The sequence below is a fragment of the Ochotona curzoniae genome, unplaced genomic scaffold (genome assembly GCF_017591425.1).
Source record: "Ochotona curzoniae isolate NIBS_2020 unplaced genomic scaffold, NIBS_Ocur_1.0 contig_3190, whole genome shotgun sequence".
In the NCBI taxonomy this organism is placed as follows: domain Eukaryota; kingdom Metazoa; phylum Chordata; class Mammalia; order Lagomorpha; family Ochotonidae; genus Ochotona; species Ochotona curzoniae.
The window spans coordinates 19,826,330-20,114,687 of record NW_024465751.1 but is presented as its reverse complement, the minus strand read 5'-3'; the positions used below and the strand labels follow the sequence as shown (position 1 = coordinate 20,114,687).

Below are 288,358 nucleotides of genomic sequence, written 5' to 3'. Positions count from 1 at the left end.
GTACATCTTCATTGGTGAAGGTTTGGGACTGTCTTTATTGGATTGTTTTTCCTCTAGATTTGGGTTTTCTGAGTTTATCGATGTTTTTGGAAAGTTGTCTGTGATCAAATGTATCTTTCAGTCTGTGGTTTCTTTTCCCTTTAGATAGTGTTCATTCACTAATTTGTTCATTTCTGTACATCTCCAATAAACCAGAAAAATGCTTCATACACAATAAATATTCAAAAGATATTGTTGGATGAAGGACAGAATGAGTTTCTAACACAGAAGTCCCATTGGTGATGAATTACTTTTTATTAGAACTACTTCTCTTCATTTGTATCAAGATTGACACCTAGATTTTAATTTAAATAATTTTTCAAATTGATAAATGATCCCTATGAAACAAGTTAAAGTGAAACCCTCAGAGCCAATAAATTAAGCAAAATTAAGATCCACCTGAAAATTCTTTACTTTTTATGGACTAGTGCTGTGTTTCACAAGATTTCAAATATCACATACAAATTTTTTAAATTACCAACAATTTTTTGAAGGTGAAATTTGTATCTCCTATGTCTCAACAATAAATCCATTTTCTTGCTTAAGCATTATGGTGACTGAAGTTGTGGGGAATTTAATGTTGCAATGAGAGAAAATATAAAATTAATATTTTCAGATATATCAATGCCTTCTGGTCAAAAACCACAAGAACAAACCTGTAATAAAATAATTTTTTGATTTGTTTGAAAGAAAATTATGGGATGTCAAATAATGAATGTTTTCTTGCCACTAAGCCCTACAGACTATCTGTTCATGTACCCATTCTTTATTTTAAAAAATTCTTTATTTTTAATGTATTTATTTACTGAAAGAATTACAAAGAGAGGGAAAGACCAATCTTCCATCCGTTGATTCATTCCCCAAATGGCTGTCACAGCCAGCACTGGGCCCAGCCAAAGGCAGGAAAGAGCTTCATCCAGGTCTCTCACATGGATAACTGGAAAATCATGCTTTTTGCAGGCAATTAGTAGGGAGCTAGAGATTGGAGCAACTGGGACACAAACCAGCACCCATATGGGATGCCAGCAATGAAGGCAGCAACTTTACCCACTACACCACAATGCCAGCCCCTGTGCCCATTCTTCTCTGCCTTGACTGTTGTTCAGTGAAAGTGAGACCTTTATGTTCTACATCTTAAGTCTGCCTTGCTCTTTCGAAATACTTGCCAAAAAGCTTGAGATTCAAGTTCCATCCATGTTATCACAAGGTATTTCAACATTATACTTATCGAAGAATATGAACAGATAAGATTCAAAACCAGCATTTTGAGTATAATCTCTGGTGATGATTATTGAGTGCCCACATTTGCTAAATATTATCTTAAGGGCTCTTCATGTATCAATCAATTTAATATTCACAATGACATGAAATAGGCTTGATTTTTTTTTCAGCCTAATTAGCTGAAGTACAGGGAAACCAAGCAACCCTCCCACCGTTTCGTAGCCTGAAAACAGCTGCACATTGCTCTTCTGTTCAGCTGCTACATGTAAATACAAAGGGATGAGGTGGAGGGAGGTGTTAGTGCAAACTTCCCTAGAGATGCAAAGAAAATTGCTGGGACAGAATGAAAGCAAGGGTGAAGGCAGGCAGGGAAACATTGGTGCTTCTGTCTCCAGTGTCTTCTCGGATGTCTCTTCGTGTTTCCCTTCCACTATCATCACTCCGATTGCACCACCAGTTTCTCAGCAGGACACTTGAAAGGCTCCCTATTTCCTGTGACTCTTCCCTCAGGCAGCCACATCCATCTGTCTGAATTTCCCTTGCCTTTATCATCATCTAGGCTTTTTATCATGTACCACCACACCCACTAGATCCTGGAAGCTGCCAGATTTCCCAACCACATTTCATCCAAATATTCAGACAGCCACACTGACGAATGTGACCTTCTTTGATTCAGTTCCTGGGAAACGTTGCGTTCTTCACATGCTTACAAGGTCTTTTGTGCTAACTCGCCCCTGCTGGTGGTCCCTTGTACCCTTCAGAACTCAGCCCCAAATGTCATGCCCAGGAAGAGGCATTCCTCAGCATCCTATACACAAAACTCCCTCCCCCAGGTTTGTTTTTTTTAACTTGGTTCTTTATAACATTTTGTATTATCTGAGAATACTTTGTTATGTTCAAATTCCTATTTTCTGTGACCATTTTTTACATTTCACAAAAAAGTTTACCCAATTATTACATGTGCTGTATTATAGTAAGTTTCCTCTAGTTTACCCTATTTTTTTCTCTCAAGTTTATTCTCTAAAATACATGCCTTGTGATTTACAGGAAATATGGCCAATTTTAAGGTCCTACATCTGTGAACTTAAAGATAACTTAAAATCTACACCAGGAATCTTGAATTAAAGGAAACCCACTAATAATCTTTTTCATCGCTATGAATTTTTTTCTCCTCAAAATCACCTTCTCCCATTTTATTTTCATGTGAAAAATAACCTATAACTTCTCATGCGTTCTGATTCATTTTTGATTCATTATCCTGGTTCTCTTTTAAGTTAGTGATAGTAACAGAACTAGACAAAGCTGTGATCATTGATGGGACTCTGGTGATGTTATCAGATGAAATCAGCAATTCAGTCTGTTCCTCTTTCTATTTTTAAGAAAGAATTGTTTATCTCGGGGACAAGATATAACTGCATAGAAACTCTGATGTTAAATTTGTACTTAGCTGTTATATATATGATGGATTCCACTGTTCCTGTGCCACTCTGATTTGGGTTAAACTCAAAACCATGTTAGCTTGGGAGAAAAAAAAAAAGGTTTATAGCAGCTGGTTGTGTATATACTAAAATTGAGATGTCAAGGAAGTAGTTACAGCATGTAGTTAAGAATTTGCATTTTCTAACATGTTTGTCACTCAATACCATGTTGATTGGCTTCATGTTGTGGTTAATTTCAATGTTTCTTCCTGTTGTTGAAAATGTGTAGTGACATCTCATTGGAGGAGATGATATTCTACCAGTTCTACTTTCAGACTAAGGATGGTCTCCCAATGAAACTGTTGAATTTATCTGGACAATGGGATGCTGGACACTCCGCATGGTCCATGCCCGCAATGAAGGAATCATGACAGGGTATGATCTGTACTACTGCAACCATATGGAGGAATTCAGTTTGGCGGGAGGACAAGGAAGGGGCTGGGGGAATCCAAGAGCCTATGAAACTGTGTCGTAAAATGATATAAAATTTAAAAGAACTGTTGATATCAGGGGACATTATCAGACATCTGAACAAATAAACTATTTTGTTAAAATAACAAATACAATAAATAAAAAATGAAAGATTTCATTTTAACTTCCAAAGATTGAATTATCACCATGCAAAGCTTAAAAAAAAAAAAGATGGCAACAGCCTACAGCCTAATAGCATATCTTCTCTGAAGCTAGAAGAATTTTGATACAAAAGATGTTTCTGATGGAAAACAGCTTCTTGCAGATCTGGAGTTGTGCCACAGTTCTATTTTTGACAATCAATGGATCCTTAGCAAATCTGCTCACCTCAACAAGGGTCAAGCAAACAAACTGAGCCAACAGCATAAACAGTGCTGCGAACAGCATTTGAAAGGAGCTGACAAAACAGCACAATGTGTGCTTGCTCTTTTTAACAGTTGGTGAGATCAAGAATGCCTCTGCTTCTAGGTCTGCTTGATGTTCTAAGCATGTGATGGCTGCGAGGGACATGGCAGGAGGTGAGGTCTCAAGTATACTTCTGATGGGTGAACTCGTACAGGGGAACAGTCCATATCCACACCAGGGAGTGTGCAGAAGAGTTTCAACAGGCAGTTTCTGAATTTCCAAAGCCTTAGTTACATCAGCAGATCAACATAAATGTAGGAATTTTGTTTTCAGATAGCACTTCTGGTGATCTGAGCTGCTTAAATATCTCTTTCAGGATTTAGTTGGCAAATTATTTTGTATCCATTCTCATTGTTCAAGGCAAACTTTGGTCAGTGAGAAAAAAGAAACAAATATGAATGGTTATTTGCTATTTAGCGAATTATTTTGACAAATCCTGGCCATCAGGTACTTTTCTTCTCAGTGTTTCAGCATATGCTTCATTCATTCAATCAGTCACTCAAGATTGGAGAAACATGATTGCAACCTTTTGACTTCTTATTTCATTTCCAGTTACTAACCCATTCATCTTTTTCTACCAATGCTAACACCAAGATATTGAAACTTTTTGCAAATGTCACCAGTGACCGCTGCCCAAATTAATCATCTTAACAAAAGTCTTAAGATTTGTTGATTCCTCACCTTTTGAAATTATTAAGCACAACGTAAGTGAGGTCACCATTGTTTGCACAGAGTTTCTACATTACGCCCCAACAGACCAGACAACAATACTCCCTGGTTTCCCATCCCATGTTCTAGATTTTGTTCTACCTTTTTAACTATTCCTTCTTAGTCTTTCATCTCTTCCTACTCTCTAAAATACTTCTAATTACACTCTACATTCTTTTTTCTTTTAAATCTATGTTTTTAACTTTTATTATTATCATTTTATGATACATTTCTTCCATAGGCCCTGGGATTTTCCTTACCTTCTCCCCAACTGCCTTCTCCCCACCCCAGAGTTCCTGTATATTATTACCATAGTATAGTTCTTCATCAACAGTCATACATCCATTGTTATGGGCATGGAAAATGGCAGGGAGTCCAGCATCCTATTGTCAAGATACAGTTAACAGTTTCATTGGGAGTTCATCTTTGATCTGGAAGTAGAGATGCATACAGCATTGTATCCTCACATCTGGATACGATAGTCTCCATTATGCAGTTAATATACATCCCCTTAAATGAAAAGCCACAATACAAAATCAACAACAGGAAGAAAAACAGAAATTTGCACCATGAAGATAAATAGCATGCTACTGAATGATTAATGTATCACTGAAGAAATGAAAAAGAAAATCAAGAACATTCTCGAAGAAAATGATGCTACTATGTGATCTGTGAGTCATTATAGAATTTACTGAGAAAGTTTTGAAGAAATGAAACTAAATTATGAACAAAATAAAAATCCATAAGCTATAGTTTCCGCTGATCTTGTTGATGGGATATGTCTTCTATAAGCAACAAATAGATGCATCTTGTTTTTTATTCCAGTCTACTAATCTATGATTTATTGATGAGTTTAAGCCATTTACATTCAGGGTTAACATGAATGGATGGTAATTTGGTCCTGTCATTTTAGCAATGGGTTGTTCCTTGATTTAGTCTTCTGTTATCATTTTATTGGGATGTTCTTCACATTTGCCTTTGGTTTTGGTGAATACTATTTCTCTTCTCTGTCAAAAGAACATCTGTAAGTATCCTTGGAAGGGGAGGTTTGAAAGAGGCATATTCCTTCAACTTTTCTTTGCTGCGGAAGAATTTTGCTTCGTTTTCAAAGATAAAGGAAAGCTTTGCTGGATGTATTATCTTGGGCCGACAATATTTTGCTTTTAGAATGTGGAATATGTTGCTCCCTTCTCTTCTGGCCTGTAGTTTCCTGTGAGAGGTCTCCTGTGAGTTTAATTGGCATTTCTTTTTTCACATGAACATTTAAGGATCTTTTCCTTATGTTCGATTGAAGAGAGCTAGATTATAATGTGTCTTGGTGAAGATCGCTTTTGGTCAACCCTGTCGGGAATTCTGTGCCCCTCCTGGATGTGCCTTTCTCCAGATTAGGGAAATTTTCCCTTATTATTTCATTGAATACACCTTTAATCCCAGCTTCTCTTTCTGCATCTTCTGGAACACCCATAACTCTTACATTTGGCTTTTTAATAGTGTCTCTCAATTTTTGCATACATTTTTTTAGCTTGACCCAGCTCTGCTTCAAGATTTTTTTTCTCCTGGTGACAGAAAATATCTTCCAATTTTGAGATTCTTTCTTCTGCTGCTTCCTCCATTCTATTTTGGACACTCCACTGTATTCTTCATTTCTGATACATCAGTGTTCATTTGATTCATTCCAGTGTGACATGTTTCTTAAATTCCTTGAATGCCTGCTTTACTTGCTTCTTGTTGTTGATAAGAAGCTTTATGACAAGTGTTTTGAATTCTGTATCCCCCATTTTCTTGATGTCTTCCTCAGTTAATTCTGAGTTTGAGAAAGGTTTTGGCTCCTTTTCATGGAAGTCTTCAGTAGTACTCATTGTGCATTTGTCTCTTTTTTTTGCTCTTGGCCATTGTGCTTCTAGTTAACAGAATCTTCTTGGGGAAGGTTTCTAAGCTCTGTCACCCACAGGTCTACAGCTCAATTTTACTTATTACCGTTGGTACGTGGCTCTTTGTTTACAGTCACTTGTAAAACTACTCCCTCCAGTGAGTTCCAGGTCTGGGTTTTTATGTTATATTTCCACCATGGTCTCCGTAGCCCCAGCTCCAGGATCACCACTCTCCACCTCCTGTGGTAGTGTGCTGAGGCTGCACTGTTGTCTGTACAAACTTTCTCCCACTTCCTGTTAGAGCAGTTTCCAGCATTAGGAAGATACCAGGAGTCCTATATAATTAGATTCTTGGTGGTACTGATCTTGCCAGAACCTATTGGCTGTTAGGTCTAAGGGCCACCTGGACCTATTTTGAACCATACAATGCCGTAGTCGGTATTATCTTCCCTGTGGGATGAGTGCAATGCGCTGAGCTTAGTGAGTTCACTCCCAGCTCAGCCCATGTGCAGCTCACTGTTGTCTCTGCAGTCTCAAAGTCTTTCCACACTGTAAGAAATGGTGCCTGATGTGCCACTACTAGAGTTCTTGATCTGCTGGCTGTCAGGTCTGTGGACTACCTGGACCTGTCTTGGGTGGAACCTGTTGGATGCCATGTTGTTGCAGTTCACTGAGCAGAAATGAGTTCACTCCCAGCTAAGTGTAAGGGCACTCCTGTCCCATCCCTTGCCTCCTTAAACAAAATGGTGCCCAATTAGGTTCTAAGGGGCAGACTGGGCTGTGAAATTTACCTTGTTCCTGCACTGCCAGTCTTGTATCTGCTGCTCTGTCTCTGCTCCTGGTCACATCAGACTGGCAGGATGAGCAGTTCCTTGTCCAGGTTCACCTCCTGAGAGTCCAGTGACTGTCCCTTTCCACCTGACTGCTGGTGGAGTTCAGATCACAGCTCACTGAATGCCGTTGGGCTATGGGTCACTGCAACACCACACCATTGTGTCCACTGCTTTCCTGTGTCTGTCAGTCACCAGGTGCCCCTCTGCTGTTGTTCTGTCCTCTCCTGTTCCCTGGAATGTGCCCTCTCTGCTTCACACGGGCTAATATTTCTCTGTCTATTTAAACGTATCCTTACCCTATTCTGCCATCTTGATTCTCTCACTCCACATTCTTGAATCACTACTTCCAAACCACATTTTATTGCTTGTAACACCAGCTCTGTGAGACTAATTCAGAAACAATATTTCTAAGTCTGCCCTTTGTGGTGAGCTCAGATGTAAACACTGAACTGCCTATTGGATATAGTTCTGTGGCTGTCTTGTAAGCAAATCAACCTCTATAAATTAAAGAATAAAATCCCCACCATTCCCCCCCCCCTTCTATTTTACATCCAGTCATAATAAATACTGCCAAACTTACCCAGGAATCCATATTAGGGGCCATGGAAATGTATGATGTATATAACAATTCCCACCTTCATTTCACTACTCCTAATAAAATAGAAACAAGCATCAACTCTTGCTACTATTTACTATTTACTCCCTCACTTGAGAAAAGTAGCAATTAACAGATGCTAATACCAGCACAATACATATGTTAGAATTATTACAAAGAATTTTAGGCAGCTATTATAAAAAATTTTCAACATAACATCTTCTATCATGAAAGATGTATATTAAAATACTCTGCCATGTTATGGATTTGTCAAAACTTTGAAAAATTCCAGGAAGAATATTTTAACATAAAGAACCATACGAATAAAATAACTGATTATTCATTATTACCTCAACATATCTGCTGAAACTATTCCTTTTCATTGTTTGATAACTTTTAAAATTGAATTTCTGATCCTTTCCTCTTTAGATTGATTTTGTGCATTTTTGCAGTAATATCCTAGACTGAGGTTTATTTTTATCTTTTCCTTTGTATTTAATACCTCAAGAATAATGGTGCTTTAAGACTGCACAAATAACTTACTTCTCCAAAAAAAATTTTAGCATTTATTGATGGGTCTTGGCTCCAAAAATTTTATGATATTCTTATAACTGTAACATTTTCTGCATTCTGCTTTCATTTGTTCTCATTTCTTTATTCAGTAATGCCTTTAATCACTGTGGAGTAATTTTTAATTTGTTCTTTGGATTGTACTTTACATAGCAGAAGGTTAGTTTCACAAGATGCAGAACTACCAGTTGCCATACCCTACCCCTCACTGATCTCCTGTTTACCAAACACCCCCTTTTGCCTGCTTCCGTCCATGGTTTTATGCATGGCCTTTCTCAGAATTCTGATGCACCCAAGGTTGGTTCTGCTTGTTTGTTCTGCTTGAGTGTCGCTGAGTTTTTCAGATCCCAAATGTGTTCTTCCCGGTGAGGAATGGATTGATCATGACTTTCACAAATACAGATGTTATTATTCATGTCTTTCTTCTTCTGGGATGTTAATTAAACAGTATTGAATTGCTGAATATTTTTTCAATTGTCTTTGAGGTTCTATTAATTTTTTTATAAAATTAAGAGTACTAAGACAAGCTACATGTAGCATGTAGTATCAATACATGCTCCACAATAGATGAACCTTGAAAACATCCTTTAAGTAAAAGAAGCCAGACATAAAAGCTCACATACTGTTTGAATTCACTTATATGAGATATTCTATAAAGGAAATCTTATATACAATTGACTTGCGGGCCTGGCATGGTGGCCTAATGGCTGACGAACATGCTGGGATCCCTTATGGTCGCAGGTTCTAGTCCTGGCAGCTCCACTTCCCATCCAGCTCCCTGCTTGTGGCCTGGGAAAGCAGTCGAGGATGGCCCAAGGCCTTGGGACCCTGCACCCAGGTGGGAGACCTGGAGGAGGTTCCTGGCTTTGGATCAGCACAGCACCAGCCATTGCGCTCACTTGGGGAGTGAATCATTGGACGGAAGACCTTCCTCTCTATATCTGACTTTGTAATCAAAATAAATATATATTTTTTTTAAAAAAAAAAAAAAGGAATTGACTTGCAAAAAGCAATGGAGGGAGCAAGAAATTGGGCATTGTATAGGGTTTTTTTCAGGGTGGTTCAAATGTTCTGTAATAGTAGTAATAATCGTAAATTTTGTAAGTATACTAAAATCCACTGAATCATATACTTTAAAATGGTCAATTTTGTGGTTTCTGATATCTGTTTCAGAAAAGGAGGGAGAGGTAAAAGGGAAAGATTCAAATGAGAGAGACCAAAAGAGATAGCCTGACAGGCTATAAAAATGAGAAGAAATTATTGTTACAGACAGTGAGAAGGCTCCTGTGAAGGGAGTTCTTACCATCATCAAATGTCCTGGACTAAGAAGCAACTAGTGAACTGGGAGCCAGACGGCAGCCTACCGTTTTAGGGAGAGATTCTTTTATAATTTGAAAGAAGAACCATATGTAAGACAAGAAAGTAGATACAGGAGTAAATCATTGTTTTTTCCAGAAGCTTCATTTGGTTGGAAAAGAGAAAAGCAGAGGAATAAGATTTCATTGAAAACTAATTTTCTTGGTCTTATTTCCCATATAATTCCTACTACTGAAACCATGAAATGAATGATGACTATACTTGAGATAATTTACATCTTTAAGAAGGAATATGTGTTTTTCCTAGTATCATTTAACCCCTTATCTATCATTACTTGATGTAAATTCAAAATGCTTGGTGGCCGCCTGTAATTAAGAGGTTTGAAGCATAGTTCCTATCTTATATTTGATTTCCTACTGACATTGTCCTATTGCTTCATACGTAAGGATTCTGAAACTATGGCAAGGCAAATGGAATCCTTTATAAAATATAAAGAAACAAGGAAGGCACCATGGAAAGGTAGTATGTTCTCTTTATCTGCTCTTTTTAAATGCCTATATAATGTTGTGGTTTATAATAAAAAGAAAACAAGTAATTTTGAAGGGAAGAGTCAATGAAGTGTAAGTCACTATTTAAATGCCAATATTTTATTTATTTTTTAAAGATTTATTTATTTTTATTGGAAAGGCAGATACACAGGAGGAGAGACAGAGAGGAAGATCATCCATCCAATGGTTCACTCCCCAAGCGGCCACAACGGCTGGAGCTGAGCCAATCCAAAGTCAGGAGCCAGGAGCTCTTCCAGGTCTCCCACGCAGGTGCAGGGTCCCAAGGCCTTGGGCCGTCCTGGGCTGCTTTCCCAGGCCACAGGCAGGGAGCTGGATGGGAAGTGGAGCTGCTGGGATTAGAACCGGCACCCGTATGGGATCCCGGTGCGTTCAAGGAGAGGGTCTGCACCATTACGCTGTCGCGCTGGGCCCAGACCTCAGTTTTCTGATCTGTAAAATAGGAATTGTATATGAGATAGTGTGTAAAAGACTCCCAGGCTTTTGCAAGAAATTAAAATGCGTGACTATAACCTGAACAGTTTCTTCATCTCAATCGATTCTCATTTGTTTTTCCTACCCTTTTGGTGGTGGGCAGGAAGGCATTCCTTAAGAACTTCTTTGTTTAAGTTGCATACACAATAGGTACTCATTAATCATATAACCTCTTCCCAACTCAATATATTATAACCGCAAGTCTTACATTTTTAAGATGCTTAAGTATCATGCACCTGCCATATTAAAATCTTCAGCCTCCAAAGTTATACCACTAGAATTACAAAGACAGATGAATAGTTTGAACCCAGAACCCGCACTTCAGGACAATTCTTATTACACCAGCCTTTTCCTTTTGCTGTGAGCAAAGGCTCATCTCGGGTTGTCCAAAGTGAATATTTGACTATGATTTTTTTCAAGGTGACAGCAGTTTGTGGCACTTCATACACTCTGACAATGAGGCCTTAACACTTCTCCATCCAAAGACAAAATTGCTGGCATCAGCAACAAAGCCTGTCTGTGATGCTATGATTTATAGAACATAGAGGAAATGGCGCTGTATTAGTTCCGAAGCCACACTGTGAAACGTGGTGCAGCTGCTGCCAGGTTCACTGGAGCCTGGACCACTACATGGAGAGGCCACTGCTGAGGGCTCAACTCCGCACCTTAGCCTTTGACCGATCCAACCCAGAAACCAGATGAGTCGGTGTCCTCTTGATGTCCAGCTGTTGATTCAGCCAGGCTCTCTTTCCAACCCTTGTCCCAGACATTGTAGAAGAACAACAGTATCATTCCCAATGTGTCCTGACCAAAGTTCTGGTCCTCACCAAAGTTCTGACCCTTACCACCTGTGAGACTGGCAAAGTGATCATGGTTTTAAGTCACTAGTTTGAGGGAGTTTGTGAGATGACGATGTTAATCAGGAGAGGGGTGGATATCAGGTATAGAAGTTAGTCATTAAATTGGAGGCTGCACTCCATAAACAAGTGCTTCGCTCAAGTCCTAATGATCCAACTTTGTGCTAATACTTACCCAGGGCGGTAGCAGATGGTGGCTCAAAAAACTTGGGTCCCTGTTTCCCATGATGAATATTGCATGGAGTTACTGCTATCCAGCTTCCTTCTTCCCTGTCCCTGGCTATTGTGGGCAGTGAGTGAACCAAGGAATTGAAGATGTCTGTCTTTCTCTTCTTTTTTTTTTTAATTTATTTTTATTGGAAAGTCAGATATACAGAAAGGAGGAAAGACATAGAGGAAGATCTTCCATCTGCTGATTCACTCCCCCAAGCAGCTGCAATGGCCAGAGCTGAGCCAATCTGAAGCCAGGAGCCACCTCTGGGACTCCCATGTGGGTGCAGGGTCCCATGGCTTTGGGCTGTCCTCAGCTGCTTTCCCAGGCCACAAGCAGGGAGCTGGATGGGAAGAGGGGCCACTGGGATACAAACAGGTTTCAATATGGGATGTCTGCATGTGCAAGGTGAGGACTTTAGCGAGTAGGCTACTGTGCTGGGCCCTGTCTCTTGTATATTTATTTTTTGTGCCAAATGTAAACTTTAAAAATTTTTTTATTTGAAAACAAACAGGAATGAACTGAGCTATAGAAAGCTCACTGGGGCCTCGTGTTTATGTCTCACTGACCGAGGAATTGGGTCCTATCACCCTGGTCATCTCTTCTGTTGAGCAATGGCAACAGGTTCTTGCCATCCTCTGGAGGAAATGAGAGCTTTGCATTTTGAGGTACCCCTTAAAAGATTAAATGGAATTCAGAATACTCCACTTATGCTATGTTTTTTAAAGCCAGTTCATGCCAAATATATACTTCACATTTTACCCACCATGCTAGGAAACACTGGAAAAATTTCAAACTGCCTAAATTTGCTGTTGAAAATCATATTTGTTGAGCCACATCCTATTTGATTTTTGTCATGGGCAATTATATTCCCTCTGTGTCTGGGAACAAGCTCTTCCCAGACAGAGGCATGTGCCAGTGGTTTGCACAGCCTCTGAGCTCCAAATCTATTCTTTGTCTCCCACTTGAATAGTGTGACAGCTTGAACTCTGAAAACTGCATTTCCCACACTGCCATTTCATCTGTTAGGCTTCATTTAGGTTGGGCTTCTGCATAACAAGAATCCAGCCCTACTGATGTTTCAGAGTATGTTTTTTTTCCCTCCTGGGGAGCTGGGGGTTGCCTCATGTATTCTAGCACCCTCCTAGTTGTGCACTAGATGGTAGTAATACCTCTTGCCCGCACAGTGGTCTCCAGGAGCTGCCAGTGCCCCATGGAGTGCAACATCAGCCCTGAAGGGAGACTGGGCAGATTGCATACATGGCTCCTGTTCCTGTTAGCAGTGCCTGGGTGGTGTCAGGTGCATTCATTTTCAGCTCCTGTTGGCACTACCGGCCCTGATCTCATTGTACCCCATCAGTGGTTGTCAGGACTAGGTAGTTCCATTCACTCAAGTTCCACTCATCAGCTCCTCGGGACCTTTGCTTGGAGCTGCAAGATAATCTTGACTGCCTTGTGTCTCCCTGCTCCAGAGGGCCATGGTATGGTGGCTTCTTCTAGAAATACTGTTGGCTTTCCTTGGAACACCCTCGCTGTAATTTCACCTTCACTCACTGCTCTAAGTTCTCCTCTGCTAAATTCCCTCTGGTTTGAAATAGCTGAAGTATTTGACTATGCCTTGATAACGCCTCTAACTTTGACATGGGCCAAGGAGTAGAGTTGGCAGGAAACAGAGATGCTTTTTCTCACACAGTAAAACATCTACAGATGCACAGGCACTGCATTCATTTTGGAAGATGAAAGACAAGCATCATGCAGTCCCTGTTATGTAGGCAATAAAGAACTATTAGGTGGCCTCTGTAGGTGGGTTAAGTACCTGCATGGTTGTTGCTCAGTGCCATGCTTTATTTGGCAGCCCACAGAGCAGTGTCAAGGGGTGCATTGTATTTATCTGTAATAGTTTTAATTGTTTAGGGCAAATGTCCCTATTTCAAGTTTTGCTTTCAAATGGAAAACACACATCTGACTCACTTTTATCCCTACCAAACATGTAAGGCATTCTATTATAATTGCTAAATTATTAATAAAGTTAGTTGTGAGCAAAATATCAGTTATTTATTCAGATATCTTTGTGACCATCTGGAATAAGCCAAATTTATTTGGAAAAGCTAGGAACCGGTGATGATAAATGTTGAAAGTTTCTCAAAATCCCTCAAGATTCATTTGAAAACACGAAAATTTTGTGTCAAGTGATGACATTTTGAAAACTGTTTTTTAAAAACTCTTGATTTTGTAAGAATGTGTCTTTGAAGTAAAATTCCAAGTTTTCTCTTCTTCCCGAATATGCCTGGTGAGACAAGAAAATGAACTCTGTGTCGCATTCTGATCTTGTTTGTTTGGAGACCAACACTAAATGGCCTCCTCTTCTGCTTCTTGCATGATGAAGTGGCCCCGCTGGTGCCATAGGTAGGAGACTTAGCAGCGAGGGCCACCAGAAGATCTAACCTAGCAAAGGAGAAATCAGTTTTACAAGGATGTTGGATGATTTTGTGAATAATACTGTTTTGAATTTCAGGAACTTTGGAGCCGGAGTCTTGAATTTCATTAGGGCGCTTAGATGATGTATCTCCTACTTTGCATGCTCCCTCTCCTTATGATGCGGCATCCTAACCCAAGCCCCAAGTGTTAGGGTGTTCCTGCTTCAGCCCCAGGGAGAAATGGCACAGTGTAGACTGCTCCCAGATCCTAAACCATGAGATAATAATCTCCAGTGGCATCCCATTTTGTGAGCCATCACGTGTGATCTAGATCGGTTCATTTCAGAATAATTTTGGGGTTAAGTGAATAAAGACCTGATTTCCTTTGAGATTATGGAAATGTCAACAGAAATATGTTTTATCTGAACAAGTAGGAATAAGCAGGAATTCAAAGCTGGCTGATGGAATCACTTACCTAGGCAGAAGCACCAGCCACTTTGGAAGTCTGGAGTATTGGCAGACTCCAGCGCTCAGTGTGGTGAGATGGGCTGGCATGCGCGTGGGGCAGAAGATAGAGCTGCAGAGCTCAGAGTGTGTGTGTGAAAGGCTCTGCTGTCAGCAGCCTCATGTGCAGTGTTGCTTGGATTAAATTCAATCATACCAAGAACAGCAGATTAAAGGTCTCATAAAATCATATTAGTGTGATCTCCAGAATCAAGTTTAAGATAGTGATTTGTTGACTGAGAAATTTTGTCCCCTGAGGTGGCATTTGGCAATATCTGGGAAAATTTTTGAAGCTTAAAAATTGTAATATTTAGACATAAGAAAATTTTACCTATGTATGAAATAATATATCTGTTTTGGAACATATTTACATTGCATAATGTCTAATCATGATAAATATATCTTTTCAAATATTTCCTTTTCATGTAAAAACATCAATTCTAATTTTTCAAGGCCATGTACAAGGCATTGACATTAACAACCCCACTGAGCGACAGAACTCTAGACTTCTTGCTCCTATAGAGTAACAACCTTGAACTCATTCATTAGTCTTTTTCTACTAATCTGTTCTTATCCCCTTTCCTCTCTGGTTTTTGGTATCCATCCTTACACTTCTAACTTCTATGCTATCACTTCTGTTTTTGTCTTCAGCCTCCACCTATGAGGGGAGATCGTCTGATCCTTACCTTTCTGTGCTTGGCATATTTCACCTCTAGTTCCATTCATGTTATTGCAAATGATGAGATCTCATTGGATGAATAGTACTCCGTGGTGTGTATGTGTCTACACATCACAAATGTGTCTTCCCACAGCTGAGTTCCTTCTCCTTGGACACACACCCGGAATAGGAATTGCTGGAGCACGTGGTGATTCTATCTTGGAGATTTTTTTTTTAACCTCCATACTGTTTTCTACAGCTCAGGCTGTGCCAGTAGACATCCCTTCAGTGTGCAAGGTTCCCTTTCCACACCTTCCTGTGGAGTAAACTATTAGCTCATTGTAGTCCTGATTTGCATTTCCCTAATGATTGATGCTGAGCATTTTTTCATCTTGATCTGCTTTTCATATGTGTATACCTTCCCTTGAGAGATGTGTTTAGATATGCTGTTCTTTTTTATTAGTCTATATTTTTACAATTGAGTACAGTTTCTCTAACACTCTGGATATTAATCTCTTATAAGGTGTATAACTTGGCTTCCCAGCTTGTACATCCCGAAGAACAATTCCAAAGGGTCTGACACTCCTTTGGGAAACCAAAGAGGAGATAGTGCAAATCATAAAGAGATGCTAACACAGTGCGAAGTTGTGGGATCTGGGGAACTGGGCTGCGGAATGAAATTGTTTTTAATTAAACAAAAATTCATGCCTAATTTCTTATATAAATCGGTATTTTTGTTGTTGTTGTTTAATGGGGCTGTCATAAACCTAATAGCCTGAGGAATTTGCAAGTATTTTAATGAAAAAAAAAGCACTGGTGTTTACAGAAAAGTAATTTGGACCAAGGAAACAGTTTCGATATAAGAGAGAATTATCCTTGGTAGTCAACGATGAGCTTTGTTACCTGGGCAACGTAGCACATCAGCCAAGATGAGTTTGCATGATAAATGGCTGCCAGCAAAAAATCAGAACCTGCAGACAAGTAGAGAGACACGAGGGAAATTTTCTTTAGTTTTTAAATGGAGGATAAAAGGTTAGTAGTTGATAAGGGGCAAGGAGAGAGAACGATTTGTTTTGCCAAGATAAGGGCTACCCTGAGAACACTGGGCTTAGAGAAGTTTATTGGATTTGTTGTTAAAAAGCTGTTAACCTCTGACTAACTGGTTTAGGATTATAAGGCGGAATAACCCGGGAAATCTCTTATATGCTTGTCTATAAATTTTATCTCTATGATGTAATATTTTACTAATGCTCCAGATAGGCCATTGTTTCAGTTATTTTCCCTGAAGCCAACTATAAGTTTCTAAAATCCCTGATTTATGATTGCTGGGTCATATTCTTTTGGGGTGATTTTTTTTTTCTATCGGTTGCTTGTTTCTATTGTGGAGACAAAGGAGATTCGGAATTCTCCCATGCTGGGGCTGGGTTGGGCCTTCTGTAGGCTGGTAACAGGTGTGATCCCTGTATAGCGCCAAGTCCCTGGAGAGCCGTTCTCTTTCAGCCACAGCTGCAAAGAGATCCACCTAAGAACCAGTCCAAATACCTGAGGACCATTGCTGAGATGTTTCCAACTGAAGTGTAGCTGTTAGCATGTAACCAGCCCTTCTGATTTTGGTTTCATTCACCTTTTATCCTGACAGAATCTGAGTCCAGAACCACCAAGGGCTTCCATCCCTGTGATCTGCCTCCTAGGCCTTCCATAGACCCTTTATGGTGTTACAGACACTGTTTTTATTACTTATTTCATTTATAACATACTTCTTTTATTTGTCAGAAATTGTTTTGGAAGATGTTTAGTCTGCTCTCTTTCTAATTATTTGAGGGTGATTTTTAAAAATTTTTTTTTTATCCATTTGCACAATCATTCTATATATGACATTTTGGTAAAACTTAAATATTTCTGCCATATATTTTGTCTTAATTTACAAAGAATTAGAGATAGAGATTACTTGTAGGATACATATACTGAGAAGAAAACTAAATGGTGCAATTAAGACCATTTTTAACATGTGTCAATACAAATAAAGAATAACATTAGGCCAATTTAAAATCTTCAGCCTGTAAAACTTACTTAACACAGCCCTGCAAGCACCTTGATTTTCACCCAGCAAGACCAGTGTTGGACTTCTGACTTCCACCAGCTTGTAGTTGTTTTAGTATTTTTAAAAAAGATTTATTTTTTTCTTGGAAATGCGTATTTATAGGGAGAAGGAGAGTCAGAAAGTAACAAAACAAATAAACAAAAAAAACCCAACTTTGTTACCTGCCTTCCCCAAAGGGCCAAAGTTAAGCCCATCTGAAGCCAAGAGCTTCTTCGCAGTCTCCCATGCGGGTGCAGGGTCCCAAGGCTTTGGATCATCCTCCGCTGTCTTCCCAGGCATAAGCAGGGAGTTAGATCAGAAGTGGAGCAGCTGGGACATAAGCCAGCACCTATGAGGAATGTTGGCACTGGTACATGGAGGATTCGTTTGTGAGCCATCAAGTCAGCCCCTATTTCAGTGTTTTGTTGCATTATGAAACCAACACAACAATAACTATACCAAATTAAAGAATAGTTCTAGACTTCTCATTGTAGTTAAGATTCTCAAGTCTATAATGGAAAAAATCAGCCAGGCAGTACTAGGATGTACCCTTTTAACATCCTCTCTCCGGGCAGAACAGACAAGTGGTGTTAACAAAAAACAATTTTGTTTTATATAGGCTTAAAAATTCAGAAATATAACTGTCAGAGCTTTTCTTTAATTCTAAATGTGTATGACGATATTGAATTCTCTTCTTTATAAAGAGCAACATTTCTGATGAACAGAGTTTCTAATACCACATCAATTGCAAACCTTTGTTACTTGTCTTCCAACTGCCAGAGCTTACACTAACCCCTAAGTGAGCAGAGAATAAGGGACAGGTCGCTTGTGTCACTCTAACTCTCCAAGAAGAGTGAATCCTGATCCATGACCCTTCTGAAGTCCTAGTGGGAATGTGAAGGCAGACACTGGTTCAATCCCTACCACAAAAGTCCACTCATCTAAGAAATCTGTTAGCGTAACTGTCCGTGGAGTCAGCTGACTTGGCAAATAGGTCAACAGGCTTCCCTGCTTTGCCAATGACTCACCAACAGCAGGTGGACAGGGAGCTTAGCTGGTGGCTATCTTTACAAAACAAGGTCTTTGGATAAGTAAACAAGTGCTTCTAGCCCAGGATTAACCTCGGTTGAAATGACACCTTAAGAAAAACAAACTGAGGAAGTTCAAAAAAAATGTTTTTAAAGGCACCAAAACCTAAAGAAAGTAGAGTGAAAGAGCCATGAAAGAAGTGTGGCCTGGAGGATGGTTGTAATGGACAGCAGAATGGCTGTTTTTCTCATTGTGCCAAGCTATGATAACCCTCTTATGCCTAATTAGGAATTATCACACAGCTAAGGCCAGGCACTCCTCAAATCACCAGGGAAACCATCAAAAAATCGTTATTTGGAAGTTTCAAAGCAGTGCTGTCGTAATCACAGGGAGTTTTATCCTGACTCGCCCTGCCGAGCATGGGGCAAAGTCATCCGCTTCCAAAGTATAAACCAACTTTTTCTGCTGATTTGAATATCTTTACTAACTCAAGTCGTGAAACAAAAACAGTGATGGAGGAATGCGTCCATGCTCCAAATGCCTTTTTTTTTTCCGGGCTTTTGAGATTTCTCAAGTGTTTTTTTTTTTTTTTTTTTTTTTTTTTGTACTTTGACACATTTATTTTGAAACTATAAGCAGCTCATCTTTATGATGGTATCTGCAGCTCAAATCACATTTAAAACATTAAGCAATGCTTAAATTCTGAGTAACATTAACAGTAATCTAAATCTCTTTCTTTAGTTTAAATATTTCTATTTGTATTCTAATTAGACTTTAACAGAGTTGCAGGTGCATAATGATATTCCCTTCCTCCCGTCTCTTCTTTATACTCACCTTCCCCTCCCACTTCTCAAGTCTAACAAGTAGAAAGCAAAAAGACCTAAGTTTAGTGAGATTATAGACAATGGCTATAAGCAGTAACTGGGTGGAAAAATGACCATTTCACCCATTTACAGTACATTTTTAAATAATCACAGATCATTGATTATAATAGTAGAACATTTTTTAAAGTATTATTTATCTTTATTAGGAATGCAGATTTACAGATTTACCCAGATGGCTACAATGGCTTGAACTGAGCTGGTCCAAAGCCAGGAGCCAGAAGCCTCTTCCAGGTGTCCCACGTGGGTTTGTATGGTCCCGAGGATTTGGACCATCCTCCACAGCTTTCCCAGGCCACAAACAGGGAGCAGGATGAGAAATGGAGCAACAGGGACTCCAGCGGGTGCCCATATGGGATGCTGGTGCCTAAAGGTAGAGGATTACTGTGTTGAGCCATAGCACCAGGCACAATAACCATTGATTTTCACAAAAGTATAAAATAAAGTTTTACAGAACCTGGCATAATGGCACAATTGATTAATCTTCCTCTTGGAAGTGCTGATATCCCATATGGGCATGGTTTTGTGTCCCAGATGCTCTACTTCCCACCTAGCACCCTGCTTATGGCCTGGGAAAGCAGCACAGGATGGCCCATGTCCTTGGAACCCTGCACCCGCAATGGAGATAGGAAGAAGCTCCTGGCTTTGGATCGGCTTGTTGCAGCCATTTGGAGAGTGAACCAGTGGATAGAAAATCCATTTGCTTTGCTCTGTAAATCTGCCTAAGAAAAAAATCTTTATTTAGAGTTTTAAAAAGATATAAAACAAAGTTTTTCCTGTATTTGCAGTAATGCTGATACAGATGGTGCTTTTTTGCCCCCGTTTTCCAGCTGTTGCCTCTCATATATAAGGGAGCACATGGGGTATTTGTCTTTCTGGGTCTGATTTATTTCATCCAATATGATGTCCTCTAGTTGAATCCATTTTGCTGCAAATGGCAGAATTTCATTCTTTCTTAAGATGGAATGATATACCATTGTGTGCGTATCACATTTTTAAAACATTAATTTGTGTAACTGAAAGAAAGTAAGAACAAGCGTCCGTCCACTGGTTTACTCCCCACATGGCCAGAATGGCTAGTGCTGGGTCTGTCAGGAGCCAGAAGGTTCTTCCATGTCTGCCATGTATGGGTGTCAGGGCCTAAACACTTCTGCTGCTTTCCCAGGCCGGTATCAGGATGCTGGATCAGAAACAGAGCAGTGGGGACTCAATCTGGCACCCGTATAGTGCACTGGCACTACAGATGGCCGCTTTACTTGGTAAACCATTGGCAGAACCCTAATGTCACATTTTCTTTATACATTTATCTGAGGGGCACCTTGGTTGATTCATATTTTGGATGTTATGAAAAGTGCTTTTACAAACATGGTGATGAAGGCACCCCTTTGAAATCACAGTATTCAAGTCTTTGAGGTGTTTACCCAGTGGTAGGGTTGATGGATCTTGTGGGGAGTCTATTTCTAGTTTTGCTGAGTTATCTACATGCTGTTTTGCATAATGGCTGAACTAATTTTACATCCCCACCAACAAATTTAAGTGTTGCCCTTTCTCTATGTTTTCTCCAAGATTTGTCACTATGTTTTGAAATTATTCTGAAAATGGTTAGGTACCTCATTGTGGTTTGATTTGCATTTCACTGATGGCCTGTGAGGTTGAGCATTTTTCATATATTTGTTGGCGATTGTGTTCTTTTGAGAACTGTGAAAGTTTGTTACCCATTTTGCAACTGAATTGGTTGATTTGTTCTTGAATGTTTTAAATTGGTGATATACTGGCAATATTAATTCTTTGCCATGTGGTTTGCAATAGTCTTTTTCTCATTCCAAATGCTGATTTCTCCCTTACCTATTGGAATAATGATAAATAAAACCAACCAGGTAACTGTGAGACCTGACCCATTCTATTTCCAACCTTTTCTTTCATTTTTTTAAAAATTATTTTTCAGGATACAGTTCCTTAGGCTCAGCGGTTTTTCCTTACACTCCCTCACTGCCCCCGCCAACACACTGTTTCCCCTACACCGTAACAGTAGTTCAGTCCGCCAACAGTCACAACTGCATCGTTCTGCTGTGTAAGTGTCTCCTGACTCTGTAGGTGTAGAGAATGGTGTAAGGTTCAGCCTCTTTCACTTCCTTTCTCCACAGTCTCTTCATGTGAAGCATTTGTCATTATTGAAAGGCACTTCATCCACTTGCAGGAATTTTAGGATTTTACAATTATTTTGCTACATGTCAGTGATAATAAATACTTCCCTCTGTTAACAGAGATAGAAATAGGACAATTGTATCTTTTATTAAGGGGATGATCCTAGCACACGAGCAGCCATTGCATTGGCATACATTTCTTGTATACCCTGACTGTTTAGCTTCCTCTTGGTAGGTACAAGGCAGGTGGGTGTTAACAGGACACTCACCAACCAATGCAGTGGTTGCCAGAGAGAAAACAAAATGGAAGTAAGGAGAAAGGGAACATGACGTGTTCTAGATCATGAAAAATGCTTGTAAATGGACATTTGCAGTAGCACTTCCTCTGTCCCAACGTCCTGACAGACCTCACATCTTTATGCAGAATCTGTGGTGCTTCTCCTAGTTCCTCTGTAGTAATTGTCAGCTGGACTGAGAAAGGCTGTTGTCGTTATTGGTTTGAACAGTCATTACTGAAAATGTATATGCGTTCATCTCAAACAAGTGAATAAATATTAACTTTTTAATATATTCCGGGAAGCCCTGTCAGAGTTTACTTTAACCACTTGAGGGGAGGGGACATCTTGAAATTTGTTTCTGGAGCGACAGTTAAAGTGTCATTTGGAGACTTTTCCCCCTCAACTAGACATGTTACGCTCTTTGTGGTTTTCATGGACTACAGGCTAGCAAGAACAAAAATGCTGATTTCTTTAATTCATTTCCTACAGACTAACATAGTTTTAGGTAAAATAACAGTGTAAATACCGGCAGAAAATAACATTTAAGGAGACAATACTTTTACCCCAATAATGCCACACAATTTTCCAGAGAAGTATTCGATTTAAGACCTTTTGGTGTGAGAGGGTATCAGAATGACTAATAAGTAAGTTAAGCTGCCATTTGCAACATAGGCATTCCACAGTCGAGTACTAGTTTCAATCCCTGATACTTCATTTCCAGTCCAGCTCCCTGCCAATGTGTCTGAAAAGGCAGAAGAAAGTGGCCCAATTGTTTCCATCATTAGAGGAACTGCTAGGCTTTTCAAAGCTCTGTTAGAATCTTTTTCCCTAGATTTGACTGCAACTCCACAGACACCCAAAAGAGTAGGTTTGAAGAACTTGTGTATAGCCACACCTAAGGGAGTTACGGAGTTACCAGGAAAGTGAGGAAAAACAAATCTGTGTGTGCATGTGTGTGTTGGGGGTGGGGGGCGTGGGGCTTAGCACATCCTAGACATGGGTACCTATGTGATCCCCTAAGGCACTCAAGCAAATTAAACCTTAAAAAGGAGAGAGTCATGGGGCACTCAATTTACAGCCAGCTGTATCAAAAGCACAGGCAAAGCAATCTGAGACTTGTGAAGGAATCCGAAATGGGGCAGGGGAGAGTCTGCCGGGCCTGAGCTTCAATCTGTGATCTGATGCCTGACATCACCAGAACTGAAATGGAAGACAGGTCACCTGCTTTGTTTTATAAAGATTTACGTATTTTTATTTAGAAGACAGATTTACAGAGAAAGAAACACAGATCTTCCAATCTGTTGTTTAATCCCCACCCCCTCCCCCAAGGCCACAATAGCTGGAGCTGAGCCTATCTGAGGCCAGGAAGCCAGTAGCTTATTCCAGGTCTCCCACCAAGTTCAGGGTCCCAAGGCTTTGGGCTGTCCTGGACTGCTTTCCCAGGCAAGCAGGAAGCTGGGTCAGAAGTGGAGCACCTGGGACATGGACCAGTGCCCAGACGGGATGCCAGTGCCATAGATGGTGTCTTAGCCCTCTGTGCTGTGGTGTTGGGCTCCAGCACCTGTTTTTTACTACAAAATTAACTGGTTGCCTGGTGTGAAGGGAAACACACCCACACACATTCGGTTACAATATGAGCTCTAGCAAGTAAAAGGGTTATATCTTCATATGTATGCTTTTTAAAATAAAGCTTCATTTATATAGATACCCCGGAATTATCACAACTAATACAATCAACACATCCGTTCACCTGCTCCTTCCTGTTCTCTGAAGCCCTTGTCACTGTAGCAACTACTGCTTTGTTTTCCATACACTTGTTCTGTACCTTTTGGAATTTTATATGATTTGACTCATATGGTATGATTATTCATGCAGCATTATTTTGCTATCCCATCTATGTTGAGAATGTATTACTTCTTATTGCTAAAAACAGTCCATCAACTACAATATGGATACATGGTTTGTTCTATTTGGGCACTGCAAATGCTACTGCTACTGATCAATGCTTGCATGTAAGAAAACGTCAAGTGGACAGTTTGGGTCATAAGGTATATGCATGTACAATATTGTAGGTAACTGCCAAGCTATTTTCCAAGGTAGTTCTATCTTATTCGCATTACAAACCATATTCAGTATATGCAGCTTCACTTGGTAAACATCTTTGCCAAGACTTGTCAATGGTAATCTTAATGTAAGGCAATTCAGTGACTTCAGTGACATTATTTTCAATTTTCAGTTTTCCAGCAAGTAATGTTGAGCATCTTTTCATGTGTGCACTGGCCATCCATACATCTTTTATGTATTACAGTATTTTGGACCAAACATCAATTAGATTCAATTATTATAGAGTTCTGAGGGTTCTTTTTATTACTTGAATACTACCCTGTTTATCAGAGATGATTTTTCAGTTTTATTTTTCCGTATTTATCGCCTACCTTTCCAAGAATATAATCTCCCTAATTTTCATGGAGTTTACCCAACTTTCTCTTTAAACTTACACTGTCCTTTTGGTGTCATATGCAAAAGAACAAAAAACAAGCAAACCCTCCCCCCTCCATTAACCTGGATACAGCTACTTTTATATCTTCTGTGAAATTTCATGGTTTCAGATCTATACTGATTCTAAGTGAATTACACTATAGGATTGTGCTGGTCTCATATGGCTGCTGTTAATAAATGATCACAAATTGGCATTCTGGCGTCTGAGGCCAAAAGACTAAATTAAGACATCATAATGTTACAGCTGAGGGAAATCCCCCGGAAACTGAGAAAAAGGTTTCAGAAGAAGAAAGCCACTGAAGCAACTGAAGCAGTGATCTGGGCAGTGTTATGCTCGTTGGAAGGTTTGTGGCAGGTCCTTGAAGAGAAGTTTTTCTTGTGTGGCTAGCTCTTCCAGTCTTAGCTGTCATTTCCCCCAGTCTGCTTCTGACTATTACAGGATAGAGAAGTTCTGTCTGGGGCCGTGGCAGGACCAGGGAGGGACAGTTTGTCTTAACCCCTGAGGCAGATCAGAAAATCCCAACCACCTGGCCTTCTGTGTGGCCTTGTCATCACAGCCTGCTTCTCTCCCGGTCAGTCAGGAAAATCTCTTCATTACCGCACTCGTGCCCAGCTAGGGTGATGTTTCATATTACAGGAAGGGCTCATGTGTTCTCTTCCTTCTGGAGTATTTTCCTAGTCTCCCTAGCATCTGATGGCTACCAGAAAACTTTCACAAATCTCGGTTTGTGGCCTCATCACTCCAGTGTCTGCTTCCATCCTCATTCATGGCTTTCCCTCTGTATGTTTATAATCTTCCTCTGCTACTGTTACTATAATGGCAGTTAAGTGGATTTAGGAACCTCTTGTATCTCCATGTAAGAATCCTTAACCACTTCTACAAAGATTCTTTTCTAAGATTCATTGATTGGAAATAAAGCAGGTGAGCCAGAAAGAGCACAATAGCTCTCACCGACTTTTCCAAAGGGAATGATGGCTATCCAATTGTGCCAGCACTCTGTTGAAAAGATGTCACTGGATCCTTTGAATTGCCTTTGCATTTTTATTTCTAAACCAATGAAACACATTTTTGTTTAAATCAGTAAACATACCTCAGTTTTTATCTAGATTTTCTGTTTTTTATGGATCTTTTTAAACATCTTCATGCTAGCATCAAATTGTTTTTACCAACATAACTTTACTAGGCATCTTATTTTTTCTAATTATTCATATCATTATAGCTTTTATAGTCTAGATTTAGAGATGCAGATCTTTGGTTATCATTTATCATGGTAAACTGTCAAATATTTTTTACTGGTCAAGTTCATTCATCTTTTCCATTAATTCGATTTCCAAAACTTATGAAAGCTGCTTGACCTTAAGGATACAAATACTTTAATGTTTTACAGATGTAATATATAAATTTATTATCTATTGTTTGATACAGTTCCATAGGACTTCCTGTCCCCCTTCACAAGCCTCTTCCTCCTCCCTATGATTCCCCCCCTGTTGTATTACAATGGGTGGTCCTTCATGAACCATCATAAGTCCATCATTGCTCTATTGCAGTGTTTCCCTACATTGTAGGAATGGACATTATGAAAAGTCCTGGATAACTTTAACAAAAATTCAGCTAATAGTTGTTGACTGATGCTGATACTGTCATTTTTAATTATTACTTAATAACCTTTGATACTTGACTGGGTACTTTTTACTCTAATTTGGCCCATTCTTACTAATTTTAGAAAGCATTGCTTTCAGTTGATTACTCTTACAACTGCATTAGGGATACACTTTATTAGCCCAGCTCCTCAGACAGTCTTGTACACTAACTCTTGCAGTAATGAGGAGGGCGTTTAAGATGCTGGTGTCTCCAAGCGGAGTCATCTTATGATGATGCCTGGCTCTAGCTGCTTCTCATGCAGAACTTAGGCAGTAGTGCTGATAGCTCAAGTAACCGGGTTCCTGTGCAGACCCAGATGTATGTGTATTTGGGAAGTTAACTAGTATGTGAGAGTGTGCACTCTGTCTGAATCTCAAGTAACTGTTTTATGTAAAATTTAAAATACTAATAGTATACTATGAGTATACTCTCAGGTTTTCATTATGTTACTTTTTCTTATCTCCGTAGATAGGAAAAAATGCTGGAAATACCTATGCACTCATGGCTTAACCTGTATATTTCCCCTTCCATGCATAGATGTGATAATTGCATAATATTCACCATTCTTTTCTGAAATTGATATTGTTGTCCCTTCCCATTGGCAATTCTGCTTGCCTCATGTATGTAGTGTTCATGGCTCTATCCTCATACTTTTTTTCTAGCAGTAAAACAACTACTCCCCATAAATTTACCCAACTTCTTTTTTTCCCTTCAAAGGAAACTTTACCTGAACTGTCACTAGAATGTATACTGTCTCTTTATCCTAAATAGTACCTTAACATTGAAAAAATCATGCTACAGCGTGTAGTTGAATGAATATTGTTAAGTGGCTCAATCTGTAAAACATATAAACCATTTGAAAAGTTCCAACGTCATATAAGCAGAGTCAAATGCTTAAGGAATGCCTAAAGCATTTCAAGAACATAAAGCCTGCAATCACCACCCTAGATCTACTACTTTCACCATGGGTCAACATGCTGTAACTCAGGATGAATTACCCTGACAGTTTTCAGTCCAATATTAAATCTTATTAAAAGAAATCACAGACACAAGAAAAAAAGATTGCTTCCAGAAATCTGGCACATAGCCAATTAATGTATTTATTAATTTGGGGAAAAAAATGTAGAGAAAATTTTGCTCAACTTTCGCATAAATTTAATTATCTCCTTCCTATTCCTAACAGACTACCACTGGGATTCCTGGCGGCAGGACCACTGCCACTGTTTCAGCTGGCATACCAACACTTGTAAGCAGGAGACTGTACTCTGTGACAAGGTTTGGAACTTGTATGTTATTCCCATCTTTATCCCCCACTTCCATCTCACAAACCTGTTTGGTTTTCGTTAGAAATATTTGTTCCTGACATCTTTTGTTTTTCTTAACATTATTTCAATCTTGTATTGCATATCTTCATTTTCTGCACATTAAATTATGCTCAACTTCTTTATAAAATGTAAAATTGAGGTTAATGAGCCACAAATCTAAAAATAGTATACATTTTTAAAAAAACTTCAAACTAGAATTTATAATGAAGAGATTTAATGTATAAACAAGTTTGTTTTTGTTTAGCCTGTCAGAAAAAAAGTACTGGAACCAAGTGTATGTTTTCCTTGTGTAGTACACTATTACAGACTATGGGGGGGGGAGTGTCTCCTATCTGTGTGCTTGTGGCGTTCCCTCTTTGCCAAAGGACACTGGTAAATATGACAATATACTTGAAAAGCTTGTAAGGTCTTCTGTGGACCATGCCCTCTTGCCGTTTTCTTCATCACACAGAGAAGAGACTGAGAGGCCTATGGAACATAAGTAGTCAACTCGCCGAATGGTACAACACAATGAATCTTCTTGTTTTGGGGTGGTTTGCTATGCAACAATGAATCACGTAGAACCTTATTTCTTTGTTTATGCATTTACTCTACCACAGATATGTCAACTAAAGGTATTCTGAATTTGAAAAATAAGATCTCTCAAGCAAACTTTAATATATTTCAAAGATATGTTGCATAGGAACTAATCAATGAACAAAGAGTACATGAAGTATTTTTATTTTTAAACACTGAATTGTACCTTTCATACAAAAGATGAGATTTTAGCTTTTTTTAAACTAAAATCACTAATACTAATGTATTTACAGAGTATTTTCTAAATCTGCAGCTTCATTCCAAAGCTTTCACTGAATTGTACTATCTTGAATACATTACCTTGTATGAATTTAAGTTTTTTTTTAAAAGATATTGGTATTACTCACCATATTAAAACTTAACAGTTACACAATAATTATGCAGCCTCTAGCTACCACTGACTACTATTCCAGCCAGTGTAGCAAAGCCGACCTGCTGGGCTAATTAATTCTCTGTGTTTACTTTTATTAAAAAGAGGTTTTTGGTTGTGAGAACAAACAATCTCTCATTTGTTGCCTGAAAGCCTAAAATAGGATCATTGGTTTCTAGGCTTGCTACCTGCTGCTTAGCAACCTGCCCTACTTTCCTGCCTTCCTTTCTGTTGTAGAGCACGGTGGCCATGGGAGTGGGCTGGCGGTAGATGAACACTCGGCGAAGGCACTCACAGAGGGCCACATAGGAGTAATCTGGAGCACAGGCAAAAAACTTCTTGTCTCTCTTTGATGCTTGGACATAGCCTGCCGAGAATATGAAACAAAAGAAACTTGATATTAATTAAAAGATGGAGAATTTGTGACTCAGATATGGCTTAATATGTGGTCAGTAGAATAGTTAAGTTATATACAATAATGGCTCAAAAAAGATTGAATAGTCATTAATGATGAGCCATAAGCAATTTCTCTCAGCTGGTACGAAGACAAATAGGGCTTCATCTTTTCAAGGAAAGCACCATATGATTCAATTTGTTTTAGGATGTAGCAGTGTTTTAATTATTTCTGGAAAATACATTTAATATTCAGGTTCATGAATCACATATTACAGAATCAAATTTTTGCTCTTGTCAGGAAAATATTTCTATAATACCATTGTAAAGTTACCTCAGAAGTTTCTTCATAATGCCTCCCTGATGGTACTACAATTCATTACATCTCAAAAGATAGTTAATTTCAAAAAGTTAATTAGACTATTCCTTAATTCTTAAATATATTGATTTTCTGATAAGTCATGTGCATGGTAACTAGGCCTGTTGAAAAGGATATTCATATTTTGAAATCTAAATTAGATTTCAGAATGGGATGTTTTACTTAAAAATGAGAAATTGATCTTATCAAAAAATAAATAAGAGGAGGAACTAAAAGATAAGGGAAATCTATTTTTTTGGTAACTAAAAAAGTAAATGGAAGAGGGTAAATGGAAAAGTATACAGGCATCTACTTAATAGTTGAGAATTAGTTCTCTAACTTTGACAGAATAATGTGTATTTCAAATGTAATATTAATAAAAAGCTAAAGCATAGAATTCTGTAATAAGGGGCTCAGGGACACAACTGGAGAAATTGGACATTATAAAAGACAGTAGAGAATAAAAATTATAGAAGGCACTTTGTTAATTAGGGTTGGACTTCATGTAGTAGATCAAAGAAATCCATTTAGATTCTGAACTATATTATTAGCTGTAACTGACACAAGCCTACAATTAGGCTTGTGCATATAAAATCATTAAAATAACTGTACTTCCTGCTTTAAGCTTTCAAGAAGTTGGGAATTTTTTATATGAATTAGTCACAAACACATGCTTTGAATCATTATCTTTGTCTACATTTACAATTATATAGTTAACTTTTTAAGCATTACCTTTTAAGACAGGTGTTTTCCACTTTATCCTACTAAATCTAAATTGTTTACTGCCACTGTGCAAAAGCATTTTCAGTTTAATGGCTTTCTTTTGCACTTATATTCCATGGAAAATGTCTCATAATATCTCATACCTAATCTTCAAAAATACCATAGAATTTCTCTTAAGAGGAAGAAACCTAAGTACAGGTTCCATGCAGGTACTGTCAAGCTGCTTGTTCAGATTCTAATATTGCATAGCTTGCTTAAAATAACTGATTAGAATGATTCAACTGGCTAGACAACCAGTTTCTACCTTGTGCTGATTTTTGGAACAAGTACAAAAAAACCAATCAGTCCTAAAAACAAATAGTAGTAACATCAAGTACAGTGCAGGCAACAAAACTATCTAAATGCAATTAAGGCAGCTTTAAATTTTTTTTAATTAAAAATTTTAAAAGGTGACTAATTTGTTTGTGCATTAGAAAATGTAGTCAAAGAGCTTCCTCTACATACCTAAAGCATTGAAAGTTGCAATGTGCTCCCACATTTCATCTTGTTGACTCGAGTGCGGCTGCCATAGCAGGGCATCAACATCATGGCGCAAACAAAAACAAGGCATTTCCTTAGGGTCCACGATGACGGAGAAGAGGTACTGGTTGCTTCCGAGGTTCACCTGAAAAGTGACCCAAGAATTGTATTCAACAACTTAGTAAGTCCGATTGCCTCCTTAGAACAAAGCAATAGCACATTTCTGTTGGGAATATTACATTCAAAAATGCAGACAAGTGGTGTAGTGGGCCTTTAATTTGTCTAAGACCTGTTTAGTAGTAAGGTATCAAACTGCAATTTGGACCTATGTGTGTTATTTCCCAAATATTAACAATTAGTTTTAAATATCTAAAACATCAATTTTATAAGCAGAATACAATATATTGTAAGTTAGCATTTATAAACTTCATATTACCAAAAATGATAGCTAGAATCACTATTACTGGTTCTAATTAATGTACTACTTAATTATGAAAATTGCAATTATAAAACTGCCTACAGGAGTTAATGCATTTAATACAAAAATCAAACGGACTCAGTTTGATTATATCTAGACAAATATTTCATTGAATAGGTTTTAATGACATATCTGCTGCAACTGTTATTGGACTTTAACATTCCAAAACAACTAGAGGTGGGACTTTGGACTTCAGAATAAGCAGTAGGATGTGACACCTGCATCCCAGATTGGAATGTGTGTGTTTGGGTCCTGGCATGATGTTAATTAATGCACAATACCCTAAAAGTAATGACTGGCCTAGGCTGGGGTATTGTGCACATTTGAGGAATGAACTGGTTGGATGGTAGCTCACACTATGTCTGTCACCTTCTCAAGTAAAAATCTGGTACTATAAGCCAATACAGAGTCAGGAGTGTAGACACCTTTGTCAACATATTTTAGGACCTTCCAAGGCAGAACCCAGAAAGAATCAATAAATTCTTTCTAGTTAAACTTGTTACAACAGACATAGCAAATGAATGATGCTATGACAAAACTAAGTTCCTTGATAACCAGGTATTACCAATATTCTACACCCATAGTTCATGAATTTTATATACAAATGGTTATTTTCACCGAAGGTAATCTACCCCTTATTTGGGAATTTTTTAGCTTAGCTTTTAGCCACAATAACTGAAGGTGCTCGCAAAAAAAAAAAGTTACTTTTAGGGGCTTCCTCTGATTAATGAGTGATAAGAGTAAGAACACAAACCTCTGACAAATTTAATTAATTGCTATATATACATACACAAACACATGTGGGTATATGTATTTATAGCCTACTTTATTACTTTGGCATGCCTAACAATTCCTTTCTGAATTTAAACTTCAGTGATCCCTTTTCGTAATCCCAGTATCACTACTAAACAAGGTCTGTATTTTAATGTTCCCAATTAATGGTCAGACTCTTGAGTTCCTAATGGTATCTGTGGAATCCAATTTTTTCTTAATGCATTCAGCCAGGACACTACTGGCATTTAATAACTTCAAACACTGCTATTTAAATTTTTCCTAAATAGACCCACACAAACATAGGACTGGCGACCTCTCTAATCCCATGCTTTTCATCCCTCATGCTCTCCTCTAATGTTTTGAAGTTTTCCTTAAAAGCTGTTAGGTAGGTGAACCATTATCTGACAGCGAGGCCATTCATTTACTTGTTCATTTCCCAAATGACTGCAACAAGCCAACTGCGTTAAAGTCAGCAGCCAGGAACTCTACCCTACTTTTCTACATGGTGGCAGGAGCCCAAGTTGTGTGGCTATCTTCTGCTGTCTTTCCAGGCACATTTGCAAGAACCTGGATCAGAAGTGGATAACATTCAAACTGACGAAGGATCCCAGTGTCACTAGCAACAGATCAATCTTTGGTGCCACAAGTTCCACCCCCTATTATTAGGTTCTTCAATATCTATGAAATGAGGAAGTCTCCAACATGGTTGAATAAAAGTGCCCAGCATTCATTCCCTCCTCCACAGAGAACCAAAACAATATTAATAGTATTTTCACTTGGTGTCCAAGGGAGAACACTGGAACTGCATAAAACACAGGGATTTGGGGAGAGTACAGAGCGGAACAAAATGCTCCGGTAAGTCTGACCAGCTCCCGTGTAGGGATGCTGGGTGACTGTGATCTCAGCCTCAGGAGGATTCATAGTCACCAGAGGCTTGGAGCGCACCAAAGGAACCATGCAGTGTCTATCCAAACTCTAGAGCACAGGATGAAATGACGTGACATCTTCAGAAAGGGCGTCCTGTCAGAATTCCCATCCCTGTGACAACACATAATTCCACACAGCAGCCCCATGTACTAAACACAGTAGCAAGCACAACCCCTTCACAGAGGGAATGCTCTGCACTAAATGGGACAGTGGGTCATGGCAGACTCTCTGGGAACTTAAAAGCAGACATGCACACCTCTCAAACTTGGAGCTATCTTCCCACACTTTCAATATTGAGTGCTAAATACTGATTGCCCTAAAGTAGCTTTCTCCTTGAACTTACCAGGCCATTTTAAATACCTACTTCCCCTAGGTCTCCGTTTTCTTAAAAGGACGCACACCTTAAGTTCAAATTTTGTTTTCTGCCAATCCCTTATGTCCCCTCCCCCTAGTACCACTTACCACCGTATTCACCAATGCCCACTCACTGGCCCTAAAAGCATGTTCCTGCAGAGATGCCCTCCCTGCTCTGATTTCTCACAGAGCTCCCTCCTGGCACTATGATAAATCTCTCGCATTTCTCCCTTCCCTGCGACTGCCTCTTCACTAGAATAAAGACCTCCTGTGTGACTCACTGAGTCTAGCATTTTGGGTTAACGGTAAAAATTCCTAACTAGAACTAAAGCCAAATAGCTTACCAGATGAATCCCTTAAGAGACATCTTCATGAAGAAACCATCTGTCTGAAATGAACGACAATGACAGCAACAATTCACCTACCAGATGTGCAAGTATTAATGCCAGGACACAAACATATGAGAAACCAAAGGTAATATGCACCCCCAAACATGAAAATGCTTTAAGCAAAAGTAGGGTTTACAAAAGGGAACTCAGGATGGATGAGGGATCTAAATCTAAGCCCTGAAAGCATCAGGTTAGTAGAATACAGTAACACAGGCAAGGACTTCTTGGGTAAGACCCCCAAAAGCAGAGGCAATAAAGGCAGTAATAAACAATTGGGATTGTAACAGGCCAGGAAGCCTGCACAGCCAACAAAACACTCCACAGAATAAACAGGGAACCAACAGAATGGACGAAAGGAAATATTTATAGTAATTACAATACATAGGAGGTTGAAGAAACAAACAGTCCAGTTAACAAATGGGCAACAGACATATGAGAAGATATTCAGAATCACCAGCCATTAGGCACATGGAAATAATCATAATGGGGTTTTTTACCCAGTCTTAGTCAGAATGGCTATCATACAAAAAAAAAAAGGTGGTAAGAATGCAGAGGTAGGGAGTACACGGATCCACCCCTGGTGGGTATGTAACTATCATGGAAGATAGCTTGAGGATTCCTCAAAGATGTGAAAAAAGATCTACCATCAACACAGGCATTCTATTTCTGGGAATATACCCAAAGGAAATGAGCTTAGTATATCAAAGAGTTAGCTGTTTTGAGTAGCTAAGAACAAAGCAGATAGATAAGAATCAACACACACCTCCATCAATAGATGACTGGATAAAGGAAACATGGGATATGTACATAATATTACTTAACCATAAAAAATTCTTTCAAAACAAAACAGAAGTAAAATTTGCAAATCACTATGCTTTTAAGACAGTCCCCAAAAGACAAATACCATGTTTTCCCTTCTTTGTGGTAACAATATACAAGTACAAAAAAAGCGTGAAATTCACATTTTAAGAGTTGATTGTTTACTGGCTTTATCTACACCCCGAGGAACAGTGGTAATTCTACTTACTACCTATTGAATTGGTTATTTATTCCAGGGTTAAGCTTGTGTTTATAAAGTAAAATGAAACCAGGTCATTGCAAAAATTAAAAGGAAAATACAAGAAGGAGAGGGATGATTTGAGTGGGAAGTGTCGTATTTTTAAAACTATAAATTAAAGCATTAATTTTGCTCTCTTTAAAGTAAAAATTTTCTTAAAATTATGACCCCTAGACCCCCAAAACCCTCAAAAAGATACAAAGGAATACACACTAGGTTAAATTAAATTAGGAAATCACTATAGGACATGAATAATAAACTTAGCAAAGATGTATGTAAAAAAAAAAAGGACCAAAAGAAATCTTAGAAATGAAAAATTCAAGAAATACACCTAAAAATCTGAAGAACAGACTAGATAAAATAGAAGGATACTAAAAATCTGTTAAAATATCCCTCACAAAAGACAGACAAAACTCCAAAACAACCCATTAGATGCCAGCAAATGGACAGGTATTTTAATTTTCAAAATTCTAAAGTCAGTAGAGGCATTAAAAAAATTATTCAATGATTCAATAGCGGAAAACTACCCCAATCTGGAGAGCAAAATGGACACCCATGAGGAGGAGGTGCACAGGATCTCACATATGGAAAGTCAGAAAATCTCACCACCATGGTATGTTATACTTTTCAGAGTTTGGCTACAACATAAAAGATCTTTTAAAAATCTGTCAGATAAGTTCCAGGGAATTCTCTAAATCTGTGACCTGATACTATCAAATTACTAAAGGAAAACATTAGGGAAACTGCAAAACACAGGCATAGGGCAGACTTCTTGGAAAGGATCCCAGAAGCATAGGTAATAAAAGCAAAATAAAACAAATGAGATTATATCAAATTAAGAAGCTTCTGTACACAAACCAATCACCAAAGTGAAGAGGCAACCAACAGAACAGGAGAAAACACTTGCCAGTTATACAACTGATTGATACTTCAAACACAAAACAAATATTCCAGTTATGAAATGACCAGAGGACATGAATGAGTGATTTTCATGGTATGTGTTGAAAAGATTCCTGATTGACAGTGAAAGTGGCATTGAGGAGCCTATTCTTCCAACTATATATTTTGATTGTAAACACTTTACAATCAGGTAAGCAACAACCAAATGCTACAACGGGTAAGGGAGAAACAAATGCATACTTTGGCAAAACCACAAAGAAAAGTAGCAGTATTCAATAGCTTATTAAGAGTGAAAACAAACAAACAAAAAAACATACCGAATCCAGCAAAGAAAATGTTTAGCTGGATTAGTCTAAGGGTAAGATCTGTGGCAGGAAAAAAGAGTTCCACATATGTCAAATGTCTGTAAGGTTACAGAAATATACAATATGGTATTTAGTTTACACTTAAGGTATTCAAACTTCAATAAAATGGTCCTTTAAATCAGAATTCTCTCTATAAAATGCTAGGCTATAATAATGTATTTTAGTAAGATTACAAGTGGTTGGATGAGATTTTAAACATCTGTTCTAAACTGAGAAAAATTAAACTATTTATGCATTTGATAAACTCAGTCCTTAAGATAAATTTCTTATTTTATTGCAGCATGCATCTCTACCCAGAAAAAAAGAAGGACTCTAATGAAACTGTTAAATATTTCTTGACAAAAGCATGCTGGACTTTCTACCATTATCCATGCTACAGTACACTTAAATATAGAATGATGGACTGGTGAGTGTTGCTGAAGGACTGTTAATTTAATAATGTGAGGGAAGGGAAGGAAAAGGAAGAAGGGAAAATCCTTGAGTTTGTCAGGAAATCTTTTTTTAAAAAAGGCATAAAAAATAATTTCTATTGCTTAAAGAACACTGTTGAGCTCATAAAATTTGTCAATATTTCATATTTCTTCTATTTTCACATTTGTAATAGAAAATGTCATATTCAGATTTCAACTATCAATGAGGGTTACAATTAGAGAATATTCTATAGAGAAAATGATATGTGCATTTCAAGTAGCCAATTATTTTTATTCTTTCTAGAACACTTAGTCTTCAGTTATCCTTAACTATCAAATGTCCAAGTAAAGACAAACAACTTAAATGACAGCTACTGCAAAATTAAAAATTTGTATTACAGAAAAGAAATTTGTTCATAAATGAAGTACTAATTGAAATACCAGATACTTGGTCTCAATAAAAAGTAAGGATACTAAAGGTTTATCTCCAAGGTCTCTGTAGGTGTGGTTTTAATGAGGTTCCATTACATTCAAGAGAGGAGCCTGCACTGCCGACCAGGAAGTTAAGCAGCCACCTGTGTCATTGGGATCCCACATGAGCACTGGTTCAAGAGCAGACTCTCAAGCTTCCAAACCAATTCCCTGTCAACGCACCTGGGAAAACATCAAAAGCCCTGTTGGCGTCCCAGTCACCTACAAGGAAGCCCCAAATGGAGTTCACAGCTCCTTTTGCCTAATCCAGCCCTGGCTGATGTTGCCATTTGGGGAGTGAGCCAGCAGATCTCTATCTCCCTGTTAACTCTTTAAAACAAAACAAAACAAAAAAGCTTTTTGGGCCAGGCATGGTAGCCTAGCAGGTAAAGTCCTTGCCTTGGTCAGGATCCCATATCGGTGCCAGTTCTAATCTCGGTGGCCCTGCTTCCCATCAGCTCTCTGCTTGTGGCCTGAGAAAGCAGTCAAGGATGGCCCAAAGCTTGGGGACCCTTCAGCCCTGCGGGAGACTCAGAAGACACATGGGCTCCTGGCTTCGGATCAGCTCAGCTCTGACCGTTGCGGCTGCTTGGAGAATGAATCATCACATGGAAACTCTTCCTCTCTGTCTCTCCTGCTCTCTCTCTATATATGACTTTGCAATAAAAATAAATAAATCTTTAAAAAAAATCTTTTCAAAAAATTAACAAAATATCCAGAATGTTTTTGAGAACAGTAACAAAATAAGCAACAGCTTGAACTGAAATAGACAATATAAATAAAAAAAGGTCTTCAAACTGCCCCAAATTTCTGTAAATTTTAGAAGCTGGCAGTATTGTTGTTACTGCTGTTTTTGGCACTACCACAAGCTAAGGGAACTTGTATTCACTAGCACTTCTGCACAAACATTCACTCTATTAGTATTATTGCAATAAAAAGTGGTAATAAGTAAACTGCTACAATTTGTAAAGCAGTTCCAAACTAAGCCAAAAATCCAAAATGATGATGAAAATTACACATACATAGGTAATTTTAATTGTCATATTTACAATTTCAAGAAATACGGGGAAAATAAAAATTTATTAGTAACAGGTAACTTGTATTATAGTCGATGCAATGCAAAATAATATTTAAAATATGAATTCATCAATATGCTTATGGTTTTAAAAACAGCAGGCTACAAAATGAACCTATTATGATTACATACATAAAAATATACAAGAACTACAACATAAAAAATTTTTAAAAGGGGGCAGGTGTTGTGGTATAGCACATCAAACCTCTGCCTGGGATGCTAGCATCCCCTATGGGCTCCCATTCAAGACCAATCCAGCTCCTACTAAATATGTTTGGGAAAGCACCAGATGACAGCCCAAGTGTTGGGACTGCTACCCTCAATGGGTTGGAGAGGAAGCTCTGAGTTTCAGGTTCCAGCTGGCCCCGCCCTTGCCATTGTGGTCATTTGGGGAGTGAATCAGGATGAAAGACCTTTTCCTCTCGCCATCTCTCCTTTCACTGAATTATGCCTTTCAAATAAATTGTCTTAAAAATGCTATTTAACACTGATACTCCCACAGCAGAATAATAGAATATCTACTAGAATGAATAAGGTATGTATATATATATATATATATATACATACACACACACACACACACATATATATATACTTGTGTATACTTATGGAAAATACTTAACATTAAAATGAATGAAACTCAGCGAAGAAGCCACTGTGGCTGACTCTCCTGAACAAGCACAGGGGGAAAGGTCAGGAGGGCCTATCCAGTGGCTCAGCACGCCTGTGCGGCCAGCATCCTGTATGGCTGTCACTTCATGTTCTAATCGCTCCACTTGCAATTCAGCTCCCTGCTTATGGCCTATGGAAAGCAGCAGAGGATGGCCCAAGTCCTTGGGACCCTGCACTCATGTGGCAGATCCAAAACAATCTCCTGGATTCCAGCTTTGGATCAACTCAGTTCTGGCTTTTGCAGCCATTTGGAGAGCTAGGTAATTCTCTCTTCTTTGTATAATCTGCCTTGAAAATAAAAATAAATCTTTTCATTTAAATAAATAATCTTTTAAAAATTAGGGGAGGGGTCAGAAAAGAATATCCAAAAATATAACTCAATTTATCAAGTTTGAGGATATAAAATTAATCAAAATATATGTGAAAAGGATTACAAAATATACCCATAATATTAAAGAACAATCAATATTAGAGAACATTAAATTTGGGAAAGTTAGAAAGGCCAGGGGAAACTGAGGAAAAAGTCAACCTGATTTAATGAATGTAGGGCTCAGGGACAAAGAGGTCACTAAGTCAACAAGATGGAGACTAACAGTCAAGGTCACTGGGTTACAAGTGGTGAGAAAGATGGCGGCCACGGACAGAGCCCTGGGTGAGGACCAGGGCGGGGATCAAGTTGTTTCAAAGAAAGACTGGCCAGGGCCATTCTGCTCACCCACCCCTGGCCTATGGGAGGTGGCTTCCGCAGTCCTGCAGGTGATAATTGGCTCCTAGTTCCTCCCTTCCTGGGATTCCTGGCCTAAGGCTCTTCACTACCCTATATAAGAAACTGAATTCCCAAATAAACCGGAACTGCTTAGATGGAACCCCTGTCCGTCTGTGTCTCTTGCACGCCAGGAGGTTGGATGGCGGGCAGCAGGCTCACCCCCTCTGGCAACGGGGTACTAGAGGAATCTGGGGGGGGAGACTCTGCAGGCAAAAATTTTTACTTTGTTTTCTGATAATGCTGTTTTTGAAACATAGACTTCATTTTACAAGTTATTTTGGAATTTTTACAAAGAAATTATGCTCCTATGGTAAACTTACTTGCATAATGTATAATTATTTTAGGACCTACATTTTCACGTAAATTTTCTTCACATGGGTTCCCATATATGCACATGCCCCTTAACTTCACTGTAAATGATTTGCTAAAGCAGGTACTAACAACCAATTTCCTAAGCAGTAACTCTTTTGGGCTTTGTGTACTAACTGCCAGAGTATAAGCTTTTATAAACAGCTGGCATATAGTCTCTTGCAAAACATCCCAGCCGATAGCACACAATCAGTCACAGATAATAGGTCAGCAACAAAGACTGTGCCCCAGGAAGACATTATGTACAAACTCAGGCCAGATTACACCTGTGGCCCATTATCCGCCATCCCTGTTAAATAAAGTATTATCTAAATGACTTTTAGTTAAATGTGTAAGAGTTACAGCTAGTATATAGCATAAATAAATACTGTACACACACACACATGTATACTGCACTCTAGTATGGGCACTGTAAATAGCAATTACATTTATATCCTGAACTGTGCTGTACACAGACATCAGCTATTCTCTATGGCTCAAAGGAAGCCACTAATAAAAATGTAATTACCTTTCTATACAATTTCTCTTCATATGGTTGGGAGTTAATGATGATCAGTGTCGCTACAGTCTGCATTTTTATAAGCTCTTTTTTTTTAATAAAGCAGAGGTACTGTCGTTATTCCTGGACACCTTTCTAAGGATGCCTTAGAACACCACAGTGAACACCACTGGGAAAAAATGTCTCCTTGCAGAGCAAAGGGCAAGACTGCTAACTGATGATTGGAAATGATTGACAAGCTTAACCTATTGATGGAGGTGGGGACACATCTAGACCCATCTGTTTCACCAAGGGGGAATAAGCAACTTGGAAAACTGACATAAATATGCTGATGATCATGCCGCTTTCTGTGAAGGCAATAAAGTTTCCAACCTGACAGTTTCATTAAATCAAAGCAGGCTAACTGTTAGCAAATAACGTGAAATTTCAGAACCTTCAATGTTCTTGACATCTCTTCCCTTCTGCAACTTTGTAATAGAACTGTTATTGTAAGTGTGATAATTAGAACTGTTATTGTAAATGTGAGTAGGAAATAAACAAAATCACACATTTTCTAAGTTTTTTTGTTTCTTTGTTTGCTTTGTAAGAGTTACAGCAGGATGCAGGGAGGGAGGAAGGAGGGGGGGAGGCAGGAGGGGGGAGAGAGGGAGGACGCAGGGAGAGAGGGAAGGAGGGAGGGAGGGGGGAAGAGAAGGGGGAAGAGAGAGAGAGGGAAAGGGAGAGAGAGAGCATCTTCCATCCTCTAGTTAACTCCCCACATGGTCACATTGCCAGGGTAAGCCAGAAATCTGGTTTGAGTTTACACCTTCGAGACCATAAGGTACTAATTATTTCGTTTTTATATGTAATGCTTACCTTTTGTTCTTCTGTTTCACATAAGTATGAACACTGAATTTTTATTTTCCAAATGGCAAATCATAACCCTGTATCCATTTCTTTCAGAGAAATTTATATTTTTGGAAATCTTATTTAAAATAGAATTCTGACCTTTATATAACTGTATTTTTTTTTAAACTATAAAGACATATAATGACCTTTCCATGTAAGGTAGCTTCAAATTGTCCAAATATAAGGCAAATGAAATCGAGAAAGAATTTGAAGTAAACATAGAAAGAGCTAAGATTTAGAATACAAATTGCCCATGTACAAGTCTGCTTTGGCTTGGTTCTAAAATAAACATACCACCCAAACATCCAAATTATAGCCTCCTTCAATATGTTCCTCTAATGACGAGCCACTGGTTAGTATTCTCTTAAGGACACCAAGAAACTTTTGAACAAGCAGTATTTGAGTACACCAACTCGGACTTTCACATGATACACTAAAATTTACCAACTTTGCCTTTGGAAAGATGTGCTTTCTTCTCAGATCTATTCCACTTGCATCTCTTCTGTTTATGCACAAAAATGTTCTATATTTTAGTCAATTCACTTTCAGATATAGTTAAAAGAATCACTAATAACAGAAGACAAATTACATTGAAACTGGTTTCAATTTTAATCCAAGGGAAAAGAATGCACAGCTTTAATGATACACTAACTGAACTTAAAGCAGTAAACACTGAAGTACAATTAAAGTCTTGAAAAGTACATATTAAATGCTGGAAATGTTTCATTGAATGCTAGCTCTTAAAGCCATGATGCCAAAGAAACTGAGTATTTATCCATATTATTTCAGAACGCATTTTATTTGAAGGAGGACTGACTATGGTTTCAGATCTCCAAATTGCAGTTTATGATCCTGATGTTGAGAGAGCATTATGGGAGATGATACTGGAAGCATTCAGTTCTAGTTTCTAATACTGACTCCTTCGTCTTATATAAAGCATCATCTCTTTCAACTTGTCTAAAACATAATGAAAATTACGGTGAAATATGGTTAGTTCTGTAGCTTTAGTTTCTTCCAAAGTGGAATGATTGTCCCTACTTTTCATTTTATCCTTACCTGCATTTAATGCTAGGAAAATTTACTACTATAACATTCTAGCTTCCATACATTCCCCAGCAGTGAACTGACATCAGCTTAGTAAATACAAGAAAAAAATGTGGGTGTATTCTGCTCAGTTCTATTTGCTTTCTCCTCTCATGAGCCAGAGATCCAAGGAGGTAAGAGGTTTACAATGCTGTTTCCAAAAAAGGCCAGAAGCAGTTTAGCATTTGCTGTGAAAATGATTAAATCCACTAAATTCTATAGTTTAATGAAACCATGCATGTCTAGTATCTAAAGAAAACCAAGAAGGGTCAGCCACTGAAGCCAACACTTAGTGACAATCTTTTAGCCACATGATGATGTGCTGAAATTTAGAACTGATAAAGTTCCCTAAAATCCCTATGATTTTGCTTCCATCTTTTACAATACATCCCTACAAATCTTAAATATATGTCAAATTTGACAGAAAGTGATACATACTAATGCTGAAGGATTTCCCCTAAGCAAGATGTCTAATAAAGTGCTAAGTTTTAATCATCTCTATTGACAAAGCTGAGAAACAGATCCTGGAATACCCTGATAGCATGAAGTCACTGCAGGCAACATTCTTCAGTATCCTGAAGTACACCAGAGAGAGAATTGAAAAAGAAAAAATTCCCAGATGAATTAAGAGTTGAAAAAAAAAATCCAAGGGATAGAACCAAAGAGGAAAAAATTAGATCACTTAACAAAAAGTACTTTCCAAATTTCAAGCAAGTCACACAAACCCATAAGAAACACAAGATAAAGGAAAAAAAATCATCATAAAAGGTCAATATATGAAACAGCCCAAAGTAAAAAAATGAAGAAGCTACACATTAAAACAGAGCTTACTATCTCACACAATGAATATAACATCAAACAACAACAAAACTAACAGTACATGTGAAAATGCAGTGAAATAGGCACTAACTACAAACGTTGCTAATGAGACCATAAAGTCAAAATCAATTTCTCAGAAGAGTTAACTATTAAATATTCCTGAATATGAAAGAGGCTTCATATAACAAAGTAATTTGAAAAACAGTAATATAATGTTGCAGCTAAAGAGTTATTAATATTATAATGTGTACAACTCTGTTAGCTTTGCCTTCAGACCAGGGAAGGCCTCCCCAAGAAGCCGTTAAATGTTATCAGGACAATAAGATGCTGGACTCAATGCTGGGTATGTGCTTGCAATAAAGGAATCTCAACTGAACTTGAACTGTGGTTATGAACCATGGGGGGAGGGTTGTGGGAGGAGTGGGGGAAATCCAAGCACCTATAAAACTGTATCACATAATACAATGTTATTAACAATAAAAAAAATTTAAAAAAATAAGTATGGAAACCTCATGAAGAAATGGTTCATATCATTACGTACAAGGGAAAAATGGAGAAAAAGTTCCTTTAAATTACAGCATCAACACTGTACTTTAAACAACCTGCACAGAATTAAGATCAATGAAGATTATTGATACATAGTAACACCAAACTAATCCAACACTGCTTTAACTGGGTGTGGCAGCTTGGAAAGACGTTTAATTAACAGACTGATGAGGCTGCCAATAAAATACATCTATAAAACATGTACTTGGTCATGTAATTTTTAGCTGAGTAACTATAACTTGTTCATAAAACTACAAAAACACTTCTATAAAGAACTTACCACATGAGTAGTTTTTAATGTACTGCCATCAAATCTGCATAAACTGGAACTCTCTTCAAAGAAAATATCACATTCTTCCAACTCTTGAGCATTACAAGGTGGTTTTTCTCTATCAGGATTTGGATTCTGAGACCAGAAAATATAAAAATAAATATGAGGATTGATTTTTATCATTGTTAAGAATGTTAGGATTACAGCAAATTAAATTATGATCAATAAAAACATAACCAACAGATACAGAATGAAGTCAGAAGACATCAAAACAATTATAAGCATGCTCTATATGCTCAAAGACGTAAAGCAAAACTGAACATGCTTCAAGAAACAGATGAGAAATGCAAAAAAGAGCCAAATTGAACTTCTAGATATGAAAACACAATACCTGAAATAGAAAACAGATGGGATTGAGAGTAATCATGATAGAAGACTAATTAAACTTGAAACATACGAGGGGAAATTAAATGTTCATAGAAAAATTGAAAAATAAACAACAAACTTTCCCAATATAAATTTCAGCAAATTCAAGATATTTCTGAAAGCAATGATACTGGGCATTTATTCCTTCCGTCAAGAAATAAGGGATCTGAGAATTAAACAGTGACAGGACAGTTTTTATTACACTATTAACTAAAGAAAAGCCAGTGCCCTCTAAACTTTTTTTTAGATTTATTTTTGCTGCAAAGTCAGATTTACAGAGGAGGAGACAGAGAGGAAGATCTTCTGTCCAATTATTCACTCCCCAAGTGACCACAATGGCCAATGCTGTGCCGATCCAAAGCCATGAGCCAGGAACTTCTTTCCAGGTCTCCCATGCAGGTGCAGAGTCCCAAGGCTTTGGGCCGTCCTTGACTGCTTTCCCAGGCCACAAGCAGGGAGCTGGATGGGAAGCAGGGCCACTGGGATTAGAACCAGTGCCCATGTGGGATCCCAGTGCATGCAAGGCGAGAACTAAAGTTGCTAGGCTATTGCACTGGGCCCTGAACTTTTCTTTTAAAGATTTATTTATCTTATTGGAAAGGCAGATGTACAGAGAGGTGAGACAGAAACATCTTCCACTCTCTGATTCTCTTCCCAAGTGGTTCCAACAGCCAGAGCCGATCTGAAACCAAGAGCCAGGAACTTCTTCCTGGTCTCCCACACAGGTGCAAGGTCCCAAAGCTTTGGACCATCTTCACTACTTTTTCAGGCCTCATGCAGGGAGCTGGATGGGAAGCAGAGCAGCCAGGACATGAACTGGCATTCATAATGAGATCTTGGCATGTGCAAGGCAAGGATTTAGCAACTGAGTCATTGTGCCAGGCTCCAAAAGATTTTTTTAAAAGAGTTATTTATTTATTGGAAAGTCAGATATACAGAGAAGAGGAGAGACAGGAAGATCTTCCATCTGATGATTCACTCCCTAAGTGAACGCAATGGATGGTGCTATGCCGACCTGAAGCCAGGAGCCAGGAACTTCTTCCGGGTATCCCACAAGGGTGCAGGGTCCCAAGGCTTTGGGCCGTCTTCGACTGCTTTCCCAGGCCACAAGCAGGGAGCTGGATGGGAAGTGAAGCTGCCGGGACTAGATCCGGTGCCCATATGGGATCCCGGTGCGTTCAAGGCGAGGACTTTAGCTGTTAGGCCAAGCTGCCGGGCCTTCCAAAAGATTTTTTTAAATTAAGAATCTGAGCCAGTGCTGTGGCGCAGTAGGTTAAATTGCTGTCTGTGGCACAGGAAGCTCATATGAGTGCCAGTTTAAAACATGACAGTTTCATTGATAATCCAGCTCCCTGCTAATGTCCTTGCATGCACAGGAAAAACCTGATAAAACTGGCTTCAGCCTGGCCCGGTCCCAGCTCAGGTAGACGTTTGGGGAGAGTGAACCAAAGGATGAAAGATTCTCTGCTCTCTAACTCTACCTTTTAAGTAAGCCCATCTTAAAAAAAAAAAAAAAGCCATAAAAAGATTCCCAGTGATATCAAATCAAACTCCTATGAAACTGTCCGTGTTTGACGAGAGGGATACGTGGAGGCCCTGCTCTGGCAGAGCTGGTCTTGGCATTTTTCTGCCAAAGCCTTGGCTAACTTCTTCAGAATAAGCCATATTACCATCTTATTGACCCTTCAGAAGGTTGACAACGTGACCTGAACAAGCGGACTGTCACCCTAAGCCTCGGGCTGCCTTTCCTGCTTCTGCTCTCACGGCACTGCTTCCCCCACGTGGAACACCTGCTTTCACCGTGCTTTGTCCTCAGGATCTGATTCGAGATTTCAAAGAAATCTATCAGGACATTAATTCCATTTTGTTAATATCTCCAATTGAAAACTCTACTCTTGCCTGTAGCTGATCTGGGTACCAAGCTTTTGCTATCAAGTAGAAAGTCTGATTAACTTTTAGTTTTTGAGCCATAACTGCACAAGCTGAATCAATTAAGATGTCTGCGGTGCTGAACCAACTGTCTGTGTTATCACTGGCCTTCAACCAGGGCACAGACTTACGTGGACGCCTGCTGCACGAGTTCAGCCCCGTCTCAGCCCTTCTCACACTTGTAAGACACTGACTTCTTTAGAGCAGACTCAGAAAAAAACTTCATAAAACATCCATAATTTCGTAATTCTGTTTCCCAAGTTTTGTCATAAATTTGATATCTGCTCCTGTGTCAAATTTACCAGGATTTATGTTTCTCTGCTAGGGGCCCTTTACAAACTGATATCCTAGCCTTGTTACTGTTTCAAACTAAACTCCATTCAGACATGTTATAAAAAAAAGGTAGTGTGAGTTTATTTTAATGTAAATAAATTTTAAAATTCATGTGTCATTTTTCCTATTTACATATTTTTCATGAGGACTGTGAAAACCTAATATAATAGAAACTGTCAATAATGAACTAAAAAATAAGAACCCAGAACCTACATAACAATATCAAGTAGTCTACCATGTGGGCAGCTGTAGGACAGGGAGAAAAGAACCATGAACAAATAATGGCCACAACTTTGTCAAATTTGATGAAAACAATAATGATATAGATCCAAGAGAAAAATTCCCAGGATAACATTTAAAAAAAACTCATAGCAACTCAATTACAATGGAACGGCTGAAGAGAGTAATAAGGAGAAAATCCTAAAGGCTTTTAGAGAAGGAAAACCACTGCAGAGAGTTAAATACAAAGACTTGAAAAACACAAAACTGCCTTCAGTCACAGCAGACTACATTCTGTGTTTATCCTTTTAAATTTATAATAGGTGTTCAATCATAAACAACCTTTGGTAAATTACAATATTACTTTGAAACTACCTACTTTAAAATGTAGTTAGCAGGGGCCAGTACCTTGTCATAGTAAGTTAAGCCTCTGCTTGCAGTGCTAGTACCCCAAATGGGTACAAGTTCAGGTCCTACCAGCTTTACTCCCAATGCAGCTTCCTGCTAACACGCAGGAAAAGCAGTGAAGATTGTTCGGGTTCTTGAACCTGTGCACCCACATAAGCGACCCAGACCAAACCAGCTCAGGCCATTGTGGCTACTTGGGGAGAAAATCAACAGATGGAAGACACCCTATTCCTCCTTCTCTCTGTAAATTGCTTTTCAAGTAAAAATAAAATTTAAAAAAATGTAGTTAGCAAAAACTAACTACAATTATTTTGATCACTGACATTATATCCCAAGAGGCTATCACAATATTCACTAAACCCACCACTGAGTGCTGGGGTCGGGGACAGGCCACACTACACTGAACCATAGCACCTGCAGAAATGTGTAAGAATTGGAGCTGGCGGACACCCCTGGCTACAGCACCCTCTGGTGCATGTAAGAGCTGAGGCTAGGGGTAGATTAGGTTGGGCTAGGCAATAACACCTATTGATATATGCAAGAATTGGGCCTTTAGGCAGGCATAGCAGGGGTGGTAGGGGTCACCCTGACTAGGTTAGAGCACCCAATGGTGCACATGAGAACTGAGGCTGGTAGCAACCAGGTCAGCCTAGGCCCTAGCACTCACTGGTGCATGCAAGAAGCAGGGCTGGGAGAGGGTGGGCGTGGCTGGGTCAGCTAAGATGCAGTACCTGCTGGCACCGTGAAAACTGGGACTTGGGTCAGGCTTATTAGGGTTCTTTGGGATTCTGCCACCAGGCCGTAGCACCCGCCAGTTCACATAAGAACCAAGGCTCGGCATGGCAATGACCAAGCAACTGTACCCACTAATACATGCGTTGGCTGGTATAAAGGGAGAAAGGAGCCTGATTTCGCACCAGCTAAATCAAGGTCTGAACCTCTGAGGTGAGGTTTCTTAGGGGGCTACCCAAGTAGATTGCTGAGCTTAATCTGTGACCGTAGAGAAAATCACAGACATGTGGTCCAATCCTGTAGCGCACTTTGTAGGACGGGGCCAATGAGCTGCTGACATCTGTGCCAAGAACGGAGAGCACACCCAGATGAACACAAAAGACAAAAAAGCCAGCTCATCTAAGCCAACAGAAGACTTCAAGTACCTCATCAAAGGATGGAAACAAGGACACTTTGAACAACACTCTAAGCACACTGGGGTGGAAAACGACAGCCACTAGGCCTCAGAAAGACAACTGCACCTCTAGTTTAGCAAAATCAACCACATCTCAGAACACTCAAGATCATGCAAGTAACACCGCTGGAACTGTGTGTATCCTAGACACCGAAGTAGGGTGAGAGCACGGAGTGACACACTTTCTCCCCTCTCTCCACCCAGCCATTGTGGACAACGGAAAGAGGGAACATTCATCTCACCTACTTTCCCCTTCACCATCTCCATCCTATCCAGAATCAGAGGACCACATGGGTCCATTAACGCCTCCTTCATCTTTGTAATAAATATCAAAACAAAAAAATCTAAGAAGTAAAATATTTGCTGAAAGAATCAACTTAGTGTAACATAGCCTGCAGTTTGCTGAACAACAAGGCTACAAAATTAACATTTTATAGCCTTAAATATGAACTCTAGTGACTTCTGGAACGAATTATTCCAGGAAAACATGAAATGCAGTTACTCTATTTTGGTCATATTTCCTTGACAAATACTCACTTCCAATACTCTGTCCTTTTCTACAAGGGACGTAACTTATTCTACAGGATGAAGGATTCTGCACAGCGTTTCTCATCACTATAATTAAAGATGGCAATAAGTCACATATTTTACACATATTGATGTTGGTAAGTGGACCTATCACTGAAATTCTGGTGCAATACTGTTATTTGTTCAAATTCTTATATAATCTTACAAGTAATTAGAGTGGGACATATTCAGCCTCATAGCTGAATGAATACTGTGTTATCATCATAATCATTATAATGAATTACTCTCAATAATAAATATGCCACAAATTATATACGACTATACACACACACTTTTGAAGCATTCAAGAGCTTCAAGAAAATTTCAGTAATTACAAGTTAAAATTAGCAAATAAACCATAAAATTAGAACTTTCATCTCTACCAGCACTGCTCATCTGATTCTCCTAAAGGATAACATACATGCAGATACACACACATGCATACCTTCTACATGACATGCTCACATACGTGTATTCATGGAAGAATTTAGTATTAGAACTAAGTCATGTCACACATCCATAAAATCAATAGTACCTCATTTGATGTCTGTTAAATTAGGAAAAGCAAAACAATGAGAAGCACGGCATAACCCTTTCCTAACATTCTTTTGGGTCACTGGAAAGTCACAGAAATCCTGCAACTGCTTACCAGTTCTTCCGACGTCAGATGCATCAAGCGTTCAGCTATTGCAGCACATTGGGCCGCGTCTCTGATCAGTTCCCCTCGTTTATCACCGACCACTAGCTCAGGCCATGTCAGTCCTTCATTCTTTTTAATCAAAGAAATCTCCAAGCTATAGGTTTAAAGAGTAATGATCTATTAGGCAACTACACAAATTATAAAAGCAGTAGAAAACAGAAGAATCTTCTATAAGAAACTACTATCCTGTTCCTTCTTGTTTAGTGACAGGAAACAAAGGGCATAATCTACGGCCAACTCATCTGGATTTTATGAAGTGGCGGAGGCAGCACTGTGGCACAACTGATTCAGATGCAGCCTACAAACAGCAGCATCCCACACTGGCACCAGTTCACGGCCCGGCTGCTCCTTTTCCAATCCAGCTCCCTGCTAATGCACAAAAAGGCAGCAAAAGATGGCCCAATGCGACAAGCATGGAAGAAGCTCCTGGCTTAGGCTTGGCCCAGCCCCAGTGTTGCAGCCATTATGGGAGTGAACCAGCAGATGGAGACTCTTTCTGTCCCTTCTTCCATAATGTAGCTTTGAAAGAAATGTTAAGAAATACCACTGGATATACCACTTCAAATTTGGAAAGAATGGGACCAACAAGGAAAACGACTGTTTCTAGTGCAGGTGTAAACTGTGTTTTGTGACATTTAAGTAACAAAAGTGCAAAGAGCAAGCACAATGAGATGAGTATGCAGACGGGAGTGGAACAGGAACAGAGTAGGTATTTAACAAACTGAAAAACACCTGTAACCAAAGAGTATCCCTCTGTGTGTGGAATTAGCAGTTCACTTTATTTTCACAAATTAATAGCACAATACATAGCTACTAATAGGAAGGTCAAGCAGATTGTTGGGTAACCTGGATTGCTGATGCATCAGGGAAGGGAAGGGAAAGGAAGGGAAGAGAAGAGAAGGGAAAAAGGGCTGAGTCAGGGAAGGTTATAGATGTGCGAGAATGAGGAAGCTCGCCTCCTCTCCTCTGGTACAGGCTTGGGCCATCCTCCACTGCTTTCCCAGGCATGAGGCAGGAGACTTCTCAGTGCATATAATTCCATGTATTCCAGAATGAAAACAGATTATGAAAGCAAGTAAATTAAAATTTAAAAATTTATATTTAAAAATTCCAGGAGTACCAATTAAAAAATAATTTTTACCTACTGCAAATACTTGCTATTGCTACTATTTCCAGAGCTAGCTAATCGATACGCTGCATGCATAGCTGTACGAGGTATTGTTCATCTTAACTACAATCATGTTCTTTTACATCTCCATTTTCTAATCTACTTTTACAAAAATAAGCAACACAGACCAAACTATCGTGATCACCTCTGAGGAAACCGCCATGGAAAGGGTAGAAATAAAAACAGTAAAAATCATAAATGTAATTCAAACATGAACAAAAACTATTAGAATACCTATTATTTTCCTTAATTATCCATGTACTGCTTTCATGATCAATTGATGAATACAGCTTTCCTTCCAGAAACGGCTGATCTCTCAACACAATGCTGATGTTTTCAGGCAAAAACTGTATCTGAATGTCATCCTTCGTACTGCCTTCTGAAAGCTGTATTGTCACTGTCAAATCATCTTCAGTTTGTTGCCAGTGATAGAGAGGTTCTACTTGGGGAAAAAAAAAAATTATTGTGTAATTCAGACTTAGAAACCACAACATACTTGCCTGAAAGAAAACAACGTTAGCACATCTTCCAGTGATTGGCTCATAAAAAAGCAATTATAGACATACATACATACATACAACTTTTGGGGGCATTCTGACTCTAAAAGTTGTACAGCTGTTTTTGGCATTTTTTTTTCTTTATGCTTACCTAATGTTCCAGGAGATAAGTGCACATAAAATATACTAATGATTATAATCCTTTATTTGCATTATCTCTCTGCCTCTCTCTTCCTCTCTCCTTCACACATAGGCACAAGCTCGCACGCGCACACACACACACACACGCAGTGGGTAACTGTTTCAGAATACAAAATATGTCTCCCACAAAAGCCAGTAAAGCACTTCATGAAGACAGAACCTTTGAATCCCCTCACCGCAGAAAGTATACAAAGCACCTAACTAATTTTCATAACTGACAATTGCTTTAGATGCCCTTCTAAGCATTCAGAGACTGTTCTCTTGATACTTAGAAGCAAATGGCAAGATAGCCTAGCAACTGAGAAACCAGTTAGGACAACTGTGTTCCATACTGGAGGGCTCAGGTTTGATTTTTGCCTGCCAATGAAGCCAGTGAGAGGCAACAGGCGATGGCTCCAGTGGGAGGGCACCTGCCATCCATAAGAAATGAGGGCTGTGTGGGGGAAGAAAGAATAATACTTTAAAAACCAAGGAATTTGCAGGTTTATATTAAAGGGAACCACAGACACCGTAATGTAAAGGGGGATTCGACGTATGAGATGTCCAGGGCAAAGCTGGACGACAGTAACAGGCATGCTTCACTCACTCACAAGACCATCTGCATCAGAATCACTCGGTCTTAGCTAGCTCAGCAGGATGACTCCAAAGATTAGAGCATTCCTGCATTTATTCCCAGGCAATTGGTCTTAGCATTAGTAGAGATTAACACTAAATTATGACAGAATTTGGGGCTTGCTTGAAAATAGATCTTAGTGGCAATTTAACAATAATAACAAAATTAAAAAATCACATGACAAATCAGGAAACCAAGGTTATCTAGCAGCTGGATAAAAGACCATGAAGCACATTTATGGGGGGACACACACAGAGAAAGCAGTATTTAATTCCTCAAAGTTACAAAGAGTTCATTTTAAATAATTAAATTATTTAACACAAAGGATAAATTTAAGAATATTCTGTACAGTTATTAAATACTATAAAAATCTGTTAAGTACATTATGCAGTTCCTGGCTAATAGCACTGTATCATTCACAGAGGGGGATTTTCTTAAGTATTTTGAAAATGTGTATTCTTTGATACAAACACAAATTTCTTCTGAAAGACCTTGCTAATTTTCACTCAAAAACATTCCCTTCACCCACTGAACACTGAGAAAACTAAGTGATTTTTGCCCTCAGAGAGCACTTTTCCAGTTTAGCATGAAAGGTAAGAAGCTGTATATTACTTGACTGTACTTTAAAAGATTAATACCTTCAACACAACCACAGCGTTCTCTCAAACACAGGAACCCAACAGAGCTCATTCCTGATTTCTGACTTTTTTGGGGAAAAAAAACCCCTAAAATAATAAAAAAAAAAAAGTGTGTGGGGGGGGCGGGGAAAAGGGATGCAGGATAATGGCTTAACTGGCTAATCCTCCCCTTCTAAGTACCCACATCCCATATGGATACAGGTTCATGTTCAATTCCCTGCTGATGGCCTGGAAAAGCAGTGGAGGATGGTTCCAAGCCTGGGGACCCTGCACCTGCATGGGAGAGCCAGAGGAAACTCTGACTCCGGGCTCCGGACCAGCTCAGCTCCAAATCAACGCAGTTTCAGCTGTTGCAACCATTTGGGAAATGAGCCAGCTAGTGGAATATCTTTCTCTGTCTCTCCTCATTCTGACTTTACAATAACAATAAATCTTTTTAAAAAGTTTAAAAATTTTTCAAGCAGCCAGAAGTGTGCATATTTACATAATATAGTGCAGCGCTTTAGCACATGCTGACAAAGTGTACTGCTCAAAGCCAAGCAATAAATGCTTCTCCCTCTCGGAGGCACAGGGTTCACTCTGGCTCACAAAGGAAACTTCCCCTCCTTCCTAGATCGGCTTACGTACTTACTTTCCAACAAGCCTCTATCCCCTTGGACCCTGCCAGCCTCCATCCCTCAACACATTATGGTTTCATGTTCAGACCAAGTTGTTTTAGCTTACTTGAGGCAGAACATGTGTGGTATTCATCTTTCTGTGCCTCATTTATGACCCTTGAACATACAGCCCTCTAGTTCCATCTACTATGCTGCAAATAAAAGCATTTTATTCGTGAAAATATTAAACATCTGATCAAGCACACTGACATACAGACTTTCTAAAAAAATATTTTGGGGACCCAGTACAATGGCTAAGTGGCTAAATCCTCACCTTGTATGCACTGGGATCCCATATGGGCATCACTTCATATTGTTCCTGGCTGTTCCACTTCCCATCTAGCTCCCTGCTTGTGGCCTGGGAAAGCTGTGGAGGACAGCCCAAATCCTTGAGACACAGCATCTTTGTAGGAGATCCAGAAAAAGCTCCTGGTTCCAGATCGGCTCAGCTCTGGCCATTGTAGCCACTTAAGGAGTGAACCAGTAGATGGAACATCTTTCTGTCTCTCCTCCTCTCTGTAAATCTACCTTTCCAATAAAAATAAATCTTTAAAATATATATACCTTGGTAAATACACAATTGTTAAATCAGCTCGCACACCTAGGTAGTGTATTTCACTGATAATTGGGAAATATTAAAGAAAAACTTTAGAATATATATATATATATCTACATAGTCCTATCAGAAACTACAACTTGATTGGGAAAACAAAATTGTAAAAAAAAAAAAATGTACATAAACAGAAAAGAGCTTTACAAAGGTCAAAAAGTAGAAATACCTTTGATTTCCTGTGGCATGTCCTCATGCATATTTTCATCAAGATTTTGCCCACTCTGAACAAACTGGAAGGATTTGTAGGAGACAATCATGAGGCCATTTCCATCGGGCTCAATAGCTGCATAATGTGGCACTGACTTTCCATGGAGAACATCACGCTTAATAATTTCATATTTTTGAGAATCTATAAAAAAGTAGTTTAAAGCATTACCAAAAGCATGATAAAATTTTTGAAAATATCTGAATATTAATTTTTATACATTTTAAGTGTACAATAAAAATAAAAATACACAACTTACTTCTCTGTATGTAAAACCCTATTTTAAAATACTAGGGGTGGGTCTGACGAACTCTGTTCTAGACCGATCTTCAACATGGTAGCCATATAGCACAGGAAGCTCTTTAACTAAAATTAGGTAAATTTTCAAATTCAATTTCTTAGTTACGCTAGCCTCATTTCAACAGCTCAATAACCCCAGCCAGCTAGCAGCTAACACTGCAAATGGTACACACAGAAAATATGCCCATCTTCCAGAAACTTCTCCCAGACAGCAGACTCCAGAGCTGCAGAGCGACCGAGCTGCAGCTGAGTTTCCGAAGGATGTAGCTGCTCCCTGATCGAAGCCTGCCTGCCTTCTCAGGCCTTGCAGGCATAGCACAGACATCTTCGGAAAAGCACCACGGAGTGCAAGCAAGGGAAAAGTGCGAAGTGTACTACTTTTCTGCCTGTTCTAACTACTAAGGAATTTACTGGAAAGGAAATACAGAGTACAAACGATTTTTTTTAGACACACTTGAAGATGAATGCTACAATCAAATAATAGCACTTACTGTGAAGACACAATCTAAAAAAGCTTTTGGTATAGTAACTAAATTTATTCTATGAATACAGCTTTTTTTCTTTTTTTTTTCTTTTCTTTTCTTTTTTTTTTTGCTTCCTTGCTTGCTTTAAAAAGTACTGAAAACATTGCAGTTGAGTTCGTACAGTAGCACTGCCACTCTATTAAGGCAGATTGTATCTATAAGCTTCAAACAGGGATATTAAAAACCATAATGTTATATCATGTTTTAAACAAGACTGTTTTCTAAAACATCTGTCATTGTTTTTACCCTAAGTCCTCACCTACATACATGCAGTTCATACATATTTAAGGATAAGCTTTGGGAAAGCAGCAGCGAATGGCCCACGTTTTTGGAAACTTGATCCACATGGTAGACCAGAAACAAGCTCCAGACTCTTTTGTGGATCAACTCATCTCCGGCTGTTGCAGCCATTTGGAGAATAAGCCAGAGGATGGAAGATCTTTCTCTCTTCTAAAATCAGCTTGTAACTCCCTGAATGTACTAAAAACTACACTTTCATGTGTTTATCTGCAGGGCAAGTCATCCGAGCTGCCTTTGAAGACCCAACTGTAGTCACTGTATTTTTACGCAATGCCTTTTCTCAAAGTGGGAGACAGGAAACAACAGGAAAGCCTCAAAAGGTAGAATTTGTGATCAAGTAAATGTTGACTACTACACTGAAACTTTTTGACTGAAAAATTTTTTAAATTTTAATCAGATTAAATACCTTGGATATCCACAATTTCAACCCTACTTGACCACAAAATGTAACTTCTAAAATATTCCACTCAACACAGTTTAGAAAAACTTTTGTTAACAAAAAAAAACCATTGGGGGAGGTATTGGTGCAGTGGTACGCATGCTAATCTTTAGCCTGTGGTATCAGCATACCACATAGGTGCCAGTTGGTGTCCCAGCTGGTCCACTTCCCATCCAGCTCCCTACTGAGAGCCTGGCAAAGCAGCAGCGCATGGGGCCAAGTCCTTGGGCATTGCACCCACATGAGAGACCAGGATGAAGCTCTTGGCTTCGTTACACCATTGCTGCCAACTGGGGAGTGAATCAGCAGATGGAAGACCTGTTTCTGCTTCTCTCTCCATAAAATTTGCCTTTCAAACAAATATATCTTTAGAAAAAAAAATTAAACCTAAAAGAGAATACAATTATACTAGTAATAGCTGAGGAGGGAAAGGAATAAAACATTTAACAGGAAACAATCAAGGGAACCATAAAGAAAATTAGTGCTTTTACAACTATGAGAATAAAAAAGGAATCCTGCCAATGCACCTGAGTAGCAGGCCCACATCCTTGAGATTCCCGCCGTGCGCGAGGACCGTGCAGTTCTGGGCACCCGGCTTTCTTCCTACCCACCCCAGCTGCTGCAGCCATTTGGGATGGAACTGGTCCTGGAACTCTACCTTTCAAATGAACACGCATTTAAAAGAAAAAGGGAATGTGAGCCTAAATGTGTCTGTCCAGGGAGGCAGGCAATGAGTTTTCTAAGGATAGCTAATGAGCTACTGTGGGGTGAGCTCATGTGACAGGACCAAGTATCCTGGAGAAGGGCAGCAGAAACACGCGTGACAATTTCTCCTAAAAGATATTGAACTGCGTGCTTTCACTTTAAAAAGCCAAAGTGTCTATCACTGAGAGTAGGATTCTGCAAACTATATCATGGAGTCTGAATCTACAACTATTTTTATATGACCTAAAAGCTAAGTATCAGCTTTCTTTTTAAATAATTATATGTATCTGGAAAGTAAAAATTCAAATTTCAATGTTCAAAAATAAAGTATTAATAAAACACAGCTGTACTCCTTCCTTTATATATTACCTATGGCTCTTTTTGCACCACAGTGGCATAGTTGAGTAGCTGTGACATAGATCTGAACGTATGATATCATCTGGTTCTTTACAGAACAATTTCCAATAGTTAATCTAAAGTCTTAAGTTACTGTGTTCTTCCAGAGATGAAACTACACCCTGGGAATAAGAACAAATAAGTTGCATTAAGTATTCTGAGAATAAATCTAGGTTTATTCAGCTTACTTATAAATTATCGTATCATAATATTGGAACGTGGATATTTGGTTTTGACTTTATAATAAAAGGAAAAGTTCCCTTAAAATACAAGTACTAAACTAATTGGCTTTATCAGACTATAACCTCACCAAGGTAGAGACATATAGTCGAATGGAAATGAATGATAATTTGTTAAACTAACCCACTCCTTAATGAGGAAGCTGCTGCTAACTGGAGAGAGCACAGGCACCGGGGGCCAGCTCCCCCACCAGCCACAGCAAACAGCGCACTTGGGACGGCAGTGAGAACCAAGCAAACGCAAAGAGAAACTTAACAGTATTAAGGAAATTCAAGCCTATACATGAGAAAACGATTTTTAATGTCAGCTTAGAGGCCTGACAGCCCTGGAGACCAAGGGGCAGGGCCTTTACACACACCAAGCCCAGCAGGCTTGAGGAACGTGCATTCTCCTGAGGGCAGCAGGCAGCACTCAAAGCCACTCCCATCACAGAGGCGTTTATACTCATCACATTGAAATTACACTATCATTTATCATAATTTTTATCTACTTAGAAAGTTTTCCATCATAAGATAATGCATACATTATTTACATTTAAAAGGTACCTTAAAACGGTCAGAACTTATTTGTTCAATGTCTCCTTTCACACAGAAGGCATAACTGATTATGAAAATGCATAGCTATTATTTTTTAATAGCCCATAGCAGAAATTATCTGCATGCCCATTGCACCAGGGGTAGTAGGCTCCAGAAACCGAACACAATGACCACAAAGAAGCTGACAGCATTTAAGGGGGATCGGTGTGCATCTCAGAACCTACTGGAGAGAGACAATGACAGGGCAGGAAGCCGGGGGACAGAGGGGAGCTAGAATTCTGTTTTCTTCTTACCTTTATTTTTCTTACTGATAGTCACCCACTCCAAACAAACATAAAAACCACTTCCTTTCATATCCAAGTCCTCTTTCTCTATTCGAAGAAGCAGGGTAGCTATTGAATGTTCTTCCATTTTTTGCAAGGAGATACTGTGAATTATGATAAAAGGGTTCCCAAGCTCCTCATTAAACACAATCTAGAAAAAAAAATTACAATCATGTGCATATCACATAAAAACAGAGCAAATACACAAAATTCTGCCACCATGCCAAAGTTTTGAATGCTACCTATTACACGGAACTGGAGAAAAAAAGCTTCAAATGCTTTTAAACACAGGCTGGAATTCGAAATAATGTTGAAGAAATAACCCTTTAAAAAGTTCATTTGTGGGCCCAGCGCAATAGCATAGTGGTTAAAGTCCTTGCCTTGAACTCGCGTGCCAAGATTCCATATGGACACCGGTTCTAACCCTGGTGGCCCCCCTTCCCATCCAGCTCCCTGCCTGTGGCCTGGGAATGCAGTTGAGGACGGCCCAAAGCTTCGGGATCCTGCACTGACGTGAGTGACCCAGAAGAAGCTCCGGGATCCTGGCTTCGGATTGGCTCAGCCTCAGCCATAGCAGCCGCTTGCGGAGTGAATCGACGGGACAGAAGATCTTCTCTGGCTCTCCTCCTCTCTGTATCTCTGCCTTTCCAATAAAAATAAGTAAATCTTTAAAAAAAAATAAAATAAAAAGTTAATTTGTGTGTATTCCTCCTTGACCTCTTGGCTCATTTGTGTAACAGAGAGGACGAATCAGCACTCTTAGCTTAAAGACAGAGGCACGGGGCGTCCGAGCAGCCATGCAAAGGAACCCCAAGAGGTCTCCCACCATGAGTCTCAAGGCAAAGAAAGTGTGCTACACAGGAAGGCGCACGTGCTGCTCAGTGCCCCCTCCTCACATCGCCCCCCGCGCCACGGGAGGGGTCTCCCCCTACTGTCTAGCTATTGTGTATATGTGGGTATGTTCTCCTGCTACCATTTCGCTTTGCTTATTTTCTGGAAGTTTTCAAAGGTAAGAAGATTAAATGGCTTTGGGAGACAAAGCATGATGTTTATTTCTCCAAAATAAGAACAAAGGTATATTTAAAAAAAAAAAGGTAATACAGTAAGTTGCCTGTAAAATGTAAACCTGGAGCTCATTTTGGGGCATAGCAGTTTAAGTCAATATGTGGGTCACCACCCCACACTGGCAATGCCAGTTAAAATCAAACTTCCTGGCAATGCTGACATTTCTTTTTTATTTATTTATTTATTTATTGGAAAGTCAGATATACAGAGAGGAGGAGACAGAGAGGAAGATCTTCTGTCTGATGATTCACTCCCCAAGTGAGCACAACGGCTGATGCTATGCCGATCCGAAGCCAGGAGCCAGGAACTTCTTCCCAGGTCTCCCATCTGGGTGTAAGGTCCCAAGGTTTTGGGCCGTCTTCGACTGCTTTCCCAGGCTACAAGCAGGGAGCTGGATGGGAAGTGGAGCTGCCGGGACTAGAACCAGCACCCATATGGGATCCCGGCACGTTCAAGGCGAGGACTTTAGCCGCTAGGCCATGCCGCCGGCCCCTGACATTTCTTAAAAAGCAAATCTATATATCATCTAAAGACACAAAATCCTTTTTGGTTCTTGTTGACATCACAGACTCGTGAGCTAAATGGCTATTAGATTTGTATTGAGGGAAACATCGTAAGATACATAGACTTTTTCTATTATCTGAAGTCTCCACACATATGCATGCCCTTATTTGAAAAATGTGCTTTAATATCATTACTTTCCCTGTGTCTGAATAACTCTGCCAAAACTGGTCAAGCAGCAGACATCTTGGATCCATTCTAAAGATTTCCGTAGCACAATAAAAAACAAAAAAGCCTTCAAATACTCAGAGGTGACAGGGAAACAAATTTTAAGTTGGTTGACTGGGTTTTGCTTTTATTTGGCAGCCATGGAGACACCACCAAGAAAGGAATATGGTAAGTTTTTAGTAGACATCAAAATTCTACTTCTTCTTCTTTTTTTTTTCTTTTCCATGTGACTGAGAGTCCTTTCCCAAGGACTGAGAGGATGTGGCTATAAGAATAGATGTCTGAACTTCAAAGTTTCCAGTTCTGAAAAGAGACCTAGCATCCCCTGCGAAACTGCCGCACACAGCGCCCTCTAAGGGACAGGCAGCACACCCACAACCTCCCTGTGCTCCACCACACTGCTGCATCACTTCCAGCTTCAGCTCCGGATGCAAAAAAGAAACTCCCTAGTCCCCAAACCCTCTCAAATTGTTTCTTACAGTGGAATTTCAGAATGTCCTTCCTACCTGAATGCCCGCTGTCCTTCCACTTCACACAGAACCCAATCAAGACTATTAATTGAAACATGTCAGTAGAGTATCTATATCGTTACGCAATACACAGCAAAAAGGCATGAGTCAGATTCAAATTTTTAACTGCTTAACATATTATTGAAAGCCTAACATATGCCAAAGAGACATAAACCATGGAAAGAAAAAACAAAAAACAAAACAAAACAAAAAAACAGAAAAAATTCCTGCTGATCTCCTTATAGCAAAATGTATAGTGTTATTTTTAAGCTCAGTCTTTGAAGGCATCTGGTGGTCCAGTGGATACACTTTGTAATATGTAAATACACTGAGTTTATATATCTTTATCCAAGCTACATGCTACCTGCTGAAGTTTAGACAGCATTAATATTATGACATACTCATTATTCAGGGATAATTAAACAACTCTTGATGACAGACGCAAGCATCATTTTTTTCCACTTCAAAAATTGTGGTTTTAGAGAAATCAACTCCTTATTACTATTAATATTGTAATCTATCCCTAAAGTTCAAATGTTCCATTAAAAAATGAAACAAAAAATGTCATCTTAGATACTGGTTCAAAACACGCTTTAACTATAATATGCTTTTGTAAGAGAAAACCTTGTAAATCAAGCATTTGACCAAATAGAAGCATAAAAACAATTCTAACAAGCAGGTAGAGAAAAAAATCCCCAAAGTTTGGTTTTTGGTCAACTGCATTTACTCGCATAAAGCAGTAAACAAATAGTTTTTGAAAAATGAATTCAGTTCTAAGCAATTGCATTGGCCACAAATGAAAACAGGAACAGGTTACACATCAGCACACAGATGGCACGCCTGACGATCAAGGACAGACAAAACACCGTTTGAATATATGGAAAAAAAAAATCCAAGAGCTCTCATGTAAACTGCCCTTGACAAAACACTATTTTAAGAGAAAGCCTAGTTTGTGTCTGGTTTCTTGGCATGTCTGAAAAAACTCACCTCCCATTTTTCAGAAGCATCACTGCCACGTTCCCCTGTTGCGATGACATACAATCTCCCAGTCCCGTCTGACAACGTTACCCAAGTTGGAGACGTGAAGGACAGTGACGCGCAGACACGAGTATCGTACGTTGTCAAGTCTGTAGGAAGCCGAAACACTTCCCGGGGTTTTCCTAAGGCTGTGTCCTAAGAAATCAAACATTGCAAATGAACCCCAGCCCTTCTCTGAGGAATAGAAACACAATGCACGGATCGGCACTGTAACAGTTTTTCTCTTCTTCAGGAGTTACAGCACAATTCCTGCTGAGAATGAGCTGGCCCACCTCTTTGGGGCCCGGCACGGTGGCGCAAGTGGTTAAAGGTCCTCGCCTTGCACGCCCGGGATCCCATATGGGCGCCGGTTCTAATCCCGGCAGCCCCGCTTCCCTTCCAGCTCCCTGCTTGTGGCCTGGGAAAGCAGTCGAGGACGGCCCAAAGCTTTGGGAACCTGCACCCGCGTGGGAGACCCGGAAGAGGCTCCTGGCTTCGGATGGCATAGTATCGGCCCGTTGCGCTCACTTGGGGAGTGAATCATCGGACGGAAGATCTTCCTCTCTGTCTCTCCTCTCTGTATATCCGCCTTTCCAATGAGAAAATAATAAAAAAATAAATCTTTAGAAATAGAACACAGCAGACAGGATGTGGGGACAGGGCCCGGCCTCCACCTTGCAGCTTCGACCTTGGCACAGACACTGGGAGGGAGACTGGTTGCCGGGGGACTGAACCACAAAAGGAAATTCAGATCTCTCACCAACAACCAGCACCCTGAGAAAACCATTTCGGAAATGCTTCTTTCACTCCTGATGGAGTCCTCAAACAACTGGTGGCCATCACCTTACCTAAAACTTGTTAAAAAAAAAAAAACCTTGGCCAAAACACACACCTGAACCACTTCCTGATTTTGACAGACTTTTGTGTAAGATAAGTGGTTCATACTTCTTTAGTCATTAAGTGTTGAAGTTGTTTCACAGCAACAAATTACACTGCACAAATTCTGTTTTCCCTCTCAATTTTAGAGCTAAATAATCTGCACTTAAAAAAATAAGATAAATGGGTCTGGTACAGTAACCTAGTGGCTAAAGTCCTCGCCTTGCACACACCGGCATCCCATATGGTCACCAGTTTGTGTCCCAGAGGTCCTGCTTCCCACCCAGCGCCCTGCTTGTGGCCTGGGAAAGCAGTTTAGGGCAGCCCAGAGCCTTGGGACACTGCACCTGCATGGGAGACCCAGGAGAGGCTCCGGGTTCCTGGCTTCAGATTGACCCAGTTCTGGCCATTGCAGGCATTTGGGAAGTGAATCATTGGACAGAAGATCTTCCTTTATTTAAAATAATAATAATATTTATTTATTTTTGTTGGAAAGGCAGATTTGCAGAAAGGAGAAACAGAGAAAGCTCTTCCATACACTGGTTCACTAACCAAATGGCTGCAGCAGCTGGAGTTGAGCCAATCTGAAGCCAGGAGCTCCTAAGCCCATGGCAGGTCTCCCACACGAATGCAGGACTGAAGGTCTGAAGGCTTTGGGAAGTAGAACAGCCAGAACACAAACCAGCACCAGTCTGGGATACAGGCACTTGCAGACTAAGGACCACCAGTTGAGCCCTTGCATTAGCCCAATAATCAACACTTTTAACTAACTGGAAACATGGCATCATATTCTAAATACACACAGACATATCAGCCTTGGTATGAAAATATTAGTTTATCAACAAACAATTTGGCTTTTAAAAATGTTAACCCATATTGAACACTGTGACTATGCCCTTTTATATCTAAGGAGGCTTGCATCAATAGAATGTTTTTAATACACTACTGCTATAATCTCAGGCTGGTGAAAGCCTTGCTAAGCATAAGCAAAGACATGGAGTAGACATGGAGAAAAAGGTTTGTCACAAACTTCTATAAAATATAAAGAGCCTTTAACATTCAGTAAAAGCAGAAACATTGTGGCTTCGTCGGCAGGTTAGCAACTGCTTGGGACATTGCATCCCATGCTGTAGTGTCGGCTGAATGCCAGCGCTTCTGTTTCCAACCCAGCTGCCTGTTCATGCATCCTTGCGGGCAGCAGATGGCGCCAGTGCTTCAACCCTGCGACCCAACCCTGCGAGGTCAGCCTGTGAGACCAAGACAGATCACAGGGGAGAATAAACCAGCGCATGCAAGATCTTACTTGCTTCCTCTCTCTTTCTGTCTCCCCCTCCACCCATCCCTCCCCCATCCCATTCCATCTTCCTTCCCCCCCTTCTTATCTGCTGCCTTACAAGCAGAGGAAAAAAAATAAATAAATACATTGAAAAAAAACAACACCTCATCCAGAGGACCAAATGTATTTGGTTTACTACGTGAGATAGCCACATTCACTGGAGCTCCCGGCTTCAGGTCCCAGCTCTGTTCCCAATGCTGATTCTTAACTACTGTTCTCCCTGGGAGCAGCAGGTAACAGCTCAAGCACTTCTATCCCTGCCACACACATGGGAGACTGAATCCTGTGCCCTGGCTTTGAACTGGCCCTGTCGCAGCTATAAAATGCACTTGGGAAGTAAACCACTGGATGGGAGATCTTTTCTAATGTTCAACAGAAAAAAAAATAATACATGAAAATTCTTAGGGTCCAACATGGCAGCCTAGTGACTAAATCCTTGCCTTGCATACAACAGGATCCCACATGAGTGCCAGTTCATGTCCCAGCTGCTCTACTTCCCATCCAGCTCCCTTCTTCTAGTCTGGGAAAGCAGTCGAGAACAGCCCAAAGCCTTGGGACCCCGTACCACAAGTGAGACCCAGAAGAGATTCCTGGCTCCTGGCTTCAGATCGGCTTGGGTCTGGCCATTGTGGTCAATCGGGGAGTGACCCAGCAGGCAGATCTTTCTCTCTGCATCTGTCTGTAAATCTGCCTTCCCAAAGAAAATTCTTAGACTGGTAACTATTTCTGGCTAAGGAGTTACAGAAATACATATAGGCCTCTTGGAGATGATTATAAGTCTAGTTTTATGTAATCTTTAATATAATCTCGCTTGTAGGAATTTGCACATGTAACAAGGGTCTGTGTGATAATGTTCATTTGATTGCTTTTCATTTACAGAGATGCACAGTAACTGCAGTGCAGACTATCACACCCAGATGTGAAGATACAATGCAGTTTGCATCTCTACTTCCAAATCAGACAGACTCCCAAAGAAACCGTTGAACATATCTTGACAATGTTCCTGCCTACACTGTCAGGATACACTTAAAAAGCAGAATGATGGATTTATGATCGATTGTGAATGACTATACTACCGTAATGACACGGGGGGGAGGGATTAGTGGGACATTAGGGGCTTGGGGAGGGTACAGAGGAAATTCCAGAGTCAGTAGAATTGTATCAAGGAATAACTAATTCATTAAAATAATAAATATTTTTAAAAGAATGTTCATTTTAACAGGGAAAAATTATTTTTTCTTTCTTTCTTTCTTTCTTTCTTTTTTTTTTTTTTTTTGCCAAAACAGAGAACTCTTAAGAAACAGAAGCAGGTTTTAGTGTAGCGACTAAGACGCTTGCATCTCCTATCCCGGCACTTGGGTTCTGTCCCCAGCTCCAGCTTCCTGCCTATGCTCACCACGGGGACAGCACCGATGGCTCAAATCACTAACCTGCTGCTCACAAATGACACCTGGCTTTCAAATCCAGCCCCAGCAAGAGCTGGCTCAGCCCTGGCCATTTAAGGTACGTGGAGAATGAGCCAGGTGGATGAAAGCTAACTTGCCGTCTCTTAGATGCTCACTCTCTCTCTCTTGCAATAACAAGCAAATACAACAGAATAAAGCAAAAAGAACATCCCTGCTGTTTATCAGCACAGCAGAAAGCAGCAGACCTTAACACCACAGAACTGGCCAGGTCCCATTAAGTGAGGTCTTGATTTTCATGTAACAAGAAGGAATGCCCACTGTCATTCTACAATGACCCCTACAAAACATGAACCCTGTCGACCTAAAAACATGCCACTGGAGGGTTGGTGTTGTGGCATAGCACATAAAGCCGTTCACTACCTCCAATGCCAACATCACATTAGCACAGGTTTGTACCCAAGATGTTTTGCTTCAGATCCAGTTCCCTGCTAATGGCCTGAGAAAAGCAACAGAGGATGGCTGAGGGCTTGGGATTTTGTCACCCAAGCAAGAGAATCAGAAAAAGCTTTGGGTCCTGGCTTTTCCTGGCTCAACCCTGGTTTTTAAAGGCAATCTGGGCAGTGAAGCACTGGATAGAAAATCTCTACCGTCTTTCTCTCAGTCTCTGTGGCCTTGTCCAGTAAGTAAGTAAAACCTAAGGGGGAAACACACACACAGTGTAACCTACATCTCCAATATGATCACAGCTTCTTATTAACGACAGATAAAGCTTCAGTCTAGTCTCTCCAACCTTGCAAAGATGAAGATACCCATGACAGAATTATCCAATTTCCTAACAGTGTCCAATCTAGAGTAAAACCTCACTGTCTTAAAACCCTCTACCCAGATCACCTAACACAGGCCTAACCCTTTAATACCAGTCCATCTGTCAACCTTCCTGGGGTTTCCCTACGTCATGTACCCTCACATGCGGCAAGAAAAGGAATAAATCAAACTTGTTCAACACCGCAGTGGACCTCATGTCTTGCTCTAGGCAGTTTTGGCAGGGAAATGGTTAATTATAGAACGTCCACCTCAGGGAATAGCAAATTAATTAAATATGCAGGAGTGGATTTCTAAATACAGACAGAAAAAAAGAACCCTGAGGCAAACTAAAAAAAATGCAAAACATGCACAGTATGAACTCATGCGTGATAAACAGACACTGGGATATGAAAGTTTAGAGTATAATATAGACAAACACACGGCTCCTAACGCTTACCATTACAAAGCAAAATAAGACTGGAGTATAAACAGTGGCAGGGAAGTTTGGGAGTAAAAGCAACTTTTCCTCTCAATGCTTAAAAAAACATGTTTTTTTTTTTAAATGACCAACTTATATGATATACATAATTTAAGATAGCAAGATAAAATATTATTTTTCCTTCCGAGAATGTTGTCTCTAACTGTGCTGTGAGTGGTTTTCTGTGTGCCTGTTCCTCACTGAATCTCACCTAGTCAACAGTAATTGGGAAGAATGCAGTGGCAGACCTGTTAAACCGTTATCTATTTCACCTGCAAACAGTGTAAGCCAGGCGTGGGGAACATCAGATCAGGGGGCCGGCCGTACACGGCCCAAAAACCCCCTGGTCTGGCCCTACCAAGGCAACCACAGGTGGAACCCAAAAATTCAGTAAGCCTGCAGCATACTAATTTTTAAGTTGATAATTCTGTATGGAGCAAAGGCGCTCCACTCGTGGAAACTACTTTATTTGAAACATGTGTTTAACGTGGCTGGATTGCCAGAAGTCGATCAGATACACTGATGAAGTATAATTACTAAGATACTCAAAAATTCAAATGTGAAATTAAGACACGGGAGAAAACACAGAAATCTCTTATTTTAAATGATGTAAAATCAATCCAAACGTTCCTGGCTTTAGCTTTTTCTTTAATATTCACTTATTTCTTTGAAAGGTAGAGCTGCACAGAGTGAGGAACAGACAGATCTTCCATTCACCGGTTTATTCCCCGAATGGTCACAACTACTGGGTCTGGGCCAGGCTGAAGCTATTCGCCTAGAACTCGAATTGAACTTCTGTGTGGGTGGCAGGGACCCAAGCAGTTGGAACAACTTCCCCAGGTCACCGGCAGAAAGCTGGATTGAAATGGAACAGCTGGGACACAAAGTGGAATGCCAGCACTGAAGCAGTGGCTTAATCCACTGCACTACAAAATCAGCCCCTGAAATTTACTTCTCAAATGGTACCATCTGAACTAGATTATAAGTAATGAATATTTTCTTCTGCAAAACAGCACTGAATTACTTCTGGATAACTATAGAAAGTTAAATAGCTATATTTAATGTTCTCATAACAATGCCTTACGTAATTGGTATTGATAAGGTCTTGTGCTTAAATGTTTCCTTTTCCTCTAAGGGGGAAGGAAAAAAGGAAGCAAGCACGCAGTCAGGCAGGCTAATACAACTATAAAAAGACACTGAAAACCCCTAGGATAGCATTTCATAATTGATTTGCGGGAGACAGCTTAAAATTCCACTGATCAGGACAGGTAAGGCTAGTGGTCAAACACTGTTCAAGTCGCCCATCCCCCACCCTGCGGGGCCTGGGACCCCCACCTGGCCGACCCCAACCCCAGCCGGCAGGGAGTGCAGCCCCTCAGCGCTGGTGGTGGAGCACAAGTGACTGGGTTCCTGCTTCTCACATGGGAAATTCAGACTGAGGTTCATGACTGGAGGCCACAGCGAGCGTTTGGGGACTGAACTAGCAAACAGAAGGAACTGGGCGCCCTCATTTACCTTTCATTCTATTTCTGCTTCTAAAATAGCTTAATACAAATTTTAAAAAGATTTATTTACTTTTATAGGAAAGGCAGACATACAGACAGAAGGAGAGAGAGGAAATCTTCCATCTGCTGATTCACTCCTCCCCAAGCGGCCACAACAGCTGGAGCGGCACCAGGAGCCAGGATTCCTCCAGGTCCTCCACACGGGTGCAGGGTCCCAAGGCTTTAGGCAGTCCTCGAATGCTTTCCCAGGCCACAAGCAGGGAGCTGGATGGGAAAGTGGGGCTGCCAGGATTAGAACTGGAGCCCATATGAAATTCCAGGCATCAAGGTGAGGACTTTACCCACTAGGCTACTGTGCCAGGCCCATCTTAATAGGATAAAACTATTACTGAATGGTTACACTGCACAAGTATTACACCATCTCATTTTTATTTTAAATTTTATTTTTCATGTTGTTTACAGAGCTGACAAGGTTGCATACCCATGAGGGCCACTAATTCGAGAGGAGAAGGTCGAGGCATGGGGGGAGAGTGAGTGGGATAAACACATCCGATTTTTCTTCGTTTGTATTCCTTCCATAAGTCCACAATCCCTGAAGATACCACTTCCCAATATTTTCTAAACAAGTGACACTTCAGATTTCAATTTCTAGGATACTGCTTAACAGACACACACACACACACACACACACACACACACACACACACACACACACTTCGACTGCAACTACCACATTCAGTTTTCCTTCAGGCTATTATATAGTGTTTTAGATGAACAATCCTGGGTCAATCAAATGTAAAACAGATTATGAAACCCGTAATACTGTATGTAAATGACACTATAAGTAAATAGCAAATAAGTATTAATACTAAACTGCATATAGTATGAAAAAAAAATTCTGAACTGTTTAGGAACCTCTGAGCTACAAACAGAGAAGCTTTCAACTAACACATTTTCTAACACACACACACTTAGAGAAAGCGCGACTCTGGGCTGGCACTATGGTGGAACAGTTCCCACTCACAGCGCCAGCATGGCAGGTGCACACTGCTTCCAGTGCTGCCTGCTACATACTTCTCTTCCGACTCCCTGCTCATGCTCCTGAGGAGGCAGCAGAAGACGGCACAAGTGCTTGGGCCCTGCCTCTGCATGGGGGACGCTAATGAGCCCTCTGGCCCCTGGCAACAGCCTGACCCAGCTCTGGCCATTATAAACATTTGGGGAGTGAATCAGCAAACAGAAGATTTCTCTCTCTCCCCAACTCTGTATAACCCTTCAAAATAAACATATTATAAAGCTTCTTTGGTTGAAAAGAAAATGGTCAAAGAAAATTAAAGATGCCATTTGCCAGTGCTATTAGACAATGACATTTGACATCTGACCTTTTAAGAGAAGTGATCTTTTTCTGGAGAAGATTTATCACTAATGATGGACTTTATTTGGAAGAAAGTATTTTTCCCTTTTATATGCTTAATTTTTTTAAATGAAGCTTTAAGTCTTTCTTTTAATCAGCTGCAATTTGACTAATGTCTGTATGTAAAATGATCCTTTTAGTAATACATTAAACACACAAAATTCTAAGAGTTCGCGCCTCGGGGTCAGCACGACGGCACAGCACGGATCCCTCTGCCCTCTGGCGCCAGCGCCCCGGGATGCCAGTTCACGTCCCATCTGTTCCAGCTCTGTTTTTGGCCTAGCAGCAGAGGATGGCTCAAGTCCTTGGGATCTTACAGCCATGCTGGACACCCAGAAGATGCTCCTGGCTCCCAGCTTGGGATCCACTTGGCTCTGGCTGTATTACTGTCTGTAGCCATTTGGGCAGGAGTGAATCCGTGGATGAAAGATCACTCTCTCTCAATCTCTCCCTCTCCCTTTGTAAAAATCTGCCTCTTAAATAAAAATAACTCTTAAAAAAAACAACTCACCTCTCACTTTTCTTTAGGTAAATTAGTAGCTTCCTGTTAACTAACTGTTGAAAACAAGCTGGGACTGAGGTCTAACGGATGAACATACTGGCATTCAAGGAGCAGGTCTATCCCTCCTAGACAGATCCACAAAAATGTTTATAAAAGGAAACCAGCAATTGTACTCTGAACCCTTAAGTGCAACTTCAAGAGACATGAAAAGACTGTAGAAGAGGGACCAGCGCAGCAGCCTAGTGGCTAAAGTCCTCATGTTATACACCCAGGATTTCATATGGGTGCTGGTTCATGTCCCGCCTGCTCCAGTTCACATCCTGGGAAAGCAGTGGAGGACGGCCCAAAACCTTGGGACCCTGTACCCATGTGGGAGACCTAGAAGAAGCTCCCGGCTCCTGGCTGCAGATCCACTCAGCTCTGGCTATTGTGGCTGCTTAGAGAGTGAATCAGAAGATGGAAGATCTTTCTGTCTCTTCCTTTCCGTATATGACTTTCCAGTAAAAATATTTTTTTTTAAAGTGTAAGAAGAGGGCCCGGCACGGTGGCGCAGTGGTTAAGGTCCTCGCCTTGCATGCCCGGGGCCCCATATGGGCGCCGGTTCTATCCCGGCAGCCCCGCTTCCCTTCCAGCTCCCTGCTTGTGGCCTGGGAAAGCAGTTGAGGACAGCCCAAGGCTTTGGGACCCTGCACCCGCATGGGAGACCCGGAAGAGGCTCCTGGCTTCGGATTGGCATAGCATCGGCCATTGCGCTCACTTGGGGAGTGAATCATCGGACGGAAGATCTTCCTCTCTGTCTCTCCTCTCTGTATATCTGCCTTTCCAATAAAAAAATAATAAAAATAAATCTTAAAAAAAAAGTGTAAGAAGAAATGGACTAACTGGAAAGGCTGATATACAGAGAGGAGAGACAGAGAGGAAGATCTTCCGTCCCATGATTCACTCCCCAAGTGAGCGCAAAGGCCGATACTATGCCGATCCGAAGCCAGGAGCCAGGAACTTCTTTCCGGGTCTCCCACGTGGTTGCAGGTTCCCAAAGCTTTGGGTCGTCCTCTACTGCCTTCCCAGGCCACAGGCAGGGAGCTGGAAGGGAAGTGGGGCTGCCGGGATTAGAACCGGCGCCCATATGGGATCCCAGGCGTGCAAGGCGAGGAGGACCTTTAACCACTTGCGCCACTGCGCCGGGCCCTAAACCTAATTTTAAATGTCTCTGTGAACCTTTCTGTTGAACTGCTGACACCTGCTGGTTGCTAAGAAAGTCAGAGGACCAAGCCATGTGAGGACTGGAAGTCTAGACCACACAGGCTTCCACTTGGAAAACAAGTGTTTCTGCCAACCTGATCACACATGATGCATTGTACACCAGTTGCAAAATACTGGTATTTCTCTGTGTGTCTCTGGCAAAAAAAAAAAATCGGGATATTAAAACAGCTGCTTTATGCTATATAAAAATCCAATGTTTAATTAGTAATTAATACTCCAGCTGCTATCCAATATATTAGTTCTAACAGGTTTTTTCCAATGCTATTCAGAAAGATGCAGGAAAAAAATATATTTTAATATCAAGGTCAAATTGCAAGAGGAAAAGAGAAGCTTATATTTTAATGTAAATTAATAAACTAAAGGAGATTTTATCATCTATGCTTCATCATTTCCAGACCTACAATATCTAACACACGGCAGGCCATCAGTAATATATTTGGAATGTTGAGTGAACAGTATAAATTAGACTGGCTGAGGTGGGATTTATGCAGGATGGTTCAACATATGCAAATCAATGATGTGCTATACCACATCAATAAGCTGAAAAATAAAACAGATTATTTCAACAGATGCAGAGAAAGCATTCATTAAAATTAAACATCCCTTTATACTAAAAGCTTAAAGCAAACTGGACATAGAAGGATCTTTACTCAACACAATCAAAACAATGTATGAAATATTCAATGATAGCATTATACTGAAGGGGAAAAGTTCAAGGCATTTCCACTAAGATTAGACAAGGATCACCACTCTCAACTCTTCTGTTCAAAGCTGCTGGACAAGAGAAAGAAAGCAAACTGATACAAATTGGGAAGGAAGAGGTAACATGATTCTTTATATAGGAGAAACAAAAAGACTTAATAACAAAAGACACTACTGGAACTCACAAGAGAGCTTTGCAAGGTTGCAAGATAAAAAACCAGCACACATAAATCAATGGTCTTTGTATACACAAACAACTCTGTAGCTAAGAAAGAACTTGTAAGATAGGTCTCATTCACAATAGTCACACACACAAAAAAAAAAACCCTTACGTACCTTGGGACAAACTTAACCAAGGACCTGAGGGGATCTCTGTCACAAAACTACAAAACATGGAAAAATGTCACAAAACATGAAAAAGTGTCAAACTCTCAGATTGGCTGAATTAGCATAATCAAAATGCCCATATTACCGAAAGTAATCTAAAGATTTAATGTGATTCCAATAAAAGCATCTTCTAAGATCTAGAAAAACTGATGTTAAATTTCATATGGAAATAAACACAAGAGACCCCAAATGTCTAAAGCAATCTCAACAAAAGCTGGAGGCCTCAAGATGTACTAGAGCCCTGCTGTCGTCAGAACAGCCTGGCCTGCACAGAAACAGACCCGGAGATCAATGGAGCAGAAATCCCAAAAATGAACCCACACATCTACAGCCACCTTATTTTTTAGAGCAAAGCAAAATCAACCCAGGAGGAGCACAATCTTACCAACAAATGGTGCTGGGAAAATGGATCTAATCCACTTGCAGAAGTAGACAAGATGTCACGAAAACCAATGTTAAATGGATCAAGAATTTAAATGTACAACCTGATACCATCAAATTACTAGAGGAAAACACTCCATGAGACATAGGTTTAGACAAAGACCTCTTGGAAGGAGACCCCCAAGGCACAAGAAATTAAAGCGAAGATAAACAAATGGGATTACATAAAGCAAAGAAGCTTCCGTACTGCAAGGAAAATAATAAAGTGAAGAGGCAGCCAACAGAAAGGAAACAAATATTCACGAACTACACAACAAGTAGGGAACAAATATCCAGGATTTACAAACAACTCCCGAAGCAAAACAATCCAGTTAAGAAATGGGCAGAGGACAATTGGATATGAATAGTTCTTTTTCAGAAGAGGAAATTCAACGGCTAACAGACACATGGAAGTAAATGTGCATTCTCTGACATGTGAAAACAGATCTACCACACACCCAGCTATCACTCCGCTTCTGCGAATATATCAAATGAAATTAAATCTATGGGAGAATTACCTGCAGCCCCAAGTGTATAGCACTATTACTTCACAACAGCTAAGACAAGGAACCAGTCCAGATGCCTACCAACAGATGAGCAAAAGCAGCGGCACATTTACACTACGGAACACTACCCAGCCATTAAAAGGAATCCAATCTTACCATCTGCAACAAATGGAGAAAGCTGGAAACTACTGTGCTTAGTGAAATAAGCCAGTCTCTAAGAAAAACATCATACATTCCCTCTGATCTGAGACAACTAATACAGAGACCAAAAACGTAATCTCTGTAAGTGCAATTACCATCCTGGGAATTACCTGCTGTATACAGCATGCAGCTTTAAACAGCGAGAGAAACACATTGGGCCAGCTCACACACCTGTTTACTGCTGTGGGTACTCTGGCCTGGCATTATTAAAGTTTGAATGGGAAGACATAGGAGATGTACAGGTTACGACCAGGGATGAGGTTGGCAAGGTGACAGATTGCCAGGTTTTGAAGGGAATGAATAGTGCTTCTGTTATTCTACATTAAGCAAAAAATGTAGACAAGGTGGCTTTTTTTCCTTTTTAAAATACTATTTCGTACTGCATTGAGCCGGAAAGGAGTAGAGCTTAGGTCACAGGGCCCAAAAGCTGATTTTTATGAATTATAATCTGAATCTGGCCTTTCAATGTCAATTTAAATTACAAAAGATGGAAAAGAAATTTGGAATGAGAAATTAATGACTGGATCTGAAATATTACAGATAAGCAGTATGCTGTTCAGTATAACAGCTCTCCAACACGAAACCTTTGCCCTGCCTTGCTTGTTTTTCTATGAACTTAGTGAAACTGATTTTGCTTCCTTAGACTCTGCCATACCTATCTTCCTACTCACTATAAACATAATGTATGCACACCCTCTGGACATGTGCTATGCACCTCACCTGTGGGAATACATGAGCAATGTCTACCATGCTCATTGACTTGACTGACCCAAACAAAATCAGCCTAATCTGTTTGTCTGTTCTAAAGTTTAAAAGTAGTAAATATTTGGCATCACCACAAAATTAGGAACAAGAAATCACAATTGGTGAATAAGGGCCTGAAGCGATAGCCTAGGGGTTAAATCCTCACCCACATAAGCCAAGGTGCCATATGGGCACCAGTTCATATCCTGGCGGCCCCACTTCCCTTCCAGCTCCCTGCCTGTGGCCTGGGAAAGCAGTAGAGGACGGCCCAAAGCCTTGGGACCCTGCATCTATGTGAGAGACCTGAAAGAAGTTTCTGGCTCCTGGCTTTGAATCAGCTCAGTTCCAGCTGTTATGGCTGCTTGGGGAGTGGAAATCTTTGTCTCTCCTAAGTCTGCCTTTCTAATAAAAAGAAATCTTTTAAAAAAAAATTGGTAAAAATTGGAACAATCTGCTTATGAAATGCCTGGCATATTGATTTGTCTATCCATTATTCTAAACTCCAGACATATAAAATATATTTTTTAAATTATTTCTGGAACTATGTAAAATGAGTAGATTTCCCATTTTTCACAGTAGAGATTTAAAAGCAGAGGATGCCCCCCGACTTCCTACCCCTTCCCTAGCCTCCCTCTCAAGACGCACACAGTTAACGCACACTACTTCATGAACTTTCACTACAAATGTTTCTCTGAGTAAAGTATTTCCATTTTTCCATTTTACCAAAGAGAATAAAGGGGAAAAGAAATGAGACTGCACAGATGAATAGTAGAAATTTTTAAAGATTAAGCACACTACAAATAAGCCAAGTTAGTCATAACTGATGACATAAAAAGCCTTGAAACACTATCCAGGGGGCAAAGACCAACTGCGGCACTGTGCTTTATGTAGCATGAACTGTTTTTTCACAAAAGGAACAGCGTTGTTTTATTATTGACAGCCTAAATTTTATTAACAGTCTAAATTTTCTTTTCTTTCTTATAAGCAGATAAGCATGTAAGTCTAAAGAACACGCCATAAAAACTTTAAGCAGCTGTTTGACAAGTAGTTACCTAAGTTACACATTCAGTCAAAACAACAGAAATAGAACCCAATCTGCAAACCATCCAGAGCCTTAGGTTCTGGCTTAGAAGCAAATTTAAAGACTAAAATTAGTGAAACAATGCAACCTGCAGGAGGATATGGTAATAGGATCATTGCAACTGGAAATTTAAAGTAAGAACATCCTCTAGAGAATGCTTGCATATTTAGGTCACTACACAACGGACCATTAGAGTTTATCTGCTAGGACTATCAGATCTGTGTCTGCCAGATCTCGTATAAAATCCCTACGGAAAGGGCCAGCAGGCAGAGCCGAGGAGCAGCAGGGAGGCAGGCGCAGAGGACAGGCCGCCTGCCTGTGCAAGAGCATCATGTCCGCTCCAAGGCTCCGCCACCGCTCAGCTGAACATAATCGTTCAAGCCATTTTATCCTCTCCTGATCACTCAAAACAAGTGATTTACTCAAGATCACAGTGTTAGAGTATTTGTGGCACAGTCTAGTCTAAAACAATATATACCTGTCATTAATTTGTTTGGACTGCTTTAATAAAATACTATAATTTGGGCAGCTGAACAAAATTGAACAAAATTTTCTCACATTGTAACAAGTCCCATGTGCCAAAGTCCAAAGAGCCTGCGTTCTAGGCGAGGACTCTCCCGGCTTGCAGAGCTGCCCGCTGCCGGTCTCCTCCCTCACAGTGAAGCATCCTGCTGGACTCAGCAGGTCCTCAGGGAGACAAAGCGCTTTCTCTTCTTCCATCCTTTTTCTTATTTATTTATTTATTTATTTATTTTAGAAAGTCAGATATGCAGAGAAGAGGAGAGACAGAGAAATATCTTCCGTCCTCTGATTCACTCCCCAAGTGGCCGCAATGGCTGGAACTGAGCCAATCCTAAGCCAGGAGCCTGGAGCCTCTTCTGGGTCTCCCACATGGGTGCAGGGTCCCAAGATCCTGGGCGTCCTTGACCGCCTTCCCAGGACACAGGCAGAGAGCTGGATGGGAAGTGGAACTGCCAGGATTAGAACTGGTGCCCACATGGGATCCCGGTACATGCAAAGCAAGGACTTTAGCTACTAGGCTACTGTGCCAGGTCCTCTTCCATTTCCTTTTAAGATCACCAATCATCATGACCTACTTATATTTAGCTTTGTTTTTGATGACTTTTACATAGTTCATTAGGGTGATAAGGGTCAAGGGCGACAGGAAGGTGGGTGAGACCATTACTTCCACATTCTCTTTTTCTTCCTGTATCTGGGGGGAGGGGGAGATATGGGAAGAAGCCACACTCAGCCTCCCAAACACCTCCATACCATGAGATGGAGGACAGCCACCTGATGCCATCCCAGGGTCCCCATGTGGGGCATGCTCCAAGTGTCCTGCTCAAGAAATTTTGAGAGTTCAACAGTTCTGAATCACTGCCTATCTCGCCACTCCAAGCACGACGAGATCTCTCCAGAATCCACCTTAGAACTCCATTTGCCCAGATATTCACTGCCAACGCTTGGCTAGGGAGGTTGATCAATTTGTTCTGTCCTCCGTCCTCTGTCATGGTACAGGTGTCCTCTGCAGACTCCAATGTACTGCCATATCCTCCATGTACACCTACCTGGATATGCTGGCCACTGCTCGTCTGAGTCACTGAGGCGGCTCAGCTCTGACACATGCACTCCATGGTCAGACCACAGAACCTGCAATTCTCTCCATGGTTGGGGTTCTGAGTCCAGCAATTTAGTTGAAAGGATCCCCAAAGAAACATCATCTGAGGTGATCCCAGACCTGATTCTTATGTGTGCTTGCCAGTACAGGCTCCAGCATAGTCCATCGCCCAAATCAGCTTATACACATGCTAGTGGTTGTAATTGCTTGGTCAGTTCTGCCTCCAGCCCTGTCTTTTACACAAACTGAGGGGTGTTACAGCCCAGCCCGATCCTGCCCACCACTTACTCGGCCCTTAAGCAAACCAGTGTGTGTTGCAGCCTAGTCAAAGCAACCTGCAATAACCCCCTCCAGGTCTACACCTTGCCCTGGTTCCCGTGCTCACCAGAATGTGCAGCAGACTGGTTCCATCTGTCCCACATCCCATTCAGCTTATACATGTCAATGGGCACTGAAGCTTATTCCATCTAACCAGCTCTACTATCCAGCCCATACCCATGCTGTTGGGTGCCACTCTCTAGCCATGCCTGCCCCAGTCCTGGTTCTCATGCTCACCAGTCAAAGTTGCAACCCAAGAGGTAGATGCCCACCGTTTCTCTAATGGGCCCACTCCCACTCCTAGATCTTGCACTCTTTGGGTGGTTTTGCAATTTAACACAACAGAATTTGCTCCCAGTATCAGCATCTGCCAGCTGATGCTGCAGCAAAGCCCAACCAACCCACACTCACTCAGGCTTATGCATGCACCAGTAGGAACAGTCAACCCAGCCAGGCGTTCCTCTGATCCAGCTCACACAAGGCCAATAGGTGTCATAGCCCTGCCTGGCCTGGTCTGCCCCACCCCAGCTCTCAAAGCTCACCAGTGAGAGTGGTGGTCCAGCAGGGGGATCCCCATGCAGCCTCCTACCGGGTTCTTCCCCCTCACTCCCCAGTCTCACATGTGCTGGTGGGTGCTGCGGCCCAGTCTGGCACAGCCCCGCTTCACCTCAGCGTTTGCCAGTGGGTGCTGTAACCTGGCTGGGCTTGGCCCAATCCCAGCTCACGCTGGTGGGGGCTACAGCCCAGTCCAGCTAGCCCCCATTCCTGGCCCTCATGTGAACTCGTGTGAACAACCCTTTGTGTTGTGGTTCAACCCAGCCTGACTCACTTCATTCCCATGCTGAGTCACCAGCGGGTAATATGAATTGGCCAGCCTGGTTCGCCCCCAGCCTGCCCCAAATGTATGCTGATGGGTACCATTACCTGACCTGGTCTAGGCTGTTCCCTGTCTTGGTTCTTGTGCTCATCTGCAGGGACTGTGTCCTAACAGAGGAGTTTCCCAAGCTCCTCCATCAGAACCTCTCCCAATGCCAGATCTCGCACCCATCAGTTGGTCCATGAGCCAGCCCTACTTAGTCCACCTCCTGTCCTAGCAAGAACAGTGGCCTTTCCTGATGGGCCTTCTTCACCCATTCTGGTTTCTACTGTTGGTGTTACAGCCCAGCCAAGCCCGGTTCACACCCAGGCACAACTCACACATGGCTCAGCAGGGGCAGAGATCTAGCCCAGACTGACCCACACCTACCCTGGTTCTCCCAAGCACCAGTGTATGCTGGAGTCTAGCCCAGTCTGGTGCACTCCAGACCCAGTCTGCACTTTTGCTGACGGACACTGCAGCCATTTCCAGACCTGACATGCAGCCCTCACTCTGGCCTCCGCACTCACCAGTGGGAACCACAACCCAGCCAGGGTGTCCCCTTTGCTCCCCAGCCACAGATCTTGCATGTGCTAGTGGTAGCTCTGACCCAGCCTGGCATAGTCCCTCACCTGTCATGAGCTCATTTAATTGGCCTTAATTCCTTCCTAAAAGCCCATCTCTAACCACAGTCACACTGGAAGTTAGAGTCTCAATATATGAATTAACGGAAACACAATACAGCTCACAGCCAATACCACGTATCTGCCAATCACGAAATTATACCGTGGAAGTCCGTATGTATGCTCCAATTAGCAGTAGTCCCTTGTCTCTTGTAAAAAAGCCAAACACAGGAGACATATTTTCGTTTTAAATAGTTTTATGTTTGCTTTTTTAGCATGAAAGATTGCAAATGTCTACCAAAATAGGAAAAGGAGAGGGGAAAAAGGGAGAAGGAAAGGAAAGGGTATCATTAGTCCCTTTAAAAATAACAATTCCTTAAAATTCTCAAACATCCTGATATTAACACACTTACCATTAGCAGTCCAATACTAGTCTCACCTTTAAGACCAAAGGTTTCTATTTTTTTCCCCTGAAAGGGATTCAGGGAATCTTTTTCCTGGTGAGAAAGACTTTTTGTTTTCCTTTCAAATTTACTTTTTCTAATTTGAAAAATAAAATTTAAAAGTTGCTATTGTAGAAAGTGAGGAAAGATTGAAAAATAAAAGCAAATGAGCAGCCCTCACCAAACTTAAATGATGCCAAAGCTCCCTTTTTAGCCTTTAAGCTATTTAGTTCTAGCAAATGTAACACGCCAAAGCAAACTGCCCGCCTCAGGGAAGCAGGTATCACAGTTCCAGGAATTATGCAATCAGAAACTTGAAATTAGTCACAGTGGAAATACTGTTACATCACAGGAAGAGGTAAACTACAAATTAGCCTCTCACTACCTTCTTGGAGTCTGTTGTTCCACATTTACCAACATACCATGAACAAATTCATCTTCAATTGTAAATTATATTTAGTTCATTTAATAGCCTACTGCATACTGATAAGGTTTAATTTTAATATTACAGGGAAGACAAAGAATCTAAAACATAATTCAGACGGATTTGTTTCAACAGTTCATCAGGATCAAAGGGTATTTTGTCCAGCCTGGAGAACACCACAAAGTCTGGTTTACTTTGCTGAACTATCTTTTTCATTAACCAATAATGAGGATCTGTAAACAAGGATATGTAGTGTCTACTGCATCTTTCATGAAGGCTTACATGTAACATTTACTGTACATTCATCTAATTTTAGGACCTAAGAAGAGTAACATCCAAGTACAAGAGTATATATCACAGTGTCCTATAACAGGCTGTTCTCAATAAACACATCAGAATCAGGGCCACCCCCAGGGGACAGCAAGCTTGGCCTCTGTTTCAGGCACCGATACCCCATCCAGATGCCATTCCTATCCCAGCTGCTCCACTTCCAATCCCACTCCCTGCTTACGGTCTGGGAAGAAGTGTAGGATGGCCCAAGCCCTTGGGACCCTGTACCTGTGTGGGAGACACAGAAGAAGCTCCCGGCTTCAGATCGGCCCAGCTCCAGCCTTTGCAGCCATTTCAGGAGTAAGCCAATGATATCTCTAAGACACCCATAGTAAACTGAAATAAACTTTTGAATACAGTGCCACAAAAAGTAACATCTTTAGTTATGACGTCATTTATCTTCCTGAGTTAGCAAACAGATCACATTTTGTGAGCACACTTGAAAAATATGCATGCTTCCTGTTACTGAAAAAGATTAAATGAAAACTCAAATACACAAACATGCTCAACTGTACCTCACAAAAAGGCGCTGCCATTAATAAACATACATATCCTAGTACTTTGGCTGGCTTATACACATTGAGCCAGTACCAGTAATTCTGAGGATACCTAATAAGAAAAAACAAGGAATCTTTCGTGGAACGTGGGGTCAGACTATACTGCCTCCGTTCTGGGAAGAAACAATCTGTTCCTCGATTCTCTTTAGTGTCTGGATCTATCAGGAGGAAATTTTTAATTCCGCAAAATTTTCAGATGAATACTGAATCACCAATGAGAACATATCTGTACCTGGATCAGAAATAACAGATCTCACGAAGAATGCAAAGCCACCTCTCAAGAATAAGAAAAAGGTGCAAGCAGCTATTTTTCCATTCAGTGAATACTCTGACTTTTGCTGAGTACTAAGATTACCGAAAGACAAGACAAAGCCACAGCCTACTCCTCCACTCAGTACGTTACAATCCACAAGCCAATTCTGGCCCAATAACTGTTTTTGTAAATAAAGCTTTATTAGAATATAAACACAATCATGGATCCAATCTTGTGGTTTTCACAGTACAATGGTAACATTGAGTAACAGGCAACAGAATTGTCTGACCCGCAGAGGCTAAACTTTGGCAATCTCTGAGCCAAAGGGAGTTCACAGGCCATATCTAGGTTAATGAGTCAGTGGTGTAGACAGTCTTAAAGGAGCCGAGGGAAGACATCAGGCAAGCTTCCTGGATGAAAAATGGTTAACTGAGACAGGAGTGAAGATGGAGAAACAGCCAGACCCAGCACTAAGGAGTGCATTCCATAAAGAATTAACCACATGGAAAAAGGCATGGAGGCAGCAGAATACAGATCACACCCAAGAACTCCAGAGGTTAGCACTACAGTGCAGCATGCAGAGTGGTAGAACACAACACCAAAGGCAAAGGCGGTGTCAACTGTGCACGTCAGGATGAAAGCTTTATGTGCTTCACTTTGTTCTCACACTTGCAAAAACAGAAAACCCTCACGCACACCTAAAGGACTTGTAAAGAATCCGCAGAGAAAAGGATACCAGAGGCAGAAGAGATAAAAGATGGAGGTAGGAGACTTAAATACTTTAAGTTCTTTCTAGTTTTCTGCCCCCTCCCTTTTCTAATATCACATGAACACTTTGCCTGCTCCAACAATGCATACTAAAAAGTATGATTTTGGTCAGAAAGGATATGTTAAACAGTTGAAGCAAAAAAGCAGGAAGAACAGACCCAGCTAGATGCAGTGTACAGCTGAAGGAGTAGGAGAGGAAGCTACGAGCTGACAACTGACTGTTCCAGGCAGATACATGAGCACTGCAGCATGGAGTTCCCACACACGGCAAGTCAAACACCTCACACTAATAGCCCCAAGTGCCAGGGGAAGCAAAAGGAATTATGCTACTGCAAGGTTTTTATAGCTTGATAAATGAAATCACATTAAAGACTATATTCATTAACCATAAAGAAAAATAGGCTTAGATAAAAAAAAAAACAAGAAAACATTAAGTGGAATTATTTAAAAACAAAAACAAAAAACGTTGAATGATCCTAAATGGAAACAAACACCAAACAGACCAGATTGTTTAGACTGAAAAGAAACACCAAGATAATAACAATAAACCCCCAATATTAACAATTACATTAAATAGCAACATATTAATCCTTGCAATTTGAAGAAAGGTTACAAAGTAACCTATGTCTTCTATAAGCGGATATTTCAAAAGTAAAAAACACTGATAAACTGAAAGAATAGAAAAGATATTCATCAACAGACAAATAATCCCAGAGCCTAAAAAGTGACATTCCAGAATGCTCACAGCATCACTTCCTAACAGGAGAAACAATTCTAGCTGTTTGTTTCCAATTACTATAGATAAAACATGCACAAGCAAAAATAAATAAATAAATAAATAAATAAAACCCACGAGAAAAAAAAAAAACAGGAGAAATCCACTGTTGCATTTGGAATTAAAACCTTGAACAGGAAAAGTACATGTAACTTTATCAACATTAACAGATAAAAATCTATCAATGGCTGGAGTGGAGAATTACCAAAAAAAAATTAAAACTAAGATGAGCAGAACTGGAGCCTTTCTGCAAGGAATGACAGTGTTCCATACTCTAAAGCAGCAATGTGTAACTGAATTCTCTGGACATCAGATTCAAAGAGAAATATACAAAATAGATATACTAGAAAAATTTTTTGAAAAGCCCTACATTTGTCTTACCAACATCACTGTTAAAGTCATGATTCTTCCAAGGGTGTCAACGTAGTAGACACTGTCTTGATTCCATGAGTCACGGTGCAGGTAATTAAACATCCCGAATGCATGCATGTGCTCCAGGGTATACTGATCATCACCAAGTTTTACTTCTGCAACAGCTGGAATTAATAAAAGAAAAAAATCAAGATCATATCATTACTTTTTATAGAACACTCATGATGCAAAGAAAACACCAAAAGCCAATCAAAAAGCCCTCAAGAAAATTCACTATCACCCACGTAAGAATGTTGCTGGGCACCAAGTACGGTGTGCAGAGGCTGTACCCCTAAGAACTTAGAACACAGTGCCCGTACCATAGGACTGTCCATTCCATAGCCCTCTTCTTTTAGAAACATCTGGTAATTATGAGCCAAACTACTAACACGAAATAGGAATAATATTGAATAGTAAAAATGAAGGCTTTTCTATCTTCTGATCAAATCAGCCCAAGTTATACAGCATTTTGATACTTTTCAAATGTTTTATCTCTACTAACAGATTTTTATCACACATTAAGAAATGAGCAGAATGATTTATTATCTCATTATATAGTGACAAAATAAATGCAAGTTAAGTGGTGACTTCCCTAATATGCTACCACTTTTATCGCTGGAATGCAAGCATGGTCTTCTACCCACACAGAAGGACTTCTGTCGCGTCAACATTAGTTGATTCCCTGATTTGAAGTTTGATAAGAGCGACTTTTCTCTGCCCACGCCTCCTGCTCTTCCAGGCAGGTAAGAACCCTGTCAGCTCGTAGCTGGCTAAGACCTAAAAGTGCTTTCTGCTCAAAAAGGAAATATCTATATGGACGATGCTGGGCTAAAATGATAGCATAACTTAAAATCCACTCTACAGTATGCTGATCGCAGCTATTTCTCTCTTTTCCCCAAATGCTAACCTGTTCCTACCTACTTCTTGAAGTCCCAGCTCTTTTTTTTATGTCTGTACTTTAGAGATGGCAAGGCAAAGGGAAAAACAAAGAAAAAGACAGCTCTTATCTACCAGTTTCCTCTTCAAACACTAGCAAAGGTTCGGGTCATGTCAGGGCCAAAGCTGGGGAGTCAACCTAGGTCTCCCCGTCACTTGTACCCTCAATGCTGCTTCCCAGGACTGACATCAGCAGGAAGGTGGAGTGTGCAGCTGGAGCTGGAAAATGAACCCAGGTACTCCACTGCAGGATACGGTACCTAACTGACATCTAATCGTTAGGCTAAATGCTCAACCCTGACACACTTCGTCAGTCATTTATTCATCAAATATCTTAAAAGAAATTTGTATTACAAGGATGACCAAAGACTACAGAAGAAACATACGTTAAACAAGTAATCATACAGGTTTATGTACTAAGTTTTATATAATCAGGGGCTGGTGCATTAGCTTAACTAGCTAATCCTCCACCTTTATGTACCACATCCCATAAGGGCGCAAGTTCGTGTCCCATATGCTCCACTTCCCATCCCACTCCCTATTAATAACCTGGGAAAGCAGTAGAGGATGGCCCAGGGTCTTGGGACCCTGCACCTGGGTGGGAGATCCAGAGGACGTTCCTGGCTGTGGATTGGCTCAGCTCCAGCCATTGTGGTGAACTCAGGTGTGAACCAGAGAATGGAAGATATTTCTTTTTTTCTATGTAAATCTGCCTTTCATATAAAAACAAATATCTTAAGTGTTTTATATGATTATACTGTGATGTTACAAGGAAAAATTACTCGGTATTACAAGAACATATAATAGCTGATTCAAGTGAGGGGTGATTCAAGCCTGGAGAAAATTTAGAAGCAAAATCACCATTTTATGATAGAGTTCACAGAGGTTAAAGAAACAGAAGTTTAGATTCTATTGATTAGGAGGCAAGCCATGATCCATTTTTGGTCTACCAGCACCACTGTGTGGATGAAATGAAAAACTGCAAGCAACGTCCATGGTAGAACAGTGCAAAGCAGACAGTAACAACAAATACACTTCCTTCATATTTGGGCACCGACCACTGGATGATCCTGAACAAGTCAGAGGTTTTCCTACCCTTTATTCTAACAGTTCATCTGCAAACATGTGGACACAGAAAATCAGTGCTGAGACCACACTAACTTTGCAGGGTTTTGGTTACTGCACTCCTAAGATTGAGTTCATCAGTTCTAGCAAATAGAACTAAAATGAGAATAGGGCATACTACGCATTCTGCACAAGCTCTATCAGTGCACAGCAGACAGCTGCCTCAGGCTCCGTGCCAACAGGGGAAAACGCTGTCAACTATCTTGACGAAACAGGAGGGAGACAGAGCGATGCAGAGCAGCACTGCCAGAATGTACCAACTTCACTGCCGGCAGAGTGCCTTCACAGAACGCCCTCCCAAAAGGGCAGGGCAGGGGCACTAACCTCTGCTCGACCTTTACCATCGCTGAAGAGGAACCTTTTACAGAGAAGCCCAGGCAGTAAATACTTAATTACTTAATGCTGTCTTGTATTGGAAATAAAAGGGAAGGGATGTGCCATTCATTTTTACCACATCCTTAGAAAATCTCAAAACCTATAGCTTCTCACAGGCAACCTATGAAAGTTTCAGGGATCTTTAAAAATCTGTAGTTTTCATCTAAATTACTTGCTCAGTGTCTCAAAGCCCACGTTTTGGGAGTTTAGTCTGGAAAGTGTCCTGCTAATGGTTAATGGGTTAAGGTGAAAGGATTTTGGGTGGGGAGTTAGGAGGACTTTGGGAGTGCAGGAGGTAGCCAGCAGGACTCTTCAGGCCCCTGGGCATGGCCTGGGAAGGCATATCTCAGGATCATTGATTTCAAAAGTCCAGTTAAGCCCAACTGGACTCCTTGCTTCCTGGCTTGCCACAACTACTCCTCTTCACAAGTGATGCCACCGCAAGTCTCCATAAGACCCCTGACGAGCAGAGCTACCTGAACCTCCAACACTGTGCAAAGAAACCTCCTTCCTTCTTGAAAAGCTCCTCCCAGGCACTTGTCATACTAATGAAAACTTACACTCTGTTAGGTTTGGGCATGCACTGGTGAATGAAGATCTATTTCACATCAAAAGTGTTAATGTTATTCACAGGGCCCGGTGCAGTAGCCTCGTGGCTGAAGTCCTCACCTTGAATGCTCCAGGATCCCATATGGGTGCCGGTTCTAATCCCGGCAGCTCCGCTTCCCATCCAGCTCCCTGCTTATGGCCTGGGAAAGCAGTCGAGCATAGCCCAAAGCCTTGGGACCCTGCACCACTGTGAGATACCCGGAAGGGGTTCCTGGCTCTTGGCTTTGTACTGGCTCAGCTCCAGCCATTGTGGCCACTTGGGAAGTGAATCACAGGACAGAGATCTTTCTCTCTGTCTCTCCTTCTCTCTGTATATATGCCTTTCCAGTAAAAATAATCTTTTTTAAAAAAGGGTATTTACTTCTGCTTCTCTCCTCCTTTCCAACCATATGTTAATTACATGAAACTGTCAATGCTGACATGTTTCAACACCAAATACATTTGATTAAACCTAGTGTTTGTATAAGTATACTAATTTTTTAAAGGGAAGAGAGAAACAGAACAGCAGCTCAGAACTGAAGGGCAATTCTCGGGCCACTTGCCTTCCAGAGTCAACCTAATGCGTTACCCTCCCTTGCGCTTACTGAACTTGATGTCTGTGTATGCAGACATAAAAAAGGAAGGTAAGACTTTACATATTCAGTTCTAAAGCAAAACTTGTGGAACAGAGCAAGCCCACAGGAGAGACGCTCCCAGGAAACTGCTTTATGCAGTGTCTGATTGCACTGCACTCTGGTTATCTTCCCTGCATTTTCCTTATAAGAGCAGACAGGAATGGAAACTGTACATAACTACAATGCTTGGACCACCTTCTCTCCCATTACTGTCACTAGAACCAGACCTTCCCCAGCTTTTCTTCCCTATGCTCTGGAGGAGGAGACGGGCCACAAGAACCATTTGAAAATGCACAGCTGTTACGGTCAGTTTTACCACCAATTACCCAATGGCTTAACTCAGTTAACCTTTCTCAGTACCTTCCTTGTCACTTGTTTCCTCACTTATAATAAACGTTGATGCTGAGCCTACAAGTTTATTAATAAGCTTAAATTAAAAGCACACAAAATATTTTCTGTATGGCACAACAGAAGAATCCCAACGGTTGACTTCCTTGGCCCTCGGCTCCGAGGCTAATCCCAGTTAGGTTTTTCTGTTTCCACTCTGTTCTGCCAGAAGTTATTGCCTCTCCAAAGGCCCCTTCCTCTCCACTTACCTTTGCTGAAAACTTCCACTTAAGAAATAAACAAATGGGGTCCGGCGGCGTGACCTAGAGGCTAAAGTCCTCACCTTGAACGTGCCAAGATCCCATATGGGTGCTGGTTCTAGTCCCGGCAGCTCCACTTCCCATCCAGCTCCCTGCCTGTGGCCTGAGAAGGCAGTCGAGGACGGCCCAAAACCTTAGGGACCCTGCACCCGCGTGGGAGACCTGGAGGAAGTTCCTGGCTCCCGGCTTCGGGCCGACACAGCACCAGCCGTTGCGCTCACTTCGGCAGTGAATCATCGGATGGAAGGTCTTTCTCATTGTCTCTCCTTCTCTCTGTATATCTGACTTTGTAATGAAAATAAATCTTTCAGAAAAAAAAAATATATATAAGAAATAAATAAATGGAAAAGTTTGCTCCTGGCTTCCCTATCCTTAAAGCAGAGCTCTCTCTGGTCCTGTACTTCACAGACATTTTCAAACATACTATATTACCATTTTTTCTCTATCCTCAATAAAGCTTTAAGTTTTTCTAGCTCCATTATTTTACAGAAATTATTTTTCATGCCAACACGGACTATTAAAGGTCAGATTTATCTTTCCCTTGGAAGAAACCAGGAAGATGAAATCAGTATTTTTAAAAAATTGCAGAAAACTTTTAGAAAAACACTTTGAGTACACATCAAGCAACAAAAGATAGTGATCTTTAAGCAATGAGAAACCTGAGAGATGAATGGTATGACCACCCTGGATTTTACTGTCTTATTTTACAGACCATGCATCAGGAAAGCAATGTGCAACCTCCCGAGTTCAGGGAACTGAACCAAAGTCTGTGGCTCAAAGCACAGCTAAGAGTTCAGCAGAGAGAGCTGTGCAGGCTCCCCCCCAGGCACCCGGAAGCCCAATGTGTTTCAGCAAACTATTGCAGGTCAAGAGGAGAAACACAGGTTGCAAATTCCAATTCCGACAGGTTAAACAGAGAAAACCAATTTTGGGGAGACTGAGAATCCTGGAGAATCTTACCTCAGCATGAACAGCTTTATCCCTTAACTGTGCACTGCTCCAACCTACCTTAACATGTCGTACGAGCAAGAACCAACCGAACTGATCTATCTGCAAGTGACTGAACTATATCCCAAGGCAAACTCATACACAGTCCGAAGCATTTGGTGCCCAGTGAAAATGCACAACTCTGGCAAGACAGTGAGCAAAGAGAGCAAGACCCACCCCGAGAAGAGTGACAGGCAACAAAGCCAACACCTGACTGTCCCAGAAGCCAGAACAGGACACTAAAACAGCACAAGTGCACTACATCTGTTTAAAATAAGTTGAAGTATAAAATGTACTAAAATATTTAATTCAAACTTATGGAGACAAAAATTAAAGTTGAAGATAAAAAATATATCAGATGTGTTTAATGAGATTAGCATCACTCAAGAAAAGTTAATGAGGTTACAGGCATGAAAATAGAAACTATCCAAAATAAGACACACACACACAGGGAGAGAGAGGAGTTAGAGAAAGGGAAGGGGGAAGAGCGAGCAAGCATGAGCAGGTAAGTGGGGTCAACTTCAAGCTATGTAAAAATGGGTAACTAGAATCCACAAGTGGAAGGGAGAATGAAAACTACAAAAAAACAAAGGCCATGGGGCCCTGCAGCATGGCCTAGCGGCTAAAGTCCTTGCCTTGAACACGCCGGGATCCCATATAGGCGCCGGTTCTAATCCCAGCAGCTCCACTTCCCATCCAGCTCCCTGCTTGTGACCTGGGAAAGCAGTCGAGGACGGCCCAAAGCTTTGGGACCCTGTACCCGTGTGGGAGACCCGGAAGAAGATCCTGGATCCTGGCTTTGGATCGGAATAGCATCAGCCATTGCACTCACTTGGGGAGTGAATCATCGGATGGAAGATCTTCCTCTCTGTCTCTCCTCCACTCTGTATATCTGACTTTGTAATAAAATAAACAAATCTAAAAAAAAAACAAAGGCCGAAAACTTTCAAACTTGATAAAAACTTTGAACTTACATGGTTCAACAAAAAGGCTACACACAGTCCCAACATCAACCTGCCTAACGCCCTCCTGGCGTGCAAGCCTCAAAAGCAGCCAACGGGGAGAAGGCACAGGAGGCGCGTGGCGACAAGGACAACAGCGTGCAGCCTTCTCAGAACACAGGCAAGACTCCAGGGCAGTAACTGGAATACTGCAACAACAAAGTGTCGGCCTACAGTGGTAAATGAAAAATATCACTTAAAAATCAAAAGGATGATGTCTTCAAACTACAAAACCCAAGAAATGATAACCAGAAAATTCATACTCCAAGAAATATTCAAAATTCTTCGGGCAGAAGAACTATACCAGATAAAAACATGGGTTTACATAAAAGAATGAAGAACCAGAGATGCCAACCACATGAGTAACCATATGGTACTTTCTTATAACTTAAATCTGCAACAGAATATAACTTAAAAGTTTAACAACATATTGGAGAATTTCAAATAATATGTAAAAGTAAAATGCATGAAAACAACAACAAAGGTTAGGAAGAGAAAATGGAGGTATACTTCCAGCAGTATAAAGAAGGTTCTTACACATTAAATAGTATAATACCACTTGAATGTTTCCTATAAGTTAAAGATACATGCTATCAATTCTAATGCAATCACTAAAACAAAGAACTACAGTTAGTAACACAGGAAATAAAAATGAATTCATTCAAGATACTCAACCCAAACATTGCAGAAAAAATGGGAAAATTCCATTCTCCCCAAGACTGGATAGGATAAACAGAATTAATAAGAATACTAACCTAACCAAATTAAACAATAATAGTAAATGTGATGTCTAAAACAGAATGCCCAACCTAACCATAAGGCAAGCCCTGGGGTACCGCTGGGCGCAGGTGCCCCACTTCCAAGCCTGCCCCCTACTAACGCGCCCAGGAAAGCAGCAGCAGATGGTCTAACGTCAAAGACCCTGGAATCAGGCTGCCACCTCAGAGACCAGAAATTAGTTCCTGGCTTTGGTGTGGCCAAACCCAGCCCTCAGCAGCTGTGGCCTCTGGGGAGTAAACCAGGGGTAGAAAAATCTGTCTCCCTCTCCTCCTCCGTAGCTTTCAAATAAACAGGTAAATCTTAAACAGAAAAACCCTACCTGTTCTGCCAACTAAGAAATGCATATTAAATACAAACACCAATAGGATAAAAGTAGAATACATATATATAAATAAATATATATATGTATATATAAAATGGTGAATTAATCAAAAAAGACTAAAACAATTTCAACTACAGGCAAACTTTAAAGTGAAGAGTATCAGGGCCCAACGCAATAGCCTAGTGGCAAAGTCCTCACCTTGAACACAGCGGCATTCCATATGGATACCGGTTCTAATCCAAGCTGCTCCACTTCCCATCCAGCTCCCTGCTTGTGGCCTGGGAAAGCAGTCAAGGATAACCCAAAGCCTTGGGACCCTGCACCCATGCGGGAGACTCAGAAGAGGATCCAGGCTCCTGGCTTCGTATCAGCTGAACTCTGGCTGTTGTGGCCAGTTGGGGAGTCAATCAACGGCCAGAAGATCTTTCTGTCTCTCCTTCTCTCTGTATCTCTGACTTGGCAATGAAAATAAATCAATCTTTTTTTTAAAAAGTGAAGAGCATCACAGTATAAAGGTTACTTCATTATTATAACAGGGTCTATTTGTAAAAAGGACATAATAATGTTTATGTAGAACTCTAGAATGAAGAAAAACTGATAAAACTTCAAATTCAAATCCAAGATTTCAACATGCCTCTCCTACTGCAATGACCTCAATCCAACTGCGCTGAGCGAAACAGTTCAAATCAAAAAAGGCACACAGTGTATGATTCCACGCAGGTAAAATTCTAGAAAATGCACACTAATCAGTGATGGAAGTGCATCAGCTGCTTAGAAATGCAGAGCGTGCGTGAGCAGCAGGGCGTGTGTGAGCAGCAGGGCGTGCGTGAGCAGCAGGGAGGCGGTTACGGGGGAGCACCAGCAAAGTCCGTGCCATGGGCATCTGATGACGGGATGATTTTGCGGGTGCGCTCCGTGGTCAAGACGGTCAAGCTGTACACTTTAAATAGGGCCATTTTGTTTTCGATTACACCTCAATACAGCTGCATAACCTGTGTGTGATACAAAATCATACGTTGCTGTCCAGGCAAGCTGCAGTTCTGACAGCGCTGCAAAGGGTGGGAAAGAAACTCAGTGAATAAACACTACGTAGTGTGCTATGATGTACCAGGAGTAAGGTGCAGTACAGATTCCAACTTGGACACATTCTAAATACATAATCAAATAATGTCTCAATCCTGATGCAAGGGTGAAGTATGAACTAGGTAAGTGAGATACAGAGGGAAAATATTCATAGACACACAGAATACCTGAAAATTCTAGACACAGGATGTGTAAAAGGCAAACGTTCAGAAACAGAAATGCTGGAACAAAGGGCAATTACAATTTCTCCTGGACTAGGAAAAAACAAAGTGCCATGCACCATTCAGGCAGCAGAGGGGTTTGGGAACAATGCGGCATCATTCAGGATAAACCGCTGTGTTGAGCTCAACACCAAACACTGGCCTCACATCCTACATACAACTCCACACACCCGGCGTGCCCACCAAAGGTTTGCTCAATTAAAATGAACTCCTTGGGCTGAGATCAAAGAAAACGAATCACCAGGAGTTCCTCAGTTACTCCCCACCACAACCTTCACAAAGGAAAGTTTCCTAAAAACCCTTTTTTCATCATCCTCAGGTCCTCAATGAAAATCCTCATGAACTCAGAATTTGAACTGTTCTCTCCATTTCTCTTTCCTTCCAATCTCAATCTCCACAGCACCCAAGAGTGAGCAACTGAAGCCCCAACTCTGTCCGCTTCCTTTCCATACCGGAAGCCATCAGATGGGAGCTCAGCACCACCACATTTGCCTTACAAAGGTTGTAACCAACGCTAACCCTGCTGAGTGGCATGGTAGGGTGGCACACACAGCTTAGTGAGTTCTCAAGAAAGCTAATACTTTCAATTCAAAGGACCACCCATTATGAGAATTCACTTTTTTTTTGGTATTAAATAGTTTACAAAAAGGTAAGCATATGTTAGCCTTTAAGAAACACTTCCCCACTAAGGACAGAGTAGTAAGAAAAGAAACTTAAGAACTTCACACTTTGGTCGAAGAAATAGATAAATGGAATATTTTCAATGGCAGGCTGGTGTTGTGGCACAGCATGAACCACACCACCCATGATGTCAGTATCCCACAGAAAAATGTGGGTTTGAGTCTTGGCCATTTTGCTTCCAATGCAGGTCACCTGGGAAAGGCAGGCGAGCGGCCCGTGCCCCACCCCTTCTACCCAGGGGAGGCCTACATGCATTTCCTGGCTCCCGGTTTTAGTATGTGCCTTGTTCAGACAACCTGGGGAGTGAAAACTGAAGGATGGAAAATTAATCTCTATCACTATGCCTTTCAATATCATTAAATAATAACATTTTCAAAAAAAAAAAACCCCAGGAAATAAAGATTGAGTAAGTATTGTCTAAAGGAGAGCAGGAGAGCGAGATGAAGGGTTCCAACAGGGAGAGCAGGAGAGCCGGTCCGAAGGGTACTGCAGCTCAGCTCAGCGACTCGCACCAGGGGAGAGGCAAGCAGAAGCCCAAACCGTGGCTGCATTCATTGACAAAAAGAAATTCAGCAACGATGATGCCACCATTAAAAAAAAAGTTAAAAAAATTACAGATCTGGACTAACAGTTTGGGATTTTTTTCTCCTTCCTGGATCTGTGCCGTCTGGTAGCCCTTCGCATACCCACACTAGGCTGGATTACCTTCACTTGTCCCGGCCAGTGGGCCAAGACTACGCCTGTTGCAAGTAGCAGCAGCTTGAAAAACACCCTTAGGAATCACTACTTTTCTCTTGAGCCCTGCCAGGCCTCCCCAGCTGAAAGGATGAGACCAAATGGAGACCAAAGAGCACCACCTGAGCAAAAGCCTCACCTATGGCGTCGGAGGACCCCCGCAACACCCCGCGCACACACACACGACCCCCGCCCCAACACACACGACCCCCGCCCCAACACACACGACCTCCGCCCCAACACACACGACCTCCAACACACACACACCGCCCCAACACACACACACGACCCCCACCCCAACACAAACACACACACACAACCCCCGCCCCAACACAAACACACACACACAACCCCCGCCCCAACACAAACACACATACGCACGACCCCCAATAAAGAGAATTGCCCACAGACCCATAATGGAACCAAAAAGTGCAGAGTAAACCCAGCCAGCATGGAGACAACCGAGATGACCTGTCGCCCAACCAACCACTTTTGTTTGAAGCCACAGAAAGTCTGGGCCGCCTTCTTCACTTACTAAATGCATTAGCTAGCCACACTTGCTGCGTGAGTTCACTAACAAAGACTGGAAGAGACACAGGTGGGAATCAGGGAAAACTCATGTTCTCTCATCCTGGTCAACCATCTCCTAAAGTTCTATTAAAGATACACACTCCTCCAGCAAGCTTTCCCAGATCCTTGGGTGGGTTTGGAGAAGACACAGATACTCTCACTGCACTTTAATAATTATGTGGACCCTGCTCCTCCCAGCTGGACGTTAGCTAGGACTCATCAATCCCTGGAAGAATGTTCCTCACTTTAATAAATGAAATGAATACACACCTGTTTGATAATCTATTAACTCTAGACCACTATGTCTAAAAAAATGTGTGATCTAAGCATCAGAAGCAAGTGTTTTTTACTAAAAGAAAAGCACTCTGAACGCTCAGCACTGGACCCTACAAAAACAAGGCGACGTCAGCCAGCGACAGCTCAACAGAACCAGGAGCGGCGACCTGGGTACCAAAGCCACAAGGTCCTAACGCTGCCCCGCCCCGAGCCGGGTGAAGGGTGCGAAGGAGCTGCAGCTGCCCCTCCAGGACTCGGCCCTCCCGCCCAGACCCCGGGGCTGCCGCAGGTGCAGGCCCTCAAGGCGCACTTCCAGGGCGATACTCCAGCAGCAGGCACCGGGCCGGGGAAAGCCTGGGGGCCGGGGACAGCACCTCGGACCCGGGCTCGTCCCGAGGAGGGCGGCCCGAGGGTCCCGCTATGGAACAGCCGGCCTCCGCCTCCGGAGTGGACATCACTACTCCAGGGCCGTCCGCCTGGAGACCACCCCCACCGGGCCCAGCGGTGAGGAAAGACACGGCGGCTTCGCCCGCCTGAGTCAGAAAAATTGCGGAAAACGTGTGGTGGAAGGCGGCCGACAAGGGCAGAGGGCCGGAGGGCTCAGGGGCGCCGCTCCCCACCTGCGTCTAGCTCCAGCTGGTAACAGGGCAGAGGCTCGAGAGACAGCTTGTAACCCTCGAAGCGGGGATCCAGCAGCGGTCGCTTCACCCGCAGCGAGCAGTTGGCCGCCACCTCCATCGCCTCCCCGGGTCTTAGCCGGAGAACTAATAAAGCTCTTGTTGAAAGGTCCGCGCTTCCCTCCACACGCCGGGACTGGGACGCGGTGTGGTTCCCCTCCCAGCACGCCCTACGCTGCAAAATGCCTTCTGGGAAATGTAGTATTCCCTGTGCGCCCTCCGGCCGTGCTGCATGCTGGGATGTGTAGTCGCCGGGGGACCCGGCCGCCGGCGCCACAAAGCGCTGTCAGGACTCGTTTACCCAGAGGGCTGAGCAACCGGGAGGCGGCCCGCGCTAGTTCAATTCTCACTTTATAGGCAGGGTGGCGAGAGCCCGCCCCGGAAATGCGTGTTCTAGCTTTCTGTGTGCTTAGGTGCCCGAGCTACTGAGGGTCTAAGTCCGGGCAGCCCAAGAGTGTGGTAGGTAACGGTCGCCAGCGCAAGGGTCATTTCGTCGCTGGGAAGGGACGGCCCTCGCCCGCGGTGATGGTGGTGAGCTATGCCCGTGGTCCTCGGGGCCGGGACCCGGGCCCGGCCCAGGCTCCTTTCGCTGTGCTGTCCCCGGTTAGCGTCCCCGACCCGCGCCCCGGGCCTGCGGGGCTCCCCGACAGGGCGTGCTGCCGGGCTTGGCCGCCAGCCAGTGCTCGCTTTGTTGTCTGGCTCCGCCTCTCCCGCTGTCTCCGCCCTGTTGGGGTTGGCCCCGGCCAGGTCTGAGCTGGGAGGGATTCCCTAGCGCCCTGGTTTGGAGCGGTGAGAAAACTGAGGCCTGAAAAAAAAAAAAAAAAAGAATGAAGTGACTTGTCCAAGGTCACTCTCTTCCGCCTCCAGAGGGGGCCGAGGCGAGATCAAGTTCACAATTCTGGGGAATGGTGCCGACCACTCCATCCTACGAAGGGATTTGGGAAACGTTAGCCTCCGACTGCCAAAAAAAAGAAAAAAAGCAACTGCAGTTCCCAATTTCTTTCTTAAATTCTCTTTTTTTTCCCCCTGTTCTCTTACAAAAAGAAGAAAAAAAGAACTGTGGAAAAACTCATTATCCGTTTGAGTTTCATGTAGGCGGGAAGAGAGACAACAAAAGCATTCCTGAGCTGGTGACACATTCCGTGGGAGAGCATAAGCCTATCCAAGTTTTTTTTTTTTTAATTAAATTGTTAAATGGCTTGCACGCTTTCAACACTCAACCATCCCCGCCTGCAAGTGTGTGTATACGCTTTTCTTTTCGATGGTCTCTTTGAAAATTGGCAGTTTGCTGAGTTAGGAGTTATTTTTGAGACATCCATTTTTCCGTTTCCTCACCAGCCATCCATGTGTTGGGAAAGCCCCCGCAGCTCACATCCTTTGCAATAGTTGAGCAATTAGAATTCTGACTGCTGCTGGTGAAGCGCGAAGCAGAGTACCTGGAGCTTATCTGCTGAACTCGCTTATCAGCAAACATGCTCACCCTGGTGCTACTGGGTTATAAGGCTTGCTCAACTTTATGATTGAGGTGTAGGTGTGAGAGCGATCATGCCTTAAGCTCTGCAGTTACAGCCCGACACGATGGCTCAAGTCCTCAGCTTGAAACCACCAGGATCCCATGTGGTCACCATTTCTCGTCCTGGTGGTTCCTTTCCCTTCTTGCTAATGGCTTGGGAAAGCAGTGGAGGATAGCCCAAGGCCTTGGGACCCTGCACCAGCATGGGAGATGCAGAAGAGGCTCCTGGCTCCTGGCTTTGAATTAGCTCAGCTCTAACCATTGTGGCCTTTTGGGGAGTGAGCCAGAAGTTGGAGGATTTGTCTGTCTCTCCTTCTCTCCATAAGTCTGTTCTTCCTTTCTAATAAAAATAAATGAAGCTTTAGGGGAAAAAAAAGCTCTCCTGTTAGTTTTTGGAGAGTTCCGGGGTAAAAATACCCAAGTTCAAAATCTGCCTTTTTCTGTCAAATTCACCATTTTCTTGTGCCTCAGTTTCCTCATCTAGCAGGTTATATTAGTAACAATGTGTTCTGGGAATTGTAAAGTGCTAGGCTAGTACCAGATTCATGAATGTTGTTCTAACCACTATTGTTACTCTCTGAGGACTTACCCAAGGGGTCCACGGGGGTGGGAGATGGGACCGTGGCTCCTGCAGCATGACTTACTTCTTGGGATGCAGTGTATAAAATGGAGAGTAATGCTACTGTTAATGGGTGGTTAGAATTGATCACCCCTCTGTTGATAGGCTCTTGAACATGTTAGGATGCTTGCCTAGAGGTTTAGAAGAAAATGCTGTGTAAGAGTTCTGGTTCTGAAAATACATGTTGATGTCCAGGTTAGCAAGATGAACAAAGATGCGCAGATGAGAGCAGCGATTAACCAAAAGTTGATAGAAACTGGAGAACGAGAACGGTAAGTAATGCATTGTGATAAACTGCGTTTCTTCATCTCCAATAGTTAAATTTCTGAAATCTAACTATCAAGAATTGAAATGTAAGTGCAAAGAGTTACAGAAAACTGAGATTATCAAAACTTTCTGTTCCTATCAGCTATGAAACATGGTGTCTGCTTGGGAGTGCAACACTTGAAAGTGTATCCTGTAGCCGAACAGTGGCCCTCGAAGCAGTGGCCCTCGGGACTGTAGCCTAGTGAAGGTGGCAGAACTCACTTGTTACCAACCTCTCTCATCCTCTGGACCACATGTGCTCTGAAATAATGTTCTCTTCCCCTCATGTGTAGCAAATTCTAGCTCATCTCTTTGGTTTTAATTTAAGTGTTGCATTTTGAAGGAATCGATAAGTTCCCAGCCAGGTTGTTCACTCCTAGCACTTAATCACATTACATTCAAATCACTTTGCTAGATTGTATCCTGCCATATAATTTTAATTTCTTGATGGCAGAAACAGTAGTATCCGCAACCTAATGTTAGTACTGTGCCTGGCGTACACTTGGCCAAGTAAATGTTTGGAAAATGAATGCGGTTGGAAGTATAAATCAAAGTCTGGAAAATTAAAACCTCCCAGAAGCAGGATGATTAAGTTTATAAGAGAAATATAGGTACATATCTTATATGTATTTCAAATACATATAGCGAGAAAAAACTTTCAGATCTAGTGGCTTAAGGTGAGCGTATAAGCTCACAGAATAGCATGAGAGAGCTTCAAATTGTTCGTGGAAAGTTCATACTGACTTCATTTTTTTAAAATGAACGTTTTTGAAAAACCTTCTTGTAAAAGAGTTTATTCTCTAGGATAGAAAAATTAAGAATTTTCCAGGCCAACAACGGAGGGAGCCTTTTAGGTGGATTGAACAGAGTATGCAAAATCCCAGAGCTCTGGTACTTGATCATGTTCTGGGAGCGGCGAACGGCGAGAAAGCTAGAAGGTAGAGTTTGATAGCCGTGCCTGGAATGCTGAAGGAGAGTGTGGAGTTTGTAGGTCAGAATTCTTTCGATTGAAAATGAACACGAAAGATGGCGTAACCACTGGAAATACATAATCATAATCACTTCTTAGAAAAACATCTAGGGCGCAAAGCTGCTTCATACGTCATTGAATCTGGGCACACAAAAATTTTTGCCAAGAATATGTGTTTCTTTTCCTCTCTCAGCTGTCCATTCTTTGTGTTGGCATTGCTCTCAAACAGGCCCTACTCCCAGGGGGCAGAGATTAGCAGCTCAAAATTTACATCCCATCACAGACTACCCTCCTCTTCCTCAGCAAAGGACCTAGCTTGATTTCCATCTTACTTAGGTAATAAGCCAGTTATAATCAGCCCTGTGTAGGTTGTATTTTCATTACAACAACCCAACACAGATTCATACACTGAAAGTGGCTGTGGTTTTTCTGTCCAAAAAAGGGTAGGAGAATGGGTGGCAGGGAGTACAGAAACATCTGCTGTTGACTTTATTTTTGGGTGACGGGAGTCATCACAAGATTTGAAGAAAGGGAATGACTAAATCACATGTACACGGTAGGTTCTTATTCTGGAAGCGTGGAGGATGGACTTGAAGGAGATAAGATAACAAAAAAAGGAGAAAATCTTACTAGGTTAACAATTAAGAGAAGCAAAAAGGGAAAGGAGAAGTTAAAACAGTTTTCAGAAACTTAAAAAAGGAAGCACAGCCCTCACTATGAGGAAGGACATATCTAGAATACTGCCTTGGGTTACTTTTCAGTAATTAGCCGAGGGAATTTTATACTTTTTTCATGGCTTTTTTTTTTTTTGGAAAGTCTGACATACTGAGAGGAAGATCTTCCACCTGCTGATTCACTCCCCAGTGGCCACAGCAGCCAGAGCTGAGCCGATCCAAACCTGGGAGCCCAGAACCTCTTCCAGATCGCCCACATGGGTGCAGGGTCCCAGCGCTTGGGGCCATCCTCGTCTGCTTTCCCAGGCCACAAGCAGCGAGCTGGATGGGAAGCAGGGTTGCCAGAATTAGAAACGGTGCCCATATGGAATGCTGGTGTGTGCAAGGCGAGGAATTTAGGCACTAGGCTGCCGCATTGAGCGCCCCTCCTTTTTTTTCTTATTTTTTATCCATGCAAGTTAAAGTTCCTGCGTTCCTATACCCTGTTGAGACTAGAGACGACAATCAACAAAATGAAGTCACTGTTTCTGTTGTGCTTACACTCCAGTGGAACAAATAGAAAATACGTATATAAAGGTGGAAGATGGTGGTGAGTGTTTAGAGCAGAGTGTGATGAGCTGGAATATTTTGGCTAGGAAAGGCAAGAAAGGCTTCACTGAGAAGAAATAAGGATGATATGAGGGAGCTTGCTCGTCGTTTTTGAGTAATACATAGAAGCGGAAGTGACTGCACCAGAGGAAAGTGGACAGTCAGGAACAGGCAGATTGTGGGGGACTGTTTAGGAAGTTAGTGACGGCTGGGAGTGTTACTGTGAGTAAGCTGGGAAGGCGCTGAAGGGTTTGGAGCAGTGAGGAGAAAGCCGTGTGCACAGAGACTACGGAGGCTTAGTACAATCCAGACCAGACGAGCCTGAACCAGAGCAGTGATGGCAGCAGTGAAGGGAAAGTTTTAATTCTAGTGATATAGCATAAAGTTGAAACCAGCAGGATTGGATATGTCATGTTAAGGTGGAATGAAGGATGTTGTTAGGCTCTCCAGTTTGAGAAAGTTGTAAAATGAAGCTGCCATGTGGGAGACAGAAAGCAAGATGAAGTGAGAGAAAATCAAAAGTTGAGTGTTAGTTTATTAAAATAGAAGGACCTAATTAATACCAAAATGGAAGATTCAGGTGAATCGAGCAATAACTGTTGAGAAGTGATTTTCTTTACAGATCTGCAGTGGTGCTGTGTCCTTGATGCTGTTAGTTGCAGTGCATACCTTTATTTTTGTACCATTACAAAAGAAGACATTGCCAACTCAATTATGGCAGGCATGTGAACTATTGTGTTGTTAAAGTGGTGGGGCACTGGCTAGAATAGCCTGATGTTCTGGGAAGGAAGAAAGTGCAGGCTGAGTGTAACAGGGACGAGAGCGCTGAAGGATGAGAAGCCATAGTCGGTAGGTTTTGGAGTATAAACATTGCAGAAATGTAGCTGCTGCAAGCTCAACTACTAGCCCCTGCCATATACAAGATTTGTAATACTGCTGTTGGTGAAAGTAGAAATATGTAAGGTGGCAACAGACTAGAGCTCCTGGAGAAGTGGGCTCGCCCCTTTGCTGAATTAACTGTACTCATTAAATGATGCCCAGATGCAGAAGTGGCCCACAGTTCAAATGGCTTACCCAAGATCGAATAACAGCAAAACGACAGAGCCAAAGTTAGGCAATAGTTAAAGTTTTGTGACTCAAAAGCAAGAACATTTAAACAGTTTAAACTTTGCTTTAGACATTCCTGTCCATAAAATTCAGATTGTAACTGGAAAACATTTGTTTCTCAACAGCCTCAAAGAGTTGCTGCGAGCTAAATTAATTGAATGTGGCTGGAAGGATCAGCTGAAGGCTCACTGTAAAGGTAATCCGTCTCACTGACGACACAGTTAATCCCGCTGCGCTGAGCTCTTCCGGCTTGGGGTTCACAGCTAATCCCGCTGCGCTGAGCTCTTCCGGCTTGGGGTTCACAGCTAATCCCGCTGCGCTGAGCTCTTCCGGCTTGGGGTTCACAGCTAATCCCGCTGCGCTGAGCTCTTCCGGCTTGGGGTTCACAGCTAATCCCGCTGCGCTGAGCTCTTCCGGCTTGGGGTTCACAGCTAATCCCGCTGCGCTGAGCTCTTCCGGCTTGGGGTTCTATGAGAAAGCATAGTGACTGTTCTGATGTGCATTGAATGAATTGTTAACAAATAGAAGAAAATTAAGTCTTTATTAATGTAGTCCTTCTGTCAGTGATAGAAGTCCATCTAACTCCTAAGTTTTTAGAGAATTTGTGTTTTTCTTGAAATAAAAAGCCATTATTAAGATTTTTCTCTGGCATGAAGTACTTGGGGATTTCAGTAACAGTGTTCGTAAATACGTATTAGCAAATTGAGCACTTTAGGGTGACAGACGTTCAGGAATTGTATCTTTTCTGTAACCGTTATTTTGGAAATCTCATGAAAGTTCCAAGAAATTGTGTAGCTGTCTTTGTAACTGTAGGCTGGAAGTTTGTAAGGTCACTGCTGTTGATGCCAGTGGGTAAATGAGTTTTCTGACTCGGCTTTTGTATGATGGAATTCTGTACACTTCTAGTGACTCCCCATTGTATTGCAATGATTTTTACTACAAAAATTGATAGAGATTATTGAAACATTAATTGTAAAAAGGGCATAAAATTTGGGGTCATGGAAACTTCAGTTAGCAAGCCTGGAATTGCATCGTTGCCTGTGTTTTGACAGGTGTCTGATCAGTAAACCTCAGTTTTCCGACCTGTAAAGTGGGAAGAATGCCTAAACCTTTACAGGGTGGTGAATATTGTATGAAGTACCTAATACTGATCTGAAAATATGAGTTATATTCCCTCTTACTTTTTTTTTTTGACCTGCCTAAAGAAGAGAAAGAAACACTAGAGCAGTGTTCTGCATTCTAATGATTTGTTATGAAATTACAAGTTAAACTAAAAAAAATGTGTGCTCTCTACACATTTAAGAGCTAATGTGATTATAGTGAAGCAAGAACTGTCCGGGTGTGAGGTTGAATGTATTAGATTTAAGCAGTACAGCCAAGTTCACTTTCAGTGCTCCAGTTCTTGTTATGCTGAAGGCTATATAGCTGAGATGGACAGACTTTCGTCTTTAGAGTGTGGAGAGCACAGAACATGTACATGAACATGGAAAAGAGAAAAGTACCCTCATTTTTTTTAAGACCAGTCTACACTCTTAAAAACATGATCTTAATCCTTCCTCTATGAAAATCTTTCTTACAGATAATGATTTTAAATGATATGATTTGTTTTTTGCTTTTGCATAAGAGGTAATTAAAGAAAAAGGACTAGAACACGTTACTGTTGATGACTTGGTGGCTGAAATTACTCCAAAAGGCAGAGGTAAGGAACGCGGACTGTCCCGGGCAGCTGTGCTAAGTCATGCTCTTTGTCCTTCCCGCCGATTCCGGTTTCCTCTCCCTTTACGAGGAGACGCACCCTTTCCCTGGTTGCTTGGGTACTGCCATGCTTGATGGGGACACAATTATAGTTGCCCTCCTGCTCTGCTGTAGTCCTGAACACCAGAGCAGACTAGAGTTGTCAAGGTTTTTTTTTTGCAGGGCCAGCATTGTGGTACCGTGAATTAAACTATCACTGGCAGTGCTGGCATCGCATGTGGACACTGGTTCAAGTCCCAGCTACTCTGCTCCCAATCCAGCTCCTTGCTAATTGCCTGGGGAGGCAGTGGAAGATGGCCAAAGTCTCGGGTCCCCTGCCACCTACATGGGACACCCGAAAGGAGCTCTTGGCTCCTGGCTTTGGCTTGGTCCATCCCCAGCCATTATGGCCGTTGGGGGATGAACCACAAGATGGATTATCTAGCTCTCTGTCTCTCCTCTCTCTCTGTATGTGCAGCTCTGCCTTTTAGGTGAATAAATAAATCTAAATAAATCTTAAAAAACGGTTTTGTACTCCTGAACAAAATGCCAGTTCGAGGTGTTAATGCAGATAATTTTTAAAATTTTTAAAGAGGTAAATAAATAACAACTGAAACTAGGATTTATAAACCTAGTCACATAAGGCCTGACTCCCCTTAAATACTTAAATAATTCAAAGTTTTACTCTAGTCCTTGAGTTTTTGGTCTACTATCTTTCCTTATTAATAATTTACAAAGGTCTGTCTGCTTGAGTGTCTAATTAAGAATTTAGTAATTCCATAACTTCATCTTCAACGTCATCTGTAGTTAAGACTCAACATTTCAGTACCTTCTAAAGTTCTCCCTTCCATGCCTTAGTTATAGAAGGGTTAATTCTGTGAGTGCTGATAATGTGTAATATCAGGTGAGAAACTGCGTCATTGCTTTCTCAGATGTAGCTACATTGCTTTCATTTATTTTCATAAAGTTGGGAAATTTTTACAATCATAAATGGAAATGTATAAATTAAATGATCTATAAATTTTCTTGCTCAGAAATAGTAAAAGGAACTTTAGCATAACAGGGAAATAAAATTGGAAAATTATTACTAAAAAAACACTAATTCCTTGAATTACTATCAGCTGCCAGGAAATGACAGCATGCCATGGCCCTTCTCATGCGTCTCTGTAGGTCTACCTACAGCTGAAAAGTTTTTATTTTTTTTTCTTCATATTTGTTTCGAGGAAAGGAAAAATATTTATTATCATCCTAACTTCTTTTTGATTCATTATATTTCACATGATTTAGGAACTGGCTCAAGAGGTGAGAAAAGTGCCCTTCACTTCTCCCTCAACACTTGTGTCTTGGATTTTTGCATCTGTTCTAGCTTCCCCACTAGAGAACAAGCAAACAAAGAATAGTGAAAGTGACTCTGTGTTGTTGTTAGTCTCTTCTTACAGGCAGGATTAGAATTGCTTGTATTATTATTATTGTTTTTACTACATTTCATTTTATGACACAGTTTCACAGGCTCTGGGGTCCCCCTAGCCCCTCCCCATACCCTCCCCCATGGTGTCTTGCTCCATCTTATTGCAGTATTACAGTTCAAATGCAGTCATGATTCTTTCATTGCCAGCATGTACCATGCATAGAGTCCAGATAAATTCAACAGTTTCTTGGGGAGACCATCTCCGGTCTAAAAGCAAAGCTGGCAGAATATCATCCCAACCAATTAAAAGCCACAACATAAAATCAACGACAGTTTACAACATTATGAACTTAATTGACATGGTATTGAGTGACCGATATGTTAGAAAATGCAAGTTCTCAACCACATCCTGTGACTACCTCATTGACATTTCTATTTTGGTTTATACACAACCGGCTGCTATACACCTTAAAATGGCTATAGCTGTCTTGTGTCTAGTTTCATTTTTTAATTTAGCAGTTTATAGTGTTGAAGCATGATTTTTACTGAACTTTGCGGATTTTAGGAGAGTCCAAACTGGCTTATAATTCTAACAGGGCATATTAGACTTGCTTTTAATTACCTTTTTTAGTGTGCAGTTGATTACATTTCCATTTCAGATTGATTCAGTTTAACAATTTAGAGAAAGGAATATCTGCTTTACTTGATTTGCATGGCACTTTATATAAATCTTTCTAGAAATACTGAACTGTATCTGCAGTTTGTTATTTCCCCTGAACACAACAAATATGTTATAATTTCTGTTTGATACCCCCCACACATTTTCACATTTATTGGCTTAATCTTTTGAAAAGATTCACATAGACCATATTCAGGAAGTCAACTATAAGTTCTGGAGCCATGTTTTACATCTTTTTGGGATCAGACAGTATATGCACTCATTAAGAAACATATTGAATATCCCTAACCTAAAATGCTTAGGACCAGAAGTGTATCCGATTTTTGGACTATTTGTATACAAGATAAGATACCTTGGAGGATTCCAGTCTAAACATGGAATTCATTTCTGTTTCATACATATTTGTAGTGGCCCTGGCAACCCAGCCTCGTCATGTCAAATTTGGAATTTTGTATTTGTGTTATGTTGACATAGAGAAAGTTTCAGACAATTAGATTGTCAGATATGGGATACTTAACCTGTTAGTCCCATTACCCTCCAAACATTTAGCATTTTATGATCCTAGAAACCAGTGTGAATGTTCCCTCATCCAAATTTAATTTTATATTTTATTTATTTAAGAGAGAAATAGAGATCGCCGATCCATTACCTATGCAACCAGACCGGAACAGACCAAAACTGGGAGCCAGAAACTCCATGTGGGTGACAGAGACCCAACTGATTAATCGTCGGCTGCTGCCTGGCAGTGTGCAAAGCAGGTGGCTGGAATTCAAAGTGGAATCGGAACTCCAGCCCAGTGATGCACAAGGAGGTGTGGGCATCTCAAGTCAAGCCAAGTACAAGTTGTCTTGGGATGATTTGGACCATACAAAAGTCATTTAACGGCCTCTGTGTTTAAAAATGGCCTCAATTCATACTTCAGAGTTTTCCATCCTGGCTGCCCTGTTTCCAATCCCACTTCCTGGCAGCGTGTCCTGGGAGGCAGCAGATGATGGTTTTTGTGCTTGGGTAACTGTCACCCACATGGGAGATCCAGATGGAGTTCCTGGCTCATGGATTTCGCCTTGCCCAGCCCGTTTTTGTGCGTATTCTGAGATAAGGAATGGTTAGCAGATATCTCTCTCCACCTTCCCAGAAGATGAAAAGTAAACATTAAGAAATAATAGTTTGAATCTTCTCAGGTTTCTCATCAATATATAGTATTTTCACGTATTGGTAGTTCATTAAATAGTGAATTACAGATTCACATGTTTTTCCAGATCTGTTACATGTATTTATTGAATCTGAGGGGTGTTACATTTTTTAATTGGTAATATTAAGTATGAAATCTCAAAATGACTTGTGTATTAGAACGCTCTCTTAACGAGCACTGCTGTTTTTGTGTTTCAGCCCTGGTACCTGACAGTGTAAAGAAGGAGCTCCTACAGAGAATAAGAACATTCCTTGCTCAGCATGCCAGCCTTTAAGATTGAATTAGATTGTGTTCTGTGATTTTATTTCTGAAAGTAAAACTTGCCATAAATTAGAGGTCATTTTCCCAAAATAAAATCCTTTTTTGTATAATGGTATACAGTTTTCAGTACTGATGTATACATTGTATTGATTTTTTTCCCTAAATGTGTTATTTTAATAAATATCTCATGAATAACTTTGAAGTTTGCTTGGATTTCAGAATAAATGGGACTTTGTCTTTATTACTAATCTACCAGATTTATTGAGAGAAATGTCAGCTATGAGTCAGTTAAAGGATTTCACATGTGCAGTTCTCTGTGCTAACGACCAAGAATCGAGCAGCCTTGATGTTGGTTATGGTATATTCCTTTTTTGAATCCCCATCTTGTAGCACGGTTCATATTTGTTATCCTTTTCGTCTCAGTGTGCCTGCCTTCTGCTTCAAAAGTTGTTACCACCTAGTGGAAGAGAGAACATTAACAAGCTGGCTCCTTATTACCAAGCTCTCTCTGCACAGTCTACCCATCTGAACTTTGAAAGCAGAATAAAGCGCATTCTCACATGCTAAGGTCAAGAAAGAACTTGATGTGAAGTCACTCTGTGACGTCAGGATCGCCAAATCCAGTGGACTCTTGCATATTCTCATGTGACCTCTGCTGGCAAATGATTGTGCTGGCCTTCCTGCTAATTGGAACTTTCTTCCCAGTCCTCATGCTGTTTCTTCCTACCGCTGGAATCCCTTCTTTATTGTGGAGTACCTTGTGCTATATGTGACTTAAATACTGACACTTCTTCAGGCTCCTCCTGAGCCCTGTTTGACTACTGACACTTCTTTGGCCTCCTCCTGACCCAGTAAGTGGATACACTTAATCTGGGAAAATCCCAAAAAAAGTCAGGTCATGCCATGCCTCAAGTACCAGCAGTGTGAAAAGTGCTGAACTGCAACTCCAGACCAGACTTATTCTCCGGGCCCATAGGCCCAACTGTCGTATGTCCCAACACCTTGAACTCGTCATGCGTGTTAACTCCTCCCATGACTGCCCCTGCAGCTTTCCTCTCCCTGTGCTAACTCCCAGACATACAGGTTATACCCAAAGAGTTTGCTGAAATGCCCATCCTGAGGGCAATGGCCGTGGCACGAGGTAATTTCTGACAGTTGGGAGTGGTACTGCTGATGGGGAATCATTTTGGATACAAGACTACAAATTGTTTACTGCTTGTCCTCGACTGCCTTAGTTCAAGCCTGGAGGGTTGGCAGTAGACTTTCTCACTGTGGTTTCTGCATGCCTCCTAAACCTCTTCCATACTGTTGTCTCCGTGACCTGATCCTTGGATTCCCCTCCTTGAAATTTCCCAATTCAGGAGGAAATGAAAACGGCTGAACACCTGCATGCCCTTTGAAATTCACGATTTGCTAGGATTCTGATCATCTAAAAATCAGATAATCGGTTGTGCGTAAAATCTCTTCCACGGGGGTTCTTGAACTTGCATGCATTTTGTAGAGGAAGGAAATGACCTCTTTGACTTCATATGATGCTTAGTGTGGATCAATGTGTGAGGGAAAGAATGAATGAGCTACTGAATGACTTGTGCCTGGAGAATGGAGAAGGCAACAAAGACTAGGTGTAATTGAGGCTTCGTGTTAATTTCCGATTCACTATTCCACAAAACAATTTCATCGTTCTGATGAATTTTGACATGAAATGTCCCTTAACCAGCTGGGTTAAGTTTTGAGCCCAAAATGTGTATACCCACAGTCATGATACTTGTATATGTTTTTCATTTCCTTTCATCTTTTATAAAAATGTTTTGAAGTGATAGGAACGATCATCAGTATACCACCATTTTTTAAAAGGAGACAATCTTACTTGGTACACAGGAAATGTTAGGAATAATGACAGTTCTTACACTACTGCATATGGAAGTAAGCCAAAATATGCTTTAAAACATTTATTTAAATGTGTGGAAGAAAATATGGGAATGAATACATTTTGCAATGAGTCAGGTTCTGAGCTGAAAACTCTTCATAGAGCAATTTGAGATGCTAAAAGGCACAGCTTTAAAGTGGTGGTGCTAAGAACTCACCCATGTCTCTCCCCACCCCTTCTGGGTTTCTTTTACATTAATGTCTTGAGATTTGCACCTAGAAACATTGCTATTTTAAAAAATAAACCAACTTTGTGAATATCTTGACTCACATTGATTTATGTAAACTAGGAACCTTTTCTTTAGAAATCTTGTATATCATGTTCAGTGTTGGAAATTGAATATGACTGCGCTGGATGAGTAAGATACTCGTTAGGCTTACCATAAGCCCGTATAGAGTTAAAGAAGACCGAACTAAATTATTTATGCAATCACTTTGCTTTGGCATTACAAGTGTATCATTTGGTTGAGTGGTGCCAAGCTAGGGACTAGGTGATAATGGGGACTGGTAATGGATACGGGACTTTTCATAACTTGATAAAAAGCTTCGTATGACTTAAGACAACTGTGACAGCTGCTCAGCAGCTGATGTGGGAAATGAGCCAATGTGCACAGATACATATATGCATGTGTCTAGTAAGCCCACTTTCTAAATGGCTGTTAGCTTACCCAGTGACTTCATAGAATACAAAAATACAAAACCCACAAAGCCGTCAGACGAATGTGTGGAGAAAGCTAACAGGTACAATCAGACAGATGAGGTTATAGTTTCATCAATGATACTGAAGTACCAGATAACGCTGACCCTTCTGCTTCAGTTTCCTTATCAGTATATCTCTTCCTGCGCACCTGACAAGAAACTTTAACACCTTAAATATTATTTATGGAATAGCCAGAAGAAGTAACATGGATTCCTGCTATATCCTAGAAAGAAGAAACGCAGAGTACTCCAAAAAGTCTGTGGGGCAATGGAATTGAAATATGTTTACCTTGGTATAAACTTTTTCCCATGATGTTTTTGTTTGAGAGACAGAACTCTCATCTCTTGGTTCACTCCCGTATAAGTGGAATGGCAAAGACTGGAGAAGAATCAAGCCAGGATCCCAAAACACCATCCTAACATCCCACACAGTGTGGGAGGGATGAGAAAGGCCAAGACCCAAGCACCTGCGTCATCAATTAGTGCATTGGCAGGAAACTAGAACTGAGCACTGAACTAGGACCCAAACCCAGATGCGCCCACATGGTACGCAATGTCCCAACTGGTAGTTAACCACTGGATCAAATGATGCACATGCAAAAGAAGCTTAGAAACCCAGGTATAGTTTTTGCAGGATATGTGTTTTACAATAAGCATTTCCTGAGAACATTTCATATGTGTGGATTTTTAAATTTGCATCTTTTAATTTCATTTTCCATGTATCCTTTGAAGTACTTTGGTATGGAATGATTTAGCCTGCGTTGTCTAGGTTTATTTAGGTATGCCTTGAACTACATTGTATGGAAAACAAATGCTTTTGATTTTTCAGAAATTTCTAGATATTATTAATTATGATAAGGATTCTTATAGAAATAAATATGACTGACATAACTTGATTGAAACAATTCCACTATCATAGCATGTAATGAGGGGGATTTCGTTTTTTCTCTGCATTCTACCACAAACTCCCTTATAAAACTTACTATGTAACGTTTATATTTTCATCACTAATGTCTGAAATGGTAAATGCTTATTCATGACAAATTCTTTTAAATAACTCGCTTAAGAAAAGTAATATGACATTGGCCAGTTCATTACAAACCTCAAATTATGTTAGGTAATTATAACCTTCAGCCACAAGGGGGTACTTGAAGCCTGTCTTCTGGGAGGCTCTTTGAAAAAGAATCCTCATTTCAAAAGGCCCGACTCCAAACCAGTTTTAACACCCCCCCAAATGAAAGTGTCACTGAATTAAAACTTAATGTGAGACCCCAAAATGTGCTTCTGGTATAAATTTAGATGAAGCTACACTGAGATGAAGATTTTGTTTTGCCGGGATCATTTTCTGAAGTCAAATCAGGATTCAGGCAGGTCGCTTCTTCAAAAAATATATAGCCTAATAATTAAACCTACCCTCTTTTATGAAAGAAAGAAAGAAAGAAAGAGACGCACAGCAGCAATAGCAACATCAGAAAAAGGCAGAGGAGGGAACAGTAAATTCTTAATTAAAAGTGAAAGAAAAACAATTTTCAGTATCTTGCCTTCTCTGTCTTTACGTTAGTTTCTCCTAGAGTGCTTTGAGAAAGTACTAGCGCTCATATTTTCCTTTCTAAACCTGTCATTTTGTAATGACACGTGTAAGTATGTATGCCATTGTACAGTGCCAAAGTTCATTGAACATTCAATGATAACACCCATTTAAAAAGTCAATGAGAAGATGCTTCTGGAATCTGTACTCCCATGGGATGTTGGTCAGTCAGTAATTTGAACACGGGAATTGATGCCAGTATTACCACATCCATACGTGCTCTGGCTTTATGCTTGGGATCACTAGAATTAAGTTTTGGGGCATAGAACTATGCCTTTTTCTGACAGCCACTTATATCGAAGTTGGACTTTTATGAAATGGGGCCACTAAGTAGGCTAGATGAAGGATAAGTGTTGTTAACAACGCAGTCCTGATGTGCCAGTGGCTTAGCGCGTGATCAGCGTGATGTGACCGGAGGAACTTGTAGGCGCTAAGCATCGACTGAAGTGCATGCTCTGGTTCTGCTCTGTTCCACCACTAATGTGCTCAATGACTTCATTAGTCACTCAAGGGTTTCACGTGGCAGTGCCTATTAATAATGTATCTCGCATTTGCTAAGGATACTGGCATTGTAATAATGTATGAGTTGCGGTACAAAGTCCAAAGCATGGTAAGTGCACGCGCGTGTGTGTGCGCGCACACACACACACACACACACGCATCTTGTGGGGGGAAAAAATCAAGTGTCGACTAATTGCATTTCCTGAACCAATTATTTCAATTTATGGAACCCTTCAAAGGACAATTCCTTGCAAAACCATTGCACGCTTGGTATTCTCACCTCCCTCCCTCTCCCATGCTGTTACTCACAGTCCGGCTAAGCCGAACTGTCCACAGAGTCTACTCAATGTTTACACCTGATCATCTAAGCTTGGCTGAATACACCTCTTTCTGAAAATGCTCTGATTTGAATGACAGCCACAACATTTTGCAAAAACATTGGCAAGCTTTTTAAAATGGCACAGACATAATAACAACTGACAATAAAGGTACTGAAGGAACAAAACAGCAAAGAGAGGTGTTTGCCATGGCGCTTTGGAGAGCATGTGTGAGACACACAGCCGGATGGAGTACCAGGATGAGTTCTGCCTTGCTCCCTGTTGCAACCTCCCAGTCTTGCATTCCCGGCAGACAGCTGAGATAGCCCAGGTGTTGTGTCACGTGAGAAACCTACAGCGAGGTCCCAGCCCTAAGCTTCAGCCTGGCCCTGCCTTGGGGGCTGCGGGCCTTCAGGAAGAGAATTAGTGGTTGGGGGCTCTCTGTCTTTCTCTTCACCTTGCAAATAAAATAAATAAAATTCTAAAAGAAGATGACAACAAATAAAGAGAAGAATAAGAAAGCAATGACAGGAATGTTCTAGCTTAAAAGAAAAATAATAAAAGAATTTTTTAAATGTGTTATCCTTAATAAATTACAACTATCTATTACATTAGGAAAATTTTATACTTGGATCACAGACCTGTTTTTAAATTTTGTGAGTGTTACAATTCTGCTCATGAAGAATGACAATATCCATGTTAAAATATTTAGTACACTCTAATAAGAACATTCCCTTTATATCATTGCATACATGTTTCATATAATTTACATAAATCTATAATTTACATTTTATATTTGAAGAGCCTTGATGAAGTATAATTGACATGTACTAGCTGTGCTTATTGAATGTATACAAGGGAAAGAATTTGAAAGAAAAAAATTCCCACGAAGCCATCACCTTTATCAAGGAGATAAATATGTCCATCTCTTCCAAAGTTTCCTGATTCCTTTGTGTGTGTGTGTGTGTGTGTGTGTGTGTGTGTGTGTCTGTGTGTGTGTATGTGCGCGCATCTGCACATATTTGTGTGCATGCATGCAGGCACATGTGAACAACTGATCTACCATCTTAAGTAGCCTTAAGTACACAAACAGCTCTGCTATTTATACATACTAGACTGTAGCAAATTTCTTGAACTTACATAAATCATCTAACTGAAACTTTGTGCTCTTAGATACCCTCCCATATCCCTGGCTATTCTACACAAACACACAATAAAATCCATAGAGTTAGACATGGAACATGTGCCATAGTGCTATGAAATATTTCAAAATAAATTCATGATACTCACCTTGACTAACAAATTAAACCAATGCATTTCAAACAGATAAGTTTACAATTGTGTCTTATTCTTTAAAACATCACCATCATGGCCCCAGTGTGATGGCTCAAATGGCTAAATCCTTACCTTGAATGCACTGGCATCCCATAGAGCACTGATTCAAGTCCCAGCTGCTCCACTTCCTTCCAGCTCCCTGCTTGTGTGGCCCGAGAAAGCAGTACAGGATGATTCAAAGCCTTGGGACCCTGCACATGCATGGACCATCTAGAAGAGGCTCCCGGCTCCTGGCTTCAAATTGGTTCAGCTCCAGCTGTTGGGGCTGCTTGGGGCGTGAACCAGTGGACAAAAAAATCTTTCTCTCTGCTTCTCTTTCTCTATGTAAATCTGCCTTTCTGATAAAAATAAGTAAGTCTTAAAAAATAGGTCACCATGATGACCTACTCAAATTATTTCTTAACTTGGATGAGAACATTAACTATGAGGCAGTGTTCAACAGAAGAATACACATGAGAATTGGACATTGTATCTCTGTCTCAATAGTTACAAAAGTGTTTTATATACTAAAGCTTTTTATTAGTTAAGATACTCATATACTTCAGAAATTATTTCCATCTCGGTAGTGTTAAAGACTAAAATCCTTTTCTTATATTAATTGCATTGAAAAGTTATGTTATAGCCTGCATGTTTGTAATGCACACATTAAAATATGTATATGTTAATACACATACATAAAATGGAACATCTTGATCATTTAGGATGCATTAACAAAATTCCATTAACTTAGTGACATTTAAACAGCAAACACTCATTTCTCTCTTCTAAAAGTTTGGAATTCAGATTCAAGGTGCTGGAAGATTTGGCCTCTGGTGAGGGCCTCTGACTCAGAAAATGTCTTCTAGTATCGTGTATGTTCAAGGGGCAAATAAGGTTCCATGTTTTACAAGAGCACTAATTCCACTCCGGAAGGCCAGGCCCCTATGCCCCTAAAAATCGCATCCCAAGTTCTTACCTAATTCCTTCACCACTGAAATTAATATTTCTACAAACTAATTTGAGGAGAAAACAGTTATTTCAGACCATAGCATGAATGAAAGACTCCTAAGATCAACTAATGAGGTCAGAATAAAGCCTTCTCAATGGTACAAAAATTGCCAAGGGGTTTTTTTGTTTTGTTTTGTTTTGTTTTTTAGTTAAAACACAACTGCAACCTTTTCCTCATAACATAAAAAAAATGGAATAGGACAGTCTCATCAATTCAATTAACATAAAAAAGAAAAGCTGTGCTGCTGCAATGGTACAGCAAGCTAATCCTCTCTCTGTGGGACCAACATCCCATATGGGTGCTGCTTCTAATCCTGGTAGCTCCACTTCCCAATCTAGCTTCCTACTAATTTCCTGGGAAAGCACTTCAGCAGGACCCAAGACCTTGGTCCCTGCACTTAAATGGGAGATTAATTCCTAGGTATTTAAGAGTCCTCTCCACTATTTTAAAGGAAACTGTACTCACAAGTTCCATCTCAGTCATAGAGTTATTTGTATGCATTCATTAATTTTGTATTCTGCTACCCTGCTAAATTCTCTTATGAGTTCCAATAGACTCTATTGAGTCTTGTGGTTCTCCTATGTAGAAAATCATGTCATGTGCAAACAGAAGGATAATTTTAATTCCTCATTTCCAATTCATATCCCTTTAATTTCTTTTTCTTGCCTTAAAGCTCTAGCAAGGACTTCCAATACTATATTGAATAGCAGATCTTAGTGAAGAAGTTTCCAGCCTTTACCCATTCAGTATGAGGGTGGTGTTGGGTTTTTCATAAATTGCTTTGTTTGTAGAATGTTTCCTTTATGCCAATCTTATTTAAGGTTTTTAGCAAGAAGTGGTGTTGGATTTTGCCATAAGCCTTTTCTGCATCTATTGTCTTGATCTTATAGCTTTTGTTTTTCAACTTGTTGATGTGATGTATCACAATTATTGATCTGTGTTTGCTTAACTATTCCTGCATGCCAGGGATGAAGCCCTCCCAGTCCGGTGAATGATCTGTCTGCTGTAATGTTGGATTCTGTTTGGCTAGTATTTTACTGAGGTTATTTTGCATTTATGTTCATCAGGGATATCTGCCTGTAGTTCTCTTTTTTCTATTATGTCTCCATCCGGCTTTGGTATTAAGGTGATATTGGCTTCATAAAGAGTTTGGAAGGATCGCCTCTCTTTTATTGTTTGAAATAGTTTGAAGAGGATTGTGTAAGTTCTTCTTGAAACATTTTGTAGAATCCTGCAGTGAAACCATCTGGTCCAGGGATTATTCAGAGTTATGGCAAAAGGTGTTTTCCAATTCTGAGATTCTTTCTTCTGTTTCACTCATTCAATTAATGAGGCTTCCACTGAGTTTTTAATTTGCTGCATGGTGTGCTTGGTTTTTAATAATTCAGCTTGGTTTTGTTTCAACATTGCTATTTCCTTCGTAACATAGTCCTTGAACTCCTGTATGTACTTCTCATTGTTTTTAAGAAACTTTACAACAATTATTTGAAAATCTTTATCCTTCAGTTCCTTAAAGCCTTCCTCAGTAACTCTGAGGATGAATTAGGATTTTGCTCCTTTGCAGAGTAGGTGTCAGTAAATTTATCCATTGTGCTTGTGTTTCTTCTTTGGCCTTGGCCATTATAACTTTGACTAGTAGATTCTTCTCTTTGTGGCTGATTTTTAAGCTGTGTTGCCCACAGGTCAACCAGTCAACTTTACTGATCCCGGTCAGAGCCCAATTCTTTGTTTGCCATCTCTGTGCCACTCGCTCCATCGAGATTCAGTCCCAAGCTCCCGTGCTTCACTCCCAGCTCATCACTCTCTGGCTCCTGGAATTCCATGCTGTGGATGCAGTGCTGCCTGCGCAGCCTCTCTCCTAATCCCAATTCCAGCAGTGCCCAGGATCAGGGAGACATCAGCCATCGTAGGTTACAGGGCTGTCAGTGGTAGCTGTTATATGAAAAAAAATTTTTTTTCTTTCTTTCTCTTGCCAGAACCTGCTGTTAGTTAGGTCTGAGTGTAACCCAAACCTATTTTGAATGCAGCCTGTGGGATGCTGAAGCAGTATTGTTTTCCAGGTGAGACCAAGGCAATATATTGAGCAAGGAGTGTGTTCTTCCCCCGGCTTAGCGCACGTGCAGTCAACTATTGTCCTTTCTTCAGTGCCTTTGTCCCAGTTCACAAAATGGCACCCAATGTGGGGTGTCTGGGTCATGAAATCCACCCTGTTGCCACACCCAACTTCCTGGGCTCTGCCACTCTGCCTGATGCCATGGTACCAACAGACAAATCAGCAGGAGCAACGCATTAAGTCAGAAGTGAGTTAGCTCCTGACGTAGCGCATGCACAGCTCATTGTCCCACCTCCAGCGCCTTTGCTTTAGCTCACACAATGGCACCCGATATGGCATTGCTTGGGGCCTGGGCTATTAAAACATGACTGCTTGGGCTGTGCTTCCGCTCATGCTTGGCCTAAGCAAGTCAGCAGGACCTACAGTTCTAGGAGTGGTTTCACCTCCCGTGTTCCTAATGAAGTCCCCTTCCCACCTGGCCACTGGTGGACCTCCAATTGCTGATCGCCGCCAGGGTATCTGTTCACTGCAGCACTGCTGTGCTGTCTCAGCTGCTTCCCCCACCCATGAATTTCCAAGTGTCCCTCTGCTGTCAGCCTGTCCTCTTTGACAGCCTGTCCTCTTTGGAATTGCACCTCTTTGCCTCACCTCAGCTAATCTTCAACTAAACACATTTTCCTTGAATGAACACATCAAGGTGCTCATTGTCACTAAACCTCAGGTAAATTAACACTAGAAGTTTCATAAAATTATTGCCTCACTACTTCTAGAGTGGTTATCAAAAAGTTAAAAAAATAAACCTCCCCATCCCCATAAGTCAATTTAAAAAATTCAATTGTAAGTGAACATGTGCTGGTAAGGATGTGGAGAAAAGCAAACCCTGCTGCACTGTTGGTGGGAATGTAAATTGTTATTCCCAGTATGACAAACACTAAGGAGGCTCCTCCTAATGCTAAAAATAGAATTTACAGCCCGGAGCCGTGATCTAGCGGCTAAAGTCCTCGCCTTGAACATGCCAGGATCCCATATGGGCACTGGTTCTAATCCCGTTGGCCCCACTTCCCATCCATCTCCTTGCTTGTGGCCTGGGAAAGCAGTCGAGGACAGCCCAAAGACTTGGGATCCAGCACCTGCATGGGAGACCTGGAAGAAGTTCCTGGATCCTGGCTCCGGATTGCCTGAGCTCTGGCCGTTGCAGTCACTTGGGTAGTGAAGCATCGGATAGAAGATCTTCCTTTCTGTCTCTTCTTCTCTCTGTATACCTGACTTTGCAATAAAAATAAAATAAATCTTTTAAAAAATTATATTAAAAATAGAATTTGCATATGATCCAGCCTTCCCACTCCTGGGTATATGTCTGAAGTATCTGAAATTGGAATGTTGAAAAAAATACCAGTACTCTCATGTTCCCTGTAGCATTATTGCAGCAGCAATATTTTCACATACCAAAGAAGTAATTCAGAAACAAAAATAAATGTGGCATAGACACAAAGTACAATTCCATTGTCATCAAAAAGAAGCAAATCCTGTTTTTTATGACATGGATAAACCTGTAGCACATCACCTTCAGTGAAATCAATCGAGTGCAGACAGACAACTACTGACTGGTCTCACAAAATGGTGAGTACCAGTGGCTGCGGGATGCTGGTGAGGAGAGATCTGCAATATTAGCCAAGGCACAAAACTGTGGTTGTACAGAGGCTGTAATTTGAAAGATCAATTGCGTATGATGGTGACTAGAGTTAATAACAGCATATTGTATACTTGAAAATTGCCAAGAAAATGGATTTGAGGGTTCTAGAATAGCTTAGTGGCTTAACACTCACCTTGTAAGTGCCTGGATCCCATATGAGTATCAGTCATGTCCTTGCTGTTCTAGTTCCCACCAGGTTCCCTGCTTATGGCCTCAGAAAGCAGTAGACAATGGCCCAAAGCCTTGGGACTCTGCACTGGCATGGGACACATGGAAGAAGTTCTTTGCTCCTAACTTCAGATTGGCTTAGTTCCGGCTACTATGGCCACTTTGGGAGTGAGCCAGTGGATGGGAGATCTTTCTCTCTGTCTCTCCTTCTCCTATAAATCTGCCTTTCAAAACCAATGAATCTTAAAATAAAAAACAAAAACCAGATTTCAAGTGTCCACATATTTGAAAAGTAGAGAATGAACTCCTTTGTTACAATGCAGTCCCTGCAAGTGAGTGTAAGAACCGAGGCTTGGAACAACCCAGAGCTGACTATGTTATGGTACCCACCAGCATACAGGTCTGGGGGCAAACCAGCCTACACCAGTTCATAACACCCACTGGCAAATTTGAGAACCAGGATGGGGTGCAGGACAGGCTGGGTCAGGCCACAACACCAGTCAGTACACATTAGGGTTGGGACTGGGGGCTGGTTTGGTTGGGAAAGGCTGAAGCACCCACCAGCATGAGCTTGAATTGGGGGCACACCAGGCCAGGCCAGGCTACAACACCTGCCAACAAATGCTGAGGTTAGGCAAACCATGTCAGACTGGGCTGCAGCACCCACCATCACATGTGAGAACCCGGGGAGTGTGGAGGGGGTGAGCCCTTTAGAGGTTTTGTGAGGTAAGGGGAGTTCCCCTGGCAGGCCACTGCTCTCCCTGGTGAGTGTGAGAACTGGGACTGAGGGCAGACGAGGCAGGGCAGGACTACAATACCTGTTAGCCAGCATGTGAACTGGGATGGGGGAGAGCCAGGCTGGGCTAACTGACTGTATCACTGGTTGCAAACGTGAGCCAGAGTAAGTGCAGCCTGGTTGGGTTTTGCTGCAACATCATCTGGCAAATGCTGGGACTAGCGGCAAGTCCTGTCAAGCTAGACTGTAGAACTACCTGGAAAGCAGAAGATCCAGGACATGCGAGTGAGCCCAGAAGGGAAATTGTGGGTACCTATCTGACAGGCTTCAACAATTCCCACTGTTAAGCATCAGAATCAGGGCTGGGGTCAGGCCTGGCTAGACTGTCAGTGGGATCCACCAGCATGAGTGTGGGCTGGAGAGTGGAGTCAGTTGGGTTGAGCTAGGCATCAGAGTCCATTGACATGTACCAGAGCTGAATGGAATGTGGGACAGACTGGACCTGTCTGCTGCATACGCTGGCAAGCACAGAAGCCAGCTTGACTATTTTTTAAAGGCAATAATGATTCAGAGTCTGCTTTAAAAATATTGATGACTTTTTATTATTTTTGCAAAGCTGTTTTTGGCAAAGGATCAGAACAGTCTTTATTCCCACGGCACAGGTGTGTGAGAAACAGGAAGTGGTGATAGCTTGAGGTAATTCCTTTATCAGGAAGACAATAAATCTCTGAAATCTTATACAGCATTGTTAGAGCTAACATTGTCAGTTTAGTACTTTCTTTTTTTTTTTCAGTACGACCTGTCTCGTTTTTCCTGGGCTTTCAACATGTCATGTGGTAGTAAGGTGCATTTTTTTCATCAATTCACATGGAATAAAATTAGTGATGCCCAACCATTTAGACCACTTCTAGCATTAGTCTACATACGTAGTTACCAATAAAACTCATTCTCTGCTGTTGGTATTGCTAACAAAATGTCACTATTGCTACAGAAGACAACAATGACGCCATTTGCTGCATCAGACATGTGGGACTTCTACATAGTTGAATAGGCCTCTTTACCATAAAACATCATAAATACGCTATCATAATGCCAGATCATTTCCTTCCTGCCAAAGGACCGTATTTGAAAATTAGGGAAATAAAGACAAAACTTCTCTCGTATTCTTGTCCTTAAAAACATGTTTTTCTCAATACAAAGATTTGTTAATTAACTTTTCTTTTTGGTTACAAATAATAGAACCTGACTTGGGGAATATTCAAGCCAAATGGTAGTTACTCAAACAATATTAGAAAACTCACATTATCATGAAATCAAAACATGGAGGGGACAGGTGGGAATGAAGTTATAGTTTAAGACTGGTCAGAAACTTAGGAGCAACCGTCTGAGGAACGTATCTTCTAGTCAATAAAGAAATTCCAACATATTCCACCACCTGCAAGCCTCACTCCCATTCCTCTTCTTCAGGAAGAATGGATTTGTTTTTCTAAGTTACATTGCTTGGCCCTCCCCTTGGCTCACCAGGGAACAGATGGTCCCACAAAGCTGAAGTTGGGATGATATTAGCCGGGGAGAAATGAGAGTACATCCCAAATAGCAATGGCATAGACAAAACAGTGAAAATGCTGATTCAAAAGGCTTTTACAAATAAGCAACCTACACACCTTGAGAACAAAGGTTATTTTATCAGCAAATTTTACAAATTTCCTGATTTTTACTGGTGAATGCCCATTTTGGTGTAAACAAGAGATTTCAAACCTAATGAATGAAACCATGAGCATTACCCAAGCTGCTGACTCTCAGACTTGCACCTGTGCACACAAGGTAACTGGAGTAACAATTTCAACCTCACTTTAGTGGGAGACCCCCCTGGCCTCACATCTCCCAGTGCTTTTCCTCTGGTCTATTGATTGTAACTTTTTTCTTACCCTGGCAGGTAAACACTTAGCCTTAGTTACTCCTTCAGGGGCCCATTCCAATCAGGATTTCACTTGCAGCACTTTGCTAAGTATGCTCTTCTCAGGAAACCTTCTCAGGGTTTCCATTAACTTGCACTCTGTGAAATCCAAAGGGAATTCTGAGCAGTCATCTTTCTTGACATAGAAGCAACAGGTGAGTGAATTGATATTCCTTCCTCGTTAAGCACTTGCTTTCCCAGACAAGCTTCACATCTAATTTTTTTGGTTACCTTCTGTCTTGCCTTTCCCTCCTGGCTTTATTTGCTTTCCTTGACCTTCTCAATGTTAGACATTAGTGCTTCTCAAAGTTTACTTCCTAGATGTTTTGGTGTTTCTACTTCCTAGAAGACAGCATTCGCTTTCACTATTTCTGCAATGTAGGCATGTGAATCCTGGACTGATATCTGCAACCTCAATTTATTTCAACTCCTGATTCAAAATTCAAACTAGTTTGCACCTCTATGAGGATGTCCATTAACTTTTAAGATTGATTGGTACAAAAATGAGCGCTTACTACATGCTCTCAGATCTGTTCCTTCTCCATTCTTCACCACAATATTTCAGAGCTTCCATCCTTCTTTGTCTTAAAGTCCCAAACTCTTGCAATCATACTTTGTCTTTTTCTCTTACCACACATCCTCATTGTCAACAAATCCTTTCAATTAATTTCATTTCCTTCTTTTTCATGACTGAGTAGTAATGCATGGAGTTGATGACGATGTTTCTAATTGATTTCCCTTCATCTACCTTTGCCCAGTGCAACAATTCAGCAGTGATGTTTCTTTGAAAATGTAAGTTGGATGGGGCCAGGGGCAGTATCCTAGTGCCTGAAGTTCTCACCTTGCATGCGCCAGGATCCCACATGGGCGTTGGTTTATATTCTGGCTGCTCCACTTCCGTTCGAGCTTCCTGTTTGTGGCCTGGGAAAGCAGTAGAGGATGGCCAAAAGCCTTGGTACCCTGCAATTGTGCAGGACACCTAGGAGAAGCTCCTGGCTCCTTGCTTCAGATCAGCTCAGCTTTGGCTATTGTGACCACTAAAGGAGTGAACCAGTGGATGGAAGATCTTTCTATCCTTCTCTCTGTGAATCTGACTTTGAAATAAAAATAAATAAATCTTTAAAAGAGAGAACGAGAGAGAGAATATAAGTTAGATGATGTCACATCTCCGCTCATCCTTCTATGGCAGATTTGTATGTCCCAGTCAAGTCCATGATCCTATCTGAACGGTCCCTCCTTCCATTAACTCTGATCCTGTCTCTTCTTCCAGCCAGTTGGCAGGTTCTCTCGTCCTCAGGCACCAGGCATTCCTGCCCTTTCCTTAGCTTTGGTACCTGTTCTTCCTGGTGCCTGGAGTGTTACTTTCCCAGATGTCTGCATGGCTAGGAGGCTCATTTCAGACTTTCAAGATTTCCTCAAAACTCATCTTCCCTGTGAAGATTTTCATTTATCTTGCCTGAAATTTCATCACACCCAACATCTCCACACACATCCCAAGACACCATTCTTTGCCTTAGCTTTTTCCCCAGCATGTGTGACTTTTGAACATACTATGCATGTCACCCAGCTTTGTTGTTTATAGTCTATCTCCACTAAGAAAGTTAGCTCTGGGAACAGAGGATTTTTTTTTTTCCTTAAATACTGCCATAACCTCAACACCTAGGATAGTAAATATTTGTTGAAGGAAAAATTGTTTGTAAGTGCCTCATTCTGTTCACTCTAGATCCAGTCAGAACTGGCTAAAAATCAGACCCCAGCATGGAGTGCATTTTCTACATTAAATGAAACATTTACAATCGAATCCCCTATTCCCTCTCTCTTCTTCTACAGGAGTTCCTATTTACCCTTTATTACTTTTCTGTTGGCCTTAGAGCAAAGAATCAAGTTTAAAATCTGTCTCTGTTTTCACCCAGAGGTAGGCAAATTAACATAAATTGGAAAGCTCCATGCAAAATGAAAATAGGAATCCTTTTGTTCAAATAGTGTTAAGGACTTCAAGGCAAGGACCACAGAACATAAACCCAGCATGGTACAGGAAGCTGCATGGGGTAGATGCCGATAATCCTGGCACCATGGTGTTTTATGAGAGCTAGATTTTAAACCATATCTATTAAACACAGTTCAATGATCTAGATGTTGTATCTCCTCATGTTCATGTCACATTAGCAATTTATATATGAAGGTTTGAAGATTCTAAAATTGAATACAATTTGACAATTAAAATACATAAATGACATAACCACCTCTTCTGGTTCCAAATCTGTGAGTCCCCATCTAGTTATAATTATTTATTGTCGCATTATCATACCTGATTATTTCAATAATTCGTAATTAAAAATTTCACTGGTGTGATTTATTTTTCAGGGCATTTTTTTATTATATAAATAAGAACCATTTAAGGAAAAATTAGCTAAAGATGCCTATTTTTCCAGCAAGAGTTTATTAAAAATTTATGTATGCAAATCAGGGTAGTATGTTCTTTAGGAAATTTAGGAATTATGAGATGGGAAAGCTAATTTTCTGGAGATCAATTTCCCTGAAGCCAATTAGCCAAATCATCAGTTTGTTAAAAATGACAAATGCAATGAAGGCTTCTAAATGGAAATACTTACTAGCTTTAATAGAATTTTTAAAAGAAATCTTGGTTATTGATTATTATATATGGAAAAATTAGAAAAATGAAATATAATACAGTGGGAATAAATAATTGTATATTGGACATTGTGTAAGGAAACTACAAAAATATCATGGCAAAACTGGATTTAAAGATAAGTTTATTTTGAGGCAAAAAGTTTCAAAGCCATGCATGATTTTTTCATGCTAAGCATTTCCCATCAATTTTTTCTTCTTTTTATTTGAGAAAATTTATTTTAGTTTCAGGATTTAACAGTTTTTTCACATTTTGATAGATTTGCTTCACCTGTAGATGCCATATACAGGCACACATGTATAATTTTTCCTTGGAAACTAGAAGTATTAATATATCACAATGTGATGGATTCAATTATAACTTGGGTAAATAAGGGTATAATCCATGAAATGTTTACAGTCTGTTTTTAAACATATTTATGGATTTCAAAAAATTGCACCAAAATAAGTGTATCTTTTAATTCCATTTTCACCATGTTCTTGAAATATCTGTCATTTGTTGCTTGCTGTATTATCTGAAAATTTTGTAAACCAGGATATAAACCAATGCTGATATGGGTCCTGGTGCTGGCAAGGTGAGGATTTTAGCTGTTGAGCCATTATGTAGGGTCCTCAAATAATATGTTCTACATTTTAAAATATAAAAGACATTTTTAAAAAATCTCTTAATGTTATCTAGGTTTTTCCTCATCTCCCTCTTAATTTACAAATTCAAAAGCATTTTAAGTCAAAATTTTTATTTAAATTGGCTTTAACTGACATTTTATGGAATCCCCCATACCTAATTTAAATGTACTTAATTTGAAAGCATCAGAAAGAAATTCGCCCAATTCCATGTACAAATTCTCACAATTTTTTAAGTGCTGAAATATATACCTAGACATGTGTATACTAACAATCTAAGCTAATAACCTAATAATAACCTAAGCTGAATATTTTTTGTTAGTGCTATTAAATTATTTTTGATAAAGCTGCTAAGAAATGCCATTCAGCACTATCATCAAATAATTGACAAACTGAGCTTCAATGCTCTTATTTTCTATCAATTTCCCTGATTGCAGACAAAAGAGGGGAGAAGATAAGTATGACCCACTGGAGTACAAGTTTTAAGAAAGGAGACATGAAGCTAGCAAAATAGAAAGAATTGCAGTGATAGGAGGAAACCTAGAACTATTCAGAGAAATAGGATTTCAAGAAAAATGTTGGGGTTGCTACAATGGCTCTACTGGCTAATCCTCCACATCCAGGCGCTGGCACCCCATAGAGCACAGGTTTGTGTTCCAGCTGTTTATGGCCTGGGAAAGCGGCAGAGGATATCTTAAAGCCTTGGGACCCTGAACCCACGCGGGAGATCCGGAAGAATCTCCTGGCTCATGACCTCCGATTGGCTCAGCTCCAGCTGTTGTAGCCATTTGGGGAGTGAACCTGTGTGTTGAAGATCTTTTCTCTCTGTCTCCCTTTCTCTCTAAATCTGCCTTTCCATTAAAAATAAATGAATCTTAAAAAAAAAAGTCAACAATGTCATATGGTACAGAGACTTCCAAGATAGGGTGATTAGTACTTATACAGACACCATTTTCAGTAGCTAGGTAAGTTGGGTAATCAGTAGTCTGCAAAATTTTTTTGAGACGAATATAATTAACCAGTTCATAAAAAATTGTTTTCTTAACCACAGATGGATAGATATAACCTTCTCAACATGAAGGAATTAATTTTACTTTTTAAAACTTGTTTTTGGATTTTTTTTCTGGTATATCTTCTCTTTTTCTTCCGCATGACAGCTGTCATGTTTAGTAAGGAAAACCACCAGGAAGATGAGTTACACTCGTCAGCATGTCTTAAACATTGCATAAGTATAACAAAAACCTTGCTATTTATCTTCAAATTCAATTTGGTATGCTATATTTGATCTGTCCACTCCACTCCCGGGTCTCTGGTTACCTCAGACCCCTACGGGGACATAGGAGAAAATCAAAATCATAACACTGATCGCCTTGTGGAGTGGATGAATGATCAAGTGACTAGTGACCCAGACAAGAAGTTTACAAAGTAACTCCTTCAAGGCGCCTGGATGACAGCATCAAAGTACGGTGAGCTTGCCTGAAAGAGAGGATACCCAGTGTTCAAATGACATAACTATAACCCAGGAAAGGAAGATCAGGAGAGAGAGGCGTGAAATCAGAGGACAAGGACAATTCTAACAGTCGTCAGTGAGATAGGAGGGGAAGAATTTTCACAAAGTGTAAAGTAGTGAGTTAACCTTTTGAATGAGAGGAACAGGGGGAAAATCGAAGGACAAAGAGAATTTCAAATTTTCTAGAATACAGAAGTTCAAAATTTGCCCCCATTTTATTTCAAAGAAGTGTTTTCGTTCGCTCAAACCGTTTTTAAGTAAGTCCCAGACTCAGGATTACTTCAAACCCAAATGTCTCAGCATGCAACACCATAATATAGGAAGTATGTAGCTATGCATCCATTACATCTAGCAAAATCAACATGCTGTAATGTCTCATATTGCTTGGTCCGTATTCAGCTTTCTTAATTGTTGCCATAAGATCTTGCTTTCATCCCACTAACTTCTTTTTTTTTTTTAAAGATTTATTTTTATTATTTTTTTTATTGGAAAGGCGGATATACAGAGAGAAGGAGACAGAGAGGAAGATCTTCCGTCCGATGATTCACTCCCCAAGTGAGCGCAACGGGCCGATACTATGCCGATCCAAAGCCAGGAGCCTCTTCCGGGTCTCCCACAGGGTGCAGGTTCCCAAAGCTTTGGGCCGTCCTCGACTGCTTTCCCAGGCCACAGGCAGGGAGCTGGAAGGGAAGCGGGGCTGCCGGGATTAGAACCGGCGCCCCCACTAACTTCTAAACCAAGATCCAACCAAAGCTGTGACACCTTTAAATATTTTCTAAGATCATAGAAAATATTTAAAGAAAGAAAGGGAATTTTGCAAAGGATGGAGTTTCTTCATCTTTCAATGGAATAAAAAGGAGATGACCAGTTCACAGGCGGGAAGGGCCCCCGCGGATCTCTCAGAAGGAAGACTGTTAGCTTTTTTCACCACAAACTCAAGATACCAAATACAATAAGAGAGCCACACGAGAGGTCTTTACTTTGGTGGGGGAGATAGCCAAGGGGCAGGAGGAAGCAGGAGCAGAAGAGAGAAAGAAAGGGAGAGAGAAAAGAGCAAAGTAGAGAGCGCAGAGAGAAGTGACAGCAAGAGGAGCAGCGAGATAACAAAGGACAGCAGGACAGCGGCATCTTTACAAATTGGAGGGAGGTATGCGGAGTGAGGAGTCAGGGGCTAGCAGAGGAGTCTGTGATGGACACCAGGGATAAATGCCGCAGGGCATTGGTGTAGCAGGGTTTGAACCCGAAGGCAAGTGGTGATGGGGGGAGGGTCAACCTTGGGGTCCCTGTTTGGTCAGTGCTTAACCGGGATGGATGCCATCTGGGTGCCCCCTGGTCAGAAAGCCCCGGATCTCATTCCTCTGTAACTGAACACCCCAGGGTGCTGCAGTAAAGCCCTCCGGCCAGGCCAACACAAAGCCTTCAGCAGAACTCTGCTGACTTGGACAAGGCAGAAGGGATCTGGTAGGGCTCCGGAGACACCTTGCTCGAGGCCTCACCCTGGAAAATGAAAGGATACTGGTCTCCGATTTTTTAAAAAATTTATTTATTTTTATTTGAAAGTTAGATTTTACAGAGAGAGGAGAGACAGAGAGTAGGTCTTCCATCGGCTGGTTCACTCCCCAAAGGACAGCAACAACCGGAGCTGAGCCGATCTGAATTCAGGAGTCAGAAGCTTCTCTTCAGGTCGCCCCAGGGGTGCAGGGTCCCTAGGACTACCATAAGCAGGGAAAATGTTCCTCTCTGTATATCTTCCTTATATCCGCCTTTCCAAAAAAAAAAAAAAAAAGTGGAGGAGCCAGAACTGGAAACGGCTCCCATAGGATATACAGAGGATTAGCCTGTTAAGCCATGGCGCTGGCCCCCAGATGCTAAGTTTTTTAAAAGAGAGAGAGAGAGTGTGTGTGTGTGTGTGTGTGTGTAGGGGCGCGTGCGGAAAATGGGGGCGGTGGATAGTTAGAGGGAAAGGAATGGGGGTGAGGCTGAGGGACAGCTTGACTAGATCCCTCCAGGCCAAAGAAAGAGGGAGTGTCTTTAAACACGGACGCGGATAGCTACGGAATGAGTGTGGAGCTTCGGTGGTCGGCCTGCAGGTCGGGAAGTGTTCCGGGTCAGCGTGTCGGGGTAGGGAGCGGGGTGGGTTCGGGATGGGGAGGACGGCCCAGCCGGGGCGGGGCGCGCGCGGTGGCCGAGTCCGCCTGCGCGCGTGGGGCGAGCGGTGCGCGCCGGCGGCGGGCGCTGCAGAGCCTGACTCCTGCGCGGGCGGCGCTGCTCGCGGACTGCGGCCAGCTGACTCGGCGATGGGACACCTGTGGCTCTTGGAGACCTGGGGCTTTTGGGGGCTGCTCCTGTGTGCGGCCGGTCCCCGCACAGGTAAGTAGGCGGGGATGCTGGGGAGGGACCCGGACAGGTGCGTCGGGACAAGATGGTTCGTTCCAACCCTCGGGCACGGGACAGGTGGGACCACCTGACCCTGAGCTAGTCCTCTCCCTCCCAGGAGTGAGGCTGTGGAAGAGACTCCGGGAAACTGTGGCAACTTACAACAGTGACCTGAGAGGCACAGCACAGAGGGAGCCAGATAGGGACAGAGGTGGGACGAAGAAAAAGAGACGCAAAGTGATTGTTTTAATTTTGTGGGTTTTGCTGCTTCAATTTTGGAACCTGCTCCGTGACGCCAGCCCTTAGCAGGACTGACAAGTGACAGACGTTTGGCTCCGGAGTAGGTGAAGGGCAGGTAGTCTGGTCCTGAGTCATTCCTTCCTCACTCCTTGAGACCCTTTTTCCAAAGAGAGGAGGGTTATGTGCCCCAAGGGCAAGAATGGGTCGTCTCCGTGGAGGGTGTCAGTCACTTGAGGGGCAAGCTGCCCTGTTTCTTCAAAGCAATACACAGGAGAGGCTGGGAGGAGGGTGATAAGACAAGAAATTGGAGTTGTCTGCGGAGATAAGGGTAGGATGAACCTGAGATAGGTAATGAGCAGCTCTGTCAGAGATAGGATCCGCTCCCTGGCTGCAGTGTCCTGCTCAGGGCTGCCTTCAGCAGGAACATCTTGGATGTCTTGGCAAAGACAAGCTCTGGGTATCGGAACGCCTTGGTGTTCCAGTACTTTCACAGCCTTGGGTGAAGCAGGTGGGCAGAAGTTATCCCGTTATGGCTACTTCACCATCTTCTCAAGCATCAATCCATCATTCCTATGGGCTTATTTTTATTGATTTTTTCTTTCTGTCATGATCCCACCTCGATTTTTCTGTCTACACTGAGGTAGGGCTCTAGGGTTTTTAAGGCTTTAGTGATGACCACAGCTGCATACTCCAGGCAGAAAACTACCATGTCTATCCACTGTGAGTAGTTTCAAAGAATTGCTTGCACCTGCCCAGGAACTCGTGCCCCTTCCTGCTTCCGGTGGTAGGTCCTGCCTCAAAGAAATTTAGTTGCTGTGCGTGAGGAAGGCGTGTGGCCCTTTCCCTGGCAGCCGTGTGCCTCTTCTGTCCCTGGAGACCCTGAAGTCCTTTCTGTGGTTCTATACACCCTAGGCTAGCTCTTGAGAAAGGTCGGAGTGTTCAATATTTCTGTATTCCCAGGAAACCAACGCAATTCTCAAGTGAATTAGCAGCCTTTACATTAAGAACTCACTATTGTGCTTGCCATGGTGGTCTAGTGGATACATTCCTGCCTGTACCCATGGGGGTCCCATATGGGTACTAGTTCGTGTCCCAGCTACTCCGCTTCCCTTCCAGCTCCTTGCTTGTGGCCAGAGAGGGCAGGCAGGATGGCCCAGAGCCCTGGGACCCTGCACCCACGTGGGACACCTGGAAGAAGCTCCTGGTTTCTGACTTCGGATTGGCTCACTTTCGACCATAGTGGCCACTGGGGAAGTGAACCAGCCGGTGGAATATCTTTCTCTGTCTCTCCTTCTCTCTGTAAATCTTCTGAATTAAAACAAAGCAATAAGTAAAAACCACTCACTGTTATCCAGACACTAGAAAGAGCCCAAAAATCTCCTTTCCCGAACTCTCTGGCCAAAAAAACCCAAAATAACTAGTAATAATAATAAAAAGAAAGAAGGAAGGAAGGAAGCAAAAGAAATTCTTTTTAAAACACAATGCTGCCATTTGTACCTGTACAGATCTTTTGAACCTAACACTGTACTTTTTTCATGATTTTATAGTGATCTATTTTCTCCATGTCAGCACTGCCTGCTGCTGAGCGTAGATACAGGTCAGCGTAGTGTAATGCGGCATGAAATGAAGAATCCAGTGACTGTTTGGTAACACACTAGATAAGACTGATGAAAATGATTTTGGATTATAATTACTCTTTGTTAGCAATCTGCACAAAGCCCATAGTATTAACTCACTTAGGACTTAATTTCCTGTCAGTCATGGGCTAGGAAAATAGCCCAAAATAAAACCTTGGTGTACAAGAGTTGATGCTGGAAGTGAAGAATTTGGTGACTTTACCCGTATTGTTGCTGAATGTCTTTCAGTTGGCTCCAAGACAATCCCCAAAGTCACAGAAGTGATGCCCAAATACGGCAGCATCAATGGAGCAACGAGGCTGACTATCAAAGGAGAAGGTAGGCCTGCTTTTATCTGTGCAAAGTTGAAGACTCCGTTGAGGGTTTCACAGGCGTGAAAATCACCACCACCCTGGAGTCACTTCTCCACTTGGCCAGAGTAACTCTGACTAGTAAGAGTCAAGGAAATATGCAAAATTCTCCATCAATCTCATCATCGGAATTTTTATAATATACAGCTCCATCCTGATTTTAATTCTTTGCTTAACACCAAGAATTTGGTGCTGAAACCAAAACAAACATTTTAACCCAGATTATTTACAATTATTTGCTTTGTTCCTCTTGGGTTTGTTTTTATATCAAAATATGGAAAGTGTCAAGGTGGAATGTTCAGAGGGCATGATAGAGAAATAGGTAGTTAAAGAGAGGAGAAACAAGCTTTAGATCCCCTCTCTTACCACCCACACCTACCATACCCACTACCAAATTGCAGGCTTTTGCAAGTGATATTATTCAGGTACTTGAGAATTTTTAAAAGGAAAGAAATGTTAAAAAATAAACTAACAAAAGGTATTATTTGATATTTAAAATAAGAAAAAAAGCTTTTGGATGCTTATTCTGTCAAATATACTAAGTTATCTTCAATGCTTTCAATATTTCTGCAAAAATTCAGTCTTTGTTAAATGTGATTAAAATATCTTATATTTCCACATTGTGAACAACATATTTTGGAATAAAATGCTCACTTTTAAAATTTAGAACTAGAGACGATGTATATGTAAGATGTTATTTTCTTTGTAAGATGTTATTTTCAAAATGTCTTTAGTTATGTATCCATTACAGTTGTAAACTGATTTTAAGATGGTATGTTTAAAGCCATTGGATTTTAAACAAAAGTATCAAGAGTTACAAAACAAAGCAAATAAGTAAAAAAAAATTATTTTAAGTAAATAAATTAAAAAAAAATCTTGCCATCTCCTGTCTTCACACCTTAACCTTTTCTGGTCCAGTAGGCATGAGTTCAGTTATATGAAGTTATATGTATACATGTAGTAGCCATGACATCTGCATATGTAGTTCTAGCATTATCTCAAGGAAGACACAAACAAGTAAAAAATGTTCTGAAACGGTTAGACTTTTAATTATGCAAAACCAAGTGTTGTGGTGAGTGTCTCTTTTCTGCAGTAGTCCAGTTTTGGGCAACTCCTGGGATAGAATTAGGAAAACATTGAATCTTACTTGAACTGCAGTTACCCTGCCCCCGTCCTGGTTTGTTCATTCTCTGGCTGGTTTAATGATACGACATAGGTGGCAAAAGAAGCATCTTTGTATATCTTCCTTGGAGGCTGAGTTGACCACTGTTTTGCTGCTGTTAAGAATTAGTAGCATCTTGGTTGTCGGGCACTGGTGGAAGGGGAATTTAGGAGGCATTGGTGAAAACATATGAAATTTCAGATATGCAAGATGAGTCAGCCTTGGAAATTAATTGAACAGCATGGTATCTATAGATAACAATACAGAATACACATTAATTTTTCAAAGAGTGTAGATCTTATGTTCTTTTCACAAAGTTTAAAACAGATCAGGGCAGGAGGAAATTTTTGAAAGTTGTAAATATGTTTATGGAATTTCTTTTGAGAGTTTCATTGGTGTATACTCACTTCCACATTCACCAGGTTGGATACTATATATTACATATGAGTAGCATGTTTGTGTGTAAAACACATGAATAATGTGAGTTAAATGAAATGTGAGTATCGATTTTTAGGTGCTCATGAAATATATAGAATATATATAAAGCAATGATAATAAACTTTCAAAATATATCAGAACACCCATAGCTGTATGAAACTTGAGCAAAGTTTATTTGGAGGCACTGTGGTCACATAATTTACAAATGCTGACTGTGGTCCATAGACACTTCATTTGTAGAGTTATAAGTAGTGTTAATTTATCAGTCAAGAACAAAAAGAAACTGTAAATCCTCAGCGATGACCTCAATCTTAACCTTCTATTACTTTGAAGTGTTTTGGTAAGAATTATCAGAGAAAGCTAAAATATTATGGAAAGGATTGACTTACACAGTGAATTCTCTGAAGTTACTTCTAGTCACTAGAAAATCTACTATTAAACATTTTTTTGGAGTATCCAAATGGCTTTAGAGGATTTTTAAATTGATATTGAGCTTTAGGGGCAGAGAATGACTCATTATTTTGTTGAAGGACTGTGCTTAAAGAGCCAAAGGTGGAAGATTTTACATTTATGATGCTCAAGCAAAAGTTATGAGTAATGACATGGTCACAGAAATCATTGTTGTCTCCTTTGGTGATGACTCATTGATGAAGAACATTGTCATTTCTTTGTCTTTCTGTCTGTCTGTCTGTCTCTCTGTCTGTCTCTCTCTCTCTCTCACCCCCACTCCTCGATAAGAACTTTGTGGGCATTTATGCAATGAACAAGCACATAGAAATTTGCTTCGTCCTCTCCCTCTGTTTCTCTCTCTGAGTTCTTAACATCACCAACATAAAGCAGAGTAACATTTTACTTTTTCATTCTTTTTCTTAGTTATTTCACTATTACAATTTTTGGTATTCATTTTAAATTGCATTGAAGTATGGAGTTATATAATATTTTTAGTTTTATGAAAGACACATGAGCTTTGGTCCATCTGAACGACTTTCAAGTCCTTCTTTGCCACTTTATACCATGTGTCTGGAACAAGTTACTTCCCTTGATCTTAGCTTGCTCAACAGTGAAATAGGCCATTAATTCGTGCCTCTTGGGGCTATTGGGAATATTGAAAACATCCTGTGACAAACGCACCTATGATATGGTTTCTGATCTATAAATTGCATCTATTTTGTTTTTTATTATATTTTATATTTATATTATGGGATCCACTTAATTTATTAGGATTTATCTTCCATCTATCACACTCTTTCTAGTTTCTTTTGAGTATTACAACTTTTTAGTAGACTAATAACACTTCCAAGCCTGTTTTTTATGGGTGGAGAAACTGAAGCAGCCTCAATTGTTCATGACAACTGCTGGCTGTAACAGCACTGACCTTTTCCATGAGAATTGCCAGGGCGTTGCTTTTGAACTGCTGCTATCAGTAGACCCAGGTTGCGTGCCTGGCAATCCCTGTCTCCAGTTTTTCTGCAGAAGAAAAAATCAGCATGTCAGGCATTTCCATTTGAGCTTCAACTTTGTTTCAGGGTACACCCATCCTTTCCTGGAAGCTGGGTACTTGGAGCACTTCCAGAGGTATTTTTCTTATACCCAGTTATTTGCTGAGAATGATGCATTTAAATGAAGATTTGTTTTTCTGTGTGATTACTTTGTGTTTCTTTTTACCTCTTTGGAATTAGCTTAAAAAGATAGAAATATTTCTATGTTTTTATATTTATGTAGAAGTTATAATGAAAAATGCACAATTCATATTGTCCAAAATATGTACAATTCTCATTGATTTTATTCCCCTTGGTTTTATCCCTAAGATAGTCTCTCTTTATAGATGGGGAATTCATTCTCTCTCTCTCTCTCACATTCACACACACATAAACACAACATGTATGTATTTGGTATTTCAACACGTGTGAAGCTCCTGGTGTTTTGGGGGATTGTAGTGGTCTTAGCAATGCTGAAGAATAGATCCATCTTACCATGTCGTTGATGCGAGATTTATATCACACATCAAGAACTGTATATCACATCTAGAACTATACCACAAGTAAAATATTCCCTTCTTTAGTTAGTTACCAGGAACCTCACGCATGTTCCGAACTCAATGTGAACTCCAAAGATAAGCAGAAGTTGGCAAAAGAATAGAACATTGTAAGTAGGAGTAATTTGCTTTGCTGTTTTCACAATTTCATTTTAGCAGTAGCTGCATTTAAGATTCAAAATTACAACTGCAATGCACATATCTTTTAAGTGTAAAAATGATTTTGTTTGTTACTTTATGCTGGATGAGTTATGTGGTTTCAGCATATTTGTAAAATATTTGAACATGTATGCTTAATGCCATCAGCAAAATCATTATCTGCCTGTCTCCAATTTAGAAAAATAATACTTATTTTCTTTAAAAACATATTTAGAAATTATTAACTGGAACATAATTATGCATGTTTTAGGGGTATGATATGATATTTCAATACTTTTATGCAATGTATAAGGGTCAGAATATTCTCAAGTATGTGTTTTTAGTTGACTGGAAAGGTTTAACTTTACCTTAAACTATAGTCAGATAACATATTCTGTGTATATTACTGTTAGCAATATATACATTTTCTTATGGCTTTAGTATTAGCTCCTGTATATGTTCGTACTTGAAAAGAAAGCATATTCTGAAGCTTTTATATATCTCCTATGTTATTAAACTCAACTTCTTTATTTTGCTTATATCATATTTTTTTGTATTTTTAGCAACATTTTAATGCTTTTTCTACTAGTTACTTGAAAGCCAATTAAAATCTCCTACTTTAAAAAATTGTCCAGACCCTGTATTAAAAGCAGGGTTTATTTTTCCTGCATATAGAGGAAAAAAGATAGTAAAGCAGCTAGGAACTAGGGTAGTTGATTTAGGAAGCAGGTTGACATCTACAATCTGGATTTGGAGTCCGGACCATCTACCTTCTAATTCTATTTTCAAAGGGCAGTATATTAATATTGAACCCAACTCTCAGAATCTTTGTGGCTAAGAAAGGTGGACATCTGTGGATCTCTTAGGAAATGTCTTACTGAGCCAGGTACCTTGCTGTGCACTACATCTAAATTATGATTTGATATTGGTGATCATTCACTACTGTAGTTTATGGTCTTTTTTCTGACGAGGTGACTGGGCTGAGGGAGGTTATGTGTTGCCCAAGGTCATCCTGCAAGCAGGTGCTGCAGCTGGAATTCCAACCTAAGATGTTAGGGTTTTAGGCCTGGGCCTTAGCTGTTGAACAGCACTGCTACCTAAGAGGCAGCTCTACCAGTGTTGGAGTTTAGGGGCACTGCTATCTGATGAACGTAGAATTCATGCTGTCTAATGGACCTTTATAGAACACTGAAAATAGTGATGTGAATGCAGTCACACCAGAAGTAACTGGTCACTTCAGTCGTGCCACTGAGCTATCAAAGGTTGTTGGAGGGTAGGCCTGTAGTCCAGCAGTTAATATACGTCTGCTCCACATGGAGTGCCTGGATTCAGTTCCTGACTCTGGTGACTGACTTCGGCTTCCCACCAGTTCAGCCCTGGGAAGGAACAGTGATGGCTCCACTGATTGTGTTCAGCAGCATGGGAAGCCTGGCTTGAGCTCAGCCCTGGTCACTGAGGGCATTAGGGACTGAACCAGTGGATAAGATCTCTCCCCCCACTGCTTCTCAATAACCAAATAATTCTGTTTTTTAAGATTTATGTATTATTTTTATTGGAAACGCAGATTTCACACACTAAATTGAAATAAGTACAATTTAGCCTTTTGTTGAGAGAATTTTTAATCCTCTGATAAAACTAATGAAAAGTTATAGTAGATATTATTTCTAGCTTTCATTTCTAGTGTTGTTTTCATTATGTAATGTTGCTACGTTAATATTATTTTATGTGGCATAAAACACTTTATCTATGTTTAAATACTTCCAAATGGAATTTTGAATTCTTATGTACCTATAGGTAATACTAAAACCGTTTTCTGCTCTGATTCACACCCTCCATTTATTCCTTTCTGTTGGATTATACCCTTCAGCATGTGTTTCATCTACCTAAAAAAGTAGAAGCAAGGGCCCATCATGGTAGCCTAGCAGCTAAAGATTTCCCCTTGAATGCAGTGGGATCCCATATGGGTGCTGGTTCTAATCCCAGCAACCCCACTTCCCATCCAGCTCCCTGCCTGTGGCCTGGGAAAGCAGTCGAGGATGGCCCAAAGCCTTGGGACCCTGCACTTGCATGGGAGACTGGGAGGAATGAAGTTCCTGGTTCCTGGCCTCAGATCAGCTCAGCTCTGACCGTTGCAGCTGCTTGGGGAGTGAATCAGCAAATGGAGGATCTTCCTCTCAGTCTCTCCTCTTGTCTGTAGATCTGTCTTTACAATAAAAATAAATTTTTAAAAATGCAGAAACAGATTATCAACCTTGTCTTGACTCTGCATGCCTCTAGCTGGCCCCCTATTTCTTCAAGAGTTTTACTTATAGAAAAAAAACTGGAACATGCTATCAATATAATCCTCATTTTTCTTTTCTTTCTTTCTTTTCTCTTCATTTTTCGTCCCCATTCTTTTGACCCTATGCCAGGCATCTATCCCATTGATCATTAAGAAGCATCTTCGCTCTCACCCCAGAGTAGTCTCGGAAGAGCAGTTACTGAGTCTTGGGTAGTGGAAAGCAGACCACACCCATCCTCCATTTCAAGCCTCCAGTGTTTTACCACTCAGAGAAAAATAATCTCAACCTCCCCCATGCTTACCCTGATAAGAATCCACAAACAACAAAGGGTCTCACTGTATCTAGTTCCCTCTACCTAAAATGCACGCCCCATAGCTATGTTGTTGAATTGCCCCTGAGAGCTTTTATGGTCATCTCTGTCACATGTCTTCATTGTGTCACTCCAGCTCTTTAATGGCATCACTTCTGAATTAAGTCAGAAATGGTGCAAAATGGTTCCTGAGCAATTAACATATTTTGCACCATTTACCTTCCTGGCAGGCAGAATGGTGCACAATATCGTGGTCAATAGATACTTGATATGGTGGGAAAGTGGTCCAAGGTATGGATTTAAATAGGCTCCTGGAAATTGACAGTTGATCTTACTGATTTGCCAGGGACTGGTAGGAATTGACCTGGAATATCAGAAACAAGAAAGTCTTGGGGAGAGAGATACCAGAATGGACTCATGGTAGTGAGAACTTAGTATACATAGCCACATGAGCCAAGTGAACTCACAAGATGGTACCTTCACAGAGGAGATGAAACAGATCAAAAGACTCTTCAGGAGATTCTTCCCTTGGCTACCTTAGGGCTCCTGCAATAAATTCATGAGCAATGTTCACCACGTAGAAGCTGCAGGTGTCTCAACATCATGAACTGCTGTCCAACAAAGTTAAACTAGCTAGTGCTTTTGCTGAGTACCTGGGCTTCTAAACCGTCAAGACCAGCACTGAGTGTTCATTCGGTTCCCACTTCTTAAGGAGAGCACACTGCTACACAGTGACCAATACATCACACTGGTCCTAGTCTCTCATGGAAAGAACACACATTCATCGTTACTGGAATGGACTCTGATTCTAAGATGTTTGCCTTCTTGTTCCTCAGTGTCTCTGCCTGCACCACTTTCCAAGAGCAAACCAGGTGTGGTTTACCTCTCAAGGATTCCATAAAATATAGCCTCACACTAAAGAAATATTTTATGATGCAAAAGTTTGATAAAGATCACAAGACCAAGAAGCTGTATCACTGAAAATATCTGGCAGCCAAGATACCTGCTTGGGAATAATGTTCTGATGTGAGGAATGCTGCCCTCCATTGTGTGGTGGGTGCAATAAACCCAGGACACCCACATGCTGTTATTTCCTGGTACAAGAACATTGAACTAGAAACAAAAGATTGTCCCTTTACACAATCACTGCCAGTACCCAGAGAGTGAATCAGTGCTTCTTTCCTAACAATTTTAGATTCCTCAGCATTTGTGGTCTGAGTTTCCAGGTAGAAAATGTTTCTGCCAGGACAAACAGATATGGGATCTACCACATTGAAATTACCATAAATATTCACTCAGCCTAAATATATCAAGCCTACCAAGTATACTACTGGAGAAAGTTTTGATTATCTTGAAAATGGAGAATTGCTTTGACTTAAGGCAGACAGGAAGGGGCAGCGTCCAGAATTAAGAATACTCCCAGGCATATCCTTGGCTTCAGTGTGCAGTGATAATTGTGAGCAGATATTTGTATCACCAGCCTCAGCCAAGAGCACAGCAGTAAAGGTCCAGATCTCTTAGGGATGAGCTCTAGAGTCGCTCCCATTATCTGCATTTCTGGCTAAGGATTTGGGATAGAGAGGGGGCTTTGTGAGTATTATCTAGAGCCTCAAGTCCAGTGTCGCCGGTCACATGTCTCTTCAACTGTATTCTAGAAAGCTTTTTGCGTGGCTGTCTACTGCCGACAGTTCTGATGGAGTGTGCTTCAAATGGAGGATGTGAGGAGACGTGAATGGTGTAAGGGCTGCACAGTGTCCGTCTTACGCTCAGCCTCATGTCTTCTGACCACAGCTTTGAGCTGCAGTGGGTTTGAGTAATTCTCTTTGTGTGTTGGCTTTCTGGGCTTCAGTGTCTTGACTGAAGTTTCTACCAAATACCTTTCTCTGATGCAGTGACTTAGAACGTTAGAACTCAGGCAAGCTGAAGTTGTAGGAAAAGTGTGGTATTTGATGAATACATGCTTCTTGCGAGTGGTTTTGGTTCTGAGAAGATGACATTCTCCCTAAAAATTTCCAGATTGAACTAGAGCTGTCCCTGAGTGGTGCCCACACTTTCTGTGTTCGAGTTCTGTTCTCCCTCACCCCTCATAGATCACTTCCTAAACAGACTGTCTCCTGGCACATCTGGGCCTCCGACTCTGCTTTTTTGGAATTCAAGGTAAAAACCTCATTTGATAAAACAGTGGTCCCCTTCTCTACTCAAGCTTCTTTTTTAATAGTCATTATCCCCATCAGATATAGCAACAGTTTTACAAATAAATTGATTAATGACAAATTGTTCTAAGATTAAAAATCATAGTGATAAACATGAAATAAGTTACCCAGTTATTCGATACCATCCATTTTATTTATTGAATAGCATGTTAGTGATATTAGATATCTAAAACTAGAATTCTATAGATAATTTTTTTGTCTTTCTTTTCCAGGTTTTTCCCATGAAAATCATTTTAACTATGGAGTGGATAATGCTGAGTTGGGAAACAGTGTGCAATTAGTGTCTTCTTTCCAGTCAATTTCCTGTGATGTAGAAAAAGATGCCAGTCATTCAACTCATATCACATGCTATACTAGGTCTGCTGTAATGTATCTCTAACAATACCATGTATGTCTTGTCAAGAATCATAGTTGTGCATATTAAAATTATAATAGTTTATCTCCTATTGTAAGTAATATTTCTTAGTTGTGGTATTAAGTTTTATAATGTTTAGACTACTTTATGCATTTATCATGCTTAATTATTAGTGCTGTTTCCACATTTTGCCGTGATGGGAATCTATCTTTTATCCTTTTCCATGTTTTAGAGCTATCATTTTATCATTATTGAGCTCTTGTAGAAGATAAATGAGTACTATTAAATTCTAATCATGTGCTTCAAAATACCAAAATAATGCTTTCCTGTCCAGTTTGATTAATTTTGCTCAAAATCTTCACACCGTCATTAAGATTAAATTTGATCATTTTGTATAATGGCATTTTAAGTTCTTAAGTACTGCTTCAAATTGATTGGTGTTATTAGCGATGCCAGAAAAATTTAAAAAGTGATTTTAAAACGCTGATTTCAAATATTGATCTGAAAACAAGTAATTCATATTCTAGAAGATCTCATCCAGATTAGGTTTACTTGACTTTTTTTTTTTTTGATGAGCAAAAGACTGCTTAGAAGGAAACCCTATTAGTTAATACATGTTTTTTAATGAACACTTTTTTTTAAAAATAGAAGCAAAGCATAGAAAGTTAAAATGCCAAGGCGATGTTACTCACTTAAATGATTATTACTATTATCTTTGTTTTCATAGTATTTATTGCCTTTGTTATAAATACCCATGTGAGTAGCCAGACTAATTCCCCTGAGCTTTGTTAATATTAGAAAGTGCAGTATTCGAGGGATGGAGTTCATCATTTCAAAACACAAAATAGAGTTTGTACATAAGTTAATATTTTGGAAGCTTTTGTACCGAAATGACATGTGGTGTGGGCAGTTCTGTTCCTTACTGCTGTATTCTGCCGTGTCCTTCCTACCTTGCAGAGCAATGCCAGAAGGTTCCTATGCCGTGCGAGTCAGTGTGGATGGGATTCCGATTGCGGAAAATAACACCTGTGGAGGTCATGTCAACAGCCGGGCTTGCTCTTTCAGCGTACGTAGGAAGCCCCTCTTGAGTTTATGTCTAATTGACCTCGTGTTCTTTCTTGCAGAATTGGATACTTATTTTTTAAATTTACAGATGTGAGTTGTAAATTTTCTGTTTTCATAATTGAAATGTAATATTGAAAATATGTGTGTGTCTAAAGATAATGTTCTCCAGTTTTAGTCGTCTTCCATAATAAATGAATCTTCTATTTTTTTTGTTTCCCCCTCCTTTATAAATTAATTGTGCCAGTGAATTAAAGCTTTTATATTTGCAATTACTCTCTTGTTCACACTCTTGCCCATTTCTTCATTTATGCTCTTACTTTTTCTCCTTTTTCCTACTTTCATTGACCTCGCCATTTCACTTTTAGATGCAAATAGACCTATGTTTCTTTTTTATATCACTTCTAAAGTAATAAAATACAATGTACCTGTATGCAGCATATGAGCCACTCAAAATTTAGTTGCCTTAACTAGGACAACATACATTTGCTTCTAAGTACTGTCTCTTATGCTTTTAGAAGTTGTATATGTGTTTTAAGTTATCACTTGCCAAGTACTGCCGGGTTCCGGCATACAATGAAATGTTGGGAAAAGCAGGGTCGTCTCTGATTCTGAGTCTCTGAGTTGGGCTAGCTCTTTCACGCTCAAAGGATCACCGCTGGAACAACCCGGCTGATTCCACTGTAGCTTACATGCTGTCTTGATCCTCTAGCAGATTGTCTAGACTTGTTCCCATTGTTGCAGACTGCTAACCCCAGAGACAAGAATGCCTCTGGTCTCCCAATGTTTTCTCTGTGTTCTAATTGCTGAAACAAACTATGAGACCAGAACAAAATCAAGAAATGGAGATAAACCAGGATCTAGGTCTCCAAAGGAGGGGCGTGAAGAAACACTGCAGAGTGAAGATTTAAGAAAGGAGAGAAGTTAAAGCCATGTTTGAAGGAAACTCACGCCTCCCTACCTTCAACACACAACTCACATTCTTTCAATGAGATACAACCTAACTTCTGGTAGATATTCATAACGCAATTACATCTGTGTAATTATATTCAGAATTGAACTGCATGGACCACTATTAATATATTTTCTCAAACAATATGTTGTTTTCTCCATGTGTATTTGCTTAGTGTTCCATGTACTGAGCTTGGACTAAACATGTACCAAATCATCTTTGCCTTGAAGGCAGCCGTCCTCAATCCCTGTGTCCTGCTTGCTCCAGTGGGTAGTGTTCTGTAGAGGTGCTCCTCGACAGCCTATTGCCAGGGTGTGTCCTTTCACATGCCTACTGTGGGCTTCCTCCTTCCTCCAATGTTACCACCTCCATCCTGGATGCCCTGTCTTTTCATTCATTCATTAAATGATACAGTTTCATAGGCCCAATCATATGTCTTCTATGTTGATTTACTCCCTCATCTAAATAAAATCAAGTCTCATTAAATTCAATGAAAGCTTTTTTACTATTAAATCAACCACACCGCATTTAGATTTGGTGGAGAGTTTCGATGAGGGTAGCATGTTAACCTGAAAATAAATTTCACTTAGAATTTTGCAATCTTGCCTCCCTTAGGTCCTGGCCCAGGCTCTCTTCCTCTATCTAAGATGAGACATCTGCATGGAAAAAAGAACTCCAATCTGTTGAGGATCAATGCCTAACAAAATACAATAGACATGATAAAGCAATGTTATGTTGGCTTACAGTTCCCAATTGCTTAGTTTTATGTTTTTTCTTAGCAAGGACTAATAAATATTTTTGCAAATTTTATCCAAGTTCTAAATCTCATACTATTTCACTTGTGTTACATACCTTTTATCATTGTCCTGGATCATTATTCAAAATATTTAATTACTCTTACATTTTAGGAGCTATCTTCTCTTTTGCCAAAGTAATTTGCTCTGCAAAATTCATTTATTTTTAATCTCTGCAGATCACCTATTAAATTGAAAATATTTTCTTGAACTAGACCCTCACATTATAATAGAAACTAAAGGATAACCTTATTTTGATGCAAACTTTGGTAAATTCATACCATTTTTTCCTAATATGTGTTGCCATGACCTTTTTAAAGATCCTTATATACATAGCTTTCAATTTTTTTTTCCACCAAATTAACTCATCTTTTAATTCCATTCTCCAACAGCTTTTTGACATATCCTCATATGGTGTTTAATATGTTTTCTTCCAATATTTTGCAAATGATAATTAAAGTGAAGACACAGTGGATTAGTGAGATTGATTTGGTATTATTCATTTGAATAATAATGATAATAATTTATTTTATTTTATGGTCAAGGCTCTGGGATTTCCCCTCCTCCCGTCCCCTTACTGATTTCCCTTATATTGCTACAGTAGTATAGTCCTTAAAAACCAATCAGAAAACCCATCATTCTTTAAAAACCCATCGGTCCTTAAAAACCCATCATTCTGCTATTTAGGTGTATCTTGACATTGTAGAAATGAGCAGTGGCAGGGAGTCTAGCATTCTATGTCAAGATATATTTAATAGTTTCATTGGGAGTGCATCTTTGATTTGGAAGTAGGGATGTATACTGCATTGTATCTTCACATCCATATGATAGTCTATTAAACCGTTTCTCTAGGTAACTATATGTACATGCATTTTTACCTAGATCTATTGGTCATGTATTTTGCATGAAGATTGCTCTATATCAGAGAGAATATATATTTGTCCTTTTGGGATTGATTTATTTCACTGAGCATAATGTCTGTAGTTGAGACCATTTTGTTGCACATGGTATAATTTCTGTCTTTTTTATGGCTGAGTAGTATTCCGTAGAGTAGATGTACCAGTTTCTTTATCTACTCCTCCAGATAGTATTTAGTATGTGCCAGGTGAGGTTATAAATATTGTACGGTCATCAATTCTTCACTTTGTAATCCTATGAATGAAGTATAATTTATCTATTTCTATTTTATGAGTAGTGAAACTGAGGTGCAAAAACATGCAGCTGATAGAAGGTGAGCTCCAATGTGAATTCCGATGGTTTCACCCCAGACCCTCAGCTCACAGCTGTGCTAGCTGCCTTGCTCAGAGCTGTCTGAGCATCTCAAATAAGTAGGCATTAGTTTTTGATTTGAGGGAAAAAATTACCACTAACTTAAAGGGTAGCACAACACAGCTATGTTAGTTTACAGTGTTGTAGATTAGCAGCCTGACAGGAGTTCCACCAGGCTAGCATCAAAGTGGCGCTCAGCAGAGCTGCCTTTTCCATAGACATTCTGGGAGAGGATGTGGCTCTGCTCGCTCAGCAGGAACTGGCCATTGTGTTGTATCCTGTGTCCTGTGTCACCATGGCTTCACGCCCATCATCACATTTCCTCGGCCTTGTCTGTCACTCACAGGGACTTCACATTGGACCCACCAGGGTAATTTCTCTGCTTTAAGACTGGAGCAGGGACACCTTTGGGAAGCCATTATTCTATCTGCCACAAAGGATTAGCTTCCAGCATATGGAACTTCTGCTTCCCTTCTGTTTCCTGTCTGGTATTACTCTCTGAAAAATGGTTTCTGCATTGCTCTAAGTCATCACCATTTGTGGGCTACAAAACTCACTTTGCTAGGTTTTTTCCACGTTTGGCTCCTATGTTTTTGGAACATGCTTTGTTGTTTTGTCTTTATGGGCCTAACTAAAAGCAGGTTTTCTGTGGTTTTATTCACCTAATTCCTGATCGTCTTTACCAGAGAACCTTATTGCTGTACATTGGCTTACCCCATTGAAGGAAAAATGATTCAAATTTTAAAGTTCCAGCATAAAAACATTGTGAAATGAAAGGGGATTTTAGAAGTTACAGAAAATGTCTTCAATAACCAAGAAATGTTCTGAATGCTGATTCTTATATATAAAAGGGATTTTGTTTCAGTAATACCATGGTTAATGTTGAAATATTAATAATAAAATGATCTTGGCAATAATACTAGGAACAAAAATAATGCTGATTGCTATTCTTACTTTATAGGCCAGAAGTTTTAGAACACCCACCATAAGAAGCATCACACCTCTCTCTGGGCCTCCAGGTCTGTTATGCAACAGCTGAAATTTCCTTTTCTTGCGTGATAATCTTTTGACTTTGTAGTATATAAAGTTTACAGAATCTGAATATTTACAAATAGCATCTTTTTATTGTGAGAATAATGATGGATATTTTCAAAGGATTTTCATTTAAAAGGCTGCATTTTAATTTACCCTAATGTTCTCAACTTTTTCCCCACTGAATATTTGCTGGGTTCCAGGGTTCATTGTATCACAGTGTGATTGCAGCTGCTTATAATCCCCATCACCAATATGTGAGAATGTACTTTTTCTTTTAAGATTTATTTATTTTCATTGGAAAGTCAGATATACAGAGAGGAGGAGGGACAGAGGGGAAGATCTTCTGTCCTCTGACTCACTCCCCAAGTGGCTGCAGTGGTCAGAGCTGAGCTGAGCTGAAGCCAGGAACCAGGAACTTTTTCCAGGTCTTCCACACAGGTGCAGGGTCCCAAGGCTTTGGGCCATCCTCGATTGCTTTCCCCCGTCACAAGCAGGAAGCTGGCTTGGAAGCAGAACTGCCAGGATTAGAGCCAGCACCCATATGGGATCCTAGAGCATGCAATGGGGAGGACTTTAGCTGCTAGGCTACTGTGCTGGGCCCAAAAATGTACTTTTCTATAACCTGGATTATTCCACATACTGCCTGTTTTTAAGTATTTATATGAAAGATACAGTAAGTTTTAAAGAATTTTTGTTCTTTGAATTATATAATTTTATATAATTTTTATTATATAATTTTATGTTTATTGATCACTCTATTCTTCCTCCTATAAATAACTTATCTTTGGCTTTACTAAAAGTTGCTCATATTGTCCTATGTTAAGTGAAATGGACTTTTATTTTAGGAGTAATAACCATTGTGTGCTATCTAAATCGGTAATAATTTTCACTTGCTTTTAAAACTCATTTCGCTGTCTTTAGATATTTTTTCATTTTTATTATCTATCTGTAGATGTTAGGCTTCATTCTTAAAAAAAGAGATTCTGCATTTGAAAGGGCTAGAGAGAAAGAGAGGGGGTGAGAATAGGAGGGACTAAGGAAGAGATCTCTCACCCACCTGTTCACTTCCCAAATTGTCTCAGTAACTGGGGTTGGACCAGACCAAAGGCAAGAACTTGGAGTTTCTTCTTAAGCTCCCATGTGGATTCAGGGCCCAAGCATTTGGCCCAGCTTCCGCTGCTTTCCCAGGCGCATTACCAGGGAGCTGGATTGGAAATGGAGCAGACAGGAATATGCTGTATACAATGCCAGCAGTGCAAACTGTGGCTTAACTGGCTGTGCCACAGCACTGCCCCCCAGATTTGGTAATTCTTTGTTTTGATGTTTTACAAGGCTCCATATGCTGATTCTATAGCTACTACATACATTTTCATCCATTTTTAAAAAGATTCATTTATTTTATTGGAAAGGCAGATGTACAGAGAGGAGGAGAGACAGAGAGGAGGAGAGACAGAGAGGAAGATCATCTGTCCAATGATTCACTGCCCAAGTGACCACAACGGCTGATACTGCGCTGATCTGAAGCAAGGAGCCAGGAACTTCTTTCCTGGTCTCCCATGCAGATGCAGGATCCCAAGGCTTTGGGCCATTCTCGACTGCTTTCCCAGGCCACAAGCTGGGAGCTGGATGGGAAGTGGAGCTGCCAGGATCAGAACCGGCGCCCATATGAGATCCCGGCGCGTTCAAGGAGAGGACCTTAACCATTATGCTGTCATGCCAGGCTCCATTTTCACCCATTTTTTTCTTGAGTTTGTATGTTTTCATTTTTGTGGTTTTTTTTTTTCCCCAAATAAATTACCCTTTCACTTGAGCCTTATTTTGCTCAACATTGCAGACTCCTATGATATGCTTCTTGAATATATGAATACTTGTACATGTTCCTACTTGGTAGATTTATTAGAACTTTAAGATCAGTACAACCAAGAATTGTGAACATGAGATGTAAGTGTCTATATGCTGGTTGCATCATGAAGAGTGTTTTGTATTGTTCTCTAGACCGATCCTCTGACGTGGCACCTTTTGGGATTGTTTTCAGGCACGCTGCTAACAATCCAAGGCAGAATCTTCACCGACGTGTATGGAAGTAACACTGCACTGAGCTCCAACGGGAAAAATGTTAGGATTTTGAGGTAATTTTTGATATGTAAATATTTCTAGGGACTCATAAATAGGATGTGATATAAAACAATGGTTCCGAGGGTATGAAACTTATGACAGTGTGATCAGGCTCCCCAGATGAGCTTAGGAAGAAAACTAAACTACTGAGCAAGTCTCTGACATGGAAACAGTGGGCAAAGTGCTTTTCATTTTTTATTTCACATGCTTTCTTCTTTATCTGCTATGGTTTTATTATTAGGAGGCATACAGAGGCAAGTGCAATCATAACCATATCATAATTATAGGCCTTTATAGTGGAGGATTTTCTTACTTACTTCTAATGACTTCATTTTGCATACAAAAATTATCTGAAAACTGGACCTCCTATAGCTGAATCAAAATCAAGAATAGAGCTCAGGTATGCCAACACTTGCCCTATGGCACTGTAGAACATGGCAAAGAGATGGAACCAGAAATAGCCAACAACTCACTTCCAGGCAAAGTTCGAATTCTGGATTTTCCGTTTACCAGCTGTGCACCAGATGGTAACAAGAGTTCATTAATTAACATCTAAAAATAAGTGTGCCACACTGTGTACTGGAACCTAGCATTATTGCTCGAGTTATCTTTTCTGTAACTTCGAAGGGTTTATCTCAGTCCATCCTTAGATGACTGATAATCCTGTTCATTTCCTAGAGAAGGAAGGACAGACGCAACAGCACTGCTTTCAAGATGTCTCAAGTTTATTGCATAATGGTAAACTAGATCAAGAAACAATTGAGGCAGCACTTAGGAAAATGTCAAATATTAAAAGGATTTTATATGTATAAATACATATGCATTCATAATTTTATGAAACAAGCAGCTTGAAAGTGTTAATAAAAAGATAAGGACAGGAGAATCAAGATGGCTGAATAAGGTAAGGACACATTTAACCAGATGGAGAAATATTAGCCAGTGTGAAGCAGAGAGGGCATGTTGCAGGAAATAGAAGAGGAAAGAACAACAGCAGAGGGGTACCTGGAGACTGACAGACACAGAAAAGCAGTGAAAAAGTGACTGATAACCCAATGGCATTCAGCAAACGCAATCCGAACTCCACCAGCCACAAGGTGGGAAGGGACGTTTACCGGGAGCTCCGGAGGTGAACTTAGACAAAGAACTGCCCATCCTGATGGTATGCTTGATTTGACCAGGAGCAGAGACAGAATGGCAGGTACCAGACAGGTGGTGCAGGAACAGGGTGGATTTCACAGCCCCGTCTGCTTCCTAGAGCCGTAACAGGCGTCATTTTGTTTAAGGAGGCAAGGACCATGGGGCAGGACTGCGCATGCACTGAGCTAGGAGTGAACTTATTTCTGACTCAGTGAACTGCAGCAACGTCGCATCCTACAGGTTCCACCCAAGACAGGTCTGGGTAGCTCTCAGACCTGATGGCCAGCAGATCAAGAACTCTAGTAGTGGCACATTAGGCACCATTTCTTACAGCGTGGCAAAGAATTTAAGACTGCAGGGACAGCAAAGAGCTGTGCATGTACTGAACTCGGCAGGAACATACTGAGCTCAGTGCGTTTCACTGGTACAAAGGGAAAATAATACCGACTACAGCATTGTACGTCCACGTGATCCTCAGAACTAATGACCAACAGGTCCTGGCAAGATCAGCACCACCAACAACATAGCTATACAGGACACATGGTGTCTTCCTTATCCTTGGACCTGCTCTAACAGGAAGTCGGAGAAAGGTTGTACAGATAACGGAGTAGCCTCAGCACGGTATCACAGGAGGTTGTGACTTGTAAGCCAGGAGCTGGGGCAATGGAGACCATGGTGGAAATCTAACATAAGAACCCAGACCTGTAACTTGCTGCAGGGAGTGGCACAAGTGACTGCAAACAAAGAGCCCTGCACCGACTGCAATAAGTAAAATCGAACTGTAGACCTGTGGGTAACACAGCTTAGAAACCTGCCCCAAGGAGAAGACTCTGCAAGCTAGAAGTACAACGACCAAGAGCAAAAGAAGACAGAGGCACAATGAATATTATTCAAGACTCCCCTGCCAAAGAAGCAAGAACCTTTCCCAACCTCAGGGTTAACATGAGAAAATGGGGGATACAGAATTCAAAACACTTGTTATAAAACCTCTTATCAACAACAAGAAGCACGTAAAGCAGGCGTTCAAGGAATTTAAGGAATATATCACAGTGGAAATGAATCAAATGAAAGCTGATGGGTTAGAAATGAAGAATACAGTTGAGCAAATGAAAAGTATAGTAGAGAGTCTTCAAAATAGAATGAAGGAGGCAGAAGAAAGAATCTCAAAATTAGAAGATATTTCCTATCACCAGGGGGAAACAAACAAAAATCTGGAAGCAGAAATGGATCAGGCCAAAAAAAGTATTCAAAGGCCCAGTGTGGTGGCCTAGTGGCCAAAGTCCTCACCTTGAATGCACCAGGATCCCATACGGGTGCTGGTTCTGATCCTGGCACCGCTGCTTCCCATCCATCTCCTTGCTTGTGGCCTGGGAAGGCAGTTGAGGATGGCCCAAAGCCTTGGGACCCTGTACCTGTGTGGGAGACCTGGAAGATTTGCCTGGCTCTTGGCTTCAGATCGGCATAGCACTGGCCATTGCAGTCACTTGGGGAGTGAATCATAGGATGGAAGATCTACTCTGTCTTTCCTCCGCTCTATACATCAGACTTTGCAATAAAAATAAAATAAATCTTTTTTAAAAAATTAAGAATTGAAAGACACTATTAAAAGCTCAAATATAAGAGTTATCTGAGTTCCAGAAGGTGCAGAAAGAAAAGCTGGGTTTAAAAATGTATTTAGTGGGGCCCGGCGCGGTGGCGCAAGTGGTTAAAGGTCCTCGCCTTGCACGCCCGGGATCCCATATGGGCGCTGCTACTAATCCCGGCAGCCCCGCTTCCCTTCCAGCTCCCTGCCTGTGGCCTGGGAAAGCAGTCGAGGACGGCCCAAAGCTTTGGGACCCTGCACCCGCGTGGGAGACCTGGAAGAGGCTCCTGGCTTCGGATCGGCATAGTATCGGCCCGTTGCGCTCACTTGGGGAGTGAATCATCGGACGGAAGATCTTCCTCTCTGTCTCCTTCTCTCTGTATATCCGCCTTTCCAATGAAAAATAATAAAAATAAATCTTTAAAAAAATGTATTTAGTGAAATAATGAGGAAAAATTTCCCTAATCTGGAGAGAGAATTGGGAAACAACATACAGGAGGGGCACAGAAGTCCCAGCAGGCTGACCAAAAGTGATCTTCACCAAAATATATGATAATCAAGCTCCCTTCAATCAAACATAAGGAAAAGATCCTTAAATGTGCACATGAAAAAAATCAGTTGACATATAAAGGAATGTCAAACTCACACAAGTTCTCTCACAGGAAACTTTATAGGCAAGAAGAGAATGGAACAACATATTCCAGATTCTAAAAGAGAAAATTGTCAGCCCAGGATAACGTACCCAGCAAAACTTTCCATTATCTTTGAAAATGAAATGAAATAAAATTTTTCCACAGTAAAGAAAAGTTAAAAGAATATGCCTCTTCCAAACTTGCCCTACAAATGATACTTCAAAATATTCTCTTAACAGAGAAGAGGAATAGCACCCACCAAAACCAAAGACAAATGTCCCACTGAGCTGGAAACTATTTTGTTTAATAACAGTAAACTAAAGGGTCATATTTTGTAATAATATGAAGTTACAGAGGAAACCTCAGACCTCAACCTGACAAACCCTTGCATTCAGGAAACCCTGAAATATTTCACACAGAATTCTTTTCACTAATCTCTTTTAAAAAGGTAAAATTTTTACAGATCCATTTTTTTCTCATTTGTACCATGATAGTAATGGCATTAGGGTTCCCAAGGCATTTTATTGTACTCGAGTTCTACTAACAGGGAGGGAGTAGGCACAGTGAGCTGTGCCCCAGGTGAGAAGCTAGGATGCATTCTTACAAATCCTAGGTTAGCCCATACCTTAAAGTTCAAATCCATTTCAAAATATTGAAGGCGAGAAAATAAATAGAAGGCTCCGTGCTTACTAAGAAGCTTTTTGTCTAAAAGATCTAATAACAAAACAATCTAAAATAAAAATGCAAAGAATACATATTTCAGGCCAGTAGGGTCATGGTGTCATAAACACATACAGCCACACCACTGTGTAAACTCCCAGATACAGTTGAGAGAATAGACTGGAGCTGAGCTGTCTGAACCTGAACTTCTGCGATACGTTTTCGCTAGCTGCAGGCTTGGACAAAGCCGGACCTGTTTGCTCCGTTCTCACAGTTCTCACAGGAGAACTGCAATGATTCTGAGTAAGTAGTAAGGTCCTGCAACTGCTAGATGCTAAACTTATGATTAAGTCAAAATAATACAAAGTGCTCGAGGGAGAATTTGAATCCATGAATATACGTAATGTGTGCAGTAAGTAGATTTTCTTTAGAAACCTGAGGTAATCATGAAATGTAACACTTATAAACATACATTAAAATGTTTAAGGCTCTATATATGTAGAAACATTCATTTTCTCATATTTCTAGTGAGTGTGAATCTGTTCATACCTTGGGGCTGGGATTGGCTACGGAAGAAGTTAGGTGCTTTGTTCTGGGGTGGGGAGGCTCTATAGTGTGAGTCGATTGCCTGTGAGAGTCTGCGAGCACCAGGTCCTGTCAGCCTTTGAGTGAGCAGGTCAGGCCTGATGAGCTCGGAGACATGAAGGAAGGCCTGGCAACCCAAGCCTACTTCTTTCTCAGCTCCCAGTTCCAATTTAAGCATCACTGAAGCCAGCAGGGATTTCCTTAATCATGATGATTGTGGAGTGCTTGTGTCATTTAATTCCTATAGCATGAAACTTTTTACACAGTGCTTTTCTGAATTGATTGAACTTGAGGTAGATTCGTTCGTAGTCAGTTTCTAGTATTTTCTTATTCTGTAGTAGCCATTGCCTTCTAATATGTCAAATATGCTCTGATGTCCATGCTTGTTAATCTCTTCCAGTTAAAATTCCATCTCAGAAAAGCAGGAGCCTTGCTTCATTCACTGTTGTCTCCCAGAGCACAGAGCAGGGATGTCCGCCTAATAGATGTTCGATAATTGTTTGATAAGTGAATAAATGATGGATAAGAAGAGAATGAGAAGGAAAAAAGGTAGAGGAGAACATTTTGAAACAATTTATTAATTGGAAGTTCCCCTTTTCTTTCTAGAGTTTATGTTGGAGGAATGCCCTGTGAGCTTCTTATACCACAATCTGATACTTTGTAAGTAATTCAGATAATGTTTTTAAAAATCAATAGTAGAGTTTAAATAGCAGCTTAGCAATACTGTACAGGCAAATGCTTTACAACACAGTATTCATGAATTACTTTACATGGTGGTTCGCAATCACACAGTTAGAAGCTGTATTACCTCCTCCTCTGTCTCAAATACAGCATGACATGAAGGACTGTTAGGTTAACATGAGAAAATATATTTTGAAAAATATATTTGCCACAGAATTATCCAATTCAGTCCTATTTCATTTTTTTAAATTTACTTACTTCAAAGGTAAAATTACACAAAGATAGAGAGACAGAGAAAACAGAGAAGCAGAACCAGCCAGAGAGAGAGCTGGTTCATTCTGCAGGTGGTTCAAACAGTGCGATGGGCCAGGTCAAAGCGGGACCCTGGAACTCCATTCAGGTCTCCCGCACGGGTGCAGGAGCTCAAACACTTGGACCGTCTGCTGTTGCTTTCCAGGCACAGAAGCAGGAAGTTGGAAGTAGAGCAGCTAGGACTCGAACTGGCGCTCATGTGAGATGCTGGTACCATGTGCTGAACCACAATGCTAGCACTGGTATTTTATCATTTATAAAAGTAATATTAGTAAGGGATACCCAAATTATTATAAAATCTTTTGCTAGCTGGAAATCTACTCAGATATCTTCAGCTGAAATCTAGGAAATATATTGCAGAATTTTTGATTGAAATAACAGTTTTTACCCTGATACACATTCTAAAATTATTGAGATTTTGAAAGTGCTGCACAATATTTTTTAAAAACACCAGTGTGCATATATGCTTTGATATTAACATCTATGTTTTCTTAGATATGGTCTAACACTAGATCACCCAAATGGAGACATGGGGTCTATGATTTGCAAGACCACTGGAACTTACATTGGTGAGTACTGGCAATGCTTTTTCTAATTGTAGATATCTTTTGACTTATTTTCCTGTTGTGTGTTCTCTTGGGCCTCCCCCACCCTTTTCTGTATCCTTTTTCGAATGGGTATTTTCCCTTTTCTTTGGCTTCCTTTTACACTCATGTGAACATACTTTCTTTCTTAAGGATTGTACACAAAGTCAGTTTCGAATTTCTTATTTTTGCTTCAAAAGATTCTATGACTTTGCTCTGCTCTCCCAGTTGTCTTCATTTCGTTTTTCTCTGCATGCTTCCTTGCGTTGTGTATCCCAGACATGGGGTTTTTTTACTTTTTAATTTTTTTTTGGTCTTTGTTTTTAATGCTTGCAGGAGCTTCTTGGCAAGTTTCCCATGGTGAATTATTTCAGATATAATGCATATCCTCAAACAGTTGCCTTTGGCTTACTGACTTTTGGTTCTCCGCACTCACTCTGCTTTTCCTAGATAGCCTTATCAGCGGCTGGAGCGTGCTGCTAAGTGTGCGCAATCTTGACTGCAGCTGCTGCGGGAAGGTGCTTTCTGTCAGGAAGTGGCCAGGCTCGCCCAGCACCTAGCAAAGTTTCAGCAAGAGTGAATAGCTGCTGAATCAGTGAAAGAAATTTCAGAGCAACTTGGCTCCATTTCTCTTCTTTAATTTTTCTTTATTTACAATTCTGTCACAAATCTCAGGGCGTCCTAACAGATGTCTTAACTGAAATCCAAATGTCTTAAAATTTGACAAAAATGCAACACTGTTGACATTTGATTATGAATGCTTTAAAGTTGTATATGCTACTTCAGACTTCATTTCAATGAGGATTAATAGGTATAATAAAATATTATAAATAATTTATACATAATACAATTTTGATTCTATGCTTTTTTTTTATCAGTTCCTAAGTCAGCTTTATAACTAAAAGTACTGTCCTGTGATTGGGAATGTAATTGATTGCTTTTTTAAATTAATTTCAGGTCATCACAATGTCAGCTTCATATTAGACAGTGATTATGGAAGGTAGGTCATTTTGTAAATACTAATTTTCATAATTGATTCAGCTGAGTAAATAAAGTATGTATTTACTTTGTGTTTAGATGCAGACATTTCAACAATTAATCAGCCTATTTTCCCAAATTAACATTTAAGGAGCTGTATCCACCTTTCACTCATAATTTGTGCCTCACACATGACCTGTCAGTAGTTGGGAAATATAGCAGTAAGTAAAACAATAAATAAAAGACCTTTGGCTGCTGTATGGGAAATTGGTATTTCTCATGGCTCTTCTGACTTAATTATAGCTCTTTTATAGCTGAAGTAATTAAATTTTGATTTGAACTAGTGAAAGACTAAATAAAACCCCAAGAATAATATTATCTAATACATGTTTTCTTTCCAGACATCAAGACACTATTGTAAAAGATGGTAGTTACAATTTTCAATTGTGATTTTAATATCAACATTAATAGTTTGTATTTGTAATTTTTCATAAACTAGAAATTGTTTTCAAACATTTTTGCAATAATCTAAGTGAGAAGGCTTTTATAATTTTATAAAAATATCAGCCCATGCAGATGTCAGGTTGCAAACCCCACTCAACAGATAAGAACAATAATGCACTGGCAAGTAGAATGTTAAGCACTTTCTGAACATTATCTAATTTATTTCTCCAAAAAGAATCTACCAATTAGGTCCTATTATGTACCCCAAGTTACCCATTGGGAAAATGAAACTTAAGAATGCTAAATAATCTTCCCAAGGATGTTCCATTATAAGAAAGTAGCAGTTGGGTGTAAGTCCAAAATACAAGCCGTCCACCTGTAGACCTGAGGATTTTGTTCCCATCCTCTGCCATGACTGGTGCAGAGTTTCAGCCACCAGTACAACACGTCATCAGTAGTTGATACCCCATCCTGGATTCTCAACCACGGCAGGATTGTTGCACTTCAGAGCATTTTCAAATCTGTAGAAACATTTTCTGGATGTCACAGTAACTGGATATGTTAATGAACTGTAATGGGCGGAACTGTGATTTGCCAAACCTAAATGAACTGCTCTGCTCAAAATGTCATATTGTCTGTCATTGAGAAAATGAGACAGATGACAGAAACCAAGTAAATTACATATTAAGTATCTAATATTAATATTGCTGTAGTTGATCAATGATAAAACATGGGTCTCTTTTCTGTTTTTGGTCTGAAAAGATGTCAAGAGATTACACATTTGAAAAGAAAGCCAAAAGCTCAGTAAAAGTAAATGCTATTCCTGTGTTAGTGTTCACGGACTGCAAAGGAATATGAGACCAGTCCAATTTCATGTGCAGAACTACAATCCCAGAGGGTCCAAATGCACCATCACTGTATTTGGAGGCTGACTATCTTTAGCCACCTACAGGTAGCACTTATTACAAATGGATGCCTGGGATGGACACTTTGTTTTTAGAACAATATAAACTAGGTGGGAATCATAAGGAACAATGTAATCCAAGAGCAGATCAAAGCAGAGGAAATGTCCATGGTACTAAGGATGAACCTCTTGACTTGGAGTCCCCTGACTTAACAGTTATGCTCTACAGGAGCATGACCTCCTTCCATACAAATTGCTAAGACAGGGCAATAGGATTTTACGGAAAACACCGGAAGACCCTCTTAGGAGTATCATTACTGAATCTTAAAGTATTTCTTGAGTTTTATGTGGTTTCTTTAAACTCTTGGTATCACTCTTTCTAGGGTGAAAAGCATAATAAAATCTTGGTTCTGAGGCTATATGAAAGTTACTAATTCCCAAAATCCATCTTGTGACTTCAAAGATGCAATCATCTAAAAATAGAATGAGTGTTTAGAGTTTGATGCAATTGATCAGCACAGCTAAGTCACTGCACCGCAGTAACATGCTCAGAAACTTTCCGATTAAATGATGCCAAATTCACATCTAAGCCCAAAGGCTGCATTACACAATTGATTCTATAATCCTGACTTGTAATATCATTATTTTAGTTTTTGAAGCTAATGGCTCTCCTTTCATACTGATGTCAATTTTGAGGAAATAGCTTTTCTGTATAAAATGTTTCAGGAGTTTAAAATAAATATTAGAAATATAATATAAACTTAAAAGCCTAATTTTAAGAGTATGGGTCATTTTAAAAGTGCCAAATAATTTTGTAAACTATAAAACTGATGCCTTACAAATTTCAGGAGCAGTCCTGAATAGCAAGCCCCTCAAAGGCCATTGTAAGATCTGTTCTACCTTTCTTTCAGTGTTCAGCCTTCTCTTCTGCATTAACCCAAGTTCAAGCAACAGCTGTTCCAAACTGATAAGGCTCAGATGAGGCTGTCTTAATTGTGACATGCCTAGTCATTAGCAATAAATTATTGAAAATCACCTCGGTGTCATCGAAAACAAATTATGCTCAAATTTTATTTCAAGAGGCAATTTGCCCACTAACTTAAGAAGCAGCGTTCATTTTTGAGTTTCAGGATCTGACCAGATGTCATATTGTTGAGCTGAGCATGGTTTTAAATGATTGAAAATCAATTGAAAAAAAAAACTTGTAAAATAAAAAAATATACAAAATCTGGCATGAGTTTTTTAAGTAACTAACTTAGCATGAATATTCACAAAGATTCTTGAGTCTTGCAAATGCATATCTTAGCTGGTTAAAGGGGAGTTAGTTGTGGGTTCCGGGCACAAGATTCTCATTTTCCTTTGTCTTTGTTTCAGTGTTTTATAATTTTGTTGCATAGATTTTGAGATTTCATTTGTGAGATTCCTAACTTGTCTAATTAAGCATCCTATTAAGAAAACTAAGAGAACGTCATTTCATTTGTGTGAGTTTTTGCATATTTGAAAGGTTTAGTGTGTATTTATAAAAAATATGAAGAAGCTGTTAATTAAGTGGGTTGCTGTTAATTTGCTCTCATACTTTATACTATAGAACATATTAATGGCCAAAGGAGTCATGTGTCGTGTACGAGTTAGATCAGAGCAAGGATTCTGGACTCAAACTTCCAGGGCTGCAGTTTTATTTCTGCTGCTTACTGGTCTTGTAATTTTGAGTAAGAAAACAAACTAACTTACTCCTGTGGCTGATGTAAAGATCAGATGACATAAAGTGTTGAAAGCTCTTCACACTACCTTGCTAGAAGACCTGAATAGTTAGAAAAGAGTTGGATGGTGAGCAGAACAGCCCAGGCTTTATTCAAGGACAAGCCCCCTTTATCTCTCTTACTAATGTCAATATTATTACTTAAAATCAAGTCTTTTGAAGTGCATTTGCTAATAATAAAATGCATGTGTTTGAACTGTTGGATTTAGTAAGTTCTGTTATGTGTATATGCATGTGTGAACAACTGGAGTAAGCTATTGAACATTTTTATCTCTCTCTAAAAGCTTCGTTCTGCTCTTTCTTCTCATTAAAATAAAAATATAAATTCCTGAATTAAGGTAATTTTTAAGCTGAATATCTTCCTGTTTGTCTTAACAGGAGTTCCCCACATCAGATGGCATATTTTGTTTCTTCTCTCAATAAGATTTCCATGTTTCAAACATACGCAGGTATTTAACATTTTTCTCTGTTTCTGTATAAAAGCGAGAGGGTGATGGTGGCATAAAAATAATTTCACCAAATCGAAGACAATCATGATCAGAAGGTGTGCTATATTTAATGAGCTGCTGGAAACCAGAGAATGCTCAAGATTGGGATGCTATTAGGAAGCCTCAAATTGAGTTAGGGCATCTTCCCCATCCTGAGTTACTTTCTTCTAGTGAGAGATTGATTTAAAAAGAAATATATCACACCAGCAGCAGAGTTATATGTCTGTCTCGAGTTTTAAGCTGAGGAAGAAGAAAAAAAAAACTCTTTGTTAAGTAAATCTGAACAACAGCTGGTACACCTGCAGATTTGTGCATTCAGTGTGCTTGGATTGTCAATCATTGTGATTGAATCTGGTTTAGATAGCTCTTAGTTGTTAGTACCTTGGGAGAGTGTGTAGAAGCAAACACAAATCCTCTTGGAAGAAGAGTGAGGGACAGACATAGTCAAGGTCAGGAGCGACAGACACATTCACTGTTTTTAAAAGATTTAGTTATTTTTATTGGAAAGGCAGATCAGATATATGAGGAGAAGGAGAGCAAGATCTTCCATCTGCTGGTTCACTACCTAAATGGCCAGAGCTGAGCCATCCAAAGGCAGGAGCCAGGTGCTTCTTCCAGGTCTCCCACGTGGATGCAGGATCCCAAGGCTTTAGGCCATCCTCTCCTGCTTTTCCAGGCCATAGCAGGGAACTGGAAGGGAAATGGAGCAGCCAGGATATAAATGGGTACCCATATGAGATTCCAGCACTTGCAAGGTGAGGATTTAGCCATTGAACCATCGCTCCTACTCCTCAAATTTCAAAGATCTTAAAATGAGAAGAATTTATATCTCACAACCAATAAAAAGGAATCTACTTTAGCATTTTCTGGAAAGGTATTTACCTGTGAAACTCACATATACGGCTATGTAGAACTCGAAATAGAAGCAAGAAAAAAAATGATGGTAGAGATTGTTATATGTCATGACCCTGGTTATTACCAATGTGCCTAAATCTTTTATATTTGAAAGCAAAAATCTAGTCTAATCCTAGTTATATATGTGTGTGTATGTATGTATACACATATGACTGTATGAGAAATACGTAAATAATGTTCAAGGGTATACTGGAGAAAAAGCTAGTGTACGTGTCTTCCTGTGTTTTCTTTAGGAACCAGATGTCTGCCCAGCTCAGGTTTTCCTAACTTTGTCTGTCTTCCCATTTCTAGTGTTGATTGAATAGCAGTCACCACTTAGGGATCTCTCTATGAAAGCTGTGGGCATTGTCCTCTTGGTAGGGCTTGCATCAGAGATAAAATAATAAGGTACCTCATTGACTCACTTGGTAGTGCCTTACTCTCTGTTAGATACTGTGGTTTGGTAATTTGGACGTCCAGGCATTGCTGTGTATATGTAATATTCATGGTGTTTTCTGTAATGTGCTCTTTCCCTAGAGATCACTTCTGTTTTTCCTTCGAAAGGAAGCATTCGAGGTGGCACCATTCTAACAATAAGTGGGCGCTTCTTTGATCAGACCGATTTCCCAATGGAAGTGCTAGTTGGAGGTATTTTCCGTGTGTGTGTGTATGTGTGTGTGTGTGTGTGTGTGTGTGTGTGTGTGTCTATACTACTGTACAAGAACAAATTCTACCTATGCTGTAACAATTTGTACAAATACTAGTCTCAATGCCTTTAATTTACAGCTGGGAATTGTCACACAGGCATTGATCTTCAGGCTTGGTGTTTGAATCTTCTAGTTAGGCCTGTCCCAGCAGCCTTTGAGACAGGACGCAGGCTCCAAGGTTGGCACCAAAGGTTGCCATGTGATAGGTCGCTTTGATCCACACATTCCTCACCACAGGCCAAGGACATGCTGGCCTCTATTTTTGCAGATTTTTTTTCTAAGTTAGTTAGTTACGGGGAAATTTTAAGCCATGTTTTCAGGATACATTCCTCATACATTTCTTATATAAGGTAACTGGAAATAGTTCATGGGGAAAAAAAGGTTTATTATTAAAAAAACCACTGTGCATGATTTTTTTGCTGCCAAAATAAACTTATCTTTCAATTCTTTTTTTTCTCCATGAATTACTGGAGTACCCTTTTTGTGGATTATAGTTCTCTTTCCAGTAAACACCCACTGGAGGCTGACCTTATGGGACACAAAGAGGCCTAACGCATGGACCCCACCTACAGATCAGATGTGCTTAGGTAGAAGTTAAAACTTGTTTTGTTGTTGGTGTTGCCTCTTTGTGTTTCACTTGAAAAACTTGGACTAAACACCATTTCTCCTGCCTAGGAAGTCTAAGACCATTGGCTTCACAAATCTCAGCTTCACAAATGTTTATTCAGCAGCCTTGCTCTGAGAACACGATAAAAAGCTTTGTTTGGGGCCTGGAAATGACGTGGCTTACAGAGACATGGTTTTATCACGTTTTAATTTTTCTTCTCACCAACTGTGAAATGTCTTTTCTCTTGGCTTTGCCAGGAAAATGTTGCCTCATGGAAATCTGGCTATGAGTGAGTGAGAAACTTCAGTACAGGATGTGTGAAAGGGTTGAAGACTCCCCACTGCACCTCTTGTTTACACACTTTGTTTCAGTGGAAACAGTTCTTCTGGAAAGACTGATGGGATTCCGAAGCTTCGAAGCTTCGTAGTAACTATTTTCAACCTTGCTTTTACATAGGTCAAGCCTGTGATATTTTGAATGTCACAGAAAGTAGCATATGGTGCAAGACACCTTCCAAACCCCGTTTCCTCAAAAGTGTGTATCCAGGTAAGTTAGATAAGAGAGAAGAATCATTTCTGTATTTTTCACATAAGACAGACTAACTTTACATATTTTAAAAACAGAGAGAGAGGAAAATAATTATTTGAGCTTCAAGTTATCATTATTAAACCTTTGCCCAGGCTATGTGATGTTTTTAAAATACCTTTTCCTGGTGGAAAAAGTGGAAGAGGTTCAAAAACGTTTCAAATCCACAGCACATCTTGTCATAACACATGCTTTTTGCAAGCTTCCTGAAGATCTCTCCTATGCATGAGTTTCATTTTCTTCTGTACTTAGACAATCTTTTTATTTCCATTTTCATAAATGTTTTTTAAAGTTCCCTTACATGTCATCTCAAGCAAAACATATAGTGCCAGATTTTTACATGCATATTAAACACAATCACTTATAGGATAGGAATCATGCAAATAATATTGTTATACCCATCTAGTGTATGGAAGCTGAGGGTCATAGAAATGAAGTGATAATAAATAAATTGTAGATTGTCTTAATAATAGTCTATTCTCCAAGAACCCGGAGTCCTGAGTCATTGTTTGTTTTAGGCATGTGTTCTGCTCATGTTAATTGAAATAGGGTGTCTGTAACCATCACCCAATGAGAAGACCTTGGAAATCCCTGAATTATCATTCTCATAGAAGGTTTCTTTCTTTTTTTCAATGTTCAGGTGGGAGAGGCCTGAAGCTTGAAGTGTGGAATAATAGCCGGCCAGCACATCTTGAGGAAATACTTGAATACAATGAAAAAACACCAGGCTACCTGGGTGTCCGTTGGATAGATTTGGCTTCGCATGTTTGGCCTATGGAACAGGATGCATTTGTTGCTCGCATCAGTGGATTTTTGGTGCCTCCAGATTCTGATTTTTACAGATTCTACATCAAAGGTGATGACCGTTATGCTCTTTATTTCAGCCAGACAGGACTTCCAGAAGACAAGGTAAGGACACCACAGACACTCACTGGCATTACAGAATAACATGATGCTCTTCATATAAATCTCATATTCTGAAAGTCAAGACCAATTGCCTTAGCAACACTTTATAATAACTGATTTCATGTGATTCAGTTCTTTGTTGTTTTAACACATGATATAGATAAGAATGTTGTGGAAAATTTACAACTTAAGAGAAAATCATTTCCTATTTTTTTTCTGCCAAAAAGACAAATGTATATCCTTTGAAGATTACTTATTATAAAAGAATTATAAAGATGTAATAAATTTTGGAAAAGAATTAAAAAATTTCATTATAGTTCCTTTACTTGATAATAAAATGAAAGTCTGTCTTTTAAAAAATTTATATCTGGGTTTTACATCAATGGTATCATAATTCTATTTCATAGTTTCTTTTGTCACATAATTAAATATTAATATTATTAATCATTTTATGATCATTTTAGCGACTGTTTACTTAAATATTTCTCTACTGATAGGTTTTTAATTTTAATTACTTTTAGTTTTTTCATGATCACAAATCAAATAAAACCCCACTGAACATCTGTGTTCTTTAGATTTTTCTGTATTTTAAATTATATCCATAAGGCAGATTTATAAATATTGGATTCATAGTTCAAATCCATATAATATTTTTGACTTAAATTTTATAGCACCATTGTATTTAGGCTCATTCCACAAGTTATTCAAACTTGCCATCTGTAATTTTTTTAAAACCTTTTCCATTTTTTAAATTATATTTTTGGCAATCTTTACATAGTTAATTAGGGTAAAAAGGTTCATGGGTTATAGGGAAGTGGTTAAGACTATTATTTCCACATTGTTTCCTTCATGTATCTGAGGTAGAGGGGGTTTGGAGAAGCCCCACTCAGGCTCCCACCCACCCCAGGTCCCTGATGTGGGGCATGTTCTGAGGGTCCTGCTCCGAGGGTCAGCATGCTTCCTCCAAAGAAGTTCTAGTCATTTTTAATGGGTCACCCAAAGTCCACTCATTATAGTGTGTAGAACCATAGCACAGTATAGCAATCTATGACAAATTTCACACTTTCCTCTAACGTTCTAATTTGGGTTAAATCCCTCAAAATTCATTACAGTGCAAAAAGAATACTTTATTTGGTAATATCATGTTCCTAGCATGTGTGTTTTTACTTTCCAGTCCTAATGAAAGAGGAGTGATGTGTGTGGCACACTTGGTTTGTTGGTGTTGGTGTTAATGGAGGATGGGATAAATGAAATGAGCTTTGGTAATTCATGTAAGAATTTTTTCAAGGGTAACATAAGAAAACAGGAGGTCATGTTGTATTTTTTATTAGAAGTTTTAATACTGACAGAAATAATCAGTGGTAAAGAAGTCTTGAAAACTTTTATTAACAAAGGCTCCTTTTCTTTGTCTTGCTGTGGGTAAGGTGAGGATTGCACATCATTCTGGTAATGCCAACAGCTACTTTTCCAGTCCAACACAAAGATCAAATGATATGTATCTTCAGAAAGGAAAAGAGTAAGGTTTTTTTATTCTTTTCCCTATGTTTTTTAAATTTATGTTTATATTGTATTGGTGTAAGGAATCACTTAATACCTCAAACTATACTTGTTAATTCTTTGTAATTTTATTGAATTTTATTGCCATGTTTTTAAGAATATTGCTGTTCAGCTAATCAAATTGACATTTAAGTTAAACCTGTTGCAGAATTTGTAATTGTGTGAAATTTATTTAATCCTGATTTTAGAGGTTTTTCAGGACATTTTAATCACTCCACTCATCTGATTTTTTCATCTCCACCTCCAAGCCATGGTTTGACACCACTGCACACATACACACACATTATTACACATCCTGGGATAGGCACTGGACATTTAATACAAAGGATGATAAAACACAGTTCCTACCCCAAAATAATTACATCCTTTAGCAAAGAAAGGTCAAGTTAAGAAAGTAGATGAAGTTATCATCCAATTAACAAATAATGCCAGGCCTGGCGGCGTGGCCTAGAGGCTAAAATCCTCGCCTTGAACGTGCCCGGGATCCCATAGAGGCACTGGTTCTAATCCCGGCAGCTCCTCTTCCCATTCAGCTCCCTGCTTGTGGCCTGGGAAAGCAGTCGAGGATGGCCTAAAGCTTTGGGACCCATGTGGGAGACCCGGAAGAGGCTCCTTGCTTCCGATCAGCATAGCACCGGCCATTGCACTCACTTGGGGAGTGGATCATCGGACGGAAGATCTTCCTCTCTGTCTCTCCTCCTCTCTGTATATCTGACTTTGTAATAAAATAAATCTAAAAAAAAAAAAATAATGCCATTGGAAGGGCAATTCTGGGTTTCAGAAAACAGGAAGATAAAAATGCTGACATATGCAAAAAGGCTTAGCTACATGGGGAACATCACATGTTTTTTGTTTATTTATTTATTTTTTAAAATTACATTGCATTACGTGACACAGTTTTATAGGTATTGGGATTCCCCCCACCCCTCCCCACATCCTCCCCCCCTCATGGTGGATTCCTCCACCTTGCTGCATTGCCTTAATTCAAGTTCAGTTGAGATTCTTTCATTGCAAGCATATACCAAGCATAAAGTCCAGCATCTTATTGTCCAGATAAATTCAACGGCTTCTTGGGGAGATAATCTCTGGTCTGAAGGTAGAGCCAGCAGAGTATCATCCCGATCAATTAGAAGCCCCAACATAACATCAACAACAATTTATAATGTTATGGAATTAATTGACATAGTATTGAGTAACCAATATGTTTTTAAAAAATGCAAGTTTTTAACCACATCCTGTGACTTCTTCATTAACATTTCAATTTTAGTTTATATACAGCCAGGTTCTATACATCTTAAAATGGCTATAGATTACTGTTCAGTTGTCTCATGTCTATTTTCATTATAATATTTAGCATTTTATAGCATTGTAGCATAATTTTGCTGAACCTGGCTTTTTTTCGAGTAGTCTAGACTGGCTTATAACTCTAACAAGACGTGTCAACAGTTTAGGTGCAGAACATTTTTAGGAGGGGTGTGCAGAGAGATCTTCAATACCCTAGTGAAGAGTAATTAATCTTTGTGTCCTGCCTAGTGAAATATAAGTGCATCCCTGCTGACCGTTTCCTGTCTGATTCTAAGCTTTCCCTGTTCTCTATCTATTCTAGATTTTTTGTTTGTTTGGTTATTTGTTTGTTTTGAGGGGTTTCTGGAGCGGTCCTGATGGTCATTGCCAGAGAGGGTGGGGACCCCAAGTTGGAACCAAATGAGGATCAGAGAGAGCTCCCATCCATAGTCCCGAAGGAAGTTTACTGTTCTTCTGTTCTGTGGACTGCTCAGGGCTCCTGGCTGTTGTTCTGATGCCCTTGGATCTTGCTAGGAAAAATTTAGGATTCTTCCATCCCATGTGGTAGATCCAAGCGGGAATGGATGACCTCAGAGTTCTTGGCCTCCGAAGGCACTCCAATTCCCCGTGGTCTTCTTGATAGTTGGGATGTAGTCCTTGGTGCTAGTACTGATAGTCCTTGGTGAGGATCTGGAAGTCTTCAGGGTTGGGATACAAGCCTCCTCCTGTCCATCTGCTCTGCTCTGCTCTGGGGTCCCCCCCGCCGCTCTGTGCATATGACCTCCTGTTAAAAGGGTGTCAGGATCGCTCTTGATTCTCCCTATATGTCTTTGCAGTTTAACTATTGTCTAATGCTGATTCGAGTCTGTTGTCTATGAGTTACCAGTTATGATCCTGGTAGTTTGTATTTCACGTCTTCCTCAGAAGATGTTTTAAGATCGTCTTTCCAAATGTCATTTGCATTAGGTTTTACCACTCCTGAGTGTGTGAATTTCAAACAACTAATCCCTATTATCTCACACTTTTTCTTGTAGTTAGCTGGATAACTCTTTTGATCCCAGCTAATTTAGTTTAGGATTTGTGATCTAAGAGGATCTCAACCACATAACTGGAGCATCAATGAGCGTGGTTGGGCGTTAGATATCAGGATGTGTCATTCCACGTGGTTTCTCGTCTTCTGGGAGTTCAGCCATGACGAATCACATAAGGAGATGGGTTCTTCATCATAAAGAGGCACACATACTTCTCAACACCCTTTGTTGCTAATATTTGGTAACATTCCCTTCGCTAAAGCCAATGGTCATGTTTACACTGAAGGAATGAAGAAATAGAACTTTTTGATGGAGTAGTTTCTTTCTCTCCCACTTCCCAATCTATCCTGCCGGCTTGACAGACCTGGGTGAGGTTAGGCTCAAAGGCATCACAGGAGGATCTGATGGAGCTGGATGGAGAGGCTGGGGTCTGGCAGAACCCGGGGTCGGCCACACACAGCCTTCTTCCTCAGCCTTCAGTGGGAATGATGCCAGGAAAGCAAGGCTGAGCTTCTCTCTTGTTTCTTCTGCTTTCAATTCTTTATGTACTTGAATGCTTACTTGTTTTTAACCAAGGTCACTGGTAGGCAAGTTCAGGTTAAATGGAGTGTCTGATTAGTCCCCTTTGCAGTTATCAGTGCATTTTTGAGATGTTTTGGCTTGCTCTTATAAAATGAATTTAAAAACCTGTTTGGCAGGAGGTTATAACTTGAATAAAAGTGACACTAATATATTTGCTGTTTGGCACCTGCATTCCTGCAAAACCATTAGAATTTATATTCTTTGTTTACACTAATAATTCTCTCTTTATACTATTCTGCAATTTTAGCCATTCTAGCTGGTTTGTTGCACAAAGCTTCCCAGAGATATTCCAAAATTGTCGAGATTGTCAGGTTATTTTCTTTAGGGTAATTCTATCCCTAAGTGCATATTGCTTTTGTGCCTTGTTCCGTTTTAAATTCTGTTACTAATTTTTAGAAATATTAAAGTCATTCAATTTTGTCTGCTATTCAAAAGAAGAAAGCGAATAGATGGTATATGTCTTGTAAGACTTTGTTGAAAAATTAGCATAATCAATGTCTGTCAAGTGCTCAGTTTAGTATCTAGCACACAGAAGGTAGCTAATTAATATCTTCAAGCTGCCTATAAGGGTAGGGAACTCAACAGTCCTTTTCAGAGTCCTGCTCCTCTTTAGCTTGGGGCATCTCAGTTTTGGAGAGCTGATGAACATGTTGTTAGGGCAGCCAAGGGCTTGATGTTTATCCCTCAGTATCTCTTCTTTCAGACGGACTCTGCAGAGCCACATCATCCCAGACCTGTGAGAAATGGCAAACTTCCCTCTTCCAGAGCCTTCCACAATTTGTGGATGCTTATTTTACACATAAAAGAATCTATATTAAATAGTAAAAAATAATGTAGAGCCTCTCTAAACAATGGTGGCTTTGAGACAGACAGGGCGAGGAGGCAGCAGTCTTGCGCTCACCTGCAGCAGGTCAGCAGTGAGCACTTTGTCCTGGGGACACAGCTGGATGAACGGCAGAGAACCTCAGGAATTCCACGTTTACACTGTGAATCCCATTCAGCTCGTTGGAGGGTCGTGGTCAATGTAATCAGTAAATGTTCTGGAGGCGGTCTTTTGATGCCCAGGTTTCAAAGGGAAGCAGATTTAAAGAACTGCAAAGTAGAAGTTTTCATCTCTGACCTGCAGCCACTCAGATACAAAATATGTGCTCTGACAAAGCCTACCTGTAGTTTTCTCCAGGACACAAGTATTAAGCAAGTATTAAGATATTTAACCTCTGTTTGTCCTCTGTGTTGTATGCTAGTGAATTCTTGTTACAATATACAGTGTAATTTGGTTTCAATACCTTCAGGAAAAAGGGTTAGAACCTTTTTCAATAAGTATTTACTGACCAAGCTGAGTGAATTAGGCATGAATAGGAATAACTCTATACTAGCACAGCTCTCTTACAGATTCCATTTTATTTTAGGAAAAAAATTAATGTTTATAGTAAAGGGTACTATAATGTAAGTCATTTTAAGGGAAATTTTTTATGTATGTTGTTGGAATTCTATCCTTGAAATAATGTTCTGTATTCTGCAACAAATTCATATTTGTTTTGATAATGTTTTCCAGATATTATCTTGAAATCTTGCTGCAGGAGTACCGATTAAGCGCCTTTGTTGATGTTGGGCTGTACCAGTATGGCAGTGTCTACACTGAACAACAAACAGGAGATGCAGTAAATGAAGAGCAAGTTATCAAATCCCAATCAACAATCACCCAGGAAGTGCAGGTTTGCTATGATTGCAGAACCTCTTCCTAGAGCGTAAATGTCCAAAGACAGGAGCACTGTCTGGCTATTGATTTATTAGGTAAAACATTGTTTTGACAGAAAAAAAAAATCAAGGTTACTTATGGAGGGTGCCTTAGAGTGCTTGTATTTAAACCAAATTGACTGTTGCTTCGTGAGGCAAATTTGGAATATATGAAAATACCATTTGCAGTAAAATCAAGCAAGAAGGAAAAATTGCCTAGGGGAGTTGTTGTGTCTTTAAAATGGGTTTTTCTCATATGTTAAAGATGTTTTATTTTACAATTGGAAAATAGGTTATCACATTGGAACACTGGGAAACAACAGGTGCAACCCATGAGGTTCAGCAGCTGATTGTAAGCAGCCCATGTGAGGACCCTGAATCATGTGCACATCACCAATACAGATTAATCTTCAACATGGAAAAAACAGGTAGGCTGTAAATAATGAAAGAGATACTATTTCTTCTCATTTAGAGATATGGTTATAAAGTATTTGGTCCATTCAAATTTTACTGTTTGAAAAATATAATTTTAAGAATATACTAGACAAAAAAGCAAAAAACAAAGTATTATAAATGGAAACATCAGTCTGATAATAGCAGCAATACAAGATCTCTGGCATATACCATAGTGATTTCAATAAAGACAATGATAAATGAATGTCTATTTGCATGTGAGGACTTTCTGTATCTGGCTTACAGGTACAAGTTAACAAATGAGAAGTTAGATTCATTGTCACAGAGAAAGAAGCATGTCTCAGATTCACATTGAGTCATAAGCCCATGAAACACTCACTCATCAATTAATAAGCAACATTGCATTTGTATAATTTAAATAAATCCTGAAAAATAATTTCTGAAATTTCTGGTCATTGTTTCAATCAGTCAATATTGATAAGCTCTTACTGTTTGCCAAGCACAGTGAATATTATGGAAACAATAAAATGGTAAAATAAAAACCAAGAAAAATCACAAATCAGTTAAATAGCCAATGTTTCTGAACTTGAACCAATTTCGGAACACAATTTCTGTAAGTGATAACCTCCACGATACACAGCACGGGGTGCTTCATAGATTTAAGGAATTGCTGTGGTCATCAGAAAGATGTCAACTTTTCTGTTTGTCCCTTTCATGTCTTTGGAAGTCTTGCTTCCTGCTCACGCTCCTGCCATCACCTTGCAATCAGCCTTAAATGATCTCTGGTCTATAAAGCCAGACACAGTACAAGTAATGAGAACACAGAATTCTCAGAGTTTTATCTACACGATAACCTTTATATCAGCTAGAGGTAAGTGGATTTTACAGTATACATCACTTGAAAATAAATTTGTGCTTTGTGCAGCTCCACTGTAAATGATACAAGTCTTCTAAGATGACAGGGGGAAAAGTTGGATTCATAATCTTTGTCTATGAAAAGAGAAGCATAAACTAAAAAATGATAATTTAAACTTTTGTTGTCATCAGTTTATTAAAATAGCTGAAGACCCCTGCAGTCAGAAGCCATGTTTTCTGTGCTTAATGCAAATGTCTTTGATCTTTCTACCCATACCCCACTTTTTTTCTTGTGTTAGTACCCATTAACTTCTCTTTTCATGTATAAAAATTTTATTTTATTTTATTTTTAAGATTTTATTTATTTTAATTGGAAAATCAGATATACAGAGAGGACAGACAGAGAGGAAGATCTTTGGTCCAGTGATTCATTCCCCAACTAGCCTCAATGGCTTGAGCTGAACAGCCAGGGCTGAGCCAATCTGAATCCAGGAGTCAGGAGCTTCCTCCAGGTCTCCCATGTGGGCACAGAGTTCCAAGGCTTTGGGCCATCCTCTACTGCTTTTCCCAGGCCACACGCAGAGAGCTGGATGGGAAGTGGAACAGCCAGGATATGACCCAATGCCCACATGGGATCCTGACACATGCAAGTCTCAAGGGAATTTAAAAAAAAAAATCCAGCTGCCAAATGAACTTTACCTCATAGTCCTAAGACACCCTTCCTTCCATCCAGTGATACTTCCTTTTAAGCTGTGAAATAGCTTTCGATGGACAGCACTTTGCTGATTTTCTATGGGTTCATTTACTGGAAATTAAGGATTTCTGTCTTCTACATTCATTCTTCTTTTATTATAATGGAGCATGAAATAGAGCTCTCATATGTTGATATCTTATTAATCAACTTTTAAAAAATTCTATTTGACACTGCAGGAGACTTTGATCTACTTGATTATGAAGTCTTGGAAGGAAATAATGTCACATTGGATATCACGGAACAGATCAAAGGAAGACCCAGTATGGAAACATTCACATTGAACTGGGATGGGGTCCTTTCTAAGCCTCTCAGCCCCTGGGCATCAGAAGATGAGGTACGTGTTAGCAATATTCCTGCCATTCATTTTCCCTGGGTCTTCTCATAGTATTCACTGGGTATGTGTTGACAGTTAAGAAAGGGATACTGCAAAATATCGCTCAAAATCATTTAGAATATGAGACTTACAATACTGGCATGGATATTTTGGTCAGAAAGGGGACTTAGAGACGATGTAGCAGAAGCACTCCTTTTTCTAGCAAGACATCATACAGCTAATGCCTTGCTCTGGTTCTGCATAGAAGCTTGGTGTGCTTCTACCCACACCTAGCATTGTTTATCCAAAATTCAATTTGATATCAGGTGTCATTAGCAATTCCTTGACAGATGTAATATTGTAAAAGCTTAATAAATTATTGGTCAGTTTAAAAATATTGATGGATTATTAAACAAAAGTCCATTTGAATGTTAATCTTCTACTTAAAAATGTACTTTAAAGTCTACTCAACATGGTAGGTTAGACCCACCCCATAGTAAAGATAGAAAGGAGGAATATTACAATGACAGAGAAAAGCAAAGGGAAGTTCTCCTATCCGTGTGGCCAACAGGACCTTCTCAGGAAGTTGTTGGTAGGATAAGAAAGCTTGTGACTTAATGACCTCTTCTGCAAGGTGTTTTTAAGTGAATTGGGAAGAATAGTTTTATTGGTTTATATGCTTTATTTTAATCTCACAGAGAACTGTGAAGTTGACAACAAGATAAAATATTTAAATTCTGCCTCTGATTACCTAATCACATTAAACATGGAAAAAGTACAAACAATAGAGTCAACCGTCTTTATCTGAAAGTACAACCATAGAACAAAAATATTGAAGATAAATCTTCCACCTGTACTCAACATCTGAGGACTTACGTTCTTGTTGTTATTGCATCAATTGCACATTATAACAACGGTTTATGCAGCATTTGTATTATACTAGGAATTATGCATAAACTCTCAGCTCCCTCCCAAGATGTGCTTTCCCCTTCCTTTCATATCCACTTGTTCACTTCACAAATAAAACTTCTTATCTCTGTCAAAAATATTATTGAACAAGTTTGTCTAGCTTCTGTAGAAACTAAGTAAATTACTGTTAGCAAATTGGACATAACCATTGTTGCTGTAAAATAAATCTCAAAAAGTCACTAGAAACCAAATATTATCTTGTCATTGAATTAGAAAATGATCTCATCATTATGGCTGAAATATGAAAGTGTCCATGACTATAGTGTTAGTATAGTTAATAGAGAAATAAAGGATGTTGCTACTGTTGGTGAAAAAGTGGCTGCTAAACTTTGTTTTGCAAACTTTAGTTTCAGGTAGCACTGGAAGAAATGGTTAGCACTAAATGTCCACCACAAATTGCAAATTTTGAAGAAGGATTTGTTGTGAAATACTTCAGAGACTATGAAACTGATTTTAACCAGGTATGGAACGTTTAATAAACCGTCAAACTGATGAAAAGAGTGTTTAGAATTTTAAGATTCCTACTTTAAACCAGCATCCTTTTAACACTTACATCACAAAAGAAAAATTTTATTATGCATTTATTAGTTAAATCCTGCTTTAAATATTCTTGTATTCTAAAGTGATTGATGAAAGCAGTTACGACCATATGTGAGTTTTCTTCATCAAGAAAGTAGATATGGGCCCGGCGGCATGGCCTAGCAGCTAAAGTCCTTGCCTTGAACGCACCCGGAATCCCATATGGGCGCCGGCTCTAATCCCGGCAGCTCCATTTCCCATCCAGCTCCCAGCTTGTGGCCTGGGAAAGCAGTCGAGGACAGCCCAAAGCTTTGGGACCCTGCACCTGCATGGGATACCTGGAAAGAAGTTCCTGGATCCTGGCTTCGGATCGGCATAGCTCCGACCGTTGCGCTCACTTGAGGAGTGAATCATCAGATCTTCAAGTGAAGATCTTCCTCTCTGTCTCTCCTCCACTCTGTATATCTGACTTTGTAATAAAATAAATAAATCTTTAAAAAAAAAAAGAAGAAGAAGAAAGTAGGTAAGGTGAATAATGCCAGTGGCACAGGGTTTTTATTTTCTTTGGCTGATGCCATGAATAACTTCTGTTTCCTGTTGGTTTCAGAGAATGCAGTCTGTAAGCAGGCGTAACTTAGTACATTGCTTCTCATGCTTTTTGAAATCCCTTTCTGGTCAATTGGCACAACATCTAGTCTTTCTTTATGAGACATAAACATTTTTTTTCTTTGATATACAGTAAAGCAGAAAAGCTTCTTAATTTTTTTATTTGGAAGACTTGAGAGAGCTAGATATTCATCATTTCTTAGTGAATACCACAAGAATAAGAAATACATCGTTTAGATATTTAATTCAGTTCAATACCCTAGAAATAAATATGACTCCTTAAAAATAAATCTCATGAAAGCTTTATATGAACAGGTTTCTTTGTGATAAAGTGAAAAATCTTTCCATTTAGTCAGTGATTTTTTTCATATTAATTTACTGACTCTGCATGTGTATTTGGGCACTCTTGTTCTGAATGTGGCACTAGCTCCCATGAGGATTGCAAACACAGCTGACATTCTAATCTTCCTCCTTCAACCTCCCCTATTGCCCCTGGCCGTGTTTCTATGCTTCTTAAATATTTTATTTCCCAACCTTAAGGTTTCTCACACCTCTGCTTTAAAAGAGAAAGATTTTCTTTTTGTGAAACATGAAGTTACACACAGAGAGACAGAGATCTGTTCACTGGTTGACTCCCCAGTGATGACAACAGCCAGGGGTGGACCTGGTTAAAGCCAGGAGCTAGAAGCCCAAGTGGATCCAAGCACTTGGGCTGCTTTCCACCCACTTCCTCAAGTGCATTATCAGCAAGCCACTCAAAACTGGCCCAATAAGGGATACTGGAGTGTTTGACATGGCAGTTTTGTTCATTATTTCACACCACCTGTCTTTTTTGCATGTATTTTACTCTTTCTGAAACCCCTTGGCTTTTTTTTTTCTTCCCACTTGACCAATGCTTCTTCCAGCTTCTCTCCATTTAAACATCCCCAGTTTAGTTTAACTACGTATCCCATTCCTTGATGCTTTTATGTGAGATGCCTTTCTTCAGCTTTAGCAATAGAAACACTCAAATCTTTATCCCTAGGTTGTGGCATGTATGAACAGGAATAGTATTCTTACCCTGTTAATTCTTAAGATTAAACAAAATACAGACAAAAGCCTGGCATCCAGTAAACACCGAATTAACATTTATTGAGGGAGTAAATACATGGCCACAAGGCACTCATTTTTAAAAAGAGAAAGGACTTGGAAAATGCTTAAAAACATGTACGAAGTATTGTGTGATATGAACCTGAACGAAGTGAAGTGTTAGAATCTGAACGAAGGAAGAGAATGTTTCAAATAAAAATGGTTTTGGAAACAATGGGGTCTGAGTTGGAGTTTGAGCAACTTGGGTGGTGACATTAAGGGGAAAGGAAGACAATCAATCATGTTTTCTCTGGCGATGCTCTTGCTTCTGCAGGCACACGTTAAGAGGGGGCAGAAGACAGCTGAGACTCAAGCTTACTGTGGTCGTTACTCCCTGAAAAACCCAGCTGTGCTTTTTGACTCGACAGATGTTAAACCAAGTAGAGTACCATATGGAGACATTCCATTATTTCCTTTTAATCAGGTAAACTCAACAAAATGATATGCTAATTGAATCTGGAAAGTACCCTGGTAATAAAATTTCATGAAATGTTAAGACAAAGAGAAGTGCTTGCAGTGTGGAATCACATCACACTGGGCAGGTCCTGCACTTCCTGTTCTGGGGGCCTTGATTGCCTCTTCTGTTGGTCCTCAGTATCACCATGTGCTGTGTGTTCTGCCGTATCTTTTAATCCCAGAAGAAATTCTTCAACACAGGTTTAAGTAAGAAAATAATTTAAAATGTAAACATGTCCACTTTTCAACATCAAGTTGAAAGAAGCAAACCTGGATAGCCACCAGAGTCAGAAAAAAATTGAAAAAAAATGACAATAGCAGATCACAATTTTAGTACAGGTATTTAAGACTAATGACACAGTTTTATTGTTTTGTTTGTTTCAAATTCTCGGATTGTGACACTTATTCTCCTGGTCAAAGCTTTCCCAATGTTTGGCCCGCTTGAGGACCGTTGGAATTTGCATTATGTTGTTATTTTGCAGTGACATCCCTTTCTGAGTACTCAGCTGCATTCACATCCCAGTTCATCTGCCTGAGTGTTTTATGTTTCTTCTACCTACACATAATTGTCACCTGAGTTGATGGAACTATTTACATTTTGTGCATGCTTATTTCCATAAAGAATAATTTATTTCCATTTTAAAAAATATTTATTGTATGGGCAGAGACACAGACACACACAGCACATGTAGAGAGAGTACGTGTGCCTTCCCATCTAATAGTGCCCTTGCTAAGTGTCCGTCCGACCCAGGGTCGGGCAGGGTGGGAGTCGGGACCGTAATAGACTTTCTCTGGTGTGAGTGGTAGGGACCCAGCGACTTGAATCATCCCCAGCTGCTTCGAGAGTCTGAGTTAACAAGATTCTGGATTCAGGAGCTAGAACCGAATTCAAATCCATCTTAACTGCCAAGCTTAATGCATAGCTCTATTTTTTTAGATTATATTTAAGAAAATAATTAAGAATTAATCATTAATTGTAAAGCAGCTTCAATTCCACTTGGTCATCTGGGAATTCTTCACCCATTTTGGAAGGACTGATAATGAAGATGACTCACTTCCTCCTCTGTGATCTGGTACATTCTATGTGAAAAATGCTCAGTAATTAGTTATTGAATTCTACTAAATTAACTTGAGTTGCTCCAAAATGATTTAATGGTAAGATGTTTTACTGTTTTGTCATTATTTTTTATACAGTTATGTTTTGCGTACAAAGGATTTCTATCAAATTACATCGGTCTAAAATTCCAATTCCAAGACAATGGCAGGATTACTAGAAGCATTGATACACAGTTCCCGTATAAATTTGTTTATGAAAACATGTAAGTTACACTTTGACTCTGAAAGTAAGCTTTAGATACTGTGATATTCATCCTGGATACTAAACTGCATAAAATTATCTTTGACTGTATTTATTGTATGTTTTGTTCTGTTTAGGGGTAGGGGATGTGTACAAAATGATTGACTGTGATTTTCTTGGTCTCCATATGTGCTTCAAACAGAAATTCTTGAAGCAAAAAGAAATCTATGGAGTCTGAGTAAAAATTGGTCAAGTTATCATCATGCTTGACCATTTAAAATAAAGTCAGTGCTAAACTTTAAAATTCATAATAGCTCAACAATATTTTCAGTTGTGAAATGAGGGCAGAAAGATATTGCAATATCTTCATTAGACTTCTATCACTGAAAACAAAAAATTCTTACAATGTTAGTAGAGAAAAATAAAATATATTTTGACAAGTGTGTCTAAATAAAAGAAATATGTTCTGGAAGGATCTTTGCTTTGCAAAAAGTTAGACACACAGACATTCAAACGGACAATTATAAAGGAAGGAAATAAATTGGCTTACAGAAAGTTATTTAGTAACCACAGTTGTAATATTCTCAAGCACAGCTTAGTCATGTATGTTTTTTATTTTTTATTATATTTCCTGAAAAACATCCCAATCCTAACTTTACATTTCTACTCCAGTATGTGCAAATTTTCATTTTAATAGAATAGTGAAAATACCTACAGACACTTTTGTTTTACAAAGCATGCCTATTAATTTTAGCCATATTGATTGACATGTAATTTACAGAAAGATGCATGCTTTTTAAGTGCACAATTCAGTGAGCCTGAAAAAAAAAAAACAGTACAATCATGTAACCACCACTCCAGTGAAGATATAGAGTATTTTCACTATTTTATAAGCACTCCTTTGGGTAAGGTTTGATTCATTAAAGTGCTATGTTATGATTTCTGCAGTCCATCCTTTACAGAGTCATTTCAGCTCTGTCATTTTACAGTACAGGAAGAATACTATTCTAGTCTCAACCTGAAGATGGGACCGATCGCACAGAAGTGCCATGCATGTAATGTGTGAAGCAGAGCAGCAGGGCCACCTCTGATCTCCCAGAGAAAATAACCTCAAGTTGGAAATAGAACAAAACAGCAACTACAAACAAAACAAAGACCAAGAAAAATTAGATCAAGATGATAATGGGGAATAGAATGATTTGATGTGAAGAAAGTACAGTCTCTATGGAGAAAGCAGTAGACGATAGCACAGGGCCTTGGGACTCTGCACCTGGGTGGGAGATCCAGAGGAACTCTTGGCTCCTGGCTTCGGATCAGCTCTGCTCAAGCTGTTGTGACCACTTGGGGAGTGAATCAGCAAATGGAAGATCTTTCTCTTTCCTTCTATCTGTGGATCTGCCTTTCCAATAAAAATAAATCTTTTTCAAAAACAGTATATATATTCCATCACTGGTTTCCACAGAAAATGAAAATAATCAGAGACAGATACAAACAGTGAGAGCAAGGGCATAGTAGGAGAGTTTAGTATTAAAAGAAGTATTGATCTGTTCAGTGTAGAAATATTTATCTGAATCCATTAATATTCAATCCCAAATATAAATTGGAATGAAATTAGCTATGGAAATGAATGAATAAGTGAGGGACAATTCTGCAATTCCATAGTACAGTTGTTACACGAGGCCAGAAATATTGCCAGCAGTTTTGGTAACTCTCCCTGTAATAGGTAGGAAGGAACATGAAAATTCCATAGACAGAACATTGCTGCTTCCTGCCAAGTTTGCTTCAAATCATCAGTAATTCCGTGTTGGATCATTGTGAAGCACAGGGTTTCTAAGGAGCATCAAAAGTTGCCTTGTGCTACGCAGGTTATTTGCATGTCTGAATGAACGGTAACATCACAAGTTAGGTTTGATGTTCAATGCTTATGTGTTTCACTTCTCAACGATACAATTATTTTGGAGTATTTATGGAAGTCGTCATTCCAACATTATCCAAACTATTACTTAAATTAAATAAATAGGCCTCCTCTTTTAGTCATTGCTTTGTTTTCTCTTCAGCAGTTTGAAGATGCACTGTACTTGATAAAACTAATAAACTTTCTTTTCCCTAAATAAGACCTTTAAGCAGGATTGTGAATTTTAAGAATAAGATTAAGTCATTAAAATTTTATCAGTCCAGGCAAAGCAAATGCTCTCTGAATCATATCTTTACATTTGCTTTTATGTAGGTCAGTCTACCTACATAAAATATATTCATGTCAGTTTTTTCTAATACAGCATTAGTGTTCTGTAACTTCCCCAAAAAGTGGTGTTTGCAGTTGCAATTCAAATGCCAATATTCAAGAAATAGCAATTGTTAAAATGCAGTTATTTAGTCACAAAGGGTAGAGCATATAGTTCAAGTTTTTAATATCATTTGTAATTTTCTTTTCTCTTCTAAAAGGTCTGATTCAACATGCTTTGTATTTTCTTTACATTAGTTTCAAAAGCTTCATAATTATTCAATGCATTGCAGAATTCTACTGAGAGTTCCTGAGTACACCTTTTTACTTTAAAAAGCACTTGAACTTAGTGGAGTTTCACTTGCAAGTGTCTAAAAGTGGAATGTGTAGTCTAAGCTTGGATGCAGTGAAGGTCTGTCTCATGATCAGTTTATAAAATACACAGGAAATAAACACAGAAGGGACTCAAACTGGTCAGTTAGCAAGTAATTGAAGTGATAGCTGAGAGAAAGAATATTATTAGATTTTCTTTGATTAGTTGGGTGGCAGTATTTATTTTTTGTTGCAGACTCTCTTAGCTGAAATGTTTAATTTATGAGATTCCAATGCAGTTACTATTTAGTGGCAAGTCTGAATCTAGGTGCAGTCACCTGTATCTATTAATAACTACATCTTTTCAGCTGTGAGAATAATGGATGGTGCTACTCTGGTGTCCTCTGTTGGAAGTAATGTTATATTCCAGAGTTCTTTATTATGAGAGAGAGAGATTTGTTCGAAAGGCACAATGAGAGAGAGAGAAAAAACCATTTTCATATTTTTTTCATTCCACAAATTGCCATAAGAGCTGGGGTGAACAGATAGAAGCCAGAACCTGGAAGTCCGTCTTAGTCCCCTCTGTGGGTGTCAGGGACCCAAGTACTTGGGACATCTTCCGTTGAGTTCGCAAATGCAGCAGCCTAGATTCCAGCGGGTTTTTATGTGAATGCTGTCAGCTTAGCCTATGAAAGCACAATGCAGGCACCAAGTTCTAGTTCTGTGTCTTACCCCTGAACTGACTTAACTATCCTATCCCTGAACATTGTTAGTGAAGTAGTGTTCTCTGTGTTGCATCTTGTTTTCCGTAATGTAGATGCCTTCTTCTTAGTTTCCTTACCTGTTGTTACAGAATGTTCCTTACTGCCTGAGGTTACTACCAGTGCTCCAAAGAAAAGGACACCTGTGTTTCTAGGCAACATGAAATCCATAACCACTGATATACGTTTCTTTCTGCTGTGCCTTATGATTGTTTTTGCACACTAAAAAGTGTGTTTCATGATCTTTTTGTGTGTGTGGGGGGGGGAGCTTTCTTTTCAAAATTTTAATCTCTTTGTAGCATATTTGTTTATATAAAAGAAAATTATCAATCTAATGCTAAACTAACCACCATATTTCAGCTGGACCTATACGTGCATAGATCTTCTGGATCTCATACAAACCAAATACACCGGGACAAATTTTGTTCTGCAAAGGATTAGTTTACAGAAAGCTACAGAATCACATTCCTTCTATGTGGATACAGTATACATTGGACAATCGGCTACAGTCGCAACACCTGGTGGTATTGTATCATTTTCCATCTGCTATGATTTTTCAATTTTTCTCTTTTATTAAAATCTTTTCTATTCTGTAGTATAAATAGAAAATTTGATTTCTAAATGATGGTGAATTATTTCACCTCAGCAATGTTATAATTTTGCTTTTTTTTTTTTTTTAATGAATAGGGGCAGGTGATTATTGTAAGTCTCAATGCACTCTCAATTTAAACTTTCTCCTAGCAAGAATTAGCTTTACAGCCTTAGCTTTTGTTTGTGGATAAATAAACTGCAGCAGAGTTTCATTTTTCTTCATTGTATCTTTGAGATGCAAACCACCAAGAGAAAGCTGCATGGCTATAACTCAAGCATGAAGACTGACGTCTTCCTAGGATAGGAAACTTCCTACGGATTTAAGGAAGAGAATTCAAAATGTTAGAAATAAAGACTTAATGTTTGAGAGTCTCAGCATTGTTTTCATGTTCATGTTAATAAATTCATTGACAATATTAAATAATACAATTATATGCTACATGCTATTTTTTCAAAAGATCAACTTTAAAAAAATCCTCCTTATAAATGAGGTTTCCGGGCCCGGCGTGGTGGTGCAGTGGTTAAGGTCCTCGCCTTGCACTCCAGGGATCCCATTTGGGTGCCGCTTCTATCCCGGCAGCCCTGCTTCCCTTCCAGCTCCCTGCCTGTGGCCTGGGAAAGCAGTCAAGGACGGCCCAAAGCTTTGGGACCCTGCACCCGCGTGGGAGAACCGGAAGAGTCTCCTGGCTTTGGATGGCATAGTATGGGCCGTTGCGCTCACTTGGGGAGTGAATCATCGGACGGAAGATCTTCCTCTCTCTCTCCTCTATGTATATCCGCCTTTCCAATAAAAAATAATAATAAAAAAAAAATCTTTAAAGTGAGGTTTCCCAGTTTTGAAAGGGATGTTAGAATCATTTTCTTTGGAACTGTTTTCAAGTGTAAGGTGGAGACTCAACTGATAAAAAATGAAATGTTACTACTTCCTTGCTTTTCCTTCTTAAAAGGCCACTACACCTACATAACCATTAGGGGAATCCTTATATAAGATAATTAGATTGTTCTAGGATAAATGCTCTAATTTATGAACCAGTATTCACTTAGCATCTATTATGTGGCAAGCACCATGTCAAGTAGTAAGGACCGAGAAGTAGGGCACGCCTCATCGTGCCCTATGGAACACGCATCCCAGCAAGTGTCACATTCAGGAAAGCCAGCACAGAGCACAGTCATGGACCCACAGAAAAACAGGAGGAGCCCAAGGCTTGGTGACTTTCAAAATCTGGTTTTACCTAAAGAGGACTGTATGTCAAAAGACATGAAAGCTTTCTCATCCAAAAACAACACATGAAACAGCTTCATAAACTACTCATGTTCAAGTCTTGTCTTTAGCATTTTATTTTTAGCATTTCATTTTATAAAGTGTTTACTACTGTTTTGTGATTTTCTTTTGAAATCGCAGGCACTGTGAAACTTTTTATCTCATTTACTTTGTGTGTTAATATTCCTTAGAAATGCCAAAAAGAAGACTTCCAGCATTAGCAAATAAAGGAATATTTTTCAAGCATTTTCAGGTGAATCAGACCAAGATAAATGGATCAACCATGACAAACCAATATTCTGTTACCATGAGCTCATATGACTGTGGTTACAACATACCATTGATGGCTGTGAGTTTTGGGCAGGTAAGTCTACATCCTTGCAAGTTATTGTTTTCAACTTAATGAGCATTAATTTTGATGCAGCAAGATTTGTTTTTATTTTTTTAAAGGCAGACATACAGATTGAATATCTTTTCAAGACAATCATTTTAGGAATAAGTTGGTGGTTTTTCCAGTAAAGCCATTTGAGCAGACATTATTCAAAGAAAAGTTTCTGTATCTTGTTGTTGTTTCTGTTATAAATTCCATTAACTTTTGCTATAAAAATTTATACTAGGAGCAAAGAAGTGGCTAGCTTTTCATAATTGGATGGTTTTTGACTGCTTGTGATTTATATCTATTGTAAAATATGTTGATCATTCTAAAAGTTAATTTTCCATAAAAATACAGTTGATATAATTTCTTATAGGAAATCAAAAGTAATTCAGCATTTTTCTGCCAGCTAAATAATTTCATGATTAAAATAGCAAAAAGTATAAGTCTTTTAAAGATTGCCTTTATTGCATCCAGGTCTTTTGTCAGATATGTGGCTTACAAATATTTTTCTCCAGACTCTATCTCGCCTTTGCATCTTCTTCACAAGATTTTTCACGAGCCAAAGTTAATTTTTAGCAACCCCAATTTTTCAAATTTTTGAAATATTATGAATAGTGTTTTGGGGTCCAAGTCAAACCAATCTTCACTTAGCCCTAAGTAAAATCTTTCTTTGCTCTGTCATATTTCAAAATTACATAGAATAAAATTATATATAAACAAGATATATTTGTTTATATTATATTTACATATAAGTAGAATTATATATAAGAATATATTAAACAATATATGAATTTATATGAATAAAATTATATATAATGACATAAATAAAATTGTATAATAAGATTTTATATCATACATATTTTATATTAAGGTTTATATATTTGCTTATGGCTTCAATTGCTAGGACAGTCAAAAAGATTATCTTTGGGAATTACCTTTCTGTCTCTGCATGAAAAATATCAGTTAAGCATGTTTGTATGGGTGTATTTTTACGCTTCTATTCTGTTCTCTTACTGTATGTTAGTTCTCCAATAATACTACATCCTGTTGATTGCTGCAGCTATATGTTTAGGAAGCCTTCATTAGTATTGCCTACAGTCATTTTGGTCCATTTATTGTGCTTCAAAATTCTTCAACTGTAATAGGCTCTGCATAATAAGCTCTGTGTATTTATTTAAATAAAAATTTAAAATATGCTTGCTTCTGTCTATAAAATATCTTGCTGGATATTTGATAAGCATTATATTAAACCTACAGAGAGAACTGGCATCCTCATCATGTGAGTCTTCCATTCCAGGAACACAGTATGCCTGCCCCATTTAGTTAGGCTTTCTTATGCTTTGTTTTAACAACATGCTTAGGCCTTCTTCAACTGTTCTATTAGCATTTTTCAATTTTTAGGTTAGATACAGTATGTGTGTCATTAGATTTATCTGTACTTCCTTTTTCTTTGAAGCATTTTTTCATTTAGATTTATACATGCTTGTTATTCGTTACAGAGATGTGATTGAGCTTTGTTTTTTGATCTTACACTCTGTGATCCTGCAGACCTTCTGAATTCAATGAATCTTTACCAGATAAATGCATTTAGGTCATCACAACCCAGATCAAGATAAAGAAAATCATTAATGCCCCAGAGTAGGCACCAGAACTACAATCATCAGCTTGGCTTCCTCTTTGCTATTAGGATGACTATTCATCTCCTTCAGATAATCACCATTTTTATTTTTTGCACTACCTTTGACTCTTAAGTAGCTTTGCCTTTTTAAAATTTGTAACACTGGAATTACAGAGTATGTCCTCTTTTGTGTCCATCCTCTTTTTCTCAGTTTTGGGTGATGTGATTCATGCTGTTGCATGCAGCTAGAATCCACTCTTTTCTATTGCAGGAAATGTGCGACAGTTTGTGCCACAGTCTGTTCCATTCTTTGGATGAACATTTGTATTGTTTCCACTCTGGGCCTATTATGAATAAAATTTCAATGAACATCCTTGCCTGTATCTTTTGATATCTGCACCTCCCATTTCTGTACTTGAGCTTTTCCATTTTCAGTTCTGTGAGATGAACCAAAAACTCTGAGGGGACCAGAACAGAAGAATGTCTGTTTCACAATTAGAATTATAATTTATGAATTTCTCAAGCATGTATTACTTCTGTCAATTAACTGGCATTTAATATTGAACAAGTACTAATTGGGTTTCAGTCAGTCACGGGACTGACCACGTACTTTTTCATATTGTTGGACTGGTCTCAGGTTTCCATTTAGTGCTTCCCCAAAAACTCTTTAGATTTGTGATATCAGAGACCATGCCTTGGGCTTCATGACTTCCCCACGGTGATCATTTGTGTGCCTTGAACAGGGGAACTGCTTGACAAATATTTGCTCCTTGTGTGATTGGGGGTACATTCTGAATTAATGAGGTATTTCTCCAGTTCCAGCAGATTCCAGGAACAGATGACTCAGTTGACTTTAGCCTCATTATTGCCACTTTCTGGGCATGACTCGTGTTGATTTATGTGACTCTCCTTAATGCTCTAAAGAATCCTGCATGTATTAAGCTAATTTATGTCATGTCACGGGATTGCACCATGGTGAAATAGGAATCGCATTATCTATAGTTAAGTTTAATCATCTTACCAATATTTATTTTGGAAATTAGATCATCTCAAACGAGACAGAGAATGAGTCCGCTTACAGAGGAAATAATTGGCCAGGCGAATCAAAGATTCGTATTCAAAGAATTCAAAAAGCATCTCCACCTATAAGTGGCAGCTTTGACATTCAAGCTTATGGACAAATTCTTAAAGGTATATAAAAATGTCAGTAACACCAGTGTGCATGCATATATATATATATAGTGGTATAAAATGTTAAGTAAATTTCATTTCAGAATTACTACTTTTTGTTTTTTATATGCAAATGTTTAGTCACACAGGTGCATATATTTTCACACATCCCATATTATGACCGATTAGTAGCCAATCATAATAGATTTGTTCCAGACTCTCCTTTTTAACGGATTAGGAAATAAACTCATTCATCCACAGCTAATGTTATTAGTAATAACTATTTATATTCAAAAGCAATATAAGAAAAAGCATATCAAGTATATAATGACCCCAACAGTCATTTTCCCTGAAGATGGTTGAAATTATGACGTTTGTAAGCTATATGTTCACATACTATTTGCATATTTTTAAAATAAGCACTCATTGTTATGATAGAAATAATAATAATATTAAATTATGAGAATTGGGAATTAGAGTCTCACCTTTAAAATCATCCTTAATGGAATCATTATGACTTGTATTATTCAGTGCAGCAGCCATGAGTCAGTGAACACTTGAAGTTTGATGAGGGTCATATATTGAAAAAATGGCATTTAAGATACTAGATTAAAAAAGATAACTTTACACACTTTTTACTTTTTTCAACATATAATTTCTAGAATTTTTAAAATTATAAATGTGATTCACAGTGTTGCTCTGTACAATCCTAATAAACATTTTGGTATAATTTTTCTCCTAATGTTTCTTTCAATAATTTATCACTGGGATTATGTTTGTTATATAAGGATAAATTATCCAGAAAGTGGCATTTTCATATTTTCTCCAGTACATCTCTGGATGGGTCAGGTCTCCCCAAAATTTGTTTCTCTTTTGTATCTCTGACAGATTATCTATAAAGTGAATTGATATTAAAAAGTATTGAGCCAAGGCCATAATTTGAGATACATTAGTCATGGTTTTGCTTCCAAGAAGGACATTCATATAAGTTTGTGGTATCAGTAGGATACAAAATTTACTTTCACTATTTTGGAGAAAGCCAGTGATTTCCAAGTGGTCACATACTTTCTTGTATGTATTCACATATTTTGAAGATCAAATTGGTTTGTGAATGTTTAACTCCTGTTGTCTGCCATCCCTTTGGGACTACAGGGCTGCCTGCTGCTGTGTCAGCTGGAGATTTACAGTTCGCTCTCCAGCGTCTGCAAGAAATGGGACAAGTGTTGGTAACGCGAGAAGGAACCTGTGCTGGGTACTCCTGGAATGTCAAGTGGAAAAGCACGTGTGGAAGGCAGAATCTCCTACAGGTTCCCTGATTTCACTTGGCTTCTGTGTTCTGCTATATACTGTTTGGTAGTTTGCCTCTTGCCAGATTCTAAAAAGAACTGGAGCCTATTTATATTTTAAGAACACCCATGATGTAACAAGAATTTTGAAATGTAGAAGAAATGTTCTGTGGTTGGTTGACTAGGTAGTTTGCTTCACAGAAACTTGGTCAGTACTTTGATTCCTATCCCACCTGGCAAGGGTCCAGGATCCTGTGAGTTAGAGACCCTTGCAGACGGGAGGCTCAGAGGCAGGGCCAGAACCCAAACCAAATACAAGAGCCAGGGAGCATCTGCTTGCTGTTTGTAAGTCTGCTGGCTCAGCTGCACCCTCACCTTGGCTGCTGAGTGGTTTTAAAGATGGCTCTTCGCGTTCATGAGGGATCACACCATAAGCTCTCATCTAGTCACCTTTGCCTAGTTTGACCGTGAAAATCAGAGAAGAGCGAGGCCCAGAGGCCATGAAAGAGAGCAGTCTAGAAGAGATTAGAGTTCGTACTGTTAAACACTAAATTAGAAGCTTTCTAGTGAGAACAAGCTAGGAAATAGTCCCTCCCATGCAGGCAGTGTGGGTGACACTGAATTACAGTCTTCGCGAAGGTAATTTAGTAATGTACGAATACACAAACTTGGGATTCAGCAGTTTCTTACAGCTCAATCCTGCCGATACAGCAGTACATGAGGTCATATAGACGTATGCATATACAAATAACCTTCGTATGATTATAAATAAGCATAAATAGACCCACATATATATACCTGAAAAGATGTCTGTGACAGAGGTGGAAAACACAAAGCTCAGTTTATGAGATATTGTGGAATATGGGGAGTGGTGAGCAAAGGAGAAGCCAGGGAACTAAGAAACAAAAAAACCCAAATATATGGACATAGAACATAACTCTATGTGGATATGCAAAACAGCCATGCAAAATAAAGCTTTTATAAGGCTATTTTAGAACACACGGCCTAGATCTGGAATTATATACCTCCATCACTGAGCCCAGTCCACTTCCGCTGGTACCTGTTCCTCGGCTTGCTGCTCTTCTGTCTTTCCAGGCTCCTCTACGTCTTCATTTTTGTGCTTCGTCTCTTAACTGACAGCACAAAGACTCCTGTCTCTCTGCCAGCCCCTGTGTACAACAGATGGATGCCATAGTGTTGGAGCAATTTTGGAATGACCAATTTATGCATATTGATTTAGCCTGCTTAAACTTTTTATTTGAAAAGAACAAGAGAGGGAGGGGAAGGAGCCCTCTTTCATCTGCTGGTTCACTCCCCAGATGGCCACAAAACCTAGGCCTTAGGCGAAGCCAGGAGCAGGAACTTCTTCCAGGAGCCCCACTTGGTTGACAGGGACACAGGCATTTGGTCCATCCTCTGTTGCTTTCACAGACTCCATAGCAGGAAGCCAGATCAGAAACAGAGTAACCACGATTTGAACAAGCTGTGCCCATTTGAGATGCCGATGGCATCTTAACTTGCTAAGCCACAATACTGATTTTGACTTCATTTTTGTTTCTGGAAAAAAATATAAATCCAGGAAAATTTCTGGGTAGAGCAACCAGGGTAGGTAAAAATACTAGGTAAAAATACTAGGTAAAAATACTAAAGAGGAAATCAATTTGCAGGTAGAAAAAGGACTCTGCTTTTTGTTTTTTGTAATAAATCACCAAAATGATTATATTCCGACAAATTAGACTAGTGTTTAAGGCAGTCAAATTTGGTCAATTCCTTTTCAATAGACTTATGTTTTCTAAGAATTTAAGTTAATGTTACTCATTTAATTAAAGTTGTAACTCATGCTACATATGATAATACAATTGTTTTAGTATTTTTTTCTGGATTTCTTATACTTTTTCTTAAAATGACTTTTCTTTTAAAAAATAAATTTTTTAACACTCTTGGCTTTTATTGATTTTCACTTGTAAGTAAATATAAAACAAGGAATGTGCTGATACTTGTCATAGCATTTGTACTAAAATATTTTTGTGTGAAAATAGATTAATGATTCCAACATAATTGGAGAAAAGGCCAACATGACAGTCACGAAGATAAAAGACGGAGGCTTATTCAGACAACACGTAAATGGAGACCTGCTTCGTACACCTAGTCAACAGCCTCAGGTATTTTTGAAACTTTTTTCTGATGTCTACTGTAATTTCAAATGTATAACCTGTCCAAAGAAGTTTCCTATTTGCATGTGAATATTTGTATTAACAATTGACTAACCTAGCAATATTGTTTCATGACTTCTAGGGAAAATCGTCTTGTTTATGATAAAATAATATTTTTAAGCTTGACTACTTGCCAGAATTTGAAAATCTATTCTTGCATTCAATCTTGTTGTAATTTGGCAAAATAAGTAATTATTACGCTATCATGTTACAAGATTAATGATGGGAAAATTAAAGCATAAAGATTTTAGGCGACATGCCTAAGAGCAAAAAATGTTTTTTCATGGTTCTGATCACCTCCAAGATTAATACCAATTTACTCCGGGTATCCATAACTTTCTGAAACTTTCTATTCTGCCCCTCCTAATGTATCAGCTGCAGCAGAGCAGATATGTCATATGCTTTCTTTTTTTTAACATTATTTCATATTGCTAACATTCACAAGTGTATCTGAGATACTGCAGATTTGTTTGATGAATGAAAGTAGAAACACATATATAAGCAGATTAATTTATAGATAAACTAGTTTAAAAATCCATATTTTGTCTAAATCCTGTGCATATTCTACTGAATCAGGCAGCCCCTGATTCATGTTCACGAGTGTGTGCTCATTTGCAGGTTGAAGTCTACGTCAATGGAATTCCAGCCAAATGCTCAGGTGACTGTGGATTTACATGGGATTCCACGGCCTCCCCCTTGATCTCAGCCATAAGCCCTTCTCAAGGTAAGGCCACTTTTTAACTTGGGAGTGCAAGTGGAAGATAACCAACAAAATGGAAACAACAATAATTGTTGGAGCATTTGCACTAGATGCTCCAACTAAGAAAAAGTCATCTTGTATAGCACAAAACATTATCAGCTAAACAAGCTTCAGAAAAAGGACTATTTTAGAAGAACACTGCTTTTGAAACTAATGAAAGCCTTTGAAATGCAATCACTCAGGACCTAGGAAACTTTCTTTCTGAATGGGAAGTAGCTAAACCATTATGATACAATTCTTTTCTTATGAATTTATGATGGTAAGTCAGTCATATGTTAAATAGTTGAATAGAGGCATCTGCTTAATTTCTCGGTCATATGAATAATTTCCATGTTTTTACCCCATTCTGTACTCTCAGACAGCTAATTCTTCCCACCAATCTCTGTCAATACGCAGGTTGAAAACATTAAGGATTGTAGCATAAATCATTTTCCTCCTTATCACTTATATGATTATTGTTTGTATCGTTTTTAAAAGTAGGCTTATTTTTCCTTGAGAAGTATCAGCTTTCATAGAGCATTTTATTTTTGTTATGCCATATTGTTGTTTAAATTTGCCCTTTTCAGGATCCTATGAAGAAGGCACAATCCTAACGATAGTAGGCTCTGGATTTTCTCCCAGCTCAGCTGTGTCAGTCTCTGCTGGACCAGTAGCTTGCTCACTTCTTTCTGTGGCTGGTAGGTCCTTTCAAAAATAATTCAGTATTATTGTTCCTGACTATCATAAAGTAGAATCATGGAGTGATATTACAATTATGATTTCCCTTCCTGGCAGTCTATGAGGTCATGAAACTGCCAAATCTTATCTTTTACATCATTGATTACAGTCACAGGTGAATGATTCCACTGTTTATAATGTCTTTGTCCCATAAAAGTTCATTTTTGTTTTCCTATTTTTCCCCTTCACCAAGTACTTAATGAAATGTACCATGCATGGGTGCATGGGTTTGTCTCTGGAATATACCGTACTCCAGTGTTCCGTGGTCCCCTTGGCTTGTGCTTTGAAACTGCCAGTTTAGTTCTGCCACAAGAGGAGGTGACCATATTCCATGACTGCTGGTTTAAAGCAAGCTCTCTCATTTCTGTTGCTTAAAATTTATCATTATGTATTTTTGAGAAAAGTCCATATTATCCCTATGTTATCAGTGTATAGAGTGTTCTAAAGAAAATGTTTTCATTTACCTCGGATCATCTTTTTTCATGACATAAATAAGGATTTAAAAAATTAGGACATTAGCCCTCTTTTTTCATAATTGAAGCTTTTTTTTTTCTGATTTGTTTTCAGTTTATTTGTTCTCATTCGTTTCTTTGAAAGGTTGAGTGTCAGAGTGACAGGAAGTGCAGGAAAGACAGAGAAGATGATCTTCTTTCTGCTATTTTACTCTCCAAATGAACACAAAGGCTAGGACTGGTCCAGGCTGAAGCTAGGAGCCCAGAGCTTAACCTGCATGTCCATTGTTGCTGGCAGGGGCCCAGGTACTTGGGCCGCCATTGGCTGTTTTCCCAAGGTCATTAGCAGGAAGCTGGACAGGAGCAGAATAGCCTGGGCTTTAATTGATATCCTGACATGCTGTCACTGCCAATAGGTGACTTAACTCCCCATCCCAATACTGGCCCTGACCATTGCCATCATTGTATGCTTTGCTTTCATTAGTAGCTTACTCGTTTTCTAGGAATTTCTGAATCACAGCATTAAGCAGTTTGTAAAAGGTCAAGATTTCTCCTCCATATCGATATTAGGTTTTTGGGGGGATACATTTCTTAGGATATAAAATGAGGATCAATATTAAAATTTAGAAATATAACTTGATAATATTTTTAAATAAACCATCTGTTTTCTTATTTTTTAATCACAAGAAAATGAGATTAAGTGCCAAATTCTGAATGGCAGTGCTGGGTACATGCCAGTTGCAGTGTCCACAGCTGACATGGGACTAGCACAAAGTGTGGGCGGTGAGGCATTCTACTTCATCTACAGGAGTCAGATCTCACATGTCTGGCCTGATTCTGGAAGTCTAGCAGGTAAGAATCAACGGTTCTAAACAGAGATGGCTGCATGTTCTCCCTCCGTTTCACTGGGCTGTGTCTAGTCTAGGGCAGAGGGAGAGGAATGCAAATCTCCCTCCTAGTGAACAAAAGAGTCCTGTTGTGCAAGGTGCTGTGATTAAATGGCTGACTAATTCTTTTGTTCCTTATGAATCACAAGTCAGGGTGACTGCTTATACTTACATCTGAGGTTATTGAATTAATATCATCAATTATTGCATGTTTCTATAACAAGCTCATCAATTATGTCAAGATAAGATTTATTAGTTATTATTCTGCTTACCAGCTGCTCCATTTGTAACCACAATCTCAGTGGAGCTACTTGACCCAGAAAAAGTTCTGGGAACAAATCAGGGAAGGGAGGGCTGATGGAAGAAAATAGCATGTTTTTCTAGCTTTGTTTCTTTTGTGATTTTGGGGTTTTTTTTGCTTGTTTATTTCTTCCCATGCTTAATTTGCATTTTTGTGCTTTGGTTTTGATCTCCTGGTTGTGTTTTTATTTTATTTTGTTGAGTTGTTTCTTAGTTTTCTTTTTACTTAGAAGCATAAAAATTTGGAATTTGGTAACAGTACCAATTCACTTTTACTACCCACCTACAAAAAAGTTGAAATAGAAACAGTATATATATATATATTTTTTTTTTTAAGAATAAAGGTGACACTGTCAAAAATGATAGTTGCTGCTAATTGTGTCTCCAAGTCATAGTGGGTTGCAGATCAGCTAATTTAATCCATCACTTAGCCCAGGTTCTTCATGTCAGCATGCTTCTGAGTTCAGGCTGGGGTGTGATGGTGAAGGTAAATGGGCCCCTTGGGCCTTCATCTACTTGCCAGTCCATTTCTTAGATGATGGGACAGTTCCCAAATAATAAGATAGGTGTTATCAGAGTGTCCTTCAGTCATAGTTGTTATGGTTGTTTTGTTTTGTTTTTGTTTGTTTCACTCATGAAGGTGGTACTCTGCTGACTCTATCTGGATTTGGATTTAATGAAAATTCAACAGTATTAGTTGGAAATGGAACCTGCAGTGTGAATGAAGGGGACAGAAATAGGATAATCTGCAGCACACCAAAAGTAAGGCCTCCGGTTTCAATCATTTCCCCTCCACCTGAAACCTTAATTATCAAATACTATGGTAGAGGGCTAAACAGGATTATTTACCTACAATGTGTAGAGTATTTAAAATCATCTCTTTAACATCTTCCTGCTAAGACAGAAAGAAAAAATATTATTTCTACATTCTGGATACTTCTAAATGAAAGACAGACACATAAACTTGTACTAATGAGACGACATGTTCCATCTGAAGCAGTAAAAGTAGATACAAAATAAAGATCAAATACAGTGAGAGAGAGTGCTAGAAACAATTTCACAGAAGACTGAGTGTCCTGTCCGCCACTGAGGCTGAATGGTAGTTTACCAGGTAAATCACAAGATGAAAAAAAATCATTAATAAATTAAGAAATATAGGGAAGCAAATCTAGAAATTTTCAGTTTTCAAAAATGGATACAAATTTTAAATTTGTTCAAGTTTCAGTGTGTAGACCAAAACAAGTAAAATTCAACATGGAAAATTACATCTTAGGACTAGTTTCTATTCATTATTTTAAATAAGTAATATTCCTTAAATTAAAACCAAGATTCTGATTTTTTATGAGCGGGAGGATGAGGAAGCCAGTCACGGTCATGAAAAAGGAACAGATGTAGCCGGAAGGGGATTACCTGACGCAACCTGCGGAAAAACACCTTGGATGTGCTTGGCCTGAGGGATGTGGATGGGACTCCGAGGAATACAATAATTAAAGTTTACTTTGTTTAAAATGTGTCATTAAACTAAATACTGAGAGTGCATTAAGCAAATACTAGAAGATAGGATATTGCTTTTCCTATTTGGGAATAGCACTGTTGCTAATCAGTAACAGTGCTAAGTATTTTCTTAGGAATTCAGTTGCTTTGCAGCGTATGATTTATAACTAAAGAGGAATAAAAATGATTTTTGAATCCATTGTAAGAACAATATGCCAAAGCTTCTAGCATCTTACTCCTTCTCACTTAGGGAATCACTTGTCCAGAGAATCTCAACTCTATTGTGGAGATATCAGAAGTCCAACATTATGGATGCCTTGAAATAGACTGTAAAACCAGAAAAACCATTATTACACATTATCATGAATATTCAAATATGTAATCTACATTTGACACTATAATTTTCCAATTACCCAGTGACTTAGATTTAAAATTTTGAGCGAAACATTTTCTGCTATTTACTTTTAAGGTTTTTTTTTTTTTTACTAATTATGTATTTTAAAGGAATAAATTACATGTTTCAAATATAGAAGTTTTTAATGATTTATTTATTTTTACTGGAAAGACAGATGTACAGAGAGAAGGAGAGGCAAAGAGAAAGATCTTTCTCATTTGGTTCACTCTCCCAGATAACCACAATGGCTGGAGCTAACCCAATGCAAAGCCAGGAGCCAGGAGCTTCTTAGAGGTCTTCCATAACAGGTGCATAGTCGTAAGGCTCTGGGCCATCCTCTGCTGCTGTCCCGGGCAACAAATAGGGAGCTGGATGTGAAATGCAGCAGGCAGGGCGATAACCAGCACCCATATGGCATGCTGGCACTTGTAGGCAGAGGATTAACCAATTGAGTTACCGTGCCAGTCCCCATACATAAATGTTGTGGATTTTTTTAAAAAAAGATTTATTATTTTCGTTGGAAAGTCAGATTTACAGAGAGAAGAAGAGACAGAAAGATCTTCCATCTGCTGGTTCACTCAACAAATGAGTGCAAGAGCTGGAGCTAAAATGAGCTGATCTGAAGCCAGGAACCAGGAGCTAGGAGCTTTTTCTGGGTTCTCCTGCAGGTGCAGGGTTCCAAGGCTTTGGGACATTCTCTTCTGCTTTCCCAGGACACAGCAAAGAGCTGGCAGGGAACTTGAGCGACCTGGATATGAACCAATGACCATGTAGGATCTTGGCGCATGCCAGGCGAGGACTTGAGCCTCGGGATACTGTGAGAGGCCCCAGAGATAGCATGTTAAGAACATAGTGATACTTCTCTACCTCTCTGCTTAACTCCCACCTTTCTTCCTCTTTTGGCTTAATTTTGCCTGTTGGTTTTCACAATAACATATTTTCAATTTACTTTATAATCAAAGGTTAACCCTCAACTTAATACAGAATTAGGTAGTATCAGCCATTGAGTTTCCATATATAAATATATTTTTCTCTTCTTTTAGAGAATAGAGGGCACCGTTGATATTTCAGTGATTACCAATGGATATCAAGCCACGAGAAAGGATGCTTTTAGTTATACTTGCTTACAGACTCCAGTTATAACTGACTTTAGCCCAAAATTACGGACAATACTGGGTAAGAAAACCTTCACTAAGAGGAGTCACTTAACACAGATGTAGAAATCACTTCTAGAATGTCATTTGGTGCATAATTTCTGCAATAATTTTGTTTTTTTAATAAAGCCAGTTATGAATTTTTCTTCATTTTACCATGGTCCATTTGTAATTTCACTTTGAATATGTGCAATGTATAAAAATCAGTATTTTTTTTTTAAATCCTTGTCACCTTTCCCCCCCACTCCTTAGGAAACCTATATGAATTTTACTTCCACCCAAAAGTCATCAACTCACCTTGTTTTTCCTTTCACTACTGAGATTTCTCTGCTGGGATTTCTGAAACCCAATGAAAGCGATGAGATAAATTGCTTCATTCAGTATGTAAAGCTCACACTCAGTAATAAATTAATCCCTTTGAAAAAAAACTTTCACTTTCTTTTCATATAGGGGAGGTTAATTTAACAATTAAGGGCTATAACTTCGGAAATGAACTCCAACAAAAAGTGGCAGTTTATGTTGGAGGAAAATCCTGCCAGATTCTTCACAGGAACCTCACAGACATTCGATGCCTTCTGCCCACACTGCCTCCTAGAAAACATGATATCCGTGTAGAAGTCAGAAACTGGGGTTTTGCATCAACAAGGTATGGTGATAAACATAAATTTAAATGGGATGGGAAATCATTCTTTATTCTAGTAGAATCAGCATAGAAAAGGCAGTATTCATTGGACCAGCATTATGCCAATTACTGTCTTTACCTTTCTTCATCTCATTTTCTGTAAAGAGCCTGAGACTTCACACAGAAAGACTTAATTGGGAGGCCGGCACCATTTAGTTCAGGTTATAAATTTCTCTGTTTTAATTTCTCCCCATTCATCTCCCATACTATTTTCCCCCATCTTATTACAACAGTATAGTCCTTCAGCCATAATATTTTAAGATCTTCCAATTCCAAGTCTTTTGTCATTGGATTTTCACAAATCTTAATGGCATAGTTAAGGGAAAAACTGTTAACATGTGTTATTGAAGAAAATTGAGGTTATAATTCTCACATCATCTGGTCTTGTAAAAATAAAGTCTAACTACATGTGCCTTCTCATGGTGTCCAATCCTTGAAAGAATTTAGCAATGTGAATCATGGGAAGATCATTAAGTAGTCTATTGATTTTTGTCTTTCAGGGATAAGTTAAATGCTTCCATAGAGTATATCTTGGAAGTGACTAACATGTTTCCACAGAGAGGCTCTGTTTATGGTGGGACTGAAATCACCATCATGGGTTTTGGGTTCAGCAAAATACCAACTGAGAACACCGTACTCTTGGGTGAGAGCTTCATCCTCAAGGAGGGCTGTTAGTGTTTTGCTTGCTTTGTAGGGCATGTTCCTGGTGCTGGGTTATTGCACATATCCTCTTGATCATTTTATTCTCCTGTTAATGTGAAAAAGTTCAGTGTATTTGGTTAAGGTGACAGGGAAAAAGCTAAAAAACGACTTTTGATGTCAATAAATAACTACCATATATTCCAGGTGTAGGGAAAAAAAAAGGGAGGGAATATTTGTTCTAAAAATAACCAGTACCAGAAATGATTCCTATTAGAAAAGAAATGCCAAAGACCCTAACAGTAAGGCAGAGGTTTTACAGGTCCTTGGCTGTTTACTAGTAATGTGTCTTTTCTAGAGTTTCTATAAAGAACTTGATTTTTTTCTTTTGTCTTTTCTTATTTCTAGGGCCTTTCCCTTGTAATGTAACATCATCATCAGAAAATGTCATAAAATGTATTCTTCAGTCAACAGGGAATGTATTTAGGATTACCAACAGTGGGGAAGATTCAGGTATTAAAGAAAGTTAATATGTTAAAATAATGAATGCAATTCTACTCTGGACTTAATAAGATCCTTATTTATTTTCACTTAAAATTATTCAGAAAATAAGTATTGTGATTTATCTGATGACTTGTGATATTTGAAATAAAGCATCAAACAAAGTGAATCTAGACTTGAGTCAAGAAAACTAGACACAAAATTTCCAAGTGTAGCAATTTCCATAGAGTAGGTGGTTGTGTTACAGTACAGAGTCTCCTGAATTACTGCAGTTTATTATTTATCATAGGTTTCCAAGTGAATATTCAAATTGAAATAATACATATCTTTGCATTCCTCTGTGCTTCGAAAAATTCTTAATTTGAAGAATTAATCAACACTTAAAATATCCTGTAATGTTTCTGAGCAACTTGTATTTCCGGTTTCTTGATTTCCATTTGATCATTACTTTTAAACTTGATTCATTTTCTCTTTAGCTACTCATTAGCTTGGTTTCAATTATCTCTGTATTTTTGTGAAGTATTTAAATCATTTATGTTAATTGAACGACATGATGTTAATCAGAAGCTATTCTCATTAGTGAGCATATTAAAAAGATAGTATTTCAAGGGCTTATTACTTAGTTTTACTCCTTTCTCCTTTTTAAAAATATGATCCTATTCTTCCCAGTTCATGGATCAGGTTATGCCTGGTCTCCATCAGTCTTAAATGTGTCAGTAGGAGATACAGTGACATGGCGCTGGCAAGCACATCCATTTCTTAAGGGAATAGGATACAGAGTTTTCTCTGTCTCCAGTGCTGGAAGTGTAATTTATGATGGCAAAGGATTTACAAATGGAAGACAAAAGTCTCCATCAGGTATGTTCCTATTCCGTTGAATAACACATTGTGACTGCAATAAAAACTTTTTTAGACTTAAAATACTTTTTATGCAAATAAAATACAAATATGTATTACATGGTTTAGTTGGCATGTTATTGCTATATATATAGTAGAAGTGTTCATAACGAGTGTGAACAAGTTACATTATGCATATTAAATTGGGAGCTTATATCAGGAATACCTTTGTCAATCCTGTGATCAACAACCAACTAAAAAGTGCACTGAAATAGTGTATACAATGAAAATAAGGATATGCTGGCAGGTTTGAAACAAACCATTCTGGTAGAAGTGATGCCCTTTTGTTGATTACAACCAGTATTTCCCCTGGGAAGGCTCAGAATAATACAGTTTACCTACTCTGTTCTCTATGGGTACTTTTAACTCATGAGCAAAAACTAAGTATTAGAAATTTCTTAAAATTTTTCATTCTATGTTAAATTCTAGCAAGTTACACCCATATGAAATGGTTTTGTAGAAAATTAGTGCTGAACCTTCTCTTTCTGGAATGTAATTTCATTATACAAGATAGCACTTTCACAACCAATAAAGTCACTTCCTTACTCCTTTCCACTGAAAAACCGTAACATGAAAAAATAAGACACCTGTCTTCTGGTGTACCTTTACAATGATGCATTCATTGCCTGCATTTATTATCCACAATCTTCTTTTATGGCAGGTTCATTTTCTTACCAATTCACCTCACCTGGAGTCCATTATTATAGCAGTGGATATGTTGATGAGGCTCACTCCATTTTTCTCCAAGGTGTCATTAATGTGTTTCCAGCTGAAACAAGGCATGTTCCCCTGCATCTCTTTGTGGGAAACACTGAAGCCACACATACTCTCGGTAAGATGATTCAAGGTGGAAACTCCGTTACTCAAGTGATACAGGATTTTGGTGACATTTCTGGAGTACGAGGCAGATGGCTGGATCCAACCCTGGTTCTGTCTCGTAGTAGCCACACGGCCTTCAATAGGTTGGATGGCTGAAGAGCTAGAATCTGCTCGATAAAGTCAGGATTGCGTTAACTTCTTCTAGCTAGCCTTCCAGAATGTTCGTATGCCCCAAAAGAGATGCAGTAGGAGAGTCTGATACTCTGTGTGTGTGCCTGGAAATATATTAAAATGTGAGGTTTCTATTCCCTATGGAATATGGCTTTGTACAAACTAGAAAATAAATTAGTTTTTTGTCTGCTTTTCTATCTTTACCATACCATCTGTGCCCAGCTCTTTAACATCTTTGTGAGCCCTGAACCCTCTTGTCATTTAAAAAAATAAGATTTCTAATCATTAAAATCACTGTATCAAAAGAACAATACAACTTGAACGCAGTCCTCATTTTGGAACATTATCCATGACTTACAAGCCATTCTTTCATCTACAGGAGGACCTCAGAATTTGCAGTGGGGAAGCTCTGTGACAGGCTGCCCGGCAACAGAACCGCTGTGTGACCTGAATAACACCCGAGTTCAAACTTCAAACAGATTACTCTTTGAGCTTTCAAGTTGTTTGTCACCATCTATAAGCAACATTACTCCATCCACTGGAACAGCAAATGAATTGATAACAATTACTGGACATGGCTTCAGTAATCTCACCTGTGCCAATAAGGTAAGACTAGAAAAGACCTTCATGGTGCTTGAAATATTCAATAAGAGAGGTGTAGTCATAGTCTTGTAATTTTGTTTTACCAAATCTCTTGAGGTACAGTTCTAGTACTATACACATTGCTAATTTCATGCACATGGCTCAACAGCTACACATATAACAGAATAATATATTATTACATATGCACAGATTTGTGTACTCTCAACACAATCTATTTAGGAGTATCTCTTGCATTCAAAAAAAAAATCCTAAACCATTGTACACATTGCCCTCAACATATCCATGCATCCCAGGCCAAGATGATCACTTATCTGCTTTCCATTTGTACAGAGTTAGTCTAGACATTTCTTACAAAAGGAACAGATGTTAAGGTTGTGCTCTGTGATTGTTTTTCACTGAACATAGTATTTTCTGTTTGACCATATTACGCCACATATCAAGACTCATTTCTTTTTATGGCCAAAATAATTGCATTTTATGGTATACCACATTGTGTTTCTACATTCATTAGTTAGTGGACATGTCGGCTGTTTTCACTTTTTGCCTGACATAAATAATGGGTTATGAGCCTATATGTACAATGGTCAGTTAGTGTTAAGGTTAATTCAAGATATGTATTAGTCATCACACAATTAATTCTATGAACAAAATAGGATTCTCCATGACTTGATTTTCAGAAGCACGGTTATTGCTAAGATATAATTTAAATTTATTCTACAGTAACATATTAACATTTTCCATATTAATTTTCCTTTCAGGTTACAGTTGGCAGCTACCCCTGTGCTGTGGAAGAAAGCAGCGATAATTCAATTGTGTGTCGTATTGACCCTCAAAACTCAATGGATGTTGGTACCAGAGAAGTTGTTGCTTTGACTGTCTACAACCTGGGCACTGCTATCAACACACTGCCTGGTGAATCTGACAGGCATTTTGTGCTGTTGCCAAACATTGACATGGTAGTGCCAATGGCAGGATCTACCACAGGAAAAACAAGAGTGACTTTAAAAGGCTCTGGATTTGCAGCTTCTTATGCAGGCGTACAAGTCTTCATGGGTCATTTCCCATGTAAAGTTCTGTGGGTGAATTACACAGCCATTGAATGTGAAACATCCCCTGCTCCTCAACAGCTTGTGCGTGTAGATCTCCTGATACATGGAGTGCCTGCCCAGTGTCAGGGCAAGTGCAGCTTTTCATACTTAGAAAACATCACTCCTTCTGTAACAGGGATCTTCCCAAATGCCATCAACGGATCTGCACAAGTTCTGATTGAAGGAGAAGGCTTTGGGAATCTCTTGGAAGAGATTGCTGTGTTCATTGGCAATCAACAATTCAGGGCAACAGAGGTTACTGAAAAGAACATCACGGTTCTCGTGACTCCTCTTCCAGCCGGACTTCATGCTCTCAGTGTTGTGGTGGGAAGTAAAGGCTTGGCTCTGGGACACGTGGCTCTCAGCAGCACTGCAGTAGCATCTGTTTCACCAACTTCTGGAAGCGTGGGTGGTGGGACTACTTTGACAATCACAGGAAATGGCTTCTATCCTGGGAACACTACAGTTCTTGTTGGGAGTGAGTTCTGTCAAATCATTTCTGTGAATTCCAGTGAAGTGCACTGCAGCACCCCTCCAGGGACAGCTGGGACAGTGGATGTGCAGATCTTTGTTAACACGGTCCCTTATCCACCTCAGTCGTTTGCATATACCTCGGAGGATACGCCATTTCTCAAAGGAATTGTCCCAACTAGAGGTACTCCATGAACCACTTTTTAAAATCATTTTATATAATCATTTTATGTCGTGTCTCTTTGTGGTTATTTTCTGCCTGTTCTCAAGATAAATATTTCCAGCCGAATTCTACCACCTACTTGAGAACAAAATATGCATTAACTTGACTTAAATTTCAGGTGAGGAAGATATAGGTAAATATTTGTGGACCAAAATTGGCAGCTAATTGATGTCAAGAAACAGCTGTAAGAATCACAAGTTGTCAATCACAGGCTGAGCGTTTTACAGAGTGCCGTATTTCCACGAAAACCCCAAATGATTATTACCTTTTCAGTACAACAGGCATCTTTTTAAGGAGACAATTTCTACATTCCAATGTAGAAAGTATTATAAAATAAGGCTTTGGCTATATCGTATGATTCCTTTTTTCTAACCTATCAATAGGTCGAAGTGTCTGGGTCATTTGTTATCTGGCTATGCTCTTGGACGGCCTTGTTGTCTGCTCATTTCAGTGTGCAGGGGGAGCATCTAGTGTGAAGGTTGACAGCATGGCCTCGGTACTTGGGGACTGATCTTAGTTTTACTACTTCTCAGTGATGAAACTTTACATGCCTTTTTAAAACACATTTCTCATACTTGTAAGTTGTTGCCGTACATAGCTGAAGAACTATAAAATATGTTACTTGGAATGGTACATTTAATAAACAACATAGTAAATGTTTTCTGTGTTAAATAATGTGCATTCAGTTTATGTCACAAGGAGATGTTGCAGGTTTAGGCAAGATGCATTCTATCCTTCAAGAAATTTACTGTTAACATTTCCTTGAGGTTATCAAGTTTGATCATTTAGCAGCAAATGTTAGCAGTAGTATAGTCTTTTTCAACATAGTTTGATAATTGCAAACAATGACATTATAGCGCATTTCTCTTTCCATGTCTCTCATTGACTGTTTCTCTCACAGCAATGCTTTTGAAGGTGTAAGAAACTTATAAAGAAGCAACGACTGAGTCTTATTTGTTGAAGAGACAGGCAGTAAATCGCACTTAGCATAGCACATTCTATTTGAAAGGTGAAATGCCAAACAAAATTTAAAAATTTATAATATATCTTTTGTATATTCAAATTATTTCTAGTATGATTATGAATAACTCATTAGGATTCATGTTTTACAACAGTGATTTATAAATTAGTAATTATATATATTTAAGTAATCTCTCTGGACAAGTGTGTAATTATTTGCACTATTACTACCTAAATCACAACCTGATGAATCTGTACTTGTAACTCACTATACCATTTGATATTTATAATTTAAATTAGGTATAAATGTGTTCATTTGGATGACTCAGGAGAAATGCATGGTATTATAATGTGCCCCAAACACTGTTTTTAAAAAAGAAAACAAGGGAATAGATTGAGGTTTCTGTACAGTTCATTAAATTAATTGAAATTAATTGAAAATTAATTTTAAAATGTAGAAATAAATGATTATTATTATCATTATTTTTATCATTATTATCATTATTATTATTATCATTTATTTCTATGTTTTTCAATTAATTTATTGTATTTATTCTGTGCCTAATAATTTGCATATAATACATGCCATTGCTAATTGAAAAGTATGAGAATCGATAGGTTGTAATTATTAATTGTTCTCAGTAATGTCAGAAAGAAAAGTATCCAAAGTAATACACACAGTCTAACTGAAGCCACTCCGCTCAGAGCATTCACACTCTGCTAACTCTGCATCCCTCTTCTCTCCTGTCTTCTCAGCTTGGTTGAGTTAGTAACTTACAACTCAGCAGAACGGGAAGGCTGAAAGATAGTGAACTCAGTGATAAATCATATACAGTGAATATATATTAGATTATAGGGCCTATTGTGGTAAATATGGATACAACATGACATGTATTGTTCCTGTGTATATTAGTTTGAAGAACTGTGTTATTTTACTTATGAAAGTGAAGAGGTACATCTTTAAGTACATGTGTATTTTAAGTTAAATATATTTCTATTGTTTGTTTTAAGGACCAGCAGGAACTGAAATTGAGATCACTGGGTCTAACTTTGGCATGGATGTCTTGGAAGTTTCGGTGCGGATAAATGACACTCGGTGTGATGTCACTATGGTCAATGACAGTGTGTTGCGGTGCATCGTTGGAGATCATGCTGGTGGTGCTTTTCCTGTCACCATGCATCATAAGACAAAAGGCTCTGCCCTGTCCACGGCTGTGTATGAATACCCACTGGACATTGAAAATATCCATCCACTCCAAGGTAGTAATGCGTATGCAGGGCCCTACTGATATGTCATACTGCTTCAATAAATGCTTTATTTAGAACATAAAGTTCTTTAGACACTGCTAAAATGTGTCGTTACTATAACAGATTAGAAAATTGTTTCTTGTGCTCGAGTCTACATGAAAGAATATTAATCATTTCAAAATATGTGGCTAGTACTCTGTCATAGTGCTATATAATTTATTTATATGCTAGCCATACATAAAATGACATTTAAAATTACATATGTAGATATAGTCAACAGATAATTATTTTCATATAAATTTGTGTTTTTTCTCATTGAAAATTATTTTAATGGTTAAAACTCTAAAAATATCACCAATACAATATTAATTAGAAATAGTAATATGAGATTCTTCATAATATTTCCTTGAAATAAAATGTTATTTCTAGGTATAGTTTAAACACATTACAAAATAATGGTATTTACTCAGTGAAGATTCTGAAGCACAATATTCAAAGGAGTTTTTTATTTATATGTGTGTGTGTGCACATGTGTGCATGTGTGTTATATTAGTTATAAAATTTTGCATCTAAAGTAACATTTTCATTTCAGCTTTTAAAATAAACAATAGCATACAGAGAACATTTTCTTTTTGATTAGCTTTTCTTTGCTTTCCTTCCTGTTTATCCTCACTAGGGAGTTTTGGTGGCGGTCAGACAATGACGGTGACAGGGACTGGATTGAATCCACAAAATTCCATTGTCCTAGTTTGTGGCTCAGAATGTGCAGTTGACAGGCTTAGCTCTAATTACACGACATTATTTTGCAACATTCCGCCTAATAATGGTAAGTTTCTAGAAAAAGGAATGACATTTGAGGATTGTTTAATTTTCTCTAAGATCACAGTCCTAATTTCTTTTTTCAAGTTGTTGGGGGTCTTTGGAGGTAACTGAATTCACTTCTGTGACTCTTGATTTTAAGCAATCTCTTCAGAACTTTTTCTTCTAGGCATGCATGCCTTTCAGGATTTTCGGTTTGTGACATAAACTTATTGTTCTTAGTTTGTTTTTTAACTATGCCAAATGCAAAACCTAGATTTGGTTCCTTTTAGAAGATGTGGCTTCCTTAAAAAAAGAAAAGAGCAATGTGTTTGCAAAGCCTGATAGCCAGTTGCCAAGGTTCAGACTCTTGCTGTCTTTGAGACAGTTATTTAAACCCCACACTATCAGTTTATTCATTTATAAAGTGTTCTCAATCACACTACCCTACTCTACAGAATTGTGGTGTGACTTGGTCCTGGTGCTGTAGCCTAGTGGGTAAATTCCTCACCTTAAACACACCAGGATCCAATATAGGTGCTGGTTTACTATCCTGGCGGCCCTGCTTCCCATCCATCTCCCTGCTTGTGGCCTGGGAAAGCAGTCGAGGATGGCATAGTGCCTTGGGACCCTGCACCCACATGGGAGACCCGGATCAGCTCAGCTCTGGCTGTTGCGGTCACTTGGGGAGTAAGTCAATGGACAGAAGATCTTCCTCTCTGTCTCTCCTCCTCTCTGTATATCTGACTTTGCAATAAAAAAAAAGATTACAATGTCACTCAATGAAGTACTATGTGTAAAGTATCAACTAGGATTATTAATCGTGTTTATTTTTATTTAGTGCTAAGAGCCTAGAACCTGGGGAATCCCTCAATCTCAGCTTTGTCACTGTGTGGCCTGGACCATGTAGTTTAACTCCTCTCTGTCTCTCTCTATAAAGGATGTATTATTAGCCCAAATTCAGTGGGTTGCTGTTAAGTTTAAATATTTCTCACTTTATGCCAGATCTTACGTTAAAAAAACTTAAGAAATTTAAACAACACGAATAGTCTAGATAAATAATATGTTCTATGTGTAAACTTTTCTAAACATGAACAAAATTTGATGAAGCTTTGCAAAATGTTTTCGCTTCGTTGACATCTTTAACAAAGACTGTTGAAATGTAAGCATTTTGTGTCTGAAGTTTTTCATATTTTCAACACCAGAGCTTGGATTCTGATTTTAAAATAATAATAACAACAATAAAAACAGTAATGCTGTTGAGATTTGTCATGGGTTTTAAATGGCCTAAAACTCTGGTTCAGCATCTCCTAATTTGGTGTCTGGTTTCTGTAGTTTTTCTCTCTGCTACGTTGCCTCAGCTCCCACTCCTTGCTATTGCCAGTGTACCTGCCGGTATCCGTTCTTTCTTCCTTCCTGATCTAGTTGAATCAACTAGAACTCAGTTTGTCCACTTGCCTACAATAACGAACTAAGAGGCTCTGAGAGGGTATCTGAGGGTTTTGTCCCTGTTGATAACGTATATGAAATTGGTGATGCTGATGACTAATGCTAGAGATCTTTATTATTTCAGATATGCCCTGTGCATACTGGAAAGTGATTGTGGGAAAAGGAAGATGTTGTTGAAAATGCCTGAGGTTTTGGAAAATGGATAACAACCTGTTGACAGAATTGAACTCAAGTTAATCCTCTTCTCACAGGCAGCGGACCTGAGCAAGCCTGTGAAGTGACTGTGGTTAATGGAAAAGATGCATCACAGTGCAGCACTCCGTTTACCTACTCTGCATCACTGACTCCGCTCATTGATGAAATAGTTCCCAAGAGAGGCGGCACAGCAGGTGGTACCAGACTCAGCATCAAGGGGTCGGGATTCAGGTACTGTCTCCACACACACACATCCTTATGTGTATGTTTCCAGATTCAAGCCATTTGTACCTGCTTTGTCATTTGTCAAGGGAGTGCTTATATACATTCATGTAATATGTACCTTTACGCTCCTAAGTCACAACAGAGGCACAAAGTGGTACCAATAGCTGCTCAGTGTTGGTAAAATACTTTCTGATTCAATGAAACTTTTCAATGTATAAGATGCTTTTTATTCATCTTTGTGCTTAGGAAACTAAGATTGAAGAGGCTACAATACCTTGACCCAATTCCTAGTAAGCAGCATCATCATATGGATAATAAATCTCTTTTTACACATTTCTCATCATTTCTTCTATAGACAGATCTACTTTGCTGGATTAAAGAAATATCTTCTCATTCATCAAGTCCTTTGATCTGGTTCCTTTTTGAGCAAACTTATTATGTCTCACTTTTCTGTACTCCATTCCACAAATGGATAAGGCTAACTTATCAAAACACTCGATCAACAGCTGGTGTTAGGTGTAGAGCTTGAGACAGCTTGAGATGCCCACAACCTAAATCAGAGTACTCAAGTTCAGGTTCTGGCTGTGTGACCCATCCTAGCTACTTGCTTATGCTTAGCCAGAGGTAGCAGGTGGTGGCCTGAGCTGACTTCCTGTTATTTATGTGGGATACCCGGATGGAGGTCCAGGCTCCAAGTTTCAACTTTGCCCACTTTTAGCTGTTGTGCGCATTTGGGAAAGTTACCTGTGAAATCATAACTAATTCTCTCCCTCTCTACTAAATAAATATAAATAAATACACAAGTAACCAACCCATCAGGCCAAATAACCTATGGAAGGCAGACTTATTTTCTATGGTTTATATAAGTAATTACCTTGGACTTGAATTTTTAAGCAGAGATGAACTTCATGTGGTAAATATGTCATATAAAAATTGATACCTTGAAAATGTCTTCAAATACATTTTGTTTGAAGAGTAACAAATGATCTCTCAATAGGTCAAAATAAGCAGTTTTTCCTCAACACTGAAACATCTACTAGTTTACACCGTCCTTCCTCTTCATCTCTGTTTGCGCTTTAAGAAAAAAAAAATCTGTTTTAAGATCTATTTACAGATTTACAGAGAGAAGAAAAGACAAAGTGAGAGAGATCTTCCATCTGCTGATTTACTCCACAAATGACTACAGCCGGGCATGTCCAAAACCAGGAAACAGGCGCTTTCTCTAGTTCTGCTAGATGGATGTGAGGTCCATGAACTTGAGACATCTTTTCCAGGCCATAAGCAGGCAGCTGAACATATGTAGAGCAGCCAGGACTTGAACAGGCACTCATATGGAGGCCGGCACTGCAGGCAGAAGCCTAGGCTGTTATGCCGTATGGCTGGCCCCTCTTCTTCTTCTTTTTTTTTTTTGTCAAAGAAAAATTTTGAATTATTAATACTGAAAAAGATACAATTTGCACTTTCATGGATCATGCAGTAAAAATGTTAACTTTTGCAATAAGGCACATAAGTGGAGCTTGTGAAAGTCATAAAAGCTTTGTTTTCTCCTTTTGTTTCTTTACAGTGAAAATATACAGGATGTTTCCATCAGCATAGGTGATGCTGTATGTGATGTCGAGTATTCCAACAAGACACACATCATCTGTATGACAAATGCCCGCAGGCCATCAGGGTGGGCTTCTGTGCATGTCAACATCAGAAGCATGGGCATGGCCAGGCTGGTAATGGTGCTACTGGGTATCAAAATCACAGCAACAGACAAACTAGAATTATAGGAGGCAGCAAAATAGATGTTCAGTTTAACAGCTCCCCAATATAACTGATCTTTCACTTTGGTAAACTTAAAGTTGCTTACATTCTTGTCACTGATTCCTATAATTTATATCATTTTAGATTTTCAAAATTCTAGATTGTGCAGTGATTAACAATAGGTTTTCACATTACTATCACAGAATAAACTGCAATATTTTAAAAGTTAGTACATTATCATTAAATTGTTCAGTATTTCACATTTATTTGGGGGAGGGGAAATTACTGAAAAATTCTGATAAACCACCACAACATTAAAAAAAATTCTCCTGTTCTGTTCCAGGATGGCGCTGACTTTCTCTATGTTGACGCCTGGTCCTCCAACTTCTCCTGGGGAGGAGACCCTCCCCCAGATGAGGGCTCGCTTGTGGTTATTACCCAAGGACAGACAATTCTGCTTGATCAGAGTACTCCTATCCTGAAAATGGTGCTTATCCAGGGTAAATTTCTTAAAATCGGCTCATTTATTTTACCTAAAAAAAAAAAAAAAACAAACAAAAACACTTCTTTGGGCGTGGCCTAGCAGCTAAAGTCCTGCTATGAACGCGCCAGGATCCCATATGGGTGCCGGGTCTAATCCTGGTAGCTCCACTACTCATCCAGCTCCCTGCCTGTGGCCTGGGAAAGCAGTCGAGGATAGCCCAAAGCTTTGGGACCCTGCACCCGTGTGGGATACTCGGAAGAAGTTCCTGGCTCCTGGCTTCAGATTGGCATAGCATCGGCCGTTGTGCTCACTTGGAGAGTGAATCATGGGACGGAAGATCTTCCTCTCTGTCTCTCCTCCTGTATATCTGACTTTCCAATAAATAAATAAATCTTTCAGAAAAAAAAAAACACTTCTTTGAAGTGAATCAAATGTCACAGTTACCTTAGTGGGGTTCTCACCCCTTGATATTCTGTTTGCTGTAGAAAGGTAAATATCAGCTTGTGGGCGTCTTATCTCTTCTTATTGTCTCCCCGACTCACACAACCTTTGCAAGCTCTCATGTCAGCTGGAGCTGGCCTCAGGCATCACCTGGCATTGCAGTCACATGTAAAATAATAATTGGCAAGAATGAGGTTTTTGTGTCTCTAGTGCATAAACTTTGCTATAAAGGTTTCAGTTTCTCACATTTCTGTAATTATATTACTTTTTTTTAAGTTTCAGGTAAAAGAAAGTGAAATTTACTGCCTAATTTTATATCAATTTCACAAAAAATGTATCTCAACACATTTTTTTTAAGATTTATTTATTTTTATCAGAAAGATTTATAGAAAGAGAAAGATCTTCAGTCCACTGATTCACTCCTCAAGTGGCTGCAATGGCCAGAGCTGAGCCGATTCAAACCCAGGAACCAGGAACTTCTTCCGGGTCTCTCATGCAGGTACAGGGTCCCAGTGCTTTGGGCCATCCTCCATCCTTGACTGCTTTCCCAGGCTACTAGCAGGGAGTTGGATGGAAGTGGGGCAGCTGGGACAAAATCCAGTGCCCATATGGGATCCCAAAGAATATAAGGCAAGGACTCAACCACGAGGCATTATGCTGGCCCCAAATTCTTCTCTTTTTTTTTTTAAGATTTGTTTTATATATTTAAAAGAAAGATTAAAGAAAAAGATCTTACATCTGTTGGTTCACTGCCAAATGACTATGAAAGTCAGGGCTGGGCAGGCCTAAGCAAGGGGCCTGGAACCTTGTCTGGGGTTCCCATATGAGTGGCAGAAGTCCAAATGCTTGAGCTGTCTTCTACTGTGTTCTCCAGGCAGGACTCCAACTGATGCTCATATTTTATGCAGGTGTCACAGACAGCAACTTGACCCACTGCACCACATGGCCGGTCCCTCAACACATTCTTCAATGATGTTAATCAAGCTATGGCTTTAGCTAGTACAATTTACTGGGTATAAGTTCAGAGATAATGTGTATATGTATTTTTTTAAGATTGATTTATTTTATTGGAAAGTCAGGTTTATGGAGAGGAGAGACAGAGAGAAAGCTCTTCCGTCTGTTGGTTCTCTCCCCAAGTCGCTATAACTACTGGAGTTGCGGAACCAGGAGCTTCTTCTGAGTCTCCCACCTGGATGCAGAGTCCCAAGGCTGTGGGTCATCCTTTACTGCTTTCCTAGGCCACAGGCAGGAAGCTGGAAGGGAAGTGGAGTAGCTGGGATATGAACTGGAGCCCATAAGGGATTCCAGTGGTTGCAAGGCAAGGACTTTAGCCATTAGCATACTGCACTGGGTCCTATATGTATTTTTTTAAAACGTCAGTTGTCTTTTTATTAATTGATATTTTGAGGTGTTTTTTTCTAAAGCTAATGTACATAACTGCATAATTTAATGACATTTAAAATAACAAATGGTAAAGGGAAAGTAATGCATACCAGGAATTGACTTTTTGTCAAATTTCAGAGTCTTGTCTGACTTGGTTTTTCATTTTGTTTTTAATTTTATGTTGCTAAAAGCTAGCAAGAGAAGAAAATGGATGAGAAATTAAATTCTAACTTATAATTGAATGAGTGAAGTTATTTAATGATTTTCCTTCTATATATATATCAAAATTATGTGTATAATAGGTGGAACTCTAATATTTGATGAAGCTGACATTGAACTCCAAGCAGAAAATATTCTCATAACAGATGGAGGAATTCTTCAGGTACACAACAGAACATGCTATACATTCATTGCTGACCTCTCTCTCTCTTTGTATTTCAAATGCTATATATAAAATGGATAACTAATTATATGACTTTCCCCAAGTTTGTCTTTTCTTTGGTTTCCATCATTGAAATAATATCCTTTCTGGGGGGAAAAGTTCCTCAGAGCATGATGACTCTTTAAGAGAATGGAAATAGTATATTTTTAAAAAGCAAAACTCTAAACAGAGTGGAAAAAGCAGTTCTGAGCTATGGCTAAGGTCAATATATATTTTTTTTCCAAAAGCTGGGCATAGTGTACTTGGCAGACTAGAAAATTCAAGGCTTCTATTTTCAAAGAAAAATATGTGCAACTGAACAATTAATTCTCAAAAAAGGCAAGAAAAGTAGAGGATTTGTTGTTAATGATTAGAATTGAGAAAGCAGAGCTTTAATTCTTGGCTGATCTTGTGACTCTTGCAGATTGGGACGGAAGCATCCCCATTTCAGCACAGGGCAGTCATCACCTTGCATGGGCATCTGCGATCACCTGAGCTCCCTGTGTACGGGGCCAAAACGCTGGCCGTGCGCGAGGGCATCCTTGACCTGCACGGTACAGTGTCTGAGTGCTGCGAGTTCGTAGAGGACTCACCAAAAACCTGTTCCCATAAACTGAACTTGCCAGGTTTCTCAAGCTGCTCTATGCCTGTCCTAGCTCCCCTCTCTCCTAACCCTACGTATCATCAAGTCTCGGCCACGGTCCTCCTGGAGAAGCCATTCCCAGACTTCCTCTCATCACTTTCCAGACTCTTCCAAACACTTTTTGTCTCATTCTGCACTCCCAACAGTGCACAGTGAATGTCTATTTACTTTTTTCATTGGTTTATACAGAAAGGCTCTAAATGTGAAAGCAGATTATGATCATTGACATTTGCACCTGCAATTGTATTCTTTATAAAAGACAATTTAATCTATAATTTTATCTTTCAGTAGCTATATTCTGAAAATGATCAGAATAAAGACTATAATCATGTTTTACGTTCTAGAGTAACTTCCTATTTAAACGTAACAGGCTGTGAATTCTCTGTATGTGGGACCCTTCCGTAATGCATCTTCTAGGTCTTTCCTAAATTCAGAATGCTATGAATGTGGTACCCAATGATCACTGTAAATGTCCTATATTGCACCAAATATATATATATATACACACAATTTCTTAGAAATTTGCACATATTATTTATCTGTAGAAATCAGCTTCGGCAATTTCTACCAACAGTGGGCAAAGACAATAAGTCTCTGAATCTTGTTAGTATTATTCCATTATATTTACATAAGGAAGTTTTTGTAAGTGGAATACACAACTGTGAAAAGATGCTTTTGATTTTACAGAAGAAGCATGCATATTATTGCAAACCTAAATGTCACTTTTAAGAAATGACCATTCTACAAACCTCTTTTTTTTTATAGCAATATATGAAAAGCTAATGTGAAATCTACTTTTCAAAATGAAATTGCTGTGGAAAGGCATACAATTTCCAATAGCCAAGAAAGCACACTGTAAACATACGTTTTTTGTTGTTGTTGTTGGCTGCAGGTCTGCCCATTCCTGTAATCTGGACTCGCTTGGCTCACACTGCGAAGGCAGGGGATCAGACGCTGGTTTTACAGGAAGCAGTAACGTGGAAAGCAGGAGATATCATTGTAATTGCAAGCACAGGACACAGGTATGGTGCCTTCTGGCTTTAATGCTTTTATTTTAGGCAGGTTGTTAAGCTGCATAAAAGAGGAATGATTCAGGAGGTCCAGGATTTCACTTACATATGAAACCTTTAACAAACACCAAGAGGCCACTATTTCTTGTATAACATTAGGGGTGCTCACCAGTGGGCTGCCTTTCCTTTCATTGAATTTACAATAAGGAAAAGGATAAATTTAAGCCTGTAAAATAAATATGTACTAGCACAACACTGTATTTGTTTTACATGAATAGGTTCCCATGTAAGATTACATTAGAAAAATTCTGTTGAAAGCCATTTGAAAACATGTAACTTAAAGCTCTAACTAAACATATTCATGAATGCAAAAATGCAAATAAGCCTCTTTGTTTGAGGTCACCAAAAGATGGCTGGAAGCAGTTAGTAAATCTGCTGTTATCTCAGTTTTGGCAGTAGCTCCCATACAGCAATACTGTTAGTAATGATTGGATAAGGGGGAGAAGTCATTATGGAGACAGTGATGATTAACACAAACCTTGGGTGCCTGATATTTTTAATTTGAAACTGCTTATGACCTTTAATTTCTGCTTAATTGAATATTTTAGCAACAAGAAATAAAAGAAAGAAAATGAATATAGCTACCACAATATCATGGGGTGAGGACAAAAGGATACTTTTGTTTTATTGTTCAAAATTTGGATAACATTAAAATTGAATAGGATTGTCTTAAGCAGGAAATAAATAGTAGTTTATGACAAGAAACATTTAAATTATGTTAAGGCCATGACTCAATTTTCAATTAAAATCCAAGGTGCTATTTTGAGCATGCTATTTTCCAAGTTAAAAATAGACTTGCAGATGTTAGGAAGAATTAAATATATATTTGCTTTATAACTGCTCATTTATTCCCTGCCTTTGAAAGAAATTTTGATTATATAATGGCAAAATTTAAAAAGCAGGAAATGAAAGGTCTTACCAATAGCAAATAAAACCCCCAGTCATCACTTCTGTGAATGAAATTAGAATTTAGCATGAATTAGTTTTAAGAAGGTGACTTTTTGAATATTTATTTATTGACTTGTATTTATTTGAAGTGAAAGAGAGACTATCCACTGCTTCATGTCCCAAATGTGTGTTATAGCCAGCATGGCCCAGGCTGAAGCTAGGAATCTAGAATTTCATCTGGACCTCCCATGTCTGTTATAGCCAGCATGGCCAGGCTGAAGCTAGGAATCTAGAATTTCATCTGGACCTCCCATGTGGAGGACAGGGACCCCTCCTATTCGAGACACAACCTTCAGCCCTTGATTGGAGCCAGAAGAGCAGGACTTGTAAAGGCATTTGAATATGTCAAGTGGACACCGCAAACCTTGGCTTCACCAGCTTCCTACCTATTAAGAAATTTGTGTAGGGTCTCTGCCTGCTGACCAGTTGCATGGTCTTTTGAAGAGACAAAGGCTTTATAGTTTCTATTATGTATGAAAGAGGAAGCAGGAAAAATATTTCAAGTCTGCCTCCCTAATTGGGCGTGGGGTGTGTACAAAGCTTTCGAGATTATGTAGGAGAAAACTGGACTGTAAAAATCCAGCAAGGCAGATCTCAATTGGAGAGGTCTAGGCTTTTGGCCAAGCGGCTCCATGCTCAGGGTTCTCTCTGCACACGGATGACCACATCTTGTAAACCAGGCACTCTGAAAATGTGCTCAATGCCATCATTAAAGTAGGAAGTGGAGAAATTTTCAGGCAAAGCGTGGAGAGGCACAACAAGGAGTTTTTGTATTTGGAACATCCAGGAGAAACCTTATGGGAAGTTCAGTATTAAAATGAGAATTAGGGCCCCAGCAGCATGGCCTAGCAGCTAAAGTCCTCACCTTGAACGCACCAGGATCCCATATGGGTGCTGGTTCTAATCCTGGCAGCTCCACTACCCATCCAGCTCCCTGCTTGTGGCCTGGGAAAGCAGTCGAGGATAGCCCAAAGCTTTGGGACCCTGCACCCATGTGGGATACCCGGAAGAGGCTCCTGGTTCCTGGCTTCGGATTGGCATAGCATTGGCCGTTGTGCTCACTCGGGAGTGAGTCATCGAACGAAAGATCTTCCTCTCTGTCTCTCCTCCTCTCTGTATATCTGACTTTCCAAAAAATAAATGAATAAATCTTAAAAAAAATAAATAAAATGAGAATTAGCAAGTTTTACATCAAATTCAATTCCTAGTTCACCATTTTGTTTGTGAATTCTCCTTGGGAGTTTGCAAAGCCAGTGTTAGAGAGTCGTGCCCAAATCCCAGCAGTGCCACTTACTAGTTCAGAAGCCATTTGATTTCACCTCTCTGCAATTCAGCATAATTGGAATGTGTTTTCTGACATATTGGTAAAATTCAAAGAGTTAATATGCATAGAGTACTGGGGGCAGAACCTGACCCAGTATGTGTGCTACAAACATATTAGGATTTGCTGCAAAGGAAGAGAAGGTGTGTTTGGGTGCCTACAACATGTAAACATGTCTTTTAGAATCTTCTTTTTCTAAAGAAAGTTCTGTACTGTCTGAATCTGAGACAACAAAGTGTTAAGTTTTTTTTCCAAAGACCTGTGAGTCCTTGTAATGCTGATTCACCCTTATCTCTTAGCATCTTCACTCTCAACCTCTTCCTTCTCTTTTCCTACAGGGTTCCTTCCCGGTGCCTTTTGTAATTGTGAGTTTCTTTGTCCATTCACCATTCTGAAGATCAGCACTGTTTTCCTGTCTCTACTGTCTTCTTACATTTTTAGTCATTATTTTTAAATATTAAAAGGCTTAAAAAAGAATTTTTTTCTTTATAGATCTACTATCTAATTTTCTTCTCAGAACTTTCCCAGTGAGCTTCCAGATGTCTTCATCCTTCCCTCCTTTGCATCACCACATTCGTTGGCTCTGCCCTCGGAATGTCTCTTCCTTAGCTTCCTTTGCTCTCAGTCCCTCATACCTGGAATCTTACATCATCATCCCATTTGGACTCCATTCACTTTCTTCTTCATCTGAATTCATTTTGCATTAGTCTATCCAATCAGTCAGAAGCTGTGACTGAGCTGTGACAGGTACTGTGCCAAGTGCTCAACATACAAAATGATTCTACAAGTCCTTTGACTACAGTAGCAGAAAAGACAGATACACGGGTGCTTCCAAGGCCTGTACAGTGATTGCCCTGAGCACTTACAGCATGGGATGCCAAGTGTATGGGGAATCCAGAAGCAATGGGATAGTTAAGTGGGATGACATTTAACCTGCTTCCCATATAGCTGCTGCCAATTGAATGAGTGTTTTGAGAGAAGGGTTTACCAAGGGAGACAGGAATCAAAAGGGAATACTAGGAAGACACAGAAGTAACATTCTCCAACTTAACTCTGCTAACAGCACCAATCATACATTAGTAGATAATGTATAGTCAGATATTGACACATTTATCTGCTAACAAAGACACTTGTTACCTGATATCCTGAATGCTTAGTTGTCTAGAAAATAAGCTGGACCTCAAAAAATGTTTGTTGAATAACTAAGTACATGAACAGGTATATTACAGAACTGGCTGGGATTTGGGGCATAGTGGAAGCATGGGAAATGGTTGGGGGTGAAAAGGGGAATCCCTCTGCCTGTGGAACCATACCATAAAAAGTAATTTTTAAAAATAGGTAAGGAAATGACATCTCCTTAAGTACAACTCAATTTCTTTCTACAACTCAAAAATTTCCAGTGATTTGCCTGTATAAAAGTACTTAAATTTGGTATGAATTACATTTTGAACTGTATAATCTTTGTAGTGCAATGCTGGTTCTGTGTGTTATAGGATGCTTAGAAGCATCCCTGGCCCCTACTCACTGGATTCCAGTTGAATCCTCCAGATGTGAAAAACCAAAAATGTCTGCAAACTTTGCCAAATGTCCTCAAGTTCTCTAAAATTACCCTTCATTGAGAACCACAGTTATAAATGAATAGTTCTTTAGAATTGCAGCACTTGGAATGAATCTGGTTTTATTCAGTTACTCTGTAACAGCAAGATACTGTTTAAATCTCACCTTTAGGATATTTACTGACATTAAAAATGCTTCTTATTTTGGGGACTGGTGTTGTGGTAGAGAGCTAATACCAGATCGAGTTCTCTACTGCTATGCCCAGAAAAGCCAAAAATGGCTCAAGTGCTGTGCATGAGACCCAGAAGAAACTCCAGGATCCTTGTTTCAGCATGGTTTATCCCTGGGCATTGTGTCCACTGGGGCATGGAGCAGAAGATGTAAGGGCTCTATCTCTATTACTATCCCTACCATTATCTCTTTCTATATCTCTCCTTCTCACGGTAACTCTGCTGTTCAAATAAATAATCATTTAAAAACTACTTCTCCTATTTCATAAAGTAAATACTCTAAATAGCATAAAATAAATATTCCCAAATAATATTATGTTGATTTATATTGATTCTGAAAGCTTTTTTGTTAAAACATTTTACAGGCACAGTCAACGAGAGAATGAACAAAGAACTATTGCAGCTGTATCTGCAGATGGCATAAACATCACACTGACTAAAGCACTGAATTATACACATTTAGGAGTGACTGTCACACTCAGTGATGGAACTCTGTTTGAAGCAAGGGCAGAAGTTGGAATTCTTACAAGAAATATTTTAGTAAGAGGATCTGATAATGTAGAGTGGAATGACACAATTCCAGCATGTCCTGATGGATTTGACACAGGTAATGTTGGCATGTGGCTGGCATAATCATGCTATAAATAGCAAGTTCTAATTGGCTTATATTAAAATACTTTCTTTATTTTTTTCCCCTATTTTATTGTTTATTTCTACATCAGATCCTTTTGGGTGGATATTTTAATTTTTCATCTTTTTATTAAAACATTTCAGGTACAAAGAAGGATTAAGTGAGCATACAAATATTTAAAAATTTTTAACTTTCTAAATACACACTACATTAATATCATTAAATGAGAGAGACTTTGAAATGTTGGTACGGTTTATGAGTAATATTGTGAAAATATTTGCAAATAATAAATTGTAGCATTCCACAGTTATGAAGCAATTATAGTTCACCACAGTGTAATATATACTGCATGAAGTACCAGAGAAGAGGAGCTTGTAACATAAAGATAATGAAAAGGAAATTCTAAATACCCCATTTAATCCCTTTTACACATATATATAACACAACAATATATATATATGTATATGTGTTGAAATATTATGGTTTACTCCATAGAAATATACAATTATTACAATTAAATACAAAAATTAAAAGTATTATAAGTTGTGCTTAAATACCCTTTCTTCAGTGGAAGTAGAAGACAAACTTCTGTGGATTTGATGTCAGATGACTCAGGTTCTAATTTCAGTTCACCTGCAAAATGCCTTACAACACTTCCTTTCTTACTCTCTAGACAAAATGACATGGATACAAATAATTATGTTCTATTATGAAACTGAAATTATGTGTGAATAAACACAGTAAGGTACAAGAGAGGTTTAATTATGACATTTTTATGATGCTTTAAAAATATTTTTGAAGGTGAATTTGCCACACAGACATGTCTCCAGGGAAAGTTTGGAGAAGAAATGGGAAGTGACCAGTTTGGAGGCTGCATTATGTTTCATTCTCCTGTACCTAGTGCTGACCTCGTAACTGGGAGAATAGAGTATGTAGAGGTAAGCGGTAGCGTTATTATGTCAGAGCAGTCTACTCAAAGTTGTCCTTATAATGAATGGGGAAACTCTTGCTATTATTCCAAATGCTATTTATAATCTGGTGGAGGAGACAGATAAGCAGATACTTTATTTTGATTTTTATTTATTACCCATGTATATGAAAGGTAGAGAATTCTTCCATTTGTGGTTCACTCTTCAACTGTCTGCAAAGCTAGAAATCTGAACTCAAACCAGATCTCCCACATGAGAGACAGAGACACATCAGCTGTGTTCCAGATGTGCATTAGCAGGCAGCTGAGGCAGCAGTGGAGGTGGCACTGAACCCAGGCACTCCAGTGTGGAATGCAGGCATCCAGGGCAGCATCTTTATGGATGCACTAAACTTCCACTCTAACAGATTATTTTAATACAACCAAGTATTTATCCATTGGATTATACAAAAATGTAATCAGGCTTTCTAAACTTCAGTTTCTTCAACTGTGAAATGAAGTTAATGGTAAGTGGCTACTTCATGAGTACTATGATAAAACCGTGATGATGCATATAAAACATTTAGTAGAATACCTATGAATGACAGGCATTCAAGAAATGTTCTTTAGGTAAGACTCAAAGCACAGAATAGCGTTTTAAGAGGGTTTATTTTGTATAGCACAAGATTTAGTAACAGACCTCGATGGAAAGTAGAAGAATGAGAGGTGGCTTTATTTGCAATCATTTTACTATGCATATTTTAATAACAAATATGATCCATTATATATTACATAAAACAGGACAAATTGTGAGTCAAAGAGCACTCAAATAATAAATATGAATAATACAGAAGATATAAGTGTAGTAATGATACAAAAGTGGAGATTATTTTAAAACAAGAAAATATGAACCATGCAAACACTGGATCTATGTGGATCACTAAATGGCTGCTTTCTGGGCTTGACAGATACACCATGCGGGCCAGGCTTTCCGTTTGGGCCGATATCCAATACATTGGCACCTGCTTGGAGATTTGCATTTTAAATCCTATGTAAGAGGCTGTGCTATTCACCAGACCTACAACAGAGCTATCACCATCCATAACACACATCACCTTCTGGTTGAGAGGAATATTATATACGATATCAAGGGAGGAGCATTTTTTATTGAAGATGGTATTGAACATGGCAATATCCTTCAATATAACTTGGCAATATTTGTGCAACAAAGCACTGCTCTTCTGAATGATGATGTGACCCCTGCTGCATTTTGGGTCACCAACCCCAACAATACCATAAGACACAATGCAGCTGCTGGTGGCACTCACTTTGGCTTTTGGTATCGAATGAACAACCACCCCGATGGGCCATCCTATGACCAAAATATCTGCCAAAAGAGAGTTCCTTTGGGAGAATTCTTTAACAATACTGTTCATTCTCAAGGATGGTTTGGGATATGGATCTTTGAAGAATATTTCCCGATGCAAACAGGATCTTGTACTTCTACAGTGCCAGCACCTGCAGTATTTGATTCACTAACCACTTGGAATTGTCAGAAGGGAGCAGAATGGGTCAATGGAGGTGCTCTTCAGTTCCATAACTTTGTGATGGTAAATAACTATGAGGCTGGAATTGAAACCAAGAGAATCCTGGCTCCCTATGTTGGAGGGTGGGGTGAAACCCATGGAGCGATGATTAAAAATGCCAAAATCGTTGGTCACCTTGATGAACTAGGAATGGGATCTGCATTTTGCACAACAAAAGGACTGGTTCTCCCATTTAGTGAAGGTTTGACTGTATCTTCAGTACACTTCATGAATTTTGACCGCCCCAACTGTGTAGCTTTGGGGGTGACATCTATCATAGGTGTTTGTAACGAAAGATGTGGAGGTTGGAGTGCAAAATTTGTTGATATCCAGTATTCTCACACACCCAACAAAGCTGGCTTTCGCTGGGAACATGAAGTGGTATTGATGGATCTGGATGGTTCACTTACAGGTAATGTTCTTTTTCTATATCCTTGTGATAAAACACTTGAAACAAGCTTACATTAACACAGGGTTGAATTGGTAAAGTATACCCACGTTCATAATAGATCTTACCCTGTACCAAACACAATTATTTTCTGGAAGAGACCCAAACTGTCAGAGACAGCTCCAAATATGTCTTCTTGTGCTTGCATTTACACTTTGATTTTGATTCACAAACAGATTTTAACAAATATTTATAGAAACACTCATCATACTGGAAGACTGTTCAGTTTCCAGACGCCTCCATCTTATGCTCAGTTAATTGCACAGGTAAAAAGTTGATTACACGAATTCTCCAGCCATACCCCATAATCATACAAATCCCATGCTTATTTACATAAGTACCATAGACAGATTGGATATACCTTGTTAAAATATTTTGGAAAGAAGGAATAAGTGACAAGCCTGTTATTAACCCATTACTTTCCAATCTAAAGTCGAAATTCATTCCAATAATATATTCACTCTAGAACAAAATTCAGTACAGATTACAGGTCAGTGTTTCTTTATTTTAAATTCAGAATATATCACTTCTAATCCTATTCTGATTGTGGCTTTCTTAAGGAAGATGTTTTGATATATAAAATTTTGTGCAATTTGTATACATTTATTTAACTCTGATCCTTAAATGTTAGTTGGCAGTTCACTGGTAGAGAGTACAGGTTCTACTGTCAGACTACTGGAATTGAAATCCTTTTATGTTCTTAATCAAACTGCTTATTCCACCTCCCATTTGCTACTGTGACTCTTGTGGAGCCTTCTGATCTATGCACACTAAGGATATTTCCACAGTAAAGACCCTTACAGAGGAATCCCCCTAAAAGCTTCTGTATGGAGTCCATTACCCAACACAAACAAAAGAACTTTGGCAAAACTTTTAGCTTGCATTGGTGGCAATACAAATATGCATTCTGTCAGTGCATTTTGAAGTGTTTCCTCTGTTTTCTAACATGAAATAGGAAGTATTCTTTTTGTGTCTCTTTCCCAGGGCACATGGGGTATTCAGTCATTCCACACAGTCCTTTGCTGGACCCTTCTCATTGCTCTCAAGAAGCCGAGTGGAGCATTGGTTTCCCTGGATCTGTGTGTGACACCTCAGTCAGCTTCCACCGTTTGGCTTTCAACAAACCTGCCCCAGCATCTCTACTTGAAAAGGATGTTGTTCTCTCAGACTCTTTTGGTAAGTGGAATATAAAACTCTAAACTACTGATTTAAATACACTTTTCTGTACTTTTGTTTTCATCTTCTGCTGGTATTTGATGTTTCAAGCATCACAGAAAGCATAATTTATTTTTTACCAATGTGGGCAAGAAAGAAACACAAGCAAAGTGGGTATTTCAGGAACACTGAACAAATGTATAAACTTAATTTGATATTTTTCTGATCATGGTACCTCCAGACAGTAATATGACAGCGATTTTGAAAAAGTTGCTATATTCCTTAGAACTATATAGTCAATGTAAACCAGTGAGCTTTCCCTGAAGACCAAAGTTTTTGATTATCCTTGCTGAATAAGATGGGATAAAGGGAGCAGTTACTAAGTCAGTAGCTTAACAGGTGTCAGAGACTGTTGGTTTTCTAATTTGTTCCCATAGAAATATTACCACTAGACCACCAGATCTGCTTGTCATCATCACCTGACTAGGTGGCATTAATTTACTGACATTGTTCATGATTATTCTTGCATTCGCACCAAGCAAGCAAGTGGCATGGAGACAAGAATTCTAATGCTCTTACCTCACCAGTCTTCACTGTGATACTAATCTGTAAATCCTCCCCTCAAGTATTAGGAATTACTTTTAGTTTTTTTGTTGTTTGTTTTTTTTTTTTTTTTTTGGTAAGGAGGTGGGAAAGTACAATTCCAGGAGTGTGTGCTTAGTTCTTCCCATCAGATTTACCTGTATTCCTTTGGTCAAAGAACCAATACAGGAATTGCTGCAGTTGTTGTGTGTACCTATTCCTGCATACCTGACTTAGCCTATCCTAATTGATTCAGATTGACTGATTCCTCAATCAGTTTATCATTAACTATCATTCCATCCATCCATCATCCAAATGTTTACCAATCCATAATATTATTAGTTAAAAGTATGTATTTAAAATTAATCACTGTCATATACATGATTCGGATAGAAAGCAGAATTTGGAAAAGAATAAAGATTTGCTAGATAAATTTTTATATCATCATCAGTATAGTTCTTTGTATTTTCCTGGTAAATCTAAGTAACTTCTTCATGGCTGTGTGCAAAACTGGAATCATCAAGGTTTAATCTAAACATATAGGGTAGACCACTACAGGTTAGGACCACTAATGATGCATGCGTCCCATATCGGAGAACTTAGATATTAGCTCTGCTTTTGATTCCAGCTGCTGCTAACATATACCCCGAGATACAGCAGGTGATGGCCCACGTACTTGGGGCTCTCCAATAACATGAGAGATTCAGACTGAGTTCCACGTTTCTGGCTTTAGCCTGGCCCTGCCCTGGCTGTTAACAGCACTGGGGAAATGTACCAGAGGATAGAAGATGTCTGGTTTTGTGTCTCTGCCTTTCTGCTTTTCAAATAAATTTTAAAATAATAATTAAAAATATGCACATGTATGGAAATATAATAAATCTAGAAATAGATTAACTTATAATAAAAATCATCAATATATAGGAAGAGATTTGATCAACAAAACTAAGCTCACTTATTCTTTCTCTCGTAGTGTCAATATTTATCAGTTATTTTAGATACATTGTAAATACATCCATAATGTTCTATAAAACACTCTTTGGATGCATGTATGAGATTAGCCTTGTTGTGAAAAAGCTGCTTAGGTTACCATTGTCCTATGTGAGAAAGTCTTGGTTTGATACCCAGCTCTGGATCCTGATTTCCACTTCCTGCTAATGCACACCTTGCATGATGCTGCCAACACTCTGCTCAAGTAATTGGGTTGCTGGCACACGTGTTCTTGGAGATTCGGATTGAATTCCCAGCCTCCTACCTTTGGCGCTGGCCCAGCTGCGGCTGTTCCAGGTATTTGGAGAGAGAACTAGCACATGGGAAAATTCTCTCTCTCAAATAAATGAAAATTTTAAGACACTGTCAGTGTTTCTTAATGTCCTCATTTAATGATATTTACAAGGTAAACACTTGCAGTTTTAAGTTAAAACATAGCATCTCAACATGAAGCATTTAAAATTTGGAAAAAAGGATTATTATTATACCAGCCACATGTTAGTTGCTAAACTTGCCTGTGCCAAATCTTTTACAGCACTGGAATTTTGTCATTACACCCTACATTATTAGATTATCTTCTTAAGATGCTTATTATAAAAGCTCCAAGTTCTGCCCCTGGTTCATATCGGGTTCTATACCTATTCACTCTATGCACTCTGAAACTGGAGAAGTAAACATAAAGCCAACATAGGACTCACTGTGAGAAGGAGCAAGGACTCAACTGATCACATACCTTCATTGGCCACTGTTCCCTCTGGTAGGCCAGGATATCAGGGTAGCTTTTAGGAACTCTGAGGATTTTAATAACTGAAAGGGTCTGGATGTTTTCATTTCCTTGTTATGTAATAATCAATGAGTGACCATAGGTTTCTCCCACATAGTAGAAGAGCTCCTGTTCTGTGAATTTAATTGGATCTGGAAAACAGATTTGAAATATTGAATCTCAACTTCAGTAATTTCAGTTGAATTTCTGTCCCCAAGAACACATATCATTAAAAAAATATCCTGTATATTCTAACCATTGTTCTAGAGTATTACTCATCTATTTCACTTTTTGAATTCAAGATCTATCAGCTACCACCATAAATACCTATGGGTTAGAATACTTGCTTTGGCTAGGGGACTGTACTAAGTAAACATATGTTTATGTTTGTGCCTAATGATTAAGTGCTGGCTCCTGCCACTTTTGAATCACATCATTCCTCCTGCTATCAGAGGAGCTAATTCTGCTACAGAATCCTTCACTAGCATTTCTTCCAGAGAACAGTCACCACAGAGCTCTTCAAAGGGTTATCAAGAGAAAGACATATTGCCTTGGTTAATCCCAAAAAAGTGAAGCTTAAGGACTGTTATGTGAACTCAGAGATTGAGCAAACTATATGAAGGAGGCTGCCAGAGAGAAGAGGTGGCCTTTGGTAGAGATGCAAAAACCCGACAACAACAACAACAAAAAATACTTCTCCCGAGAAGAAAAGTGAGGGAATATATACCTCCTCCCTTCTCCCCTCTTTCTGTGCCCCCACTGTCCAGAAGGCAGAAGGTAAGGGAGGAGACTGGAGAATTATGGAGAGTGTGTCTTTAGGAGAAGCACAAAGTATGTGGCACCACCTATGTAGTTTATTATGAGGGCATATGACATTCTTACCAGTACCCTCATCCCCAGCCAAGGATCCAAAGGGCAATGTATCTATGATCCTGTGGCTTAAGGATACAGATGCAGGACCACAACTTGTGATAGAAGATATTCAGAATGAAGCAATGTTATTTAAATTATTAGAGGCTATGTTGTAAGAAATAATATTTTAAGCAGACTATCTATGAATGTTATCTTACAAATAAAAAACTGGTATGCTAGAACAAAAAGACTTCAAAATATCAAAGCCAATGAAGTTACTTTATTTGATTATAAAATATTTTAGAGTTTCCAGTTAGTACATCATAAAAGAGTTTCTTATAAGAAGACTTTTTATCATTTCTTTATGGGATAACTGTGAGTAGTGTGTCATTAGGAGTTCATAAAACATATGTTAAAGAAAACTTAAGGAGGACTCAGTGGCATGCAACAGGATGAAGTATATGTGCCTTTAACTATACATTCTTTATGCAGTAATAGTTAAACATCTTGTATCTTTTGTTGCTGTTAATGTTTGTGGAGATGATGCATTTAGGGAGCAGACTTGTAATTTGACTTTTTTGATTAAAATTCTTGCTATTTCTGAATTTCTGCAATGTCTTATATAGTCCATGCCCTTTGACTTATTTCACTCAAGAATTAAGGTTCAGGGCCCGGCGCGGTGGCGCAAGTGGTTAAAGGTCCTCGCCTTGCACGCCCGGGATCCCATATGGGCGCCGGTTCTAATCCCGGCAGCCCCGCTTCCCTTCCAGCTCCCTGCCCGTGGCCCGGGAAGGCAGTCGAGGACGGCCCAAAGCTTTGGGAACCTGCACCCGTGTGGGAGACCCGGAAGAGGCTCCTGGCTTCGGATCGGCATAGTATCGGCCCGTTGCGCTCACTTGGGGAGTGAATCATCGGACGGAAGATCTTCCTTTCTGTCTCTCCTCTATGTATATCCGCCTTTCCAATGAAAAATAATAAAAATAAATCTTTAAAAAAAAAAAGAATTAAGGTTCATATTTAGTTACTTAACTGTGAATACCCAACAAGGTAAAATTTCTAAACTCATTTTCCTAACATTCATAAAACTTAACACAGAAAATGATAAATAGTAGAAACTTTGCAGGAATGGAAACAGATGGAATTACTTGCAATACTAAGATGACTGTGAACTAAACATTGCACCAGGCACTTTGCTTTTTAACGCAACATAAAATAACAAACATCACAGAAACTTAAATTCAAATATTTTTTGTCTTCTCTTCATTAAAACCAAGATTATTTACTAGTAGAAACTGGCTTATCTCTATAAGTACACTAAGTGAATCAAAACTTTACATAGTATACTAGACCAGTGTGAAATAAGGTTTGACGTACTTTTACATATTATATTGTTATCACAACATCTCACATAGATCTCTGTCTGGTCTTATGTTTAAAGTTATACCTGATGGGAAAGTAGAGATATTTTTAATCATCCTACTTTTAAAAAGAGATGTATTTTTTTGGACACCTGTGGGCCTCATGTGAGCTAGATAAGGGAAGGGCCACGGTGGGCTGACTGTTCCGACTGGTGCAAGCAAAAATTAGAGTGGATGAGGGTTGGTTGGGCTTAGCCGCAGCATCAGCTGGTAGAGGCTGGCAGTGGGAGCTAATTCTGTCAAGTCAAATGCCAGAACCACCTGGAGAGTGCATAATCTGGGAGTGTGTGTGGCCTAGAAGGGAAATAGTGGGCACCTCCCTCGAGGTTACCACTCTCACTGGACAGCACAAAAACCAGGACAGGGGCAGGGGTGGCTAGACAGAAAGACACCTGCCAGTAGGTGTATGGGCTGGACAGTAGGTTGGTTGGGTTGAACTAGGCTTCAAGTGGGCAGGATCGAGTTGGACTACAACACCTGTTGGTTCATGAGGAAGACAGCGCTGGAAACAGAACAGACCTAGCAATCATAATGACCAGAATGTGCATAAGCTGATTGGTGTGAGGGACGGTGTTGGACTCTGTACTAGCAAACCCATGCAAGAATCAGGTCTGGAATCATCTCAGATGAAGTTTCTTTGGAGATCCCTCCAACTGAACTGCTGATCTTAGAACCCCAACCATGAAGAGACTGTCAGCCAGTGGACTCTGAATAGGTTTCATTGCGATTGAACTGCGAGACTGGCAGCAATCCAGAACTGATGAACTATCAAAACTGTTTGAGCAGGACCCTCGGAGCGCGCCTCCCACTGGGGATATGGGATGGGTGGGAGGTTGGATGGGGCTTTTCCCTTTGTTTCTCCCCTAACCCCAGGTACAGGGAAAAATGATAATATTAGTGTGGAAACAATGATATTACCCACTTTCACCCTGTAGCCCTTGACCCTTTTTACCCTAATCAACTAAGTAAGATTATTAAAAAACAATTTAAAAGAAAGAAATGTATTTATTTGAAAGGTAGAGCTACAGCGAGAGGAAAGACAGAGGGAGAGATCTTCCATCCACTAGTTCAGTTCACAAATGGCCACATTGGCCAGGACCATGCCAGATCAAAGGCAGAACTTAAAATCCTCTTCTGGGTCTCCCACATGGGTGCAGGGGGCCAAAGACTTGGGCCATCTTCTATGCCTTTCCCAAGCACATTAGCAGGGAGCTAGATTGGAGGTAGGTAGAGCAGCTGGGACTCAAACTCAGTGCTCATAAAGAAATGTTTGTACTACAAGTGGTGGCTTTGTTCACTATGCCACAGTGCCAGACTAGTTTATCCTACTTTCAAAATCTGCTTCAAATAATTTGTTTGCAGACTAAGATACTTACAATCAGCATACTCAGGGGCTGACTCAGTGGCCCAGTAGGCTAGTTCTCCACCTGCAAGCCAGTCTCCCATATGGACAACAGTTTGTGTTCAAATTGCTCTACCTCTGATTATTCTCCCAGCTGACGTGCCTACGGAAACAGTGGGAAGTGATCCAGGTCTCTGGATCCCTGTACCCATGTAGGAGACCCAAAAGGAGTTCCTGGCTCCTGGCTCCTGGCTCCTGGCTTTAGACTGGTCCAGCCCCGGTCATTGCAGTCATTTGAGAAGTAAACCAGTGGACAGATTTCTCTAACTCTGCATTTTAAATAAAAACAAACCAATTTTAAAAAATGAGTATGCAGTGGAAAAAATGAAGAAAAACAACTCAAAAAGAAAACAAAAAACAGTTTTATTTATGAAATTAGGATAGCAACACTTCAGAGGAGTTTGGCTCTCCCAATGGTAGCAACAAATCTGAGGGGTTTTAGAAGATATTACTCAGCTCTTTTCTAAGTTACCTATTGCTCCACGACTGCTATTCCAAACTGAAAAGCTTCAGCCCATAGTCCTTTGTCTTCATCATGAATCTGAGGCAGGGTTGGGTGGGGAGACTGGGCCCTGCTAGGAGGCTCTGCTTTCAGGAGACGACCCAGTGAGCTTTGCTCCTTGCTGTCGGAGTGACAAGCACTTCACAGTTGTTCCTGGCCTTTTGTAAAGAGAGAAGTGTTGTCCGGTAATGGCTCTTACATATGGACTTATTAAATCCACCTTCTTCATGAAAGAGGTTCACAAAGTCTGAAGATTCCCATTTCCAAACTAACATCAGATCTGCTAATGTGCCAAGGACCCGACAAAATCCCCAACAGCCAACATGTCAAGGGGAATCCACCCTGCCTTCAAGGAGGGAAGAAGGGTGGATACTTTTTGAGTAATAATCCCCAGTCTCATAGTTCTCACTCTTTTTAGGGTATAGGATCCTGCAAGAATTTACTACCTCTACTCATGACTCTTTAACACTAACTCATTAGCTAAGAATGAATGCATGAATCTGTTTCTCTTTGATGGCGAAGGGGGAAAATGGCCACGTTATCCAAACATAATGAATGTCAGTTTATTTTATGGTCTTGCTTTTAGCCTGTTTCTCCCAAATTCTTAAAGTAAGAAGTTGTTCACTTAGTGTGAAATCCAGTCAGAGCCCAGAGAGGGGGAAGGAAGGGAAATATAGAGAAACTTAAAGGCTGATTTTTTTTCCCAACTCTTTCACTATAGTTAATAGAGATGCTCTCAGGACCAAAGCTTTACAAAATTATATAATTTTTCCCATAATGGATAGTTCAGGTCCTGTTTTCACAAAATTTAGATGATGTGACCCATTTAATAGACCCTGTTGCAGCCTCAGTTCTTAGGAATCCTCTATATCAAAAATTGATGAAATTCAAATGAAATAATTTGCTACTCAGGGTAAGACTCTATTATACAGATTTTTGTTAGCTCTTGGGAGACTCATAAGGAATTAGAATTTAACTTTGTGTCACCTGAAATTCAGGGACTCTAAGTGATTAACTTCTTGAAAGACCAGAAATGGAACCATGTTTAATTCATAAGAATTGTCTTGATATATTTAAGCACTTTTGTCCTAGTGGTAATCATCATGATGTTGCAATTGCTTTTCCCTAAGAAAGTAAAGTTCTAACTTATGAGCACTTTACTCTCCAGCTAAATGATATGTTATATATTTGGGCCCCTTAGTTACACAAAAACATTTAGAACAGTGTCATTTCACTTAGGGTAAGGAAGTTCTATACTGACCTCTTTTGAGACTTCCATTAGACTACTCCTTTACATTTCACCTGTGAGTATAAGAAGGGAAATGGGCATTTGGCAGAGGGAACGCGAAGCTGTTTAGGACACCTGCCACAGCACAGAGCCTGGCTTCAGGTCCCAGCTTCACTCCTATTCCAGGTTACTGCTCCCATGTACCCTGGAAGTGACAGATAGCTCACAGACTTTGAGGGCTTTTGGTGTGGGGGCGGGGAGTGAATCAGATGATGAGATCTCTCTACCCTTCTTTCCCTCAAAATATGCAAAAAGGTATAATCAAAGTTCTTTTAGACAAAAAAAAAGAAAACCTTTCTCCAGTTAGAGATTACTAATGCTTCTTTTGTTTTCTCCTATAGGCACAAGCATTGTTCCCTTTCAGAAGAAACGACTGACTCACATGTCTGGATGGATGGCTCTGATTCCAAATGCAAATCACATTAACTGGTATTTTAAAGATGTAGATCACATAAGCAACATATCATATACATCAACATTCTATGGATTTAAGGTAAACAATGAGTATAAGAATTAATTTTCTATTACTATAATTGTATATTATTCAAGCATTTTATACTGTCATTTTTACTCATAGCCCATTGTTAGGCTCCAAATGCCCTGGTCTCACAAAGCAATTTATTAAAGTGCTATACATATTTCTTGATCTTTATAAATCTAAGCAAACCACAAAAAGTCTTGTTAGAGAATCAGAAATAAGCAGTTTTGTACCACCTTTCCATAATGCCAAACCTGTGCCCCTGCCATTATTAGCATTTGTCAAGCATCAGGTAAGGGCTATTACTTGTGTCATGAAATGTATCAGACACTTAGCAAATTATTTTTAAAAGGCAACATGCTAATCTACCTAGCTCTAACACTCTGTGTATATTTCTTTTTTTAACATATTTATTATTTTAAATTATTTTTTATTAATTACATTGCATTATGTGACACAGTGTTATAAGCACTGGGATTACCCCCACCCCTCCCAAAAACCCTCCCCCTGCCATGGTGGATTCCTCCACCTTACTGCATTGCCTTAGTTCAAGTTCAGTTGAGATTCTTTCATTGGAAGAATTTACCAAGCATAAAGTCCAGCAGCTTATTGTCCTGGTAAGTTCAAAGGTTTCTTAGTGAGACCAACTCTGGTCTGAAGGTAGAGCCAGCAGAGTATCATTCCAATCAATTAAAAGCCCCAACATAACATCAACAACAATTTACAACATTATAGTATTAATTCACATGGTATTGATTAACCAATATGTTAATAGGAAAATGCAGGTTCTTAACCACATCCTATGACTTCTTCATAGACATTTCAATTTTGGTTTATATTCAACTGGGTTCTATACACCTTGAAATGGCTATAGATTACTATTCAGGTGTCTCATGTCTATTTTCATTTTAGTATTTAGCTGTTTATAGTGTTGAAGCATGATTTTGCTAAACTTGGTTGTTTTTCGGGTGGTTGAACTGGCTTATAACTCTAACAAGACGTGTCAACAGTTTAGGTACAGAACATTTTTAGGAGGGGTGTGCAGAGAAGGCTTCAATACCCCAGTGAGGAGTAACTAATCTGTGTCCCACCTAGTGAGGTATAAGTGAATCCATGCTGGCCATTTCCTGTCTGATTCTAAGCTTTCCTTGCTGTTGTCTATCTATTCTAGATTTTTTGTTTGGTTATTTGTTTTGAGGGGTTTCTGGAGCAATCCTGATGGTCATTGCCAGAGAGGGTGGAGACCCAGAGCCAGAACTAGGCAAGGACCAGAGAAAGCTCCCCTCCCTAGTCCCGAAGGAAGTTTATTATTCTTCTGTTTCTGTGGACTGCTCAGGGCTCCACATGTTTGCCTAAATTTGAGATGAAAAGATGTCAATCTGGAAAATAGTACCTGTATATTGTAATATTATTGCAATCTCAAACAGCCTGTATCCAATGCAATAAGATAATGCGATGTAATCTATAAATTAACAATTAATTATGATCTACATCAAAGAACTATAAAACCTAAAACACTCTTAATACCCTATGTTATTCCGTAATAGGGAGGGAGTGCAGAGAAATCTTCCATTTCCCTAAAAAGTGTGAGGAAGACGTGAAATATAGCCTATCAGGATCATAATTGGTAACTCATAGACAATAGGCTCAAGTCGGCATTAGACAATAGTAAAGCTACAAAGGCATAAGGGGGGAATCAGGAGCGATCTTGACAGCCTCTTAATAGGAGGTCATGTGCATGGAGCAGGGGAGAGACCCCAGAGTGGAGCAGGTGGACAGGAGGAGGCTCGTATCCCAACCCTGAAGACTCCCAGGACTATCCCTCACCATGGACTATCAATACGAGCAACAAGGACTACATTCCAACTGCCAAGGAGATCATGGGGAATAGGAATTCCTTCGGAGGCCGAGAACTCTGAGGTCTCCCACCCCCATCTGGAACTTCCACAGGGGATGGAAGAAGTCCAAACTCTGCAGTGCAGGAACCAGCGTCATCGGAACGACTCTGTGTATATTTCTTCCAGTTTTCTGTTTAAATAAATTAAATGGGGCAGATAAAGTAGAAGCCTCCTCTGCAGTTGGCTCTGATCTCACTCCCGTCTAACTCAGTTGCTAACCAGATTCCTGAAATGGGTCTTTTTCTTCTCATTCTTGGTTCTTCTAGGACATATTTGTATAGTCAGAAAACCACATCTACCATGGTTTGGTTTTCAAATGTAGAAACAAGCTATTCCCTAAATTCATCCATAGCCAGAGATACTCAATTGTCTTTGTAGCATCTTTATGTGTATGTGTGGTGGGGGGACGGAAAAGTTCTTTCAATGCTTTAGTGTTCAAATAAAAATTATTCCCATCAACATATAATATGTTAATAGCCAAATTATAAATGTAAAATACAAAATTGTAAGTGAAGACTTTAAATTTTAATGTATGTTCTTCTGTTGTACAGAATGCTCACATATAAAATTTGTCATATTTTCCCAAATTTTTATAGGAAGAAGACTATGTTATTATATCACATAACTTTACTCAAAATCCTGATATGTTTAATGTGATTGATATGAGGAATGGCTCTTCAAGTCCCCTGAGCTGGAATACTAGTAAGAACGGAGACTGGCATCTTGAGGCAAACACTAGTACTCTCTATTATTTGGGTATGTATTCACTTGGCAGAAGAAAGGAAAACTTTGTAGCAAACAAATATATAGTATTCTCTATCTAGTAAGATTCAATAAATGTTTGTTAATGATAAACTAAGAAAACAAATCTATACTAAAATAGGCATTATAGGAATGAAGAACTTACATTTGATGCTTGGAAGATAACAACAGGCTTACACTATTTTTGCATAAGTAGAGGAAGTAAAGAGGAAATATATTTTATTTTCATCTTTATTGTTTTTGGAAAATAAAGATGTTCAAGTATATATTTTAATTAAATTCTAACATTCATTTTTTATCAAGATATTTTCAGGATGTGCTTCTTAACGACATATTTTGTCAGAATTTCTTTATTTTGTTTACATTCGAGTCCTTTATTCATTATTTTAACTGACACTGCTTCTGCTTCACTTACAGTATCAGGAAGAAATGACCTTCATCAAAACCAACCTGCTTCTGCGAGCCTGGAGCCTGATGTAAAAGATGTCATCATTAACTTCCAAGCTTACTGCTGTATTCTCCAGGACTGCTTTCCCGTACATCCCCCAACAAGAAAACCGGTGCCAAGGGAGCGACCAGCCACATACAAGTATACAAACCTCTTATAGTTCATGCCCTTCAGAATTGCTTGATGTATCCTTTCTATGCCACATCTAGGTGAGCTAATACTGGGTGACCTGCATACTAGCTGGTAGGTCACAGAGTACTTTCACACTCATTCTGTTTGGCCCTTACAACTACCCTAATGAGAATAGTATAAGTGAAAATTGCTACTTGATTTTTCTACCTTTGCCTATATATATATATCGTGTCATGATACACTTAAATAGCAGAAAGTTAAACTTGTAACTGTTATATTACTAAGGAGGGGGGAGGAATTGAGGGTGAGGAAAATGAGGAGAGGGGAGAGAGAGAAGGAGGAATTTCTACGTCTATCAAAGTATCATGGAAAATAAAAATAATAATTTATGGTGGTTCCCCCCAAAGAATTATTGAGAGTCTAACCAGAATGCCAGATTTGTATTATTACATCTGATTCAACTATTACATAAGTGAGAATGTTGAAGCCAGTGAGTTCATGTGAATTGCCTGTTAACGGCAAGTCCAGTGCTCTTTTATGCAGTGCTTTTCTGAGCACATGTGGTGACACTTTCTCTGGACCAGCCAGCATGGCCAAACGTAATACTACAACTTACTTTTATTTCAAATATCTGATCTCTTAAATATTTCAATTCTTCTTATTAAAACTAACCTGTCTTTGTAGTTTATATAGCTATCATCTCTTACCTGTAACATCACTTTTTACGTCTTTTTGTAGGAATTACCATACATTATGGTTCTGTTACATTTTAGTACTAATCTTTAAGGTCCTTAAAAATAAAAGCCTGATTTAATGCTTAGTTGTGTCACTAGAGCATAAATAATTATCTAAACAATGATAAAACATTTATGGGTTATTTAACGTACTAATACCATGCATTAAATACAACTCAATTTTATTTATTAGATGAATTACATTTCAATGCATATAGAAATGTCAATGGCTACAGTACAAAATAAATAATTTTTTATCAATTCAACCAATAAAAATTATTTACCAAATTCTCACTTCTTGCCAAGCACTATGGATTCAATATTGAACACCTTAATTGTGATATCTCTTCATACTCAAATTCTATTCAAAGAAACATTTATCAAAATTGGCAAGTAAAACAATAAACAGAAAATAGAAATATACAAGCATGATTTATTGTAAATGTTTTAAATGAAAGGGCCGAGACAGAGATCAACATGGCAAGAATTTTGTTTGAATGAAAAGAATAGCGTCTCAGAAAAGGGTCCATTTCACCTGTAACCCAAAGAATAAGGCCAAACTTGCAGTAGGAAGGTTGTGAGAGGAGTATGTGAGACTAGCAGGGTAAATAGTGCAGGGGCTCTGATGTTAGAAACCATGTACCATGCCCAAAAACTAGAGGAATTCATGACCAGGCCCTCGAGAGCAGGAGGAGTAGCGTGCAGACAGTGCTGGAAACAGCTGCAGTCAGACCATTCAGGTACTGGGCAGCTGCAAGAAGTAATGTGGAAACCTCTGAAGGATGTTGAGCCTAGAGGTGACATTTTCCAAATTACAGTTCAAAAAGATCACTCTTGCTAAATGTTTAACCGTGCATTACGGAGGGCCATTGGAGAAATCAAGGGGTTAATAAAAGTCCCTAATGCGCTTTGTAAGGGATATATAGGTCATAAGAGTTATTGAGCAAAAAGCACTTATGCAGTCTAAGGTTGATAAAAATTATCAGATTTTAATTGACATTTATTATGATTAGCATAACATTTGGGATTGGTCCAGACCTGGTTGGATAATATAGGCATATAGTATGTTGAAATCTAGTCTTATTCCCCACAGTAAGAGCTCCCCTCACTAGAAATGGCTATAATTGGATTAATGTATATTACCTGTTTAACTGTTAGCAAAACCGAACAGAATTTTGATTCAGAATTAGTATCCTGGGGTTACAAAATGAAGATCCAGCCACATGATACAAATGCTTGGCTTAAAAGATATGTGATTCCAGTGATCATAACCATGGAAAAGAATAAAAAGAATTCACAATATGTATATTGATGCTAATAATGATGATGATGAGAAGAAGACATTAGGATTGATTATCTGGTTAGAAAATACAGGCTTATAAAAAAAAAACTTTCACTGTAATAATGTATTACTAGGAGTCTAAATGGCCTGCAATTATTCATTTTAAAGCCCACAAAGAAGACTTTTTTCATAAAAAAAAAACTGCCCAACAGGTTCTTCAGTAATGCAAGTTAGCAGTACAAATGAACAGCAAACATACATAGATTAACTAGCACAGCGAACTATACATTGGCCCTTTTGTAGAATGTCCATAATTGGTATCATGAAATTAAAAATTTTAATGGGTCAGGAGAGCAAACTACATTTACTTCCTTAACTGCACTTATTAACTTACCTTCTCAGTTAATTTGAAAATATATACTTTGCATTTTACTTCTCCCTCAAACCTCTAGTTTAGCACTAAACCCTAAGAGGAAATCATGGAATACATGAAGAATTAATGGAAACATTTTTTTCTATTTTTTTTTTTCAGTTTATGGTCAAATGATTCCTTTTGGCAATCCTCTCAGGAAAATAATTATAGTATACCTGGCCCAGGAGCAAATGTGGTTATTCCTGAAGGTAAATACATGGCTATCACTGGAAAACATGCTTGTGTTCATGTAATGTTAAGTCTGTGCTGGGTTTCCACCTTTATGTGGCACATCCGGTGGGAAGAGCAGATGTGAGGAGATGCACTTTCTTTCTGGTGTCTGGATAGCAGCCAGGCCCCGTGGGTCTCCTATGTACTGAATCCTGAATCAGTCATGTTGTGGAAAGGTGAATCATAACCTCTAAAAGCAGAACGCACCAATACAGTTGTCAGAGACTTGCCCTAAGCCATAGTCCGTGGCTCATGTTACATTTTTTGAAGTATTATTTTATAGGCATGTGGATTGTTGCTGACACAGAAATGCCACCAATGGAAAGGCTCACCATTTTGGGGGTTCTAGAACTGGAAGACAAATATCCTGTGAGAGGTGCAGAGTCTGCTCACCAAAAAGTTGTTCTGAATGCTACCTACATATCAGTGCAGGTAAGAGTGAGAACTAGCTTTTATATTCTTATTGATGAAATCCAAAAGAATAATTACTCAAATAGTTTTAAGAAAAGATATTCAACCAAAGTGAATAAAAAACATACCTGGCATGTGCTTCACTTATATAACGGACTTCTGCTGTTCCGTAAGCTGTAAATTAACCAAACTGGGGAGTAATTGTCATAATACTCTTGTATGTAAATTTACCATTTCGATTCTACATAAATATGTGTGATTCAATTAGGTAAAAACTATACTAACACCTTGTTCCAACAATTAATTCCTAGAAGTTCTGGGAAATAATTAAAACCATTTACATTTTAAGAAAACAGTATTTTTTTTAAACAAATGGACATTATGAAAACAGGAGCAGATTTGGAGTTATTTTAAATATTTAGAACAATAACTTATCTTTTCATTAATGTGAGGATGATCTGGAGCATGCAATGGCTTAATCAGTTTAACTGTTGCTATTATTATGACTGTTAATGAAAAACAATGACCTAACCAAAAAGTTATTAAGCACCATAAAAAAAATTTGATGGTTTTATTGAGAAAAACAAAAGGCAAAGTTTGGAAACTTGATATTTAATGCTTTAAAAGTACATTATATTTTGATTAGATGTGTGCATTTTGAAGTATGTTAAAACTAACATTGAATCTTTATCTCTCTATTAGGAAACTTTGGTAAGATATTCAATCTCATTCAGTCAGCATCTGTTTTCTTGTAAAATAAGATTAAAATCATCAATGAGTTTGGTGTGATGATTAAATTATATGATCACAAAATATTTAATGGTAGCTTTGATTTTAATAATGCTGACTCACAAATACCACGCTGATAACTGCCAACACTCTTATTCTGTACATGACATATTGCATTCAATTAGCATGGTCTGTTCAAACAATACTAGTTTAGATATTGAGGGAGTTTCCGATTAATCCAGTTCTGACAATAAATATCACATAAGACATTGGAAAATTGCCTTAAGCTGTCTATCCTAAAGTGAACATGGTACAGTCACTCTCAGTATTGTGCTATTCATTGTATAATAAATAATTCATTTTTACTTCCAGTGACCTCTTAATTTCTTTTTATGGAGGAAATCCTTTTCTGCTCAGTTTTTAAGTGGTAACCTTTTTCTGCTTCATTGCAGGGAGGTAGACTCATCGGTGGATGGGAAGATAATCCTTTTAAAGGAGAACTACACATTGTTCTTAGAGGAAATCATTCTACCCCGGAATGGGCTCTTCCAAATGGACCAAATCAAGGGTCAAAGGTCTTAGGTAGATGTTGCCAAATACCAAAATCATCATCAGTTTTGGAAATCTATGTTTAGATATGTAGCACTAAAGTACTCATCAGCCTGTTGTGGGATGATATCAGAAGCTTTTATAGTTTTACCGCAAAGGGTTATAAAAATAGCAGAGATTCTTAAAAACTGAATCATGAGACATTATATGAGAGGAAATAAACTTTTATATCAAAATGTAATTTATTACAAAACTAACATTAACACATTTCTCCATATGGCTTATTCCTAGTTTTTCCTTTTCATGAATTTCATATATGTTTTGTTTGTCGTGAAAGGTAACTCTACCACTAAACATTCCATTTGCAGTATCAATAACTAATAGTCATATCGGTCAACTCTATTATCAGTTTTCTAATCACAGTGCATGCTGAAATTTAGTTTCCCAGCTACCCAGTTTACTGTACATATTCCTAACCAAACCTGAAAAAACAGGGTCTGGAAGAGTTTAGTTTGGTCACCATGAAAAACTGCCTTTGTTAATATTAACGTAGATTTACTTAGAAGGCATTATACAAACATATGCTACAACTATTCTACTGTAAAACTGCCAGAACTAACATACAACTAATGAGGAGATTTTAAAATGTGACTGAAGATTAATCAGCCCTCTACCAGCAAATGTCCTGAGGCAGACAAATTCAATGTTTAAAATGTGTATTTGCTGTTATATGTCTATAGTTTTTCCAAAGTTTCACTTCAAACAACACAGAACAGTATCTAAAGAAAATACTCATAATTATATCATTCTATTCTATGCCGTTTAAGATAATATTAGTCAACCATTTTTATTCATGCTTTTCCTGTTTCTAATTTATGCATATATATTTGCCATGATAACATTTTCCTCTTTGAAAACATAGTAAAACTAGATTACTATCATGCAATTTTTTTTCTATATAACAATAGGTACACCTTTCTGGAACAATACTTATAGACAGGAGACAGTGCTATAGAGTAATCTGTTAAGGCGGTGCTTGCAACACTGGCATCCTATATAGTTACCACTTTGTTAAGCCGGCTGCTCCGTTTCCAATCCAGGTCCCTGCTAATGCACCTGGGAAAAGACAGAAGCTGGCCCAAGTCCTTGGCCTTTGTACCCATGTGCGAGACTCAAATGATGCTTTTGGCTCCTGGTTTCAACTTGGCCCACCTAACCACATAGAAACTCACTCTCTCTCTCTCTCTCTCTCTCTCTCTCTCTCTCTCTTTCTCTCACTGTAATTATGCCAAATAAATTGAATAAGCAAAAAAAATCATAAAAATCATAGACAAAACTCATATTAACCTATCACATTAATATATAAAATCTATTTCACCACTCCCCTGTTGATGTACAATTAGCTAAGGGTTTGTATTATTTCCAAATACTGTTCTGGGAAACATTATTGTTATTATGGGTTAAAGGGCCAAAGGCTTCTCACAGAGCCTTGGGCCAATAAACCCATCCTTTCATTCATTCTAATCTCAAGAAAATATTTTATCACTTATCAAAATATATTAATGAACAATTTTGTTTATTACTCAGTAACAAATCAATAAGAGTATACTTATCTCCTAGGGGTGTTTGGAGAACTGGATCTTCATGGAATTCCACGTTCCATATATAAAACCAAACTGTCAGAAACTGCAGAGGCAGGTTCCAAAGTCCTGTCTCTGATGGATGCTGTGGATTGGCAGGTAGTGAAAACACTGTGTGATGAAACTGAATATGCATAGTGGGACTACTTATATAGGATTCTTGTTCACGTAGATATTTATTTTCTCATGAGGTTAAATAGATTAAAAATTTATGTTTTAGAATGAACTTAGAAAAGCTGACATGATAAAGCTATCTAAAAAAATGATGGGTACAAAGCTCCTCAAACTTATATGAAAGAAGAACATGAAAGCATTAAAAATCAAAATATATTCATTCACCAGAAATTCTTGCAAAACAGAAAATGGAATTATTTTAAATACTTTGATTGCTATTTTGGTTATCTCTTCACTTCTAATGTGTGATTCTAATGTCAAGCTTTTTGAAAGAAAACAAATTCTGATGCCTGGTGAGATCCAATAATGCCTGTGTTAAATAAGAGATTTGAGCAGAATATAAAAGATGGTCGTTTCCGTTTCTGCGACACTCGTAAACATCCATAGTTCAGATGTTGCAAATGCTTCACGCACACTTTCTTAAATTGCAGAAGGATTAGAGCAACAGATGGATTCCATTTGCAGACTTTCAAATCTTAGCCAGTTCTCCCCCATTGAGAATAAGCTTTATAATCTCTTAATCTGAGCAAATGAACACACTCATGAAATGTATGGATTTGCTCTCTTAGTGTTTAAAATCAGTAAGTGGAAGGAGGATTTCTGGAAAATAAAATATTATTTTCTGTGTACAATTTTCTCTTATTTGTGATCATTGAGATCTGATTCCTTTTCAAAGAGAGCAATTAATTTGTTGCTGTATCTCTTCTATATATCCAATTAACAAATATCTTTATTATACTGAATACCTATGTGTATTATTTATGCAAGTAATATTTAACCCAGAACAGATGTTTTTCTAAGCATTGAGAATTCAGTGGTTTAGAAATTAGCCCATGTTATCATGGAATTTGCACTGGAGTGCTAGAGATAGACCCTAAATATAAATATTTGCTCACCTCACATTCTAATGTATGTGGATGAAGGAAATAAAACATGAAAAAATAAAAAATAATAGCAAGGTAATGTCCCACAGTAGCAAGTGGCAGATAGCATTAAATAAAATTTCAGGAGAAGATTACACCAGATGAAAAGAAATTTAATATTCAAAAATTCTGTGACTTGAACTTTCTTCAGTTTCTCCCACTCAACATGAATAACAAGCGATAGTTGGTTGTTTATTAAAAAGGTGGGCTCGTTTTTTTTAAAGTCTTAATAACACCCAGCCAAATTATTGTTTTAAAGTAGTAGCATATTTGTTTTATTTAAATTTTTAAAATGTAGACTGCTGGGTGTATATTAAATTACTGACTGGAAATTAAGAAATTACAAAGAGAATCTCAATTTTATAATTCCTAATACCAAACAAGTACATTTATCTTTAGAGATTTAATTGTACAATTTGAGTTTTTCTTACAATAGGATGAATGCTAATAGAAATTAAACTAGAACTGTTTAATAGTTCTTATTACGAATTATAAACCTATTTTTAAATTTGACACTTGAATGTTTCTTAGGAAGGAGAAGAGATTGTGGTAACTACGACAAGCTATGATTTCCACCAGACAGAAACTAGAAGGATCGTTAAAGTTCTGCATGATCATAAAGTTCTCATTCTTAACGATAGCCTTTCCTACACTCACCTTGGTAAGTAGTTGCTCTTGAACCAAGCAGATCTATAATTTAGACATCTTATGATATTCACATTTAGGTACTCTATCCTGTTGTTACAAATTTTTTAAGAAAACATGTCACAAATATTGTAGAGACGCATTCACTTGGTTTGCACCCACAAAGTGCTATCCTCTAATATGCTGGCTATCCAGAGTTCCTGTTCCATGCATTCATTCATCCACCATGTACTCAGATGTATTATCACAATCTCTTCTATATCTGCTATATCTGGGGTGATGCTAGCATGTTCTAAACAGGAGTCTAGGTGATTCTTAAAACACAGTGAAATTTAAGACCCCCCTGATTGCTAAACATCCTTGTCCTGATTTGCTTCATGAATACATATTCCTGTAATTGTGTTTACACCAGCTACAGTGAAATGACAAATTGGAATTCTTAAGGAGAGAAGGGATAGGTCAGCGTCTTTCCATTTGATACGTTACTTTCATCTGAATTGCAGGAATCTGGGGGCAGAAGGGGCTGTTGCAGTTGATATATAAAATCCACAGGAAAAATGGAACAATCTAGGATTTTTGTGTCAGAAGAAACAGTATGTGTGATTACTGAACATACTCATGCCTTGAGCAATTTTTCCATTTTTCTCTACCTCGCTTCTTTATATATCAAAACTACCAAAAACTTCTGATTATGTATGTAATTTGAAGTGATTGCAAGTCATTTTCAAGATTTTTTTAAGTCCTAACTATTTACTGGTTAAATAACATTTTAGGTGTAAATAGCAAATATCTTATATTGACTTTAGGCTATAAGTAAAAGATTATATATAAGCATGTAGATCTAATAAATTCATGCATTTCTGTTGACTTTTGATATATTTATCCTATGAACTGGAAAGACACTAATATAGGTAGGCATTTCTCAGCAGTGGGAAAAATCTAATCGTCTTTCTGTTACAGCTGAAAGACATCACATCCCTGGAACAGGTCAGAGCTACACATTAGCAGCTGATGTTGGGATACTGAGTAGGAACATCAAAATATTTGGTGAAGATTACCCAGGTTGGTTCAAGGAATCTTTTGGTGCACATGTCCTGGTTGGCTCATTCACAGAACAAACAGTGACATTTACAGGTTAGTATAAATTTAGTTTATTTTTCTACAGGAAATGTAACATGATCTTTTCTACTTTTGATCAGTTTTTTTAAAAAAGATGTATTTATCTTTATCGGAAAGGCGGATTTACAGAGAAGGAGAGACAGAGAGAAAGATCTTCCATTTGCCAGTTCACTCCCCAAGTGGTCGCAATGGCCAGAGCTGAGCCAATCCAAAGTCACGAACCAGGAGCCTCCTATGGGTCTCCCATGTGGGTGCAGGGTTCCAAGGCTCTGAGCCAACCTTGCCCACTTTCCCAGGCCACAAGCAGAGAGCTGGAAGGGAAGCGGAGCAGCCAGAACATGAACCGGTGTCCATGCAAGGCAAGGACTTCAGCCACTAGTCTACCACAATAGGCCCTTTAAATTAGTTCTTCATCAGTTTTTCTTCTTAATAGAATCACATGGATATACATATCCATGTGAAGGGATTTTAAAATATATATATTTAAAATATGAATACACATTTACTTATACAAATTTTTAGGTTTTACAGTGTTCAACAATCTGGAATTTAGTGATTGTACACCCAGAATTTAACTTATTCCTGTCTCCCTTGTATAGCCTACACATAGGTAGCTTATAATAATAAACTTGATAAAACTAAGGCTCAATGTTTTAGGCAAAAACTTTTCACACTTGACGTGTACTTTCCATCAATAGGCACATAATTTATGATTGTTTTCTCTTGTGATTTTAGCAGCCTTTAATATTCCTTGACAAGATCCATTAGGTCACTGAGATTTTAAATAGTAAAGTTTAATTCTACCATTATTTTCCTATTCATTTGTCATAAAGAATGCTGTTACAAAGAGCAGCTTTCCTAAATAATTATTCAGTAGCCCTGAAGAGAGTTGATATAGAAACTCAGAGAAAATGATTCTTTCCCCATATTGACCTAATAGTTAATTAAAATATAAAACTCCCCTCCAGTGCATCCTATTAGCAATTTTTGAAACAAGGAATATGGTCCTTTTTAAAGCTAGATATATGTGTTTTTATAAATTTCTCTTTTAATTTGATTGTCTATAAACTTGGAAAAAATCACTTGATCTATTTTCATTTTATCTGAAAGGCAGAAAAATAGTCATAGAAAGAGAAAGAAAGAAGGAGTAGGCGGAAGAGGAATAAAGGAAGAGGATGAGAGGGAGAGAAAGCTCTTCCATCCACTGGTTCACTCCCAATACCCATAAAACCTAGGGCTGGGCCAGGCCGAAGGAAGGAGCTTGAAACTCAATCCAGTTCACCAGTTTGGGCTCATTGTCCCAGGTACTCCAGCCATTACCTGCTGCCTACCAGGGTGTACACTTTCAGAAAACTGGATCAGATGCCAAGTGGCTGGGGCTCAATAAATCAGACAGGCAGTATGTGGATATACCCGGGGCAATTTAACTACTGCACAGAAGCTCTCTTCCCAGCTGAGTTCATGTGCTTCAATTTCTTTATCTAAGAAGTAGGGATAATAAAAATACACAACTCATAAGATCCTTTATGGAACTAAACCACAGATAGTGTGTGTAACACTCAGCAACTTGTCATAGACTGTTTTTGCTATTATTGCTCACCTGTAAGATTACTTCTTGTCACCTCAATTGTAATTATTTCAAACTGCCTAGTGGATAACTGGCAATACATTTTCTGAAAGAGGTTATGAGAGATAATGGCCTTGGAAACTATTTATAGGCTCAGCATTGAAATGCCAGGTACATTTTCTATCATACTTAATACCTGACATTCTCAGTGAAGTAACATCACCCCCAAGGGGTAGGTAACTGATACTTGGTGGAAAAGAAACTTAGTACAAAGGTTGACACTCCTCCCAATAAGTGCTGTATGGAATTATTAACAGATAAATGATATATCTGTGCTGTTAGCATTTTATGTCGAGGGGAAGTTATCAGGAAAAAACTGTCTAAAATTGGTTGCTCATTGAGGAAATGAAAAGGAGATAGGAAAATACTGCCTTTTCTGGATTAAAGGAGCACAGAAAAACAAGGTTTCCATGAAAACTATGAACAACTCATTTTCAAAAGCGTTTAATTCTAAGAAAGAAATGTTATTTTTTGAAATGTTTTCCACCCCTAGGAAATGCAAGGATAAGTAATGTGGAATTTTATCATAGTGGCCAAGAAGGTTTCAGAGATAGCATGGATCCAAGATATGCACTAACTTTTCTTAACCGAGGACAGGTTGGTACTTTCTAATTTCCTGTATACTTTCAAAATAAAATATTTTTATTTTCATTTAATTTAACTAAGTGGTTTCATCTTACAATAGCTGAAATGTAATTTCTAATGCATTTTTGGACACATTTCCTGTTCGCTTTTTAATTTTCATAGCAGCATTTGATTCACTTATTTCAGGCATTAGTTGACAATCTGGAAAAACCACAGAGAAGTAACACAGAATTGTAGATCTCTACTAGTGGTTCATTTCTCAACTTAATTTTTCAAACACCAAAAGTATTTTCCTCAATGGTTTCTATTAAACAGAATAGATATTGCATAAGTTTTCCGAATGAAGAGCATGACTATGTATCTATGCAACCTTCTCAGAGGGAAAAACAATGTGCTGAGAGGAAAGGAGATGTAAAATAGGAAAGTTCATACAATTTCTTTTAAGGGAAAGTAAATGGAGTTTTGATCATGAACTGAAAACATACCTACTTTGTGTTCAGTCTTTGAATTTGTTTTAGCTTTATTAAAAAACAAAAAAAAAAAAACCCACTCACTAAATCCCAATCTTTTATAGATCCAAGAACATGGTTTATCTTATGTTCGAGGTTGTGCTTTTCATCATGGCTTCTCCCCTGCCATTGGTGTGTTTGGGACAGATGGATTGGACATTGATGATAACATCATTCACTTTACAGTGGGAGAAGGTAATATAATAGTATTTGGATGCAAATAACTTGTCCCTCTGGAATTGCTCTTATCTCTACAACCATGGTGGGTCATTCACCTTACTGCGAAGGCATAAATGGCCACATTTATGCTGTTGATTATGAGAAAGGCAAAGTTACAGGGACATTTGAGTGATGGTCAGTGTGACAGAATAGCAGTTTTTCACTGTTTTTGTCATTTTTCAAATGCACTTAGTTGCAATATACAGAGTAAAAGTTAGGCAGAGCAAGAGAATAACTGTTCACTGGCTCACTGTCAAATGCCCACACCACCTGGGGCAAGGCCAGATTGAGAGTGAGAAGTGGTAAGTGAGGTGTCCCAGCTGGTGGCAAGGACACGGTCACTTGAGACATCATCACTGCTTTCAGGGTCTACGTTAGCCAGGAAGCTGGAATCAGGGTTTGGGACCACATAGTGAATCCAAATATTTTGTTGCAGGAAGTTGTCATATTATCTAGAGCTTCAACTGCCAGACTAAATGCCTCTTGCATTTTTTACTTTAATTGTACTTTACATTTAAGTAGCCATATGTGGCTGTGATTATTTGGATGGGCAGTATAGTCTTAGAACAAGAAATATTGTTATACTACCAGGCCATGATCTTACATGAGTTTTCACTCATCAGGTATGTGGATATGACTTTGAAGATATTCTACACATATTACCTTAAACAGTATTCACAAGAGGCAATTATTTAATTAAACATTATGTACAATTTGGGCATGTTTCTTTTATGCCAGTAAAAAATGTGTAGCCTTAATTAATGTTTATAAAACTTACGTCTATGTTTATTAAAATTTGAGGTGGACTCCACATATTTAACTCCAGAGGATTCTGACTCAGGTAGTCCATTAAAGGGACAGAGTTCACTACCTAAGAGATCAGAGGACTCAGATCCTGGTAGGATCATTTATTAGGCTCAAACTAGAAGAATAATTTCATGGGAAAAAATGAAAGACATTATATGCACATTATGCATTTAAAAAATTACATACACATTTTGGAGGTTTTCTTTGTGTCCCTTCTTTCCCTTTCCTCTCCCTGCCTCCAGCTCTTGCACATTTTCTCCCTTTATCCTTCTTTTTCTTTTTGGACAGGCATAAGGATATGGGGGGATGCCAACAGAGTCCAAGGAAATTTGGTTGTACTTTCGGTCTGGCCAGGAACCTATCAGGACAGAAAGGATTTAAGTTCAACTCTCTGGCATGCAGCAATTGAGGTAATGAGGACAAACATAATTTCTCCTAATCTAAAATTTAGTTTTCTATAAAATCATAAACCTCAAAATGTTATTAAAAGCTATTTCTTTCTTAGGTAGAGGTTGAGGAATTAATATGAGTGAAAGAACTATATAAAATGTGTAAGATAGGTTCTTTAAAAAAAAAATCATGCCATCCATGCCAGCCCCAAACGATCTGAATTGATAATCATGGTTCTTACTGCTTCTGAGTGCCTTGTGAATGTTACCAGTTAATTCTGATGTGGTTTCTTCACTTGTATAGAAAATCATAATAATAGTAGATAAAATATCTGAAGTACCTTTTTTATTTAAAAGTGTGATTCCAAGTGCAAGATCATTTATACTTTTTGACATTACTAATGGACATTCTTATTCTCCATGAAGTATCTCCAGGTATTCTAGATCTCTGTTAAGCTATAGAGCGAGGCTGTGAGCCACCTGGAGGAAACAGTCAGCTTCCCCAAGTGCCAATGTTATTGGCCTATACCATACACACAAAAAGGAAATTAGGAAGAGGGGATGAAAATTGAGTTTTGCTTCTGGGAAACTTACTAATGATTGACTTCAGGCAAAATTTGAAACCCAAAAGTTAGTATACATATATAAAAATAAAAATTCTGTTTTCATCTATTTATAGATGTTACAGTGCAGTTAAATGCCAATTTCAAATATTTAAAGTTATCCACAGCTTTTGAAAAAAGAAAGGTACTTATTTATCTTCATTGATTCCATTTTATTATTTATTTAAATCATTATCTTTAAAAATAAAATTGTTTAAAATGACTTAGTGAAACTTTTGACAGTTTCCTTGACTAAAACTTTTTAAAAGATTTATTATGTTTGTATTTTTTTTTTTGAAAGGGAAAAGGGAGGGATGGAAGAGAGTGAAACAGAGAGAGAAAGAAAGAGAAAGAGAGAAAGTGGATCTACCTACTGGTTCACTCCCCAAATACCTGCAAAAGTCAGTTTTTTCCTTTTTTGGGACATTAGCAAGAAGCTGAATCAGAAGCTAAGACTTGAACCAGAACTCTAATATACAATGCCAGCATCACAGGCAGAATTACTGATCAATAAGGCTTCCCACAAAATTGAATTTTATGTACTCTATAGTTGCATTTTCTGCCACTTCGATTTAGCTTATGTAGTAAATTGTGTAGTAACTACTTATTCCTTATAGTAACCTAGGTTTTTTAGTCATGACATTTTATTTACATTAGTGTCTATTGAAGCTTACGGTATATTCCAATCCACTTATCTTTTCCTGAATAAGTCAATCAAATTGGTAACAAAATGTAACTAAGAGAGTAACAAAATATTGTAATGTTGCCATAATATTCCAATGTGGTCTGTACATTTCAAATCACATCAGATGGATTTTGTAACTGAAATTTTAAAAAGAGAAATCTTTTTAATAGTTTTTTCTAATGAAGTCCAGGATGTAGTTCCTAGTTTTACAGAAACAATATAATATAGTTTCAACACTTTTTTTGCAATTTGTAATTCCTCCTGAAAATATATTGTAATTAAAAATTTAAATAAGCCGGTATGTATTTGCTCTCAGTGTACAAATGTGTGATCACCTAACACAAAGTATTTTTTTTATCATTGTGCTAGATAAATCAAGGGACCAATACAGTCTTACAAAATAATGTAGTTGCTGGATTTGGAAGGGTAGGATACCGCATTGATGGTGAACCTTGCTCACGTAAGTATTTTGATATAGAATTAAAAAAAAAAATCTAGGAAACAATTTGCCCAAATTTCTTTAGAAATAAATAATTGTTGTTCATTGGGTCAGTATATGATATTTCTTCCTCTGGATACTAGGTAAGGTAAACTATTCCAAGAAAACATTCTGTCTGAAGAAAGAGGGATGCACTTTCATGGAAGACTCTGTTTTTCTAAGTTGATGATCCAAAAATTCCAACATCAACCTTAGCTCTTGATTTAATTGAGACTGGAATGGTGAGAGCTTGTCCAAGTACCTCTTTTATATAGCACTTCTAAACAGAATGGCACATGTCACTATTTTATTCTTATTATTTTAAGATTTAGTTATTTATTTGTATTGGAAAGTCAGATACACAGAGAGGAGAAGAGACAGAAAGATCTTCTGTCTGCTGATTCACTACCCAAGCAGCCACAACGGCCAGAGTTGTACCGATCCCAAGCCAAGAGGCAGGAGCCTCCTCCAGGTCTCCCATATAGGTACAGGGTACCAAGGCTTTGGGCCATCCTCTACTGCTTTCCCAGGCCACAAGCAGGGAGCTGGATGGGAAATGGAGCCACTGGGATTAGAACCAGAGCCCACAAGGGATCCTGGCACGTGCAACGTGAGAACTTTAGCCATTAGGCCAGAGCACCAGGCCCAGGCTATTTTATACTTAAATCAAAAATTGTATGCATAAAAAAGTCAGAGTAGATGAACAGACAGTTTTTGGATACATTTCACTCCACTAGATTGGTAAAAAACAAGAATGAACTATAGGGAAACTGGAGCATTTTACATTGCCGGTTAGGGAAATTTTAGAATAGACACCCAAATCATCAAAGTATTTACCTTTACTTCACTTCTACTAAGTTAATAGTTGCCTTTTCACAGTTAAAAAACAGATATGTGAATAAAGTTATTCATCACAGCATTATCTGTGTCAGCCAAAAACCACAAACTGCCTTGGCCTTGTATACTATACTGGTATACAGATTGTAGAAAGTCAAACATTGAATCACTAACCCTCTCTCAAAAACAAGGTGGAAGAACTCAGATATGGAAAACCTACAGGATATTCTATAAAATAGATTGAGAATGTAGAAAATCCAAGTAATGCTGTTTTTATATAACATGTCTTGTGGAAGAAAATAATGTGTACAGTCTCTTTATTTATGTAAAGAGATAATTCTAGCATAATCATATCTTAACAGCTTTATTAGGTATAATTTAAATACCATGAATTTTACTTGTTTTACATGTACCAGTCAATATGTCTAATTTTTAAGTTTCTTCAAATCAGTATTTTTGTCAACTAAAAATTTTTGGATTTAAAGTAAGTTTGTTTTGCAAAATATCACTCATAGAATAAAAACAAGTTTTTCAACAAATTTAACTGAATACTTAGTATATGCTCTTACTAAATATTTTAACTTTAAACCTTGAAATCTATAATTTCTATGTAACTGTACAACTTATATTGAATTATGATGTTTTGGAAAATCAAGCTATGACTCTTTGCTAATAAGTATAAAAACATGTAATGTATCTTTCAGTGAATTAACATTCTTAAGTGGTTGACAGCATTTGTAAGGATATTTGGATCGATAGCAAATGAAATATGAAACATCACAGAAAAATGGAGCACTTAAGTTCCCTTCCATTAAGTTGCTAATCCATTGTCCAGGGTGCTTTGAAAATGACCTTTGCTGAGCCCAGGGTTAGAGCCACATTTGGCCATAGAGTTGATATGAGTTATTGCATTCCAGTTTAAAACAATCCTGAATTAGGTATTACATTGCTTAAACAGAACAAAAATGAGGTTCTAAGAGGTTGAACATCTTTGCCAAGATCAGGGACACATTCGCTCAGCTTCAGGAATATAGTGGCGAATGAGTGCGATGGGAATGAGTGAGATGGTGCCCCCTCTAAAAAAGCTCATGTTCTGCAGGAGGGACAGATGGCTAATTCACAAATAACGAGTGAGAAACCACCAAGTGAAACAAAACCTTATTGTAGTGTAGAGTCTGATTTTCTATTGTGAACCATATATTCAGGGAAAACTTGTTGAAGGAAGTGTTTCAGCTGGAAAGTGGAATGGCCAGAGGAGCAAGAACCAGAAAAGTGTTCAGGGAAAGCATTTCCCAGGCTGAAAATTGCATCTTTGCATTTCAAGCTGAGGTTTGCTCGACTCTAACCCCATGAGTTTTCTAATAACATCCATGTTTAAACAGATATTATAATTACATATTATAATTCAGATGTGTTAACACCATATCCAGTGTTTTGCAAATAAATAGGAACATAATTATTCTTCTGAGCAACACCAAATAGATAAATTAAGGGTCAAGACTGAAGATAGCAAATCAAAGTACAGGCCTGAGAAAGTGTTTGATTATCTTATTAAAATCTACATTGGAATTGTACATGTGTGTGCTTAATGAGTTTTAATATATTTAACTGGCTTGATTTGTTAACATTCTCTAGCCCTACCTGTAACGGTAACACTCAGATTCCCTATTTTCTTCCAAGGTCAGGCTAATTCCATGGAAAAGTGGTTCAACAATGAAGCCCACGGAGGTTTATATGGCATCTATATGAACCAGGACGGCCTACCTGGATGTTCTCTTATACAGGGATTTACCATTTGGGCATGTTGGGATTATGGAATTTATTTCCAGGTAAATGTGATTGAGATGATGATAGTTTATTTTCTTTGATGATTGTCCTTTGTACTGTGAAACTTACAAATTCCATTTTAGACCATAGAGAGCGTGCGCATCTATAATGTGACCTTGGTGGACAATGGGATGGCCATTTTTCCGATGATTTACACGCCAGCTGCTATATCTCACAAAATTTCAAGTAAAACAGTGCAGATTCAGGTAAGAAATAAATATAGCCACCTTACAGGGAAAGAACAACTGGGAGGAGGCTGAAAGTATTAAAGAACTAATAATTTCCTTTACGTTTTTCCCTTCATTCTTTGATCTTACTGTTCTCTGCCCGGAAATCTTCATTTTTATCTTTTTTTTCCCCTGCCCCCACCATTTCTTGCTTATCACCATTTGACCTTAAAGGAATCAAATTTCAGTTCTACAAAAATGTTCCTGAACCAACTGGGTTGGTAATGACAGTCATTCCACTTTTGTTCCATGGTTCCTCAAATATATTTCTATCATGGGATCGTAGCAAGCTCTTACATGTAATTATTTACTTGTTTGTCCCCCCTCTCCCACTTTGAGAGGTCTTCTAGTCAGGGCAGCAAGTGTATTTTTTTTAATCTCTGTCGAATAAATGATTCGTTACTCAAATGTGCTGTTTGTGTTTAGTCAGTCTAGAATGCAGTATTATTTACTATTATGTTCTCTTTGAAGAGCTACAGCTAATTCTATACATTTTGTCTTTTTATTAGAACTCATTAATTGTTGGAAGTAGCCCTGATTTTAACTGCTCAGATGTTCTAACTAACAATGATCCCAATATTGAACTCACTGCTGCCCATCGGAGTTCCAGACCTCCATCAGGTGATAAATTTGAAATTTTAGTGTTAGTGTTCATACAAATGAACATTCAATTTAGGCTAACTTTTTTCTTTTTGTAAAAGGTGGAAGAAGTGGGATTTGTTGGCCAACCTTTGCTTCAGCTCATAACATGGCACCCCGGAAGCCCCATGCAGGCATCATGAGTTATAATGCTATCAGTGGCCGTTTAGACATCTCAGGCAAGTTTAAATATGGGCTTTCACAAATCTGTCCAATGAAGTTCTATAAATGTTAATAGAGGAAATGGAAGGGGAGTGCATGAGACATTTTCATTTTCCACCAGATTATTAGTGTGTAATTGCAGAGTGTAATTGAGGCAATTATCCCATTGTGATCCCAACGTCATTTGTCCATCATTATACCTATTTGGCCAAAAGCAGGTTCTTCAATCATATGCAGTGTTATGCAGTTTATTATGTAATTGATCACTCCAAGTCCTGGGTACTGGTTCTGAGACTCTCTAAATAAGAGAGGAGAACTATTCCAGGAATATATTGCAATACCAGTCAACACTGAATTAGTACCCTTTCCAGGCTATAGCAATCCCAGTGTTATCAACCTCAAGCTAATTAATTAAACAGCAGGGTAGAAAAGACTCATCTTTGGCTTCTGTGCCTGGCAAATTTGATTAAAATATGAGATTCCAGCAGAAGCTACATTGACCTTGGAAAGCAGGGGCCCACGCCACTGATTCTGCACATAGTCTCCATCTCCAACCCTAGACCTCCTCCACTTGTAAAGCTATTGTGCAAAGTAACTGAAGACAGGGATTGACTGACATCTCTTTGACAAATCTTATTCATCAGCGTTTCAGAAATTCTTCTGTATTTAATAGCTTTGGTAGGCAATAATCTGCCTTTTGTACCCACTTTCACATGGATTTTTCTCTGAAGATTCAATCTAACACCTTCCAGGAGTCCAGTTACTAGCCTAAGTCACACAACACTCTCTCTGAATCCATATTTATCCTTACTTCAAAGATCATTTCACTCTCCATACAAAGTAGATGACCCAGTATCATGCCCAGATTTCTATCCATTAGAAGAATCTTCCCAGGCGTGGCATGGTAGCCTAGTAGCTAAAGTCCTCACCTCACACACGCTGGGATCCCATGTGGACACCAGTTTGTGTCCCTGCTGCCCCGCATCTCATCCAGCTCCCTGCTTGTGATCTGGGAAAGCAATCAAGGACAGCCCAAAGCCCTGGGACCCTTCACCCAGGTGGGAGACCTGGGGGAGGCTCCTGGCTGTGGATCAGTTCGGCTCTGACTGTTGTGGCTGCTTGAGGAGTGAATCAATGGATGGGAGATCTCACTGTCCTCCTCCTCTCTCTGTTTATCTGACTTTCCAAGAAAATATAAATCTTATAAAAAGAAAGAGAAGAATCTTCTTATATCACTCACTCAAAGGCACCACAGTGGTGCTGAAATGCAATCAATTCATTCTTATATCACCATTTTCTTCTGAGCCTTTGGACAATTATCTCATTTTGTCCACAATTATGGAAGTTTAGGAATTATACTTCATGTAACTGTGTCAATTACTATTTCCAAGTTTCCAAATATTCCAACCACAAATTAGAACTGGATATATTAATGTAAAATCCTGTGGAAAGCAAGACCTGTGTTCTGAGGTGTTTGCTCCTTCTGTGGTCTCCGCATGATTTATCTTCTAATAAAAGTAAGAACATATATACATACCTGTGCATGTTCTTATAAAGCAGAAATATATACATATATACTTAATATGCACATATACATGCATATTCAGCATAATCTGCAAGCTAAGGATTCAAGGGTGTTTTCTAATACACTCATATCCCTGACTTTGATATATAAAGCTTGTTTTGGCTGAGAACTCAACCAGTTCTTAGATTTTAAAGTTCTATTAATGAAACAATGAGATCCTGAGCCTTTCTTTCCTTAAATTAATCAATCTACGGCTGTGGACTTGTTAGTAACTTCCATATCTGGTAGTTGGTACTTGTTAAAATTTTGTGCTGGCCACGGGGTGGACTGATTTGAATGACTGGGTCATATTTATCTCAGGCTTACATACTCACATATGTAGAAGTCACAGAATTCTCAGGAGCACAAGGAGAGAGCAAGCCCTAACCTACAAAAGCATCTGCTCATGCTATAGTGGCATGCCCAAGTCCAGAGAAATGTAGGAGGGGTTTGCCCAGTGGGATGGATATAGGAAGACAACAGAATATCACAAATGGTGGAAGACTTATTTACTATGTCAGGTAAGAGCTCCATGTTGAAGATAGCATCACAGGATTTGTTTGGTGGAGTACGTGGAAAATGTATCTGACTTTACTACTTTCTCCAGGGGTAAAAGTTACATGCTTTTATTTATATTTTTAGGTTTAACATTTGTTGGATTTAAAAATGTTTGCTCAGGAGAAACTAATGTGATATTCATTACTAACCCTTTAAATGAGGATTTACAACATCCAATTTATGTGAAAAATATACAACTGGTTGATACAACTGAACAATCAAAAATATTTATACACAGACCTGACATAAGGTAAACTACACAAAGAGTGATTTTCTCTTTTCCTTCATTTGTAGTTTTCTAGTCTCCCTTCTAAAAGTTCCCTAAAGCTTTAATTAGCCTTATGAAAATTCTGAATACTTAATAGTGTGAATTAATTGTTCTCAGTTGAGTTCTTAAATATACAAAAACTTACAACATGAAAAATCAGCTGGTATCAAGATTTTTCCAGGACCCTGTCACATAGATACTAAGTTACAGAAGACTATAACCACTACCTGCTAATTTTTATAAGAAGTCAAAACCAGGGCCCAGCACAGTAGCCTAGCAGCTAAAATCCATGCCTTATAAGCGTCAGGATCCCATTCAGGCGCTGGTTCTAATTCAGGCAGCCTCAATTCCCATCCAGTTCCCTGCTTGTAGCCTGGGAAAGCAGCTGAGGATGGCCCAAAGATTTGAGACCCTGCACCCACGTGGAAGACCTGGAAGAGGCTCTTGGTTCCTGGCTTTGTATGGGTACAGTTCAGGCCATCATGGACGCTTGGGGAGTGAATCAATGGACAGAAGATCTTCCTCTCTGTCTCTCCTCCTCTCTGTATATCTGACTTTCTGATAAAAATAAAATAATTTTTTAAAAAAGTAGTAAAAACCAGATCTATGACAACATTAAATAAGGGCATTTCTCTTAGAAAATATTTGACCATTTTTGATTTAGGCAGGTAGAGAAGAAATACTACTCTATAATTTAATAAAGATCATTTTAGAAAATTGCAAATTTTTGTAAATAGTTTGACTTTATCTGATTTTGTTTTGATGACAGCCACATGTTATTTGTGATGTGAAAATTTTTAACAATTTTTCCTAAGATTTATTCTTTTTATTGCAAAGTCAGATTCACAGAGAAAAGGAGAGACAGAGAGAAAGAGCCTCCATCCACTGGTTCACTCCCCAAATGGTTACAACAGCCAGAGTTGAGCCCATCTGAAGCCAGGAGCTTCTTCCAGGTCTCCCATGCAGGTGCAGGTCCCAATGCCTTGAGCCATCCTCTACTGCTTTCCCAGGCCACAAGCAGGGAGCTGGAAGGGAAGTAGAGCAACCAGGATGGGAATCAGTGCCCATAGGGGATCTCAGTGCATGCAATGTGAGGGCTATAGCCACTAGGCTATAGTGCTGGGCCTGTGATCTGAATCTTTACTTATCCCATTGAATTGCTGTTCACCTGCATTCCTTTTCCTTTTCTTTCTTTAATTTTTGGCTTAATGGAATTTTCCCTCAACAGAAAGTTACTAGCTTCTATTCAGGTGGCATTGAATCCATTATTTTATTATCTTATCATGTGAAATATTGAATCTCAAGCATAATCTCTTTGAGCTCTGTGCTTGCAGTAGACAAGATTGGTACTCTCTCAGACTTTTATTAGGTAGTGCATCCCTTCCCCAAATGTTCTAATTGTTAGTGGTAAAAACCTGTGGCTGCCCTTGCTTTCAGAACTTGACTTTCAGCCAATGGGGACCAGCCTTAGGAAGCCCAAGACCTCTTATTGGTCACGGAAAATAACAGGCCAGTTCAGGAGGACAATCCTTCTTCCTTGTCTTAGGGTGGTAACAAGTCTGTATTACAAGTTGTACTCCAGATATTTCTGCAGTATCATAGGAGCTAGTCTACAGAACCCTGATCTTTCTCTCTCTCTCTCTCTGTCTCTCTCTCACACACACACACACACACTCACACACACATTCTTTCTCTGTTTATAGGTATGTGTGCAAGACAGAGAGAGAGACAGAAACTCTACCTTTTCACATAAACAAATCTTTAACAATAAAAAGGAATGGGGAAAAATACATTAAAAGTTTCCTGAAAATATAGAACTTTTCTGTACTCTGTAGCAGAGTATAACCATTCAACTATTCTGCAGGCTGACATTAATTTATGATGAATAACATGAAATGCAATTTATGGTGAATAACTATGAAATCTATTATTCCAAGAATATGAAATAGCAAAATAAGATTCTAATTTTATATCCCAAGGCACAATCTGTGCTTTTGAAATGTTAATGAATTCATGATAACAGACCAAATCAATACAATAGAAAAACAGACCTCATTAGAATACTGACTCCATATACTCCTTTGTGCCACATTAAATCTGTTCTGAAAGATTCACTTTTTTCTCTTTGGTACTCTATTATCAAATACTCAAGTGTATTCAAATTGTTCTTTAGGGACAATGACCTAAATCGTTGATTTACCTTTTCTCTGCAGTAAGGTGAATCCATCAGATTGTGTAGACATGGTTTGTGATGCCAAAAGGAAATCTTTGCTCAGAGACATGGATGGCTCCTTCCTAGGGAACTGTGGTTCAGTGGTACCTCAAGCAGAGTATGAATGGAATGGAAATAGACAACTGGGGATTGGAGACTACCGAATCCCCAAGGTGATGCTCACCTTCTTGAATGGAAGTAGAATCCCTGTTGCTGAGAAAGCACCTTATAAAGGTTTGTTGGATCTTATTCTGTTGCTAGTCCTTATGTTCCTGAAACAAAATATCTTTATAATTTTCATTACTAAAATATAGAACCAGCAAGGTAAGATACTGTCTCTATTTCTTAAAGATCAAGAAAAAAATATACATGCATGTTTTTGTGAAGATCGCTTTTCATTGTTGAAATGTTTATTTGTTTCTAGGTATTATCAGAGATTCAACCTGTAGATTCATTCCAGAGTGGCAGAGCTATCAGTGTTTTGGGATGGAATACGCAATGATGGTTATTGAAAGTCTGGATTCTGACACAGAAACACGAAGACTTTCACCAGTGGCTATAGTGAGCAATGGATATGTTGATCTCATTAATGGTAGGCTTTCAATATAAATGAACTGGTGTTATTCAAAACATTTGCTTTTATTATATGTAGGGACTCACAACTCTTTGCCACACAAAATTAGTAAGCATGCAGCTTCTTTGTCTTCTATTTATAAGAAGAATTTGTATGCATGGAAGAGGCCTGACCTTTTAGTAGTTCTCCACCCAGGAAATCCAGGACAGTTATCTTAACTTGAATATTAGAAGGAGGTAGAAAGGGGGGAGGAATTGAAAAAGCAAGAAATTTGCTTCTGGAGCTATCTTTAATAAAAATTCATTGATAAAAATGTTGTATTTTGAAAAAAAAAGAGCCCATCCATAAAAATGCAATTTTCCTTACATAAATTTTAAAATGAGGTTGGCGTTTTATCTAGCGATTAAGAGGGCAGTTAAGGTGGTCACACCACGTATTAAAGTACCTGGGTTTAATCCCTGGTTCCAGCTTCTGACTCCAAGTTCTTGCTAATTTAGAGCTAGGGAAAAAACAAAACAAAACAAAACCCTGATGTTTCCGGTAACTGGATTCCAGCATTTGATATTGGAGTCCAGGACTACACATGCCAGCAGCTGCCTAGAAACTGCCTAGTCCTAGTCAGTGTGGGGGTTGGTCAGGTAAATCAACAGATGAGGTCCACTTTCTCTCTTCCCAGCTTTCTCTTTATATTTATTTCCTGTCTTTTGTTCTATTTCTCTACCTTTGGGTGGACAAATGCATAAATAGATAAATAATGATAATGTGTTATTTGAAATACTTGAGAAGGGGAATTGTCAGCCTACTCATTTTTCTCTCTTTCATGAGTCTTTGAAAGATGTGTCTGGTAACCCATTTTATTTATTATTTATTTTTTCTCATGTCTGATGAATTTGTCTCTTGAGGGAAGTTCATCAAACTCCAGAGTCTAGGTTGTTTCCATTTTTGTCATACAGGGCTCTAGCACACAGGCAGGTAATTATCCTTGTAGTGTGAACGTCAATTTAGAACACCAAAGGTTTTGAATGAGTTAAGACCAACTTCTATATGATACTGAAAAGATAGGGCCAGGATTCACTTCATAAACCAGGAATAACGTGAAAGTTCAAAGATTAGTTCCTAGGTAGTCTCAGAAACTTTTATGCTTAGAGCACATTTTATGTACTGTATAAGCCAAGTTTCTGTATCCTGATAATACTATAACCTATTCAAAAATACTGTAGGAGTCAGCAAAATAACAAAATCTAAAAAAAATACACATTTAGGAAAAATAAATCTGTTAAAGAGAATGGAATGAACCAAAACAGAGTTTCCCCAGACTTTCACAATTTTAGAGCTTTCCTCACTTTTGGGAACCCCAATTGCAGTCTGCTTGGTTGCAGTGGCATCTAGTAAATTCATTTCTGACTTTCAGATTTTACAAAGCAGAGCTCAAGAGAACAATTATAGAGCGGCAGTCAGTAAAGGATGAAAGAATTTCAAACTGCTTTCAAACTGCTCTGTTTATGCTGAAGAAAGATTTCACTGCATTTATTTTTGCATTTCCTTATTTGACAGGAAGTAAAAAAGTTTCCAATTACAACAATAATATGGCATTTCTCTTTAAAATGTATTAAACTTAAAATAAGTTTTAAGTAAGTGATGGTACGCATGCAAAAATCACAAAGGTGATAGAAAAATCAATGAAACTTTGGATGACCTGAAATCATATGAATAATGTTTCATAACTCTGAATTTTTCATTTTACATATATATATTTCTTATATTATCTACACAGTCTACAAAAGGTATATTTAAAAATAGGATTGTATGCCAAATGAAAACTTATATTCTCTTTAAACTTTGGAAATTTATATTGATTAAACAATTGATTAAACTTTATCTACAAATATTAATAACTTTTAAAATAAGTCAGAAATCCAGCAAAATTCATAAATGAAAAAAATCAAGAAACATCATTATTTCATAGCTAATATGATTTATATACGCATAATCCTGGCCACTTTAAAACTGAGGAGAAACAGGGAATTCCTATGAGAGTCAGATTATATCTGTTCTGAAAATGTCTGAATTTAGGGAAGTGCAATGTTTACCCTTGACATTCTGGAGGATCTGATGGGGTGTTATATCTCATATTATTTCAGCTCATTAATGATGTTGGTACTCCAACAGAAGCAGTAGTCATAGTCTTTAACAGAAATGCACAAAAATTAAAATTAGAAGGTTAAAGACTGTATCAAAACAATCATGTTTATTGAAATCACAAATTAATGAACAGATGAGTAATTGAAAAGTAGTGAAACAGTGGTTCAGTTATATAAATATTCATACTTTCAAGATGGAGGCCCCATTTTTAATAGATTAACTCTTATTGCACATTTCCTAGCAAAAGTCTTGAAAAAGCTAGTTCCTCAATCAAACTAACAATTGATATGGGGGAGAAACGACCAAACATTCTCTTCCTCACCCAGAGGCCTTGGGTTAAATATAATTATTCAAATGGCAGTCGTGTGAATCTACTGTTTCCCTAAGTGACCTCTCACTACCAATATTCATCAGTATGTTAATTTAAGCTTTCCTTGGGTAGTACAAAAGTAAAGGTAAAAGGAATATGTTGGTTTTGCTGCTTTTCTTTTTACGTCAAAGTTTAGGCAACAACGTAAGGGCTAGATAGTTGGTAGGTGGCTATTGGTTATGAATACTGAAAATGCATTTGAATATGACCACTGTATTTCATTAAGACAGTTAATTTTTTTAATTTTGTACTAATCACATTAATAATACAGGAGGATGACTTTTCATTTGTGTGGATTTAGGCCCACAAGATCATGGGTGGTGTGCTGGATATACGTGTCAGAGAAGATTGTCCCTGTTTCATAGCATTGTGGCTCTGAACAAATCTTACGAAGTTTACTTCACTGGTACCACTCCCCAGAATCTTCGACTACTGTTGCTTAATGTAGACCACAACAAGGTAGGATAACATAGAAATAATGTCTTAAGTTATTGGAGTTGATTATTTGCATTATCTCTGTTTGCTAAGAACTGTGTCTCCTTCCCCATTCTTTTTAACATGATCTTAAAGTTCATTTTTAACGACCCATCAGAGTACTATTATTAGCAGATAGCTTGCATCAACTAGAAAGTATAGGAGTTTTAAATACCTCACTCCATTAAAAAAGAGTTTAATTCTATTACCCCATATATAAGCTATAACAATGATACCTATGAATGTTAATTTTTGCTTAGCAAATAAACCTGAATGCATACTTTTATGAAAGCATAGAGTACCACCAAAACTTATCACTTGAAATTATATCTTGGTTCTTTGATGCTGCTATTAATTCATATGTTAGAGATACTCCTCGGGCCTGGTGTGGTAGCCGAGTAGCTAAAGTCCTTGATTTGCACCCGCCAGAATTCCTTATTGGTGATAGTTTATATCCCAGCTGCTCCACTTCCCTTCTGGCTCCCTGCTTGTGGCCTGGGGAAGCAGTAGAGGACAGCCCAAAGTCTTGGGAGCCTACACCCCTGTGGGAGGCCCTGGGGAAGCTCCTGGCTCCTGTCTTTGGATTGGCTTAGGTGTGGCAGTTACAGCCATTTGGGGACTGAACCAGCAGATGGAAGCTCTCTCTGTCTCTCCTCTCTGTAAATCTGACTTTCCAATAAAAATAAATAAATCTTTTTAAAAAAGTATACCTCTAGAATTTACTTCAGAAATTATAGAACATTGTTTCATATATCTTTAATAACATCAAACATTGACTATAAATTGAATTTACATTGTTAGATTTATTTATACTTGTCAATGGAAAAAATATGAGGCTAATCACTAGTATCATAATTCATATTTTCCTTTTTTAAGATTTTTCATTTATTTGAAAGGGAAGTTACAGAAAGAGGGGAATAGACAGAGGGAGAATCTTCCATCTGCTGGTTCACTCCACAAATGGCTTCAACTGCCAGGGCTGGACCAGGCTGAAACCAGGAGCCCAGAACTTCCTCCAGGTCTCCCATGAGGGCGCAAAAGGGCCTAATTTTTTGGGCCATCTCTTCCATTGTTTTTCTAGGTAGATCAGAAGTGGAGCCGCTGGGACACGAACACATCCAGGCAGAGGATTAACCTGCTACACCGTTTACCCGGGCCCCATATCATTGTTTCTAAGGGCACAAGTTTTCAAAGTCCCAAAGTGTTAGAAATGTGAAGAAACGATATTGATAAGACAATACAGGGAGAGGAGGCTTAGAGACACCTGGTTTTTAGGTGATTATAATCCCACTCTTCTTGTTTTGCTTTTAAGATTTATTTATTTTTATTTCAAAGGCAGATTTACAAAGAGAAGGAGAAACAGAGGTGGAAAGATCTTAAAGCCATTAGTTTATTCCCCAAATGGCTGCAACGGCCAGAGCTGAGCTGTGAGCCAGAGCCTCTTCTGGGTCATCTCACATAGGTATAGTGTTACAAGAATTTAGCTCTTCCTCCACTGCCTTTCAAGACCATATAGAGAGAGTTGGATGGAAGTGGAGCAGCTGGGACACACACTGGTATCCATATGGGATGCTGATGCCTGAAGGTAGAGGATTAGCCTGTTGAGCCATATCACCAGCCTCAATAATCGCATTCTTTAAGTTATTCAAGACAAAATCTTAGAACAATATGTGATTTCTTTTGTTCCTTTTTGTTTTTCAAGCTTCAAATTCTGTTGTTTGCAAAGTATCCAGAATCTGATCACCTCTCACTACCTTCACTGCTATCAAGCAGAGCGGCCAGTATCATCTCTTGCCTGCCTTAAGACAGTTATTTGATTCTAGTCCTGACTATGCTGCATTTGGGATCCAGCTTCCTATTAAGGCATCTTAGAAGCAATAGATAATGCCAAACTTCTTGGGTTTCTCCCATCCACAAGAGAGTTCCACATAGTTGTGAGCTCATGGCTTTGACCTGGCCTAGCTCTAACTAATGTGGCCATCTTTTTTTTTTAAAGATTTATTTTATTTTTATTGGAAAGGCAGATATACAGAGAGGAGAGACAGAGAGGAAGATCTTCTGTCCAATGATTCACTCCCCAAGTGACCGCAACATTAGATGCTATGCCAATCCGAAGCCAGAAGCCTCTTCCGGTCTCTCACACGCGGGTGCAGGGTTCCAAAGCTTTGGGCCATCCTCGACTGCTTTCCCGGGCCACAGCAGGGAGCTGGATGGGAAGCGGGGCTGCCGGGATTAGAACCGGCACCCATATGGGATCCCAGGCGTGCAAGGCGAGGACATTAACCACTTGCGCCACCGCGCCAGGCCCTAATGTGGCCATCTGACAGAGTAAACCAATACACGAAACCCCTCTCTCTGCTTTTCAAATAAGTGAGGTAAATCTCAAAGAAAAAAGATGGCAGTGAGTTTTGTCACCATCTGCAATTAAACCTGACATAGACATTTAAATTTTGTCTTAAAAATTTTTAAAGACTATTTAAAATTTTTAAATAAAAAAAGAGTGACTGCAAAGTAATGTGACTTTCACTATTCTGAGCCCCTGATGTCAACTCAAAAGACCTGAGAATTCTACATAGCTTCTTATACTCTTCATCAATCCTTCTTTACCCTCTCAAAAACCCATCACCTTGCTTTGGATCTGTTAGTACAACTTACAGGAAATTGGGCCCGGCGCGGTGGCGCAAGTGGTTAAGGTCCTCGCCTTGCACGCCCGGGATCCCATATGGGCGCCGGTTCTAATCCCGGCAGCCCCGCTTCCCTTCCAGCTCCCTGCTTGTGGCCTGGGAAGGCAGTGGAGGACGACCCAAAGCTTTGGGACCCTGCACCCGCGTGGGAGACCCAGAAGAGGCTCCTGGCTTCGGATCGGCATAGTATCGACCCGTTGCGGCTCACTTGGGGAGTGAATCATCGGATGGAAGATCTTCCTCTCTGTATCTCCTCTCTGTATATCCGCCTTTCCAATAAAAAAAATAATAATAATAAAAAACAACTTACAGGAAATTTAAGCAGTAAAAATGAACAGAATGGAATGAGAGATGGTAGTTGTTTTGGCTAATTTTTAGTAATATTTTTAGCAAGTCTTTCTCACAGATCAGCACTTTTTTCAACATGAAGTGCCTGACTGTGTGATGGTTGCAGGATATAGAGCATTTCTGGGTCATTCCTCTGTCCTTGGGATTGAATGCTGGTGTTGTGTTCTGATCTTATGAAGGCGATCAATCTCCTCTCTCTCTCTCTCTGCCCCATCATTTGAAGGAGATATATCTCTCTCTCTCCTTAAAGATTTGTTTCTCTGAAAAAGTTAGACCAGGAGAGAGAGAGAGAAATGAGGGAGGGGTAGAGAAGGGACGGGTAGAGAAACAGGGTGAGAGACGTTCCACACATTGGTTCTACTGCCCAGATGGCCATAAAAGGACAAAACCAGGAGCCAGAAACCCAGGACCCTCACTCAGGTCTCCCAGATGAGTGCCAGGAACCCAAATGGGCCATGTTCCATTACTCTGCTAGGACATTAGCAGAGAACTGAACTGACAGTGGAGCATCCAAGTCTTGAACTGGCACCCACATGGAATACCTGCATCACAGGCGGTGGCTTTACCTACTTTGCCACATTGCTGGCCTCTCTTTATACCTAGAGACCCTCCTCTAATAATTCCTTTCTTGATTTATACTTTTCTACTGAATAGGATTTGTTAACGTTATTTAAAAACATATATGAATGATTGGATGTAAGCTCATTCTAAAATTTTAGTTTATATTCATTGTAAATCCACAAAACTTAGTTATAATATTTAAAGATATCCATTTTGAAGGTTATTTTTAAATGCTGGTTTCTAAATATTCTGTTTCATTTCTCTCTTAAGACACATAAAGATGTTATTTCTTGTTAACAGGCTGTTCTAGTAGGAATATTTTTTTCCACACTCCAACGTTTAGATGTCTATGTGAACAATACATTGGTCTGTCCCAAAAATACAATATGGAGCACTCAACAAAAACACTGTGAACCTAATGGACAACTGCACACAGGTAAGCAAACAACAATTCTTGCTGTTGGTTCACAATTATTATTGTGATTAATTCTTTTGCCATTGACAGATGCCAAGATGTATTCATTTATAACACATTGTGTTCTGAAAGATTAGTCCTGATGGAACTCTCATCTAGCTCAACATATACAAATAAAGTGTTTGTTTTTTTTTTACCACAGACATTGATCTCTTGAAATGTTTATATCTATATACATTGAGTCCAACTATTGTTATGTCCAGAAGAGATTCTACTTAGAATTCATACCTTATCTCTGCTTTACTTACGTTTCATAGAGATCAAAGAGTAAATTATTTGCAGAGATTGAAAGTATTATCAAGAAAGCTAGTACAGCATCAATTGAACAGGATAAAGTAAATATGGTCAGATAAACTCTGGATTTTAATGAAATATAAGAAAGAGAATAAACTTACCTACTTACCAGTACTTGTAAACACACTTCCAATGTAAGCAACATCACACATTATATACCACATCTGCTACTTTCATGATTTTTAGCTATGTTCCATAATCTTGCCTAGTCATTACCATAATATAAGCTAGAAGTGAGAATATAAATGGGTAGCCTATTCTCCTTACTGTTTATGGAACAAAGTCTAATTATAACAAATGCATAATGTTCCAGAGACAGCTATCTCGGGCTGGTCTAAGTGCTTCATATAGTACTTATGACTATACATCATACTAAAGTTGTGAGGCAGTCACAAATGATGTAAACTGAAGCATAAGGGAGGAAGCAGTGTGCCAAGACATTGTCTCAGTTCAGGCCATCATTACAAAATACCCTGGTGGGTTAAACAAAAGAAATGCATGTCTTCTAGATCTAGAGGCTTTTTAAGTTCAAGAGCAGTGTACCACCGTGGTCAGGTTTTAACGAGAGTTTCCTTTTTGACCCTCTTGCTGTGTTCTCACATAACAGAGAGTCAAAGCAAACTCTTTAGTGTTGCACTGCATAAGAGCAGTGATTCAGCATGAGGGCTCTCTACCCAGTGATCCCACTTAAACCTAATTTTCTCTGACAGGCCCCATCTCCAAACATTGTTGTGTAGTAAGGCTTAAAGATGAAAACTTTTGAAAGACAATTCAGTTTATATCAGTCTCAATGTTATTACAAGCAAAGCAAGGACTTCAAAACAGAGCCTAGCTCTAGAACCCATGTACTGTTAATATGACAGTGTTATCACTCTTTACATGGAATTTATTCCAAATGTTTACGGATAAAATTTCATCTTAATTATTTCAAACAAGCACACATGGCACCAAGCATGTGAGCATTTAAAGTGAGGAAAATAGGAACTGCTATCTCAATAAGCAAAATTTAAGCTAGAGAATTGCTTATGTGAGTGCTGGATACCTAAAAAGCAGTAGCTTCACTTCCCCCTTTTCTGAAAGATCATTATTTTTCTGTGAACTTTTGCTTTGCCACTTATATGTAAAAAGATCCATAAATTATAAGCTCATGTTCTTTTTGTTATCTAGAATGTTATATTATTGCCTCTATTTCCCTCATTGTTGGGAAAACTTAAGAAAGTACTAGGGAAAATGATGTGCAACCCTAGTAGCATTCTGAAAGCATCTTTGGTTTATAGCACATTAGTCAGACTCAAGTATTTAAGCCGAATTGCATCTGGAGTTTGTACTGCTATGAATTAAAGAAATATGTAGTAATAATGAAATGACTTCTTATTCCATACTATTATACAATTCAGCCTTTGGATTCAATATATGTTAAGAAATTTAATATATCTTAGACATTATTGATAGTATGCCATAAAATCAAACACACATGTACATTAATTATATATAATCTCAAACCATTTTGCAACGTTAAGCTGTCATTTAAAATTTATGCTAACCAGTGATTTTTCAGACTATAATAAAAAACTGATTCACTGGATAAGATTCTTCTGAGAAGTATTCATGAATTACTGGTTTTATTATAAACTTTTACCCCCAGCAAAAATATAAATATTGAATTGTAAATGCTCTTTTAAAGAGTTGGTATATAAAAATTCATACATTAGAAAGCTATAACTTTAAATTTATATAATTTAATCACTAAATGCCTTCAATCAAAGATTTAAAATTCTGAACATGTAAACAGTGTTACAAGTATAATATAGGCTCCTGGATTTACAATTAGGTTTGATTCTCATTTATATTATAATTAATTGTTTTTTAAAAAGTAAATTTAGTATATAAGGATTATTCATTAAGATTAACTAAAAGTTTGACTTTGATGTTGCATATCTGTTTTATGATTCTCATTTTTTATCTACATCCTTAATTAAAAAAATGTGTTGAGTTTTTAACTAATTTTCTAAATGCAAACAAGTGTTAAGAACTGCATGGTAACTGTGATAATATAAATGTATTTAACGGTTTTCTCTTGGCCTCTTTCCTTCGTAGAGCAATTCCTTCCTAGCCTGGACTCCACTGTCCTTGGTGAAAACTACTTTGATAGAACCTACCAGATGCTTTACCTGTTGGTGAAGGGAACTAGCCCTGTTGAAATCCACACAACCAAAGTCATATTTGTTTCTTTCCAGTTACCTTCTGTAACTGATGATGACTTTTATAACCCTCACCATCTGGTTAGAAATCTTGCTTTGTTCTTAAAAATACCACGTGACAAAATTCGTGTCAGCAAAATAATACGAGGAGAAGGTCTGCGGAGGAAGAGATCTCTGGGACTCACAGTGGAGTATGAGATCGGAGATCCTCCCGCTCAGTTCTTAAACAATGACACTGCAGGTAAGAACAGTAGCAGATGGGAGAGGAATGGAATTTCCAAATCCACATTCGTAAATAAAGCTATGCATCTCATACCCTAAACCCCATGGTGTTCCTAAGGACCCTTTCTCCTCCTCTATTGCTACTATCACAAATTACTTTAGCATTTAGAAGAAATTTAAACCTTTATTTTATTACAGTGGTGATTAATAAATTCTGCAAAGGTTATTTGAGCTAACACAAAAGCTATGAGAAGGTCTGTTTAGGGAAGAAAGAGGTGAGAGCTTAAAAATTAGGAGTCTATCTGTGAGAAGAGGGAGCAAAGGGTTAGCTGTGTAGGCTGAGTGGCAGTCATGTGCTAGATCACGGAAGGGACTGGGGAAGTTTTTCCTAAAGAAAAGAGTCGATTCCTAAGCATTCTGAGCAGTGAAATGGAGTGTTAAATTTGCATAGTGAAGTCAAAGATTTTTCCCTACAAAGGCAGATGAGCAAAAGAACAGGTCTGCACCTTTATGTTCTGTGACTGACTTACCCTGCCTCACCAGCAATCTCCTCCCTGTCCTTCAAAATCCCTATTTGCTGAGTATCTTAGATAACTATAAGCTCAGGTGTTCCATCAGCAATATCTCTGCTGATCTAAATCATTGCCTTAGGGTAACTCAGTTTGACCATTTTGGTAAATGTTCATTCAGCCCATCAGATTTTCTTCTGTTTCATCTGCTCCTTTAAAGTTGGTGCCTGAATACTTGAAGGGACTGTCCCAACCTCAAGTTTATAGGTTACCCTTTTCTCGTCATGCACTCTACTGCAGGGTGAGTGGTCTTATCTGTCCATACTTGTCTCTTGAGGGATCCCTAGGTTTTCCTGGATTTCTGGCATAGAACAGCATATTTGCTGCTTATTCACAACACGCCATTGTCTCCAGTGGTTGAACGTAAGTACTCTCACAGGTGTTTTGCTGCAGCTAAAGAAGCTTAAGCTTTAAGTCCCTTGACTCATACAAGTCCTGGGAAGGGTTCCTACTGTCAGAGTCCTAAAACAGGTCCTAATAATATATTAAAATCATCAATGTTGTCATAATAGAAGTTACAGTGTTACTAATTTTTGCATTTTTCTTTTTCCGAAGTTTGTAAAAGATCAATTCATTTACAATTAATTATGTTTGTTAATTATTTCTCTTCAGCCTTTACTTGGATGAAAATCAGTTTTTCTTTCTTTACTTTTTAATATATATGGTTTTTTTTCTCGTTTTAAAGTAGTATTTACTTGAAGAGAAGAGGAAAGTACTCCTGCCCTAGTGGCAAGAGGGGGCTCCAAGGGAGGAAAAACCCCACGCTGTAAAAGGAATTAGTACCTTTTAAACCCCACCCCAACGGAAGTTCTCCAAGAATAAAGGAAAAAATTTGTTCTCAATAGCACCTGGATCTGAGACAAAAAGCCTCAAAAGGGGGGCGGGGTTGGTCAGTTAACTTCTCATTCCCCTTCTAATGATAAACTGACCATTTAAAGGGCACTGTCTCCTTGACAATATTTATTTATTTGAAAAATAGAGTAACAGGAAGAGAGAGGGAGAAATAGACAAAGAGGTCTTCTATCCACTGACTCATTCCCCAGATGTCAACAACGGCCAAGGTTGGACCAGGCCGAAGCCAGTAGTCAGGGTCTCCATCTCCCACATGGTATAGCAGCCCCACCACCCCCAGCTGCTTTCTAGACACAGTAGCAGGTTGCTGGATCACAAGTGGAGCAGCTAGCACTCAAATGGATTCCCAAATGAGATACTAGCACTGCAGCTGGTGACCTATCCTGCTATACCACACTGCCAGCTCCATCGTTTCATATTTTTAACAACATATTTTTAAATTTATATTATAGCCAAATACTTACCGGTTCTACTAAATACAGATATCACCAACAAAAAAGAGACTTTAGTCCAACAAGAAAGTAGGCAAGTGCTATAAGCCATATTTACATGGAAAGATTTTTCAACTTCACTCAAATTTTAAGCTAGTCAGGAAATCATTAATACTGTAACAGTGTATTTTTTCTTAAACAGAGCCTCTAGAATTGCATAAGCCTCAGGCCCATAAACATCAGGTTCTGTTATATCTCTGTTCAATGTTTATTTCTCCTGGTTCTATATAACCTGGGCACAGGGTGAAGTTTTCACTTCATGGTGCTAGGGGTCGCCACTCATTTACCCAAAGTTTGCTTCTAAGGGTTAACTCTAAGCAGGAACCACACACTGGCCCTGGAGTTCTTAGGTGAAAGTTTCTTCCCTTGTTGAGGTTAAACATGTCGTAAGGTTAACATGAGTGGAGTGGGTTCTTAGAAACCCTTCATTGTACACATACAGATAACTCATCCACTTTTACCAATCCCAGGGAAGCCCTTACATTCAATAGAGCCTAAACCTTACCACTCTAACTGCTAAATAACCAAAGAAACTGACTTAATATATGTGTCAGATTTCCCCATGCAAAACTGCTCCTACCTTCACTCACTTAAGGCAGTTTTAGCTACTTAGATTTATCCAGATTTGTTTAAAATAGCTAAGACTATGGAGCATGGTGGGAGGGCGGGGGCATAGAGGACAGACTGATTGCATATTCTCCAGAAAACACTGGGATTGGGTTTCCAGTCTCAAGGTAAACCCTTCAACTTGCCATGAAGTAATTAGCAAAATACCTGGAGATGTCCACAAAGATGTGCATCTAGTCATCCTGGCTCCCCAGAGCCGTCAGGTACAGCTGGAAGTTCCCAGATGTCCTAGAAAAAGGCTGCTTAAATCATAAAGGATCCTCTGAGAAGGTAGTGTCTAGGGGTTAAGAACAAAAGGCCTTCCAGTTTAAGTCTTTTGTCTCTAGGCAACCATCAGTATAAACAGATGCCTTTGCATGTCAAACTGAGAGAGAACTTGTAAACAATGCTGATTAAGTTAGACCTGACACTGTGTGCCTAAAACCAGCCAAGACAAGCTGGCAGGCATGCAGAGATGTGAACTACCTTTGTACCATTGCTATCAGATCACACAAATTGTCATACTGTGTGGCCTTTTTGAAGACGATTGTCCTGAAGGTAGTCAGGGGAACGGAAGCAATCTCTTTTTTTCTTTTTTTTTTTTTTCGTTTTATGACACACTTTCATAGACTCTGGGATTCCCCCGGCCCCTTCCCAAACCCTCCCCCCATGTTGGATTCCTCCACATCGTCGCAGTCGTACAGTTAATATCTAGTCATAGTTTTCCAGAACAAAAAGTCCAGGTCAGCCAGAGAACTCTTAAACTGGCAGGGACTGAAATTTCCTATAACTGGGTTTCAGAAGGTTGTGTGAGACCTGTTGGCCCAGAATGTTTCTTTCTCCTTGAGCACAATGCTTCCCAGCTTGGCCTTAGTGGAAAAAAACTCAATGATCTGAATGCTCGAGGCATGACTCTGGAGATGCAAGGTGCCTTAGCAAGCCTCCAATGTACACAGTAGTTACGCTGGCTACTGTTGTTTTTAAAAAGGTCACAGTGACTACAGTATGGGCAATGGGGTGACAGGGTTAAGCATGAACATAGGAAAGCAAGTTCAGAAGTTGTTTCAGTAACACTTCTGATGATGGTTTTCTCTATGATTTGACCAATGGGAGCAGAGTTAGGAATAGGTTATTGGTTAGAAGAGGTGAAGAGGTGAAGTCAAATAGAACACACAAAAGCAACAGCCTCTAACAAAAGAGTGTGATGCACGGTAGTGCTGATTCCTCAGGTAGACAAGACCACAGGGGAAGTAGGCTGGAGAGGAAATCTCAGACCTGCCATGCTAGGAAAAGAGAACAGAAACTACTTAAAATTAACTTTGACAATTATCATATGCCCAAAGCAAGAAAGAAGTGGTTAGTAATTTAATAGCTTCAGTAACTCATTAATATACACACTGAAAATTGGAAGGATGGTAATTTCCCTTCAATTCTAAAAAATACTGTTTTCAAAAGTTATAATAATGAGAAAAATGCATGTGGATGATTTTCTTCTAAACAAGAAATGACATGAGAAAATATTAAAAAAACACATATTCTTCCACTATGCTTCATTCATTTTTCTTGCATGTTTTATCTGCCTTTGTTTATTAATTCCAGCTTACATATATCCTACATATATCATACTGAGCTTTTAATTTCTCCAACTTTATTAACATGATTGCCATGTTTAGTTAGCTCTGGTATAAGTAGAAAACCTTAGAAATATATTACATAGAGCAATGCAGACAAAGTAAAAAGCTTTCATATATTCTCACAACCCTACATTCTTATAAATTAAATGTCATAATACTCTTTTCCTCTAGGTCAGATGCGATTATCTGAACTCCAGGAAATTGCTAATTCTCTTGGACAAGCTGTAATTTTAGGAAAAACCAGTAGTATCTTTGGATTTAATATTTCTGCCATGTCTATTACCAGTCCTATTCCCAGCCCAGGTGATTCTCATTGGAGTAAGGTAAGAAAATGACAACTAGTGAAAACAATGCATTTTGGTTATTTAAATATTGTTTTGAAGGGTGGGCATTTAACCAAGTGTTGTTAGAACTAGGTTGGTACACCTTCATTCTATTTCAGGTTGCCTGGGTTCAAGTCCCAGATCTATTCCCAATTCCAGTTTCTTTATGTCTTCCTCTCTTTTCCCCAGTTTCTCTTAATGTGCATGCTGGAAGGCAGCAAATGGTGGTTCAACTAGCTGGGTTCCTGTACCCATGTGGGAGACCTGCAGTTGGGTTCCCAGCTCATCTGCTTTCAGCATTTGGGAAATGAAGCAGCAGATGGGACACTGTTCTCGGTCTCTGTCTCACTCTTTCTGCCTCTCAAATAAATGACATGTACATCTATATACACACATACATTTTTTAAGTAAAATAGTATTGCTTATTTGTTACTTTAATTCTCAGGGATTCATGTCAGTAGTTTAGAGGATATATCTTTCTAATTTATTGCTGATTTTTACACGGCCACTAAAATGATAATAAAGTAGTTTGAAAAAAAAAAGGAGCCTTTCTTTAAAACTTGTGTATTGGTTCCAAATATGCTTGGCTTTGAATATTTAATCCTAACAAACTTCCATAAAGTTACTGTTGAGCACATAATATTAGCTTTCACATCTTGAAAAATGAATGTACTATATATTCTGCTTGACAAGAACGGAGCTTACTGCTGAAGGCAGTTTGTTGTGGGAAAGCCACCTTCCTTCCCATCTGCATTCACAGATGACTGCGCAACCAGTGGAACGGTATAGGTTTCCTGTTCATCACGTGGCTCCTGTATCCTCACTCTCCGTGATCACACAGCCAGTGGCAACACAACCAGGACAACCATTTTCTCAGCAGCCTGCAGTGCAAGCAGTAGATTCAAATGTAAGTTCTAACTGAAAAGCTTAATTTGGTAAGAGAACTGACCTCTAAGCTCTGAAGGACAACCAACTTTACTAATCATGGTGTACTGTCTTCCTAACTGTACTTACTACCCCTTAGAAGTTGGTCCAACACCTATGGATATCATCTTTCCCTCTTCTAAATATGTTCCTCTTAAACAAACTTGATGTTCTGCCCTTATATATGTATTCTATGTGTGGATAATGAATTTTTGAAAATTTTCAGATTTTAAGCTTATAATTAGGCATTATACATCTTTGGGAGCATGCAAATGAGACAATTATTATAATTTTATTTTTTAGGGTGTTTGCGTGTCAGTTGGAATTACTTCATTGACTTTGAAGGCCATCCTAAAGGACTCCAATAATAACCAAGTCCGCGGGCTTACTGGAAATACAACCATTCCATTTAGTAGTTGTTGGGCCAACTATACAGACCTTACTCCCATGAGGACAGGTGAGTCCACTATTTTATATTCTCATGTCATATATTCTCAAAATAGGGACGATCATCAATAAATTTTAAAAATCAGAATGCTATGTCTAACTCAGACATATTTAATATGAAAAATAGATTAAGAAATTAATTAATTTAAAACATAATAATGAGGGGCCAGCATGGTGATATATCAGACTAATCCTCCACCTGCAGCACTGGCATCCCATAAAGGTGCTGGTTTTAATCCCAGGTGGCCCACTTCTTTCTTTCTTTTTTTTTTTATTTCGTTTTATGACACAGTTTCACAGGCTCTGGGATTTCCCCTAACCTCTCCCTATGCCCTCCCCCCATGGTGGATTCCTCTACATTGTTGCAGTATTATAGTTCATATTCAGTCATGATTCCTTCATTGTGAGTATGTACCATGCATAGAGCCCAGCCTCCTATTGTCCAGATAAATTCAACAGTTTCATTGGGAGACCATCCCTGGTCTGAAAGTAGAGCTGGCAGAATATCATCCCCTCCAATGAAAGGCCACAACATAACATCGACAACAATTTACAACATTAAGGAGTTAACTGACATGGTGTTGAGTGACCAATATGTTAGAAAATGTAAGTTCTTAACCACATCCTGTGACTACTTCATTGACATTTCAGTTTTAGTTTATGCACACTGGCTGCTATACACCTTAAAATGATTATAGGGTACTATTCAGCTGTCTCATGTCTATTTTCATTTTTATATTTAGCAGTTTATAGTACTGAAGCATGATTTTTACTGAACTTGGAGAATTTTAGGATAGTCCAAACAGGCTTATAACTCTAACAAGGCATATGTTAACAATTGAGGCACAGAACAGTTTTAGGAGGGGTGTGCAGAGAAATCTTCAATACCTTAGTGAGGAGTACCTAATGTTTGTGTCCTGCCTAGTAAGGTTTATGTGAGTCCAAGCTGACCGTTTCCTCTCTGTTCTAAGCTTTTCTTATTGGTCTCTGTCTACCTAATCTAATTTTTTGGTGGGGGGCTCCAGAGTGACCCTGATGGTCATTGCAAGAGAGGGTGGGAATCCAAAGTTGGAACTAAGTAAGGACCAGACAAAGCTCCTCTCCTGAGTCCCGAAGGAAGTTTACTGTTCTTCTGTTTCTGAGGACTGCTCAGAGCTCCTGGCTGTTGTTCCAATGACCTTAGAAGGTGCCCCACTTCTAACCCAGTTCCTGTTAATGGCTTAGGAAAGCAGAGGAAGATGGCACAAGGCCCTAGGGTCCTGCACCTGTATAGGAGACCTGGAAGAAGTTCTTGACTCCCAGCTTGGGATCAGCAGAGCTTTGGCCACTGTGTCCATTTGGGGAGTAAACCAGCAAATGAATGCTCTTTCTCTCTCTCTCCTCCTTCTCATCTCTCTCTATAACTCTAACTTTCAAGTAAAATAAATCTTTAAAGGAAAAAAAATTGAGAGTATATATCAAAATCACATCATTATTTTCCTTTTTATTCATTTTTATATTTTGGTAGTATTTCACAGGATGTATTATAATAAGAGTTTATAATGAGACAAAATAATATATGAATTTTCAAATTCAAAAAAAGAAAAAATAAGGTAGGCTCATATTATTTGAATGCCCCAGTTTAGAGTTTGCCTATCAATTGGCAGTGGTCTTTCTGAAACACCATGCAAAGGAGAAAATGTGAGCCTTGTTAGAATTCCTACTACTCATCAGAGACACAAGTCACTTTCAGTCAGAAACAGAACTCTCTTATGAGTGTTGACGAGGTATATCCAAGGAATCTATGTTGACATTTTCAGTACCAATGCAGACATAGCTCTACTGGTAAAAGTCATTCTCTTGCGGCCAAACAATATATACACAGGTAATGGATTTGCATTGGTGATGGCTTGTAAAATGTGTAAAATCAGTTGCTACAGTTGAGACCAGCTTCCAACAAACTGTTTATCCTGAGACGTAGAACACACTGAAAACCACAAGAGGGTGGTTGTTTGGCTCAGCACTGACCAGAGAGCCCACTTGGGATGCCCATGCACATATCCCATATCACAGTATATTGGTTCAAACCCTGGTTCTGCTTCAGATTCCTACTTCCCGGTGATGCACACTCTTGGGAACCTGAGTTCTTGAGCCACTTTGATGATGTTCCAGGCTCCTAACTTCAGTCTGACCCAACACCAGCTACTGTAAACATCTGGGGAGTTAACCAGAAGATGGAAGATCGCTGGATATCTCACTCTCTTTCTCTCTACTCACCCTTTCAAATAAAATGAAAGTATATGATTTTGTTCAAAATTATTCTTACTTTTTTTTTTTGCTTATTTTTATTTATTTGAAAGGCAGAGTTGCAGAGAGAAGACACAGAGAGGGAAGTCTTGCATCCACTGGTACACTCCCAAATTGGTCCCAATAGCCAGTACTGGGTCAGCCCAAAGCCAGGAGCCAGGTGCTTCTTCCCAGTTTCCTATGTACATGCAGGACCCCAAGCAGATGACCTGTCCTCTGCTGCTTTCTCAGTCACATTACCAGGGAGCTGGATCAGAAATGGAGCACCCAGGACTTGAATCGGAGCCCATATGGGATGCCAGCACTGCAGGCAGAGACCTACTAGACACAGCATCATCCCTAAGCAAATACTTTTAGAAAAAGATCTTAAGAAGCTTTCGCTTCTGGCAGTATGACATAGTGATACTCCGCACTTCTTATCAATACCCTGTCTTCTCTTTCTTCTAATTGTGTCTCCCAATGTCTTTCACCACACACACACACACACACACACACACACACACACACATATGCATCAGAATAGAATTAATTATAAAGATTAAGATAATTTCTACAAGGTCTGATTTTTAAGGTATAACTAAATATCAAAAATTAAACTTGGGCCTGGTGCTGTGTCTTAGTGGCTAAATTCCTTGCCTTGAAAGCACCAGGATCCCATACAGGCACTGGTTCTAATCCCAGAAGCCCTGCTACCCATCCAGCTCCCTGCTTGTGGCCTGGGAAAGCAGTTGAGGATGGCCCAAAGTCTTGGGACCCTGAAGAGGCTCCTGGATCCTGGCTTTGGATCAGCGCAGCACTGGCCGGTCACTTGGGGAGTGAAGATATTCCTCTCTGTCCCTCATCCTCTCTCTCTCTCTATATATATATATATCTGACTTTACAATAAAAATAAATAAATCTTTTTTTTTTCATCCTTCATGCTTTGAAAACATCCCATACCAGATATGTTCTATGTATCTTCTGGATAGTAACATCTCAGCCTACTGTTTGTTAAGAATCAAGTAACAGTGAGTTCAACATTATGCTGTTGGGCAAGTCCTGAAGCCTGTCCTGATGCTTGCTAGTTAAAGGAGGAGTCAAATTCCTTCAACAGTCACCTGAATGATAGTAGGACTAGCACTCCTTTACAGAAAACAAGGTGTGTGACAGGAGCCTTATCTGAGGTTCCATGAAGGTGGACCCTGCAAGTTCCCAGTGGCAAAGACCTATTAAAATCTAAACCTTCAAACTATCACTTTAAATAGCAGAACCTCAACACAGTCAGGATCATCAGAGTGCTCAAGGAATATTTTATTTTGGTATATTTTTATGACAGCAAAATAAAAATTAAAGCACTTTCTTTTTCAACACCAAATTTTCTTTAGGTATTCAAAGATTCCCCTGGCTTGTGCATCTGATCCGCTATGAAAATGCGCTATTGTTTCTAGTCTGTATGTCTTTCCCTTTATCTCTCCTCCCTTCCCCCCTTCCCTTCCTCTCCCATCACTTCCTTTTCCCCTACTCTACCACCTTTCTGTCATCAAACATGAGTTCTCAATTCCCTGGATATATTTAATAGAAAAGCTAAGTATAGGTACCTCAATATTTTTGGAACAGTCTACCAATTTGTAGATTCAGCATAGAAGAATAGAACAATACAGGTGAGAAAATTAACAAAAGATCTGTCTAAACTCCCAGAAACACTCCCTGAAGGAAATCCCGCTACAGATCAGACTGCAGGCTGGGAGCGGCACCCCTCACAGACAGCAGAGCCGGGCTGTCTTCATAGAGGAGATAAGGGTTGTGATTTCTGCCAAAGAGAACAGGGATGTGAGAATCAGGTGAGAAATGTCTGAGGTAAAGATAGCACTTGTAACGGGCAAAAAGGCATGTTGGTCTAGTAACCTTACTAGTACCTCTTACCGTTGTTTCAGTTCCTACTGCTTCAAAACGAGTCTGCCCTAAACCCAACAGCTTAACACAAACTTCATTTCATTGGATTTCAACTGTTCGGAGGAGGAATTAGGCCTCTCTGTGGTGTCTGGGGCTTCAGGTTAGGGATTCTGATGGGGCTAGCTGGGATGACCTTACTGGAGTCATGGATGCTTTCATCAGGGCCTTGATTCTAGCTTCAGTTCTCCTTCAGGAGATAAACCTGGGGCTTTCTCACCATACTGCAGGAGAAAAACAAACGAAGATAAAGCACGCTAACTACCACCAACGTTAAGAGTAATTTTTTAAACTGAAAAATGATTTTAAAAAATTTTATTAATATAAAGAGAACAGATTCCATGTACCTCACAGATTCAGTTCCAAGAAGATAACCATTATTTCCCCCAAAACTATCAGTGGCAAAAGTATCTAAAAAAACAGTGTTTATATACCTTGAAAGCTTTAGAATTCATTTTTTTTTTTGCTTGTGAGAACACACATATAGTCAGGATATAATATGTTCTTTAAAACATAAAGGAAATATTGGGCCTGGTGTGGTAGCCTGGTAGCTATAGTCTTGCAGGATCCCATATGGGTGCCAGTTTGTATCCTGGCTGCTCCACTTCTCATCCAGCTCTCTGCTTGTGGCCTGGGAGGGCAGTGGAGCATGGCCCAAAGCTTTGGGACCCTGCACCCATGTGGGAGACCCAGAAGAGACTCCTGGCTCCTGGCTTCAGATTGGCTCAGCTCTGGCCATTGCGACCACTTGTGGAGTGATGCCACAGATGAAAGATCTTGCTTTTTGTTTTTCTTTCTCTCTGTAAATCAAACTTCCCAATAATAAATAAATAAATCTTTAAAAGAAAAAAAAAACAAAAACATAAAGCCATAACATTTTTGTAAAAATATATCACAGACAAAAGAGTAAAAATTTCAGGGCTATTTAAGTATTAAAAACTCTCTTTTCTGTAGTAGCAGTAGCTATTGCTAACACTAGTCCCAGAAGAAATCATGTCAAGGAAAAATACATTTAGAATTTCTCATTCAAAACTATGGGGTATTTGGTATTGCACTGCAGCATAATGGGTAAAACTACTGCCTCTGATGCTGCCATCCTATATGGGCTGACCAGTTGGTGTGCTGGCTGCTGCACTTCGAATCCTACTTCCTGTTGTTGGCCAGGGAGAAGCAGTGGAAGATGGTCCAGGTGTCTAGGCTCATGCTACCCTGTGTGAGACCAAGATAAAGCCCCTGCCTTCAGCTGTTCTCAACCCTGTGGTTATAGTGATCTGAGGATCTGGTCTCTTCCTCTGTCTCTAGCTGCTTTATAAATAAATAAGGGAAAAATGAGCAAGCATAGTTACCAGAAAAACTAACTGGATAAACTATCTTTCATGCTATAAATGTGTGGAGCAATATTTCTCTAAGATGTCTATCTGAGGTAAAAGAAATGTGGGGGAACAATCCTGTAATAGAAAAATAGCATCAGACTTAAAGTCATTATGGGAAAGCATTTCACAATGTTGAATCTGAACAGAGGGCACATGGGAATTTTTTGTATTACTTTTCAACAATTTGAAATTTTTCAAAACAAGGAATTCAGTCCTCCTCTCCAGCCCCCAATCAGCGGAAGTTTCTCCATTCCAAGGTCAGGTGTAAAGAAATTCAACAACATCACCTCCCTTCCTTATCATCCTTCAGTTCAGTCTGTGACTGATCCTGTGTCCTACAAAGGAGCCCTCTGATGGAAGACCTGGTGCTACAGAAAGAAGATACACCTTATGGGCAGCGTGAACGCTTCTAGCTCTGAAACTTTTCTATACATGTTCGTACTTAAATTTATTTGACCCAGTTTCCAAAATTAGAAATGATGCCATATCTGTAACTCAATGAAATCCTAATTGAAATTGTTTGAAAAACAGTACACAACAGAAGGAAGTCAAACAGTTTGATGTTGCTTTCTTCTAGGAAAAAATTATAAGATTGAATTTGTGCTGGACAGTGCTGTTCGGGTAGAATCTGGAACTTTCAGCATACCAGCACAGACTGCTTCCAGTGGAGGCAGCAGCAGCAGTGTTGGCAGTGGCGGCGGCAGCAGCAGCAGCAGCAGCACCAGCAAAGCATCGATCCTGAGTCCATCTGTCCAGATAATGGCAATACTCACTGGTTGGCTGATAGGAAGACTCTTGTTCTTGGAAACATGGCTTCAAGTTTGCTCTTAAACGTATCTATAGGTAACTATAATTTGTTTCTTATTTGCTGTAACTCTCCATATACTGGGGTACTAGTCACTCATTCTAATATAAATCCTGTTGCATACCACTTGTTTGTGGAACTGCTGGGGGACACAAAGAAAATAAAAGCCTCAATGGGAAACTAGATATAATACAAGAAATATCATTCACAAACCACATCTGCATTTAAGAATGTAAGGAATAAGGAGTGTCATTACATTCAGAAGTCCTTTTCAGTTGCAGAGGAGAGATACTCGATTTGAAAAGGTTTAGGCATCATTTTAACAAAATCAGAGTAGTCTTACAATGTTGAGACCAAACTACTCAGATGGGGCTATTCAAAGCCTGTGTCTTTCCATCTCTTGGCTCCATTTTTCTTGGTGGTCACTTCACTCCCCAGTTGACTCTTCACCTGTTCAGTAGCTGCATGTTCACATTCTACCAGGCCAACAGCCAAGACAGAAAGAAAAAATATCTTTCCCCAAACGTCCTGCAAAAATCTCAAAGCCATTCCATGGGCCTGACTGGAATTGCATGTCCCTGCCTACCCAATTGCCATAACACAGAGTTCTAATTAGGTTGACTTAGGTCACATGGAAGTGTACTCAGAATGGTGTACCTGTAGTTTCATTTAGGACAATCAAGGTGCTAGCTCTACAAGTGGCAGGCAGACAGACAGTGAGCATCCGGGATATTAATAGGAAAGAAAGGTCCGTATGGGCTAGACATAACTGCAAGTGTCACTCCATCAACAACACATCAAAGTCTGGATAGGGTACTATCCAGACAAAATATATGAGATTTGGAGAGTAAAGTAAAGGCACTGAAGATCAGGAATAAGACAAGAGCAAAGAAAAAGTAGAAATGGAAAAAAAAATCTTACCTACATAGATTTCTTACTCTCTTTTCAAACATACTTGTTACCTCGTCTCATCTGATGCCAATGCCATCTTTTAAAATCCTTCAGGATGTTACTGTTCCCTGACCTTCGAGCTCTACATTTACATCACATGCTCTGCACCGTGTATTTTCAGCCAAATCTCATACCGATCTGTTATTAAAGCCTTAGGGTCATGCAGGCATTTGGCAAAGTGGTTAAGATGTCACTTGGGATATCTGCATTCTCATATTTCAGTGTCTAGTTGGAGTCCTGCCTCTACTTTAAATTGTAGTTTCCTGTACACATCGCAGTTGGAAACAGATGATGACTCAAGTACCTGGGCTCCTGCTGCCCCCGGGAAAAACAGAGGTGAATTCTGGCTTCTGGATTAGCCTGGCTCAGCCCTGGCTATCAGAGGCATCTGAGGAGTGAACCAGCAGGTAGAAGATCTCTCTGTGTCTCTTTGTCTCTCTATCTTTAAAACAATTGAAAACTTCAAAAAAGAATAAAGTCTCAATATTCTAATTACATTCTTCTTCTCACTTGATGTATCAACGTAACTCTTAGAATTCCTTGCTTCCAAAGTCCCTCACTTAAGAAATGGCTCCACATTACTGCCAGGTTTAGCTTATTAAAATACAAAATCATGCAATGATAATGGTAATCTCTAATCCTTAAAGATTTTCCACTACATGCAAGATACAATCAGCACCAAGACTCTGAACAATTTTAAAGACTTCCCCCTTTCACCAAACCATTTCCAGAATCTGGGAGCCCATTTCATAGATGCATCCCATCTTTCTTTTTCATCAAGTCAGACTCTCAAAGTACTCCTTTACGTTTTCCCCAAATCCCATTTCCTCTTGGTTTCCTTCATGTCTTCCCACTTAATTTTCCTCTCTGTTGGTCTCTCCAGTTGTAATCTGTTTATACCATTAATATAGACTTTTTTGTAGTACATGTGTATCAAACTTATATTCAGAATTATCTTCCTGACTAAATTATGGACATTTAGAGGACCAGATTCCTTATATGAGTATTAAAAATTTGTTTAATTTCAAATCTCTCTTTTTTTAGGACTTATTTCTTTTTAGTAGAAAGGCAGATTATAAAGAGAAGGAGAGAGAGGTCTTCTCTCCAAGTAACTGCAAGGGCCAGAACTGAGCTATTATAAAGGAAGCAGTAGAGAGCTTACTTCAAGTCTTCCATGTCGGTACAGGGGCCTAATGACTTGAGCCATCCTCTGCTGCTTTCTCAGGCCATAAGCAAGGAGCTGGATCAACAGTGGAGCAGCCCAGTACATGAACAGGCTATCACATGGGATGCCAGTAGAGGATTAGTCCTCTCTGCCACTGCCCCAGCCCTAGTTTCAAATCTTAAAGGAAGGTTAGTCCTCATCTGTGACTTAGGGAGCAATGCTGAATTAGGAATATTGAGGGAAAATTGTAACAAGCTTTGACTGACAGATATTAATCAGTTTGCAAATGCTTTAATAGGGGACATTCTCTTCAGTCACAAAGTGATAAACAGCACATCAGGAATACTGATAAGATTTAAGAAGGGTTTGAGATAGAGCAATAATTTAGAAGGACATGTAATATTACAAGTAATAGATGCCAAAACTATATGTTAGTTTTCATTGCTAATACATAGAAGGATGGAAAGATAAAATAAGGTTGGTTAAAATCTTAGACTGTAAAGACAAACTGGAGGCTAAACTTCAGCAGCAGCAGCCATAAAACAGGAAGAAGTAAATTCTTTCCTTCCTGATGGCAGATAGTCACTGAGGTTCAGTTGTCAAAGCAGCAGCATGTGGCAGAGAGGGACTGCTCTCATTTCTGAATACAGACATGGGGGTTAGAGCTCAGGGACAATAGGTGAATGACCAACACAGATATTGCCTTGTCCCCAAAATTCTAACAAAAAGACCAGTTGTTTATTTTATGATAGTGTGGTAAGTATACTTTAAAAATCCAATATTTTCTCTTCTCTCAGTAGTACTGAATATAAGATCTGGTGGGCCAAATGTTAAGAGCACTGCCTAGTGTGAATTTGGTGTGAATTTCTGTTTCCTCAATAATTAGGTTGTTTCCTAATTTCCTTCACTGACTTTAATCCTGATTATTCCTAACAATTTTAATATTACAACAAAAATGTTTCAAATCATTACTAAGTGGTCCTGTTAGGTCCAAAAGATTCCCGAACCACAAACAATGCAAAAGCAAAGAAAATTTGGCTAGCTCGAGCTGGGGTCCATGTCTCATCCATCGCAGTGGAGTCTTGACAAGGACCCTGCTTGTCTCTTGCAGACTGTTTTTTTTCCCTCCTAGTCACGTACAACACTACTGTTGTTAAGAATAAATCCCTGCCACCCAGCCTTGCACCCTCAACTCCTCAGTACTATTCCAGGTCGTCTCAGGATATTTTCCAAATGAAGTTAATCCATGCCTCCTCCTTTGCGACTATATTTTTTCAAGTAAGAAATACAGGAATTTAAGCATCATTAGCAAGTTGGAATGCTGGGTTGTTTTATAACTTTACATTATGAATTAATAGTATACTACTTTTAAGAGAATCAGGATGATTAATTAGATAAAAGAACAAAGTTTGAATGAGAAAAAGATGCCAAAAATGTAGTAGCACCACAATTCTGCCTAATACTAAACTGGGAAAGTTTTAAACATTAACTTTTAAGTATCAAGCATACTGTAAAATATTAGAAATTTTAAAATTAAGACAACATGTGAAATGATATTATATGCTACTAATTTTTTTCTTTTGTATTTCACTTTTCAGAAAGCAACTAAAGTGCTCTTTGGAAGAAGAAACTAAACAAAAACACAAGAATCATTTATTTATGAGCCATTTTGTTGCACAAGAAAAAGTCCACATTTTTGAGAAAATATGCTGATATTTTTGTAACACATAATATATTAACTTTAATCACAAAAAATCAGATTTCTTCAAAATATAAAGTTCTTTTGATTCCTTATATTTCTATGTCTTAGTTCATAAACTTCCAGAAATCTCTGATTTGAGAGAGATATACCACCACTGAGTTATTGTACCAACAAATTAAAGTATAAAGATAGCTTGTCTGAATTTGAGTTAAGCTATTTAGGTCATATTGGAAGCATTTTGGATTGTAATATTTTAAAAATTATTTATTTGAGAAGCAGAGAGTTATACACAGAGTGACATATAGGCTCAGAACTGCCATTCACTGATTCATTACCTCAACTCCTATCCAGAGCCAGGAACCAGAGAATCAATCTTAGTTTGCCATGTAGGTGGCAGAGAACCAACTGCTTGGATTCTCTGTCCTCCTGTTTGGAGGGGGAGGGCGAGACTTTGATTGTCCCTATTCTTTCATGAGGCTCTGATTTCCAACAATTTATGTCGTTCCAACAATCTATGTCATTCTAAATTCTAAGGACTTTAGAGAAATGAAATTGTCTCAGATCTTTCTCAGACTGAATTGTTATCCTTCAGATCCACAGGAATCCCAGCAATTCTGGATTGTCCTGTAATTCTGAGGAAGCCAAACCCGGACACTTACACTAAAAACAGTTTCCTTGTTTTCCCTGGAATGGGCTTCTGAAACAAGTCCAAACTCCCTTGCCTACTATGCTTCCTTTCCACTCAAAACTGCCCCTACTAGAGTGCACCCTCACTCCTAGTATTTGGCTGCAATCCCAGATGCAGCAAAACACAATGTTATTTTCAACAGCAAAAACTGGAGAACCCAGAAAAGTTATAATATGTAGCTAAATTAATTCAAAACTCTCTAATGCTGTAAAAAGAAATGCAATTGCCAGTCAGAAAATTATAAACGGATTCCTTAATTTCACAGAACCCCAAGAGAAACACTGTGGTCACGTACAGAGCCGATAGAGTAGATAAATCACAGAACTTTCTAGCAAGTGACAATCAGAAAGCATCTGGGACACCAAGAGAATTCAGTAATACCCTTAACATAATCTTCCGTATACCAACTCCTAGTGTAACCACATTGATCATTATTAGTATTGCTTACCAGAAAAATGATAACTGTTTACCAGGCATTAAATTCAAATATCTTTGCATATACTTGGCATTTCATTTAGTTAAAACAGTACATCTTTAGCATTTGCTTTTTGCCAAGCATTTTAGTGAGTGTGACAACTATAAGGATCAGGTGTCATGCCAAGAATTAACAAGACAACTGGGGAAATTGTGGAAACAGATTATTTAAATGCAATGTGGTCCTTAAGAGATGCAGATGCATGGTGCTACAAGGGCCGAGAACAGAGGCGCTCCCCTGTGGAGGAAAGAGAATGGAGAATGATTCCAGCAGATGATGCCTTTAGAGGAGTGTTGAGAAATAAAACATGGGATTAAGGAAGGCTGTCCCAGCAGAGGATATCGTGGCAAGAGCAAAAGCTGAAACACAGCAAACCCCCTGAGGCTGGGGGATTCTCCCCCAGTGCGCATTTGTTCCTGTCACTTCACAAAAGGTCTGGTACTAGTGGATGATTGTGTACTCTATTGGATGAATGAAGCATGGAGTGTGGGGAAATCACCACGCAGTTCCATGCTATAGGAGCACCACGCCTGGCATGAGAAAGGGTAGTAGACCAGGCTGGAAGGGCGGACAGCAGTTTCCTGTCCACGTGTCCAAGGGCTCGGATTTGTTTGGTAAGTACCAAGAATACAGATTTTCTTTAAAATCTAATTATGTATTTTAAAGGCAATGAAAGAGAGAGAGAGATCTTCCATATACTAGTTCACTCTGAGGAACGATGTGAGCTTGCAGGCCTAACAGCCTATGAGACTTTTAGCACTGATGGGCCCCAATTCTCATGAATCAAGGCACTCCTAAGTATGGTTATCTCACAGGTGGCTCCAAGTAATTAAGTGGGTGCTTACCTTAGTTGCTGGAGGCATAGGCTGTCCAGCCAAGATAGGTAGGGAATGTGTGCTATTTGCCCCCCTCACCTTGCAGGCTATTGTGAATTACCCCTTTTCAGGCTACTGCCTCTATAAAAACACTATGAATGTGTTGTTCAGGGCTTCACTCCTGTAAGGGATGTTGGTCCCAGCTGGCTGGTTGGTTTTTTGGCCGGTTGGCCGGCTAGTTTGCTGGTTGCCTGCTCTCAACCAGGAACCAAAGCTCAGACGTATCGAGCTTTAATAAACCATCCTCGTGCACTTGGATGGACTTCAGACTCCTGGTGATTTCTGGGGATCTCAAAATCTGGGTGCAGTAACTCCCCAAAGGGCTATGATGGTCAGAGCAGGTGGCTCAAGGACTTGAAGCACCTTTCAACTGCCTGTAATGAGCAACCGGAACAGCGGCCCAAAGACTGATCCCACCATCCTGGACTCAGCACCATCTTAAATGGCTTGAATAGTTCCTGGCCCCATAAGGTCCACTAGCCTAAGTAAGCTTAGCAACCTTCAGGTTCAAACCAATCCCCTAAGGCATTAACCTCCAGCATCCACCTGCACCCTTAGAGCCAATCCCTGACCCGCTTCCCAACCCCGACTCCCCATACCCACCTTTAGGCTATAAAGGTACCTCTTCCCTTTGTTCTCTATCATCTCTTCTCTCTCTCTTTTCTGTCTCTTCTCTCTCTCTCTCTTTTTGCTTTCTCCTTGCCCCAGGGTTACCTTCCCCACTGAAATAAAGTCCTCTTGTGTGGCTTGCTTATTGTGTCTGGTCTCTTGGGTTTGTGGGAGAAAAACTAAAACTGCCTTCCATAGGCACAGAGGTGGAGATGGATCAGAAGTGGGACAGCTAGGTCTCAACCAGGACTCTGGAGTTACAGGCAGCAGTTCAGCTTGCTATGCCACAACCCTCACTCCCTACGAATCCAGTTTTAACCAGATATTGAAATACAGATTTGGTTAAAGTAAAATACTAAAGCAGAAGCCAAAATGTAACATTTTCCAAAATAAGTAGACTGAAAGAGTAGAAGATAAGATAAATTTTCAAGAATGGTTTTCTAGAAGTCATTGTTCTGGGCCTCAGGCCCTTTGCTAAGGTTCATGGATAACCTGATGGGTTATTCCCTGGGATTTGGGACACTGGATGGTCTGAAGTCTGAATGGTTGCTGGGAAATTCAACCTTTCAGCAATTGGTTGAAGCAATCTCACCAAATTCAGGGTGGTAATTTAGGAAATACCAGCATAAACATCCCCATGGTTAGCTGGGCAAATAAAACACATGTGTTTTTCATGCACTTGATACATGGGCTCTGTGGGGTGTGTGTGTATTCTGTGTAATAGGGAAACAGAGGGAGGAAGGTAAGGTGATGGGTAAAAAGACAGGTTGCTATCAACAAGGGAGGACTTAAGTCTTGTCCAGTAGGGCTCACTAGAAGGAAAATAAACTGCAGGGAAATGAAAGTGAAAGGGGACCACTGCATGTCTAGAAGCTATAGAAAAGGTTCACGTCAATAGATGTAATAGAAAGTGAACAATCGGGAAGTAATTGCAGTTAAGAAGTCCTTCACGATGAGGTCTTCAAAGAATACATGAAGGTCCCCTCGTGAGAATCCTTTGCCATGTCTAGGGTGCACCGACATCTGATCACACATTACCAGAGAACTGAACACTTTCCCACTCCCTGCACCGGCAAGCATGGCAAAAGAAATCTCTGAAAAACACAGCAGGCCTCCACTTCACGGTGAGACATAAAAATCAAGTTTTCCAATGCACATCCAGTTTACTTTCTAGTTGAAGAAATGTCCTTTCTGTTAGAAAACCAAATTTCCTAAATTATGATTCTTAGCATCTGTAGATCTACATTTGGGTGCTGTGATACACACGGAAATACTGTCAGTACCAGAACACTGACAACTCTCTCCTTATTTAAAGTCTTAGTTCTGCCCATTGGATATTGTTAGAAATTTCCTATACATTTTCAATAAACAGGGTTTTCAAACATAAGTGTCATGCTTAGTAAAAGAAACTTCTAAAAATGTGCTTATTAGTCATGTACTTTGGTAACAAGTTCCTGAACTGACTTCAGTTTCTGACTATCCACCTTTTATGAACCTCATAAAAGGATTAGTATTGTGTTGCAGTGGTTTGGGGCATTTCCTGCAATAGTGGCATCCCATTTGGGCATTGGCACAAGTCCCAGCTGTTCCACACCTGAGCCAGTTCCCCGCTGATGAGCGGGGAGGGCAGAAGATGGCCCAAATGCACAGGCCCTGCACTCACATGGGAGGCCTGGAGCAAGTTCTTGGCTCCTGGAGTAATACGGTTTCACTTAGCATTTGTTCATATGTAAACTGCCTTTCGTTTTCTTCCAGGTTCTTTGCTTTTAAATGATGTTTCTCTAAACATTGATTAATTATTGACATTTAAATTCCTGTAATACTTTTTAAAATCATTTCTATTATTTGAGAGACAAAGGGAGCTCCCGCTGATTCATTCAAGTGCCCACAGTGGCCAGGGCTAGGCCAGACCCAAGCTGGAAGCCAAGAAAGCAACCTTGTCTTCCACATAGATGGTACCTGATGTGGGAGGTGAGTGCATTTCTTAGGCTGTTGATCAAACACCCTGTCCTAAGTTTCTAGGATACTGTTAATGTAAAAAAAAGGGATGTTTAACTATTCGGTAAATTTTAAATATCCTCTGGTACATTAATACTATTTTATTGAGGATTTGGAAATTTAATAAAGTATATATAAAATGTTCTCATCTTGGTTTATGTAAAGAACAGAGAATAAAGAGTAAACAGTGCCCAGCATGATGGCTCAGTGGCTAAATCCTCGCCTTGCAAGCGTCAGGAACCATTTGGGCACCAGTTTATGTCCTAACTACTCCACTTCCCTTTCAGCTCTTTGCTAGCTGCCTGGGAAAGCAGCAGAGAATGATCCAAAGCCTTGGAGTCCTGCCCCTGTGTGGGAGACCTGGAAGAAGTTCTTGGCTCCTGACTACAGACTAGCTCAGCTCTGGCCACTGCAAACTACTTGTGGAGTGAACCAGCAAACATAAAATCTTCTGTCTCACTTTCTCTCTGTAAATTTGCTCTCTAATAAGTAAATAAATAAGTAATTAAAATAAATGTTCAAAAGAGGCAATAATATCTCCTGCTAGTTCTTATAATAAGTAAAATGTTTGTACTACTGTTCCTGTCCCATTTACCTTCTTATCATTATAATATCTTCTAGGAGATTCTGCCTTTAGCTCTTCTCCATTTTATCCCCCAAAGTATTATCTATTATTAATAACAATATTGAAGGTTCACCACATACTCACCTCATACTAAGCAGAGGATGCAATGTTGAGTGTTCAACATAGACTCTCTTCTGATAAGCAGCCTATGAAGTTATCTTCCCACTACCAAAGGAGAACACTTGAAACCTGAAAAAAAATGAAATAAAATGTTTCACAAAATGTCAATGGTAAAATTGAGATTTAATATCCAGACTAATTCCAGATCCCGATTTCCAATGGTTAATTGCTTCCCACTTTTCACCAAGCATAAGAAAGTGTTCCAATCATTGTGAATACCATTTTTAGGAAAACATGTTTAGGTCCAAAGTTCCCACTTAAATTCTAGGTTTATACTTTAGCACCTCTTTTCCTTTGGGCAAGATCTCATTGTCCTGTTTTCTCAATTTCTTATGAAAACTACCTATCTTGTAGTTTGGAATTTGTGGACAGATGATAACAAATTCATGGCAAGTAATGCTGTTGTGCCAGTGCACCACAGGCGGTGTGGACTTTAGGTAAACGAGAACCATTTCTGTTGATTTTATTTTTATAATGCTGCTTGGTCCAATAAATGATTAGACTTCTTAGCACACTGGAAATGTGCCCAGCATGCAATAAGCAGTATATGAGCACTGATTCTTGGAATCATTGGCTGGGCACTGGGCCACCCAGAACAATAACTTTCACAGTATTCCTTACAGAGAGGGGTTACTATCTTCTGTGCAGAGTTATAAAAACATAATATTGTGGAATATTCTAGAAATGTCCTTGAAAATGGCTATTTTCATTGCCTTACCCTTTTTCATCCTTTTATTCCCTCTCAATATCGTCCCCTCATCCAGTACAAATCAAAATGCTTCCTTAGAACACAATAAAGACCAGCCTTTGGAAGAAGGGGGAGAACACTCAGATGGATGGGGTTTTGTTCCCTGAGAGCCTGCTGTATCAGGGTTTCACTGTTACTTTGTGGGACCACCAATCCTTACTGACAGACCTCATGGTTTCACCAGATGACTTTGGTGTGAAAATGTGAAAAGAACAACAGCACAGAGAATTAATCCTTCATAGTGGAGGTGGACATGGCCAATGCTAGGTCAAGATAAGAGATTAAAGTAACACATACATCTGTGGAGTTCTTACCTATACCCTCCCAAACAGAAATGCCTAAACTGGTGGAAACCCATTAGGGGGTGGCTTTGGGGAAAACTATCCATAGTGTAGCCCACACTTGTCCTGAGCATGTTCTTCATTATGCTGATTGTAGCAGTGTCCAATCTCCCAGGAAAGACATATGTAGTTCAAGTTCCCCAACTTGCCATTCCCCAGAAAGTAGCTACAGAGTATGAAAGATCAAAAAGGCGCCCGGCGCGGTGGCGCAAGTGGTCAAGTCCTCGCCTTGCACGCCCGGGATCCCATATGGGTGCCGGTTCTAATCCCGGCAGCCCCGCTTCCCTTCCAGCTCCCTGCCTGTGGCCTGGGAAAGCAGTGGAGGACGGCCCAAAGCTTTGGGACCCTGCACCCGCGTGGGAGACCCGGAAGAGGCTCCTGGCTTCGGATCTGCATAGTATCGGCCGTTGCGGCTCACTTGGGGAGTGAATCATTGGACAGAGGATCTTCCTCTCTGTCTCTCCTCTCTGTATATCCACCTTTCAAAAAAAATAAATCTTTTTTTTAAAAAAAAAAAGAAAGATCAAAAAGGAAAGGCCTTCTAAATGGGTTATAGGAGGTGTGCAATAGTCAAGGGTACTGTAGCAAGTTACAATCCTCTTGCCACCCCACCTGCAGAGCCTCAGTATGCTAGTTATTATGACTCAGTTTCTCATGGGAAAAACAAACAAACAAATAAACAAAAAACTACTTTTCTAGGAATATTGCTTACCCATGAAAGCTGCTTTTACTAGAGAAGTTCCTTTCGGTTAAGGGTTGTATGTTCTTTCAGCCTTTCTAAAATGCTCAGCACATACTTTGTTCATGATAATTGTTGAAAAACCATTTAAATCAATGAAATACAAGAGAATGATGGAGCTTTCCTATACCAGATTTTTGAGGCAAGCAAATCTGCCAAGATATTATAGGAACTGCATTTTACCCTGATGTTAACATTTTAAATAACAGTATATAATTTACAGCATATAATTTATACTCAGTTGTACACCAAGTAGTTGTGGTTGCTATGGTACTAGTTTCTGTGACTATGAAAAGAAAAAATAACTTCTTTGGACAAGATATTTATGAACATGTCTGGCTACATGGCAAGAATATTTACCTTTGGTTTTTCTTCAGAGCAATTTATGTATTCAAGCAGGAGATCCCTAGGAGGAAAGAAAATAATCAAATTTTATTACACTGAAGATTTCTGGAATGTTTATTATAACATGGATTTTAACTCTCACAAATGATACACTTTCTAAAGTACAGCAAGAAATACATATTTGGGGCGGGTGGTAAGACTATTATTTCCACATTGTTTCCTTCATGTATCTGAGGTAAAGGGGGATTTTAAGGGAAAAGCCTCACCCAGTCTCCCACCCACCCCAGGTCCCAGATGTGGGGCATGCTCTGAGGGTCTTGCTCAACTAGTTTTGATGGTTTATCAGTTATGAATTGCTTGCAATCTCACCACTCCAAACATGAAATATTCCACTGACTGACATAATCCATCTTAGAGTCTCCATTTGCCCAAGTTTTCACTGCCAACATATGGCTGAGGTGGTTGATTGACTTGTTCTGTACTCTGTCTTTTCATGGTTAGGGTTTTGAGTCCAGCAGTTGGATTGGGGAGATCCTCAAAGAAACTCTGTCTGAGGTATTCCCAGACCAGATTCTTGTATGTACTAGCAAGTACAGGGCCTGGTACAATCCATCGCCCCAATCAGCTGGTGGTTGCAATTGCTGGCTGGTTCTGTTTCCAGCCCTGTCTTCCACTGGAACCAATCGGTGTTGCAGTCCAGGCTGGTTCTGCCCAGCACAAACTCCACCCTCACATAAACCAGTGGGAGCTGCAGCCTAGCCGGAGCGTCCCACAATAACCCCCACCAGGCCCACCACCTACCCTGGTTTGCCAGTATGTGCAGCAGACTAGTCCAGTGAAATATAGATTTCATTGTGTAGATAAATTTTCACTGTATAAAATGTACAGCATCTGTACAAACACCTTTAACTATAATTGGTAGAGCATCTGATATTTTAAAGGAACAGAGGTGGTTAAAGGAAATTGAGAAACAACACCAGAGACAAAGAGGTTAAAAATTAACAATCCAGCCGTATCCTCCCAAGGGAATTTGAACTGATTATCAGTGGTAAGTCTTTTTATTTAACAGGATAATTAAGAAGATAGCTGTATTGTTCAAACGTTTATAACAGCTGATAAACATTATACTACTTAAGATGAGCACTTTTTATATCCTAGCTATGGGTTCAGGTCCTGGCTGTGTTCCCCATTCCAGCTTCCTATTCAAGCACAGCGTGGAAAGCAGCAGGTGCCTTCTTAAGCAGTTACATCCCTGTTAATCATTTGTGACCCCTAGATTGAGCCCTCTGGCCCCTGGCTGCCACCTATCCCAACCCTTGGGGAAGTGATGGTGGGTGGAAGATTTTTTCCCACTCTCTTTGATCTCTCTTAGGCAGACATGTAAGGACTTAGGTGACTAACAGGATTGAGAAGAATAAAATACAAAAGGCTACATAGGAGCTCATGAGGATAATCTGTGTCCTGAAATGAGGTACTTTGTGAGGAATGAACGGCTAATGCTTTGCCAGCATATACTGCTGTAAGAAAAACACCCAGGGCCCGGCGCGGTGGTGCAAGAGGTTAAGGTCCTCGCCTTGCACGCCCAGGATCCCATATGGGCACCGGTTCTAATCCCGGCAGCCCCGCTTCCCTTCCAGCTCCCTGCCTGTGGCCCGGGAAAGCAGTGGAGGACAGCCCAAAGCTTTGGGAACCTGCACCAGCGTGGGAGACCTGGAAGAGGCTCCTGGCTTCGGATCGGCATAGCATCGGCTGTTGCGCTCACTTGGGGAGTGAATCATCGGAGGGAAGATCTTCTTCTCTGTCTCTCCTCTCTGTATATCCGCCTTTCCAATGAAAAAATAATAAAAAAAAATAAATCTTAAAAAAAAAAAATACCCAATGAGTAGGGTTAAAAAACTCAGAGAGGAGAAGTGGTGTTGCTTCAGTTCAGTTCTAACAGTTGCGCCTTCATTTCATGTGTTCAAAGGGAACAAAGGAGGCAGGAGGGACACGAGTCAGAAGTTGATCTCCAGCTATCTGCTCAACAATTAATGGTTCTTCCTAATTCATTAAGAAAAAAAAAACTTTCTAAATCATCTATCCATCTCCCGTTTTTGAGGGACAGAAAGACAGAGATGCAAATGGTGAAACACACTGAGTTCCTGTTGTGCCGGATTTTGAAATCCCCAGATAATCATCAAGCCTGAAGTCAGTGCTAAGGCATAAAGGTGGTTTATTCAGGTTAACCTAGGTCTCCCAGCCACCTCCCCCAGCCCAACATGGCTGGGCAGAGCAGGGGCAGCTGCAGCTGAGGCTGCTGCAGGATCAGCAGAGAGGGCAAAAAAGGGTGCGAGCCAGAGAGAGAGAGAGCCCAAGCCCCTCAGTTCTTATACATTTCAGGCTATTAATTATACAGTCATGATTTAGCAGGCTTCTATTGGTGGATTTGAAATAAGCAACTTTCAAAAGGTACAAACTGATGAGCTATAGGGCGGTGGATCTTATCAAACACCAGGTACCTCCTTCCTGAGGAGTGACCTGCCAGGTGTCCTGCTGGGTGTCACATAGACTGTCAGGCCTGGAGTTCACACAGCCCCCAGCCAAGCCATTAGGGCAGGAATTACAAAAGGCAGAAAATGCCTAGGTTCTTCATTCCCATCTGTAAACCTCCCAAAGGACAATAAGGCTGGCTGGGCTGAGTCAAAACTGGGAGTCAGGATCTCAATTCAGGGCTCCCATTTCAGTAGCAAATCCAATCTCTGGAGTCATTATTTATTGCCTACACAAACATGCAGTATCAGGAGCAGGGCTGGGACTAGAATCCAGGCTCTCTGAGATGAAATGAGGGCAGCCCAACCAGAAGCTTAATCGCTTGGTCACTATTTGCCCCTTTCCCTTTAAAATGTTACTAAAATTATGTCTGTTTCTAATTTCTCATAATGGTTGATTCACTTCTATTTTCCTTGGAAACATTTGTCTCTGTTATGAGGTATGGACAAGTCTACTGGATTTGAAGATGATGACCCTAAAAATGCCTGAAACCTTTCTTTGGTTTATTGTTTTCAACACATTTCTCCATACCTCATAACAATTTAATTTATAAAATTCATCCACAGGGCAGTAATTAATAATTCTGCTGATAAGAAAGCACACTTACTCAGCTCAAAGTTCACAGTGCCCACCATGCTGTATTGTAGCTGAATGGATATTTCCAAAGTTAATTTTAAGCCTCAAACTGTTTTATTTTTATCTTTAGAAATTATAAGGACTTACTTGCTTAGACTTTTATCAGATCTAGTTAACTAAAAGCTATATTAGCTCTAATAGCAACATGGACATTAGCCAAGAAGTGTTACGTTGCTGAATCTTATAGCTGGACAAAGAATGACAATTCATGCCAATTTTCATTTGAATCCACTTCTAGAAAACTGAAAAAAATGTACTTTGCTTTTCTCCATTTCAATTCATGCCCTATTAAAAGGAACTTGCTCAACTTCAAACTGTTCTGAAGTCTTGGGCTTTCTTATATTTATCAATAAAAAATATTTATTTCAGTGCTTCATGGAAAAGAAATCTTAATAGAATGGAAATTAAAAAGCTACAGTCCATAAGCTCCTTGATTTTTCTATGCAGCAATTTACCTGAGTTACTAAAATGGTAATTTTGGATATTAAAAAGTAAGATAAATTTCTAGAATCTTAAAGTTTGTTATTTGGGAAGCAAGCAAAAGTTCTAAAATTTTCTAATAGAAAGATCAATAAGGCAATCCATTCAAATTACCATCAGAAAACCCTGTGTTTTTAAATCCTCTGCTATTCAAAGCTGCCACTCTATGATACAAGATTTTGTTTTGCTTGTTCAAAAACTGTGACTTTATGATCTCTATTCAACTATGAACAGCTGCTCCTTAAGAAAACTTTCATATATCAAATACTATCTCGGATCTATCTGACATCTGGTGACTCCCCTACTCCCTACCCCGCATAAATCTTTGGCAGAGGACAGTTCTCCAAATTGCACAATTGTCAAGGTGTGGTCCCCAAGCAAGATCCAAACTTTTTGATGCCCATAATCCCCACTCATGAGGTTACTATTAACAAGTTAATTTTAAAATATCCATTCATAGATATTGTTTAGATTTTAGGTCCACAATGTTAAACACATTTTGTTGCTCTCTGTTTTGTTGGGAAACAAGTATTCAACAAGTAGTTGTTGAGGAAAAAGTATATACCTTCT

General features: G+C 39.2%; 3 protein-coding genes across 6 annotated transcripts; 2 read left to right on the top strand and 1 right to left on the bottom strand.

Moving 5' to 3' along the window:
• Positions 1-27,777: 27,777 nt before the first annotated feature.
• NUDCD1 (NudC domain containing 1) lies at positions 27,778-93,345 on the bottom strand. Of its 2 annotated transcripts, none has more exons than XM_040979407.1 (10): positions 93,151-93,345; positions 81,539-81,693; positions 60,538-60,723; positions 57,218-57,398; positions 53,446-53,628; positions 50,296-50,503; positions 48,843-48,987; positions 43,135-43,260; positions 29,998-30,157; positions 27,778-28,386 (listed from the first exon to the last, which is right to left on the bottom strand). In XM_040979407.1, exons 1-10 carry the CDS (start codon positions 93,266-93,268, stop codon positions 28,094-28,096), a joined length of 1,755 nt encoding a protein of 584 aa, XP_040835341.1. In that variant the 5' UTR covers positions 93,269-93,345; the 3' UTR covers positions 27,778-28,093. The 2 variants fall into 2 exon arrangements, with proteins under 2 accessions (XP_040835341.1, XP_040835342.1); XM_040979408.1 differs by having other exon boundaries at positions 50,296-50,500.
• Positions 93,346-93,513: 168 nt separating this feature from the next.
• ENY2 (ENY2 transcription and export complex 2 subunit) lies at positions 93,514-104,453 on the top strand. Of its 3 annotated transcripts, none has more exons than XM_040979405.1 (5): positions 93,514-93,666; positions 95,535-95,611; positions 99,110-99,180; positions 100,609-100,683; positions 104,195-104,453. In XM_040979405.1, the coding sequence occupies exons 2-5, from the start codon at positions 95,544-95,546 to the stop codon at positions 104,269-104,271; spliced, it is 291 nt and encodes a 96-aa protein (XP_040835339.1). In that variant the 5' UTR covers positions 93,514-93,666; positions 95,535-95,543; the 3' UTR covers positions 104,272-104,453. The 3 variants fall into 3 exon arrangements, with proteins under 3 accessions (XP_040835339.1, XP_040835340.1, XP_040835338.1); XM_040979406.1 differs by having other exon boundaries at positions 93,539-93,670; XM_040979404.1 differs by having other exon boundaries at positions 93,570-93,738.
• A 20,777-nt stretch (positions 104,454-125,230) lies between these two features.
• On the top strand, positions 125,231-276,672 carry PKHD1L1 (PKHD1 like 1). The gene is made up of 78 exons (XM_040979402.1): positions 125,231-125,372; positions 127,484-127,573; positions 136,396-136,540; positions 137,496-137,604; positions 141,577-141,634; positions 143,686-143,779; positions 148,968-149,021; positions 149,850-149,923; positions 150,896-150,938; positions 154,402-154,472; positions 155,943-156,053; positions 157,176-157,265; positions 157,945-158,213; positions 159,635-159,726; positions 164,220-164,379; positions 164,694-164,829; positions 165,543-165,686; positions 166,601-166,758; positions 168,054-168,167; positions 170,234-170,383; positions 171,610-171,734; positions 175,367-175,530; positions 177,050-177,222; positions 179,896-180,043; positions 181,175-181,329; positions 183,348-183,470; positions 184,140-184,245; positions 184,848-184,958; positions 186,138-186,302; positions 187,278-187,399; positions 189,569-189,701; positions 190,130-190,325; positions 190,862-191,004; positions 191,409-191,513; positions 192,171-192,359; positions 193,060-193,230; positions 193,768-193,994; positions 194,750-195,734; positions 197,745-197,993; positions 198,658-198,807; positions 200,480-200,654; positions 202,213-202,369; positions 202,741-202,897; positions 205,008-205,087; positions 205,551-205,680; positions 206,662-206,791; positions 211,261-211,502; positions 212,328-212,464; positions 213,402-214,431; positions 215,452-215,643; positions 223,758-223,909; positions 226,389-226,548; positions 226,972-227,143; positions 229,683-229,771; positions 230,077-230,225; positions 231,386-231,515; positions 233,103-233,221; positions 234,751-234,880; positions 235,825-235,998; positions 238,104-238,207; positions 238,770-238,899; positions 240,019-240,140; positions 241,776-241,866; positions 244,402-244,550; positions 244,632-244,754; positions 245,285-245,396; positions 245,477-245,593; positions 247,783-247,948; positions 250,180-250,412; positions 250,603-250,770; positions 253,566-253,723; positions 257,632-257,767; positions 260,198-260,542; positions 264,847-264,998; positions 265,759-265,905; positions 266,226-266,379; positions 272,535-272,800; positions 276,477-276,672. Exons 1-77 carry the CDS (start codon positions 125,300-125,302, stop codon positions 272,786-272,788), a joined length of 12,741 nt encoding a protein of 4,246 aa, XP_040835336.1. The 5' UTR covers positions 125,231-125,299; the 3' UTR covers positions 272,789-272,800; positions 276,477-276,672.
• Positions 276,673-288,358: the final 11,686 nt, after the last annotated feature.

Coding starts and splice junctions, on each gene's coding strand:
- NUDCD1 (XM_040979407.1), bottom strand. CDS start 93,268: ATGGAGGTGGCGGCCAACTGCTCGCTGCGGGTGAAGCGACCGCTGCTG. Junction 60,724..81,538: donor TGACTTTAACAGTGATGTTG/GTAAGACAAATG, acceptor TTGATTTCTTAG/GACACAGCCTTAGGAAAACC. Junction 28,387..29,997: donor TGCAACTTTCAATGCTTTAG/GTATGTAGAGGA, acceptor TATTCTCGGCAG/GCTATGTCCAAGCATCAAAG.
- ENY2 (XM_040979404.1), top strand. Junction 95,612..99,109: donor GAAACTGGAGAACGAGAACG/GTAAGTAATGCA, acceptor GTTTCTCAACAG/CCTCAAAGAGTTGCTGCGAG. Junction 100,684..104,194: donor AATTACTCCAAAAGGCAGAG/GTAAGGAACGCG, acceptor TTTGTGTTTCAG/CCCTGGTACCTGACAGTGTA.
- PKHD1L1 (XM_040979402.1), top strand. CDS start 125,300: ATGGGACACCTGTGGCTCTTGGAGACCTGGGGCTTTTGGGGGCTGCTC. Junction 187,400..189,568: donor TAATCTGCAGCACACCAAAA/GTAAGGCCTCCG, acceptor CTCTTCTTTTAG/AGAATAGAGGGCACCGTTGA. Junction 245,397..245,476: donor GAGTTCCAGACCTCCATCAG/GTGATAAATTTG, acceptor TTTTTGTAAAAG/GTGGAAGAAGTGGGATTTGT.